At 33.4% G+C, this 248,472-nt stretch overlaps 32 protein-coding genes, 2 long non-coding RNA genes and 1 other non-coding gene across 62 annotated transcripts in view; 18 read left to right on the top strand and 17 right to left on the bottom strand.

The window, feature by feature from the left end:
- The first annotated feature begins 6,680 nt into the window (after positions 1 to 6,680).
- LOC123214517 lies at positions 6,681 to 13,696 on the top strand. Of its 2 annotated transcripts, none has more exons than XM_044634327.1 (14): positions 6,681 to 6,974; positions 7,814 to 7,887; positions 8,335 to 8,412; positions 8,913 to 8,988; positions 9,501 to 9,565; positions 10,759 to 10,860; positions 11,291 to 11,380; positions 11,470 to 11,544; positions 11,649 to 11,681; positions 11,779 to 11,859; positions 12,151 to 12,213; positions 12,766 to 12,828; positions 12,976 to 13,020; positions 13,101 to 13,696. In XM_044634327.1, exons 1-14 carry the CDS (start codon positions 6,932 to 6,934, stop codon positions 13,305 to 13,307), a joined length of 1,095 nt encoding a protein of 364 aa, XP_044490262.1. In that variant the 5' UTR covers positions 6,681 to 6,931; the 3' UTR covers positions 13,308 to 13,696. The 2 variants fall into 2 exon arrangements, with proteins under 2 accessions (XP_044490262.1, XP_044490263.1); XM_044634328.1 differs by lacking the exon at positions 6,681 to 6,974 and adding an exon at positions 8,005 to 8,040 and having other exon boundaries at positions 7,852 to 7,887.
- A 1,825-nt stretch (positions 13,697 to 15,521) lies between these two features.
- LOC123213397 (probable DNA primase large subunit) lies at positions 15,522 to 23,074 on the top strand. Of its 2 annotated transcripts, none has more exons than XM_044632828.1 (20): positions 15,522 to 15,716; positions 16,332 to 16,393; positions 16,487 to 16,590; positions 16,675 to 16,756; positions 16,845 to 16,904; positions 17,116 to 17,176; positions 17,642 to 17,661; positions 18,104 to 18,187; positions 18,270 to 18,334; positions 18,810 to 18,858; positions 18,938 to 18,985; positions 19,070 to 19,159; positions 19,296 to 19,355; positions 19,816 to 19,875; positions 20,056 to 20,130; positions 20,386 to 20,471; positions 20,708 to 20,801; positions 20,899 to 21,006; positions 21,726 to 21,799; positions 22,777 to 23,074. In XM_044632828.1, exons 1-19 carry the CDS (start codon positions 15,587 to 15,589, stop codon positions 21,741 to 21,743), a joined length of 1,356 nt encoding a protein of 451 aa, XP_044488763.1. In that variant the 5' UTR covers positions 15,522 to 15,586; the 3' UTR covers positions 21,744 to 21,799; positions 22,777 to 23,074. The 2 variants fall into 2 exon arrangements, with proteins under 2 accessions (XP_044488763.1, XP_044488764.1); XM_044632829.1 differs by lacking the exon at positions 22,777 to 23,074 and adding an exon at positions 22,186 to 22,265.
- Positions 23,075 to 24,589: 1,515 nt separating this feature from the next.
- LOC123213377 (teosinte glume architecture 1-like) lies at positions 24,590 to 27,921 on the top strand. 2 transcript variants are annotated; one of them, XM_044632804.1, is made up of 4 exons: positions 24,590 to 25,099; positions 25,982 to 26,363; positions 26,963 to 27,099; positions 27,182 to 27,921. In XM_044632804.1, the coding sequence occupies exons 2-4, from the start codon at positions 26,155 to 26,157 to the stop codon at positions 27,781 to 27,783; spliced, it is 948 nt and encodes a 315-aa protein (XP_044488739.1). In that variant the 5' UTR covers positions 24,590 to 25,099; positions 25,982 to 26,154; the 3' UTR covers positions 27,784 to 27,921. The 2 variants fall into 2 exon arrangements, with proteins under 2 accessions (XP_044488739.1, XP_044488740.1); XM_044632805.1 differs by having other exon boundaries at positions 24,590 to 25,198.
- Positions 27,922 to 37,119: 9,198 nt separating this feature from the next.
- On the top strand, positions 37,120 to 41,300 carry LOC123213106 (agamous-like MADS-box protein MADS4). Of its 2 annotated transcripts, none has more exons than XM_044632464.1 (8): positions 37,120 to 37,510; positions 38,965 to 39,043; positions 39,481 to 39,548; positions 39,684 to 39,783; positions 40,340 to 40,381; positions 40,463 to 40,504; positions 40,695 to 40,834; positions 40,984 to 41,300. In XM_044632464.1, exons 1-8 carry the CDS (start codon positions 37,326 to 37,328, stop codon positions 41,060 to 41,062), a joined length of 735 nt encoding a protein of 244 aa, XP_044488399.1. In that variant the 5' UTR covers positions 37,120 to 37,325; the 3' UTR covers positions 41,063 to 41,300. The 2 variants fall into 2 exon arrangements, with proteins under 2 accessions (XP_044488399.1, XP_044488400.1); XM_044632465.1 differs by lacking the exon at positions 37,120 to 37,510 and adding an exon at positions 38,094 to 38,221.
- An 8,608-nt stretch (positions 41,301 to 49,908) lies between these two features.
- LOC123213360 (MADS-box protein EJ2-like) lies at positions 49,909 to 69,951 on the top strand. 2 transcript variants are annotated; one of them, XM_044632780.1, is made up of 7 exons: positions 49,909 to 50,234; positions 66,615 to 66,690; positions 67,436 to 67,497; positions 67,580 to 67,679; positions 68,621 to 68,662; positions 69,509 to 69,550; positions 69,633 to 69,951. In XM_044632780.1, the coding sequence occupies exons 1-7, from the start codon at positions 50,050 to 50,052 to the stop codon at positions 69,636 to 69,638; spliced, it is 513 nt and encodes a 170-aa protein (XP_044488715.1). In that variant the 5' UTR covers positions 49,909 to 50,049; the 3' UTR covers positions 69,639 to 69,951. The 2 variants fall into 2 exon arrangements, with proteins under 2 accessions (XP_044488715.1, XP_044488714.1); XM_044632779.1 differs by having other exon boundaries at positions 49,910 to 50,234; positions 69,626 to 69,951.
- A 4,135-nt stretch (positions 69,952 to 74,086) lies between these two features.
- LOC123214596 lies at positions 74,087 to 77,108 on the top strand. 4 transcript variants are annotated; one of them, XR_006501860.1, is made up of 3 exons: positions 74,087 to 74,743; positions 75,297 to 76,024; positions 76,117 to 77,108. XR_006501860.1 is itself a non-coding variant. In XM_044634466.1 (3 exons), the coding sequence occupies exons 1-3, from the start codon at positions 74,353 to 74,355 to the stop codon at positions 76,686 to 76,688; spliced, it is 567 nt and encodes a 188-aa protein (XP_044490401.1). In that variant the 5' UTR covers positions 74,089 to 74,352; the 3' UTR covers positions 76,689 to 77,108. The 4 variants fall into 4 exon arrangements, 2 of the variants coding, with proteins under 2 accessions (XP_044490400.1, XP_044490401.1); XR_006501859.1 differs by having other exon boundaries at positions 75,297 to 76,541; positions 76,672 to 77,108; XM_044634466.1 differs by having other exon boundaries at positions 74,089 to 74,743; positions 75,297 to 75,455; positions 76,672 to 77,108.
- Positions 77,109 to 78,909: 1,801 nt separating this feature from the next.
- LOC123215121 lies at positions 78,910 to 79,453 on the bottom strand. The gene has a single exon (XM_044635189.1). It carries the CDS (start codon positions 79,309 to 79,311, stop codon positions 79,102 to 79,104), a length of 210 nt encoding a protein of 69 aa, XP_044491124.1. The 5' UTR covers positions 79,312 to 79,453; the 3' UTR covers positions 78,910 to 79,101.
- Positions 79,454 to 82,620: 3,167 nt separating this feature from the next.
- LOC123213820 (calmodulin-binding transcription activator 4) lies at positions 82,621 to 90,825 on the top strand. Its single transcript, XM_044633422.1, has 13 exons — positions 82,621 to 82,916; positions 83,089 to 83,214; positions 83,312 to 83,427; positions 84,226 to 84,314; positions 84,543 to 84,588; positions 85,237 to 85,702; positions 86,609 to 86,721; positions 86,994 to 87,084; positions 87,179 to 87,402; positions 87,738 to 88,420; positions 88,923 to 89,490; positions 89,682 to 89,975; positions 90,475 to 90,825. The coding sequence occupies exons 1-13, from the start codon at positions 82,907 to 82,909 to the stop codon at positions 90,565 to 90,567; spliced, it is 2,919 nt and encodes a 972-aa protein (XP_044489357.1). The 5' UTR covers positions 82,621 to 82,906; the 3' UTR covers positions 90,568 to 90,825.
- Positions 90,826 to 91,889: 1,064 nt separating this feature from the next.
- On the top strand, positions 91,890 to 93,880 carry LOC123213025. Its single transcript, XM_044632347.1, has 2 exons — positions 91,890 to 92,153; positions 93,084 to 93,880. Exons 1-2 carry the CDS (start codon positions 92,028 to 92,030, stop codon positions 93,666 to 93,668), a joined length of 711 nt encoding a protein of 236 aa, XP_044488282.1. The 5' UTR covers positions 91,890 to 92,027; the 3' UTR covers positions 93,669 to 93,880.
- Positions 93,881 to 95,194: 1,314 nt separating this feature from the next.
- On the bottom strand, positions 95,195 to 97,680 carry LOC123214684 (nuclear transport factor 2B). Its single transcript, XM_044634624.1, has 2 exons — positions 97,269 to 97,680; positions 95,195 to 95,572 (listed from the first exon to the last, which is right to left on the bottom strand). The coding sequence occupies exons 1-2, from the start codon at positions 97,563 to 97,565 to the stop codon at positions 95,498 to 95,500; spliced, it is 372 nt and encodes a 123-aa protein (XP_044490559.1). The 5' UTR covers positions 97,566 to 97,680; the 3' UTR covers positions 95,195 to 95,497.
- Positions 97,681 to 97,838: 158 nt separating this feature from the next.
- On the bottom strand, positions 97,839 to 97,920 carry TRNAS-UGA. The gene has a single exon. It is a non-coding gene; the product is annotated as a tRNA-Ser (tRNA).
- Positions 97,921 to 98,727: 807 nt separating this feature from the next.
- LOC123213689 (histidine kinase 3-like) lies at positions 98,728 to 105,442 on the bottom strand. 2 transcript variants are annotated; one of them, XR_006501727.1, is made up of 11 exons: positions 104,222 to 105,439; positions 103,514 to 103,795; positions 103,099 to 103,268; positions 102,542 to 102,754; positions 102,121 to 102,307; positions 101,977 to 102,028; positions 101,615 to 101,850; positions 101,406 to 101,504; positions 99,927 to 101,047; positions 99,360 to 99,707; positions 98,728 to 99,229 (listed from the first exon to the last, which is right to left on the bottom strand). XR_006501727.1 is itself a non-coding variant. In XM_044633159.1 (10 exons), the coding sequence occupies exons 1-10, from the start codon at positions 104,705 to 104,707 to the stop codon at positions 99,479 to 99,481; spliced, it is 3,075 nt and encodes a 1,024-aa protein (XP_044489094.1). In that variant the 5' UTR covers positions 104,708 to 105,442; the 3' UTR covers positions 99,359 to 99,478. The 2 variants fall into 2 exon arrangements, 1 of the variants encoding a protein (XP_044489094.1); XM_044633159.1 differs by lacking the exon at positions 98,728 to 99,229 and having other exon boundaries at positions 99,359 to 99,707; positions 104,222 to 105,442.
- Positions 105,443 to 110,734: 5,292 nt separating this feature from the next.
- LOC123213550 lies at positions 110,735 to 113,394 on the bottom strand. The gene is made up of 2 exons (XR_006501719.1): positions 112,053 to 113,394; positions 110,735 to 111,755 (listed from the first exon to the last, which is right to left on the bottom strand). It is a non-coding gene; the product is annotated as an uncharacterized LOC123213550 (long non-coding RNA).
- Positions 113,395 to 115,450: 2,056 nt separating this feature from the next.
- LOC123213969 lies at positions 115,451 to 119,249 on the top strand. 2 transcript variants are annotated; one of them, XM_044633626.1, is made up of 2 exons: positions 115,451 to 115,638; positions 116,234 to 119,249. In XM_044633626.1, the coding sequence occupies exon 2, from the start codon at positions 116,334 to 116,336 to the stop codon at positions 118,740 to 118,742; it is 2,409 nt and encodes an 802-aa protein (XP_044489561.1). In that variant the 5' UTR covers positions 115,451 to 115,638; positions 116,234 to 116,333; the 3' UTR covers positions 118,743 to 119,249. The 2 variants fall into 2 exon arrangements, with proteins under 2 accessions (XP_044489561.1, XP_044489560.1); XM_044633625.1 differs by having other exon boundaries at positions 116,213 to 119,249.
- Positions 119,250 to 122,017: 2,768 nt separating this feature from the next.
- LOC123212938 (stress-associated endoplasmic reticulum protein 2) lies at positions 122,018 to 124,559 on the top strand. Its single transcript, XM_044632189.1, has 3 exons — positions 122,018 to 122,253; positions 123,265 to 123,421; positions 124,371 to 124,559. Exons 1-3 carry the CDS (start codon positions 122,251 to 122,253, stop codon positions 124,415 to 124,417), a joined length of 207 nt encoding a protein of 68 aa, XP_044488124.1. The 5' UTR covers positions 122,018 to 122,250; the 3' UTR covers positions 124,418 to 124,559.
- Positions 124,560 to 125,196: 637 nt separating this feature from the next.
- LOC123214548 (F-box only protein 6) lies at positions 125,197 to 129,990 on the bottom strand. Of its 2 annotated transcripts, XM_044634381.1 has the most exons (3): positions 129,687 to 129,823; positions 128,327 to 128,399; positions 125,197 to 126,763 (listed from the first exon to the last, which is right to left on the bottom strand). In XM_044634381.1, the coding sequence occupies exons 2-3, from the start codon at positions 128,338 to 128,340 to the stop codon at positions 125,518 to 125,520; spliced, it is 1,260 nt and encodes a 419-aa protein (XP_044490316.1). In that variant the 5' UTR covers positions 128,341 to 128,399; positions 129,687 to 129,823; the 3' UTR covers positions 125,197 to 125,517. The 2 variants fall into 2 exon arrangements, with proteins under 2 accessions (XP_044490316.1, XP_044490315.1); XM_044634380.1 differs by lacking the exon at positions 128,327 to 128,399 and having other exon boundaries at positions 129,687 to 129,990.
- Positions 129,991 to 137,017: 7,027 nt separating this feature from the next.
- Positions 137,018 to 139,926, top strand: LOC123213555 (4-coumarate--CoA ligase-like 1). The gene is made up of 6 exons (XM_044633015.1): positions 137,018 to 137,478; positions 137,567 to 138,148; positions 138,230 to 138,428; positions 138,546 to 138,691; positions 139,256 to 139,323; positions 139,413 to 139,926. Exons 1-6 carry the CDS (start codon positions 137,056 to 137,058, stop codon positions 139,663 to 139,665), a joined length of 1,671 nt encoding a protein of 556 aa, XP_044488950.1. The 5' UTR covers positions 137,018 to 137,055; the 3' UTR covers positions 139,666 to 139,926.
- A 1,465-nt stretch (positions 139,927 to 141,391) lies between these two features.
- On the top strand, positions 141,392 to 147,077 carry LOC123214041 (squamosa promoter-binding-like protein 2). Of its 6 annotated transcripts, none has more exons than XM_044633731.1 (6): positions 141,392 to 141,526; positions 143,028 to 143,777; positions 143,966 to 144,102; positions 144,861 to 145,130; positions 145,977 to 146,371; positions 146,609 to 147,077. In XM_044633731.1, exons 2-5 carry the CDS (start codon positions 143,092 to 143,094, stop codon positions 146,321 to 146,323), a joined length of 1,440 nt encoding a protein of 479 aa, XP_044489666.1. In that variant the 5' UTR covers positions 141,392 to 141,526; positions 143,028 to 143,091; the 3' UTR covers positions 146,324 to 146,371; positions 146,609 to 147,077. The 6 variants fall into 6 exon arrangements, with proteins under 6 accessions (XP_044489666.1, XP_044489668.1, XP_044489667.1 ...); XM_044633733.1 differs by having other exon boundaries at positions 141,430 to 141,526; positions 143,038 to 143,777; XM_044633732.1 differs by lacking the exon at positions 141,392 to 141,526 and adding an exon at positions 141,568 to 142,510.
- A 2,158-nt stretch (positions 147,078 to 149,235) lies between these two features.
- Positions 149,236 to 153,008, bottom strand: LOC123214043 (ranBP2-type zinc finger protein At1g67325-like). The gene is made up of 10 exons (XM_044633736.1): positions 152,861 to 153,008; positions 152,519 to 152,564; positions 151,928 to 152,043; positions 151,147 to 151,420; positions 150,864 to 150,937; positions 150,527 to 150,572; positions 150,316 to 150,425; positions 150,100 to 150,124; positions 149,871 to 150,022; positions 149,236 to 149,591 (listed from the first exon to the last, which is right to left on the bottom strand). Exons 1-10 carry the CDS (start codon positions 152,867 to 152,869, stop codon positions 149,589 to 149,591), a joined length of 855 nt encoding a protein of 284 aa, XP_044489671.1. The 5' UTR covers positions 152,870 to 153,008; the 3' UTR covers positions 149,236 to 149,588.
- A 714-nt stretch (positions 153,009 to 153,722) lies between these two features.
- Positions 153,723 to 159,203, top strand: LOC123213949 (YTH domain-containing protein ECT1-like). 4 transcript variants are annotated; one of them, XM_044633596.1, is made up of 9 exons: positions 153,723 to 153,901; positions 154,047 to 154,089; positions 154,472 to 154,548; positions 154,655 to 154,781; positions 155,442 to 155,518; positions 155,608 to 156,042; positions 156,763 to 157,284; positions 157,979 to 158,191; positions 158,627 to 159,203. In XM_044633596.1, the coding sequence occupies exons 1-9, from the start codon at positions 153,809 to 153,811 to the stop codon at positions 158,945 to 158,947; spliced, it is 1,908 nt and encodes a 635-aa protein (XP_044489531.1). In that variant the 5' UTR covers positions 153,723 to 153,808; the 3' UTR covers positions 158,948 to 159,203. The 4 variants fall into 4 exon arrangements, with proteins under 4 accessions (XP_044489531.1, XP_044489530.1, XP_044489532.1 ...); XM_044633595.1 differs by having other exon boundaries at positions 155,608 to 156,066; XM_044633597.1 differs by lacking the exon at positions 154,047 to 154,089 and having other exon boundaries at positions 153,723 to 154,021; positions 155,608 to 156,066.
- An 837-nt stretch (positions 159,204 to 160,040) lies between these two features.
- LOC123213950 (non-specific lipid transfer protein GPI-anchored 1-like) lies at positions 160,041 to 161,358 on the bottom strand. Its single transcript, XM_044633599.1, has 2 exons — positions 160,890 to 161,358; positions 160,041 to 160,431 (listed from the first exon to the last, which is right to left on the bottom strand). The coding sequence occupies exons 1-2, from the start codon at positions 161,248 to 161,250 to the stop codon at positions 160,196 to 160,198; spliced, it is 597 nt and encodes a 198-aa protein (XP_044489534.1). The 5' UTR covers positions 161,251 to 161,358; the 3' UTR covers positions 160,041 to 160,195.
- A 4,607-nt stretch (positions 161,359 to 165,965) lies between these two features.
- Positions 165,966 to 167,009, top strand: LOC123213286 (probable methyltransferase At1g27930). The gene has a single exon (XM_044632682.1). It carries the CDS (start codon positions 166,037 to 166,039, stop codon positions 166,889 to 166,891), a length of 855 nt encoding a protein of 284 aa, XP_044488617.1. The 5' UTR covers positions 165,966 to 166,036; the 3' UTR covers positions 166,892 to 167,009.
- A 2,131-nt stretch (positions 167,010 to 169,140) lies between these two features.
- Positions 169,141 to 171,699, bottom strand: LOC123214891. Of its 3 annotated transcripts, none has more exons than XM_044634902.1 (4): positions 171,597 to 171,699; positions 170,455 to 170,677; positions 170,265 to 170,357; positions 169,141 to 170,191 (listed from the first exon to the last, which is right to left on the bottom strand). In XM_044634902.1, the coding sequence occupies exons 2-4, from the start codon at positions 170,500 to 170,502 to the stop codon at positions 169,256 to 169,258; spliced, it is 1,077 nt and encodes a 358-aa protein (XP_044490837.1). In that variant the 5' UTR covers positions 170,503 to 170,677; positions 171,597 to 171,699; the 3' UTR covers positions 169,141 to 169,255. The 3 variants fall into 3 exon arrangements, with proteins under 3 accessions (XP_044490837.1, XP_044490838.1, XP_044490836.1); XM_044634903.1 differs by having other exon boundaries at positions 170,265 to 170,382; positions 170,455 to 170,665; positions 171,597 to 171,675; XM_044634901.1 differs by having other exon boundaries at positions 170,455 to 170,665; positions 171,597 to 171,675.
- LOC123214892 lies at positions 171,270 to 175,668 on the bottom strand. Of its 5 annotated transcripts, XM_044634907.1 has the most exons (6): positions 175,301 to 175,667; positions 175,042 to 175,145; positions 174,693 to 174,806; positions 173,309 to 173,392; positions 171,795 to 171,877; positions 171,270 to 171,675 (listed from the first exon to the last, which is right to left on the bottom strand). In XM_044634907.1, the coding sequence occupies exons 1-5, from the start codon at positions 175,578 to 175,580 to the stop codon at positions 171,821 to 171,823; spliced, it is 639 nt and encodes a 212-aa protein (XP_044490842.1). In that variant the 5' UTR covers positions 175,581 to 175,667; the 3' UTR covers positions 171,270 to 171,675; positions 171,795 to 171,820. The 5 variants fall into 5 exon arrangements, with proteins under 5 accessions (XP_044490842.1, XP_044490841.1, XP_044490839.1 ...); XM_044634906.1 differs by having other exon boundaries at positions 171,270 to 171,877; XM_044634904.1 differs by lacking the exons at positions 171,270 to 171,675; positions 171,795 to 171,877 and adding an exon at positions 171,937 to 172,296 and having other exon boundaries at positions 175,301 to 175,668.
- A 2,401-nt stretch (positions 175,669 to 178,069) lies between these two features.
- Positions 178,070 to 180,990, top strand: LOC123213034 (alpha-ketoglutarate-dependent dioxygenase alkB). The gene is made up of 7 exons (XM_044632357.1): positions 178,070 to 178,346; positions 178,433 to 178,584; positions 178,836 to 179,191; positions 179,532 to 179,670; positions 179,967 to 180,033; positions 180,149 to 180,270; positions 180,432 to 180,990. Exons 1-7 carry the CDS (start codon positions 178,240 to 178,242, stop codon positions 180,569 to 180,571), a joined length of 1,083 nt encoding a protein of 360 aa, XP_044488292.1. The 5' UTR covers positions 178,070 to 178,239; the 3' UTR covers positions 180,572 to 180,990.
- Positions 180,991 to 182,792: 1,802 nt separating this feature from the next.
- LOC123213284 lies at positions 182,793 to 183,383 on the top strand. The gene has a single exon (XM_044632680.1). It carries the CDS (start codon positions 182,937 to 182,939, stop codon positions 183,228 to 183,230), a length of 294 nt encoding a protein of 97 aa, XP_044488615.1. The 5' UTR covers positions 182,793 to 182,936; the 3' UTR covers positions 183,231 to 183,383.
- A 2,711-nt stretch (positions 183,384 to 186,094) lies between these two features.
- LOC123213100 (chlorophyll a-b binding protein, chloroplastic) lies at positions 186,095 to 188,043 on the bottom strand. Its single transcript, XM_044632458.1, has 5 exons — positions 187,901 to 188,043; positions 187,101 to 187,286; positions 186,967 to 187,004; positions 186,371 to 186,885; positions 186,095 to 186,274 (listed from the first exon to the last, which is right to left on the bottom strand). Exons 1-5 carry the CDS (start codon positions 187,954 to 187,956, stop codon positions 186,257 to 186,259), a joined length of 813 nt encoding a protein of 270 aa, XP_044488393.1. The 5' UTR covers positions 187,957 to 188,043; the 3' UTR covers positions 186,095 to 186,256.
- A 22,657-nt stretch (positions 188,044 to 210,700) lies between these two features.
- LOC123214776 (F-box protein At1g67340) lies at positions 210,701 to 212,717 on the top strand. Its single transcript, XM_044634754.1, has 3 exons — positions 210,701 to 211,095; positions 211,285 to 211,447; positions 211,565 to 212,717. Exons 1-3 carry the CDS (start codon positions 210,842 to 210,844, stop codon positions 212,369 to 212,371), a joined length of 1,224 nt encoding a protein of 407 aa, XP_044490689.1. The 5' UTR covers positions 210,701 to 210,841; the 3' UTR covers positions 212,372 to 212,717.
- Positions 212,718 to 215,008: 2,291 nt separating this feature from the next.
- On the top strand, positions 215,009 to 217,630 carry LOC123214749. Its single transcript, XM_044634720.1, has 3 exons — positions 215,009 to 215,164; positions 215,408 to 215,702; positions 217,473 to 217,630. The coding sequence occupies exon 2, from the start codon at positions 215,414 to 215,416 to the stop codon at positions 215,693 to 215,695; it is 282 nt and encodes a 93-aa protein (XP_044490655.1). The 5' UTR covers positions 215,009 to 215,164; positions 215,408 to 215,413; the 3' UTR covers positions 215,696 to 215,702; positions 217,473 to 217,630.
- Positions 217,631 to 217,739: 109 nt separating this feature from the next.
- Positions 217,740 to 219,000, bottom strand: LOC123214748 (REF/SRPP-like protein At1g67360). The gene is made up of 2 exons (XM_044634719.1): positions 218,487 to 219,000; positions 217,740 to 218,363 (listed from the first exon to the last, which is right to left on the bottom strand). Exons 1-2 carry the CDS (start codon positions 218,715 to 218,717, stop codon positions 217,920 to 217,922), a joined length of 675 nt encoding a protein of 224 aa, XP_044490654.1. The 5' UTR covers positions 218,718 to 219,000; the 3' UTR covers positions 217,740 to 217,919.
- A 1,537-nt stretch (positions 219,001 to 220,537) lies between these two features.
- LOC123214745 (meiosis-specific protein ASY1) lies at positions 220,538 to 225,563 on the bottom strand. 2 transcript variants are annotated; one of them, XM_044634715.1, is made up of 22 exons: positions 225,467 to 225,563; positions 225,308 to 225,364; positions 224,834 to 224,930; positions 224,678 to 224,746; positions 224,450 to 224,542; positions 224,147 to 224,273; positions 223,971 to 224,040; positions 223,804 to 223,845; positions 223,277 to 223,405; positions 223,075 to 223,188; positions 222,938 to 222,980; positions 222,822 to 222,863; positions 222,579 to 222,703; positions 222,398 to 222,410; positions 222,207 to 222,283; positions 222,018 to 222,116; positions 221,719 to 221,869; positions 221,563 to 221,639; positions 221,415 to 221,472; positions 221,145 to 221,311; positions 220,909 to 221,046; positions 220,538 to 220,793 (listed from the first exon to the last, which is right to left on the bottom strand). In XM_044634715.1, exons 1-22 carry the CDS (start codon positions 225,467 to 225,469, stop codon positions 220,734 to 220,736), a joined length of 1,851 nt encoding a protein of 616 aa, XP_044490650.1. In that variant the 5' UTR covers positions 225,470 to 225,563; the 3' UTR covers positions 220,538 to 220,733. The 2 variants fall into 2 exon arrangements, with proteins under 2 accessions (XP_044490650.1, XP_044490651.1); XM_044634716.1 differs by having other exon boundaries at positions 222,018 to 222,113.
- Positions 225,564 to 226,656: 1,093 nt separating this feature from the next.
- Positions 226,657 to 231,506, bottom strand: LOC123214747 (CTD small phosphatase-like protein 2). Of its 2 annotated transcripts, none has more exons than XM_044634718.1 (9): positions 231,347 to 231,506; positions 231,199 to 231,251; positions 230,317 to 230,513; positions 229,595 to 229,731; positions 229,035 to 229,131; positions 228,777 to 228,950; positions 228,391 to 228,666; positions 227,529 to 227,866; positions 226,657 to 227,142 (listed from the first exon to the last, which is right to left on the bottom strand). In XM_044634718.1, exons 3-9 carry the CDS (start codon positions 230,471 to 230,473, stop codon positions 226,924 to 226,926), a joined length of 1,398 nt encoding a protein of 465 aa, XP_044490653.1. In that variant the 5' UTR covers positions 230,474 to 230,513; positions 231,199 to 231,251; positions 231,347 to 231,506; the 3' UTR covers positions 226,657 to 226,923. The 2 variants fall into 2 exon arrangements, with proteins under 2 accessions (XP_044490653.1, XP_044490652.1); XM_044634717.1 differs by having other exon boundaries at positions 230,317 to 230,510.
- A 3,830-nt stretch (positions 231,507 to 235,336) lies between these two features.
- On the bottom strand, positions 235,337 to 237,772 carry LOC123214613 (cytochrome P450 78A5-like). The gene is made up of 2 exons (XM_044634493.1): positions 236,751 to 237,772; positions 235,337 to 236,122 (listed from the first exon to the last, which is right to left on the bottom strand). The coding sequence occupies exons 1-2, from the start codon at positions 237,702 to 237,704 to the stop codon at positions 235,514 to 235,516; spliced, it is 1,563 nt and encodes a 520-aa protein (XP_044490428.1). The 5' UTR covers positions 237,705 to 237,772; the 3' UTR covers positions 235,337 to 235,513.
- Positions 237,773 to 244,842: 7,070 nt separating this feature from the next.
- LOC123214614 lies at positions 244,843 to 246,586 on the bottom strand. Its single transcript, XR_006501861.1, has 3 exons — positions 246,264 to 246,586; positions 245,552 to 245,599; positions 244,843 to 245,130 (listed from the first exon to the last, which is right to left on the bottom strand). It is a non-coding gene; the product is annotated as an uncharacterized LOC123214614 (long non-coding RNA).
- A 1,081-nt stretch (positions 246,587 to 247,667) lies between these two features.
- Positions 247,668 to 248,472, bottom strand: part of LOC123213290 (transcription and mRNA export factor ENY2-like) — a 2,294-nt gene continuing 1,489 nt past the window's right edge. The window contains exon 5 of the mRNA XM_044632686.1: positions 247,668 to 247,906. Coding sequence (XP_044488621.1) covers positions 247,833 to 247,906 — 74 coding nt within the window. The 3' untranslated portion in view covers positions 247,668 to 247,832. The remainder of the gene's footprint in view (positions 247,907 to 248,472) is intronic.

Raw genomic sequence — 248,472 nt, 5'->3', positions numbered from 1 at the left:
TTACATGAATTATTTAGTATTATAAATCTAAAAAAAGTTTAAACTCTGATGATAAATCTCTAAAATCTTAATTTACCATTTTAGATTTACTTTATATCTTTATATACTAAACTTTTTATTTTAGTATAATAAATTTTATCTGATCTTTTTACTTTTAAAAATATGTGCTTATAATCTAATATTAAACTTTGAATATGAGAATAATTAATTAATATATAAATTATTGATTTCGATTGTAATTTTTTTCTAGCCGAGCTTCATGTTGGCAATTCCTTTCTTGAGTTAGTGCCCACCCTAAACGCTATCAAAGGATTGATGGATCTAGGGAGTTTGATTTATTTTTGTAGCTGAAAGGCTGTTATAGGACTCTGAATTTTAAGTTTAAAAGTTTGTTTTCAGGCCTATGCTAGTCCTGGCCACGGGCCGGTTTGGCCCGTGAACCGGACCGAAACCGGCCCGTCTAAACCCGGAACCGGAACCGGCAGACCCGGAACCGGCAGTGAACCGGAACCGAAACCGTGGCTCTACGGTTCGGTTCCGGTTCACATAAATTGAAACCGTGGAACCGCCGGTTCACACCGGTTTATGAACCGACGGTTTACTGTGCTGAACCGAAAAAAATTTGAAAATTTTTTGAAATTTTTTTAATTTTTTTTTGAATTTTATTTAAAAAGGCAACGGTTCCCTGCGCAGGGAACCGTTGCCTTTTGAAGAAAATTTGCAGGGGACCAATTTTCAGTGAAATTGCAGGGGACTCCCCTGCAATTTTCAGTGAAGTTGCAGGGGACCAATTTTTTGAAATTTCAATTTACCCCCCTATTTCTAATTTTTTTCAAAAAATTTTTTTTCTATATATACCCCTTTAAATTTTATTCTCTCAAATCTCAATCTCTCTACTCTCTCACTCAATCCTTCAAACTCTCATTCTCATTCTTTAAACTCTTAATATTCTCTCAATCTTTCAATTCAATTAAATTTTCTTAAATTTAATTAAATTCTTTCTTATTTTTTTTATTAATTTCAATTTCAATTTTTTTTATACAATTCATAATTAATTATAGAATTTATTTCTATAATTAATTTTATTTATTATTATTTTATTATCTTTTATAATTAATCATATGATTTATTTATATAATTAATTTTATTTATTATCAAAAAATGGCAAGTAGTGGAAATTCTTCCGGTTCACGAAGATTTGGTCAATATTCACATATATCAAATGTGAATGAAAATCAATTTATAGATGATTTTCATTCACAAGAAAGTGAAAACCAATATGAAGAGGTGGAGCAACAACAACAACATCAACAACAAATGGAGATGGAACAACAATCTCAAAAAATTCCTACATCCGATATTTTCAAAATTCATTTCAAGAAAATGCAAAAGGAAGATGGTAATTTTGATGTTGCTTGCAATTATTGTAGGCGAATTTACAAATTCAAACAAGGAGGTGGATACGGAACATTCAAAAGGCACTTGGAGTCAAAACATCCGGAAAAAATGGGACAAAGCCGAGGTCAAACACAAATAACCGGGTATGGTTCTTCTACACACAAATCTTTATTTATGTATAGTGATAATAAAAGTAAAGAAGAATTTGCAAAAATGGTAGCAATAGATCATTTAGCATTTAGTTTTGGTGAAAATTTAGGTTTTAATAATTATTGTAAAACTGCATTAAATCCTGCATATAAAACTATTCCAAGAAATACATTAAAAAGAACATTATTTAGTTTATATAAAAAACAAAAAAAAGAGTTAATTCAATTTTTTACAAATTTTAATGGACGTGTATCTCTATGTAGTGATATTTGGAGTGACCATTGGCAAGTTCACTCTTATATGGGTATAACTTGTCATTGGATAGATGATGATTTTCTATTACAAAAAAGAATTTTATCATTTAGGATGTTTGATGAACGACATACGGCTGATAATATTTATAGAATAATTAAAGGAATATTAGAAGAATATAAATTACTTTATAAAATTTTTTCAATTTCATTTGATAATGCACGTTCAAATACTGCCTCAATAAATAAATTAATTGAAATTTGCAGACCTAATTTAGGTGGTAGATTTTTTCATATTAGATGTGCATGTCATGTGTTAAATTTATGTGTACAAGATGGTTTAGAATGTCTTAATAATTTTATTAGTCCAATAAAAATAGCAATTTCATATTTATGGACACATCCCCAAATTATGAAAGAATGGGGTAAATTTTGTAAACAACATAATAAAAGACCAAAAAGATTTCCTAAAGATGTGCCGACTCGTTGGAATTCAACATATGAATTACTCAACGAGTCATTTGATTATAAGGATTTATTATGCTCATTTATTTCACAAAATGTGCCACAAATTATATTATATCCCCAACATTGAGATATTTGTTCAAAAATTTTAAATGTATTAAAAAATTTTAATAATGCAACATATACTTTAAGTGGGGTTTATTATCCCACTTCTCATTTATTTTTAAATGAAGCTGTTAATATTATTGGAGCTTTACAAGAAGCCGAACAAGATATTCTTTTACAAGAAGCTGTTTCTTTAATGAAAACAAAATGGTTAAATTACTATAAAATAATTCCAGAACTTTTTTTTGTTGCATGTTTTTTTGATCCTAGATTTAAATTAGATGGTGTCACAGATTATTTGACATTATATTATGAATGTTTGCAATTAGATGAAGTTAATATTCCATTAACTATAACTAATATTATGAATTTAATTAAAGAAATTTATGCTGAATATGCATTAATTTATGGTGGTTCTTCTTCCTCTCTACCACCTATTGCCCCATCATCAACCCAAAATATGAGTTATGGTGATCGTATTATGATGCAAAGGGGCAAAAGACCAAGAGGAACATTAGGCTCCACCTCGGAGCTTGATATTTATTTAACTACTATTTTTGAGTTTGGTGACAGCAATATAGGTAAAGACTTTCCAGTTTTAGAATGGTGGAGTCGACACGCATCAACTTTTCCAATATTGACAGCTATTGCTAAACAAGTTCTAGCAGCACCGGTATCAACTGTCGCAGTAGAACAAGCTTTTAGTCAAGGGGGTAATATATTGGATGAGAGACGATCAAGTTTTGCTCCCGAATCTATTGAAGCTCAAGTATGCGTGGACGATTGGACAAGAGCCGAATTACGACAACAAGAAATAAAAGTAGACTTCAATGAAGAATCGCTTGATTTAACTACAGATAGTTCGATGACGACGGGAAATAATACTCAAGATAGTGGAGGTGAATGATAAGGTAAAGGGGTACTGCCAGCTATTAGATATGCAAAGGTAAGAGAACTACGTAGGCTTTGATTCTTCTAAACCCCAAGAAGATACGTAGGAAGCTTAATTGAAAAATTAAGTCCAAGCCTTTCTTTTAAATTTCAATTATTGTAATTAATAATTTAAAAATTAAATCAAGATCATGTATTAGAATTGATGGTTCAATATCGGTTTCGAATCGAAACCGTCGGTTCCGAATCAAAACCGTCGGTTCCGAACCGAAACCGTCGGTTCCAAACCGGGGCCATGAACCGGAACCGGCGGTTCCGAACCGTCCTGTTACGGTTTCGGTTCAGGGTCCTTATATTTTCGAACCGTGAACCGGCGGTTCCGAACCGAAACCGGCGGTTCATGAACCGTGGCCAGGTCTAGCCTATGCTATTAATGCTCTTATGTTTCCCTATTTATGAATTTGGTTATGGGAAATTGAATTTTTTTGTCCCAAAGTGAGTTTATCTATCATTTATATCATATTTTTTATAATTAAAATATTTTTTAATATTTTGTAGGTTAAATATCTAAATTATTCTTATTTTTAATTTTATATTTTATATAAAATTATAAATATAAATTTTTATAAATTTAAATACAAAAATAATTTAGATATTCTATTATATAAAATAATAAAAATATTTAAATTATAAAAAATATAATATAAATATATAACAGGGACATTTTGAGAAAAAAAAAATCAATACCCCTTTGATTAATGTTACATTGAAAAGTAATAATGAGAAGGACCAATTCTTTTGCGGCCGTGAATGGTTTGATGTGCTCTTTTTAGCGGGCGGAACGTGGCGCATTTGCTCCCACAAGGCACAGCCAATTAGCGTTGGATTAAATTAGGCCAAACGACTATTCCCACATGCTGTAATGACAAGTTTCTACACTTTAACTATGAAAACACCAAATATCCATCCATGGTCAGTTAAAAATAATGGTAATAAGGATAAAATCGTCAGTTTCTCTATAATATTAAAAAATAAACTAAAATATAATATATTTTTACCTTCCTAAACTTTGAAAACTAAATTTTTTCTCAGTTTAAGTTTTAAAAAATAACAATTTCATCATAGGGTTTGGTTTTGAAATCTCCGACGACCTCTCCGGCTCCATTGTGGATGGCCTCTCCCTCCCGAAATATTCTCTCCTTCCGACGATCTCTTTCCTCCCATTTGAAGGGTCGATTAGCGTCGGAGACACCTTAGGAGAGTCTTCGTCTGGGAAGATGAAGAACTTTGTCTTCCCCGATGAAGTTCTTCATCTCCCAAAGCGTCTCCGATATCGATCGACCCTCCAAATGAGAGAAAAGAGATCGTCGGAAGGAGAGGATGCTTCGGGAGGAAGAGGTCGTCGGCAATAGAGCCGGAGAGGTCGCTAAAGATTTCAAAACCAAACCCTAGGGTGAAATTGCGATTTTTAAAAATTTAGGCTAAGGAAAAATTTTAGTTTTTAAAGTTTAGGAGGGCAAAAAGAGATAAAATTTTCAGACGTTAGGGTTCTGTTAAATTTAACCTATCATAGATGGATATTTGATATTTCTATAATTAAAAGGTGAAAACTTACCAGTATAACATACCTTGGGTGGGATATAGTTGTTTGACCATTAAATTAAGCCAAACCGTCCTCAAGAAAGTTGGTCAGAGTATGAAATATTTAAACAAAATTATTAAAAAAATAAATAATAATAAAATATATGATAAATGGTCAACAAACCCTTAAATTTGAATCCATTGAATTAAAAACTCCGACCTAAATTTAATTTTTCAAACCTAAATTAAATTTATATAGGAATCAATTTAATTCGATTTAAATATAATTTAATTTAATTAATCATCATTTATTTATGAATACTTTAATTCAATCAATAATAAATACGATATTTTAAATAAATAATTTATATTTGCTGTCAATTATTATTTTTCAATAATATCCCTAATTTATTGTCAATTAAAATCAAAATTAACATAAAAAATACTGAGAACTCAGTGATTATTTTTTATTTTGGCAAATAGACTCAGAGGTGTTTTTAATAATTAAAGTCACTTACACAGTTACAATGATTAAATAAAATTATTGAACTCATTTATGACGTGTATCTTTTTGTCTTATTACTGTCGTATGTTTCACGCTAATTTTTTCTTTAATTAAAATTTTTATGTCACTATTTTCTCCTCACCTGGGCAAGGATTGACGGGAGCAAGCATGGGATATTTAAGGGATACTTTTGGGATATTTTTATTTCTCGCTGCGATATTTGATTCTTTTTAATTTTATTATTCAAGAATAATTAAATATATTAGAAAACTAAATATCCATTTCGCCTCCAATAGCTATCTTTCTCATACAAACTGATAGGATCCAAGCGACTGAAAAAAAAAATTTCAATATTTGATAAAATACATGACAATAAAGGGATAATTATTACTGGTCTAAATTAAGTCAATTTAATTTAAGTTTCATTTAAATTTTTTATAATATTAATTATTTTATTAATAATATTATATATCTTATTAATGATCGTATTTTAACAACACATAAAACTAATTCGAATGAGTAAATTCGAGTCAATTTATATTTAAATTTAATGCAATTCAAAATCAACCTTTGGAATGTCTATTACAAGCTAAAGTTATAGTAATATATACAGTAATATTGTATATTTAATAATATTTATTAAATTAAATTTCCATATGAATTTATCATTTTTTTTGATTTCATATCCAATTAATATATAATATGAAGCTTAAGAAAATTATATTTAATAAATATAAACTTTATATTATAAGTCTAAATTTTTTAATATAAGATCTAAGTAAGTCATACTTTATAATATGGGATTGAGATGAGCTAATATATTTTATGTGAATCTAACTATGATATCATGTAATTGAGATTGGAATAAAATAATATAATTTTATGAGACTCTTATTTTATAAGCTCCTTATTGAAATTAAAAAATCTAAAACTACGTAAATCTTATACCAAATGCCCATATTTTCAAATCTCGATTCTTGTATTTGAGGTCGTAACAATATATATTTGATACTATAAATGTTTTAATTAATTTATTTATTAAATATTTACTGATTTTATATATTTATATACTATTTTGTACTACTATAAATTGTATTTAATAATTTATATAAAAATATATCTCACTTATATATTAGTACACGTTTAAAAGTATAACACTATAATATTAAAATTAAAATTGTTATTAATCTTATTTTAAAAAAGAAAATTTTCTATTAATTATCAAATAAAATTCCGCATGACAATGTTTGTGTAATATTAAAATAAATAAGGAGGAATATTCGATGGGATGGCAAGAAAAACTACTTCCTGTAAATATCCAAAAAGCAAAGGTGCTTTTCGGAACGAGCTGAAATAGGGTTGTTTGGAAGAATCAGTCGCCCACTTACCCGCCCCGCCCTCAGTCCTCACTTCAGCGAGCCCAACACGCCGTGTTCAGTTCCTTGTTATGTTTCTTTTCGAACTCTCCGATCCCAATCAAAATTCTATGTGGTTTCGTAGCTCATAGCACACTCTTCTTCACATACCTATAAAAAATTTACAATATAATCAACTTAATATACAAAATAATAATAATCTCCCAGTTATGTCTCTTCCTCTCGGCAAGTTAACCATCCTCCTCGGCGCAGGTCCGTACAATTCTTTTTCTTCTCTTTAATATCTCTCAGTTTTAGCTATTTCTCTTATTATATTGGGGTTATCATGTCATTGCATCTTGTCAACTAGTCATAATATTAGTTTGGAATCAATTTTTGTATAAACCCTAGATCGTTAGTTAAATAATTTATTGTTTGTTGACTGATGCGATTGGAATAATTATGGTTAACTGGAGCTATATGTTGGGTATTCGTAAATGTATTTTTGCTGTAGGGTTTGAGAGAGTGATTGTTTTTTCAGTGTGGTAGGACTAGAATTAGGATTTTGTTGTTGGTTTTGATTAGCTGATTCTAGAAGTGTTCGGTTGAAAAAGGAGGGGTGTAGTGTGGTTTACAACTTATTGTGATTTTATGGATGTTTTTTCCCTAAAATTGTTAAAGGAATTTGTGACTTTGAGTTCTTTTAAAAAAATAATTTATAAGCAGGACAATAGTCTTTTAAAGGATGTGTTTAGGAAGTCTGAGCTATCCCTTCTTGCAGATGTTTGGATGGTAAATAGGTTGTCTTGTGTGAGCAGAGCATAATATGCATTTATAGGGCATATTTCTCTTTGTGCATTCACATTCTTGTCCTGGGTTCTTACTTTCATTTAAGGGCTTATTATGTTAGGGTGATACATCGTGAGTCCTATCAGAATATGTATGGTGACTCAGCAAGTCCTATGCTTTATGCACTTTTTCTGTTAGGATATGGTTGTATCAAATGATGTTTTAGTTTCTATTATTTCTGTAAAACTAGTTTACCTTTTTAATAAGTTATGTTCGAGTCAGGAGAACATTTTTACTGAATTAGTTGTTGTCATGCCTTCCAGGTATTGTTGGATCGGTTCTCGCAAAAGAAGGGCGCCTGTCAAATGTGTCTGATTTGGTTTCAGGTGCTTTAAAGGTACTTCCATTATTAAAACAAGCTTTGTTCTTTCTGGGTACCACAGATTATATTAAGGTGGAATTTAGTAGTGCATTGATTTGTATAATCACTTGTAGATTCCATTATATTTTGTAGATTTTCTTTGGGCTGCAAGACTAGACAATGCATGAAGTAAATTCTAAACTCATTTACAAGATAAGAGTCATGGTTGTGATGTGTTGTGTCTAATTCTGTTTTAGCTATAGTTTCAATTTTGTTGATTGAATGAAAAACCTTAGATTTTCTGAGCATGTAAAGCTCTGTTCAATATTCTTTTCTTGTAATATACCGCCTCTTTTATATTGTGGGACTCTGTTTTGTATGTGGAAAAAGACTTGTGTGATTCAAAAGTTGTATAGAATTCTTGATTAATATAAGTGTATCTCAAGTAGACTACTTATGCTCTGAAATTTTTGTCTGTTACAGATATTCTTCAATCCACTTAAAAAAGTTGAATCTCATTCAACAGCTAGCAAGCCACAAAATGACTTTTTGTTGGATCAGGTTTGCATTTGACACTTTTTTGTGTTTCTCATGTTCATATGTTCATTGCAGGAAGGATTGTGGGAGTGGAACTTTGTATTCTTTGTTTACTTATTGTTGGCCGTGCCTTATATACTTGGAAAATAATGATAATACATTTCCTACACACACACACACTCTCTCTGTCACTTTCTTTTGGTTGGGGGGGGGGGGGGGTGGTGAGGAAGTTATTACTTTTTCTTCCAATTTTATCAAGTTACAGGTATAGGGTATATAAATTCCAAATGTGGTATGTGATTTGGTTCATGAATCCTTTTCGGGTATAGATGGGTTGGAATTTGTTTGTCCTATTATTTGTTGTCTGATCCAAGGTTTAAACTATCTCTCTCTCTTTATTTTTTGGTTGTTCCTTGAGTCAAAATGAACTCATTATTTCTTTTGGAGTAACAATTCTTTGTCATCTGAGTGATCACATTAGAGTTTGTTAAGCAAGATTGTTGTTGTACTTTTTACTTTTTCAGGTTACTAATCTACGGAGAGAGCTGCAGAGCTTGAATATTAACCCTCCAATTACAATTGTAACTGGAAGTGGATCAGGTTATTGCGTCATACACTCTTACATCTGAAAGGAGAATATATTGTTTACCTTCTGCTTTTGCGCTGCATATGTATCAATTAGATTTTTTTGAATATTTGCAGATTTAGGTTTTTTTTTTTCTAAATGTAAATTCCTTCTCGGAAATGTGCAACACTATCACCAACCAAATACACTGATGTGTTTGTGGGTTTTCATGTTTTTCAAGATTTCTTAACTTTTGAAAATTTCAAAATTATGGTCTGCAGATGGTTGCTCAGTTGATCATGTGACAGATATTGATTTCTTCTTTTAGCCTTTAATTTCCATTCTTCTTTGAAGCTCATGGATTACCATTGTTTTGATTTTGGTACTATTTGACAACCTTAGAATTCTTGGATCACTTCATTATGTTATTTTACTAATAACAAATACTGGCACCCTTTCTTGAAAGCAGTTCTCGCTTCCAATCATTTAAAGTTGTTCTATTCATTAGCTTGTGCGAATGCTCTCTAACTTGTGTTATCATGTGCAGCTGGTAAAAAATATGGCATAATTATTGTTGTTGTAGTGGTTGGATATGGCTACATTTGGTGGAAGGTATGCTCTGTGGTTGATTCAATTTTATATGGAATTTTCCCAATAACATATAGAAATGTTGATCCAAGATGCCAATCAGCAGATTTGTGTAATTTTTTTTCTCTTTCATAGCGAATATTGGTTCAGCATACGAATGATGAGCTATTGTGTGCATTTTATGGCACATTGATTTGTTATGCATGCTTTGGAGTTTTTACTGTTTTTTGCTTGGTTTGGCTGAGTTTCTAGGAGCTTTATATTTCTTTTTCAATTTTTGTAGCTTAAATGCTGTTATACTACTCTGAATTTTACAATTTAGTTTTTTCTCTTTGAACCTGTGATCTCTTTAGTCTTATAAAAAGTAAGCTGATGTCTAATTTATTTTTCATGGGGTCTGGATTCTGTACAAACGTGTTTCAGAGTGAAATATGACTGACCTCTGTTCATTGAAGAACACAATATGCTCATTGATTCTAAAATTTATATAAGTACACATTTTCATCTTGCTTCATATCCTCTTCCTCTGACATGATTTTTTTATCCAAACAGTTGCATTCGTGTGCCTTCTATTTTTTTCCCTTTCTCCAAGAAAAATTTGTTCTATGTTGTTGTCATAATCATCTTATTTAATCCAATAGTGAAGTCAAATGACTGCTAATTTCATGCAACATAATGATGAAGAAGTAAATGATTCATTTTCTCTCCACGTTTTCACCATTTTTCTGTATGTGTGTAGCACCAACATTTATTATTTTCTTTCTTTTGGTAACAATTTGCGCTGATATCTTTCACAAAGCTGCTGTTCAGCCAGAAAAAGTTAACCTGCTTGCCAAATACTCCCCCAAGGAAATTAATGATGTGAATTCTGAATAACTTATTTTATTTAATATTTTTCTTCAAAATTCTTGTGCTTCTCATATAATTTTTTGACCTCTTCCTATAACTTGTTAAATTAAGTCCAAGCATGTCTCAAAAGGTTTGAATTCTTAGTTCTGTGCAGTTCTCATACATATGCAGTTCTTGAGAAACAGCTTCCTAATCTCTCTGAGCATTGTAGTTTTGCCTCTTGTTTTCTCAGTATTATAATTATGGCATATTTCTAGCTCTGCTGTTTCATGCAATGATTCTATGTCTTATTAATATTTTTTCTGCTTCACAACTTTTTGGTTTGTATTGAAATCAGTTTAATATGTATATCCTTTAAATGTTCTCAGGGTTGGAAGCTTCCTGATCTGAGGTTTGCTACTAAACGTAGTTTATCTGATGCCTGCGGTGCTGTAGCCAAACAACTTGAGGATGTTTACTCTTCAATCTCGGCAAGTTTTTTGTATACTGTTGTCATGGTTGTTTCTGCAATGTTGTGTGCTTATATTTGTTTGGTGATTTTTCTTATAATTGATAGTATGTAGTATATCGGATTGTCCCATGACTGAAGATATGGTGTGGTACTTAATTGTTATGAGTTGGATATTAATGTGGTTTTTTTATGTTGTTTCTCTTTATTATTTTATCTTTAGAAGCTTCTGTTGTTGCTATAATATGATAGTAATTAGGAATTCATTATAACTTGTTGATTTAATTGTAAAAAACTTGACAGCGTTCCGTAGGTTGGTAGAGGTAGAAGTATTGAGTTTTTCTGCTGGTAGCAAGTTATTACTTTTAATATATTGAAGCTAGTATGTGAAAAAACGTGAAAGTTATGGAATCTCAGTTGTTGATTTTACCCTTTTTCTTTCTTTCTTCCAGTCTTCCCAGAAGCACTTGTCTTCGAAGGTTACCAGGGTGGATCATGATGTGAATAAAGTAGCAGAAATATCTCAGGCTACACAGGAAGAGGTGGGTGGTTAATGTATGTTAGCTGTAGCATATACTTTAATAATTTTGCACATGTTTTGAGTTATTAATTGACTTATCAAGCCTTTTAGGTTTCTGTACTTCGAGGACGATCAAAGATGATAAGTGAAGAATTTCAATCTGTTCGTGATGTGGTTCAGAATCTGGTGAGCAATCTGTAGAACTGTAACTTTGTTCTTTTGTGTAACTATTTTTAAGATGTGGGTCCTGAATGTGAACTTAAGCCTCTTTTTTCTTTTGGTTCTTTCAGGAAATTAAACTTAGCGAAATAGAAGGCAAGCAGGTAACTTCTGTGTTTACAATCTAAGTTGCTCTGCAGTGTTTAACATTTTATTTACACTGCTTTTGTTAATGGCTATGACTTCTGATTATCTGCTTAGGAGTACACAACCCAAGGAGTGCTGAAGTTGTGTGATTATGCCCAGAGACAGGGAAGTAGTGGAATCACAGAGCAGATTCAGGCATGAACTGGTCTTTCTCTTCATTATGTTTTATACTGCTTGTCAGATCCAAGGATGGTTTAAGGCATAGTGTTTGTTGAATCAGTTTTGATGGTGGTGGTGTTGCTTGGTTACTTGAAAAGATGTTTTACTCAGCAATGAATTGAAATTTCCAAGCTTAAAATGTTGTTTATTTCATTTTTAATCATAATCTTGATAAGCTTGTTTCTACATTGTTATGTTTCCATATCTGCTTTTCAGCTTATTTTATATATTTAATTTTCATGTAACAATGCCCTCTAAATCCTGCAGGGTTTGTCTTACAGTTCCTCCAAGAAACATCTCGAATCACCAACGATTACACCATCATCAAGGGTAATTTTTGTCATTGATTTTTGAGGGAAAGATGGACATTCTTAATTGCTAGTTTAATATAAGTTGTTCTTTTTAGATCAGTGCACAGGAAAAAAAAAAGAGATTTTATTGTCTATTATTCCAATCTATTTTCACAGATAAAATTCGTTGTTATATTGAAAAGTCTGTTTGTATATATTTTTCTTGCCTGTTCACTTGCAGCTAGTTAAATAATTTTATTCCTTGTTCAATCATATTCTTTTTCCTTTTTATTTTATCTCATGTTCTTCCTCTACTGTTAATCCAGGATTAATCAATAATGACCCAAACTGTGTTTGAGAGATTGCTTATTTTGGCAGTCTGTTGGTGCTTTTGCGAAAAAGAAGATATGTTGATGAAATTGAATAGTTAATAATATAGATTAAATGCAGTGTTCAGTTGCCTCACCATAAATGAAAATTCTCTGTGAAATTGTTTGTTTTGTTCTTTATGTATTTATTTGCTTAAGTATCTTCTTACTGGTATTTTCTGTGCTTAATTTTTTCTTACTAGTCTACGATTGTGCTTTAGCAGACTGGGTCTTTGCCTCTACCACTTGAACTGCCATCTCCATCCAATGCCAATGGATCTCAGAAGGTTTGCAGACTCTTTACTGACATGAACATGGTTGGGATAAATATATTAAGGGCTGACATGGGAAAAGTAGTTTCTTTTTTTATCTTTCCATTTTTGTATGAAACAAACTTGCCCTTTTACACCTTCGTCTGGCTTGACCGTTTGCAGGCTGAGTGGGGTTTGCATAATTCTGTCTCGTCCTCTGGCCTGAAGGTAAAACTCCAATATTTTAAACTCTATTTTCCTTTATTCAATATTTGCAGAGGGTCAATAACTGCCAACTCTTCTTTTAGGATTTTAATGAAATATCAGAAATGGGTGAATCAAGAAGTTTTAGGGTTCCTAATGGAAACCAAGCTTCAGAGGACCAGAGCAATAGGTCTTCAAGTAATGGAGTGTTTGGTCTTGGGCGACTTCTTGGTGCTTCAGTTTTGACTAGACAGCGCAGTGTAACAAATGCAGTTGCCCAACAAACACTTTCAAGTGGACAGCAATGCTGAGATATTTATCTTTGATGGGCATCAAAACCTCAAAATGATAAAATACTTGTACTCTGAATTAGGAGAAGACTACCGCGCATCTGCATTAGCTTTTGTTGCCGATAACAGTCTTTTCTCTGGGACAGAGTGCCCAGGCCAAATTGATGGAAATCTGACTGGGTGCTGAGTTTTTTAGGATGCTGTTAATGATATAAAGTTTAAAAAATTATATCATTCTTGTTGAGTATAACAATTTATTGGACGCTTCATTTTTCATCTTCTATAAATTTCTGTCTATAAATACATGATATTGGAAGGGGTGTAGGATGGGAGAACTAAGAGGCTTTAAATTGATGTCTATCAAAATTTTCTGTTCGTCTAGTGAAAAGAAAAGAAAACTATTTTGTTGATTTAGGTTTGAATTTGACGTGGATGCTGCAACTTAGATGGTACCATGTATTAACTGTTACAATGATTTAGATAAGAGCAATGCTATGCCTATGTATTATTTGGTGTAAATGCTGTAACATACAGTTTCGAGTATAATTATTTGGCACCATGTAAAGAGGTAAAATTAATACCTAATTATATGATGAATCTAAACTCCCAAAATTTTTCACATAGAAATTACTTGTTTCTCTGCTGCTCTGGCAGTTTCTTGAAGGAATTGGGGAACCAAAACCATGTAAAATATATCTTTTTTACCAGTCAGGCCACCAATTGAACTGGATTTGGGTTGGATTGATGTCTGTTACATGAACATATTTTAATCGGGCATTCGGGTATATATTTGGTTATATTGGTGATGTCATGTCATGTATATAGTCTTATTTTATTATAAATAAATAGAGCAATACTATGTGTACCCATTTTGGATATATAAATGTATACACACTCATATGTGTCATCATATGATTTGTTATTGTTTTATTTTTAATTCAAAATCATCCAATCACATGATGATACATATAAATGTGTACACATTTGTGTATGCAAAGTGGATACATATAGTTTTATCGAAATAAATATAAGTTAAATAATATATTTGACGGAAAAATTATTATTTTTATTATTAAGATTTAGGAAATGTATTGATAATCCTAAAATAAATATTTAAAATCTCTGATATCTCTTATTATTATTAATTAACTTAATTATACCACCACTTCCTAAGTTTCTCAATCACTAGAATCGACCTCTCGCCACGTAAGAAAATATTTCTTCACTTCTGGTGGGCATTTTTTTTGCAGTTTTCTGCTTTTCCTCTTCGTCATCGTCACTTGACCAGACATCTTTAGGATCTACTTTACTACTTTCGGCTGTGGGTCTGGTTTTAGCTGTAGTTTTTGATGAACTTTCAGTCACGGGTCTGATGATTTCTCGACTCACAACCTGCACACGTTTTGAAGCGTTTTTGAAAGATGTACTCTTCTAGACTTCCCACATCAAACGCACCCTCAACAAGCGCCAGTGATAAATACTTATTCAAGGCTACACTTGAAATCCCTGCACAAGCAAAGGATTGCATCAATCATTCATTAATGTCATTCATGGATGATTCAACACAGACAGAAGAAGAAGAATATACTTACCCTTTGAGTACTTCTTGATGCACCTCTCCAACTCCGTATTGCAGTGCTCAAAATGCGCATTGTACTTGAACACCACTCTGAGTTTGTTCTGAAATAAAAAACCACACGTACCCAACCAAACAATCAATCAAGGCCAAGACCAAAATTAACAATAATGATAATAGTAAAATAATACAGAAAAGCTTATAGTCAATCAATCTTTCTTTCAAATGAAGGCGTAGGGTCCAAAGCTTTCTCCCATTCGCGCAACTTCTTCCTGAGCTTGTCCGACATTCTAACCTTGTGAACCACAGAAGTTGAACGATCTTCTTTGCAAAAGCTTTCCAAACTATAGCTGCTGGTTCTTCTCCTTCCTTGTTATCAGAGTTTGATTTTATAGTCTAAATCTAAGTACGGAATATTTAGAATTTCCAGAAATAATATGCTGAATTTTACTCTTCCAAACTCGTATAATTTATTATTATTTCATGTTGTTTTTCCTCCTTCACAAAAGGAAATAATTTGTTTCCCCTTGTAGGGTAGTTAGATATCAGGACGACATGTCGTAGATTTATGGACAGCGTACAATTATGATGACAAGTCGTACTAGAGCATCATTTCCCGCCCATTTTTCTCGTTCGCGCGCTTTTATATATATATAAAAACCTAAAATGAAAAAAGTCCTCAGCAATCGTCACAGAATTAACTCCCTGCTTGCGCAAAGAAGAAATGGAAATAGTTCGACAACAGAGGAGTCATCAGAATGATGCCGTTTCAACTCTGCCTCTTTACCGCTCTGCACCTTCGCTTGAAGTCAGACTCGAAGATTTCGAGCTCTTCGCTATGGATCGCCTCCGAGGTACTTAACGTCGCATTATAATTTAAAACTTCAAAGTTCATATTAATTTACTTGAGAGACTCGTTTATTTGTTAGTTTGTCTACGATATTCACATTTCTTAAGTGAAGTGAAGAATATGATTTTTCCTTTTTGTCTCTTCTGATCTTGATCTTGTACTGTAATGTATTATATTCGCATCTTCTGGAGATTTTGGAGACTAAACACAATTAATTATTATAGGAAGCTTAAATTTCTGTTGTACATTGTGCCAGTTCAAATTGTGTGCGAATCATTGAAATATAGGGTTTTAACAGTTTATGAGTTATAAATGCAACCAATGATAAAACTCGGTGCTCAGTATAATTATCGAAATTAAAGGAAGAGAAACCTAATATATTTAATTTGAGCTTTTCTTCCTTTAAGAACACGAGCGTTTGAATGTTTGACACATGGTAACTTTAAAATTTCTGCTCTACTGTGTTATATCAATAAAATTGGGTGAGATTATTGTTATTTTGGTTGCAAATAAGTTGAAATATGTGATTTCAACTCTATACAATTGCCTTTCCCCCTTCAAGCTCGTTATTCCAATGAAGGTGGCTCATGATGGCTGTTATTGCTTGTTCTTGATGCAGTTCTGAAAGGAATCTCTGATGGTTTGTCCCGAGGAAAGAAACCTGAAGAAATGGAAAAATTGGTAAAGACACACACACTCACACAAAGATTAGGTTTTACTGTTTTCCCATATCAGATCTCCAAGTTCTTAATTTTACCTATATGCTTTGGGCAGGTAGATGATTTGTGGAAAGCTAATATGAGGCATCAAGATGCTTCTCCAGATGTTAACAAGGATATAATATCCCATTTTGTCTTGCGTCTTGTGTATTGTCGAACGTAAGGTTATGAAATTATTGTATTGTTTTGTACTTGTTTCTTTTGAGTTTCTGGCTCATTGTGAAGCTCCCTTTTTTTTTTAAGGGAGGATTTGAGAAAATGGTTTCTTTCCATGGAGACTGTTCTATTTCGTCATCGGTTTCGGCTTGAACATGCTGATGCTCGGGTAGTTTTTTTTTTTAGTTTTCTGAGTTCTTGGTTTTCAATTTTAGCTAGATGCTGATTGATTGTACATTATGCTTCTGGTTTTGAAGAGGGTGTTAATGGCAGAGTTTGATCTTCCACGCCAACCTGTTAGCAGTGTGGAGTTTGAGGTAATCATATTCTGTCTGTTTTTAAATATATGTGAACACACTTTACTGGATCATTCTCCACAAACAGACACAATTGCATGAAAAATGATAGAAACAAAACTTCATAGGCAGTCTCAACCTCTTCTGCATCTGGAACTTACTGTGAATAAGTTTTTTAAATGATCTGGCTAACAAAATTATAATGGTCTTTGTGATCTATTTTTCTGTTCAGAATGTGAAGGACAAATTGATCCAGGTTGCACGTTCAACTAATGTTCAAACTCGACCCACTGGTGAGTAGAGTTTTCTCTTGCATCGATGTCCAGTTTTCTATGAATAAGGCTTACGTTTCTTTGTACCATTTGTAATTATGAAGCTGCACATTTCACAGTTGAGTAATTTCTTGTGTGAAATTTAGTTTTTGTTTTGTTGTCTACTGGCGAGTTGACTCTGCTCTTGCTCTTTTGTCCAGTTTTCTATGAATAAGGCTCATGTTTCTTTGTCCTGTTTCTAATTTTGAAGCTGCACATGTTAACTGTTGAGTTATCTGTTGTGTGAAATTTAAGTTTTTTAGAGACTTATTACCTACCATATAGTCTAAGCTAAATAGAAACAAGGAGGTTGGGGTCATGTGGCTGGGGTTACAACTATAGGACAACATTGAAAATTTTCTTGTTTCTTTCTTTCTCCTTTCTTTCCTTTATTTTTTTTGGGGGTTTTATGTCCTAATGTGCTTGCATTTGCTCTTCCATTTGCAGCTGATTCTATTTACTACCAGGTAACTTTATCTTTGCTCTGCTATTTTTCTGTATAGGAAATGCAAACTGCAGTGTATGAAAAGAATTGTATCATACGACAGAATCATGTGAAACCATCTCATTTAGTGATGTGTTTTTTATGAGCTAAAGTGTTTGAGCAAAAATCCCTTATTCTATTGATTTCTATTAAAAAGAAAAAATTGCCTTTTGCTGTGTGTAATTTTCAAATAGTAAAACAGTCAAATTGTTTCAATCCTTGACTGTGTTGCTTAATGGGTGGATGGAGAAAAATATTACTTGTTCAATTTTCCCATGAGAAGCAGATGGCAGATAGTTTTGGGGGCTGTTCATGGATGGGAAGGAGAACCTTCTCTATCTTTAAGTCATAGAAGAAGAAATTCATTATTAGTATTCTGGTTTTATTTTGGCTTATTTGTTTTTACTTGTCCCACTCAAATGAAGGTACCTTTTGAAGAAGTTCCAGAACTTGTAGCTGGTCGCAGAGTATTTATCCATAAAGGGTATGCATATGTTGCTATGGATCAGGTGATTATTATCATTCCATCCTGTTAAACTCTGGACATATGAATTGTGCATATGTTTACTAAACATGTTTCCCTTTTCACAGGTGGTTTCACTTGTGGTTACACAATTTCGCAGTAATCTATCGAAGGCACTCATTTTAACAAACAGGTTTAGTTTCAAAGCTTTACATCTCTTATGTTCAGAATATCTGCTTTGGTCTTTTTCATCTTCCTTGTTGGAACTGAAAGTAGAGAAATCGCCAAAAATGCTGCATAGTATATTGCTTACACTGGCTTGAACAATAGACACTATAGTTAACCTTTTGTGACAGAATGGTTTACTGATATACTTTGTCAGAAAGAAGACATTATTTTGTTCTAGTGCTTTGTCTATTAATTGGTAAGATCCTAGCACTTACAGTGATAAAAAGAGCTGTTCAAGTTGATGAGGGAATGTAATTCATTCATACTACTACTACCATCATTATAATTTCATCCTTGACTGCAGCATTATTGCTGGTGCCAATGTCAATGCTTCTATGTCTACACTTGCATTGGCTTGTATTTTTAGCTCACTGTGGGTGAATGAGGTTGCATCTTTTAGATATCCAAACTCTCTCTTAAGTTCTAGCTTTTGCTTACAGGAAGTGGACTTCTACAATCAGAGAACAAGAGAAAGACCGGTTAGCTCCAGTGAGTATTGGATTGTGACTATTATTTATTGAAAGTGGCTTTTGCTTTTATTGATATTTTTTTCATTGGTATTGTTTAGATTGTGGAAGCCCTGTGCACGAGCTATTTGGGTCCTGACTATTCTCGGGTATTTATCATATGTTGTCAACTGATCATTGGCCATTGTCACAATTGTTGAAGTTGATCTGTATAAATTTGACTGCCATTGCAGCCCAAGGAATTTGGTGAGATATCAATTAATGATTTAGATCAATTAGCTGATCATTCATTTCCTCTATGCATGCGGCACCTATTTGTCAAGGTAAGATTTGGTTGTAAATTCAGCCCCACTTTCAGTTTTTGAGTTATTTCCTGTCTTTATTGTCCTTTTCTTTCCCCCACTTTTCTTCTTTTTTCCTGATACTGTCTATACATTTTTTTATGCAATTTATGTGCAGCTGAGAGAAGATCATCATTTAAAGCATGGGGGGAGAATGCAATTAGGTCTCTTTCTTAAGGTTGTGTTTTTACTTTGAATATTAATTTTGTTTCTCTTGTGGTAAGGTTAGGAAATTAAGAGGTGGAAAGCGAAAGTACTATTATAACATGTTAAACATATCGGTTGCACATGCACTTGAATACTGGAGTATCAATTCTTCTGTTGCAGTTTATTTTGTTTGCATTTGCAGCATCAGTCTTTGACAAATTCTTGTGTGCATACAACTTGCTTAGAGAATGCGTACAATTGTACACTCTGGATAAAACTTTTTGACAGTCATTTGATAAAGTGAATCCTCAATATTACAGGCTTAATGGTTTGCATTCATTACAGATGTGCAACAAAAATGAATGATCTGTTAATCCATGGGTGTGAAAATTCAAATTTAGTTTCTTGATAATTAATGAAATATAATCCCAAGAAAAGGTAGTATGTCATCTTCAAAATTTTCTTGGTGTTTCTTCTTTTCTTATATTTAGGGTGTTGGGTTGAAGCTGGAAGATGCCCTATCATTCTGGAAAGCTGAGTTCTCGCAAAAGGTAAGTACAGTGCTATACAAGCCTTGTGTCAATATTCTGTCTACAACTCCATACTCCACTTGTATTCATATATGAATGGTATGAACATGTGGTGTTCTCTTGTTACGTTCTTTAATTCCTTGGTGCCTGCAAGCTCCATAATATATTATTATAATGCTGGTTTAATCTTCTATGTTATAGGTTGGTGCTGAGAGGTTTGATAAAGAATATGCATACAGCATTCGCCATAATTATGGAAGAGAAGGGAAGAGAACAGTAAGTTTCAAACTTAAGATGTAAATGTCTCGGGTATTAATACTGAATTGGTAAATTATTTTTTGAGTTATGGTCTAATAAGGAGAGTGGAGAGAATAAAATTTCTGTTAAGTGCATCACAAAGTTAAAGGTTTTAAAAATATAACAGTTGATATAATTTTTAAAGGTCATGACCTTTCACCTTCTATTTACTCTTTGAAACTTGTGTGTGAATTATAACAGCATTTAATAATTGTTCATCTATGCTACTTGCAGGATTATACACCTTATTCCTGTCAAAAAATCATTTCGTCAACTCCTAGCGTGGGGGATCATCATGGCTGCCCCTATCGTCATTTCAGGTTAATTCTGTAAAGTATAATGATTTTTCCTATCATTTGATGTACTCTCCACCACGCACAACAGAAAATTGACTCTCCTAATTAGCTCACTTGAAAAATTCTATTAGTGGACATAGATCAGATTCTTTAAATACTAAAATCTAATGCATTCACGTCATCTATTTCATTCACCATAAATTATGGACTTTGTATTTTACATGTATGATTCTTCCTGTGACTTTCATTATTTGCTATAGTGAGGAAAACTTGCGGGCTGCAATTAGTAGAATGGGAGTAAGTAGTCGTGCAATAGAAGATGTAATGGATAAAGTACAAAATAGGCACTATCAGGTCATACATTATCAGCCATCTCAAAAACTTGCTTTTAGATGAATCTAGTTTGTTTCACATGACTTTTGTTTGTGAACAATGTGGTGAATTTGTGCAGTTGGCATGCACATTAACTTTTGAAGCTGTTCATGGCTCATCATGTGATGCTGGCATCAACCATCCGAACCAATACTTCAGTGACAGTCAGAAGATTTTGCAAGCTAAGGTAAATGCTATTATGATAGTCACTTCCTTATGTGAACTTGTTTTTAAGATCACAGTTTACTTTAGCGCACAGAGTTGCATCTTTTGACAAGTTTGTCCATTGCTAAATGAGTTAGATCTAACAGTTTGTCCATTAATTTAACACTGTTTTCATCTGTTAATTTTCAAATGTTACCAATCAAATGTATCTTAGTACCTACTACCTTTTAATTGTGTAGCGGACTTCAGGTTGTAGACAACAGGAAGTGTGAAAAATATAGTTTTGCTTACATGATTTTAAGAGATTTCATTGAATTACAACCGTGATTCCAGTGTGTAAAAGGTAGCTGAGGTCAGATAAGAGTTTGTGGGCCGAGCTTGTTAGACACCAAAGTGTAATTGCGCCAGCTTCATGCTTGCTTAGTGTTCAATTTCTTCAGTGTTACATCTTTCAGGGAATCTAGAGTGCAATATAGTAATCATGACCTTGGTTATCCCATTTTTTTTTTTTTAATGGAATTCACAAAAATCTACACTTGGGCCTGCCAACTCCCTTCCTTAGTTCTGTTTTAACCATGCAGACGACCTAGATTATGAGCCTATTCTCCCATGTGTTAGTCAAGTTAACCAGTCTCAGGGTGGAGGGGCTAAGTTGCTGGAAACTTAATACAGAACCCTGAAAGCCTTAGTTGAAAGTTATCTTTAAACTATATTTTAACACTTTTTTTAATCCTTTTTCAGAACAATGCTGGGGCATAAAGAGACGGAATTTCCGGTGTTTATATGAATATTACTACTGCAGTGGACCATACGAGGTTTGTATTTAAATTATGTGGGCCAGGCTTCTCTTGATAGTCTTTCACTTTTTTCAAATTTGTTTATACACATTAGTAAATGTATTAATGCAAGTTGGAGTACTGATGTATTTTAATATGTTAAGTTGAACTGAATTAATCTAATTATTCGTGTAGATCTTTTGGTGAAACCTCTCAATTAGTTTATTTGGCCAAAAAGATGCAAAATGGCACACTCACCTGTTGGAATTAAATAAAGGTGGTATACCCTACCATTAAAAGAGAGTGCCCTGCCCCACTGGCACTTAAATTTTGTTAGGGGAACCGTTGGGGTTGTGTTTAGCTTTGAAAAGCATATTTTATATATATATATATATATATATATATTTATTTATTTATTTTATTAGGGACTCTGCCCAATAGGATAAAAACAGCAAATTGGTGGTTGAAACTCTTTGATCCCAAAGGCGTTTGGTTGGTTGATGGTAAATGCTTCTTCACCTAACAACCCTTTCCCTCCTATTGGTTGTAGTTAGTAAGCAATATCTGATAGGAACTTTGTTTTCAGTAATGGGACAACTGAATGTTGCCAATTGCGACCAGCTCTTAAATTCACCAATTTTTCCGAGTGTCCACCTCCCATTTAAGATTAATGCTTTAGATTAGTTGTGCTTACAGATTGGTTTGTCGTATGTAGATCTAACCCATCCGAACCGATCAGAGAACTTTCCAATCAACTCCTCCTTTTTTCCCTTGGAGTTATTGATCTAGTTTTATTACTTTTAAATTGATCAATATGGATTTGGTTTGAGCGTAGTGTTTGCATAATTGCTTTAGAATTTGTTCTCAGTTTGTCTAAGTGAAAGACTAAATGTTTGACGTTGAAGATGGTAGTTTGTATTTATTGATGAGTAGTTGAGGTAGAGCATCATCTGCCCCAGTGAACCCTTGCATTTGATTCAAGCTTTTAATCATTTTATTGTAATGCTGCTTTTCAGGTGAGAGACTTGGGAGTATGCAATCATTCGTATTCACATGCTCTTCACTAAAGTATGGTCTTTGTAATTGATTGTTTTTTAATATAATTATATTTATTCTGGGTTGTTGGTCTTTTTATAGTGATGTAGCATAAATGGGTTCTATCCAGTTAAGGGAAAAAAGATGTTGAAAAAAGCTTAAGGGTGTTGCCCATTATTTATTTTTAAAGTATGGTTCCAGGCAGATGTTAAGCTTTGAAGAAAGAAGAATTATAATTCAGAATATAAAACACCTAGAAGGAAAGTACGTTGAATTTTATAATTGACCCATTGATGCCCTCTCCATTTTTGTAATAAGAAAGGAGGCGGATTGATGTTATGATACCTAACAAGGTACAGCTATATAATTTTGTCTGGCATAGGCTATTCATCTCTCTTATTTTGAGTTCATTTGGAAAATTACACGAGGAATATTCGTTTTGAAGAATAGTGAACCAATAATAAATTCCACACGGTAGCCTGGGAGCTATTGTGCGTGGGTTTGAGTTGGGGCTATTTTGTTTATCAATTAAATTATGTATGTAAATTATACATATAATTTTATATATAAATAATAATATATTATTGATATTTTATTTTTAATTTAAAATTATTTAATCTTATAATAATATATTATTATTGATTTATTAAATTAAATATATTATTTATGCATATGCATTACTTTTTATTTACTCAAAGCAGTGGGGCTGTCACCTTTGGGGTTGGAGGACCGACATGGTACTTAATTTCTTACTACTGGGTTCTCTCTAGCCACATATTTAATTTAATAATACAAACCCAACAGGTAAAGAAAATTTTGCATTGTGACCTTGTGTAGAGGAAAAAGGCTTTTTGTTAAGCTGGACTACCACCAAAGTTTCCAATTTTGTGGCTTCCTGTTATTAGAATGAATCTTCTTACTGTCGTGTTCTTTCTTTAAGAATGCCATTAATAAATTAAAAGCATTGTGGTCATTTCAACAAAATACGCTCTGTAGCTTTCTGTCTGAAAATTAAGTTCCTGAAGGTAGGCTGGTTGTTGGTATCAACTTTTGGTAAGTGCATGTTTCTGAAATTAGGGGAAAGCAATATGAAAAAGTTATACACTGTTTTCTAAAATTAGTAATAAAAAATTATTGAAATATTTTATAATTAAGTAAAATAATATAAAAATAAAAAATAAATTATTTTTTATGCATGAAAGCAAACGCCCCTTCAATAATGCACCCATCTTTAAGCTTGATTTCGTTTATGCATAAACGGAGATCATAATTGTTGACACTTGATTGGAAAATAGTAAAATAAAACAATTTGGGATGTTGGATGTAAGAAAGCTAAAGATGAAGCCGAAATTCTTTAAAAAACAAAAGAAAAGAAAAACTCGTGCAATTGTGCAGGTTCTTTCTATCTTGAAAAAGGCATGTTCACACGCAGGAGTCGTATGGCAGGTATCATTATCTCTCTAAAAAGTCCGTCGAAGAGATGATCAAATTTGTCCTCATTTCCTGATGTCATCTTCTTCATAATCTTTGCTCATGCATTTTATTCCTTCTTATAGCACCCATTTGTGGTAGCAAATTGTCATCATGCAAATATTTTTATTCTAGAAACTTGCACAGTCAAAATCAAGTGGTTAAGAAGTGAGTTGAGTAACAGTTTATGGTGGGGGGATTCCCAGAATAACAAAGCTAATGCCAGAGAAAGAACGTCATGGAATACGAAACTCAAGAAACTCATACATACGTGATACCCCTACCCCTTAGCCTTATTAGTTTCCTACTTCTCTAAGCTCCTTTATCTCACTTGAAAAGCTGAAAGCACCTACACCCTGTCCCTTTCTTTGCCACTCGTTTTTCTTTTCTACATTATTTTAAATACTTTCCTTCCCTACTTTCAACCCTGCAATGCCTAAAAAGGAAGTAGAAGACTTGCAACTTACCGAAAAGAAAGTAGAAGACTCGCAGCAAAAACTTAATCCCTCTTGCTTTTCATGCTTTATTCTCTCTCTTTAATTTCTTCCTCTGCTTCTATACATTATCCATTCTTCTTCTCGTCACTAACAATTATTCTTACTTCACCACTACCTACCCACTTCCCAGCTTCCTTTTTTTTTTTTCTCTAGATTTTTAGTAAAACTTTTTTAGCTAGGACTGGAAAATAATCAAGTCTTGTTTCAATTTATTTTCTGCACCTTGTTTTAGTTTTCCTATTATTCTTCCTGCCTTTTTTAGGTGTCTATGCAACTGGGCAGGGTTGAAGTTACCTACACAACAATCTTTGCTTCTGTGGATTTCTGGGACTATCAGGTTAACTCTTTTTTATGGGTTCTTTCTTGTCTTGTGTTTCTTGAATTATAAATTTTATCTGGCGACTTCTAGGAAGCACAGACATTATATGAATTAGAGGTAAAGTTTTTGGGTTTCTTAGGACTTTGCTTTCTCGTTACTGTTGAAATCATTTCATTTGTCAAAAATGCATTTTTCAAGAGCGGGAAAAGTGTAAATTATTGCGTGCGATCTCATGTGTGTGTGTTTGTATTATTATTAATTTTGTATTATTATTATTTACGAGGAAATATAAGCTTTCTAATGGTGATGGGCGAAAGCTTTTAGCAGAACTTTGAAACAGAAGAAAGAAAATAATTCCTCAAGTTTTGGCTCATAACAATCATACAGGAAAATAGCTTCTCTAAGTGTTTATTTTTTTCTAATTAACATTAATTTTTTGTCTGTCTGAGCTCATAAAAGAAAAGAAAGAAGAAGTTTTGTCTATTAATGAATTTAATTTCTTTTTCAAAGGAAATTTGTGAGAACGGTAAGAGCTTTTTGGGAAAAGAAATTTTTAGAGCTAGTGGCTACGTGTGGTGCCGACTCCTGTGATGTGACAAGTATTATGATATAGACGAACTGGAATTACTATCGACACGCCTTTTTCTTTATCTTTTCACTTTCTATTACAAGTAATTTTCTTGCATTCAGGAACTGGGAAGCCATTCTTTTGAAAGGAAGTTTTCTCATGTGTCCTAGAAAAAATTGTATAAATCATCTTTTACAGTTTCTGTTATATTAAGCTATCTGCTGTACATGAATTGCACCAGAAGAAGATTCAAAAGCCAATACATAAAGTTTTGTACTAGATTTTTGTTCTTGCTATGCAGTGTTATGAAAAGTGCTTTGATCTTTTGCTAGGAATTGGGTGTGAGCAGAATAAGGAAAATGATGTATGGGACAATTTTCTAGAAAGAAGGCATTCTCCCGAATAGCAGAAGTCTGCAAAGAGTTCCTGTGGACTTGGAGCTCTGAAGTTAGGTGTTTTGGAGGACAGGTTCGAGCTGGAATTTAAGTAGTCTGTGGTCTCTTTGATGGAATTATCAAGATCTAGTTCTTCTAAAAGGGCCAAAACGCCTGGAAATGGGACTCAAGTCCCTTCTTGCTTGGTTGATGAATGCACAGCAGACCTTAGTAAATGCAGGGACTATCATCGCCGCCATAAAGTATGCGAACTCCATTCTAAGACCCCAAAAGTTACTATTCAAGGTCAAGAGCAACGGTTTTGCCAGCAATGCAGCAGGTACGAAATTAAACACTGAATGGATGTTTATGCAAGTTCATTGTTTAAACTTTTCGGAATTTATATCAGTACTTAACTAGCTTCTGTTACCCAACTTTGATTAGGTATGGATAATAATATGCTTCAAACTCTAATCAGAAGTAGATTTCTATATTCTATAATGCCTTTTAGTATTAATGGTGTGGGAAATTCGAAGAGTGAATCTTTGCAGTCAAACCCCATATGATAGGAAGATACTGCTCTATAAGTGGATCTATGGACATTAAGGACAGCTTTTGTTCTTTTTGGAGGCTGAATTTGTGTGTGGGCAGATGAATATATCTGCAGAAATTAACGCCTAGATTAGATGGGGCAGGATAATATATATCACAATTTTTTCTTCTAAGTAGAAATAGCGCTGCAGCAGTCATTGCATCTACATAATTTCTATCAAACTTCCTATCCCATGGACTATTCTTCATAGACCACCAAACTTAATGAATGTTTTATTTGGATTTTCTCTGTACATGATAATCTTTTCATTCATTTTTATGCATTGGTTGAACTATTTTTCCTGTAATGAAGTTTGAATATTTTTTTCTCGAGAACACAACTTTCAGATTCCATTCATTGGGGGAGTTTGATGAGGGAAAGCGAAGCTGCAGGAAACGGCTTGATGGACACAACCGTCGTCGCAGGAAGCCTCAACCAGAACCTCTTTCCATAAATTCTGGAAGGTTTCTTTCCAATCACCAAGGTTCAATTCTTCTTCTAAATGGCAAGTTCACTCTATAAATACTACATTCTATTTCGATTATAAGGAAAAACTTTATCTTCAGGTACTAGATTTATACCATTCAGTAGTCCTCATGTATTCTCAACTAGCTCAGTAATGCCTGCTTGGACTGGAGTCTTTAAAGCCAGGGCTGAAGCAATGCTTCACAGCCACCACGGTCAGTTAGACTTGAGTAATAGGAACTTGTACGTGGAATCATCATCTCATGACTACAAGGAAGGGAAGCAATTCCCTTTCTTAGAAGGAATCAATTCTACATTCCCAGGAGCTTCCGTCTGCCAACCACTATTGAGCGCCAATTCCTCCTCTTCGAGTAACATTGTCAGCAGCCAGAAAATGTTCTCCAATGGGTTAAACAGAGCAATCAATTCTGGTTGTGCTCTCTCTCTTCTGTCATCACCACCAGCTGAGACTCAGGATATTGGTTTGAGCGATATGCTGCAGACTTACTCAATCCCTCCTCAGTCCTTGATCCCAACCTTGAATTACAGTAGTCAAGGAATGAATGGTGAGCCTCTAAGGTCTGTAATGGTTGCAGACAGCAGTAGTAATGCCAACCATCATAACCAGGATATCTTTCAGATTGGTCCTGATGGATCATCTCCAAGTCGAACTCACCAGACTCTGTCCTTCTCCTGGGAGTAGTATGTGCGCCCTATGGCAATCTTTGTGACCCAGCCTATTTATTTGTTGCCTAAAATAGTGGGTTTCAATGTTTTTATCAAATGTATAAATCTTCCAACAAATTATTCTCAATGAAATTTGGGAAGTCTTAAAATTATATATTTATACTCTTGAAATTATATTTTCTGACTGTAAATACAAGGGATAATTGATCAATTCGGCGGCAAAATTCACATCTTGAAGAATATATCAGTTCAGAACTTCAAAAATATGTGGAGAGTATAACATTGTCCAACCTCTGTACAATCTGGAAATAAATATTTATATTTGATGATGATGGAGAGTGGCGCCAACATGTTTGTGTTGTTGGGCTTTTCCTGGTCCTAAGAGCTAGCGGATGAGGCTTTCTCTCTCCCTCACTTTTTGCAGGGCTACTACACCCAAACTGATTAGTTAAAAAAGGTTGGGGTCTTTTCATTTTTAGGCCTTATCCGAAGCAGGCCACCCGCCAAAAACTTGGTATGGCCTTAGAAGCTCACAAAAGAATATGTCGAGATACTTAGTTTGACCTATTATTTGGTCACCTTACCAACCTATTTTTTATTTTTAACATTGTCATATTTAATTATTAAGTAAATTTTTATTATTAAAATAATGTGACAAATAATTTAGAAAATAATTTAACTATCATAATTTTGATTTTATTATAAATTTATTTTTATTAAATTATTAAAATAAAATTATTTTATTTTTAACTAAAATAACAAGTAATATTGACAATTTTTAGAAAAAAAATACTTTTAATATATTTTGTTACAATATAAAAAATTATAATATATTATTAATATGACGTGTATTTTAAAAAATAACTAAGTAAATACTTTAACATAATTTTAAAAATATTTAAATAAAATAATATCTTACTTTTTTTTATTACTATTAATCAAACACAATAATAATTACACTTTTTTTTTTTTGTCTTTACATTTTTTAAAATTAATTTTACAAGTAGGAGTACTCTTGAACATCCGTTGGCCCTTCTCTTTTACTTTAAAATTGTCAAAAATATAATGAGTAGAATTGATATGATTTGGCTTGAACGAGTCAAATCGTTCAAATTGGAATTGGTATCATAACTTCTATCCATCCAAGCCAGTCTTAAGCTTGGCTTGATTAGAACCAAATCCACCTGTACATATAGCCAATGTTTGTGAAGGCTCTCCATTGTTTTATTAATGCATTCTATCGTCACCACGTGAAGTACTTATTTCAGAAAGATTTGGAAATTCGAATATGACCAATTTGCTTGCTCCCACTTACCCTAAAACGACAATCACTTAGTGCTTTCAGGTGATGGGTTCCTGACCTGGCATCAATTATTTTCAGAGTCAGCTACAGACAAATTTCTCCATTAAAGTTCAAATGGGTGCTTTTATTTTCGAAGAATTATAATAAGAACTAAACTGGAAACGTTGAATTTGTGTTAATAGAGATTGAAAACAGACCATGTTGCTCTTGCAGCCAAGCAAAAGCTAGCTTGCAGATGTGAACTTAACAACTGCACACTTCAAAAGCTGCTTTCAACCCAGGTCACCGCACTTGTAAATGTGGCCCTGTGAGTTGATTAAGACAATTCAATAACATTCTTTGTCGTGTAAATTGGCCTGTTAAATCATGTTTTCAAAATTTTCAACCAAACTGATTAAAAGAATAAGGTTGAAAAATGATTGATAAAAAGAGTAGCTCTACTTCAGTAGGCATTTAACAGCTCTCTAATTTGGATTACAAAACCAATAAAAACACGTGCACTTAATTTTGTATATATAATTAAGTATTTAGATGATATATCATAATCTAATTAAGTAATATTAAATTAATAACAAAGTAATACTCAATTTTTTATGACATATTATTTGGATACTGAAAAACATATATACGTAATATTATTCTTTTAAAAACATACTTCTCGTTTTACATTAAAAATATTAATTGTTTGACATATTATCAAAATATTGCTCATTTTAAATATATATATTTTTCCTATACTTTGTCCTGTGAAATTTGTCCAGGGTTTTTTTCATCCCGTAAGATTCAGGGTCCTCACAAAGATATTCTCTGTGATCGTTCAAGAGAAGTTAGTTTTGATTTATTTGTAAATTGTCCAACCCAGCCCAAGATTTTAACCGAAATGTTTTTGAAAAACCAAAGAATATTTTTTTCTGCTACAGTATTAATTGAGTGTAAGTCGCTGTTAACTTTTTCTGCTTTGCCCATGTGCAGTGGCTGAGGAGAAGAAAAAAAGTGCACATTATTGATGACATAAAGTGTCTCTGCCAAACCACCATCTCCTGTATTCACCACCACCTCTGCAACTCAATCAAGAAGTTGGAATTGAAAGGAGAAGCACTCCAGAAAGTGCAGTCTTAACTTAATTAATTAACAGTAGATAATTATATTTACTTTACCTGTATGTATTTTCCTGGTAAAGCTCCCTCTTGACTGGTGGGAAGCTTCCCAGAAATCTAAAGGAGAGTCATAAGATGTTGGCAAATTCGATGAAATGACAGGTCGAAGATGATCATGATGAAAGTGGGTTTACCAGTGGCTGCCAAAGACTAGTGCAAAAATGGTGCATTAATGAGATGAAAAGTACCATAACATCACAACAAAAACAAGAAACGTGAAAGGCTAGGCTTGGGGAAGACAACTGTTTCTACCCCACCAGAAGTGACTTCCTTAGAGAAAATCGCCCTGAATCGGAATGTGGTAAGCGCGTATTAATGGTGAAGTTGACTCATGTTTGCCTTGAAAAGGAATGAAATCTGACATTTATAAAGCATTTTCTCCAGCCCCCATCATTCAATTCCAGCCATCTGATTGTTTTGATCGTTCAGAGCTTGAAATTTGAATCTCCATGGCTACCCAGGAAATGCCAAACAAGTTTGTATTCGAACTAGTGGTCCTGGAAAAATGGTAGCCATCTGGATTGGACTCATTTGGGTGATAATTTTTATCCTGAAAAGAGAAAGGAAAAAAAATGTGATTTTAGGAGATCAAAAAAGTCAGATAACAAAAATTCATGTAAACATGAAATCATCTAATTCTATGCAATAGGCTTTGTTATATTCTTTGTTTTCACATATAAAGAAATGGCCGAATAGTAAGAGGGCACTTTTTCTCTGAAACCTTTTATAAATAAATCAACATAAATCAGAAAAAGGGTTCTAATTAATATGTATAAGAGGGAAATTGACATCACCAAGGCAACAACCTCCATTGATGGGCACGGGTGCTTGGGTTGGGATGTAGACAAAGTGAGATGATGATGAATAAGAGAAGAAGTGGCCCCATTGTTGATTCATGATTGAAGGGAATAGGGATGGTTCATAAACATAAATGGCATTGGTCGGTGGTCGCAATCAAATACTCAACTATTTGGTAAGCCGTTTTACTCCTACCACCACCTCCTGTACCCTTCTGATCTACTGGTGTTTAGGGATGGCAATGAGATAGTGCAGATGACAAATACCCTAATCTTTGTTTTCCTTTATGGAGGAAAAATCTTTTTCCATCTTCGATACTAGAATAATTGGATATTCTTGTCCCCTTTTCGAGAGAAAAATTGTTCTTCTCTTCCCCCTTTTTAGTCTCCATAGAGAAAAATTATTTTTCTTTCGTTCTCATCTCTACTATAAAAATAATGAAATATATATTAAGTTTTAGAGTGTGTGCATATATATATATATATAATAATAATAATAATAATTCAAAACTTTTAAGGGTAATTTAAAATTTAAAGGGTTGGCAGATATATAGGGAATGAGATGAATCAGGAAAGGGACAGGTTAAAGATATATCCCATCTTGTTCCTAATTGTAAGGATTTTAGTTGTGCCCATTTTTGCCCTTATTTTTATTAGAGAATCTCTTCCTTATTCGAAGAGGGACGAGTCCAGAGCTCTAGTTTAGAGCCAAAATTCATATATTCTAACATAAAAAATAGCATCACAAGATTGTCGTATAATCTTGGATTTTGAACATAAATTCGAGAATCCTGAGTGCAAAAGACCCCAGGACATCTATTGAATTTATTAGTTAATTAATATAAAATGAATAATATTGAATAAATATTATTAATACATTTTTTCGTCACCAATTGAAAGTAAGCATCAAAACATGAACCCAGCAACCTTCTACAGCCCTCTTCAGATGAGCTAAAGAATGTTAATTTTGATTTTTTTTTAATTCAGGACCCTCCTAAACATTTTGAATTTCCTCGTTGATAAACAATAATAATGTGCATACTTAAGTTGGTATGCCTTACTCCCCCGTCTATCTCATTGGACCACAAGACCGTGCTCTTGAGAGCAGCCCACTTGGTTTTGTTGACTCTCAATTAACTTTGATTTGGTTAAAGTCGCTCTATGTAATTAATAACTTGGTTTCCCTTCACAGTCTCCTTGTTCATCCATAAAGAATTTTAATTAGTAACATAAAGATCCTTCGAAACCCTATTTACTATTGTCATGCCTTCCGCAATTAGGCTTCCGGCTTTACTTTAAATTTTAACCTTTCTTTATTATTGGAATTGACGATCATTTTGTTTATAAGGCATAATACACAAGAGATTTTTTGTCCGATCAGTGGTGGATGGGTGCACCACTCTCCATTTAGTGGCAGGGGCAGGGAACATCCCTTGGCTTGTAAATTTTTTAACTTACAAAGAGCCATTTTATAATTTTATTAAGAATAATAATTTTTTGCCTTAAGGTTAAGAATACTGAGATATAAACATATATTTTTTTAAATGAGTGATATAATAATTTATAGCTTCTAATAGACAGTTTGATTGACAATAGTAATTGAATCTCCACACAAATCTAAGAGAGAGTATAAGGTTGAAATTTGTTAATATCAGAGTAAGACGAAATTTTTAAATTATCCAATTCAATAGTTGTAAGATCAGTTATTAGATTTAAAGTGTCAGTTTGATTGGTCAGACTCGAATATGGGCATATATATATATAACAATTTATATCAAACACATTTATAGTTTGTTTTATTGATTCTGTATACTCACTTGTCTGCTTATCACATGGCAACTGCAATTGTTCATCATACATGAAATTGATAGATTAATTTTATATGAATAATTAAAATTATTCAATTTTTGTTTTAATTTTTTAATTTTTGGGATTTGTCAAGGTCTTTGAACCTTTCTAAATAACTGTTTTTAATTAGTAAAATTATTTTATTAAGGTTTGAAAGGAAGACCTAATCATTATTTAAATTATATGGTAAGTTATAAACCTTTTATTTATTTGTCTTGATCATATTATGTAAAATGTAATGAAGTTATTATATTAATAACGCATATTCATAAAATTCAATTATTAAAACAAAATTATAATTATTTTTTTTTTTTAAATCAGAAATTGCTTCATTCTAGATGGAAAAACGGTGGTAACTTGTTCCACATGCCACGATGTTGACTTTTCTGCTACTGCCTCTAATCTTTACTTAAAAAAGCATACTTATCTAAAGCCTAATCATGCTCATATTAAAAGCATCACATGACCTTTTCTAATTTCTAAAAAGATAAAAAAAAAAAATCTAAATCAATTAATATCAATCTAATAGTAAAAAATAAATTAATTCCAATTGTCTTGTAAATATATAAATAAATAAATAATATACATAAACAACACAACTACTGAGTCTTGAATCAATGCAACTAGAAAACTGCAGATTAATGAGATTGCCTAGTCTCAATCACAGTTAATTTGATTGCAGAACAAGGACATGGGCGTTAATAAGATTTATAAAGAGATTTAAACAAGGTATTAATTTTGATATTTACTATAATAAAATATAAAGAAAACAAAACATAAAATTTTTTTAACATAATTGGATCCAATGGTCATAAATCTTCTTCTACAATATATTATTGATTGTCATTGAAAATGATTCAATTTTGAATAAGTGTTTTAAAGAGAATAGATAAACTGCTATTAGGAGTATTATCTTAAGAATATGACTCTTAGTTTGTATGATGCTTCTTGTAACTGATGTTTTCAAGATTTGTTTCTCGAAACTTGTCTTTTTTCTTTGGTCATTCATATTTATAGAAGGAACATATGAAGAATAATAATGTTAACGACATGATCATGATTTAGTAAGAGACAAAATAATTAAAAAAAAAGGAAAGTATTGCCTTGTAGGGTTCCTTTTACCCTAGACTCAAATAAGGAGAGGCATATCGGCTAGTAAACTATGCTAGCCATGCATGAAGATAGTTGAATTGAATAATATTTTTTTTTTTTCATCCTGAGATTACAAAGGGTTTATCCCATGAATTTCATAGTTTCTTGATCACGTTTTCCTTATCTTTAGATTATAAAAGGCTTGTCCCAAAATTTTCAAGGTCAAAATTCTAAACATTTCAAGAACTACGTGATCTGAAAGGTTGCTGAATTTTTTCCTTGTCTTTTAGAACAAATTCATTCCAAGTAGTGTGAATGAGAATTTAACTATTTTCATTTGTCTACTTCATGACTTTAATTTGAATGGTCTATGCTTAACTTATTTTGAAGTCACATTGAGACTTGGTGGTTAGTTCAGTTTCAGTTAAGGACAAAATTCAATTGTTGGTCAATTTCATTGTATTATCACTTTAATATCAACATATAGTTAAAACCAATTCAAACCTAAGTGTTTTTGTATGTGATTGGGTACAAATTATTGAATTGGAAACATTTATATTTAAAGTTATCTAATATATATTACTGATTCGACTAACCAGTTAGATCAGTCAAAACTTAAACTAACTCCTTTTCAAGGTCAACCAAAGATTTTATAGCCTAAAGTGTTTTAAAACTTCGATTATTGAAACTAGCTAATTTGATCATTCTGATGACATCGGTTTGAATAAGGATTTATTGAATGTCAATAGTAACTATTGTGTCATTAGGCTATCGATACTGTTCCTTATTATAATCCATTTAAATTCAATTGATTATTTGAAAATCCTATTTTTTTTACATTAATACTTGTTAAAAAAATCGAATTTAGATTTCGAGACTATAACTAAGTATAGGTACCATTGGAAATCTTTATTATTGAAGATTATCCAATAAATAAACTCTCTCTCTCTCTCTCTCTATCTCTCTCTATATATATATATATATTATGAGTTAGATGTCATTTCTCAAATAGAACATGAGGATGAAATTAGGTAAGAAACAAGTGTCACAAAATGAGCATCCAAACAAACAATTTTGTAGCAGCTATTTGGAGTGCTTCCTGATAAAAAAAATAAGTCTAATTAGATTATAGTTGGAGTTAATTTTACTAAATGTTGTCACATTTTATGGAACTAAAACCATTTCTCTTTTCTTGCCTTATTTCTGGTCAATGTGCATATTTAACTTAGATAAACAAAATTGCATTTCAGATGAAAGAAAGTATAAAACACTTTCTAGGTCAGATTTTTTTTTTTTTTTCTAGAAATCAAACTAACTTCCATGAAACAATACTCTTTAGTACATGTTTTAAAATATGAAAAGAAAATCTAGCATTACATTCATATTAACCTAAGCCCATCTTTGGAAAACAATTACTTAGCACATAAATGGCATATTATGTATAAATTAAATCATGCATAAATGGATATATAGATATAACTCATGCTCGGACATCAAATAAAAACATATGTATAAATATTTACATGTAATTATATAATTGAATTTTTTAAATTAAAGATAAAATATGATCCAACTATGTGATGACTTATCATTTTTATACTACTATTGGATAGTTCATGTATTATTATTAAGGGTGGATTCGATATAAACTGACTTGAATTAAATCTATGATTCAATGCAAATGAGTCAATTTTGAATTAGAATTTCAACTCATCAACTTAACCTGAAATCAATTTGTTTGTTTATCTTATGACTCTGTTTATCAATAAAGGACCTCCTTAACTTTAAAAAACTCTTTGTTTAAGATATTATAAAGGCCAAAGGACTATTTCTCATCCAAAGTATCTTTTTATCACAAGTTTCTAGAGTTTAACTTTGAAAACTCGTTTACCCACTTATGAGTGGTTAAAATTAATAGAATTCTAACCTCTTAAAATTTTTATTTTTCCCCTTAAACTCTAAAAACTAACTATTTTCCCCATAAATCAAGTTTTAAAAAATAACATTTCCCTTCTAGGGTTTAGTTTTCAAACTCCGACATCATTGCTAGCGGCCTCTCCCTTCCAAAGTTTTCTTTCTCTCCGATGATCTTTTTTCTCTCAGTTGAATGCTCAATCTATGTCGAATAAAACTGGAAAGTCAAAGCTTTTCATCTTTTTAGACGAGATCTTCGTTTATCAATATTTCAGAGGAGCGGAGAGAGACTGTCAAAGCATGGTGATGTGTCGGGAAGTCTTTGTTGTCAACAATGGCACCATATTTGGCTCTGAGAATTGAAAACTAAGCTCTGGGGGGAAATGTCATTTTTTAAACTTGACCTAAGAGTTAAATTTTTAATTTTTAGAGTTTTGAGACAGAGAAAAGAGATTAAATTTTAATTTATTTTTAATATTACAGATGAAATGATGATTTTGTCTTTGAAACTAACAAACTTAACCTTTCATAGATGAGTATTTGAGATTTTTATAATTAAGAAATAAAAACTTGAGATAAAAAGATATTTTGGGTGACAAATAATCCTTTGGCCTATTATAAAATAGGAATGTAATCTCTAAATTTTTAAATTATGCTTTAAATTTCATAATTTTTTCATTGACTTTTATATTTTACTTTTATTCAAATTAACTTCTTTTAAGTTTTATCTTTAGGGTTGTTATTGTCTTTATTTTGTCGTTTATATTGTTCATTATTCTAATACTCTTCACTCTATCTGTGCAATAAAATCATTTGAATTTTAGTTAAATATTATCGCTTTGATTTGATTTTTTTTTTTTTAAGCAAAAACGCTTTGATTTGAATTCAAATTGATATAAAATAAATCCACCCTATAATTTATTAACATAGAGATGCGAAGTAGTTGTTGGTCAAATCAGTTACTTATGATCTAACTATTCAGCCATTTCCAGGGGTAATCCCGGAAAATGAAAATGCCTTGTGAACTACAAAAGGGTTCAGCTTGTTAAGGTTAGGTCACATGATTACCCGAACCCACAGAAACAAGAAATGGTCAGGTAGATTTTCAGACGTCTTCACTTCTTAACTTGACACGTAGCCCTCTCTTTGTCTTTTTCATCAATGTTCTCCACCGTCTGATCAACATGATCAGCCGATGAAAAACACAACATTTAACCCACGTAAAAATCAATACTATTTGTCAAGTATTGCGTGTAAGATGAGAAATGGAGAAGTAGACTAGATTCTAATGAAGACACCGTACGTACATACCTCAAATTAATTTATGTACAGTATAAGATTTATGAGAGCATGTAAAGAAAGTACAGGGGTTTGTAAGTATAAGTAGAGAAGCTTTTATATTTGCAAGTTTTGATCGTCTTGTGAGCTGTGAGATTGAGAAAAAAAAATGGGAAGAGGTAGGGTTGAGCTGAAGAGAATAGAGAACAAGATCAACAGGCAAGTGACCTTTGCGAAGAGAAGAAATGGGCTGTTGAAAAAAGCTTATGAGCTTTCTGTTCTTTGTGATGCTGAGGTTGCTCTCATCATCTTCTCTAATAGAGGAAAATTGTACGAATTTTGCAGCAGTTCAAGGTATATCACCAAAACAACTAAACTTTTAAACCCTAAATGAAAAAAAATTTGAAGTTTCTTTGAATTTTTTCCTTGTTTGTCTCTGTATGTTGTATTTCTCTTTCTTAGCTGCCAAAATGATGAGACTCACTCTTTCTTCAATTCTTGTTTTGAACATTTTCTTGTCATGGTTGAAATTTTTTTTGCTGTTTACAGTGATAAGGTGAGTTTGATCATGAAAATTGAAAAAGGAGAAAGTTATTTCTTTGGTTTTTGAGTTTTTTTGCCGTTTTGGTGAATGTCGGCGTTTTTACTAGGTTGAGTGTCTGTGTGTTCGTAGTGTTGTTAGATCTGCAACTGGAAATCCATAAAAAGAAGATAATTAATATATATTTATTTATCACTGTTATATTGACACTAGTTTGGTGTCTTGTTTTTTGTTTCCCAAAGTCTCTTCCAAGCTTTCTCGTTTTCTTTTTGTTTTCCTATTTTTGTTCAAGTTCTGAAATTTCCATTTTTGTTTATCTTTCTTGTGTTATCTGATCTGATGAGTCTCTAGTTTTTCTGAGGAATTCAAACTTTTGTTTTTGGGCTTCCTTAATTAATTCGACAGGCTCAACATAGAAATTCTTCATTTCCTGGAGTCTCATCCTGCTCTATTGTTGATTTTTTTTCACTTTCTTTCTTCTCCGAGTTTCTCTTTCTCTCTGTCAACCTAAAGAGGTTTCATTGGTGTGTGTGTGTTTTTTAAGATTTTGTTTCAACTTAGTCTGTATATGAGGTTTCTTCAATTACTCTTTAAGATTTCATGGAGTGTGCTCCTTGAAGCCAATAAGAGATGAAGTTGAAAGCTTATTTCTTTACACTCTTATGATGAGAGTTTTCCCCTGCTTCCATTGGTTCAAAACCTTCTTCTTCTTCCCAGGTGCTTTTTAGATCAGAAGACTTAAATCCACGGTGACAAAACTTTAGGGTTTTGTCTTCCCAAAGCCAGCAGTTACTTTTCTTCTCAGTTTAGGCTTTCCATTCTCAAGAATAGTCTTTTCTATCTCACACACTCAAGTTGAATCAGATCTGAGTTTATGACAAGAATATTATGTTATTATAAATTATTTTTTAAGTATTATTTCAATTTTACTCCAAGTTTTGCCCCAATAATGAACTTAGGGCATCATATAAATTTCAATTTCCAAACCCTAATTTAGTATATGATTCCGCACAGCATAGGCACCAAAATCCTAGATTCTTAGATCTTAATTACAACTTAATTAAATTAGATATGGGGCATTTATAATTTCTTGATGATCATTTGCTTTTGAATCTCTTACCTGATGTCTTTATTTCTTTTTTGCTTTGAATAATTTTTATTTGAAAAAACTAATATGCTTTGTGATATCTTTTTGATATTTTTTTGGAGCATATCATTCTTCATTATGGCTAATCAATCTTTGGATATATTTTTCCTGAAAATTTAGCATGCTCAAAACACTTGAGAGGTACCAGAAGTGTAACTATGGAGCACCAGAACCGAATGCGTCCGCAAGAGAGGCCCTGGTAAGGTTTACACAGATTGCAATCGAGCACTCAGTCAGCTTCGCGGGCTTTCACTGTTTACCATTTGAATTGACTTGAACTTGAATTTGAATTATATATTTTCGACTTGAGCTAAATTATTAAACTAGGGTTTAGCTCGAGTTTATCTTATTTAAGTTAAATATAGATTTAAACCCAAACTTATTTGACTTAAATCCACTTTTGTTACATGTAACATTGTTATTTTAATTAAAAAAATATAAAACCTCGGTTGTGTTTGATTTGAGCCATTCTTTATAGAAGGACCCGCTTATGTTATCTATTGTTGTTTGTGTGCTTCTACATTTCCATATCTGTGCTAAGGCCTTTTAGTTCTAGTGTTCTACATTGTTCAATATATGGTGTACGTTTCAGTGTGAGTTTCATGCTGTAAATGAATTTTACTCGTGTATTTGTAGGAGATAAGCAGCCAGCAGGAATATCTGAAGCTCAAAGCACGTTATGAAGCTTTGCAAAGATCCCAAAGGTGAGCCAGTTTGAACATACTTGATACTTATGCAGACAAAATCCATTTAATCAATTAAAACACACAAATGTTAAGTAGAATTGAGAAACTTCTAAGTGTATGATCGAATTAACACGGATTGTTATGCTTATGTAGGAACCTCCTTGGAGAAGAACTTGGCCCTTTAAGCAGCAAAGAGCTTGAGTCACTTGAAAGGCAGCTTGACATGTCTTTGAAACAGATCCGATCAACGCGGGTACTTCATCTAAACACTTCAACTATCTCCATGTTAGGGCTGAATTCAATGTGAACTGCTCAACTCAAAAATTCAAGTTCAAGTTAGCTCATATTTAATTCAAAGTTTAATTATTTTTTAATTAAATTTGAATTTCAGCTCATTGATCTAAAATTGACCTTTTTGAACTCTAATCAATCTTGAACTACCCTTATTTGGGCTCAGTTAGATTGAATCCAACCTTATTGCATATGAATGGTTTGTTTAATTAGATGCATGCTCAAATTTTGAGAGTTGAAACATGACATGAGTTCTTCTGTGCATATTGTATAGAATTTTTACTGTTTAAGTACTCACCCTTATCATATCTATTAATAAAATTGTTTAATATTACTTTTGCTTAATTATTGGCTTGAATGGTTCAATCTGTTAACATAAATCTGTCTTTAGACTTGGATGATGCAAAAAGAAAGCAATTATTGGATATGTTAATTGTTTTGTATCAGCATTTGAATGCCATCTAAAAAAAAGGAAGACATCCGTAGCTAAATCACTTTCATCTTATACATATTGACAGACTCAATACATGCTGGATCAGCTTATGGATCTTCAACAGAGGGTACGATGAGACAATCTGGATCTTCCTTGATTACTATTGACTTTCTTTAAACTCATTGATTTCCAATTTTCATAAATGCAGGAACAGATGCTCACTGAAACAAATAAGACCCTGAAACAAAGGGTATGTTATATTTTCACTTTGAAAAAGGTTCCATATATGTTTCCAGCAGGGAAATCTTTCATTTTATGCATGTCAGCGGAGGAATTAAATGAATATTGAACTATTTATCTATATAATTAACGAACAAGACGCCTGAGTCAAAAACAGATAAAGAAAGATGATCCATGACATGTTGGATGCTACATTGCAGTTGATGGAAGGATACCAAATAAGCTCAGGGCTCCAGTTGAATCCAAGTGCAGAAGAAATGGGGTATGGCCGCCAACCTGCTCAACCTCATGGGGATACCTTCTTCCATCCTCTGGACTGTGAACCGACATTGCAAATCGGGTAAATATTAATAAACTTGCTATTACCTCTTTTAAGTTAACATCCTAGGCAAATCCCACGTTGTCAAATCAAGAGAGATGTTAGGTATATATGGGTTGATTATATAGCTTGTGATGCACCTTCTTATAAGAATTCCTTGGTGATTGCAGATCATTTCAACATGAAGCAATAACAGCAGTAAGTGCAGGCCCGAGTGTGAATAACTACATGCCAGGATGGTTGCCGTGAAAATGAAGAGAGCAAAAATGTCATCCATGGAATGCATGCAATCCATTCATAACTCATAATTGAGACTGGAAGATTATCTCTTTGTAAGTAGTTTATTTGGAGAAGGAAAACACGTATGCATTTATATTAAGAGTAGTCTGTGTACTACGTACGTACCCTAAAGAAACTGAAAGTAGTATCTGTTCTCTGTGTGTTTTGACAGATTCAAGATTTAATAATCGCTTTGATTGATTTTACATATAGCATTAGGCCATTGACTGTGTGCAAGAGCTTCTGCAATGCTTTATTTAGATTGAAAGCCATTCAACATAGAAAATCAGAAACCGACTTTCATCGAGCAACAGTCTTAGGTTTAGAAACCTGAAAAAATTCTGTATTTCAAAATTTGTTTTATATAGTTATGGGGCCTCTTCTGTTTCAAAATCTAGCTCAAGGGTTGATGTTTCAAAACCTGAATAAGGTCTGAGGTTTTCCTTACATATACACACTAACACCTAACTTCTTTCATAACCGAAACAATCCAATAGTTCTAAACTAGTCATATGAAACTGCAACGGACTTGTCATTGGACTTTTGTGTTAACTGGTCATTCCAACGGACTCTTACGTGGAGTTTCTGGAACCCAGCTTTGATATAACTTTTAGGTGCTATTGAGTCTTAGTCACCCAAAAGCTAGATCAATGGGTCATAGTTTCTTTATTGTTTTAAAACCTAGCTCCAGCATTGAGATTTTTCTTACACCCATACACTAACTCCTAACTCCTATCCTAATTGATCATGTAGAACAACCCAACACTTCAAAACTAGTCATCGAAAAGAGAACATGCCAGTGGTTGGAATTTTGAGGTAAATAGGTTACTTTGATGGAATTAATGAAACCAAACTTTAATACCATTATTAGGTACATCTGAGTCTCCCACACCCAAAAGGTAGCTCAAGAGATTGTTTCAAAACCTAGCTCAAGTCAGATTCTCCTTGCACTAATACACTAAAACCTAACTTCTTTCTCAACCGATATGGAACAATCTAATACTTTGAAATTAGTCATATGAAAAAGCAAGGGACTAGTGGTTGGACTTTTATGTCAACAAATCATTCCGATGGACTATTAGGAGGAGTTATTAAAATCAAGCTAGCTTTAATATCAATAATAGGTGTTACTGGGTCTTACTCACTCAAATACTTTCTCTCACAGTTGCACACTAACAATTAATTCCTTTTCCAATCGACCACCCACAATAATAATATCATGAATTATATATAATTACATAATTACTTTTCTTTTTTTCTTTTTCCAAAATCCCACCGGAACTGGAGCCCCCAGCCTGGAGGAGCTACCTTTGGCTCTTCCCTTGTTTTATTTACTATTTCTAGCTATACATTCATTCTACATAATAACAGGTCTACTACAACACTGCAAATTTATGTTGTGTCTACAAAATTAGTAAAAGAAACAAAATTTCACGGTGAAAAGAAAAAGCTTTATCTCTCTTTCCATTTTTATTATGTCTTTTTTGATTATTTTTTTAATCAATAATATAATTCTATTATCAAATATTTTATAAAGGAGATTTAAAAGTCTCCTCATATTCAGAGTAAAATTATAAGTAATTAAAAAAAATAAAAACAAAAGGAAAGAGTAAGCTGAATTGGTCTTATTGGCCCAATAAGACAGCCATGGGCTCATATACAACTAACATGCTAGAAGTTTGGATTTCTCCTAAGAGTAACACATTCTTTGTAAAATTTATCATTTATAATTAATTTGGTATTACCCAATCTCTATATAAAAAATAACCATGATTTGAGAATTTAAAAAAAAAAAATCGTATTTTGTGGAAGTAATAAAATGTTTTTGTAGTAAAAAATTTTGGCAGGTTATGTAGGCTATATTAGGGTCTTGGGGTTCCATTCATAAAAAAATAAAGGTCAATAAACATGTTCCCACCTAAGGTTTATTACAAACCCAAACTAATATCTATTAAGTATTGAAAATCTAAACTCTCACTTATAAGATGTTAAAATTAACAAAAATAGTTAGTTTCAAGAGTAAAATCCTCATTTAATTGGTAATATATTATAAGTTTAGAAAACTAACAATTTTTTTTCAAAATTAAACTTTGAAAAATCACTTTTTCCTCTGTTAAGTTTTGCATTTTTCGGCCCTCTCTCTAGTGATAGTCTTCCTTTCTCTCTTTTTTCAACATCTTCTTCTCTAACGAAGATGAATCTCTTTATTGTGAACAACGTTTTTGTCTCTAACAAAAATTTTGGAGAAGAGGGAGGGAGGGATTCCTTCCCCAGAAGTACTACATCTGAAGGAGAAATGTTACGAATTAATATCTGGAACATCTATTTTTTTTTAAATACTTTAAAATGAACTCATCACTAAAAGTTTTTAGAAATTATTATGAGAAAATTAAAAATTTGGAAACGAATAAAAGATGTATATATCCCATATGAAAACTCATTTGAAAACATTTGAGATCATGGAGTAATCATATACATGCCCCTAGATACAATTATACAACTATCTAAATAGGGTCAAAAATCAACAATATCATATGTATGTAACAAAAACCATAGGTAACCATCCCCAGTCTGGATCCATCTTCGCTGACTTAACCCTGTCTCGCAGCTATCTCGATCACCTATACCTGCAATCATGAAAGTAATGGAAGTGAGAGATAAGAATACTCAATAAAGAGAAAGAATTAAGTAAACTAGCTCTTTTCCTGTTCTAAATCACCCTTAGGACTCAGTCTTACATCATAGCCTCCTCAAGGAATTGAAGGGATAATCTAGTTCATCATTTACTATTTCGGTCATATTTTGTCATATATGATGTCTATTTGATACTTTTTGAAAGTTGACTATAAGGATTTGACACTTTTCTAAGGTCGAGCTCTCTTCCTTTCTCTCACTACTCTATTTCTGAATTTGAATTGTGTTATACTACGAGCATGCTCTACTGCAAGTGACTTTACTATGGGTCTATATCCTATTACGGATGTGTCTTACTACAAACGTGTCTTACTGCGAGCGGTGTAGTGTAAAGTGTCCCCTTATATTTCATAGCATGCATGTGTGCTTATCTCTTACTAATCTTGCTTCCATATAAATCTATTCATAACCCACCAGACTATACTCTTGGGACGACCCCTGAATCCTGAGCCTTAAATTCCTTTTCTTGCTTTTATTTCTTTTCTTTTTCTCTCATTTCTTTCCTTTCTTCCATTTCTTTCCAAAAACTGTAAATTACTATTTATTAGACTGTTCGCTTGGTAGAGCAATTTTTTTGTTCATGTCATTTAACAGTCCAAACGGTCTCTAATTCATACAAGCTATATATCATTAAAAAGAGGATTCAAAGAGCTTTCCAACAAGTTATAACAACACTCATGATTCATCAGATAAAACAGTCAAAACGTGAGATGAAATCATTGACAAAAAACTATTTTTACTGTTTATGTGGTAAGACAGTTTTTTTGTTCATGCAATTTAATAGTATAAACGGTCTCTAATTCATACAAGATATATATCATTAAAAAGAGGATTCAAAGAGCTTTCCAACAAGCTATTATAGCACTCATAATTCATCAGATAAGATAGTCAAAACGTGGGATGAAATTAGTGATAAAACTATAAATATTATCCAACTCTCTGTTGTGAACAAAATCACAAACATAGATACCCCAAATGACAAAACAACATTTCTCAACTTCAAAATCATCATTTATAACATAAAAACAATGAACTAAAAACATAAAACATAAAATATATCAAGGATAATACCCTTTACCTTGTTTCAAGTCAAGTTTTGCAAGTTGACTCTCTCCTCTTTGTCTTGCTTTTTTTATCACCAAAACCACCTTAAATCAACACCAAAACACACTAACATATTCATATAACATGCATCCAATATATATAAACATAGGTAAAGGGAAAGGAAAAAGATCTTTTGATTATCAAGGCTTCCAAAGTATTTCCTTTTCCTTTCCTTCCTTATCTTCCACAACCCTTTCAAATCACCAACTTTTCTGCAAAAACATGAAGGAAGCTGTTTTCTCCTGGAGGAGACGGGAGAAGATGGAAAAAGGCTTAAAGTGTTCTTTTTTTTGTCTTTTCTCTCGTTAGATATATATATATATACACACACACACATATACATTTGAACATATATATTCAAAACTGGAAATGTCTCAAAGTAGGACCAAAAAATATAAATATCTCTAGAACGTACCTGAGGGTATTACGAGGGAGGACCATTATCGAAGAGAGATAAGGTCATCGAAAGAAGAGATAAAATGTACAATATAATGACAAATCTACTAGAAGTCTACATAAGTATGTCTCATAGGCCTTGAAGCCAACACAACATGACTAGTTGTGTCAAATTTGGTTTGACATAATTGTTTGTGCCAAATTTGGCCTGATATGGCTATATATAGCCCACAACAAGTCTATTTGCATTGAATATGTTAATATTACAATTAGGGGAAAAACTCATTTGCCTAGGTAGTAGTGTGTAGAGATGGTAATTTTGGCCTAACTTTAGGGTCCTCAACCCTCCTTGACCCTAACAAAGAAGGAATTTTCTGATAGAAACAAGAAAGGAAAAGGGAACTGGAATGAGGATGGGGATGAAAAAAATCTTCGTAATAGAGGACAGAAATACATGTGTCCCCTCCTCACCCAGCCTCTGTCATTATCACTTTATGTTAATATATTTATTTAAATACAAATATATCTTTACAGTTTTAGATTATTTATATTTTTCAAGTTTATTTAGGTTTTTGTTATACATATTAAAGTGGTTAATATATTATATTTGTGACATTTGAAATAATGGGTTGGTTTTAATTTTATTTAATTTTGTTATTTAATATATTTATATTATATTTTGAGGGTATAAGAAAGAAATTTTTTCTTATGGGTACGGAGAGGAGCTTTTTTCTTATGTGGACATGAAGGGGATTTTTTTTTGTAGGAAGGGGACGAGAAATTATTTTCATCCCTGTAATGGGGATAGACTAAGAACGGAAATTGATATCCCTATACGGACGAAGATGGGGATTAAGATCCTCTCTCTGCCCCTCCCGTTGTCATCCCTAGTAGTGTGCTTAGTTGGGATTTTATTTAAGGCCAAAGGATTATTTCCCACCCAAAGTATGTTGTTTTCCTAAGTTTTCTTTTATTAACTTTGAAAATCCTATTTACCCATCCATGAGCGGTTAAAATTAACTGAGTCAATTAGTTATATCACTTTCCCCCTTTAAATATTAAAAACTAATAATTTTTCTCCAATCCAAGTTTTTAAAAATAGCATTTTTCCCCCTAGGGGTTTCCAATTTTCAGATTCAATTTTTCGATGATATTTCTTTCTCTCTGACGACCTCCAAACGATGTCTCTTTCTCTCTGGTGCGGCCTTCTTCCGACGATTCTTCTCAATAACATTGTCGATGAAGACGAATCATCTTCGTCTCTAATGAAGACTCTTCATCGACGAGGAGTCTTCGTCATTGATAAAGACCTTGTCTTCGTCGATGATGATACTAAGTAGAATCGCTAGAAGGAGGTCGTATTGGAGAGAAAGAGAAGTTGTCTGGAGGTTGTCGGAGAGGAAGAAACGTTGCTAAAAAATTGAATCTAAAAATTTGAAAACCCTAGGGGGGAAATGCTATTTTTGAAAACTTAGGTTAGAAAAATTATTAGTTTTTAAGGTTTATGGAGGAAAATGAAATCAAATTTAAGTTTATTTTTAATATTATAAACAAAATAATAATTTTACTTTTAAAATTGTTAATTTTAACTATCTATAGATGGATAAAAATGATTTTTAAAGTTAATAAAAAAAAAAATTTGAGATAATAGCATAGTTAGGGTGGGATATAGTCCTTTGGCCATTATTTAATAACAAAATATTTTTGTGTTGTTGCGTGGTTCCCTGTGCGATTGAATATAAACTTCAGAAGACAACCTACATAAAGAAGACACATTTATTAGATTCTTTATTATTTCACTGTAGATGATGTTACCTATATTTCCTTTTTAGATATTTATAAAGCGCCAAAATAATTTATAAGACTTTGTATGAATTAAATATCTATCTCAAATTTAGTCAATCATAATATAAGTGTTTGCACTGAACATTGTTATTATTAATGCAAGGATGAGAGATTGTAATTTACTTAAACAAAGAAGACACAAAGTTGTGCTTATTATATATTAATATAATTTTATTATTTTTATATATAAAATAAATTATTATTTCTCACTCGAGATATGGGAAAGCCGCATATTCCACCTTTTAAATTTTTAATGGCAAGTTTAACACAAAACCAAACTTTTTTTTTTTTAATTTAGAAGAGAAATCCCACTCAAACTGAATCATTATATTAAGTCATAATCAATAATTTTAAAATCAATAATTAATTCTATAATTATTGTATCAGATAACTCAAAATTTTAATTTTGATATATCATTAAAAAAAACTTTAAATTATACTTTTTTATATATAAAACTTTTTCTTTTATCATTCAAATTAGACCAAAGGACTATTTCCTATCCAAAATATCCTCTAATCTCAAGTTCACACCTTTTAATTTTGAAAATATCATTTATCCACCTATAGACGGTTGAATTTAACAGAACCTTAATCTCTAAAAAATTTATCTTTTTTTTCTCCTCTAAACTTTAAAAACTACTCATTTATCTCATAGGTCAAGTTTTAAAAATGACAGCCCCCCTCCTAGGGTTTAGTTTTCAAACTTATTTGTAGTTTCTCTCTCCTAAAGCTTTATTTTTCTCTGATGATCTCTCTCTGCTCAATTGAATGATCAATCGACCTCAAATAAAGCTTGAGAGATAAAGATGAAGATCTAGTCTTCGTCTTCTAAACTTTATTTAATTTCGATCAGATATTCAATTGAATAAAAAAAGATCATCAGATGAAAAAGAAGCTTCGAAAAGGAGAGATCATCAATAATGGTATTAGAGATGATATCGATGTTGGAAAACTAAATTATAAGGAGGAAAATGTTATTTAAAACTTGGTCTAGGAAACAAATTTTTAATATTTAGGGTTTTAAAGAAAATAAGATTAAAATTTAATTTATTTTTAATATTATAAATAAAATGATAATTTTATTTTTAAAATTAATAAATTTAATATCTTATAATTAAATTTTTGAGATTTTTATAATTAAAAATTGAAAGATATTTTCAATAAGAATAAGCCCTTCGGGCTTTAAACCCTCCGAAATCTCAAAAGCCAAAACCAAAAAGGCAAATTCTGTGTCACTAATAATTTATCATATTACGCTTGATAGCAATAATTGATAATCTGATGGGATTCTCTGTCACTATTTTATTCCCTTAAAATGGACGTGTAATTGAATAAAAATCATAAATGATGCAACAGAATCAGAAACAGAATAATGGCTCTGGTGACCGACAGCTGAGCCAGCACAAATTTGTCTGTCAAATATTGAGGCGCACTAAAATGTCACGTATCATGTCAAGTGTGGCCCTCAACATTACATTACATCCCACGCGTGGTTGCAGTCACGCGCGCGACGGTAAAATAATTCCAAATATTTGCCTTATTTAGTAATCTTCAATGTGTTTGGCGTTTCTTAACTGTAATGATAACAAGGTTATACCGTACGGCCTTCAACGACGTGGCGCAAATCTAGGGACCATTGGGAAGCAGGAAAACGCTCTGGACCTTATGTGCAGACCTGGTGCTCGGCTTACCCAAAGTACTTATTTCTATTGTTTCTATTTGTAGTAAGCAAAAGCGAGAAGCAACGACAGGCTTCTTTAGCTGTCGTCCAACACCATTTTTTTCATTTTCACCTTCAATTTGCAGCAATAAAAAGGAGGAATGACTTTTTTTTACTAATCAAGTAAAATTTAATTAACTTTCAACTCATAGTTAAATTTCAAATGTTAAAATAAACAATAAAATCATTTTTTATAAGTTTATAAATTATATATATTAAAATTAATAATAAGTATTTTTAAAATATAAATTAATAATTTTTTTTTCACCACCATAAGAATTAATCACTTAAACTTTTATTCTATAAAAAAAAAAAAAGAATTGCATCACTTGGATCCCCTTCATGTGTGATTTTAATCAAATTGTGTGATGGAAAGTGACATTTGGTTGAATTTTACTATTCTAGATATATTCCTAACTGAATTGCATCATCCTAAGTATAATCTAATCATCTTGACACTTAACTAGTTGCAACTTGCAATTGACAAACACCGGTGGTGAGTGTCAAATAAAGTTCACTTAATAAAATTTTGATTGAAAATTGTTATTTAATGCAACATATATGCAAATTTGGTTTATGATTTATGATTGTAGCTCCTCGTGGTGGGAACATCAGCTGGCTTACAGGTTTCATATTTTTACTATAAATTTAATTAATATATTTAAATTTAAATTATTTTTAATTAAATTTAAAATAAAATTATTTTCAGGTGAAAACTTTAGACATGAGAGGAATCAAATTCAACTATAGCATAGTATAAATTTTAATAAATTGTTTAAATAAAATTAGAAAGAAATATATAATGCCAAATTTGAATTAGTGAAGGTTATTTGATGTGATTAATGCAAGCGGAAAACAACCAATTGCCGACATGATGGTCCGACAGAATAGAGGTTACATACATGCTTCTTTTTCTAATAAACCGGCTTCCCTTTTTATCGTATTTCCAACTTTTTTTACCAAATAAAGCTTGTAAGATATTAATTAAATTCAAGACTGAGAAGACGAAAAGGAAAATATCGAGGGAGGTAGCTGCAACAAAACAAACAAGCTACTGCCAAGAGCCACGTGTCAAACATACACTTTTAGACTCACATAACTCATTACTGCTTTGCGCTTTTAAAGCAAATCCAAACAGAAAACCTAATTTCTCCCTCTTGGTCCTTTTGATTCAGAAATAGGGGTGAATTGAGTCCAAATGGGCCGAAAGAAGGTGCAACTGAAGCGAATTGAAAACAAGAGCAGTCGTCAAGTAACCTTTTCAAAAAGGCGAAGCGGATTGATCAAGAAGGCTCGAGAACTCTCCGTCCTCTGCGACGTTGATGTTGCTCTCATCATCTTTTCCAGCCGCGGCAAGCTCTACGAGTTCTGTAGCACCGACAGGTACGCTCCTCTCCGCCTTCTACACCTACCTATCTCACTGTTTGTTTCTTGCGAAACTTTCAAGTCTTTTAACTGTTAAGGAAAGATATTTTCGTCTTTCATTAATATAATATTCTTAAAATCCATGCCTGCTATTTTTTTATTCATGAATTAATTATGCGAAGGGGAACTTTGAGACTTTAGAATAAAAAAAGGCTACTTAGTCGATTTCTTGATGGCGTCATGTTGAGCATAAACGACTTTTCAAATTACACTGTTTGCTGCATGTGATCTTAACCTTAAAATACATTTGCACGTGCTCCTGGCTTCTCTGACTCGGTTGATTTTGGCTTTTGGGATTTGTCGAGCTATCTACTTCCGTTTAATTAGCTTCAACTGATTTCATAGTCAATTTCTTTATCATTCAGATTTTTCTTGTACGATGCTCGTCTTCAAGTTTTGTTTCCATAAGCTCACACAAATCTTTGGTCTAGATTCTTTCGTACAATTCCTTTAGAGATGGAGAAGGCTGCCTTCAGAGATGGAGAAGGTTAAGAGTTATTGGCTAGTTGATTAGATAGGATGCGGATAACGATATTTATGGTATGAACCTTAGAGGCAATTTTTTGAATAAGATTTCGTTCATCTCTTTTGGTTATAAGGGTGTTCCTTTCGCTTTTTCCGAAAGCTTGTGAGTAATACAAACTCTTCGGCGTTAGCTTTCGCGGAGATAGAGGCAGCAAATTAATGATAGGGGATAATAATAAAAAAGATTACTTATTTTTCAGGTTTTATGTCTAACACATATGGGAGGATGTAAGTGAAATATATGTGGAGTAAACAATTATGTGTTCTTATATATATTAACTGAAAATGTTAATTATATGTATTTATAGTGAGATATAGTAAAAAGAAAACAAGTATAATGGGAGATAATGAATTTAAATTATACATAATATATATCTCTTTACAATCTCGAAGAGCCAATGGAGCGCGAGGTAAGAGATGGAGTTTGCTACAAAGAAAATCAAAACATGACCTTAACATTCCATGTAGCAACTTGTTCACGAACAAAATAATAATCTAATTTAATGTGTTTAGTGCAAATATAAAATACAAGAATTGATGTGAGATAAATAACACCCAAATTGTCACACCATAAAGCGGGTGGAGAAGAACATTTTACACCAAGTTTAATGAGTAAGGACTATAGGCAAAATAACTTAGTAGTAGTATTTGTATTCGCTTTATACTCGATCTCAGTAGAAGATCTAGTGATCATATGTTGTTTCTTAGCCATCCAAGATTAAAAAATTACCTTAAAAAATCGCATAGTGGTAGATTGACGATCACCACCCCAATCATTATGAAAAAACATTATAGAGCAATGGAATTATGATTTGCAAAGAACAAACCATGGTGTATAGTTTTACATAAATAATGAAGAAGTTGCCTCTCAGCAATCGAATGTGCTTCAATGGGTTGATGCATGAATTTATGTAATTTATTGACAGAAAAGGCAATATCTGATCTCGTCATTGTGGTAAATTGTAAGGCACCAACAACTTGGCAATAAAGCTCACAATATTCAAAGGATTTTCCAACAACTTTGGTAAGAGGAGTAGTAACAATAGGAGTGTTACAGTGTTTGACATTGGCCATTTCTTTTTTTTTTTTCCAACATATCAGTGATGTATTCTTGTCGTGTAAGTAGAAGTCCGTTAGGTAAACGAACAATTTCAATACAAAGAAAGTAGCGAATTAGACTGATATCATGTATTGGAAATACAATTTGAAGGTGGTGGAGAAAATCATCAATACATTAAGAAGAGGAACCTATGATAATTATAATATCAACATAAACAAGAATAAACACTCTATGAGAACCATTGTGCAAAATAAATAAAAAAGTGTCAACCTTGGATGCATGAAACCCAATGAAGCAAGAAAGTTGCTTAGCCGAGTGAACTAAGCACATGGTGCTTGCTTGAGGCCGTAGAATGACCTTTGAAGACAACGTAGTTAGGATGGTCAAAGTCAACAAAGCCTTGTGGTTGCTCCATGTAAACTTCTTTAGTGAAAGTTTCATATAAAAAGGCATTGGAAATGTCAAGTTGATATAAGGGCTAGTGATGCTTGGAGGCTAGAGCAACAATAGCCCAAATCTTGGTGTTTTTAACAACTGAGCTTAAAGTCCTAGTAAAGTTGAGAGCTAATTGTTGATTATAGCCTTTGGTGACCAACTGAGTCTTGTATCAAGCAATTGTGCTATTAGAATTGCCAATTTGCCAAGGGGACTAAGAACCAATGTCCAGGTTTTGTTGGCAAGGAGAGCGGGCTCCTTATTGTCTTTAGCATGATGCCATTTGACATGGTGTTTAACTTGAGTATAGGTGGATGGTTTGATTTGAAGATATTCGGGGGATAAGAAGAGGTTATGGTCATAGATACAATGTTAGCTTCCTGACACTACATGGTAGATGGCTGGAATTGCATAGGGTGGGAACTAGAAGGTAGAGAAGGACTTAAGGCTTGGCAATGGAAAAGATTTTTGTTGAATGATGAGTTGGGAGGAAGTTTTGTAAGAAGATTAAGAAAATCTTGGTTTGAATGAAAAAAATGAGGGGATGGAGAAATAAAAGGCATGGATGAGGAAGATAAGATAAAAGTTTTATTGGTTAAAGATAATGTATTGATGTTGTCAGTGGGAGAATGAGCATTATCTCAAAGAGACTTGAATAAAGGGGATGGTGGATTAATATATGGAGTTGGATGACATGAAATAGTTTGAGTGGGAAGAGATAAGTGTGATGGTGAGAAAGAGTCAAAATTTAGTGATAAATTTGATTGTGATGAATTAGATAAATTTTTGTGAGTAGAATTTGACAAATGAGTTGGATTTGGTTTAGATAAATAATGCATAGAAATCCATGAGAGGGGAGGGGGAGAATAAATATTTGAAGGTAGTGGAAGGGATGAGGTTGTGTGTGAATTTGAATTTGGTGATAAGTAATGAAGCTAAAGGAATACAAGCTAGTTTGCCTAAAGAGCAATACGAACATGGAGAATTTGAAGAAAGAAAAGATGACGACAAGTGGTTGTCCTTTATTATTTTGGTTATTATATAAATTGAGGGTGGCTGAGACAAGCATGCCATTCATCAAAGGTAGTTATGCCCGTGAGACTAATTTCCTTGGACATTATTGGCAAAACATAGAGACCATGTTCATTCATGTCCCGAAGTAGTTTCTATTTGGTTGCTTGATCCTTTAAAAAAAAAAAAAGAAAGGTCCAAATTCAAAGAAACATGAATTATCATGACAAAATGTTTGCATAGATAATAGTTTTTTAGAGAGGTGAGGAACATGGAGAATATTGTTAAAAACAAAATTTTTAGAATTGACAACATTTTCAATGTAAAAGACGTGCAAACCTTGACCATTACCAACCTTTAATTGATTCGCATCAGTATAGTTTTTGGCAATATCAATAGTTGTCCAATCTTATGTCATATGATGAGTAACACCAATATTAACCCCATAGATAAAATTGTCCACCATGTGAAACAAAAGATAAGGTAAAGTTATTGGCAAACATGATACTTGAGACAACCATATGTGCTTAAGGGTTGAAATAGGGTTCATATCTGCGTTGACATTTATCAGTTGTAAAATTGGGATAATCACAAATTTGACAAAATCCATGATTACAACAAGAAGAGAAGGGTTAAGAAGGAGCAACTGAGGGAGGATTATGAGGTGGATTAGGTAACAAGGGAGTTGACTTTGGAGGGGAAGCGTAGGTGGTTCGATTGTAAGATTAGCAAGAGGGTCAAGGGCACTAGTGAGAAGAATTTCATGAGCAACAAGATGATTATGGAGTTTATTAAAGGATAATGGCTCAAGACATAGATTTGAAACATTAATGATGGTATTGAATTAAGCAAGAGACATGCACCTTCCATTGATAACAAGTTCATCGGCAAGCGATTTAGCATGTTGTAAATGTTGTGAGACAATAAGATAATTTTTCTTGAATTCTTGCATTTCAATGTGAAGCTGCAAGTGACAATTTTGAAAAACATATCCAAAAGTGTTGGTAAGAGCGCTACAAACAACTTGTGAAAATGTTAAATTGATAACATAAGAAAAGAATTCATCAAAAAGATATGAGAGAATACATGAAAGAGACATTCGATCCTTCTAAAACCATTGTTGATAAGTAGGATTAGGAATAATTTTAAGTGGTGTTGATGTTGTAGTAAGAGTTAGTGAGGGAGAAGCAAAGATACTATCTATGAATCCTATCAAGTTTTGATGATTAAGTAGACGAAGAAATTGTGTTTTCAATACCAAATAATTTTTGTTTGTAAGCTTTACGAAAAATGTGTGATATGCCAAGGAAGGAGAGGAAGAGATAGGTGCAACCATAACTAGTTGAGAATTGGTATAGAGTTTGGGTCCAATTTTGCTCTAATACCATGAAAACTATTTAGAGTAAATAATTATATACTTTTATATATATTAATTAAAAATTGTAATGACATGTATTTATAGTGAGATATAACAAAGGGATAACAATTATAGTGAAAGATAACAAATTTAAATTATACATAATATATATCTTTTACAATTAAAACACCAAACTTAAAAAAGATGAATAGGAAGATTTTAGTACCCAATTAGATGTCCACATGATTGCTTTGGTTTGGTGAAGAAAAGAATAAAAGGTGAAGATATGGGAATTATGGGAGGGGGAATTATTACAATCTCGTCATTTGGTGTAAGAATTGGCATCTCGAATTGACAAAAAGTTGAATTTATTTTGGTCATATGTTTTTGGCTATTTCCTTCTTTTGTGTTTTCTGAAAATTTCATATAAGATTATTAGAGAAACTTAAATTGCAATTGTTGTTATTTTTGGTTAATGAAAAGCAATCTTAGTACAATTGATTAGAAAACTCTCTTTACGGCCTACAACCATAGCAGGTTGAGAATTGGTTGAAAGTTTGGATTTAATTTTGCTCTAATACCATGAAAACTATTTGAAGTAAATGATTATATGTTTTTATGTATATTAATTTAAAATGATAATTTCATGCATTTATAGTGAGATACAGTAAAAAGATAACAATTACAGTGAGAGATAACAAATTTAAATTATACAGAATATATATATATATTTTTACAATTAAAACACCAACTTTAAAAAAGATGAATAAAAAGATTTTAGTACCCAATTAGATGACCAAGTGATTGTTTTGGTTTAGTGAAGAAAATAATAAAAGGTAAAGGTGTGGGAATTATGGGAAGGGAATAATTACAATCTCGTCATTTGGTGTAGGAGGTTATTGGCATGTCAAATTGATAGAAAGTTGAATTTGTTTTAATCATATTTTTCTAGCTATTTCCTTCTTTTGTGTTTCTGAAATTTCATATGAGATTCTTAAAGAAGTTTAAATTGCAATTGTTGTTATTTTTGGTTAATGCAAAATAGTCTTAGCGCAATTGATCAGAAAACTCTCAATTACAATCTACATTCATTTTATTGAATTGTTGTTTGCTTCTTGAAATTTGTTTGAAATTGTTGAGGATTGTATCAAATTGGTATTAGAGCCAACAAATCTAGGGTTTGGTTTCAACGAAAATGGAAGGCTAAGTGGATGAAAGAGCAAGTATTTCATGTTATGTTCGACAAAATGGTCGCCATGGATTCTTGCCAAAAGCATTGGCAATGAAAATAGCTAAAAGTGATTCTCAACTCAATGCCTTGAAGGGTAGATGTCTGAGATTTAACAATTTATGATGAGAAAGGCGAAAGAAAAAGTTAATTTTTTGGATGTCACTTCTCCATTGTCAATTGAGTCCGATTGTTATTGCACGAGGCTCCAAACTGTTTGTCAACAGATCTTTACACAATAATCACCATCCAAGGTTGACAATCATGGAGACAAATCCACGACGCAACCAAGACTCATGATAACAAGAACTTTTTATGTATTCTAGCAATAAATCCAACTTGATGGAAGTAAAAAATGTCAAGTTAATAGTATTTGATGGAAAATTGATTGTTTCTAATAAGATTTAGCTATCGAAATTCGTTCCTAAGCCCGTGCCTAATATCAAGGTAACCCAAAAATCCTTCTAGCCAAACTCAATTTCAATATTTCTAAATCCAAACCAACATTTTACAGCTGAGGCACAACTTAATGTTAACCTAAACCCAACTTTCACCTATTTCAACTCAACCCAATCTCCAATTGTTAGGTAACAAGTGTTTGTTTCCCATATGAAAGAATGAAAAGGATAGCAGATAAGAGAAGAGAAGTGGAGTTTCAGGTTGGTAAGCATGTGTTTCTCAAAATTCAATCATATTGTTTTTGCTCCTTCGCCTCAAGGCCAAATGAGAAGCTCAATGTACGCTTTTATGGTCTTTATCAAATCCTATATAAAGTAGGACAAGTTGCATACAAGTTGAGAATTCCATCAACTGCTACAATTTATCCCGTCTTTCATATTTCACAATTAAAGAGAAGTGTTGGCCCAAATATTGCAAGTCAGCCACTACTGACTTGTTTGAATGATAAAACTGAGCTATTGGTGTATTTAGAGCAGATTAAACAGTATAGATATTCACTATAAGAGGCATTAGAACTCTTCATTAATTGGCAACAACTTCTGAAGTATGATAACACATAGAAGATGTATAAGGTAATCAAAAAACTCTTTCCTTAGTTTCACCTTGAGGACAAGGTGCCAATGGACGTAAAGGGTAATGTTAGGAAAAATCTAGATGACAAGAAGTTGAGCAAGACAATTGGCTATTATACAACCTTCCAAGAACTGAACCACAAACTAAAAGAGTGAAAACATGGCAGAATAAGAGAGAAAATACAGTTATAAGAGGAAGATAGTATGTCGGATAGAAAAGAGAAAAAAATTAACACTAAAGAAAAGAAGAAAAAGGGAGAAGAGATGTTGGCCTCTCAAATGCCAAGCAATTATGGGGTGAGTGTATTTATTGTTTCATTGTAATTAAATTCAAAGTAGTGTTTATATTGTAAGAACTCTATGGTGTTGTTTCGCAACTTATATTATATCATTACAACAAAGTTTCATTATCCAATTCTTGTGCACATTTACTTTTTGTGTTGCATTGCTAGAATAATTACCAAAGTAGATTCTTGTGCACGCTGAAGAAAGGCACCAGGAACATATCACCAATATCTAATCAAGCCCAATTAATCAAAACCTAACCCACAACCAATTTAGTCCACTCTACCCTAAATACCATGCTTAATCCCATTATAGCTATAGATTTATATAGTCATTGATGTTCATCAGTAAACCTATCAAAAATATCAATTCTCATTCCTAAGAGTGTTGAATTTTTTGTTGATTCATTATAGTCTTCTATATATTTCAATATGATCAATCACCATCTTTTGAGCAATTCTTTATAAGGATTACGTTGGACTAGTGTCAAATTATACCACTCCTTATATAAGACGGTTTGGTAATCCAAAACCGAAGAATCATATGTACCTTCATTTGCTAAAAGAATAAATTTTATAGACATTAAAACAACCATCTATATGAAATTCTCTTAGTGAGTTTGTATGATAGACACATATACAACATTTACCCATGTGTTACACTAAATTATTTATGAACAACTTTGACACATGAGATCAATTATTACTTTTTGATAGAGTTGTTTAATATTATGATAATTCTTACTATATTATATATGTCTTTGGTCAAGGTAATATCAGTACTACAGACGTTTTAAGAATTACTACTTAATTTGGACATATGTTATGATGTGAACCTTGACAATTTGACGCAAGACCCAATGCTCAAGAAAATATTTTTTCCAAGATTGAATCGGTTTCGTCACTGAATGACCCTTGACCCGAATCGATATGGAATCGATCGAACCTTGGAATCGTAATGGTGAACGCCATAAGACCAAAGCTTGATAAGTTCAAAGGTTTGATAGTTCAAGAGTAAGCAAAATTATGCAAGTCGGCAAAAGATTTATTTATCATGAAAATGTGAGTTTATATAGTACAATGTCAACTTAACCCTAAACTACTTATGACCCTATAGACTTCCAAATTTCCTAATTCTATTACCTAAATAACTACCCAAAACACTAATTAAATTAAAATAAAATATGTCAATTGGGCTCAATAAAGCCCAGTTTGGTCACAAACAAAATTAAAATCATAAAAACCAAAAACCTTAAATTTGAATAAACTAAAACTGCGTAATACAGACTGAAACAGATCTAATTGGGCCTTTAAATTGGGTGCAACCAATGAAGCTAATTGTTGTTATAGAGCTCAAAATGAGCTTCGCGTTGATATATTACAGGCCCCGTAACTTCTCCCGAATAAAAAATTATGGCTATTTAAAGTCTGTTTGTGCATAAGCTTAGGCCTGAATCAAGTTGACCTCTCGGTTGGCTTCTTCAAGCATCCAGTTGTCCTTGAGTGAGCTGGTTTTAGTCTCTAAGCCTTCCAAGAGCCTAACTAAGGCTTGTTGCATCTTCTTAGCTTTGCTCCTCGTAATTGGCTCAATCGGAATGTGTAGTAGATCTCTTTGATGGCTCGATGCTTCTACAATGCCTCCATCACGCTACTTACAATCAATTGACATACACTGATCTCTCATTGCAGTGCAACAATTCTAAGGACATTTATCTATAGGAAAACTCTTGTTAGCATGGATTCGTAAATATTTTGGTGCCTCACTCATATTTAGAGATTTTTTATACGATGTAGATGAAGAAGACTGTTACTTTTGGTGAGAAGGTTGATGAGGAACTAGTGGCCAAGGAAGGCAATGATCAATCACAGAAAATTGGTGAAAAAGATTACAAAGAAACATGGGAAGAAGAAATGAAACACAACAAATTTTGCAAGCCTTTTCTGACTTATTCTCAACGAAGGAAACCACATCATGAGATAAAAAAACAAGCTAATATTGAATTTCTACCTTGCCAAGAGTTTAATATGAATTTTTAACTTGAGAGTTATCAAAATTCAAGTACGTATACATTCTATTCAAATAAGCTTGAATCCATTAACTTTCCAAATTGAAAAAGTGCTATGGATGAAAAATCAAAAGCTTTAACAAAGAATAAGACCCGACGCTTACTTCATCCCCTCATGGTAAAAAAGCTTTTGGGTTTATGTGGGTCTATACTATTAAATACAAGTTTGATGGAAACGTTTTAAGATTCATTGCCGAGGGTTTTACTCAAACCCTGGACTTGATTATGATTCACTTAAACATTTATATAGGCGGCAAAGATGAACTTTATCATAATAATGCTTTTTTTTGTAATTTAATCTTGATTGGGAATTATGTCAATTGGATGTAAAGGATGTTTTCTTGCATGGAAACTTATAAGAGAAGGTTTACAAGGATATTTCTTCAAGATTTTCATGTTCTAAAACTGTTGGGAAAGCATACAATTTATGAAAGGCCTTGTATTGCTTAAAGCAATCACTAAAAACATGTATTGAAAATTCAATAATGTCTGATAAGGTTTGGATATAAGCAAAGCAACATAATAGACCACAATATGTTCATTAAGCGTCACAATGAGAAAGTTTCAATTCCAATTGTGGATGTTAATGAAATTATGTTGACCGAGAAGGATTAAGTTGAAATAACAAAACCAAAGGGATATCTTGCCAAGGAATATGAAATTAAAGACCTTGGAAAGTTAAAATTTTTTCTTGGTATTAAGGTAGCTAGATCTAAGAAGGGAATTTTCACTTCTCAAAGGAAGTATATCCTAAATCTTCTCAATGAGACCAGTGTGATAAAATGTCAACCAATTGATTCATTTATTGAAGCTACCCATCATCTTAAGGAATCTAGAGATGCAACTATGGATGTTAAGAGGTATCAAAGAGTGGTAGGTAAGTCTATTTATCTTTCACACAAAAGACCTAATATAGCATATGTTGTCTTATTAGTTAAATTTTTTTTGAATTGTATTTGACATATCATACTGGATGATACGCCATTAAACAAAAAATCTAATAATTTATTGCATCTCCAAGATTAATTAAAGAATCTTGTGACATTATTGGTTTTAAATTATGGTATCACAATCAAAATTAATCACAAAATATAAACCTCAATAAAGAAGAAATATTATAAAGAACATACCATCTTCTTGGATTGTTGTTAGCCTTCACCCACATAAAAAAATGAAATTAACCAATAAATGCTTCAATAGATTAGGAAAATATCAGCAAAATTATGTCACTTTCCTTTGAATTATTAATATCATCCCTAAGATCAATGTCAATATCTATATCTCCTTTAGTGTCATCACGATAATGCAAAATAAGTAGCATATTTGTTTTTTCATTGTATTTTTATCACACATAACTTTTATTTTGTTATCTTCAACCACTTCTTCTTTATCTTTCATGTTTTTTGTATTCAAGTTCTTTGGTCCTATAAAGAAATTATCAAACCATGAATCTACATGATACATTCATTTTTTTTTTATTGAAAGTATTTCTAGATTAATATCAAGGTAAGGTATACAACCTTCTTTAATCTTCTTTTCATTTATTAAAAGAATTACACATTCATCCATGTTGAAGTATTCTTGAACACTCATCTATGTATAATCATCCAGTAAGTTAGGATCTTCTTTTTCCATAATCCACTCAGTCATATTTATATCTGATAAACATATTGGATCATATGCCCTTCCTTTTTCCTCTGTAAGTTTTGACCTTATTTCTAATTGAAGATTATATTTTGACTAGCACAAGAACATTCAGTCTTTATTGCTCCAATTTCTTCTCTCTTAGAATACACACATTCAAAGGTACTTTATTTTTTTTTTTGACAACTCATGCTGTTACATCTTGATGGCTAGTGTTTGTAACTCTTTACACTCTTCATTATTGTTGTCCCACTATAAAGCTATTTAAAAATAAAAAAGTAATAAACTTATAGATAAAATATGCTAATATGTTATATTTAAAAAAAGTAACAAACACAGAAGCAAACATACTTTTCTTGTAAGAAAAGAGGTTGCAAATCTTGTTATCATCAATCTTGCTAACTCTTCATCTTTTACATATTTTCTATATAAAATTATCTCCCATATATGCATATAAGTGAAATTTGTGATAGCTTTTGCAATAGTATTATAAAATACAATAATCTTTCCATTATTCTAAAAAATAAAGTCAATACAATGAGTCACACAAGGAGACCAAAATAGCTTTGTCTATTTCTTTTCTAACATTCTACAAACAACTACATAAATGGATGCCCCATCGGTTATCACTTGTACAAAATTCTCTTCACTTATATCCCACACAATATTATCATGCAACTCAAACATTTTTAGAGCATTTTAGACAAATTTGTAGGTATGAAAACATTTCAAAAAAAAATTATCTCACTTGGACAATTAGCAAGAAAATTAGTTATGAATTTAAAATATTGTTTTCTCTTTTTTGATAGAGAGCAAAATGTTACAATATATACAGTTACAAGGAAGGTATAGAAAGAAATAAATCAAATCAAATCTCTAAAATACATATTCTATCCTACAATGGTTTGATAGTCTTCTTAATATAATAAAATACAACTCAATACTCTCTTTCAAGTGGAGCATATAAATCATATACACCAAACTTATTACAAATAAAATTAATTCGAGAACCTCGAAGAGATTTAGTAAGTATATCAGCTAGTTGATCATTTGAACAAACATGATTTGTAGAGATACAGTTTGACAGAATCTTTTCTCGAACAAAATAACAATCGATTTTTATATGTGATATTTCTGCAAAATAATATCTATGATATTTTTGCAAACTTTAATTCTTAAAACACAGGGTTCAAGGAAATGTGAAGAGCAGTCTGATTATCACAAAATAATAACATCTGTGATATTTCTGTAAATTTTAATTCTTGATACAACTGCTTTAACCAGATAAGCTCACAAATGACTAAAGTCATAGCACGATATTCTGTTTCTGCGTTAGATCTGACAACATCTTGCTTTTTATTTTTCCATGATACTAGATTTTCTCCAAATAATACACAATACCCAGAAATAGAACGTCTGTCTAATGAAAAACTTGCCCAGTCAGCATTTAAATACTCAATGATCTGAGTATGTCCTTTATCTAGTATAACAATACTTTTCTAGGTGCCCTTTTAATGTACCTCAAAATCCGAACAACTGCATCTCAATGACTATCACATAGGGACTGAAGAAATTGACTTGCAACACTAACAACAAAAGAAATATCTGGTCGTGTGATAGTGAGATAATTGAGTTTCCCAACTAGTCTCTGATATCTCTCAAGATCTGCAAGTGACTCCCCCTACCCAAGTAACAGCTTAGTATTAGGGTCAATGGGAAAGTCTATAGGTTTATAATCTAACATTTATATTTCCTTCGAAATATCCAATGTATACTTTCTTTGAGAGATGACAATTCCATATTTAGATTGTGCGACTTCTATACCAAGCAAGTATCTGAGTGGACCCAAATCTTTGGTTTGAAAGTCACTAAACAGATACTTCATTAATTGCTCAATACTCTCCTGATCACTTCCTGTAATAACAATATTATCAACATAGACCACTAGATAGATACATTGTCCCTGTGGAGTATGTCTATAGAACACTGAATGATTAGATTTTCTTTGTAGCATGCCGAATTCTTGAATAACAGTACCAAACCGACCAAACCAGGCGCGAGGAGATTGTTTTAAGCCATATAGAGAACGACAGAGCTTACAAACCAATCCGGAGTCTCCCTGAGCAACAAAACCAGAAGGTTGCTCCATATAAATCTCTTCTTGCAGTTCATCATGAAGAAAAGCATTTTTGATGTCTACCTGATGTAAAGGCCAATGGCGAATGTCACCCATAGATAATCAAGAACATATGTCTGAGTGTATCCTTTAGCAACCAACTGCACTTTCAGTTTGTCAACCTAACCATCAAGACCAACTTTAATAGTATAGATCCACCTGCATCCAACCTTGAGTGACCAGGGGGCAATGAAACTAGTTCCCAAGTATTATTAGTATGTAGAGCAGACATTTCATCCACCATTACTTGTTGCCATCTGGGATCAGATAATGTCTCATGAATAGTAACAGAGATAGATACAGAAGATAAAGTGGATACAAAAGCATAGTATGGTGAAGATAAATGATGATAACTAAGAAAATTATAAATGGGATGAGAATTATGAGTTGAGAGCATACCTTTACGAATGGCAATAGGAAATTGATCATCAGGAGGTAAGACCTCAGTGACAGAGGATTTTGGAACAGGAAAGGGGTACACCGGGTCCGGAGAGACTTACTCACTTGAAGGAGAAGCAAGGTCATCACCTACATAAGGACTAGTGGGTATAAGATCTGCATTAGTAGGACATCAGTTAAGCTCAGAGTATGAATCTAGTAGAGGAATAATGTAGGGAACAAGAAGAATTTTCGTGATAGGAGACTTGTCCAGTTAAGAAGAAGACGAAAAATAAAGAGAAGACTCAAAAAATGTAACGTCTGCATAAAGGTAATAGCGACATGTGTCAGAAGAATAACATCGATAACCCTTCTAAAGATGCAAGTATCCAAGAAAGACACATTTAACGAAACGAGCAGACAATTTGTCTCGATGGGCTAAGTTTTCAACTGCAGTTTTACCATAAGGTAATAATAAATTAAATTCAGTCTTCAGGGATGTCATCTGACCCAGAAAGTCGGACATACTCATGTCTTGTTGTTTTAAAGTAACCAAAGTCAATACAACAGAGTATAACTATTGAATATCATTAGTGTATAGGAGTTTGGTTTGAATCCATATGTCATTACATGTCTTATATGCTTTAAAGATAGAATGAAATTGAGGATCAGTGGTATTCCATAACATGCTACATAACAAACCATCTTTGAAGATGGTCGTCTCCAACCGCGTTAGCTCTTCTTCCTAGCTTATCTCTTTCTGCCAATCAAATCCTGTTAGGAATCTAGCTCTTATTCAACCAAAACACAAAAAACATAATAAACTAAAACTATTTCATTAACCAAAATGTTACAATGATAAACTGAACATTTCGAGGAGTTCGGGGCCTCCTATTTTTCGGCCATTCGAGGCGTCAGAGACCTCCCACAATCAGCCAAGGATGGCTGCCCTTAAACAAACCCTAATATTTTTCTTCTTTTGAAACCTAAAACATATATTTATAATAGAAATTAACCGTTGAATTGAGGACAAGTGTCCCAATCCTAACATTTCTCTCCCCTTCAAAATGATCTTGTCCTCGAGATGGTAATTTATAAAATGATTTTTTTATTTTTCTTTTTTTATTTTTTTTCAAACGGCACCATATCTTTCTTTTTCTCTTCCCAAGAGAGCTTCTGCCTTCTCTTTTTGCTGCGTTTTCTCTTCCCAAGAAAGCTTCTGCCTTCTCTTTTTGCTTTCCCAGCAAGTCATAGCCACATCTCTCTTTCTCCTTTTCCAACAAACCAAAGGCCTTACCTTCCACCTTTTTTTTTATTTTTTTTATTTTTTCTCTCTCCTTTCTCTTTCCTTCTCCTTGTCTTTTTCTCTTCTTCTTCTTCTTTCTCTACGTTTTCTTTCTCCATTTCTGCCTTTTGTAATTTTTTTTTCAGACTTTTGCTGACATTCCGTTTTCATCTCCTTCTTCCTCTGTTTTTGTTTTATTCTTCTTCCACTTTTTTAGCATGTAGCCATTGACTCATTTCTCCGTGTGATGATTCTTTTTCAAGTCAACCTCCTCTATTAACATTTTTCGACTACTTTTCACTTTTTCGACCATTATCTATCTTCCCTGTTGGATCGAATGTTCTGATACCATTTGTTAGGAACCCAACTCTTATTTAACCAAAACACAAAATTAAAACACAAAAAACATAATAAACTAAAACTATTTCATTAAGCAAAACATTACAATAATAAACCGAACATTTCGAGGAGTTCACGACCTCCCATTTTCAGGCTGTTCGAGGCGCCGCAGACCTCCCACAATCAGCCAAGGATGGCTGCCCTTAAACAAATCCTAATATTTTTCTTCTTTTCTTCTTTTGAAACCTAAAACATATATTTATAATAGAAATTAACCGTTGGATTGAGGACAAGTATCTCAATCCTAACAAATCCCAACAACCAACAAAATCGATTTTCTCTAATGAAGACGAATCGATTTCGTCGATGGTTGAGATTTGATTGACAGGGAGAGATAAGTCTAGAGGGAGAGCAAAATGGTTTGTAAACCCTAAAGGGAAATGTTGATTTTTCAAACTTTTGGTGGGAAGAATTATGAGATTTTCAAAATAAAGAAGGAAAATGTAATAGAACTTTAGTTTTTTAAATTTTTTTATTAAATGATGGTTTTACCTCTAACTCTAACTGAAATTTTAAATGGATGGATGAGACTTTTTGGGTTTTTTAAATCCCGCGGGTGTAACTTTGAGAACACATCAAAACTTAAGTAGGAAATAGTCCTTTGGCCACTTAAAAATAATAAATGTAAATGTCTTCAAGCTTCTAAATGGTATTGTGAAGGTAGTAGAATTTAAAAAATAAATGTTATAAGCATGCATATATCAATGCCCTAAAACATAATAATTTTCCTTGAATCTAAAAAATATTTACACTCCAACTTGCCACAGATAAATAACTAGAGAGAAACTTTTAATTAATTAATATATTTAAGGTCCTTTTCTCCTGTTTAAGATAATCAAATTGAAGGATGCAAATTTTTATCAAACCTATAGTCTTCATTTTAATACAGTGAAGTATCATTCTTCCTTTTATAGAATTTTCTATCCTTATGTTTGGTTAATTTGTCTCATTTATTATATTCCATTGTTTTCTTTTTCTGTACTTCCAATTGAAGAAATACATTTCAATTTGACCAAACTTTTTCTTGCTCAGCGAAGTCTCACATTTTTATATTAAAAGTATTTATGGAAACCATTATATACTTTGTCTCTTATTTGTAAATTGATTAATTGTTTGTTATTTATTGAAGTCATGTTTCCATTTGTTATGCTACAGTAACCTTTCCTTAAAAGATATATAATCACAAGCGAGTCTAAATACTGAGAAATCAACACAAAATCAAAACGAAATTAGTATTGTTAAAAAAGCCTTTCCTAAGAGAAAAACTCTCGCCTTGTTCTTAATTCTTTTTCTTTTCTTTTATGTTTGTATCTTTCATTACATATAGGAATATTAGCAAGTTCTTCATTTTAATCAGATAAGCTATTTCCAGAACTCAGTTTGGTGAGAAATTATAATCAGTACTTATGATTCAAGTTTGGTGATTGAGAAGTTGGATTAATTTGTACTTATGATTCAGCAAGGCCAACATTTTTGAGCGCTATCAAAGTCACTCTGGAGAAGAAGCTCTTGCTTCCAAGGGTGAAAATGCAGAGGTAAAATGTTCTTTTGCTCTATTGAGAAACAATTTGTAGTAGCTGCTATATCTTGTAAAATGTCTGTGCATCAAATTGCAAATAATAGGCTTTGGTAAGAAGTAGATTTTTTTTTCTTGAACTGTTTCACTAGTTTCAATAGTAACAATTTTAAAGATATTGCCAAAAGTTGAAGAACTGTATGCGTGCATGTAAAAATATTTGGATGTATCATCCCTACTTTTAGAAAGACAGAGCACACTGATCACGCTTATATTACCATAAATTCCTTGCAAAGTATCTAACCAACTAATCTAATCATGTATAATTTAACCTAGAGTAGCAATATCTTTAACTGAACTGATTAATCAATTACTCAGGATGTCAACTACTTTAATTGATAGTCTTTTATCATTGTCAATCAGTTTGGAGATCTAATATGATTACAAGAGAGGTGTGGGAGAATTGATTTTGAGGGAAGTTCAGGTAAGACAAATACAAGGGAAAAAAAAAATCAAAAATTTTAAATCCCTCAGCATGACTTTTGAACTCTTCCAAATATGTCAGAAACATCTGATTGGTCTCCAACCTAATATAGATATCTATAGCTTCATTTTCATAGTTTAGAGTGATCAATGGTGAGGCTCAACAAGTATTATTACGATCTAACAATGGCTACTTGATCAGAGTCTTCTGAATTGTACTCAACAATGCATATGTTGTTTGTATCTTGGGAATCTAAGCTGATATTTTGGATTCCTAACAGGTCTCTAATCCTGAATATGCAAGTATTTATTCACATGCTGAACTGCTGCAAATAGTTCAAAGGCAATTTCTCCAACTGTCTCATTACATCATGCCCAAGAGGCACAATAAATATTGCTAATTAAAATGTATTTTGTATTTGCAGGCAACTTGAGGGACCAAAGTTGGAGCAGTTGACTGTGACTGATATTGTGCATCTGGAAAAGCAATTTAATGCTAAAATATCACAAATTAGAGCTAGGAAGGTGGGTTTATATCTTTCTTCTTAGTGAAAGTTCATAGTCTAAAAGATAATTGAGATTTGGACCTGAAATTAAGCTTTCAAAAGAGGCAGGGTGCTTTCACAGCCAAGACACATATGTACTGGTGAAATTATAGCCTTTAGACATTTTGCATCTAAGTCTTGGTTCACCTGGTAACTCATGTTTTCCAAGAGATTTCAACATAGCAAAGAAATAGTGGAACTGTTAAGCCGTAGACAACCAAACGTCTGCATCTTCAAAATTATGTAGGTGATTGCTTGTGTATCTGTGAAGCAACCGCTGAAAACGTTATAGTACATATTATACCATTCAGCTCTTCTCTTTTGAATATTTCCCTGCTAATTCAACCTTTTTGTGGTTTACCTTCCTCTTTCTAACTTCATTCACCTAATGCGATTATTTGTTTCTGGTGTTACTGCTGAAATATAATAGAAAAATCTATGGATAAGACAGTTTAACTGGTGTACTTTATGCATGTTTTTTTTGCCCTATACAAATCTCCTCCGGCAATAAAACACCATAGTTTATACTAAAGAGCAGAACTCTTTTCTTACATTTCTTCTGATGAAAGAACTAGCACATACCATAAAATTCCTAAATTGGTTAAACAGAGCATTTACAGGTAAAACAATTTATCATTCAGTCCATCATCACGGGTCATTGAATTTTTACTACTGATAGTACCATACTGATGCTAGATTCCTGCTAGCTTTAAATAGTTAAGCACTGATAATCTTTATATGCTTATTTGAACATCATCATTCACTTGATAATCGGAACTTGGATTAGCATTATCTGTTAGAATCCTGATATGAGATTTGCTCTGCATTTCAGTCCAACTGTTTTGAAAACTGCTGTTTCATTATATAACCTTTTGTTCATCAAGCTGTATTTCTAACTCATTCATTATTTCATTTTTGCAGACAGAATTGATAATGGATACCATAATGACCCTCCAAGATAAGGTATACCACTACCCGTAAACCTTTCTCTATGATATATTTCGTTCTAGTAGTACCTCCTAGTTTCTTGTATGTGGGCAATGCCGTCATTATTTCAATTGTAGTAAAGAATTCCTATTAAGTATTCTAGCCAAATCTAGGTACCTCCTAGTTCCCTGACTCTTGTGTTGGTAACACTACATTTATATTTCAATTGCATTACAATATAATCCCATTTTTATTCAGGTCAGTTTACTTAGTAGCTGTTTTTTATCTTCTCTGTAAAATAGAATGGGATTGTATGCTGTACGTAGTATCTTCTCGCTAGCTGTTTTTAAACACTCGAGCTTCATGGAACATTTGTTTGCCACATGGCTGAAATTTCATCCAACTAATCTTTGTTTTCCATCTTAGTACTTACCTAAATTCCTACTTGTTGCGGACTCTCAGTTTCTTCCTCTTTCTTATATTGGCATTTCATTCACACAGTCTCCTTGAAAACACTGTTAGTTTCATGCTCCTCAAAACAAAGATTTGATGCAATCTAAACCTTCATATCTTCCTATTTTGTAGAAGGTAAAACTATTAGAAAATATACTAAGAGAACCTAGAGCACCTTGCTACCTATATATGAAGCCTATCTCAATCTCATGCATTCCATTAAATGGATCTGCCACCTCAAAAATTCAATAAATCTAGGAAGAATTCAGTACACTTTCAGAGTAAAAAAGAAAAGATTCATTTTGAATCAGTTTTTGGCAGATGCCTAGGAAATTAAAATCAAGTCCTGAACCAAAGCAAGATACATATCTACAACTATTCTGTATGTGTGTGAGGGAAATATATTTTAATTTCTTCTTGCTGTAACAGGAAAAGAAGCAGAGAGAAGAAAATACACTTCTGAGAAGAGAGGTAAAAATTGTTAACTAGAGAAAAACCTATTTCATTCCTGAAAAGAGTGTGTTACTTACGAATTGTGACTTTTAGATTGCAGAACTAGAGAAGGAGAATGATAGAACAGCCAGAGCGATGGCAACCCTGCATTTACTTCGATAATAGCTTGAAGAACATCCTTGCACGTGTGCTCACAAGGTGGTGGTGCTTCAAGTTGGCTGAGGGACAGTGTGGAAGATGCTGAAACTCAGGAGCAAAAATCTAGCTATTGGCTTATTGTATAAGTTCAGCTGATGGACAATGTTGTATATATACATATATATATATATATATATATATATATATGTATGTATGTAGGTATGTGTTTGTGAGCAATAATGGGGTAAGGCTTCGTATATGACGCATTCGGTTTGGAACAATCTACAGTAGAATGTGTTTCTCTTGTCTGTTATATATTAATCATGCATTTAGTATACTATAAAGCTGGATTCAAACCAAGTCAATTCGGTTCGGCTCAATATTTAATTCGATTCGAGCCAAATTCAAACCATAGTTTCAATTAAACAACTTGGTTTAATTCGATGGTGATCGCATCAGTGATACAATTTATCTTGCTGATAGTCACCAACATCCTCCATCAAACTGCCTGTTGATTTGAACCAAGGTTGAGCCAGCCCATAGTCAGTTTGACTTAGTTTGAATCTAGCCTTTCACGCACTACATACAATATAAAACAATTGTATGTCTTTTTTTCCAGCCAAAAACACAGGATTATTATTCATAATCCTGAAGTTTGGTTGGGCCCAATTTTCTTGAGTACGTTTACTCTTAATTGCCAATAAAAAATCTATTCCTTTTGACGTTTTAATTTCACTGTTTCTTCACGTAAAAGAATGACATTGAGTATTATAAAATCAGATACGTATTTGAAGAAAGACACTTTAAGGTGGTGCAGAGATAAGCACGAAAACAAGAATTAAATAAAGTTTTGAATTGAATAAGAAAGTAAAGTTGAAGCCATATGTAGATAGATGCATATAAAATTATAAATATAAACAAAGCTTACAGTCGATGAGGGAGGCGAGAAATGGCAATAGAGATGAGATGATGAAGCTAATACCGGGCAGGCGGTAGGAGGATTGACTATTGAGTATAGGGAAAGGTCGCTTTGCTTGCTTGCTTCATATTTAAAATCAAAGGTCATGATCATGAATCAAGAGTCTGCACCGCTTAAAAACTTTTTGACTCAGCGACACTTGGTTTACACTTGTCATCGCCAAATGCAAACTTGACAAACCCACCGTTTATTATTGCCCCCATTTCTCCAGCTCCCAAGAGGACTGTCCCGCCATTTACCCAATAGCCTACACCTAGAATCTATCTATCTTTATTTTTTAGGCCAAAGGGCTATTCCCCACCAGGCATGTTGTTTTCTCGATATTCACTTGTTAACTTTAAAAAATTTATTTTTATATATTTATAAAAAATCAATTAAAATAAACTATTTTTAAAATAAAATTATTATTTTATCTATATTATTAAAAATAAACTTTAATTTAATTTAATTTTTCTTTTTAAATCTTAAAAACTAACAATTTCTCTCAATTTAAGTTTTAAAAAATAACATTTTCCTTTCTATAGTTTTCAATTTTTTAGATTCAATTTTCTGATATCGTTTCTTTCTCTTCGATGACCTCCAAGCGATATTTCTTTCTCTCCAGCGTGGTCTCCTTTTGACAGCTCTCCTAGGAGTGGTCGTCAATGAAAGAGTCATCTTCGTCGAGACTAAAACGAATTGTCTTTGTCCAAAGACGAAGACGTTTCGTATCGATGAAGATGACTCGTTTTCATCAACGACCACTTTCAGGAGAGCCGCCAAAAGAAGACCACATCGAAGAGGAAGAGACATCACCTGGAGGTCCTCGAAGAGGAAGAAACGGTATCAAAGAATTGAATCTGAAAATTAGAAACCCTAAAGGGGAAAATATTATTTTTTAAAACTTGGGTTTGGGTGAAATTATTAGTTTTTAGGATTTAGGAGAGAAAAATAATATAACTAACAGACTCAATTAATTTTAACAGTCTATGAGTGAGTAAATGAGATTTTTAAAGTTAACGGGAGAAAATTTAAAAAATACACATACTTTGGGTGGAAAATAGTCCATTGGCCTATTTTTTTATAATCTTTCAACAAGTTTGGAATCGGTGAATCACCCAATTTCATACTAGAATTATAATATTCACATAACACGCATAAAATTAATAATTAATTAAATTATATCAGTACCAAAGTAAGATGAAAAACAAAGATAACTGAAAAACTGAGAGAGATTATGTAAGCTTGAGAATTTGGTGATTAAGTGAATTATTGAATAAAATTACTATAGTATTATAAAAGAAAAAGTTTAGAAAAATAATTAAAAAATAAAATAGCAATTTCATAGACGTATAAAAAGTACTAGTTACAAAACAGCTACTTCCTTTAACGATCTATTTTGATCAACGAGATTATTAGGTAAGCTCACAGATATTTCAGACAAAACCTAACATGACTCAGTACATATACAAGTTTTGACATGACTTATAAAAATTTATTTCCATTATGTTTGGCCCTGACCTCCATTAATCCTGGTGCCCTTTGACATTCTCAAGGGTTATTGATTTGCTACTATGCAGAGTTATAAGAGGTCACTTCAGACGTTTAGAAATAGTTAGAATTAGGAAGAAGCCATTATATATCTTGGAAATATGTGGATTTTTGTGGTGTAATTTGGCAGTCAGTGGATTCTTTTAGATAATTGGCTACCTATCGATCTGCAAAAATGCCTTTTTAATGTAAATTCCTTTTTCTTTTTGGCTTATCAAAATTGTTATAATCTGCAGGTTGCCTAAGTTCTTTAAGATATGCCAAGTTGTTTGTTTGTTGATTTCACTTCACATTCTAAATTGTGAAGACAAATAGTGGAATAAGCCAATTATGTGATTGACTTATTCAAATGATTTGGTTCATCAAACTTGAGTTTGAATGGATTATATGAGTTTGATTTTTTTGTTTAAGTTCTAAGTAGACTTACAGATTTTTTTGAACGAAACTTAATATGATTTATTATAAATACAAGTTTTTGCATGACTTACAAAATTACGGAATGCATCCCTACCACCATTCACATCCAAATATAGTAAATTGAAAAAATATTTAGGACTAAAAATTATTCTCATTAATTGAGAAAAGAATTTAAAGGGAAATATATAATATTTACTGGGTTATGATTAACATTAAAGTTTAAGTTTGTAATTGCCTTTCAACTTAATCTTCACTTTCTTTTGGGCTTTAACCTAAAAATATGCTAGAAATCCCATGATTTGACATCACGTGTAAGATTGTTTGCAATTTTCAATGCCTTAACTTGTAGGATTGGCTTTGTCTTCATTGTCAAAGCCAATAATGGATTAATTGAATGACCAACAGGATTCGATTTCTACAGATGATTGATCTTATTTTTATAAAATAAAAATGATATAAATATTTAAATTTAAATTAATTAAGATTAAATATAAATTTTAATTATTTTAAATTTCAACTAATTTTAAATAAACTTTATTCGGGTTCATACTCCAATCATATTTAATCTTATTAATGTAATAATAACCTTATATAATAAAGCAAAAAACCTGTACGTAATAATATATTATTTAAATATCAAATAAAATATTAAAAAAAAGTAATATAATATGTATCTATTTTGAGTATATAAATATATACATACTCATATGTGTTATCATATGATTGGTTATTATTTTATTCTTAATTCAAAATCATTCAATCACATGATGATACATATAAATGTATACATATTTGTATACCCAAAATAGATACACATAATTTTATTGATTAAAAAATATTTCAATCACAGCAGGATAGAGTATCTTATACCTAATTTGATTTTTAAAATTAAATATATATTATTTTATTTATATAATATTAGCTTAAATCGTGGAGCAGCCAGCACCACAAGTGTCAACTTTCTTAAATGTATTTTTTATTCAAGTTTGGCTTAAAAACCCGTGAAACACGAGCCACAATATTATAAGTAACATTGAGACGGGGCAGTACGACCCACCAGGGCTCGTCTCTTGGCAAGCTTTTGTCATGGCGAGGCCACTTCAAATTAGTAACGGTCCAGCCCAACACCTCTGGTATATTGTATAAAATATTATCTTAAAATTAGCCAAATAAAAAAATTATTATTATTTATAGATTTTTTACAGCTATCTGCCGAGATAATATTTTTCTTATCCATTCCTCAAAATTAGGAAATAATATCCATACAATTATCGACAGATTTAATAATGATCAACTGGTCCCAGCTACACCACGCGCTTTCGAGTTTGGGACATAACTAGAAGAAGATAAGGCACCACGTCACCTGGGCCCACTTTTGTCTTTACCGGCACTCTAGTCCGATGCGCGTGTCATACACGTTAAGCAACCACGCGTCCCTATCTCAATGCAGAAAAAGGTTCCCGGACTCTTTCACTTTTTAATTTATTCATTTTATCTTGAAGAATATGTAAAGGAACTGAACCGCCGCGTCACTTTCTCAGTTTGTCGAAGAATTTCCTGGGAAACAAACAAACCTCTGCCTGTCAAAACCTTCAAGATTTAACACAATTTGAATTCCTTTCCAATAGCTGACCCTTTTAGATAACAGTTGCCAAGTTTATCCATTTGCCTCGTTTTTAGCATTTTTTTTCTTGCTAATTTTCTCGGATTAGGTTAAAATTTTTCTATCCAATTCGTATTTTCTCCAGAAAAAAAAATGATGAGAAGACAACAACAGCTGCAACAAGATCAACAGTCTAGAGTCTTTTACGAGCTATCTGCTCTGGTGTTGAACATCCTGCGATCACCGCCGTCGCCGATACCGTACTCCGATCAGTCATCGACGGTGATTGTGTCGTCGACGAGGTCTTCGTCATTGACGCAGATTACACCAGCGGGATTTGCGTCGTTGATGCTAGGGATTTCGTTGGCTTTGATGCTGTGTGGATCGGTGACGTTCTTTATAGGTTTTATGTTGATGCCTTGGGTTTTTGGATTGGTTATGGTGCTTTACATTGCTGGGATTGTTTCTACTATATTAGTTTTGGGTAAATCCATAATTAGTTACGCTATGCCACCACCTTCTTCTCCCAGAAAGGATATACCTGGTATGGGTTTTTTTAATTTTAATTTCTTTTCTTTTTCAATTGTTGATGTTTTGTATTGTCTTGGGAACTTTCTGTTTCAAATTGAGTTTTGTTGATATCTACGGGAGAACAAAGTTTTTTTTTTTTTTCAAATTATGACTTAAACTTGCTATTTGGCAAAGTTTTCGACATTTGAAATTTATTTCGCTCTGATTCAGTTAGATATATTAATGAACTCAATGGATGTTAATGGTTTGAGCCACATATTATTGATACAATAAGTCAATACATGCCTTGGGCATGTGCTGATTGAATCTAAGATTATCAGGATGTTAGACATTTAAGAGTCATATGAAATAATTTTTTATTAAGAAAAAAACTTTAATTTTAGCAATTATACCAAGGAAATAAAAAGACTTTAAATTTCCCTTCTTCGGTTATGCGCTGCCAATTGTGTTTAAGCAGAGTTATAACTCTGCCTTAGAAGTTATAAACTTGATACAGAACTTATATTCCATATATCTTCAGTGTCAAAAATTGTTCCATTTACAACGTAATAGTCTTATGATTTTAGAGATTACAAGGTCAAAAGGATCATCTTGGTTATTGATGAAACTGCATGGAACAATTGAAAAAAAAAAGGGGCTGAGCTCATTTGTGGACGATGTAAAAAGGAAAATAGGAAGTTTGAATTGCTACCTGATGAAATCAAGATTCAAACGAACTGTTCCTTGTAAGTATGTTTTATCTTTCTCTGTGACAGAATCTATTATCCTCTCTGTTTACACAACATGTTTTTTCAGGATTTGGGGATTTGTAAGAAATCTGTCATAATGATAATTTCTATTGCTTATTCCTACTTTATAAACTTTCCATTTTGTTTGGCCCTAGCCTCCATTAATCCTGATGCCCTTTGACATTTTTAAGGGTTATTGATTTGCTACTATGCAGAGTTATAAGAAGTCCCTTCAGAAGTTTAGATATAGTTAGGAAGCAGCCTTTATGTATCTTGGAAATATGTAGATTTTTGTGGTGTAATTTGGCATTATGTGGATTCTTTTAGGTAATTGGCCACCTGTCGATCTGCAAAAATGCCTTTTTAATGTAATTCCTTTTTCCTTTTGGCTTCTCAACGTTGTTATAGTCTGCAGGTTACCTAAGTTCTTTAAGATATGCCAATTTGTTTGTTTGTTGAGTTCACTTCACATTCTAAATTGTGGAGACAAATAGTGGAATAAGCCAATTATGTGATTGACTTATTCAAATGATATGGTTCATCAAGCCTGAGCTTGAATGGATTAGGTGAGTTTGATTTCTTTGCTCAAGCTCTAATTTCAGTTCGAAGTCCAATTTGTTTATAACCTCAGCCATAATGGTGCTTACACATAAATTAGGAGCGGTCAAGTTCTACGCATAGAAGTCATAGCCTATTTCAACCAGCCAGCCAGAGAATGATATAATGCTGTTGGTGCCTAGGACATTACCTATACTGTTACAATCCATGCTATCCTTGCTATTGTTGAGGGCCTTGCCAAGGCTGAACTTGGCCTGCTGAAATATGGATGCTCGCACTTGTGCACGTTGGTTTAACTCTGTGGTTAGCCAAATGCATGCCAGCGTTGGAAGAATTACATTTAACCAAAGTGTGACACAATGGGGATTTGGTATTGATGTTTTGATTGCAACCAATCCAGGACTTCTAGGCTTGCTGAATAGTATTTCCCACATGCAAGTGTGTGTAAATTTTGAATTGTAGGATTGTGTTGTGAATCTCCCACCACTCTTTTGGATTCTGGAGTTGTCTGTACAGTTGCTACAAGTATGAATTTTATCCCCCTTGTGTGCATGAAAAATGTGACTTTATTCCCTTTGAACGTCCGACCTCTGTCATGCAAATAACTAAAATTTCTAGTCTTACTGTTTGTCTCAACAATTTTTCCGTGGTGCAGCATGGAAGCTTTTTTGAAGTTAGAAAGTGATTCAGAAGGATGGTTGAAATATGTGCCGCAAATTAAGCTGCACTCATGCCTCCCTGAGTGGTGCCTGCTTTAACGTACAGAGAAAGAATTCCAAGTAAGTTTCTGGAAGTATTGATGACACAGGAATTATGGAATAGTGTTTTTCCATCCGTTACTGAAACATGTGGATATGTCTTCTTTGTTATAGACTTTTAGTACTTAACAGTAAATTTTTGGAGGATTTTATTATTAATGTAAAATGATATCCCACTCGCCTGAAGTAATGGGAGGCTTGTTCCCATTTCTTCCTTGTATTCAACTTCCATTTAGTAAGTTCCATATATTTTTATTTTTCACTTATTTAAAAGGAAAACATTTGTATGTGCTCCTTATCTGTAAAATTTTGGCTGTTTGGTACTGTTCTTTTACGTGTGGATGTTATTCTTTATTTTTTTTTATGCATATAATATAATCATTTGAGATGGATTCGATTCGAATTATTTGAATTCAGAGTTGAGCTTGGATCGAATGGGTAAGTTCAAATTGAGGGATATTGATTAAAATAGCCGCTTTTTTTGCATTTTATACATGTATAACCATTTTTTTCTATTATACAAATATATTTATTTTTTAAGTTGATTTTGCCTTTAAAAGAAGAAGGTGAGGTTGGTTGGATGGGTTAGCCAAATGGGTTGATCACCCAGTCAAGCATCTGGCCAACTAATTTTTAAAAATAAATTTGTTGGTCAATCAATTTTTTAAAAATAAATTGATTAGTTGGGTACTTGGCCAACCGGCCAACCATCTGGGCAACATTTCTATTGTTAAAGTTATCCGAAAATTTTACATTTTCATCTTATTTCACCTTATATTTCAATGTTGATTGGAGGAGTGGGTGAGTTTTTTGTTTTAACTGGGTAAGTTTATACTTAATTGAGTGAGTCTTAGTTGGATGAATACAAAGCCTAAGGGTATTTTAAATATTTTATGTTTTAGGTTATTATGTATAATAGAAAAAAAAAAAGTGATTATATATGTATACAAGAGAAAAAAAATAGGTTATTTTAATCAATATTCCTCAAATTGATCCAAACATTTTATTTTAAACTGATTTAGATTAAATCCAGAGTTGAATTATTGTCTATCCGAGATCAAACTTCAACTTGATGATCAACTCATAATTGAATATTATTGTTGTTGAATTGGGACACAACACAGTGAAATCACCACAGGCCCTTAACCTGCCATCTCTCTCTGAATACAAAAGTTCAACTCACTACAACTCTTGGACTCTTTCTCCTAAAGATTGATGGAAGAGAATAATTATATGTAAATTGGCATTTGAGAGAAGGAAGCAAAGAATAAATGAAGGGGATCAAGAAGCAGTATTCAACAAGAAATCTGCCTGTTGGAGGATCTAGTTAGCATGTTATGTTCAATTGGTGCTTTTTGGGCAGATAACAGTAAGGATAGATGACTGAACAATCATAAAAGAACTTTGATATGATAAACCTACCATTAAATTGTATCAAAATTCAACTACTTTAACAAGAAAATTAATCTCAATTATAAATTATTAATTAACAATTAAAAGCTTTGTTTTTTTTTTTTTTGGGATAAGCAATCATTTATATAGTCTTAGAAAACTCTAGAATAAAAAAAATCATAAGAGAATAATAATTAAATTAAAACACTAGAACTGGAAAATGTAAAATGACAAATTATTCAGTCTCCATTGAAAAGGTTGTTCCTTCAATAGAGTGCTGGTTCAGCTCTTGAGTCCTGATTGATTAGTCCATTCACTTTCCCGTTCGACTTCGTATGATTTAAATGTTATAAACATGTTTGAAACAACCGGTGGGATAGCTTGTTTTGGAGGAGAACGGCAAAGAGACTTGTATGATCTAGCCATTTTTATAGTATAGTCTTGTTCTGATTTGTTATAACGCTTTAAATATCCATTCCTAATTTGGAACCGGGCATTGCCAACGTGTAATATTGAGTTTACAACCATTAGATTGTACAAAGAGTTGTTGCGAAAGAAAAAAGAGATTGGATTTGATAAGAATCTGATCAAGCCATCCTTGATCACAGTTCCTTTCTTGAAATACCGTGTGTGGCTGTGGCGCATTGGCCCCTCAAGAAAAAAGATACAAAATTTCCTGGAACCGGAGAAATACGCTCCGTAGTCTCTGTCCCAGAATCAAAAGAACTCCATGGAGCAGAATGGAAGAAAAATTAAGGTATTATTATTACTCAGCAACTCAGTTACATCTTACATCAATGTAAAAGAGCAAGACTCAAAGCAAATGGTCATGAGCTAAAATTAACTGACTCAAACAAGAAACTCTGCTGCAACATCCTGAACTTGATAATTTTTCATCTCATTGGCAAGCACACGCCATGTTAAGCAGTACTTTATTAACCAAGGTACAAATGAACCTTGACAGCAAGCAAGAAGACACAAATGAGAGCAAAATAGAGGAATGAATGAGCCATGATTGCCGCACCACTCGTCTTGAAATTTCCAAACTCCACCCACCTCTGATGTCCCGGCATCTGAAACAGCAATCCTGGCGTCAGCAGCACAAACAAGATCACTGCCACGAACACTGGACCCCAATCTGACATGGTTCACCCACTGGATGGTTATATCGAGACTGTTGAATTGAAAAATGGCTATGGGGAATTATCGGTGAGGAAGTTGGCGGCCTGAATTCTGGCTTATATACAAACAAAAAGTAAAAGCAAAGGGAAGATAAAGAGAATCTGTTTCTGTGTTGTGTGTTGGATGTGTGTGGGGCGGAGCCTAGCAGATTAAGTTACTAGGATTCCGATTCACTTTCACCGTCCTATTTTGAGCTTCTTGGGCTGTTGACACGTGTCAACTGACAGTCAGAATAACTTGTGTGGTATGGTTACTGGTCAATCCTTTCACGTATATTTTGTTCAAAATGGCATTGGCATAGAAAAGGCGGATGTATTTCAGGGTAAGTTTGCTTTGGTTCTACGTTGTCGTGCAAGGCACTAGTTACAGAGGCAAGGAGTTGACATAAATAGAACAAAGGAAATATACGGAAGGACAATCTACAATCAATATAATTTAGTAAGTTAATAATTAGGAAAAGTTTAAGGATATCCAAATGAGATTTATTCTCATGGTTAAATATTTTGCTATAATTGTGAGTCATGGTTAGATATATTATTATATTAGATACGAAAGTAAATCGTATCAGGTCAAATTCAATATAATTTGTTGTATCTATGGATTGTGTTGTATTGGTTCATTAACATAATAAGGCTTGGGACATAGTTCAAGGTTGGGTTTTTATAAGCCTTTAGCAGTGTAATAGATGTGTTTTTACGTATTAACCCATCATATATATATATATATATATATATATATATATATATATATATATATATATATATATATTTTTTTTTTTTTTAAAAATTGTTTTTATTTTTTAAATTACTTTTTAAATTTATATTGTTTTTTCGCTGGCAAGACCTTTGGGCTCCAAACACAACTCACAACTTTATAAGTCATGCCAAAATTGAGGGGGTTGATTCCGGCATAACCTGATCTCCATGACATGTTTAGCTATCACTACCTATATGCATCCCTTCTATCTATAATAAAAAACAATAACATTTTGCTTTTAACAACTTTTTATCTTTGTTTTTTTCTTTAATTAATAATTTAAATTTATATTGTTATTGATAATGTTATAACTTCTATTTTTAATCCTATAAATATGAAACGTTATTCAAGGAAAATGAGTAAAAACAAGTTTCATACTTAAAATAAGTTTCATAAAATATTTGATACTTAGAATTAAATAAATTTTATCTTTAAGTAAAACAAAGATACTCGTAAAATCGAGCAACTCTCTAAATAATTCTTGTCTAAATATGTATTCATTATCTCCAAGTGTTATTTTATAATTATTAATATTATTTTAATAAATACAAATTCTTGAAAAATGAGTTGAATCACATTAAAAAAAACTGTATTATGTTATATTTTCTCTTTACACTTATTCAACTAATGCTAATGAATATCATGATTAATTTCACTGATTCTTAACAATGTTAAGGTTTTGAATGCTGTGGCCGGAGGACCATTCCCATTTCTATGGCAACAATAGTTAGAAAATAACCCAGAAAAAAGGCCCAAACTTATCATGAAATGTAATTCAATTAGGATTGGACTAACCCTCAGGGTCGATGTGGGCCTGGACTTGCATACAATAATTATGCACAATGCGTGCCGAAGATGGATGAGATCATTGACTTACAATTAAGTTTGTTTATAGTCATTTTTAAAAATTAATTGCTGGGAAACTGCGTTGTGAAGTTTTGTTGGATGTCATGTCATAAAGAAATTTCCTCAAGTGTACTTTCCCCCCCGTATATACGTCAACTTGTTGATTTTGTGCGTCAAAGTCACCAATAAAATCAAGGCCAAAAGACCTATTCCCTTGGCACTTAGTGTAAATTCAAACTGATGTAATTAATTTTTAAAAATTTAAATATCTATTTATCTCTTAAATTTTATTGTTATTATCAAGAATAAAATTATTATTTAACAAAAATATTTAAAAAAATAAAAAATTTAGCACATTTTTTTCTATATTTAAAAATCTAATAAATTCTCCTAATTTAAAGTTTGAAAACTAAACATTTTTCCTTAAGGTTTTTTCAGTTACGTTGTCGATGGTCGAAGATGATAATAACCGCGTTTTCTCTCCCTCCCGGCTTCTTTATCAATCTCATTCTATTCTCGGTCATCCTCGACCGATAAAGACAACGATTTGTTGTCTTCGTCAAGATGGAGAAAGAAATTGGTAGGGAGAAAGAACTCAATTGTTGCCATCTTGAGCACCAACAGTGGTAGCTGGAAAAACTTTAGGAAGAAATGTTTATTTTTTAAACTTTGGATAAGAGAAATTTGTTAAAGTTTTAAACTTATGAGAAAAATATGATAAATTTTTAGTTTTTTTAAATATTTTTGTTAAATAATAATTTTAACTCTAATAATAATAACAAAGTTTAATAACAAAGTTTAACAGATTGATAAATATTTAAATTTTTAAAAACAAACTAATATAAGTTTTTGTTTACTGTAAACGTTGGGTAGGAATAAGTCTTTTGGCCTAAAATTAATGGCGTGGCAGTGACTAAAAACCAACTTGTAATGTATTGCTAAATGTCGCAGTCTATGTCAAATTATGGTCGAGTTTTTCCAAAACCACTTGTCATTTTGGTCTTCTTTTTCACACCATCACCCACCCAACGACTCCATTTAAAACTCTTATTTGCCCCACTCCCCATTATCCTCTCTTGACCTTTTTATCTTGACTGAAATCAATGGCCTCATCTGGCACCTTATTCATTTTTTTTTTTTTTTTAATTTGGATAAAACTATGTACTTTAATAATAAATATTAATCTATATATGTGATGAGTGTTCAAAGCACCTTTATCACGTTTCTGATTACTACATTAATAAATATAGGCACGCATAGCAGACTTTTGAGGACCAAATCGAGTGAAATGACAAGAATCACCCTTGAATTCTTGGTCTTTACATTTTCCATGGAGTCCAATGAGGCAACTTGTTACTACCCTCTCAGAACTTGCCTCTACGTCAGCTGTCTTGTTTTCCGCCCTTAGATCATGCTTTCTGTTTTCTGATGTGTGGTCATCGAGGTCAAATCTAACGGCTCCGGTGGACAAGCCAATTATACAAACAAGGATACTTTTGTAATTTAAACAGTACGAGGACAAGGATTCCTGTTGATAGATTATTCGCTGTTGCTGACTCGTCATTAACCGCTCAATCAGATGCTGACACGTCCTGAAGGCTTCACCTTCGTGGCTTCGCCGCTCGGTCGGGCGCTGTTAAGTTCAGCTTTATTTAAACACACAAAATATCCAAACATTCGTGTACAGTCTCAGTCCAAGTCAAATTTTTGTTCGTTCTGTCTCGCCTTTTGGTTTGAACTGGTGTGCGGATGATCTTGTATTCTCGAATTTCATCGATTTCGCTGCCAGGTCGGTTCTGAGTTGCTTCGTCTCGTCTTTAATCGAGTGTTAACGAAGAAGCTTTTATTCATATCGAGTACCGAAATCACTCCTCCGGTTCTAATGAAGTGAAAGACTTTCTCTGAAATTTGTCCAGTTTTGGCTTTTAATTTTTAATTTCTCCACATTTGAATAGGATGCAAACAGGTAATCACGAGTTTCATTTTGAAAATTTGTTCGATTCAGTAATCAAATTAGTGAATCTGTATGCTTTAGGGCTAAATTTCTCGTGAATCATGTGAAGAGTTTTAGACTTTTGCTTTAAAAAATACAGAGCGAGGATGTCGTTTGATTAAATTATGAAGTTACTTCATTGCAGGATATGATATCAACGCTTTGTTTCAAGAAGCGCAAACGCGTTGGCTGAAGCCGGCTGAGGTACTGTATATATTACAAAATCACGAAAAGTACCAGCTGAACCAGGAGCCACCTCAAAAACCAACAAGTAAGCTCCATGTTTAGTTGAGTAAATTTTTTCATAAATTTCCACTTGCCAAATCTTGTTCACCGAATGGTTATTTTAATAACGGATTCTTCAACAGGTGGATCTGTGTTTCTTTTTAATAAGAGGGTGCTTCGGTTTTTTCGTAAGGATGGTCATAATTGGCGCAAAAAGAAGGATGGGAGAGCTGTCGGGGAAGCACATGAACGACTTAAGGTTTGTGAGGATGACTGTGCAATTTCATGTTTTGGCCATTGTTTTCCTTCTCACTCTGACTGATTTGTGTTTACCTTTTTTTTAATTTTATATTGGTTTGTAGTTGGCTTAGTTTAGGCATATCACATTTCAGTATACTCTGGTCTCAGTGATGTTTATCATGTGCTGTGATAAAAGTTTTGTTTAATGTTATAATCTGTGTTAAGTTCCATTATGTGGAAACAGAAAAGCCACTCAAACGGCGGCAAGCTTTTAAGGCCCAAAATTTGACTTTTCACTGGATTGGGGAGCCCTTCTTTTTGCTTGGATATTTATCAAATTTCCGTAGGAGACTGTTCTATTCTTAAATATTGTGGTTTGATAGATAATATTCGTTTGTCTACTTTGGGATCTGTTATATTCAATATTCAAATTGGTCCTAATATTTCTGATAGGGGAACTGCGTGTTCTGATTTCATGGTATCCCTGTTTGCCCACTTTATAGAACAATTGGGGTTTCTGACTAAATTCTTGCATAGATGGAAAATTAGCAGAACAGAAATTTAGGAGGATAAATATCTTAAAATATAACCATAAGTACCTCAAGTTGTGCTTAGAGATAAATATTTTATATAAATCTTTGAAATATTGAGCCTTTTTTATGTAGGAAGAATTACATATGCAAATTTGGAGTTTCCCTCTAAAATATGAGCAGATTTATCCTTTCTGTTCAATTTAGTAGTTATTTATTCTGTGATAGATGGAGTACTATATATTGTTTGTTTCAATCTAATAGATTACATTTCTCTGCCTGTCTAGGTTGGAAATACTGAAGCTTTAAATTGCTATTATGCACATGGGGAGCAGAACCCTAATTTTCAGAGGCGTAGCTATTGGATGTTGGATCCGTATGTGTACTTGCAGTCTATATGGAGTGCTTATCTTTTTTATACCTTTGAAGTTTACTGGCATGTCAGAGAATTTTTAGAAATGGAAATTTATTGGATCATAATCCCTGCTTAGATTAAGAAAAAAGTTGTCTGTAAACTAATTAGTGTTCTAGCTCAATTTTGATTTCAGTTATTTCTTTTGCCTTAAATGGATGATTTACAGTTTTTTTTATATATTTTTGGCAGGGCATATGAGCACATAGTTCTCGTTCATTATAGAGAGATAACTGAGGTATGCACTTTTGAGCGCGAATATAGTGATGTTAGATCTCCCCAATTATGAACTTCTAGATTTCTATACATTTTTTAAAAATCAAGATTCAATCTCATAATTCTGATTATTGTTATTATAATTATTCTTCAAGCCATGAACTTATCAATTTTCGTCATCCCATTTTGTCTTTATATTCCTCCATTATTTGTTTTCTTCTTCTTTTTATTTACTTTATTTTTAAATCTTAGATTTTTATTCCTACTTTCCTGGATTCTTTTTATCTTAATGTTGCTCAGCCTCTCCTGATAAGTCATATTGAAGACCCAATCATTTTAAACAAGCAGAGTCTAGAGTTGTGATGATGATTTTTTTTAATTATAACATAGAACCACTTTAATGGTAGGGATCTTTGGTTCTACCATATCATTGTCACGTTGATCATGGTTTTGAGCTTGTCCCACTGACTATTTTAACTTTGCACCTGTGCTGTGCATACGCTTTATCATTGTTGTATATAACCTATTAAATTGTTGAATCTCCTTATTGTGACTATAGTCTGCTTCTTCTTTGCGTAACAGTTGTCTGGTACCTCCATCGATAATAGCAGCTTGTGAGGAATAGCTTGAGCTTCAGACTAACATCATTGTTTAATTTTTTTGTGTTCAGGGAAAGTCTAGTCCTGGATCTGTTGTAGTATCTCCAGGAGTGTCTTCGTCGTTCAATTTTAGTCCAACCTCTTACACTTGTCAAAATCCACCCTCTACCTCTGTAATTAGTGATTCGTATGAACCATCTCAAAGCTTATCAAGTTCAGGTTCTGTTGAGGTCAGTTCTGAGATAGCTGTTAAGGATAATGGCATAGACAGTAAACGGGAAATTACTAATTATGTTGGAGATGAAGTTAATCGAGCTCTACGAAAGCTGGAGGAACAGTTAAGTTTGAATGATGACATAATCGAAGAAATTGATTCATTATCCAGTCAGGATTTGGAATACAAAAATGAAATGTCCAAGCAGGATCAGTTTAGAGCTTCACTGCAAAGCTCAGAGTATGTTGTAGAAGGACAATATAATGGTGGGCATGCCGGATTCCTAGATGATTCAAACGATCTTGTGCTGTCTCAGAATGCAGGTCGGTTCAGTTGTGTTACATGTTTACTCAAGGGTTGTGATATCTTATAAGTTCCGAGATTTTAACCACATTTTCTGTATGATTGCATTCCACATTTTCAACTCAAGATATTTTTTCTTTTCTGTTTATGATATTTATGAATTTTGTTGCTGAATCACATATGTACAAGTTTAAATGAGACTTTAGTGCATGGTGGACTTATGCAACTCATATTACAAGTATTGTGTCTAGCCACTATTGTAATTGTGTATAAAAAGCATCTGCCTGGTGCAATCAACAATGTTTTTTAAGTGAAAGACTTTAATTTTTTCCTTGAATAGCATATGAAGCACTCCTTATAAAGATAGAGAACTGTAAGGAATAAGTTTGACATGCCTAATCAAAGAGTTGGCTGGAGGCTGAGCTATACCTTGTTCAGAAGTTTGGACGGCAGAATTATGATTTTAGACTTTATTAGGTTAATTAAAGTTAGGTGTGAACGGAAGATTTGCTTGATGGTTCATGGAAAGGAAATACATTTTTCAGAAAAGGTCCATGGATTTTATTGTTTTGAAAGAAACCATAAAAAAATTATTTGTTCTATTTGAAAGTTGACGGTAGTTTGTATGGGTTTCTGAAAATTTCCTTGTACATCATTAGCTATAAAATATTCAAGTTGTTACCTTTTTCCATTCCTACTGTCCAAGAGAAATATAGTAGATAGATTTTGGGTGTTTGATTGACCAGTGCAGAATATTGTGCTTTTCCTACAAATTTCAGGTAAAAGGGTAAGCATCTTATAGATCCACTTTTTCTTGTTTCATTTTTGCTTGGTGTGTCTATTGCATGTTTGCTTAATTGTTTTCTATATACAATGAAACTGGAAACGAATTCTAAAACTAGCTGCTGGTGGGTTTACTTTTGTAGTTGATGATGGAAAACACTTATTCGGGAATGGCTATACAGTTGGAAGTGAAGAAACTTCACTTTGGAAAGACATGTTGGAGTCATGTGAGAACTCATCAGGTTCTGAGCTCCAGGTAAATCATTTGTTATGTTTAATGGAAATGCTAATTTTACAAAGAATATCTTTGTGTTTCCTTTGGTATCTTTGATATCTTTATTATAGTTGTACTAATTTGTTTCTGGTAGCACAAATGTACAATTGGTCATTTTCTATTTTAAGCTTCTTGTTTTGGTTTGACAATTTGTCTAATTGATGTTTGTGTGGATGAGACCAACTTATAGAAAAGCCTTTGTTTAAAGCTGCTTTTGCATTTGTTTCATTAGAATAATGCTTACATGTTTTTAGGGTAAGCTGCAAACTTCTTCAAGAATGGGACCAGCTGAAGTGCAGGAGTACTCTCATTGGCTGAATTCCAATGGATCTATCGTTGAGCATTGTATGGTTCCTTCTGTCTTAGAATAATTCTGTGTTGTAACTTTCAGTATCTAGTTATTTTTTTACAACCTCTCATAAATGTCTTGTATCACCAGCTGCTATGATGCTGCCTCAGGAAGTCGAAAATTTCAAAATTCCTGCATATTCTTCATTAGTAGGAACACATGAAATCAATTCCGACTACCATACAATGTTTTCTTATCAAGAACATATTGGAGTGTCTCCTGAACCGGATTTGCATTTGACAGTTGCTGAAAAGCTAAAATTTAAAATTCATGAAATTTCTCCTGAATGGGGCTATGCCACTGAACCTACAAAGGTATGGATTGTAAGAATCCATGTATAGTTATTTTTTGTGAAAGATTTTTATACTTAATATATGTGGTTGATGTTATATTTCCCATAATGAATATCTTGTTTGGTTTGATGAATGAACATAGTCACTGCTTCGTGTCATCATTTTCATGGATTTGTTTCAATTCTGGTTGAGGCAGCAATGTCCTGGGGTGGTTTTATTCTCTATGATACATAAATTCTCATTCCCATGTATTTGTGTGAAGCACCTTTTACTTCAGAGTTTTAAATCTTGTTCTACCTTCTTCCTTTTTTCTGATTAGAAGTTAAAAATACTGAAGCTCTAGTTACTCAATGCAGGTTATCATTGTTGGGACTTTTCTGTGTGATCCATCAGAATCTGCATGGGCATGCATGTTTGGTGACACTGAAGTTCCTCTTGAAATCATTCAGGAAGGTGTCATGCGATGTGAAGCCCCTCCTCACATTTCTGGAAAGGTCACCCTGTGCATCACTTCTGGCAATCGGCAGGCTTGCAGTGAAATCAAAGAATTCAATTATCGAGTTAAGGCTAGTAGTTCTGCTCATGATAATGTAACCCAAACAGAAGCTACTAAGAACCGGGATGAGCTCTTGCTACTTGTCAGATTTGTCCAGATGCTTCTGTCTGATTCGTCTCTGCAGAAAGGAAATAGTATGGAGTCAGGATGCCATCTATTGGGAAGAATGAAAGCCGATGATGATTTGTGGGGTCAATTCATAGAGGCTCTTTTAGTTGGTAGTGGGACTTCTTCTGGTACCATTGATTGGCTTCTGCAAGAGCTTTTAAAAGACAAGCTGCTGCAGTGGCTATCTTCAAAATCCACTGGAGAATGTGAGCAATCTGGTTGTTCCTTGTCCAAAAAAGAACAAGGGATGATTCACATGGTTGCTGGGTTGGGTTTTGAATGGGCATTAAGCCCAATTCTCAGTCATGGAGTCAGTGTAAACTTTCGAGATATTAATGGGTGGACAGCTCTTCATTGGGCTGCACGTTTTGGAAGGTAAACTACCAATCTATTATGATTGGTTGTATATGTTTTCTTTAAATTGTATATTTGTGTCTGTGTGTGAATTGTCTACAAAGTGAGGAACAGATTCAATTAAGCAGTGCTGGATTTGTTATGCCTTTGTCACTTCTGCACCTTTTTTTTAAATATTTAAAGGGAAAATGATACGCTGGATGATCAGATACAAAGTGGGATTATAGTTATTTTATGTTTGCTCATAGTTGAGCCTGGTCCAAATGTCCAATGGTTCGGTAAAATCTTTCAACTTACACAATAATGTACATGTGGGTGTCACATTTTATTAGTTCTAAATGCAAAAGTGTCCTGCTCGATGTTGTTTTATCAAAAAAATAATTTGTTAAACTTATCTATTGTAACCCTTCTTCGTCTTTAAAATGTATAATGATATTAAAATCTTTTACTCATTTTGTCATATAAGGATTGGTTTATTTGATGTATAGCATTTTTGACAGGTATGTATTTCCTTCTGTAACAGGGAAAAAATGGTTGCAGCTCTTTTGGCTTCTGGTGCATCAGCTGGGGCTGTAACAGATCCCAATTCACAAGATCCAGCTGGAAAAAACCCTGCATCCATTGCTGCTGCCAGTGGACATAAGGGACTGGCAGGTTATCTTTCGGAGGTGGCACTGACTAGCCATCTTTCGTCCCTCACTCTGGAAGAAAGTGAGCTTTCAAAGAGCTCTGCTGAGGTTGAGGCAGAAATAACGGTAAATAGTGTCTCAATGGGAAGCCTCTCTGCCACTGAGGATCAACTTTCAATGAAAGATACCTTGGCTGCTGTTCGAAATGCAGCTCAGGCTGCTGCACGTATACAGTCTGCTTTCCGTGCACACTCCTTCAGAAAGCGACGAGAAAAAGAAGCTGCAGCTATGGATGCTAATATGGGTGAATATGGTATCAGTGGGCTTTCAGCTTTGTCAAAGCTAGCCTTTCGCAATGCTCGAGATTTCAATTCAGCTGCTTTGTCTATTCAGAAGAAATTTCGAGGATGGAAAGGTCGCAAGGATTATCTTGCACTTCGCCAGAAAGTCGTGAAGATACAGGTACTGCAGTTTTTGTGAGGATCATTTATCCAATGATGTCCACAAATCACATTTTGTAATTGGAATTGTCTCTTTGCATAAGTATCCATGCATGAAGTCATACTACCACACATTGATGTATCTATCAAAACTATGATACTTATCACTTATGGTACAATTGGGAAACATTGTGCAAATGTATTTCTTGGCAGGCTCATGTTAGGGGCTATCAGGTTAGAAAGAAGTACAAGGTAATCTGTTGGGCTGTTGGAGTTCTCGATAAGGTTATATTGCGTTGGAGACGGAAAGGAGTTGGTTTAAGAGGTTTTCGGTCGGAATCAGAGCCGCACGATGACAGCGAAGATGAAGACATTCTCAAAGTGTTCCGAAGACAAAAAGTAGATGCAACCGTTGATGAGGCTGTCTCACGAGTTCTATCTATGGTTGATTCTCCAGATGCACGTCAGCAATATCGTCGAATGCTTGAAAGGTTCCGACAAGCTAAGGTATGCAGAATAATTTTTTAAGGGAAGTGTTTTCTTGGTCTTTGATTTAACTAGCCAATACATTAGTATAGTCAAAGCCATCTCTTTACATATATCTGTTGAGAAGTTATCTATCTGTTAGTTACACAAGCATTGAAATTTTCACCACAGTGGGGTAAGCGGTTATGATCATAACTAAATTTACTACTATCTTTTGATTATTTGGCCTATGTCTTTCATCCTGATCAGTTATAGAACTGAGGTTTATGTGATCAGATTGAGTAAAGATTGTATATTTTGCCTTTTCATGGTCAACAATATTAGACCATATTCAAATACTACATAAATCTTATTTAGTTACTAATTTGGAGATGTTATTCTAGTCCAAATTCATGAAAGATTGATTGCCATGATAGGCTGTCTTTTATTTACTTGGTTATGACCGTGAAGTATTTGTTCTTGTGTTTGGCATCGTCCCTTGCGTTGGGACTCAATAGAATTGATTCAACTATTCTTGCAGGCTGAACGTGGTGAAACAAGCGAAGAAGCAGCATCAATATCAGTAGATGATACTGTCTATATGGAAAATGATGATTGGTACCAGTTTACTTAGAAGCAGCAAGTTCCAGTCTTCCTAACTTGTGTCATCTTTTCTTGATCACTTATCCTGGGGTGTTCTCTCTGACTTAAGTATAGATTGCATATAGATTTATGGATTTCAGGGTAATTGTTAGTGGTTCTGATTGATAGTCCATATTCCTTGTAAATGCCTCTTGTAGTTGCTGAAGGCGGTGACCTTCTCTTTTCAATTTCAGTGTGAAAGGAAGTGATCACATATCCCAACTTCACGTTCCGTTTCACATTCGTACAATTTGTGTTCACGTTAACAATCCTAGGGGACACAGAGAAATGGGATCAGAACTAATGATTTACATCCAGATCAAGCCTTGATCTGGTCAAAGAATTAGTTTGTGGATTGATTGGTTGTATTGATCCTATCAGTGGAATGGATCATTGATAGGGATGACAATGAGACTGGTTAGAGAGGGGATGTATATCCCTGTTCTTGCAAGGTGGGATATATACCCATTCCATCCCATCACCATTCCTAGGTTTATGGGGAATCATTCCCTGTCCACAATTAATAATCCTCTCTTCTTTCCCTCTCTTTTGCTGCCTCTTTTTTCATCATTTGGGTAAATTGTACTTTATATATTGGTAGATTGTAGTACAAGGTAGAGATACACCTGTTATCGATTTGGTCTCGTCTCTATTTAAGGGGTTTATCTATTTTCGATACAAGGCCAAGGCCAGGAGAGGGGCTTGATATTTAAGATTAAGTTGTAAGTTCTGATCGATGATGTTAGCATGAATAATTAAAACTTTAAAAAATATTGAATAATAGATGCTCTTAATGAATTATATTTTATTAGTTTTAATAATGAGGATTGAATTTCTTATAGATTTTTTAAATAAATAAATTATACTAATTAGAAGATTTAGAACCAATGAAAAAAATTATGAGTAATATTACATGTATTCATTTTAAAGATATATATATATTATTATTATATAATTAGATATTGTTTTATCTTTGATTTAAAATTATTTAATTATTTAATTACATATATAAATGTATATATATTTATAAATCTAAAATTGATACATATAATTTTATTAAAAATTATTTTGGACGATTTTTCTCCTGTAAAGTTTCTTGAAAAATCATACAACTTCCAATAATTTTTACTAATTCCTTATGCGAAGACAATATATTATATATATAATATAATAATATTTAACAATAGAACTACTTAAGCGCTGTTTTGAATATCGATTTAGTTATCTGGATCCTAAATCATGTCAAGTTTTGAATCAAAGGTAACACTAAATCATTTAACTAATGCTCATGACATTTTTCCCGTATCGTCAGTCTTATTCCATGTGATGACCCACTCAAAATAATTTGTTTATGAGCAACTGCTAAAGGGAAAATGCCCCCACGGACTTTAAACCGTGGAAGCGAAAAGGTTGGACTCGGGGAGAACTCGAACTTTCTAACAGAGGGCGAAAATGGAATCAGATGACACAGTAGAACTTATCAGTCTTGCAGTCCAAAAGCTCATAGAAGAGAATAAGAAGAAGAAGGATGCCTCTTCTCATGATGACCAGCTTCTGCTCTCCAATTTGCTTTCTCAGGTAGCTATTACTAACTTCAAGCCACTGTATCGCTTGTTTTTCATTCATTTTCCACACCAATCATATGAAAGAAAAAAAAAATGAAAGCCTGATTTTGCTGGGTACAAAATGGATTCCTTTTGTTTAAAGATTTCTTGGTAGATTCAGAATCATAGGATTCATACAATCCAATAAAGTTGTCGGTGAATAATCGTGTGTCAATTGTTGATTCTTTATTTTACTTTCTTTGCTGAAGATTCATATGATTGGTTGTGGAATATTCTTTTACCAATGTAATACGATCCGCAATTATATTTGGACTTTGTGGACAGAGACTGAAAGTAGAGGTCGATCTCATTTTTTAATTTTTTTACCTTTCAGGATTAATAGTAACTAAAATTGTTTGCACCGACCATATTAATTTAACAATCTAATTTTTGTACTATCAATAATGTGTCAACATGTAATTGATTCAAAATCCCCAAACACATTGTTATTATTACACAAATTAGTACTCATAGTTTTATTGTTAAATTATTGAAGATCAGCGGCTTGTGCCATTGGGTTCCTTTTTCTGGATCTAGAAGCTGAGAATACACTAATGAAATTAATTTCTAATACTTCCTGTCCTTACCCTGTTGTTTTTGTGTGTGTTTGTCATCTCAAGCACCATCACTCCATCAGTCTTTTCTGATGCCTATCCTTTTTCGCTGTTTTATGAATGCCTTTTGATCCATTGACACTAAATTGATTATAATGGATGCAAGTAGCTTATCTTGGCTCACATGAATCAACTACAATACATCTTTTATCTAAACTTCGAAAACATTTTTGGACAATATACCAAATGACCAAATTGTTTGGAACAGATGGGAGGTAAATAATGAACAATGGTTATTTTCAGAGATATAGAGCCTGACAAATTTATTTGTCAATGCTTTCTGTTTGTAGTTGGAATCACTAAGAGACAAGCAGCTTAAGCAATCTGGAGGAATAACTGACCCTGAGGCGGTAACTTTGCCTGCCGCTGTTGGTGAATCAAAGACTGAGGATGGGGATGGTGGTCAGCTAGTTGATGGAGGTGCTAAAAATGATAGAGACAAGATTGCCAATGAGCTGAGAAATTTGAAGAGACAGAACTTTATAACACATTGTCTTCTTTCAGTTATGATTGCTCTCACTGTTTTCTGGCAATTGTCGGAGGTCAAACTCATTTTGTGTCTTAAGGATGGTTTGAGTCACCCATTTAGATCTGCAGGAAGAATGCTCATGGGGTTCCTATGGCGCTCGCGAAACAATGGTCAGGATGGAGAAAAAAGAAACCTAATTGAACCTCCTCTCAAAATTCCGGAGCTACCCCATATGAATTTATCAGAATTTCGACTGAATGGTGAAAAGGCACTGAATCATCAGCTTAGCCTTTTGCATGATGCTAAGAACTCCCTAATCGGAGTTCCTCCTCTCACTTATCTCAAATTGCCAGAGCTTCCCCAAGTTGATTTATTTGAAGAACTTGTGAATGATGTTGAAGCTTGAAGAAGCATCATTGCAGTGTTTGGTGTTACTTTGTTCATTATATTGTAAGGGTTGCATTGAAGTGATGAAATTTATGTATGTCTCTCTTCCTAATCCATCAAATTCTTCGGGAAAGGAAATGTATTCCAGTGTTAAAATACTGTAATTCAGCTGTTTATACTGATTATTCTGGTTAAATGTGTTGTCATATAAATGGTTTGGGTTTTTGGTAATTGCAAACAAGACCAAGTCTTGATCCTTCTGTCTGGTTAAGTGTGTAATGGCTGAATTAAAAGAGAGCAGAACATGTACCTGTACTTTCTCTTCAAAATCATTTATAAGAACTAAACGTGGTCTTTATGTTGTGAATTATGGTTCGCCTACTAGGGGAAAATTTCTTAGAATTCACTATTCTCAGAATCTGTCACTGATTGGTGAGATGATGAATTGATTGGAACTTGAAAGTTGGTCGATTTGGTCGATTGTTGACAATTGGCAGATCAACATCAAACAGTATAAGTCCGCAAATTCATACCTTTCTCCTCTTTATTCATCAAATGATACGTCCAGTTAAGAGACATGTTTTAAAAAAAAAGATCTGACCAGCCAACTCAACCGGTTCAATTGAGTCAATGTAACCAGCTGGATCCAGATCATTGGACCGGATCGACATAGGGTCAATCCGAATGGGGCTGTGGGGCCTTGAGCACACAAATGACGGTGAAAACGCACTGACAGAGATCTGGTAGAGGTTCGCAGGCGGGTGGTGAAGGTGAGTGCGACAGTAACGCAACAGATTTGACAACAGGTTGGTGGCACAGTCGCAACCTCTCTGGCCTAGTGGAGATCTAGCAGGATGGTGGAAAGTTGATGGCAAGTTAGTAACGAAACAAGGTGATGACGACAAATCCCAAGAAAGGGTTGTAGTGGTGGGTGGCGCAGTCCCATGAAGCCCAAAGCGATACTCCAATGTCGTGGGTGGGAGTGCTGCTTTTGACCTGGCAGCGGGAAGGCAACGACCATGTCACCTATGACAAGTTGAATAATCCGCTAGGAAGTTGAACAGTCGTTGAGAAATTGAACAGCAACAGATGGCACAGTCGCTGACACCATGATCACCCGACTGATCGAACCAATGAAGACTCAAACCATACCTTTGACCAAGTCAACAATTGACCAAGTCGACAACCAGTCTAGTGCAGGTCTAAAACCATTAAAGATACGCAATTACTACATCTGTATAATCAACTACGTTTATTCCGGCATTTGAAAAAAAGAATTATCTAAGAAGCGTCACGGATGACCTTTAAGGGGATCTTCTGATAGTTGATCCATAATGTCAATTATGATTCTAAACCTAATTACGCAAGGAATCACAGGATCAGTTCAACTGGCTCCAGCCAATGTTTGTAAATGCTGGTAAGATTTTAACAGGGAAGAAACATATAGAACTAGGCGTTAATTTCTTTTCGAAATGATAAACCACCACTATAATCCCATGAAAAAAATATAAATAAGCAAATGCAGACATACAAAGAAGAGAACAATTAGACAATTGCAGATTTTGTGATTCATTCTAGGTAACCTTGCTCGCGGACAGCAACTAAAATCAACTAGAAAGCCTTCAACCTCCAATACCCAGTTTAAAGGAAAGCACCTTTCCACCAGCTCAACCATCACAACAAAGATGTCTCTCAATAGAAGTTTGGAAAGAAAAAGGCACAAGGAAACATTTAACATAACCAACCAAAAAAAAACCCAGTTTCCATTTAGATGTTTAAATTAAATAAAATTAAAGCAAACTTGTTTCAATCCTTCAGGCCATATATTCCCTTCAAATCATCTACTCTTCATGCATAGTTCAACCTGAATATGTCATTGAACACATAAAAGCTTCCCTGAGGTGTTGGCATCAAATGGAACATCTGGAAGCAGGAAGCATATGGCAATATCATTGTCAGGAGCAAGCATAGAACAAATTTAAAAGAAAGGAAACAGACCAAAACTAAAGCAGGACTTGAAATAAAAGCATTAATCCTCAAATGGACATAAAAGATACTCTTGGAACTAAATAAAATGCTAATAGGAAAAAAAGGGTAAACATACAGAAGAGCAAGTTGTATTGTAGGACTAAGTTTTTTTCTATATCAATGCCCGCATAGTCTGGTAGGTGTCAAATAAATATATATTAAACCACAAATCAATTAAGGAGAATTATCTTATTCATTTTATCAATAATGAGTATGGCCAGTTAGCTAGAAGCATAAAGAAGGAAGCAAGGACTTGCAAAATATATCTACAGGATACTGAAAAGTGCACTAAACAACTGAACTAACATCAGATTACTTAAGGCCCAACCAAAGAGGTCCAAGTGCAAAGGTGAAATCTAATAGTCTAGCCTGATGTGAATGAAATTGGATCATATTCAATTACTACTAGAAAATGGAACACACTGACCATCAATGGCACTCCCAATCCCTCATGTGGATCATAAGAACTCTTAAGCCTTCATTAAAGTGCACTCTACCAATCGATAAATGATCTCACATTATGTTAATGCACAGTCAACACACCAGCTTAAATGAGAACCTGCAATGACTTTAAATGTCACCTAAATTGTGACTCTTTCTTAGGCAAACAACATCACCAACACATGGCTTAAAGTAACAGGCAAGGAAGAAAAGAGAAAGACGTGCCAAATTACAATATGGATGAATGAACATGTAAATTATAAGAAATAAAGCTACTGGAGGCCTAGCATTTCATTATTAAAAATTCATCTTCACACAACATAAGTTCAGGAATATAAATATATCAGCAAAGAAAGCTATAGTTAATACCCTAAACAGTATCTTGAAATAATAGGAATGGAAAAACTTAACAATACTTATCAGAACTTAACAGACTATTATCATAATAAGAGATTTGAATAGGCTAAAACTTCCAATGTCTCCAGATAAATTTAATACTATTAACAAATTGCATTCACAATAATATTAAGACTCAATCGCGTCCATTTGAGACTTCAGTGACTTCAATTAACACAATATTTTCAATGCAAATACCATAATCTTTTAAGCCCTTTACCTAAAATGCAATGCTATGAGAAAGAACAGCTGAGAACCACTGATCTGGAACTAGCAACTTGAATAAGCTTATGCTACACAGCGGTTAAACTAACAATGATGCTTAGTAGTCAGTGTTAGCAGTTACCATAGACATTAATTTTTAATTGAAAATAACTTAATAAACACAACAAAATTTATGTCAATACAGTGGCGGTGAGAGTTTACTACATATCATGCAATGTAAATAATGAAAAAAAGGTAAATTTTATTTTTTTAAATATTTACATTTGAAGACCATATGCGATCAAAAAATCATATCGAAATATTAAATAAAACCGTTTTATTTATTATAGAAAACATCAAATATAAGAAACCCTAGATCTAGCAAAGCAACAGCAGAAAGCCAAATAAAACAATTAGCGGTATCGATTAAACCACAGAACCAATGATCTCGAATCAATCGCTATCTGATCAATTAAGCGAGAAAACCAAACAAGTTACATAGGTCAGAACAAACTAAAATCAAAATGAATAAAAATACACAAGTACAGACCTGACTGAACTTAAGAGCGTGCTGTTCACCGGCGAGCTGGAGATTACCAGAAACGAAAACGAGCATGCCTCCGGCGGGACCGGATGGCTGGCAATCGACGGTGGTGATGGAGTGCTGGCACTGCTGAAATGGAAGGCTAGTAAGTTTGGCGACGATGTTAGGTGAGCCTTGGATCTTTTGACCTTCAAAAGTCAGCATCGAACCTTCCTGGTAAAGGTTAGCAAGGCCCGCACGATTCGCATCGAAAGTGGTGTAGTAGTGTTCAACGAAGGCCTTCGCCACTGCGTCTGGATCCATCTGATCAAATCCCTACGTCTCTCGTTTCGTTTGTATAGCTTCAGCTTCAGGCCGACGCAAGAGAGAGCGCTCTAGAGATTTTTTTTCGGATTTATCCGTTCTTAAAAAGGGTTTTGGTTTTATATAGAGATCAAGGGCTGAGATTTGAAATTAAAAAGATAAAGAGTACATACGTATTTGATCAGTTGGTGTGTATTGTACTGTCTGCCGATGTTTATATACGCTCTGTATTGTTCTCCGAATCAATTAAAAAACAATAAATACAACTATGAGCGTCGACAGCAGGGATCGAACCTGCGCGGGCGTAGCCCAACAGATTTCAAGTCTGTCTCCTTAACCACTCGGACATATCGACATAATTGCGCAGTTACTCAAAATTATCATAAATATATATTTTCATAAATAATATTGCAAGACTAAGATTAAACTAATAAATAATATCCAAATTGTTATTTATAAAAATGAGTAATAGCATGTATACAAACCTATGCATATAATTATATAAATAAATTAATATGTTATTATATAATTGACTGATTTAATTTTTTACGTTATATTAAATTCATACTTACTTACTCACGTGATAATACATCAGTTTATTTATATATGTCAGTATTTCACCATTTATGAACATGTTATAAAAAAATTCTTATGTTTAATAAGTTCTTTTTAATAATCTTCAAGAGTTGTACAATATTTTTGAAGAGCTTATTTTAATTTAGTAGTTGATGAGCTTTTGATTTGTGCACATCTTTAAGGTGAATAAAATAGATAAAACAATTTTTAACTTATAAATGTCAAAATTATCTAATCATATAAAAATATATTATCATTCACAATTTATTATTTATTATTATTAATACATAATTTTATTAAACATATTTAGATTCATCAGATTACTTGCCCAATCAAAAGCAATGAAGATATCAAGTGTATAATTTAAGTTGTAAGTGTTGATAGGCTTTTGACTTACGCAAATCTCCAAGGCAATTATTCAATTATGAATGTCATAATTCTACACCTTGTTGAGTGGAGTAAGTCTCCAATAAAACATAATCATGTGGCTATGAGTAATATAATTATCTATATACTCAAAATAGTATACATATAACATTACTCTTACTACTGTCTATGAGAAGCGATGAACATAAAAAGTGTACAATTCCAACAAACAAAATCATTAAAGATTACTCAAATTTGATTACTCTGTCACTGCAGTTGTTACAATGATGCCTCCTACACCAAGCTCTTGGCAAAATTAGAACTTGGTATATTTATATGATTACACGATAACCATCATTTTTATTAATGTGATAATATTTACATGAAGCATTCTTCCCTCGGTTGATTTCTTTCAACCGAATCAATCTAAATCGAAGCAGTTTTTTTATTGTTAAAAGGGGGAAGACGACAGAAGAACTGCATAGCTAGCTCCTACTTCTAAGTACACTCCTGGGGATCTCTTCCTATATATATTTTCAAGTAGTTGTAATCCTTAAGTAAATCTAGTGTCCTGTCAAAGAAGAGTTTCAATTTTGCACAGCAATCTCATATTACTGAACTGCCTTTGTTATCTTTCTCGAGTACCAATGAATAAAGCCTCAATCCCACTTCAAATAAACATGGCTTCTATATACACTCTCTGCTGCGAAACATATAATTTCCTGGACAAATGTCAAGCATAGCAAGAAATCAATGGAGGTTGTGAGGCTGCACATTGAATTCTTAAGGTATTGTGTTTCAAGAGAAGAAATATAAATAAGATGAAATAATTGAGGTCAATGGAGAACTCACTCTTGGGAAGAACTCCAAACTCATTTAAGCAACTAAAGCCTCCTGGAGAACAGGTGCCTTTGTGCTAATGTTTATCCATATGCCTTCTTCAATAGAATTCCCCTCTGCAGATTCCAATCTCAAAGCAACGGAACAACACGTGAAACTTCCCTATATAATTGTTCAGCTTCGAACGGTTTTGAAACATATCCGTCCATCCCACACTTTAGGCATTCCTCGTGTGTAGCTTGGATCACATCAGCAGTCATGGCCAAAATGGGTACATGCCAGTTTGAAACATTGTCATCACGATGAATAGAATTGTTGTATCGGTGTTCCTCCTCTCTAATAATCCTTGTAGCTTGAAACCTGGGAAGCAAGGAAATAAACAGGTTTAGAAGTAGATTAGAATTCACTTGCTGAATATGAAGATCTATTACTAGTGAACTATAATAAATTGTCATGAGAAAAAGCCAAAAATATTCTACGAAAGACATTCTAATTGTCATTTGCAGTGAGGTTTCAAAAACTTATTTTCAAGCAAGAATTATATAAATAAATGGGTCAAAGCAAGGAAGCATCTTATACCCATCCATTCGTGGCATCTGGATGTCCATGAAGCAGGCATGAAAGGAATGAGGTGGCTTAAGCATATTGGTAGCTTCCATTCCACTCTCCGCACATTCAACATCAGCTCCATATTTTTTCAAAGCACCAGCAGCTACTCTGAGATTCACCTTGTTGTCATCTACAATTAAAATTTTTCTCCCAAGAAGAAGATTACGGAGAGACAGACTTGGAATGGGATTGCCCTTATTCCCAATACCCAAGGCTCGTTGAAGATCTGCAGCAACTTTGCTGGCCCTCAGCGGCTTCATGATTACAGTTGGGCTATAAACACCAGAAATTGTAGTGTTAATTCTTGAAAAGCTGGTATGTTTAGCAAGAAGGAACATTTTTGGAGCCCCATGTTCAAATTTTCTCAAGTTATCAGTAAATAGGGTTGAAGTACTTGCATCCCTCTCCCAGACTTCTTGTTCAACAAGGACCATGTTGATAACCATATTCCCACAGCCTATGCAAGATATACCTTCATTCAAATCAAAAACTACTTCAACATGTATTCCAATACGTTCAATATGGTATCTCGACACCTTCGCCCGCGTAGGTCTGTGGTCCACAAGCAATGCTGTCATGCCTTTAAGTTCTGAGGATACAGAGTTAGACTGGCCATTCATTTGCTGGCTCTGCTGCTCATTTGAATTGGAGGAACCATTTCCTAGGACAGCAGTAAATGTAAAAGTTGAACCGATTTCTGGAACACTGACAAATCCAATCTCCCCATTCATGCGGCTAACCAAATACTTGCTTATGCTAAGCCCAATGCCTGTACCTCCATGTAATCGGGAAATTGATGGACCAACCTGCATAAAAGGGGTGAAAATACGAGATTGGCCTTCCAGAGGAATTCCTTCTCCTGTGTCTTCAACTGACACAATTATATTGACAAAATCAGAAGAGGATGATTTGAAAGAACAAGTGGATCCATCTTGATTGAAAGCCCTAAATCCTTTCCAGCTGCAGCGTCTATCAGCAACAAGATTGCCACTCAAGGTGTTCTTTGATGATAATACAGTCTCAGCTTCTGTAAAGTCCATCACCTCCTCAACAAGATGGACAGTAATAAAGATGTGTCCTGCCTTCGTGAACTGCATAATTAAAAATTTATCATTTTATCACTGTTCATGGTAAAAACATACAACAGATCCTAAAATAAATGTAATTATATAGAGATTTTACACATAGATGCAACATAAAAGCACCATAATTGCATATAGCAATTCATGCCACAACTCCCCAGAGAATTTCAATTTTTTTCAATCCATGCTATTTCCTGAGGACTTTATTTCTCCTTCAAAAAGTAATAAATTTCCAACACTATAAAATATTTAAAAAAAGTATGAAACCATAAGTTCCCAAATAGAGTGCATATGCCCCCCAAATCTCCACGTCTGAAATTTGAAATCAACATAAACCAAATTCAACTGAGAATTGACGAATACTTACTTTGATTGAATTCCCCATGAGATTGCTGATTATCTGTCGAAATCTCTTTGGATCACCAACTAGAATTTTAGGAACACGATCAGAGATATAAACTGCCAACTGCTTTTGCCCAAGAAATAATTTATGTAGATTTCTTAGTTAATACATTATACCCAAAAACAAAGAAAAAATATAGATTTAAATATTCATGCAATGATAGAGACACATACCTCTAACTCTACTCCTTTCTCTTGAGACTTTCCAGAAAATAGAGATAAAACATCATCCAAAATTGCCCGCAGATCAAAACTCACTTCCTCAAGCTCCAGCTTACCAGATTCAACCTTTGCTTGATCTAAAACCTCATTTATAAGAGAAACGAGTGTTCTTCCACTGCCTTGTGCAGTTGTGACATAATCTTGTTGAGTTCCATCTAAATTTGTGTCCATAAGCATATCCAGCATTCCTGAAATAGTAAAAAAGTTATGCTTCATAGTTCGCTGACCTTCAAAAAATTAAATAATTTTGTAAAAATATTATGCTAATTCAAACTTGCATAGTTATATAAGAGAAAGGACAGGTACAAACTCACCTAGAACACCATTCATTGGGGTTCTGATCTCATGAGAAACAGTAGCAAGGAACTACAGATGATTGAAGTATGTTTAGAACCACATCAACATAAGAGATGTAAATTAAACAAAGCATAACAGTTTGAATTACAAGCATCAAGCACCTGTGACTTTGCAACATCAGCTGCCTCTGCCTTTGCCTTGAGTTCCATCATCTCTTTATAATCGTCTTCAACTTTAACAATTCGACTCACAGTTGCATAGAATATTTGTCCAACAAGAGATGCAATCACAATGATGGCAAAAGAAGTTGTTATTGCTAGCCATGGCCATGGTGCTTTCTGCTTGAATCTGCATTAAGACCATAACTCAGGTCATTCATCTATTTTAACTACTTTAAATCTTGTCCACTAACAGAATTAAGTGGCATTTGGGGATCAAGCCTTTCAGATAGAAGATGCTCTATTTCTTTGTAAGATCTTTAAGGTAACTTTATGTGCAAGTGCTAGGAATTTTAACTGAACATAAAAGCCAAATCAAACAGAAGCAAAACTCAAAATATTCAAAAAGGTGTCAATTGACTACCTGCAACGCATCTCATGCTTTCTATAGGGATCTCCAAAATTAAGGGAGCTCACATGCTCCAATTCATCATTTGATACATTTGAACCATACATGCTAATTGGGTCAGACGGATTGGTAGTATCATATACATTGACAAAGATGGTTTGTTTGCTTGCAAGCTGTTGAAGTAATTTCTCCACAAGTGATTCAATGTCAAAGACTCCACCAAGATACCTGCTTGGAAGCCTAGAAAACATTAGAGAAACTCCTTGGCATTCTCTATCCGACCACTTCATTTAATAAGTTCAAATGCAGATTAGAAAGACATTCATTATTACTGCACTCGAAGCACCTTTTGACATTATTGCATTTCTTCCAAATCATTGTTTTCTACACAATAAGTTCAGCGAGTATCAATCCTAGTATATTAAGTCTTTTTTCTTTTTTGTTAACAACTCTTTTGTTTCCCTTTTTGTATGCATCTGTATTTATACTAATCCATTATCAAGGATCATCAAGTAAGGAAAATCTATTAAAATTGTCTCAAATCAATTTTAAATTTGTGATAGAAACCATACCCATCAGTAGCTTCAATCCTGTCATCTGGGGTTGCATTTGAGGGGAGATCCCTCTTGTAGACAGCAAATGTCAAAATAACTCCAAGCCGTTTTGATTTGAGTAACCTGAAAGGTGCAGTTAAGACTCCTTTTCCTGATTCTCTTGCTCGTAACACATTTTCACGATCCTCCTGTAAGCACAAAATTCATTGAAACTTTACAATTCAGGATCAGAATAAGCAATTTCAAACTTCTCCAACAAATCACTGGTATGGTTATTATAATCCTAGAAAATAAACTTCCCAATAAAAAATTAAGGTTGGCAAAAGGTCAATTTAGAAGCTATTGCAATAATGTTGCACTTTAAGGTCAATTCTACCACTCTAACTGAGAAAATAACCAGAATAAACATTGAGAATATAGAAAAGAAACTTACTTTTCCTGAAAGCATATCAAGAGAAACCACATGAGAAATGGTATCCTGTGCAAAGATAACAGGAGCGTATTCTTCTTGAATTGGGGATGGCTCCAAAGCTTCTGGGTTATAGTCATCCTTGTGAACTGGATTATGCTCAAATGCATCCATCCTCTTAATAGTCCAGCCTTGTTGCTTTTCAAATTGTTCCCTTTCAGAGTGGAGAACCCTTACCGCATATGCCACGCCACTTGTGAGAGGCCTCTCAAAAGCAGTTCTTTCAGTATACCTTGCAAAAGTCCTCTACAAGTTCTTAAAATTAGTTTGTTTGTCGAATGATGCTAGTGATCAAACTTTAAAGCAAAAGAACTCAGATCTGGTTTTAGATTAAGCTACTTACCATATTAACATTCTCAAAAGAAAACCCATAAAATTCACTTAATTTAACATTCTGAAGTAAAATCATACATGATAAAAAGAAATGTCAAAGAATTAGAAGCAATTATGTCATAGTAACTCAATAGATCCAAACCAAGGAGCTCAAGAAGTAAATAGTTCTTGTCTCTCAGTGAATTAAAATATATAAAAGAAAAATTGGCATTCTTGACTGAATTCTCTCGCCAGAAACCTATAGGAGCAAGGGTAACTGACAGCAAGTTCAGAATTAAAGATTAGAAAGATTTTTAGTATAAATTAAGTTGGCAAAGTCAGAGAAGGAGATCCAATTACCTGATCAATAGCAGATGGGTTCTTGCCATGGTGGAAAGTGGAGATCAATATGGACATAGCCTGAACATGATTCATGCTTACATTAAACTGATCCTGTAACATCCTAGCCCTCTCATCGCACATACTAGCGAGAGCTTCTTTCCTCCTTTCAGTAGTTTGTCCGCTCATGTACCAAAAGACCCACATAGATGCCAAGGCCCAAAAAACCAGCCATGCCACCAAGACCCTTCTCCACCATATTATTCTAACTTTCTTGGACCCAATAGACTGGTAATAAAGATTGTGGATCTTCCAGCTCTTCCCCAAGATCCTCTCCGAGAATTCCGCCCACATCTTAGTACCATCACCAAGAAAACCAGTTTTAGTATCTTCAATTCCACCATGTATTAAACAGTTCATGGAAACCACAGAAACAATCCAGCAACATAGCATCCAAAGTGAGTGCCCCACCTTTAGACCAAACCCAAATACAGGAAGCAGATTCATCCAAGGAAGAAAGAAAAGTAACCAGTTAACTCCAGCTAACTTTAAATAGTAACGAAGTAGAAGTGGGTCTTCTTGTTAATTCCAGCTAGAAATGAATTAGGTGAGGAGAGAGAGACCAACTATCAAATCTACAGAGACTGTCATAGTAAAACCCAGCATAAAAAAAACCCCAACTTTGAACAAGAGAAAAAGAGAGGAGGTGTAAGATTAACTAAAGCTCACCTAACTCCAAACTCAAGAATGCAACAGAGAAGACCCAAAACAGAAGAAGATAAAGGGAAGTAAAGAATCCCCAGGAAGTTTCTAATTCTGAATAGAATTTGATCTTATCCTGTTCGGCTACCACCCAAAGGTAGCTAAGAACAACAAAAAGATTCGAAATTTAGCAATCAAATCAGAAACCCAACTCAACTCTCACAGCAACCGAGAACCTGACAAGAAAATCTAGTTCATAGGACTGGTAAAATTCCTCAAATCAATCAAACATTAAGAAAATGAAGCATGTGGAAGGTCTATGAACCCAAGACATAAGACTAAAAGAAGCTAAAAAGAACGGTTTCATGGGCAAACTAATGAAAGAAACCAGAATCTATTGAAGAAAGATGAACAGAAGACGATTGTGCAAGCAAGCGAACGTCTACAAGCTAGCTGCTCAAGCCATTATCTCTCTATCCATTCCAATTACCATCCATCCAATCCAACCAAAATAAAAATAAATATAAAATTCGATAAAATAAAGGGCAGAAAAGGCACAGTCCCACTCAGCAGAAGTCGCTGCTTTTTTATTATTATTATTATTATTAACTTTCCTTTGTGTTTCACATCCCTATCCATCCAATCCAGTCCCAGTAAGAGGACAAGTTCCGCACGCTAAGTCGTTAACTCTTCGTGATTGTATGGCTGTACTTTATGTTGACAAAAGTACCCCTGCATGATTCAATATTACATTTGTACACATTCCACTTTCAGGCTAATTGCATTATCAGATGCGCCTTTCTTTTTCCCAAATTGCCACCTTCGAGTCAAATAAGTTGGTGAAAGGATAAGCCCCCATTGATAGGAACTTCTCGAGGCGTTATTCTGTGCCTTAAACTGTTTTGGAATCTAAAACTCACCTTGTAACCATGGGTGCAAATGAGCCGAATCGTTCAAAAGTTGTTAGTAACCATAGGTGCATGAGCCAAATCATTTGGAAGTTGTTTGTAACTCGATTTAATTATTGTCAAAACAAACATAAAATTGAGTTTATTGTTGATTTACTCAATAACGTTATAAATTTGTAGTTTAACTTAAATCGAATAAAATATTAATAATTTAAAAAAAATTTCACTTAAGTTTTTAAAATTTTATTCAATTATTATAAGTTATGAGATTTAAATTTGATTTTTTTTTTAAATAGGGGATTTGAATTGAATTTTTCCAATTTATCTTGAGCTATGCAATTATGTCTTCAATTTAAACTCAAACCAAAATCTTATATGTTCGGGGAGCTCAAACTTTGTATTAGTATATTTAAATTGAATTCAAGTCAAATAGTATTTGACTTGGCTTGTCTATACCCTTAATTGGGTATTAAAGATCAATTAAATAATTAAATCATCAATGGCATTTTTTAGGTATTTGGTTTCTCTTTTAACTCTAAGTATTTTTTTAGGTTAACTTGTGATGAAATTCAAATTTGAATAAGTTTGTCAGAATTAAAAAAAATCTTGTCTCTTATGCTATTTATCCGTTGTTGTTTCTTGGAAACAAATATTGTTTAAGTCTTTGTCTAACCAAGTGAAGGATGCGAATCTGTTTTAAGAAAACTATGTGTTACATAAGTCTTGGCATTCAACTTAAGTGTTCTAAAATTTTATTACCAATTTTCTATTCATCATATTGAATATTCTCATATTGTCAATTATAAAGTAAGTAGATTTAATTTTAAAAAATGTTTGCATTTTAATTATATTGTTTTTATATATGATATCTATACATAGTTACTAACATAAATATTTTTATGGTTAACAATTTTGTCATAATTATAAATATCATCAAGGGTAAAAAAAAAAAATAAATTAAAAAATAGATTACAATGTTATATATATTTATAATAAATACTAATTTAAAAATTATATACTATTATATAATTGATTATTTATTTATTTATTTTAATTTAAAATTATACATTTATAAAATAAAATATTATTGTGGATACCCACTTTATAGTAATTTTAAATGCTTTGATTAAAAAGTAAAATCCACCAATGATTAGAATAAACTTTTTTGGAGCAAATACAAGTCGTAACCGACATGTCAAATGTTAGATGGGAGATCGGGTGGGCAATGAGCATCTTTTTAGCCTTTACCATTTGTTCACGCTATGGGAAACAACAAAGAGGAAAAATGCTTTTGGACAAGAAACTAGGTTTAGCTTGTAAATAGAGTCTGACTCAAAGGGCATTCTCGTTACTTCATGAGTAAATGCTGAAAAAAGCAGGTAGACGATATCAGTGGCAAAAATGGTAATTAGTTAAACAAAGTAATGGCAAAAGCACAAGGACACTTTAATCAAGGCAGTCACGAAGTGATTAGGCCATCACTACTACTACCACCCACTTCCTGGAGCTCTTGTGATAGCGACGTCCCACGTCAGCGCACCAGTTCTCAGCCTCCATCCAATAAAACCCTGCAACGTGTCGATGCAGCAATGGCTGGATGTGATACGTGTCACTTGTGGGGTTTCAATGAGAAAAGTAGCATCTCTCTCCCACGTGTTGAAAGCGGGGCTCCCTTTTCGCTTCATTTCTGGACTACTGTGTCTGTCGGGTCCACGTAATACAAGGATTGGATATAAGCTGACAAAAATTTTAACATAATAAATATTATTGCAGTAAAAAAAATTTAAAAAGTTGCTGCCTTATTTTTTACCGCTTCGACGTTTAATGAACTAATTAAAGGTGTTGAAAATAAGTCTATATAAACTCTAAATATATTTGTTTATCAAGTATCATTTTTAATTCAAAATTAAGAGATAAAATTTTAAATATGTATATGTATATTTAAATTTAAATTTTTTAAAAATTTATTAATAGTATATTTAAGTCTAATAGTAAATTATAAATTGAACCTACTAATATTAAATTTAAGTTTAGTTCAAAATTTTGATTTAAATTCAAATTTTAAATTGCTCATAAATGACTTAACTCATCTATATCACAAATGTCAATGGTGTTTCCATTTATTACTTTTTTGTGTTAATTTTTATTTTTTAATAATATTATTCACTAACTCGCATTCAAATTTAAACTAGACATTTAATTAAGCTTCGAGTCAAATTCCAATAAACCCCCTATTTATAATTGACTCGATTCTTGTTATTAGCCTTTAGCTAGAAAATGTCCATATACAAGTTGTTGATGGAGGAGAACAATCCTGAAAGAGTAAAAAAGCTTCATGTCACGGACTGGCATCTGGGATTTTACTTCACATTTAGTCGGTGAGAGCTGTATAAATTGCTCCATTGGTTGACTTGACACAGAAATGACATGACTTGATAATTGTTAGCCAGTCTTATGAATATGGAAAATACTACAGTATTTGCCTGTCTCTTTTTTAATCCTAGAGCCCACCGTATAAATAAATAAAAAAATTATTATGCTATTAATGCATTTTAAAATGAGACTTTTTTGGGAATTTATTTTGTTTAAAAATGAAAAAATAAATTCCGGTTGTTAGAAGGTAGTTTGTTAGGTGCACGTACAATCATCTGTTGTTTTACTAATAGAAAATTATAAACACATCCTGAGAAGTTGAATAAACACTCGAAATAATCATTCAAATTAAAAGCCGTCTTCAACTTAAAATTATTGACAATAACTTTGAGGCTAAATTGTACCAAGTTATGAACTGGTTTGGTTCTCCAGCTAGACATTAATTAGCGTGCCACGGCCGGCACAACCCTAAAAAAATGTTCAAAATTCGGCCGACGGTTTTGTCTTCCCTGATTTAATAAACAAGTCTGCTACAGTCTGAATTTAATCATTAAATAAACGTCTACAGAATGTCAAATAAACATGACACAAACTCTCCACCGAAAAGCTGCAGGTACTTTAGTATTCAACTCAGGAAAACTCAATCAAACCTCATAAATATATGAATATATTTGCTTGAAACTGTCAAACTAAGTATTAATTTCGATGTTCGTCAAAGTTTACCGCAGAGAGAGAAGGAAATTAGTATAAATAATTATAAAAGCATTGAAACAAGAAAAAAAATGTCAATGTCACAGCAAGGTCTAAGAAGAATAAGATAACTGGAAGGGGCATATTATATTTTTTTTAATTATATTATAAAACAAACGAATCGTCAGAGATTACGGCATTGTATGGCGCCCACCACCACCACCAGGTCACGACACGACGCGGACGCGCTGATGAGATGCTTTCGTCAACACCAGAATAATGATTAGGTTAAAGTTCCCCAAACGCAAAAGGAGAAGCATCTATCTCCCTCATTTATTTGAGGTTTTTCTTTTTAGGTCACTGAGCTCAGCACGGCCGCCGCCGCCAAGGCGTTGGGCGTTGGATGGTGTGAACGTGGAAGTACCTCACCGGAGGCGTGGGAGATTAATTAATGTAAGGATAATTTATATAAAGTGTTTAATAATACGGTAGGCTGAACGGCTGAAGTGACGGGGATATTTATTTATTTGAGTATTTTATTTTATTTTTATATTTAATTGAAAATCATAAGGGGCATTTACATGGTGGACCAACACATCCATTATTATTATTATTATTATTATTACGTACGATAGCGATGCGCCCACGTGATGAATGGTGAGAATTTTGCCAACCTTATTGTTCTTTAACTTATACAAAAACAAGTACTAAAATATCTTCAAACCTAAGAATCCATTTTAATCAAGAATTTAGTATTTAATTATACATATACAGTGATATACATATACAGATACACATGATTATGGCATAAATTTAAAAGGAAAATGTTAAAGAAGAACTTGATTTGGAAGAAGAGTTGTTGCTAAATTTTTATAAGTCTTTTTATCTTCTTTTATCTAGTTTTTCTCTTATTTTCTAATGTTTGTTCCTTCCCTTTTCTTGAATAATCCAAGATTCAAAAAGTGTTTATCATCTTATTAATCACATTTAAAATTCAAATAAAAACACTCTCGAATGATTACATTTTGAAGATACGATAATGATTAAGAATTATAAAATAAAAATGTTATTATTTATATAAGAAGTGTTATGTGAAAAATTTTATACTTAAATAATAATATGTCATTATGTGATTAAATAGTTTAACATTAAAGATAAAATTATATCCAATTATAAGATAATATATCATTGTTTATATATAAAATTATCCGTATTATTTGTATATATAATTTTATTATACTTATATATATTGAACTGATGATGTGGAAGAAATATCAACTGATAAATTGTTTTCTATAAATGAAGAATGTCTATTTATAAATCGAGTTGACACGCCAATAGCTAATGGCTTCTCTGAAGAAATTCTGCGGTAGGATTATTACCTTATAAATTTAACTTCTGAAAATAATTCATGTGAGATAGATGAACAGGGTAGCTACTCAAAAGAACTGGCTAGGTGTTCCTTTCAGGATGAGTCACAAGGCAATACTCTTGCACAATCATAGGACACTAAACATGCCCAATAATGCAGAGAAACTTCAACTCAGATGAAACGGAATCTTGTATATATCATAATTGCTTCTTCTTGTTCTTATTATCCAATAATGGCTGCCAAGTGCCAAGACAAAAATACTGTATTGTTGTGGCCTCTGTACTCATAAATTAGTACCAATGAATAACTTTATCAAAAGAAACATTCCACTTATCTAAAAGCGAAGTATAAATTTTACTATCTGAGTCTTAAGAGTTCCAAGCATGAATACATGCACAGCATGGATATGAGGAATTATAGGAGAACCAGATTCTATTTTAGGGTTTCGATTCCTTATACCCAGAAGCAGTTGTATTTGAAAGAGAATGCTGAGACGAATGAGAACAACTGAGAATTATAAAACTGGATAATACAGCACACTTTCCACTAAAACCCTGTGAGAAAGAGATGGATTTTAAAATATTTAGTCCATGGACAGCCGCATAACACATTGCACTTTTACACAGGTCGACTGGGCACCATGGCTGGTGCACAATACATTATATAATTTGGCTAAAAAGCCTTTTGGCATGTTTCAACTTAGAAGTAAAATGGGTCCTCCAGTCTGCTCACAATCCGCAGGCCAGGCAAATGCTTGTTTCAATCATAATCAAAGCTTGCAATGTAGTGGAAGATGAAATCATCAGCTCAAGATCACAGCATGGAACATGCAAGCAGGGCTTCCATGGAGTTCAATGAGCAGTGATTCTGTAAGTGGAGGTATGCCTGCCAAATGGGTCCTTGTTATAATCGGCTTCCAACCAAACAGTTCCAGTAAAAATCATCAACAATTAATGCAAAGGCCAACTCATTTGAAAGAAATGTAATTAATTGATGCACTCTATGTAGGACAAAGTAAATTCGACAAATCATAATCATTGAGGGGCCACTGGCCACACCCCATTTCGCAATTCAATTATTGACCTCAAACTCGTAGCTTAACATTCAATATGCAAGCTATTTGGGACAGGGGACTTTCATGAGAAATCAAGCAAGGCAGATCATCAAAATGAGGGCTCTAAAATCACAAATTTTGGTAGGCTTCAGAAATTTCTGCTTCAAATGGTATCATGTAACAGCAAGAAGTGAAATAATAGTAAATTAACAAAAAGAGAACAAAACCTAACCCTAGGCAACATCAGATAAATAAAGTCAGAAAATGAAAAGCATATACATGTGTGTGTGTGTGAGAGAGACACACAGATTCATCATTCATGGACTTTCAACTTCACCAGCTGGACTCAGAAATGAAAAGATAACCACATTTTAACTACTAGACAGCAATATTTTGTACCAATCTGTGAAAAGGAAGGTTTCCCTATACTTTTAGTTGAGCAGGAGGTTTTTGTCCCTGGGAAAAAAGATAAACCTGATTAGTCCCACTCATACAATAGTTAGGGTGAATTGAGTCGTCGAAAAGTGAAAAGTATCACCGGTTGGATAAATAATATCATTAGATGGATAAACAAGTTAATCTAAAATCAAATTAGAACTTCAGTTTGAAATCGACTTATTAAAGCCTAGCCATAAATTTGATCCCGGCCAGGTCAAATTGGATCCACCCTTGACAATAATTGAGTGCAAAGCAACAAACCCCATGTCTTCAATGAGAAATTATGAATAAATTACCATTATCCTTTGCAAGTACCTTCAAAACAAGCACAGAAACATCACTAATGTCCAGCCAGCCTTTAAAGGCTCTCGATAACTCATATTTGTGAATGGGCAAAAGTTACATCTGTTCAGGCCAAGAAATTTCTTTTTGAAGCATATTAAAGGCAACTGAGGAAGGAACAGTTTCTCTTAAGTGTTAGGAACCTTTTCTCTTACAAGTCTTAAAGGGCCAAAGGGTTACAGCCAAAACCCTTTAAAGCTCTAAATAATTGAAATGCTAGTTAGTCAAGACCCGACCAACATCTCAGAAAGATATTCGTATATTTATCCCAAGCAACATTGAATATCAGCCAAGAAAACTTTCTGTTGGTTGACCTTCACATTCAACATATATAAAAACAAGCACATGCACATGCACAGATCTGAGTACAGAAAACCTGATCAATATTATTGTCTTTGCCCATTATAAAAATGTGATACTGATCAGCAAAATAGAAGAGAGCCCTCATCAGATACTGTTACATGTCAAAAAAGGATCTCCCGTACCCACTAGAATTGAATATTCCAAGCTACCTCAAAAACTCCAACACAGGATATATGATTTTCGCACTTGAAATTCTTTCTGCTATATTAAATTGTTCAAAAAAAGAACAGTTGAAATCAGCATAAAATAACGTCACAAACGATTGGGAGTGTTTCTTGTAAGGACAATATATGAACACAACCCATGACCTTTTCAGCAAATGCCATGCCAATATTCAGTCAAGGCAAGCTAACTCACAAACCTGCCAGTCTAGAATTCAATTATATAAGCTCTCAAAAGCCCACGTGAGAAATCAAGCATGGGTGCTAATTATTGGGCTGAGCCTTGTTGGAAGCTAGGCCCGGTGTTATTCACCATATTTCTTAACCGTCCAGTCTGAGATAGCCAATTTTACAACTTTGCAGATAACTCAGGATTCGAATCAAACCGGGTTTGCATAGCAGCTTGTTGGAGCTCAATTCGAATTCATAAAGTTCACAAGTTGGTGATGAAATCATCGTAGAAGTACTTGGAAAGCATAAGAGATCGAAGAAGAAGACAAAAAATCTCCAAAAAAGAAGAAAATTGCCACAAAAGATGGAAAATTTTGTTAGAGAAGATGAGTTTGCCGGTGGCCTTCCAAACTCACAGGATTTGAGCCGCCTCGATTTGAACTCAAATTCCAGCTATCCCAATTTTATTATACTCATTTCAAGACTACACTGAGTCATTAAAGAAAGATCCATTTTAAAAGAGAAGTTTAAAAGAAAAGATGCAAGAAGTCTAATTAAAGTATAAAGTCTTAATAGAATTACTTTTTTAATTTGTCAAAGAATCTTATGTCTAATCAAATTAGACTTAAAATACTTTCTTAAATAAAATCAACCATTATCCCACACATAAAAAAACAAGTTACTCGAATTAACCCTCACCAATTTTAGTAAAACTCGATTTTTTTTCATTTTACGTTTTCTGTATCTTCTCTATGTAATCCTCTCTTTTTACCTTGAATATTTCTTTGACCTCTTCAATTAAATTTAATCTATTAAATAGCATATTGGTTCAACTGGTTGTCAACTAATTCAATAGTTAATCGATCTGAACCAACTAAATTAATGTCTTATCTGAATATGAAAATATACATTATATCGACCACTTGTTGTCATGCGACCATATCATATTACTTCATCAAGTTAAAAGTCCTTTCTCATACCAACTTTAACAAGCCAAACCCAATAAAACTTTACACTTTAGTAAAGTTGTGTCACATGTTAATATATGTATGAATTCACTTCATACCAATATTATTTTTGGATCAAGTCATGAATATGCTATAATACTAATTATAATTAATATTTCTCATATAGATTGTGATGAAGTGGATAAATAATATTATTTTTATAAAAAATTATGTATATTTATAATTAATACTAACTTATATGTTAATGATAATATCTCATCAGATTATTTGATATTTTTTAATTAATAAAAATTAATATTTAATCATATAATAACACATAATTATTAATAATAAAATTAATATTTATTATAAATATATATAACATCATCGCTCTTATCTTTATTTTAAGTTTGGATAAAATGCATAAAAATATCTAAATTTCAACATAACTACTAATCTAGAAACCAAACATGAACTTCCTACCAAAATTTTCTAAGAGACTAGTCAAATCAATGACAAAAAAGACAATAAAATTGTACAATTAAAATTGAATTTAAGTCGAACTAATTCAAATTTATGAGTTGCTAAAAAATTATTAACAAATCTATCTTTTCCACAATTTATGGTCTTTTTTGACTTTTCTTTTATTATCTCTAATAATTTTTCTTTTTATTTTCTAATATTTTTTTAGTGGTTTTTTTGACAAATTTACTATCAATTTAAACTCAAATTAAAATTTAAAGGTTTAATTTGAGTTTGAGTTAATCTCTATTTAGATTCGATTGAAATCTATATTAATATTAATAATATATTATTATATAATTAAAAAATTTTAAATTAAAAAAAAACTATATAATAAAATATTATTATTAATATATAAATTAATAATCGTTATTAATACATGTAGCCTTAGGCATGACGGGTGAAATAAGTAACCCTCTTTATATTTGCAGGTGCAGGTCACCTAGATTCCTAAAAACGGATAAAAGTTAGCTGACAGGGAATTTTTATTTGGGAGCAAGCAATGCAACAATGAAAATTGTCATTATTGTTAACCATGGTTAGTATTTAACTATAGTTAAGTTGTGTGTGATTTAGGGGCCAAAAACTGAAAATCCCTCAATTGCTGGTAACCTTTATTCATGTGGACCCTACTCTAACTTTTAAGTATATAATTTTATTTTTTAAATTAAGATGAAAATAAGGGGAAATAAACAAATACAAATAAAATACTTAGTGAAAGAGTAAGACGCATAACTTCACTTTATTTTGAATTAAAAATAAAATAAAATTTAATTATATAATAATATTATATAAATTTAATTTTAAATAATATATTATTATATAATTAGATGTTAATTAATTTTAATTTAAAAGTATTTAATCATATAATAATATATTATCTAATATATAATTAAATATTAAAAAATAAATATATATAATTTTATTAATATATTATTAGTTTATATTTGTGTAGCAGATCGTTCTAATTTATTTATATACATTATTTTAATGAAAAAGTTGGTATATATTTGGATATTTTTAAAAAAAACTCAGTTTGATATTAACTATGGTTAAGGGTAAAAGAGTAAAATCTAACCCAAAATTTAACCATAGTTAAGAGTAAAAGTGTGGTTGAGTTAGGGTTAACAAAAACAGGGAAAGCCAAAAGACACAAAGCCCATGCTACCTATTTGTAATTGTATATATATATTGATTTTAAATAGTTTGTGACATTTGTTAATTGAGAAAGGCTGCCTAGGTTTTGGGGTTTTGAAAAAAATTTCCAGGTTTGGGGTATTCTTTTTGTCTGGGGCAAGAAAAGGGGGGCAAAAAAATAAAAACAATTGGGTTGGAGGTCCGCCCATGGTGGCTCTGTGATTCAAATTACCATCTATCAGCCTAGCTTTTGTATAGGTAATTTTACTCTTCACTGAATATGGTTTGTGCTTAAATTAATATTCTTTGTGAACTGATCATTGATTAGAGGATTCTTTTTAAACATACTCATAAGAATCTTTGGTGGGATAGTTTTGTACTGGTGATTGTATCAGCTTAGTTAGGAAGTCGATATGCCCAGATCCATAGTTTTAATTTCTATTAACTTTTCTGTATATCGTATCTCTGGTATATTGCTATGTATCTTTTTTTCTGTGTAAATGGATAAATGCCAGATAAGTGCTCTTTAATGAGGTTCACTGGACGAAATGGTACTTGTAACTGGGGTTCTATTTTTAATTTCTTTAAAGATTCAATAATTTGTTTCTTAATTAATTATCTGAATTTTTAGTTATTTATGTAAGTGGTCAAAAGAAGTTTGCAATCGTACATCTGTTTTGACTTGTTTGTTGTTGGAGTTTTTGTCTGTTAATATGTTAAAGCTTGTTCTTCAAATTTGAGAGACATGTGTATACTATGGCTGTCTGCTCCTTAGTATTTGTTTCTATCAGTTTTCTCATTATTTTTGTTTATGTATTTGCCTGCTGTGAAGTACGGTTTTTGATATGAGAAGGCACAGGATTGGCAGAATTGAGTACTGGAGTTGATGAGTTTTTTGGGTGGCTTTGTTGTTACAACAAACAAAGATAATAGGTGAAAATATCGAAAGGGTAATGGAGTGCAATAAAGACGAGGCCACTAGGGCAAAGGAGATTGCTGAGAAGAAGTTCACTGCTAAGGATATTGCGGGAGCAAAGAAATTTGCTATGAAGGCCCATAATTTGTATCCTGGCCTTGAGGGTGTTCCTCAAATGTTAGCAACACTGGATGTATATATCTCTGCAGAGAACAAAATTAATGGGGAGGCAGATTGGTATGGGATACTTGGTGTAAATCCACAGGCTGATGATGAAACAGTGAGAAGACAATATAGGAAGTTGGCTCTCATGCTGCATCCCGATAAGAATAAGTCTGTAGGAGCGGATGGGGCATTTAAACTCATTTCTGAGGCATGGAGTTTGTTGTCTGATAAGGCCAAGAGGATAGCATATGATAGTAAGAGGAATGGTAAGGTGTTTCAAAAAGTTTCAACTACCAGTGGGGGTACACCAACACCACCCAGGGCAAATGGTTTTTACAATTTTACAAAACCTACTACAAAGGCACAAAAGAGTACCTCTCGGACAGGTCATTCTTCAACTCCTGCTCCATCTCATAAGTCCAAACCTAATACCTTCTGGACTGTGTGCCATCGATGCAAAATGCAGTATGAGTATCTCAGAGTTTATCTGAATCATAATCTCTTATGTCCTAATTGCCATGAGCCATTTTTGGCGGTTGAAACAGATCCACCTTCTTCAAACAGTTCTAAAACCCCATGGAAGTTTACACAACAGCGGCAGAGCGCAAATCATCAAGCAGGTGGGAAAAATACATTTAATACAGCAAAGACTAATGCTGCATCCCCAAATGTGGGAGTAGGGGGATTTAATAGTCCCGATTCTAATAATCACACAAAATTTCAGTGGGGTCCGTTCTCTGGGACAGGTGGTCCTTCATCTGCTGCTCAGGCTGCTAGTGTGGTTCAACAAGCTTATGAAAAAGTGAGGAGAGAACGTGGAGAGGCACAGGCATCCACAAAGAAGGAGGAGGCCCTGCAGAGAAAGCAAAATGCCTCTAAAAGGACAAGCAGTGCTCATCCTGGGCAATCCACTTCTGCAAAGAGAAAAAGAGGCATGGAGGACCTTGGTGCTAGCAACAATGGGGGTAATGTCGCTAATCAAATGGGAATGGGAATGGGAAATGGAGGAGCTGGTGCAGCTAATTTATCTGGAACAAGACAGGGTAATTTTCAAACAGTTAGGGTTAATGGAATCACTAGGCCCAACAACACAAAGGAAGTATCCCAGCTTGATATTCAAAATCTGCTGGTGGAGATGGCTAAGGCAGAAATTTGCAAGAAGTTAAATGAATGGAAGTCTGGTACAGCTGCTAAAATTGAAGTGAAAGATGAGGGCAATGGAACTGATAAAGGAGAGAAACCTTTGGTAAACAATGAAGCAAATGAACAAAACAAGAGTCATGAATCATTTGATGAAAAAAAGGGAATCCCTAAAAGATCTTATGACAATGTCAATACGGAGACCATGGAAATATTGTCCATAAATGTCCCAGATCCTGATTTCCATGATTTTGACAAGGATCGAACGGAAAGGTCATTTGGAGATAACCAGGTATGGGCTGCATATGATGATGATGATGGGATGCCGAGGTACTATGCTATGATTCATAGTGTGATTTCTTTGAATCCGTTTAGGATGCGGATTAGTTGGCTTAATTCAAGAACTAACACTGAGCTGGGTCCACTAAACTGGGTGGCCTCTGGTTTCTCCAAAACATGTGGAGATTTCAGAGTAGGCAGACATGAGATCAGTAACTCACTCAATTCCTTTTCTCACAAGGTCAAGTGGTCAAAAGGTCCGCGTGGGGCCATTAGAATATTTCCCAGGAAGGGGGATGTTTGGGCTGTCTACAGGAATTGGTCTCCAGACTGGAATGAGCTGACAGCTGATGAAGTTATACACAAGTATGACATGGTAGAAGTACTTGAAGACTACGATGAAGAGCTTGGTGTGACCGTTACTCCACTTGTGAAGGTTGCTGGTTTTAAGACAGTGTTTCATCAGCATCTGGACCCTAGAGAAGTTAGGAGGATTCCAAAAGAAGAGATGTTTCGGTTCTCTCATCATGTCCCTTCATACCTGCTTACAGGTCAAGAGGCTCCAAATGCTCCAAAGGGTTGCAGGGAGCTGGACCCTGCAGCTACACCAGTAGACCTTCTTCAGGTGATAATTGATGTTAAGGAAGAAGAGGTTTTGGAGGATGAGGAAAAGGACAAGGAAGTATATGTCGTGGATTGTGCTGATAAAGCTACAAAAGAAGAGACAGTAAAGGATTTGGAAACAGCTACAGAAGTAGAGAATGCTAATTCCAAAGATAACTTGGAAGTAGAAATTATAGAAGATAGTGAAAAAACTGACAGAAGTGGGAGATTGCAGGCTGATGAACAGATGGTTAGTTGAGTTCTGGATTCTTTGTTGTGATGTGATTGTGAATAGAATTCATTGACTGGTTACATTGGAAACTGAATTATCATTTCTGAGCATCAACAAATACTTAATAGTGAACTGAAGTTTACATGAAATTATGCTGATGAACCTGAAGATATTTAAGCGGTGAACTTCGGGGAAGAATTTAAGCAGCTATATGACCGAAGCTATCAGCAATGTATTCATGCCAAATGGATCTCCTTTCAATTGTTTGGGAGGTGAGGATTGTTTATACCAGAGCAAGAGTTCCCATATGCTTTGAAGCACATCTCTTTGTCGGGTTGAACTTTTTTTACTACCTCCCTTGCCCACCAGTGAGCTGCAACTCTCTCTCTCTGTCACCCTATGTCGCTTTTATCAGTTAAATCTTCTTTTTCTTATATTCAGACTCTTACCAATTTGCATGCATCCTCATCCTTGTTTGCAGAGCTGTAATGTTGCTAGTTCTGATTATAGATCATATGCTCTTATAACATTTTAGACCGTGAGTTCATCTTAGTTTATTATTGAGTCTTATGTCTATGAATTCGTATACGCTACTTTAAAAATCCCGCAAGATGCAAGATAGCAGGGCTACCATTATTATCCAAGTTATGAACTTTATTCACCACTAATGCTTGCCCTGCAACAAAATTTGATTACTGATACACGGTTAACCTATCAAAAGATCGTTCTATTCCAGCACTGGGGTGCCCCCTCAATTTCTTTTTCCTTCTTGTAATCAATTGTGGTTACAGAATCAGCCGAGTTTGCTTTCTGCTAAAAGAGATGCATTGGGCATTAAACAAAGAGCGATGCTATGTGCTTTCAGTTTTGAGCATTCACTTAGGTATCTAAATAATGTGTTATCATGTGATAAGTGTTATATTATTTGGTTACCCTGTTGGTTTTTTAAAAGTGGATACACATAGTTTTTTGTTGAGCAAATGATGAATGTTCAATATTGTTATGAACTATTATATTTTGTGAACTTTTGCCTACCTCACAAAGCCTTCATGAGCAGGAGTTTCATGCTCCCTTTTCACCTCACTGGTCGCATTTGTTCAAACTTTTTGGGACTCATTTCTTATTTCTCCACAAATTTTGTCTTTGATTGCCTTTGTTTACTGCGAGATATTGTGATCAGTTTTTTAGAACAGATCTGACTGGCCTTTCAAACCTGTTCGGTCGGGTTTTGTTAAAACTTTATGGGACTTGTTTCTTATTTCTCCACAAATTTGTCATGCAGTCAGCTAAGTCGGAGAGTGAAAGATTTTGCAGTTGTTAGGACTTATCAAGAAATATGGAACATACAGCACTAGACCAAAATTTTATTTAGACAAATATTGTTTCATTGTTTGTTTAATAGTATATTGGTGATTGGTCTAATTGACAGTTGGACTGTTAATGATCTAGACTGATCTCCTAATGGGGTCAATATTATTAACATTGATTATGATTAGGAGTGTAATTAAGTTAAGTTAAATGGATTAATATTTAGATCAAGTTTAACTCAATTACCTTAAGATAAAACTTCAGTTCGTTGAATTAATGGGATCTCATCTCAAGTTTGAATCGGATTGATTGACTTAAGTTTTTTGAAAATTTTTATTTAATTTTTTCTAAGATTTAAATTATTAATTTAATCCTTATAAGTATACATCTGACATGCATTTAAAATTAAAAAAATAAAATTTTAATAGTGTAAATATAAATTTTAAAATTTTATTGATATTATATTCAAATAAAGTTTTCAGTCTATAAACTTATTGAACCGGTTATCCTCCAGCTTGGGAAAATAATTTTTCAATTCTAGTATAATTGTAAGGTCATGTGAGTTTCAATGGTATAGAACATGGGAAGGTGTCAATTGACTGAATTCAATTGTGGCGGCCACCCACCATCCAAGACGCGTGAATGGATTAGTATAAACGTGGGTGCCAACCACTCCATCTCCACCCAGTGCTCCAAGTTATAATATAAATAATGAAAGGGCCAAATAACCAAATGCCCACCAAGGTTTGTTCTAAATTTTTTTTTATTTATTAATTATAAAAAATTTGAATATTTATTTATTTGTTAAATTTTATTATTATTATTATTATTAAAGATAAAATTATTATTTTTAAAAATATTTAAAAAAGTAAAAATTTATTATATTCTCTTAAATTTAAAAATCTAACAAATTTTTTTTATTTTAGTTTGAAAATTCAATATTTTTTTTTTAAATTTTTCCACCCACCATTGTCAATAGTAAGAGATGGCGACAATAGTATTTTCCCTCCCTTTTAATTTCTCTCTCAATGGCTCTCCATTTCCCACTATCATCAGCCATCGTTTCCAACCCCCGACAACATACCAGAAAAACTTTAAAGAGAAATATAAATTTTCAAATTTTAGATAAAAAAAATTTATCAAAACTTGAAGGTTTTAACTTTTTTAAATATATTTGTTAAATGATAATTTTATCTAATAAAATTTAACAGATAAATAAATATTTAAATTTTTAATAATTAATAAATAAAAAATTAGGTTCGCATCAAATCTTGGTGGGAAACATTCATTTGGCCTAATGAAAAATATAAACAATTCTTGTTGAATGTTAATTGAAAAGAAATCGTGGGAGTATATATTTTCAATATTTACCTGTGTTTTAATATTCAGAGGAGACTGGTTGGTTGAATTGACTCAATCCAATCAAATCATCATAGCATATTTTATCTTCGTACTCTTAACCATAACCATCTATCTTAAATATTAAAATTTTTAAAAATTATTAATTTTATTATGATTTACTGTAAATACAAATTACGAGAATTACTCTAAATACAAATAAATCAAATCCTTGTCTTTGGTTTGTTACTGTTTTTCTTTATTTCCATAACTTTGGTTAATTTAAAAAAATAATAGAATTATATTTTATTTTTTATCATTTATTATATGTAATAATTATCTATGTATAATAATTTTTAATAATTTGTTACTAAAATAATGTATATAAATAATTAATTAACACAATTTTATATATAAATAATAATATATTATTATATAATTAAATAATTTTAAATTAAAAAATATATAATATATCATTATTTTTGACGTAAAATTGTGCCCTTTATTTGTATTTACAGTAATTCTCGTAATTTATTTCACATCATCTTTCAGATAATATTGATTATATGTAATTTTTTAATATTGATAACAAACTAATTGGTAATTTTGTTTCTGCACGAATTCACCAATATATTTATGACGAGTGTACCGATTACGTGGTAAGGCCAATCACAACGAAGGCTGTGACGCGACGCTCGGGCACGCTATCAATCTTTAACTTGAGCTATTTTAGATATAAAGCAATTTCACGAGGCAGAAGAAGAGGGAGCGAGTCGTAGGATCCATCGCAGTCGAGTAGCCGGAAGGGTTAAGAGAAGGCTTCGCCTGCAAATCTCTCACGCTTTCTTTCTTGCTACAGCCTTTTCCGGCATCAAATCTCCCTTCAATCATGGTAATTATTCGCCGCCGTTTATCTGTTTTTGTTCTGTTCTTTTTTATTGCTGATCTGATCTGTATATATCTGTTTTTTTTTTTTTTGCATTTTTTTCATCTGGTTCATAGGTCCGAAACAAATTGATTTAGTTCTTTTTATTCTGAAATTAAAATAATTTTTCTCATAATTTTCAAATTTCGATGATGTGTTATTGTGATGAAACGCAGAAACATAACTTTTTCAGCAATTTCGGTAGATCTATCGTGCCTGTACAGATTATGGGATTATTGTCTTAACTTCAAAATTATAATCGCATTTTTAGATTATTTAAATCATAATCCGAAAGAGGAGCTTTCTTTATTGTTGTCATGTAAGGGTGAAAATGCTATTTCTGTAATGTGCCTGTGCCTTGATGCGAATTTGTAATATTTCTATGCTTTGCTGTCTTTTGTAAATGGCAAAGGGGCAAAGTGTAATTGTGCCCCTTGACTATAAAAACCCGTGCAAATATTTGGATTGTACTCATGCTATTCATTCTCTAGTAAAACATTTTTCTTGTTCTTCCAGATTCTTCTTTTCTTTCATTTGCTCTTTCTCGTCTCTGACTTACTCTCATGGTCTAGGGTTTGGCTTCGATAACTTCTTAACTAAATCGTAGTAATAGGAAAGTTTCAGCATTTATTAATTAATGGAAATGAATTTTTACATTTATAATCCAACATCTAAAATATAGAACATTTTAACTAAAATAATCAAGTGTGTTTGTTATTGGATTATGCAAGAATTGATTATCATATAATTAATTATTTTTATAACAATAATTTATCATCATAATCCGATAATCATACATACTTGTCTTTTAGATTTGATGACAATATTATTAGTTGCATGCGACCTTTGCTTTATATTAAAAAAATTATGAATGAAATTTTATTTGCATTGGAGGTAATAGATTTGGAATTGGTTTATGTTGTCTAATTGTAATTTGTTCTTGTAATGGAACTGAATCCTGTTCTGGTGTTTTTGTAGACAACATCAAAGCGTCTAGCTGTTAGGAAGGTAGACAAATTTGAGAAGAACATTACAAAGAGAGGCGCCGTGCCCGAAACCACCACTAAAAAGGGCAAGGATTATCCTGTTGGCCCTGTTCTGCTTGGTTTCTTCGTATTTGTCGTCATTGGATCATGTAAGTCACTTCCCCATATTTGTGTTTGTTTTAGACTAATATCTCTATGGTATATATATGTGGAGCAATGTTATATATATCTATTTTTTGTATACAATTTGTGTACACAGATAATGAGTCATTATATGATTGAACGTTGTTTTGTCTTTAATTTAAAATCATTAAATCGCATAATAACACATAATTTGTGTATATGAATTTTATACTAAAAGTGGGTACACATAATTTTATTTATATATGTCATACACATTAAGGATAAGTTTCTTTGCTTGAGTCTTGGTATTTTTATGGGTGTGATTGAGTTGTGTCGAACCAAGAATTGTTTGGTTACAGTTTAGCTTGATAAGATAAAGGCAAAACTTAAGCGTGTCGAGTTTCTTTACACATAAACCCTTTAATTTTTAAACAATTGATTTAAATCTCATAATTTATATATTTATCAATTGTTTTTTATATTCAAAATTAGAGAATAAAATTTTAGATCAAGATTTGAAACTTTTTAAGGGTTTATTGATATTTTACTCAAGTGAAGTTGAAAGCTTGCATGATCATCGAGTCAACCAACAACACCCTCAAGCTAGATTCAACTTTAATTACGAACCAAGCTGCAAGCGCAATGTGGGAAAACATGTTTAGTGTAATATGACAATTTTATTTCAAAACAATGAATTTTTAGATAAAAGTTAGGGTGTCTGCTATCTGTTATTAGTTTTATTTGTAGAATTGAGTGTGAATATTATCATATTGCACATTTTCATCTAATGAAGTGAAAATCATGTTGCATTGAAACTGGTTTAGGATATGAAGTTCAAGTGGAAATGGACTGAGAATTTGGAAAATCACATCTGCCCTTTGCTTTATTTCGAATGAATTTAGGCCTCAAGGCCTAGAATAGATAGGGATTTTTTTCCGTCAGTTACCATTTTAACCTGTTCATTTTCTGCAACAGCTCTTTTCCAGATCATCAGGACGGCAACAAGTGGAGGGATGGCATAGACTAATGACTGATATTGAGAAATGGGCAGTGAGTGGTCCTCAGTGTAGGAAAAAATAGATGATACTTTTACAAGACCTGCGTTTACTCTGTATTGTGAAGTACTGAATTTTGAGAAATAAAGTTAACTTTGTTCTTTAATCATCCAAAATTTCGTTGTTTCATTTTTGTAATTGCCCATCGTTTTACTTTTTCATTATTTATTTAATTGGAAACATAATTGCAACATGTTGAACAACAAATTGATTTCAGCACATTGGCCAAAAATATTTCTTCCTGCACAAGAATAAAGAAGAGGTACCAATGGTGCATTCATTTTTTTGTTTCTTTTCAACGTTCAACGAACAAAGGTATTTCTGTTGTATAATGAGTATGAGTTTGAATTGATTTTATATATATATATATATATATATATATATATATATATATATATATATATATATATATATATATATATATATATATATATATATATATATATATTATTGTTTATCAATCAAACAAGTTAAATTCTCCATTCTGGATTTTTAAATTCAAATTAATTTATATTCAGAGTTTTGATCAAAATAACTTTTATATTGAGGTATAAAAAAACATTTTCTTTTTCCTTAAGGAATTATTTAATTTAGTATTATAAGAATTTGGGCTGATTAATGTGATAACACAATTCATGATATAAATTTTTGCGTTTCAATTTGTCATCCAGACCCAAAAATCATACAAATCATCTAAAAAGTTTTTTCATTACAAAAAAAATTATGTACACCAGTTTAATACCCAATTAAATATTAAAATAATATATTATTATGTAATGGTTGAATTTGATGCGCATGACATAGCTGATAATCATTCACTACATCAAATATAAGTTTCGTCTTTCTTAAATTAAAGTAATGCCTCCACAAGTTTGTACAGGGGAAGAAAAAGGTCCTATCACCATACAGCATCCCATTGTTTCCGATCACTTGGTAATGAAAACCTAGAAATTCGGGCAGCGTACAACCATATAAAGCCCAACCAAGCATAAAACAAATTCCAGATGGGATAAAAAAACCTCGTCTCTGACATGCCATTGCTGCCCGAACCAGAAAGAAAAGCTCACCTAAGCAGTTGCAGTGAGGCAAGGATGAAAGGCAGTGCCGCAAGCAATCCACTGCCTCTTTTTCCCACGAGGCACCACACATCCAGGAACCTTTAGCCATTCCCTGCTCATCACATTGTAAGTAACTAGTCTATTCATTTGTCTGGATCTCAATGACAGCATGAGCAAACCTTTGTTGCCCAGGCAAGTCATCCTAACGTGCTTCCCATAAAAGTCCAAGCACCATATGTTTGGCATTCTGTCAACCTCCTTCCACAAGAGAGTCATCTTCTGCAGCTCCCATATGCACACGCATGTGGCAGCATTCTTCGTAAGCAGACCCACAAGCATGATCCGGCCCCCAAACTCTGCAAGCGTGTGGTCGGTTAAATGCGGTGGGGCTGGGATTATGAACTGCTTCCATACACCGGTAATCATATCATAGAACACTATCCCTTCGGGGTCTGATCGCATGAAATAAAGCGTGTCATCAAGTGAAACTGCTTGTGATCGGAAGTTTAGTGATAGTGGGAGCTTCATATAAGAAGGCATGCTTCCCGGTCGTGTCCATGAGTTCTTTATTGAGTCATAAATTTCATACTCACCATCACACCCCACCCATAAGATCTTGTAGCCACAACTTGTGGAATTTCCATTGAGAGTCATCCCTACAGCAACACGGGACCAGACCTTAACTGACCTAGAAGGCAACTCTTTGAAAGACTGATTTAGAGGGTTGCATACATAGAAGTTCCTATGACCAATGTCAAGAAAACACACTAGGCCCCCTGCCGATGCAACTGGCAAGATGATCATCTTAGTGGGTAGAGAGGAAATAGTGGGATGGTGCCATTTCTTCAGGGAAGGATTATACATGGCTCCAGAATTCACATTTTCATGAGTGATCGTGTAAAACCAGGGATGGGCTGGTGGAACCTCAGCACAATGCTGAGAGAAACTTTGAGAATTCAGCAAGGAATTCCATTTCTTGCAAACTGAGCGGAAGCGGAAAAATGTATCAATAGGAAGTCTTGCAATGACAGCTTCAAAAAGGTCTTCCGGGAACTCTTTCCAAATTTCTTGTTCCATAACCTCAGATGCATTGGTTGTTCCAGGTAATTTTCCTCGGTTCCGCTCCTTCCGAGATTTCTTGGTGGGTAGTGGTTTGAAAGTTTCCAACATCTTACAACTTCCAGATTTTCCAGCCGCCATCACAAGAGGATAATAATCATCTGCAGAACTGTCATCAATATTTGGGAAACACCATCTGTACAAACACCAACGAAATTTACTCAACTATAACCAATTAGGGTAATATGCAGTGGTTATTACTAGTTATTTCTCATGTAGATACCAGATACAGTACAGTAAAACAACTACACAAGCATGTAGGCATGCCAATTAAACAAGTTAAAGTTTTAGCTGGTTTGTGAAAGTGACAATTCTGAATCAACAGATTTAGAAAATTAAAGTTCAGGTATAAATGCTTTAGCTACATCCATCAACGCATCAGTTGAATAATTAAAGCAAGTCTGCTAAGTATACAAATCACCATCATGATCATTAACACTAGCAAGTCTACTTCGTTTCACAATTCCTCCATTAGATAGGCAAACCACAATTTTTGTGACATAATGAATTTGCTCAAGCAATATATGCAATGTTAAGTGAGAATTATGCTAAACCCATAGACCAGGCGTTGATCAATATCAGCAAATTTAGACATCACTTAAAAATAAGTCTAGGAATCAAAATTATGAATCAAACATGAAATGGTATGCCTTCTATAGGGCAGTCCATTGTACACGTTAATTACGAAAAATATATTGAGAACTCACTAGTAAATTCATCATATATATTTGTAATAAAATCTGTGTTTCTCCTGCAACATTAAGAATTGTCAGGCTCACATCAGTTTTAAGATTCATGAGGAAACTGGTTCATGTAAGGTAAAAGGTTTACTAAGAACCCACAACTGGGTTATACAACAAATTGCTTGAAATCAGTATCAATGTTCAAAATGGGCAGTGACAGTGGCGTTCACTCCAGCAATACCAAGTCATCTGCAAATAAGATCCTATTAACCTAACCTGCATCTCAGTATTACCCTCCTCTTTTATTTCCTAACCTATTTCGTCAACTCTCAACCATTCCCTTAAGATACCATCATTAAAAAGGGCAAATTACTATTGGCAGGTAATTTATATTAACCAAAACACTGAGGTCAAGCAAAATCGTCATACAAAAAGACTTAAAAAGACCTAGTCTAGAACTAAAACCACGGTCTTAAAAAGAAATAGATTCTTGAACTTAATTTGATCAGGAAGGAAACTTGTTACTGTACTTAAGCCACGATTAATCTTGGTTTCTGAAACTTCCTCCTGGGAACATGTTGAGCATTGTGCTGGTTAAGTCACATAAATTATGCCAAAAATAAGCTATTTTAAGTAACTCTGTAGGTGGACAATAACCACCACTACCAGACACTGCTTTCACACAAGTAAAAATGTGCAAGTTTTACATTAGTCATGATGTTAACAAAATGTCAAAATTTGGAATTAGTTGAATATCTGGATGCACAAATACGAGGAGTTGTAACTATGTGACATGGTCTATTAAAGAAATCCTAGTCAACATGAAATTATGCCAATTCATTTATTACAATGTTATGGAAAAAGAATGCCAACAAGTACAGATGAAGAGTTTCTAAACTTTCAACTCAGTTGTAACTATGGAGCAAGTACATTATCCAGAATAGAAATCAAAGTTTTCCGTCATACAAGTAACTTGGTCCACACATTATATTTCACGCTGAAAAACAAATTATTACCTGAAATAGTCCATAAAATTATCTATTTTCTCCTGAGATTGTTCAAGTGTCGCATAATAAAATCAAATTGCACCTAAATAGGTAAACCAGAAATAAATATTACATCAAAAACAATCATTTTTCTATAATCCAAAAATTTCTCAATGTTTACGCTAAGGTTAAAACTAATGACTATTGTTGCAACTTGCAACTGTTGTAATAAAACAAACCGTGGATATTCAATCAAGTATGTAATCCTGGGGTGATATGTCCCTCTGAAATCTTTGACAGAACAGAAACAAAGGTCAAAGTATTCAACCCACCCCTTAACATATCTTTATCACCATCATTAAGGCACATTTAATTATTTCCATGCACCAATAACTTACATGACTTCCTACATTCTTATACCTCTAGGGACATCTCCAATCTTGAAGACATGTGCATATTACAATAGAAAGTGGTCCTAGTAATAGTCTTTTGTATGGTGACAATGCTACAGCATATGCAAAAGTTTTCAATGGGGAAACCGAACATACTCTATATCTGGACTAACATGAATGCAAATGTATAGGTATACTGGCAAACTAAGGAGAAGATGGCAGAGAAAGACTCTTGTACCCAAAATTGTCCTAATTTTGGCCTAAACCTACCACAAAGGCACAAACTACAACGGACCTATCACAAAAACATAAGTGTTGATCAGTAAAAAGTATTCATAAAACCTATGATGAAGCTTTGGCGCAGACCAAAATTGTGGCATTCTTGACATTTATTCACAAAATCCTCTCCTAAACTAGAGCTCAATGGGGTCCAGTGGATTTGTTCTCAATACACATATTACTGTAGCTCAAATGAGATAAGGCAGCTAAATTTTTACTGAGATGTAATTTCCCCTCCAATCTTTTATACTTTTTTTTTCCCTCTAATTCTCTTTTTCAGTTTTGTTTTAAGGATGATTAGGCTCGTGTATATGTTAAATTAGGTGCTAACAGTTACATTACAACTTAAATTTTATACCCAGAAACGTTAAAAACATTAAACAAAATGGGCACATGAGATTTCATTTGCAATCCGCCACAAAAACAACGTGCAAAGAATATTATACATCTTTTAACCAATTCAGATAGACAACCACTAGCAAGTAAAAGAAGGGATACGTCTCGTCCCTGAAAAACAAAAGAACGTGAAAGTTTCCAACAGACTCGCCTAATTTACAAACCTAAAACTGCCGAGCATGATTAGCCAAGAAATAAGCAGATTTAAAAAAAAAAAGAAAAAGAAAAAGAAAATTAAATGAAAAAACAGACAAGGCGTGAAAGTGAAGAAATTGAAGAAGAATTGAGAGAGATCTAGAAAGCGAAAGAAGTAGAGAATAAACCTGTTAAGGTGGTTGTGGTGGTCTTGTTCTTGTTGATAATAGTGAAAATAGAGGTAATGAGGAAGATGATTGTTGTTATTTTGAGGAGGAAATGAACCATAAAGCTGTAGAAGTTGTTGAAGCTGACCGATGAGCTGCCTGAGCATGGCCAGCTCTTCCATGCCCCAGTAACAGAACCAGACCCGACTGAGGTCTGAAGTGACCCGACTCACCTCTCCTCTTCTTCAAACCCACAACTCTTTTCTCTTTCTTTCTCTCTGTGTGTTCTCTTCTCTCTCTCTTATGGGTGGCCTCTTTGCCCACTCGTCTTTTTCCACGTCAGCTGGCCCATTACCATCATTTCCTGTTATTTTCTCACCCGCACGCTGCTTCGTCTTTGTAATAATTCTCGCTGATATTTAGGGGCACCTAATTTCGATTTTACCCTAATACCCTCCTGCCTTTGCCTTATTCTCTTAATGGTCCTTCGCTTATTATAAGTAAAATATCATTTCACTTCGATGAAAACTTTTAACATATTTCAAGCTCAACCTTCAAACTAAAGAATTTATATACAATGCAGATGTTCTTTTTTGCGTACACAATTCTGTGTCTTATACCACGTGTGATAAACTACTACCATAGGATAATTAAATTTAATTATATAATTTTGTTATCCATTACAATAATAATAATAATAATAATAGAGAAAATATATAAATTAACTGTCATTATTCTTGTATTTAATTACTCTTTTATATATCAATTTATGAGTTTGTATAAAAAGTTTTACCATATATGTAATCTATGTCACAATACCAAATTTAACCTACTTTAAGCTAAGTGCTTATATGTAATTTAAAATACACTCCAACGGTTATTATTGTAATTTACTTTAAATCCCGGGATAAAAATAAGGGAAATTTAGAGTGAAGGGATAATAGAGCAAAAAGGAAAATGGTCAAGCTGGGGTATACGATTCCCTTAACAAAGTGGAATATTTACCAGACCAGAATTCCACGTGTGTGAACGCGGGCTTATTGTGGTCAATAAGACCAATGAACTTTTGAATCTGACTCAACTTTACAATAATCAACGGCTGTGATTACTTATCTCAAGGCTCTTCACTTCACTTCAGGGACGCCCGCCCACGGCATGATTGTCCCACCACTTTTTTCATTCTGTCGTGATTTTGTTACAATTACGGAAATACCAACTTCTCCACAGTTACCATTCCATTCTCATTTCTGCCCCTCTATTTCAAAATTTGTATTACTCTTAATTTTTATGTTAAAAAATCTCACAAACCAAAAGTTTATTAAATTATTGAAGCGACTTGGAGCAAAAGATTGAAAATAATAGTCAAATTATAATAATAATAATATATTTTTAAAGTGGTTCGACTCGATATTAAATAATTTATATTCATAATCATATTATTTATATCTCTACAATATTTCCACAAACTATTTGTATAAGTTATCAAAAAATTATTTTTTTCACCTTTATATAATCTTGTATTTATAATAAAAAAATAAGAGAAATTAAACAACTATATGATACGATAACTTAGATCATAGACCTATAATGATAAAAAATAGTGATAAAATAGAATGTAATTTAAAAAAAATTATAAATTGAGAAGGTTCTTAAAACTTTTTAGATTCATTATTTCTATTATTTTTAGAAAAATGAGATTATACTCGTATTCTAAGTTGATATGTAAGAAATATATACATTTAACGTATATCTTATATATAAACAATATATTTAATTATTATATGTTATCACATCGTTAATCGTTATATGATATATGTTCAATTAATATAACCTATACATTTTCTTTAAAGATAAGAATGAGTGTAGAACAACATATTTGTGTGTATAGTTTTCGTATTATCGACACTTGGACCAAATTAGGCCACCTGTAAAATAACACAGTTTCAAGGCAAATATGGAAGAGTAACAACTATTGAATACATACACATTGTTTGCAAGCAAAAATTGATGGATGATAAAGGAAGCATTTAAATGGGTATTTTGCAAGTTATTTGTAGCCTACAAATTTTGTTTGTACAAGTAGACGAAGTACTTCCCAAGCAAAGTGCTTTTAGAGATATTGAAATTGTTATAGTAATAATAATAATAATAATATATCCTTTTTCTTCATAGTATGCAAATACAACATATGATATTGACCACACTTGAAGGCCACCAAAGGCTTAATAATCATATTGGCAACATATGATACAACATTAAACCCACTTATTTAGTTTTATGGTACGGTGCTATATAAAAATATATTAAATTTATATATTGCATAAAAAAGAAAAATCAATTCTTATTCAACGCATCCCATGATAAGCATGGGAACAGAGCCAAATGGCACTCAAAACTTAACTGAAATCCAGTAAAATTGCCTGCCACGTATCAATTTTGCATATTATTATAATGAATATTCTAAAATACTTTAATGCAATTGGACATTCTTGAACATTTGGTGACGATGAAGTTACTTGAAAGTTTATTCTCCGACCTAATAAACAGTTACAGGTAAACTGTCGAAGTTGTGCGCCCAATGATTCCTCAACAAACAGCCCACACAGCCTACAGCCCTCAACGCACAACCTTGAACTTGGTTTAACTTTACATTTAATTTTGCTCTCATCATGATTATGAAAGTGAAGTTTCAGTCAAATATACAACCCTAATTATACCACTTACAACTCTTCTTAGATCATCAATTGACGTTGTGTAAATGAGTAAATTGATACGCGGTAAAAAAGGAGGAATGGAAAGGAATGTCTTAATAATGATATCGGGGACTTGACCCCGTCAAGAGCCAGACCAAGTTTTTTTTTTTTTTTTGGGTTTAAATCCGGCTGATTGGATCAACAATTAGATTGAGAAAATTATACTGTAATACCAATTGTTACAAGGCCAACATTTTATCCTGTTTGTGTGGCACTCTTTGTACTTATTTTTTAGGACCAGTCATGCATGCGCTTAATTATAATTTAGGATTATTAGTTTCACATTATTTTAAATTAATAAAAAAATAACTTTAATTTATGATCAGTTTGTATATAAATAACTTAATCCCTCTCAATATTATCCTTTAATCCCTGATATAAAGTCTCGTTATTAGAGTACCCTCAACTATCAATAATACACAAAAAAAAATAATAATAATCACACACGTTCACTTATTTTTATATTTATATCATGTATCGTTTTTATTTAAATCTTTGTCATACTCTTTTATTTAGATACATGACAAACCCTAATACATCACAATTTCATTTATAGTTTAATTGTGTTGCAACATTCTCGACTTTGAGTCTAATATTTGTTTAAAAAAACTTATAAATAAATGGTTTAACTATAAATAAATTTGATTAATTCAATTGAATTATAGTTTAAAACGGTTTAAAATAGTTAAAATCATTAGATTGCTCAATTGAATGTAACTAGACATGATATCTCGATCGATCAAATCAAATTGGTCTATCCAATTTTCACGTGGATGATGGAATGAAAGGGGTGGTGTAAAATGTAAACTGGGCAAAACTAGAAAAGGGTAATGTCATGATGGTATCGAGAGGCTAAAGTTGAGTCTAATGATGATTAGGTTTGTCGAAACCAAGAGGTATGGAAAGGATAGGAAAGGAATGGTCTGCGGTTGGTAATGATTTCAATTGTCTAGGGAAAATGAGTTTTGAATTTGGTGGTGGGTAATATTATTATTAGTAATTATTATTATTTATGTATCCATGTCATCATGCCTCATCATGATCATCATAATCGTGGATTCCCTTATTTTACGTGTACATTATTTCACTCGTGTGATCGCTTTTTTCAATCTTTTTTGCCTTTTCCTTTCGGTCAAAGTCTTTAATCATCGATCTTAATTCCATCTCACTGGTCGTTCACAGTGAGGAGCCATTAGTGCTGTTACTTTAGTAATTCTTTGATGCCATAATCTTTTTCCCCCTTTTTGGGGAAGCAAATTTAGTATGTCCATATTTGGGATGTTAAGAACTATGTTTAGGCCAAAAGACTTAATTCCCACCACCCAGAATTAATGAAAACCTAAATTGCTGTCATCTAATTTTAAAAATTTTAAATATTTATATATGAGACAATTTTTATTAATAATTTTAGATAAAATTAAAGATAAAGTTATTATTTATTACAAAATTAAAATTTTATCATATTTTCTTCTTTAAATTTAAAAATCTTGTAGTTTATTTTTACTCAAAATTTTAAAAATGACAATATTTTCCCTAAGGGTTTTTTTCTCTTTTTTGACTATTGATTGTCCTCTCTCTCTTTTCCCACTTTAACCCCAAACGATTCATTCAAACAAAAATTGTCTAGATTTTTAAATAATTTTCATCAATTTGTGGCTAAAAAGGAAAGAAAGAGAGACTAAGAGGAAGGACGATCGACAATCGACTACGATGGATGGTCATCGAAAAAAAAAGAAAAAAACTTAGAGAAAAATTATCATTTTTCAAACATTTGATTAGGGAAAATGAAGAGATTTTTAAACTTAAGAAAGAAAATATGGTAAAACTTTAATTTTGTAAATTTTGTTAGTAAATGAGAATTTTACGTCTAATTCTAACTAAAATTTTTAACATAAATTGTCTCATAAGTGGATATTTACGTTTTTGAAAGTTTAAAGGTAATACTTTAGAATTTTATTACATCTTGGGTGAGAATAAGTCTTTTGACCTTAAATTTAACACATTAATTTATTGAACTTTTAAGAATGACATCCAACACTTAAAAGGAGCAAAGGAGAGGAAAATTCTATTCATCTTAGACCTTTAGGATGGGATCAATTTGGGCTTTGATACCATGAGAACCAGAATATAAGAGAAATGAAAATTTTCTCTCATTTGGGTTATCGGGATGAAATTGTTTTGGATTTTGATACTACTTATTCGTATTCACGAAATCATTCTTAGACCTTTTTCATCTTAAAGGTTAATTGAAAGGGTAAAATTTTTCATCACATTTGTATGCTCAAACTTTTAACTTTATTCCCAAACATTATTTGACACTCAACACTTAAACACTAAGGGGAAGGGGAAATCTTATGTATAAAACAATTAACAGTTGAGTGGACCAACTGATTTGGTTGAGACTAAGTGGATATGCTTTGAAGGTCAAACCCAAACATCATTGGAGTAGATCATAAAATTGATTGGTAAGCCCGTTAGGCTGGATCACATAAATAGGCCCATCAAATTGTACTAAATGAATTAGGCCAAAATATTGTGGCTTAATCCAAAAAACGAATAAAATTTTGTTTTAGGTCGATAAATTAAAACTCAAACATTATTTGAAAATAAATTTATTCTAAATTTAATTCAAACTAGTTCAAACTCAAATATTTGATAAATTTGAATTCGACTCATCTTATAAAAAATGAACTTAATTATTAACTTAAACTTAATTTGTTTGATATAAATTTGAATTTAAATTTCAGTAACTTATATGGAATCTAACTATAATAATAATCATTCTTATTAGAAAGGAAAAAAAAATTAGTTTGAGTTTGTTGAACAGGACTCTTGTTTATACTTGAAACCACAATGATATACATATTTTTTAAATAAATTTATTAAAATTAATTTTAATTTTCTATTCTTTACAAATATTTGTCATATCCAATTATGAGCTCATAAATAAATTTTTTTTGAGCATGAATAATAAATATATCATCACATATATGAAATTATTCATTATAATCTTGAATCTACCCTAATAAGATATAATGACTCAAAATAAATCATCGTGATATGGGTGACAACATGAGAAAAGCATACGGAGTGTTGGTTTCGTAAAGATATCAAAGGAGGGGAGTTGCTCTAGGATCGGAGAACAAGGGAGTGGAGTCATGTACTTCATTTAAGAAGAATACCAATCTCCTTACACAAATTGATGGAGAGTTAGAATTGCGCTTGTCATGAATCCAAAGAACCTAAATAAGTGTAAACAAAACTAATTTTGGAGAGTTGGTGTGCTCAAAGTACCGCATGAACTGCTCCGTTGTGTCAAATCAGTAAGGCCACGACAAAGAGGGGTCGGCAGTCAGTAAAAATATGTCATGCGGAGATAACCAATTGGACTAGATCCAAATAACCAATAAAAAAAATCCGCTGACACCATACCGCACAAGATCTTTTGTTTTTTGAAACAAACGTCTGTACAAAAACAACCACTATTTTTTGAAGCTCTGCATCTGCATGTTCATGATGCTTCCACAGACAGTAAACTACAGCACCCCCACACGCCTGCACCATCGCGATGCCCATGTGCTTTCTCTTCATTACAGCACATCACAGCCTCAGTTATTTATACCCAAACCAACCCAAATCCCAGCCATTTGTGCACAACAGTACAATCACACCTTGGCCTCACTCTAGCAACTTTTTGCATATAAGCCCCAGAACAATCACAATATTCCAGCCCACTTTCAGTCACTATTAAAAACCCTATTTACTTCATCAAAATAATATGCATTATGCACTAGATTGACGGACGGATTCTATGCTTTGTATTCATTTTCATCGTGTTGGTGTTGAACTTTGTATTTACGATAAATAAATTGAATTGTTGCAAAATGTAAAAAAAAATATAAAAAGCTTGTAAAATAGAAAACCGGGTTTTTAATGTGATTTGGTCATAAATAGTAAGGGTCTATGTCAACAATATTGTAATTATATGAGTAATTAACGTAAAAAACTATGTTACAAAGCTAAAAGGGTAATTGACTATTAAAAAATATCTTATTTTTTACATTTTTATTTTTGAGAATTTATAATGGTCAATATTATTATAATTTTTTATAAAGCGAAAAAGTTAGTGACTTAATGTGAAAATTAAGAAAGTAAACAATAATAAATGATTATTTAATACTAAAAAAATTGCAAGACCCATTGCTAATTTGGATCTCAATTTTCTACTATGACCGTCAAAAGATATTTTATTATATTTGAAACATTTTCTCGAGAGTTTGATATAGTGTTTATTCATAAGTTGTTAATTATTTTTATAAAAGTCATATCTATGAGTTTGATCAATAAGAAGCTTGATTGCATAACTTAGATAATATTATTTGGTTCACGTAAAGGGAACTTGATGGAAATCCAATTGTAAGAAGGGTGTTGTTGTGTCTCTAACTTCCACATGATTTAACAAACTGCTACCAACCAAACGGGCATGGAAATCTCGCTTTTAATAGTTAATCTCGCTAGTAAACTCTAATGAAGTTCAAACAAAGAGTATGATTATAAATATAAATCAATTTCATCTTCTTTGAAGCACAGGCCAATTCTAAAATTTTCAGTGTCCAAAGGCATAGTCAGTCACCGCCATGGAGAAGGCCGAGTCACATTCAAAGCAGCACGAGGAAATAATTTTTCGTAGTAAATACCCTGCTGTGGCCGTGCCTGATAATTTAACATTGCCGGAATTTGTTCTCCAAGATGCAGAATTGTACGCTGACAAGGTGGCAGTTGTGGAAGCGGTGAGTGGGAAGGCATACACTTATGCTGAGGTGGTGAGGGACGTGAAGAGATTTGCAAAGGCACTGAAATCTCTCGGCTTGAGAAAGGGACAAGTGGTGATTGTGGTGCTGCCAAATGTGGCTGAATATGGCATTGTTGCCCTTGGAATCATGGCTGCTGGTTGTGTCTTTTCGGGCGCCAACCCCACAGCTCATGTATCAGAGCTTGAGAAGCAAGTGCAGGCAGCTGATGCCAAATTGATTGTCACAAATGGCACAATATACGAAAAGGTAAAAAAGGGGCATCTTTTAATTAGCATTATCAGTAAAAAGCCTGATGGGTTTGGTTTGGTTGGTGTTGTGCTGTGTTGAAAAGCAGGTAAAAGGTCTAGGCCTACCAATTATTGTAGTAGGTGAAGAAAGGATTGAATGTGCCATAAATTGGAGTGAACTGCTTGAAGCAGCTGACCGTGCAGGCAATTATTTTACTGAAGAAGATACCCAACAGACTAATCTTTGTGCTCTTCCTTTTTCTTCAGGCACCACAGGGATGTCAAAGGGTGTAATGCTTACTCATAGAAATCTTGTTGCTAACCTTTGCTCATCACTTTTCAGTGTAGGACCTGAAATGATAGGCCAAGTTACCACCTTGGGCTTAATTCCATTTTTTCACATATATGGGATCACTGGAATTTGCTGTGCCACGCTTAGAAACAAGGGTAAAATTGTTATGATAAACAGGTTTGACTTAAGAACATTTTTGAATGCTCTTATCACACATGAAATCACATTTGCACCAATTGTTCCACCCATTATTTTAGCCCTGGTTAAAAATCCCATTGTTGAGGAATTCGATCTTAGCAAGCTCAAACTAAGGGCAGTCATGACTGCCGCAGCACCGCTTGCCCCTGAACTTGTTAATGCCTTTGAAAACAAGTTCCCTGGCGTCCAAATCCAGGAGGTAAGCATAATATAAATGTTCTTTCAATTAAATTGGGAGGCCTGTAATGTGGTTTATTGATTTAACATTTTTTTGGCACAGGCTTATGGACTGACTGAACATAGTTGCATCACACTTTCTCATGGAGATCCCACTAAAGGCCATGGCATTGCAAAGAAAAACTCAGTAGGATTCATTCTTCCGAATTTAGAAGTGAAGTTCATTGATCCTGACACTGGTAGATCTCTCCCCAAGAACACCCCAGGTGAAATTTGCGTTCGAAGCCAATGTGTAATGAAAGGTATAGTATACTTACACAGGCAAGATTCTTAATTATTTGCCATTGTGATGTGAAAATTGAAGCTGTAAAATGATTGATCCACAGTTTAATGTCGGCAAACTCATAATAACTTTACAGGTTATTATAGAAATGAAGAGGAAACCAGTCGGACTATCGACAAGAGTGGTTGGCTGCATACTGGTGACATTGGCTACATAGATGACGATGGAGATATTTTCATTGTGGATCGTATCAAAGAGTTAATCAAGTACAAAGGCTTTCAAGTAAGATAAAAAGATGACCCTATTTGCTTTTATTTCTTTTTACTGAGTTTTCTTTTGGCATCATCAGTCAATCACATGATTTTACTGTTGATTTCACTCAACTACCACCCACTTAAAAGACGCCAAAAGTCACAAGGGTGTGGATTAGATCTTATCTAAGTTGAGTTTGAAGTTGATTCAAATTTAGATTAAAGCCATAATACCCAATTTGAATTTAAGTTTGAATTCATTTAAATTAATGCATATTACCATGAAAAAACTCTTTAAAGATGAAAAATTTTACTGATAAAATGGATAATATCAGTAGATGAACAATCAAATCGGTGTCATTACCCGTTTTGACTGAAGTATATCACAATTACATATCCTTTTGATCAGGTGGAATCTTAATCATATACATTGAGACTTTTTTCAGCTTCTGATTCTCATTATAACCATTTGCCCTGGTGAGGTAGTGGGATACAATTATGTTATCAACGACTTAGTCGAATGAGGAGACGAAAATGGAGCCTTGAATTAGCATCAATGCCACTAAAAAAAAAAAATCATAGTTTTGTTTAACAGGTAGCACCTGCAGAGCTAGAGGCCATCCTTCTTTCACATCCTTCTGTTGAAGATGCTGCAGTGGTTCCGTAAGATTCATCTTTATTAAAATTTTATTTTCAGCTGCACGATTCAGAGCAATTTACATCATTATGCTGCATGCGTCTGTTGGCTTCAGGTTGCCTGATGAAGAGGCTGGAGAAATCCCAGCTGCCTGTGTTGTGATGAACGCAAATTCCAAAGAGAGCGAAGAAGATATCATGAATTATGTTGCCTCCACTGTTGCCCATTACAAGAAAGTGAGAGTTTTGCAGTTTGTGGACGCCATTCCCAAGTCTCCTTCCGGGAAATTAATGCGAAGACTTGTTAAAGAAAAAATGGCGGAGAAGATGAAGAAGATCAGAAGAGCCAAGCCCACCATAGCCAGTTGAAAAATAAGATTCAAAGAGCCATCCCATGGTCACGTGGGGGTCATGCGTTAATCATAAGCATGAGATTTCAAAGCCGATTAAATTTTTATTAGTGCCAACATCAATGCCATGCCACATAAAATTAAAATAATCTTAATTAAAATAAAATTTTTATAATATATGCTTAAAGTGACATGACCCACCTTCCGTTGTCCACCCATTTTCTGATCTGAACAAATCGTGAAGTACGCCTGATAATAATATTATTTTTTGTGCGCGAAATCATAGCATCTCCCCTGCCTTCTATTATTTCCCATGTTGCTGCAAAAATGGACCTCTTTTAATATTCCAATCTCCTCTCCAGATTTGACAGCTTTAATGATAAAGAATGATTAATATTTTCCCACTTATGATTTAATTTAAATTAAATATTTTTTAATTGGGCGCGTAAATTATTTGTAGTAAAAAATTAAAAATTTATCATTTTACTTTAGTTTCCTTCCTCTGTTTTTGGAGTTGCCTTCAATTACTTCCTTCCCTAGCCTCCAATTACTGCCAAACCTAATGTCCTTCCTCCTCTTCAAAACTCTTCCTTTCTTTTTTGGTCACCCAAGACACCCATTTGGGTTTTGATATGTCCAAATTGTGATTTAGGGCGGTGTTGTTTGGGCTAATTTCTTGTCCAATCTTGACTCAAATCGTATTATCTCTTCCCTCTCTTGCAACTTAGAGATTATATTATATGACTCATAAAATTAAAAAATATAAAAATTAATAAAATTTATATTTTATGAATTAAACTCTATAAACCGCAAAAGTACAACCTATGATTTTGTGAGTCTTAAGATTTGATGGATTGACATGACGTACCACGATTATATTTTTATAATATATTAAATCTTGTCATTTTCTTTTATTAAAATATGATTTAACCTATAATCTCATCCATCGCATTTATTATGTTGTTTCTCTCTCCACTTCTCTTTGGTTGTAATCCGATTTATATCTCTAACCATTTTTTATTTTTAAATAATCAAAATAATGATTTTAGTTTTTATTATATAATTTTTTATTATAATAATATATTATTATATAATTAAATATTATTTAATTATATAATAACATATTAATTATTTATAAGTATAATACTACACTATTCTATTAACAATATTAGATTTTATATTAAAAAAAAAGGGATTTATATATAATTCTTTTTGGTCCCTTTTGACTCATAAGCACAAAGTATCATATGTTTTCACACATTCATAAACTTTGTTTATTACACATAACTCTCCCTTTGGAAAACTAAATTCATAATCCAAATAAATGGACTTATTAAATAATAAATGGCACGATTATTGTTAAGTTTGAATTAGTCGCAATTTTCAAGTGCATTAAAAATTAGGTTAGAATAATCTTAGTCTTCGAGGTTTGTAAAATCTTTTAAAATTTTTGGCAAATAGGAGTCAGATTAACTAATATAAGAGAGCAAAGAAAAGTTTGAGTTAAACTTGAACGAGTTGAGAATTAATAAGATATCATTTTAGATTAATTTTAATTTAGAGGAAGTAACTTGAAATCTATTTAAGATAAAAAAATTAATAGTCAACTTATCGGAAGAACGGGTCGACTCAGCCCGACTCAGTGCAGTGCTGAGTACTGAGTCTGACAGGTTAATTAAGCTTTGGAAACCGTCCAAAAAAGCGAAACAGTAAAAAGCGTGAGAAAGCAAGCAGCGGCAAGTGGTGGTGTGTCCATTCTCCACAGTCCACATGTCCCTTATTTGTTTTAAACGATACATACGACTTGATTCTGAAAAAGCCTCTCTTCCTTATTCATGCTTTAATTGCCTTCTCTCACTCTTAGTCTCCATTACTTTCAGGTACCCTTTCCTTTCCTTTCCTTTCCGTTCTGTTCTATTTTTGTTCTTCTAGCTGTGCCTTGGGATTTACGAGCTCTATTTTTATTTCGAATGATGATGTTATGCTTATAATGATGAGAAACCTTTAACTGTAGCTAAATATGGAGAAACAGGATCACATCATTTTTCTTTCTGCCGCGCAGATTGAAGTTTTTATTTCCTATTACTGTTGATGGAGTCTTTGTCTGGTCTAGACTGTTAAGGAAAACAATATAAAAGATGCTTTTCCTTTTCCTTTCTTTTTTTCAGTTTTTTTACCTCGGAAAGTGAAACCAAAAATGACTCATCGGTTTTTTCTTTTTCAGGAAAATGGTTTACTTAGTTATGAAGTTGAGACACTGTGATCTTCTCACTACCTTTTATTAATTCAACCTAGGACAGAAACCCTAGGAATGACCTGATCTGTTTTCTCTGGTAGTTGTAGAATGTTTTATTTGATGTTAATGATGCATTTGTTGTGATTATTGGTGTTTGAAGATTGATATTTAATGTTTTCAATTATATAATAAAGATAAATGGCTGCCGATATCGATTATTTCGGTGAATAGAAATATAGATTTTCTGGGCTTTATTGCAGTAGCTTTGTGTGGATTTCCTGGCGGATAGGATTTTTTTTTTTCTATTTTTGAATTTTAAGTTCTAACAATCCTTCACTGTTTGATGAGTCTTGTCATGGGGTCGGATACAAAGTCGTAAACCTGTAGTTTTGCTTGTGAGAATTATTGAAGGTAAAACGTGGAACATTTTTGTCCAATAGAGTTGCAAATTACAATTATTGGAGAGAGAGAAAGAGAGAGGAGTAAGCTTTGTCAATGTTGTTCAAACTGCAGTCAAAATAAATAAGATAGTTAATTTTGGAGAAGGGTAGGCCTTACCAGATTTAGATACAAGACTTTAAAGTCTACACCAGCTATTCGGGGAAGAAATATCAACGTTATTAAACTGGTTAGTGGTGGTCTTTTTACCTGTTTCTTTATAAGAGTCTGTTTGGATTCTAGTAGTTAACTTCCTTTTTAGTATGAAAATGGGAAAAGAGATTTCTTGATGGGCATATTGAGCTTCAGAATTTGCTTGAACTCTTGGGTTTGTCATGTTGGAGACTGACATCTTTATAGAGTGGGATACTAATTTTACTCTAGTTAGATCTCTTTAAGCTGGGTGACAAGCGACCCAAAATTTTCTATCAAAGCGGAAAATAATTGCCTTTTTGTGATATAAGTAGCCCTTTGAATCATAGAAATAAATAAAGGAAAATAATTGCCAGATTCTATATGGCCAGGGACTTGTAGATATGAGATTTGAAGGTGGGTATCCTCTGGTTGTACCTGAGGGTTTTTTTTTTTTTTTTGGATAAATCTGCTGCATTGTATGCTGTTGGATTCATGTAGAGTCTGTTACTACTTTTTATTGTTAGTGTCTTTGGCTTCTGCATAATTACATACTAAATTTCTTCCACATGTAGCGTCTGGCAGCTCAGTTGCTAGTGCATTTTATGGAGAAGAGCCTGTGAAGTATCAATCAATTCTATGAGTTCACTGATGGAGTGGAATACAAAGATCCCCTTGCAATGGGATTGGGAAAACCTTATGATGTTCAATGCAACAGCTGCTGAAAATCCTAGGAAGCTGCAACAAACAGAGTGGGAGATTGATGGAGATGGGGGCATCGACTCTGCATCTTTCTTTTCATCAGGGGGTGGTGGTTCTGGCTCTGATTTGGGACTTGCATCTTTGTCAAAGAGCTCAAAGTCAGCTTCCAATAATTCATCATCAATGGGAGAAATGAAAACATCCAAATTTCATTTGGAGGCTTTTGGGGAAAATCCTGAAGGTTTTGGCAATCCCAAAGAATTTGCCAGGACTGAGCCAACTACTGGTTCTCCCACACCTGAGGCTTCAGTTGGAACTGTTGAGCCATTGCTTGGGCTAAAGCTTGGAAAAAGAATGTACTTTGAAGATGTTTCTGCAGGGAGCAATACTAAAAATTCATCTATTGCTGTGACTCCTGCATCATCAGTTGCCCCAGCTAAGAGATCCAAGTCCAATTCCCAGGCTACACATGTTGCTGCGCATTGCCAAGTTGAAGGCTGTGGACTGGATCTCTCATCAGCTAAAGATTACCATCGCAAACATAGAGTTTGTGAAGGTCATTCAAAGTGCCCAAAGGTCATTGTAAGTGGTGTTGAACGACGGTTTTGCCAGCAGTGTAGCAGGTAAAGCTCTGATTTTGGTGCATGAGATGATTTGTCTTGGTTACTATTGCAGAGGGACATTCAGATTATGAACAATCTCTCTTGATTTTCAATTTTTTTTTTTTTAAAATCTTGAAATTCTTCAAGCTCATCATGAGGAATTTCGATAGTTGATATGATTTTTATTTTTTATTTTTTTGATGCTGAAGGTTCCATGGTCTGTCGGAATTTGATGAAAAGAAGAGGAGTTGTCGTAGGCGTCTGTCTGATCACAATGCTAGACGCCGCAAGGCACAGCCAGAAGCTATCAGGTTAAATCCAGCAAGGCTGTCTTCCTCACTCTATGGTACTGGTTGGAAACTCAGACTTCACATACCTTTTCCAGCTATTTAAAAGATTGGCTGCTTTGCCTCATCAATTTAAACAATGGTTATTTATATTATTTTCTGACAAACTGTGAAATGAAGGTCTTTTATATTAGATATATATGAACCAGTCATTTCTATTCTAGTAGCTTCCATTTCTAACTCAAAATTTCTTTTACTGAATATGCCTTTAGTCTAGTAAATAGTGCATTAAGGTGAAATATTAATTTTTACTCTTGCTTACATGTCAGAAAGAAAAACTCTTGTAGTTAATCTGTTGCTATATAAAATTAATTAGCAATAGAAATATATGGTGTAATCTATGACCATGAAATTGAATAGAGGAGCTATATTTGTTATACAGTTGCACAGTTTCAGGATCCATGGAACACCTATCAATTCTCATAATATGTTTTATAATACATTATATACCAATTTCAAATATTATCTTTGTCCAAGATGTGATAAATTAGAGTCAAACTGTTAGCATTCTTTCAATTATTTTTAAATATGATTTGAAAATCAAAGATTTCTGAAACTTGCGTGCTTACATCAAATTGTTGAGGAATATTTTATTGTCATTTGTGAGCTACGTCCTGCAGATTTGTTATTTTTTATTTGAGTTGTTTTTGTAGCAAGTTCCATGGTCCAACTCACAACCATCTTTTGATCTGGCATAATTTCAAATACACCATATCCATGCATTAAGTTTGATATGATCTTTTCTTTCTCCATGCAGATGGGAAGCAACAGATGAATTTTGTTTGGAGTGGACTCCCATTTGGTCAACCAAAGCCAAGTGAAAATTTTACATGGGAAGGCATATGTAGCTCCAAGTCCATTCAAACAAAAGGACAAGTGTTAAAGCCTTCAAAAGTTGGTGGCACTGGTGGGCTGCTGCATTTACAAGGCAATCAGGTTCCAAATTCAGTGCATGCATATCGTGATGATTCTAATGGGTTCTTTCTGTCCAAGGCCAAGGGTACCACAGTTGAGATTCTCAACCAAGGTTTGTTTTTTCTTTCTTTCTGTGGAAATTTTTTTATGGCATTCAATTTTTTATTCTTGGTCAGGCTATCTAGCTTAATACCTTTGTAACAATTCTGATGGTATTCCCTCATAAATTTGCATTTTAATCAAATGTGCTCCATTGGTCAGCCTTTCTAGGCAAGGTGCTGGTATAGCACTAATTCATGAGTCAGATGATTTAGCTCCTTTAGTTATCTACAAAATTTTCACAGGCAAACTGTCTACTGGAAGCTTTGCTATGGACATTTCTAGGTATTTAGGCCGCTAAAACAAGGGCATTTGTTCAGCTTAAAGCTAGAGATTTCTGGTAGATGGTAATTTCTCTTTTTCAGTTCTGCTATATAAATATCTTACTCTTGACCCGTTTACCCATTTAATGAGACGCTATTGTTGTACAACAACTTTTTTATGCAAAGATACTGGCATTAGCTTTTGCCCCAGACATATGGTAAAGTGGTCACGTGTAAACAAAATTTGATGTTAAAGCTTTTTATTTCTGGTTCTTGAATGATTACAAACAAATATGTTCAAGTATACCTCCTCTATAGTATTTCAGTGAAGAAAAGGATGAGCATGCAAATGGTTGATGTGGATTAACTGGACAGTTTTTTTTATTATTTCTTCTTTAAGACATTGGAAAGGTTTAGATTTTAGAAGCAAACTTTGATCTGTTCTATAGTTCAGAGAAAGCATCTGATAAGACACATGCAAGCAAGGTGTATTTTTTAAGAGAAGTTTCGGTATGCTTATACCAAGGCATTATTGTGGTAGATCTTTTCTGTTTGTCTTCTACGTTGCTTCTCTATAAGGTGACTAATTTTTGCAGGTGTAGAAGAATCAATGATTTCTTTCAACCACGGTGCAGCACAAGATTGCCATCGTGCTCTCTCTCTTCTGTCAACAAGTTCATGGGCTTTATGCGAGCCAAAACAGGTTTCACATAACCACCCTGTAAATACAAGTCATACTACCAGCATGCCACAGACTGCAGCACATGCAGTGGCCCATGGTTCTACACTTGCTTCATCAGAATACAGGCGGACTCAAAAAGGGTCAACTGAATCCCAAGTGCATACCTTGTCTTCACACAATGATGAAGATAACTACATCCAGGAGATCCAGCTGTTCAGAGCGCCATACGAGAATGCGTTTTATTCGAGTCATCTGAATTGACTGCTGAGGCCTTATCAATGATTTCAGCCTAACAGTTCACATTCAAAGGTCAGTTAATTTCAGATTTGACTGTTTGCCTAAGTTCATGTTTGGTTTTCCTTTTCCATTAATTTAGAGTCCAGTATTGTCACATAGCAAGGAGGTATTTGGATATAAAAGACAAGAGGCCCTCATGAACAGATAATAGCTTTTAGTAAGGCTTCAAAGTCAAAAGTTTACTGCTTATGCTAGATTGAACTTCGCCTTCGAGTTAAACTCATCACTACTTGTTTTATCATTTACCAGATTGCAGAGACTGAGAAGTTTCATGGAGCTGCTTTCCCTCTGACAGACTTTGTCCTGCTTCATTAATGATGAATTGCCACCAATTATGAAATCAATCAAATTTAATAATTTTGGTGTCGGAAAAGCAAAGGTATCAGATCAGACATCTTTTCAAGTCTTTATTGCATTGATTTTCTTTTAATCGATGAAGAAGGGGTGGATCTGATCATCCGTGATGGTTCGACTTGAATTTACTGTTTAACTCAAATGAGTTGATCTGAAATTAGAGTTTCCTTTTGTTTGTGCCTTGGTCGGCACTGTTAATTCTGCCACTGTTTATCTTTTCTAATGATACTGTTTATCAGGTTGTTAGACTTCTGATAACACTGTATACTGATTTGAATGAGTTTTGAGTTGATTATTATGGATTCAATCCGTGCTTGAGCCAGCCCTAGGCTTAGCTTGGATGGAATCCAGCACATGACAAATATTCCATTGTGGCAGTTGACTGTGGGCATATGGGGGCTTAGACCTTATTCAGATTTTTGGGGACTTGTAGCCTTTGTGGGCAGCTACTTCCAATAATAGGAAAAATGCAGTACCTCAAAAGGATGTCAAGCGTTCTTTTGGTTCCCCCCACCCCCGCGGACTTGTCACTTATTTCTTCCATTATATTCCTCCGCAATTATGCTAAAAATCTTTCACCCAACCAAATCTTTCTACAACATATTCTCTTCTAATTATTTCCCTTTATAGATGCAATTGCTGTTTGCACCTATATATAATGTGACATGTGAGGTCGTAGAAGCAGGACTTCTGCTTCGTGAAACAAAAATATCTTGAGGGCTCATTCCGCGCGGTGGGACACATTATTCAAGTTTTTCTACGGTTGGGATTTTACACTGTTTTTATAATTGGATTGAGCCTTGATCCGATTACAGTCAGACTAGCAATTAGGTCAAAACATAAGAGCTGTTGATATATAGAAAAATGTATGCACACACTCAAACAGAATTATGGTTTAACAGTATATTGCATGCTTTGACAACCTTACTAATTGTTAAGGTTCAGATTTAAATGTTAGCGATTGCCCAAAAAAAAAGGGGAAAATTTCAGAAGTCGTCGAGTCAATCAAACTAACCAGTTCAGTCTGGATTTTAAAACATTATTTTACACAAGCAATAACAGGGTGCTATTAAACTTCAACTCATGCGAATGGTAATCTCAGATACTTCGTTGTGTAATCGAATTTTGAAATAATGTCATGACAGCTGATTAAAATTTTAGGCACCCTCAATGTGTTATTTACGTCTACTATCGACTTTCGTTTACTTTCAGTTATATGTGAATTTAGTGTTAACAAATAGTTTTTGGAAGATACTCTGGTTTAAGAGAATGTAATGGCATTGAAATTCAGTTTATATCCACAACTAGATATTTCTTACTACTCCTTTTGGGCTGAAAAATCTTCAAGCCTTCCTTGCCCCTTCCAATAACAGTGCTTTTCCATTGCGACTATGATAGAATACGCTTTGTTAAAATATTTCTTCACCACCCAAGAATACAGTTGACCGATAGGGCCAACCCGATCTCAGATCATATGCATAATGCTTAGTTTGAGTTCAAACTCACTCAAACTAGTGAACAATATCATTGGATGGATAAACCGTGTCATTAACGAAAAAACTAGTAACACCAGATAGACAAAAAAACCAGGCTACTAAGCTATAACTCCAACCGAAAATCAACTTGTTTAAGCATAGCCATGGATTCGATCTAAGCCAGTGGAGATCAGATCCACCCCTCCTACCAAACCAGCAACAACCCACCACTATCTAACCAGCTCATACGGTTCTGTTAATTGGAAACCTTAAACATGTTATATGACTGGGGTATAAATTACACTTAGAAACGGCTAAAGATTGCACATTTTAAACTAACTATGGGCCTCACATTCATATCCTTATTTATCCTACAGAGTAATAGACACAAGTTGCATACAGGTCTCTCTAAGAACGTAGTCCCCTTACAGTCTAAGATGATTCTCATTCCCACCTTATTATGACTCTTCATTAAAGAGATGCAAACATAGAAGAGAAAACCACAATATTAGATGCTAAATCAACTTTAAAATTGACATGAAATGGTACACTCTGATCTCCGAAAAAGTTTAAATGTGATTAAACAATCTAAACGCCAGCCTCACCAGTCACTTCCATAAGGCTAGTTTTAAGTTACAAAAGAATCTCAGAGTGCACCAACTACACAGTGTTAAGATCATAAATGTACAAAATGTTCATTAATTCAATGTATCCAAGAATAGGTTAGCTAGCCTTCATGTACTGAAGTGCATTGTTGCAATTAAACTGCTTTTTAGTGACACAATCTGTGCCCTTAAGGGCAAACTAATCCAGTTTTCAAGGTCATAAAACTGGATCCAATATGAGCCATACCCAGAGTGGTATCCATCATGTCACAGACAACCAACGGGGAAGAAAATGGTCCGGGCATAGATCTCCTAAAGCAGCCATACAAATAACCAGACACATTTTCTAATCCCACATTTTCTACAAGACATGATGAGGCCTAGTAAATTGGGCGAGTCGGGAACTCAACAATCCAACAAATGAAGACAATTCAAAACCACATGCAAACCAGAATCTTTTAGCAGCTGGTAACATATCTAAATTTTAGGGGTAGCACTAGAACAGATGAGTTGATTTCCAAAAAGTATAAAAGCCTAACTAATAGGAACCAGAACCAACCTGTAAAATCTTTGCCAGACCAAGCTAGCTGACACATATGTATCAAAGGATCCATAAAGATTAAAGACCACAAAATGCCACCACATTTAATACAACTTGACACAAATGATGAGAAGGTAGAGTAACTCGACAACCGCTGCAACATGAGGATGACACAACTGACTTTCAGACACCAATATTGAGCAATTGTGGATGACAACCCTGGACCTTCTCAACCCTCAAACATGTCCTAGTACTCACTGGAACAGTAGACAATTGCAAATCAATGGATGCAGAGGTGAAAAAAGAAAAATGACAATTAACAAGGAATGATTCAAGATCTAATCAACAGAAAAGGATAAGGGAAGGGATGGGGAAGGGGAAGGGGAAGAAAGGTAACCTTTGCTGAAATTCATATCCACACAAGGTTTATAAAGTCGAATTCTTATTAAGTTTGTAAAGTTCACATATGTGATTGATGAAAACAAAAATTTCAAGCAGCAAGCAGAAATACAAAAGAAATGTGTCATACAACAGACCTGATCATTCTCTTCCGGTGTTGGTGAAAGGGAATTCTTTGATTCAGCTGGTTTGTCGGCTCCACAATTCTGTCTATTGCATTTAGTCCTAAATGGATAATTTATGTTGTTACATTTCTCGCACTTCCAGCTGCCCTCGGGCATCTTTTGCTCTGAAGGGCATGAAACATGTTAATATTAAAATTTTAAAAATTATGCCAACCATATTTACAGAGATATACGGACTTACTTAAATTTTTATCAGATTTTGCAGCCTGCATTTGCAAGAACAAGTGGCAAGGAATCAAAATTAAAAGATGATTCAAAATCATGCATTATCATGGGCAGTGCCAAACACTAACAAAATGATGCAAATAGCTAATTATGTAACAGGAAAACCGTACCATGCAATAACACTATTAGGAGAAATTAACATTAGATTCAAAAGGTTTAGAGAAGCACAAACCTGGGATCCAGGCTTTGGCGTATTGCACTTCCTCATGTTACAAACTGTCCTAAATGAAAAGTTTATGTTTCCACATTTGGGGCAAGTCCAATCATTATCACGTGTAGCATCTGTAGAAGCATTTGAAGAGGAAGGGGCCAGAGTTAAAGCATAAACAAGCTGCCACAACGCATCATAATTTAAATGTAGTTTATAGGTGACAACCCTGCACCTTTTTTCTGGGATTTATCATCTGGAAAAAACCCTGGTCTTGGCCCCTGAGCAAAGAAGTACAATCATAAATTCTAACACACATACAACAAAAGGAACTCTACTAAATGCTGGAAATGGTAAGGAGAGGACAAGACAATGAAATTGACCAAAAACACATTCTCCACATATTAATGTGTTAACCCAAAGGCATCAAATCATCAGCTGATGGTGCTTACAACATCACCTTAAAGAACTTTAGACATCAAATATAGTCAAGTACAGAGAACCTAACATCCGAGCAACATTTTCATTAATACAATAAGAATAAACTCATACTAGAGCGTCTTAGACAATACCATTGCAGCAGGGCCCATAGGCAGACCCAAGCCATATCGGTCCATCAATGGGGGTGGCATACCATACATCCCACCTGCAGGAAAAGAAGAAAATGATCACCTTCATTACTACTAAACCACAAAATCTTGTCGTGATAAGCACTGTCTTCTCAGAAGATATGCACTTACAGAGAAGGTATTTATACAGTAGGCAGTTAGAACAAAATAACAAGTACAAAAAACATATGCAATCATCATGACAGAATAATTAAAGATGATACTGAAAGAAAATAGAGCAAAATACCATTTCCCATCATTGATCCACCAGAATAAGGAGCTGGTCCAGACATATGCAGCGGTCTATAAGGACCCCCAGCAGACAGGCGACTGCCATAGTTGTAATGATAAGCTGAGCCCCCAGAAAATGGAACATCATAAGGAGGAATAGATGTACCATTGAAAAGGGAAGAACCATAAGGGGGCATGCCCAGATACATTGAAGAGGGTGCACCAGAACCAACATAAAGAGCTGAAGATGAGTAATTCTGTGGCGCTTGCATAGGCTTCGCAGCAGATTTCTGCAGGAAATGGCATAGAATGTTAAGAAAAATTTTTAAATAAAATATTCCTGAAGCAGTCAAAAAGAAACAAAATCAAAAGTGAACCATAAGTTATCAATTCAATAGTAAGTTAACAAATTCAAAAGCAATAAATATCAAAAAATCTTGTTAGTAAAGTTTGATCAAGGAACCAAATAGCAGACGAAATGATGAACAGCATGAAACAAGTGAATCCCATAAAATGACTAATACCATGTTTAAAAGCAGAACAATTATAAAAAAATACAGCAGTGAATTGCTTTCACCTACTTTTGATATAACAGAAACTAAATATAAGAAATTTAATGAATTATGCACATAAGTGTATATGTAGATGACTAGCAAATCTATGCAAGACGGTGAGTGACGATTGATATGATACTAATTGATAATCTGTCCAAAAATATGAATCTCAAACAATTTCAACTTTAAGGAGCATGTTGCAATATAACATTCTAGACACAGTAAATACAGCAAATGACTTACCGAGTTATGATCAGCGGGTCGTGGCTGGGTGCAATTACGCATATTGCAAGTCATCCTAAATGAAAAGTTGACGTTGCCACAGCTAGGGCAGGTCCAATCGTCTTCCCTACGACTACCTAAGAAACCAGGAATTTAAACATGTCTCAATATAATAACTGAAAAAATTCAAATCTTGTATAACCAAGCTCAAGAGAGGAGATAAATCAAATAAGCATAAACAACAAAAGTGTGCACACAACCAAAGTATCAAAGAAATTCTTACCAAATCACTATGCATTTATTACCTTGATGGAAATTTTTTTGCATAACCACATGCATCACTAAAGAAGTATCATACATGTCTCTTAAACACTACAAATGCAATTTCAATCATCCACCTCATCATATAAACCTGTGTATAGTTTGGTGATCATAAACAATAGCAATCAAATTGTTCCTTATATTTTCCTTCAAACAATAGTAATTTTTTAAAACAATAAAGTGATAAAACACTATCCACTAAAGATTCGACATTTTACATATAAAAGTAAAACAAACATCTGGGAATTGAGCAAAAACCCACAGACAAACAGAAGCAAAAGCACCACCTACCATCAGTTCTAGCGCGCTTGGCAGCCGAGGAATTTCTGTTATCAACCTGAACAATATATAAAAGAATTAAACTAACAGAAAAAATAAATATTAACTATAAAATACATAAACGCATTTGAAAGATCAGCGTAACCATAAGTCAACAATTACTTTGCAAAAAGAAAAAACGCATTTGAAGGATCACATAACAGTAGTAAAAAAAAAAAATTCGAAGAAACCCTAACTTTCCCACAGAATTAAACCGTAATACAATGGCAACGATATTTAGATCTACTAGGGCTTGAAACGGCAGAAAAAAAAAACAATTAAAAACAAATTGAAAGAATCGTTATAGGCCGATACCTGAGACATAGAGGCGGAGAGGTAGTGACCGACGACGAGAGCTTCACCGTTTGGGTTGAGAGAAAAAAAAAAAAAAAAAAAAAGAAAAGATAACGCAGTGAACTGAGGAGCGAGGCGCGATAAAAGGTAACGCCGTAACGGGGTTAGTTTTATTTTTTAAAATTTTGTGTAATTATTGCCCAAGTTAGCAGACAACGCACACCAGATGGTGAATTGCTGGATGAATGTGGACGGTCCAGCTGGTAGTGGGACCTACCTAATATGAAACGGACGGCTTAACGGTTCTGCCCAATTTGACAAAATCCACTCAACAAGTTCTTATTGGTTCATTTTCCACCTATGATTTGTCGCATTTTCATTTTGTATTGTTAAGTCGGAGTTCTGAGACAGTCGGCTTGTTAAATTCAAGAGCTAATAAAGTTGGATTCGAGTGTATTAAAATAATATTATTTTGGTTTATATATATATAATATTATTTAATTTAATTTAATTTTGATTATTGTGTTAAAAAAATCGGTTTAAATTCAATTTGATATTATAATTAAGTTTAAACTGATTTGAAAAGAATTTGATCTAACCTAAATCCACTTAAAATATATTAAATTTTAATTAAATTGAGTTAAATTTACATTGGTTTAAACTTGTATTAAAGTTAAAATATTAAATATGAACTCATTTAAATTAATAAATAATATTATTAAAAAATAATAATTAAATCAATATTATCATTTAAAAAATAAAAAATATCGTCATTACTATCATATTAAAAAAAAGAGTTAACCTTAAATTAAATTAGAATTTTAATTAAAAATCAATTTATTTAAATCAAATCAGAAATTCCATCCGACTCAATTAACATAGAATCCACGCTTTATTGGGCGGTAGTTGCATGGGAGCAGGTGGACGAGTGATGTTTCGCCAACTCAACAAAGAAACTGGCGAAGCTGCATGCTAATGTACCGATCCCGTCCATCAGGGCTCTACCCATCTCACTCTCACCAGTCCCAATTCAACGCAACACAACACCAAGCCTTCTGCCAAGTTCCGTCTATCCACTCTATACCCTAAACCTCTCTTCTTTCATTGCTTTCTAATCAATTTCTCACACCAAAATCTAACCTTTAATTCACCAACTATTTCCCAAACACTGCATACTTATTGGTAAGTTACATTTTTTTCTCTGTAGGCAATGGCGCAGCCAAGTTCTGATCGGTTGTTGTCTTCTACTGGTATGTTATCAGAATACGCTTCTTAGGCCTTGTTTATATCTTTTCATAGTCCATCCTTTTGATTTGTGTTTTGTTCTATTTTAAGGCTTGTGGGTTCGTTGGTTTTGTAAATTTTAAAGGATTTTAGACAATCCAAGGAGCAGTGATTTTTTTCTTTTGTTGAGATCATTCGTTTTCTGCTGAGAAATGTGTCAATATTTTCATTGAATTTGTTTTCATATGCTCTTAGATATCGATGATACCATTGCTCACTTAGATGATGATCGGGAAATCGTTCCTTAATACAACCCATTTTAACTTAATTAGCTGTGCAAGATGATATATTTGATTGTAAATTATAGTTTATTAATACTACTAATTGGTCACATTTCTTGAATTGTAGACCGTGCTGAAGCTTCAGACTTTTTTACCCTGGATACCGAAGAAAAAATCATCAATCCAAACATGTCGAATAGTCACGTACTTTCTCTGCCTTCGTATAAGTTTTATTATGGATGGTTCATGCAATATTGAATTTGTATTATAACACTGATGATGGCATTGATGAAATGTCTATTCTTTGCAGGATGTAGTTCCAATTGGTCGGAGAGATACTGTTGATCAGTCATCGGCTTTGGCTTCTGTTGGATATCAGAAGATGGGATGTGTATCCAATGACTATTCCTTTCATCCACCATTATTGTACAATGGAAGTTAGTTTTTTAATATTTCTTTTGAAGTTTATTATTTTTAAGAGTTGGCAACATATATGTTATATAAATTTCAACAAAAAATGCCTTACAAGAAATTATGTTTGCCTCGTTGTCTGTAGAAATACTGAATTTTGTTGTGAAAATTTCATAATATATTGGTTGAAAGCATAGCAAATGTTTCATGCTGGGTTGTATGTTCTTAGCTAGTATGTCAATAGAGAACTTAAGTTTTATATTTGGCATGGGTTTTAGGTGAATCTGCTTTGTTAAAAGATTAATCTTGCATGATCTACTTTTGAAAATTCCATGTTTTATGAGGTGAGTTTCTCTTTGTCATTTCTTTCTCCTTGAATTAGTGAAACTTAACTTTAAGAACATGTGACTGTGACTGGGAGAGTCGTTGTTTCGCTAAATATGCTTTCTATTAGCTTGAATGATGATGTTCTTTTCATTAGTAAAAGTTTGGGCTTTGAATGGGATTTTGACGGGGAAAGGAGTCTATGAATATGAACTGTGGCCTGCTGATGAGAATTCTTTGCTTATGGTTGCTCAGGTGTTTAGGCATATTCATGGAGCTTGGATTTTTGAACTGTTTGCTGCTTTGTCATAGAGCAGTTATTTTTCTTATATTCTTGGTTTTCCATCTTGATTGGCTCTCAGGTTATGACAATGCAGCTGGTAAACAGGGTGCATATCTTCCGTATATTAATAATGCAGTCCTGGAAAGTGGTTCTTATGTGTGTATTTTCCCTTAACTTTAAAAGTTATGTTGTTTTGCCATCCCAAATACTTCTTCTGAGATATCTGTTATCTTCTCCAAATACAGGGCATCCACAATGAATCCCCATCTGTTGGGCTTCCCGTCACGGCACAGCTTACTGCCAGTAATCATGGTCATTTGTACAATGCTAGACAATTTTCTACCTATGATCCATTTTCTTTCCGGCAAAATATTTCTCCAAGTTCCTATATTCTTTCACCAACTCCAGTTCCTCAGGCAAAGTTGCCTGTACCTATTGATCTCCAAGTGGATAGCAAAAGATCTCATCTGAGACCTAATTACGTGGCTCCACTGGGATCTTCTAGTAGGGGAACAAACTCTTTTGGAAACTCTGATGGGCTTGCTTTGTTGCACCAAGGGTTTGAGGGATCTGAAGTTGGAGGATTGTGGTCAGATTGGTTGAGCCCCTCAGATGGGAAGAGTTGCATGCTTCAATTGTCTTTGCCACCAACTTCTCTGGAACCAATTGGGTCACTGGAGGTGTCTCAGGATGATTTTGGACTAGTTTTCTTCCTTATGCACATCTTCACAAATCTTTAAAATACTATCTGCCATTTTTTGGAGATTTTGTTGCTTCAAAAACTAGATTGAGAATGCTTTTGAACCTGTCCCAATCTGTGTGTAATTTACTATGCTATGATGGAAAGAGAGAGAGCTTCAAACGAGTTGAACTGTGGCTTTGAGGAACCTCTGATCAGTGACATAGCATATTATCTATAAGTTGATAAATATATAAAATAGTTCTCTAGTCACGACCAACCTGACATAATTATATCAGGACCATGGTTAATAACCGTTGAATACTTATCTGTAAAGTATCATTTCAATCCAATGAGTGAATCTAACAATATTAAAAAATAGTCCCGATATGATTATATTTGGACTGTCCTGACTAGGATATGTGTGTATAAAAAAAAATAAAATATATATATATAATGTGCTTTTAATGCAATGGTATAACTGATTTTATATTTCAAGAATGTGCTAGCAGTTGCTAGTCCCACATATAAAGTTTGTGGTAGAGACATTGTTTCAATAACTGTCAGAGCCATCTGATTCTTGCTCTAAAACCTGATTATCATTTACTTATTGGTATCAGTTGGTCCAGATTTAAACTTTTCCTTGCATACCATATTTCACAATTATGTCATGTTTATATGAATGTTCTAACAATGAAATCATGTGCTGGCTTCTCTACAGAAAGGATCATTTTACGGCTTTGGATCTTGTTCAGGCTCCAGCTACACAGGTTACTCTCACCGTCAAAGTGATCAAGCCTCTGATTATGGAAGTCTCTCCACTTCTAGCATCAGAATGGATGGTCAAATCTGGCCCACTCTCACTGAAGCTAGACAATGGGGAAGATGCAATGACTTCTCTTGTAGCTGTAGTGTCACACTTGATATGCTAAGTGAGCAAAATAGAGGACCAAGGGCATTTAAGCCAAAAATTTGGACCACAGTAAATGGGTCTGCTGTTGGTAATAGCAAGAATTGCATTATTGGTGACCTTCTTGGGGACTCTTACAACAGATCGGATTTTATCACCAGCTACAAAGATGCAAAGTTCTTCATCATTAAATCTTATAGTGAAGATAATGTTCACAAAAGCATAAAATATGGTGTCTGGGCTAGCACCCCAAATGGAAACAAAAAGTTGGATTATGCTTATCATGAAGCAAAGGAGAAAGATGGGATGTGCCCAATTTTTCTGTTATTTTCGGTATTTTAACCAGCTCCTACACAAAATGTTTAATACATGTTTCCGTGGTTGGTTTCATGGTTGTTGATATATGGTTCATTCAATTTGGAATAACTTCTCTAATCTGCTATAATCACTGATGGTTAAAAAATACTTCAACACTGACGGGCATGAGGATTGTTGAAGGGATGTAGTGATGCAATGTTTTTTAATAATACTATCATTGCCTAATTTTCCCGGCTTCATACCTCTGCAAACGTTTTTCTGCAGCCCATTCATCATATTTGTGGTGTGTTGGTGGCCTTTCACAGAGATACATGCACATACCCAATAGTCATACACATTGCATACATGCTTGTAGATTAATATTATATCTCTTTTTACCTATTATTGTCATATGAAAGCGAAAAATTTCCCTGGTGCATGTCTTGTTTCCTTCAATCCTGCTCTTTTTCCACCAGTTTTTTTTTTCCTTTTTGGTTGATTGTTTCCTGTATTGAATAGATCAAATTCAAATCTTCTTCTTTATTTTTAACAATTCTAGCAAATTATATGAGGAAGGTCTCACTGCTAATCTCTGTGGATTCATTTCTTCTGTAATCACTCATTGATTTAACATTCTCATTCACCATAAGAACTGTTTATTTTAGAAAGCACATACAACAACTTGGGGTTGTTTTATGATCTCTCATTTTGCACTTACAATCATATGCAGGTGAATGCTAGTGCCCAGTTTTGTGGTGTGACAGAGATGGTGGGACCTGTAGACTTTGACAAGAATGTAGATTATTGGCTGCAGGATAAGTGGTCTGGACAGTTCCCTGTTAAGTGGCACATAATTAAGGATGTTCCCAATAGTCAGTTTCGCCACATTCTACTTAAAAATAATGAGAACAAACCAGCAACTAATAGTAGAGACACTCAAGAGGTAAGAGCTTATTATGACTCATGCTTGATTCTAATTTTTTGGTACTGTGACAAAGGATAACCTTTAGCTGCATACACTTTGTTTGAAGTTTCCAAGTTAGGCTAACGGCTCTAATTGGTATTAATGCACATTATTAGTATGTACTTTCATTTAAAAAGCATGCCAACCCTTCTGGCTGTTAATACTGCATCTATGCGGTATGTTGAAAGTTGAGATATTACTGTACAAAGTACATAATTTGACAGTGAATTCGCTGCTCTATCCGGATTATTTCTGCATGGATCATACGTCTGCATTTATGTTCCTGAAAGTGTGAAAAGATGAATCTGAGTAACATAATACTGCTCTGAAAACTGATTTTAGAATCTCAGTAACATAGTTCTCTATAACATCCTTTATCTCTGTAACATTTTTTTCACTGGCTCAATGTTTCAGGTAGAAATGGAACCGGGAATGGAGATGTTAAACATTTTTAAGAACTATGAACCGTATTCTTCCATCCTAGATGATTTTAGCTTTTATGAGAAGCGGCAGAAAGCTATACAAGAAAGGAAGGCAGGACCTCAAGTAATTCTTATGGCTTCTCCAGTTGCAGTTAGTGAACAACAAATTCTGGTTTCACCTTCTGCAGACTCCGTAAAGAGAATGTCTAAGAGCTTTGTTGAAGCTGTGTCATTGACTGAGCACGAGAAAGAACATTCAGCTGCTGGGAAGGTTGTTTTGTCCGCAACTACCTCTGTGGCCCATGGAAGTTAAGCTATGACAGTTTCCATCAAACGTATCCGATAGGTGGGAACTTATCTTCTCTGTGATTTCAATAGAGACACCATGCTGCATATATAGAATAATACAATATATACAAACAAAATTTACTAATTTATTCTTTTAAACTGATGTGATAGTATATAATTGGATGATTTTAAAATAAGAAAAAAATAGTAAAACAATCACATCACAAACTGAAATGTTGCCACATTAATTTGTATAGATAAATTCATATATATTCTGTTGATGTTCACATTCTTATTTTTTCTGCCACAAAAGTTTCAAGAAGGGTTCATAGTTCTCAATGGTTTTACATGAAGATCCTTTTGATTGTTTCCTAAGACAAGGTTAAATGAAATTTATATACGCCCCGATAGGTTTTATATAAAGCCATGGGTTCATTTATACCTTCAGTAAAGATCTCCAGCTTGTGGAGTCCATCAAGTGAAGGAGTTTGTACAGTTTGATTTCGTTTCTCATTATCTTGAGGCCTCCTACAAGAATTAGAATCGAATTTGAGCCAAACTGACTTGGTCTGAGGTTGGTGTTAAGCTCGAATAAGTTAGATTCAAGTTCAAGTTAAACTAACTCGAATCCAATGAATCATCAACATATTTATCTTTTTCAATAATTTCTTACCTCTAATGCTTTTCAACAATTTCTCTAATGATTTCATTGAAGCTCACATTCTAGATCGAATTTAACTCTGAACTTTATAGATTCGAGTCAAGTTCAAACCAACTCATACCCTAGGCTTAGTTTAAGTCCACCCCTCAATTGAATATTAGCACAATAGCTTGACAATATCAAAGGAAATTGTGATTCCGACGGCCAAAATATTTGGCCTTTTTCCTCGATTAGTTTTGGGCAATTTCACCCATTGACTCGAGGAAAATTGAGGAGCTCAAGTCTCCCTCTCTTTTTTTTTTTTTTTTTGTTTTTCATATTTTCGAAACAACTTTCTGAAAAATCATTGATGTCCTCTCAATTAGATCCTAAATACGCTTATTCAGGGACAAGCATTTCTTGAACATCGCAATTCATATTACATAAAATATGAAAGCCTTGACCAAGGTGCGAAAGCTACAAAAAGATCCCATAAACTGCATAGATAGATAATGTCTCTAAAGTCAACAAAGACGAATACAAAGCATTAAATCTTGAGCTACCTGAATCAAGAAAACATCACGATGAAAGCAACAACACACTAGAGTCTTGACTGTCCCATGAGGGTAATTTTCAATCCCATTTAGAAAACAGAGAGTCGGACCCAGTGATGACTAATGCAAAGAAAACGACGACCACAGCTACCACCAAGGTTGGCCAAACAAGATATGGTCCATTTTTGTACCCATTTGAGGTAGAATCAGCTTTGTCTGGCGATGATGTCCCTCCTGTGGTTGCAGGAGCTGCTGTTGTGGATGCATTTGTGAAGATAGCCGCATCTGGAGAGCTTGGAGATAGACCTAAAAGCTCTGTTCACACCAAACGTATAATACAATATTAGAAACAAAAATGATGTTCAGTCTCTGTAATCACACAGATTACATGTCTTTGTGTACAAAATTATCAGATAGCACTGCAACTGAAAGAAATAGGATGGTGAAATGAAATATGACAAAATTTCCTAATCAAGTAAACTTTACTAAAAATACAAGAGACAGATATATAATTTTTTCGGCGCGTTATCTACATATTTTTCCTCAGTTACTACAGGATTAATTCAGAGATGGGTCATGATTTTCAACTAGATAGCAGCCTTCAAGCACTCACCATTTTCAACGTGCTTAACAAAGCATGTAAAGTTTCAGCATACAAATATGCATGCAAACCCATCAAAGTTGAATCTCAGTTCTAACAAATGCAGTAAAAGAATCAGACATTATTATAAAAAAACAAGTAATAAATAAATCTTTGGGTAGACAAAACCTACTGGGGCAGTTACTGATGCTAGCGTTTTGAATTTGACAGGCAGTGGGAAGCTGAAGCAACTTATCCTCCTGCACGCCTAAGCTCTTTAGCGCGTCAGCTCCGCTATGACTTTGCTGGATGATATAACACAAACACTTGGGCTTGCTGTCTTTTATATCTTTTATCGAAGTGCAACAATCCTTCGATGGCGTTGGGCTCTTCCCTTTAGCATAATCCAAACATATCATCATCTTCTGAAACACATCGTTGCACTCCTCCGCTGTCGTATCAGCAGCATCACTCACAACTGAACCACAAACAAACAAACAGACTAAGAAGCCGAAAACAAACACACTTCTCTGAAGCCTCATTTTCTTCATCATCGTCAAGCTTTGAATTTGAACTTGGTGTGAGAAAGGAAGGCTAGCCTCCTGGTGTTTAGAAATAGCAAGGAAAGGCGTGAAACTATGTGCAACACCTGTCTTCGCTCAGAAGTTATATTAATGGTGGTGCTGGTGCAGTTGAATGTTGGAGTTTACAATCTAGGAGTGGTAGTCGCATCATGACCGTCTGCGTTAGTTTTACCGGACCCCATTTTTTGATTGACGGTCATGATTAAGTACATTGAAGTGTTTTGTTAATGTGCTCTATGCCCCTATTAATATTGCCCATCAGGGTGGTTGGGTTGCAGTAATGTGCCACTAAATAGTTGTTGTTAGTTTTAAAGACGAGAGCTACCTTAGCCATAAATGACGCTGAGTTGTAGTACGTACCACGTGGCATTTTTCCTGCACATCATGACCAAAGTTACTTGAGAGAGTCTAGATTGTTAAACTGACGTATGCGATTACTTCAATTTCTTGTGGATTTTGATCGAAAAGCAGCATATTAGAATGTGAACGTCTCTGCTTTGGTCTTTGAAAGAAAGTCGGCTCTTCTTTTCATACGGCCAACTAGTTAAAGAGTACAAAAATAGTGCAATTTTGAAAGTGTGTGGACCAATTAATCAGAAGTTTTATGGGAAAAAGGATAATTCTCCGCCCAAATTTTAATTGAAATTTAAAATTACATTTACTATACATAAAAAAATTTAAATATTTATCCATAAATTAAATAACATCCAAATTTTTAGTTAAAAATAAATATAAAATTATTATTTTATCCATGAACCCTAAAATATAAAAAATTTATATCATTTTTTCTCTTATTACTTTAAAAAATTCACTTTTTTTTTTTCTAGTTTCATCTTCAGTGACTTAAGAGATCGGTTGACAATTGAGAAGAAGTGAAGGGCTTCTTCGACGAAGGACAACCCTTCGTTATCCAGATTTGAACAATAAAACGTCATCTAGATCAACAAAAAGAGACGAAAGATAATGTTTCGTTGTCCTTTATCATCACGTATAGATAATGCCACAAAGAGTTGTTCTTCGTTAAATATTTCAAACGACAAAAGACAACTCTTAGTTGTCGTCATCATTTGTCATCGTATCTGGATGGTTGTCTTTTGTTATCCTTTGTGGTCTGATTTAGAAGATGAATAAAAAACATCAGTCATCGATTGGAATGATGGCTGTCAGATAAGGAAACAAATTCTATGGATGAAATATAAACTTTTCAAACTTTAAAAATAGGTTGAAGTTTTTTTTGTATAAAACCTGAGAGAAAAATGATATAAATTTCAAAATTTTATGGTCTGTAGATAAAATGACAATTTTACTTATGTCTCTAACTGAAAATTTAGACAACAGTTAGTTAATAGATGAATATTTAAATTTTTCATCGATCGTAGATATAATTTTGAGATTAAACTAAAATTTGGATAAAAAATAATCTTTCTCCCAAGTTTTATCTTTACTCATAAGACAAAAAATAAAATTGAATGAATAATTATATAATTAAATATAATTTATCCCTATGAAAGTGCTCATAGGAGATGGATTTGATAATTTATTATGTCAATTCCCATTTTTTCCATTAGATTGTGGATAAAAGAGTTTTTATCCATACTCTAAGTTAAGTTGCATGTCGATAATATTGATAGCCACTACATACATAATTCGTATAACTAGTCTTATATAATCACTAGTCTTCTTTGATGTCGGCTTTGTGAGTTCCGAGTAAGGATAAATTTTAGGGCAAAACAAAACATATATCACACTAATGAATTCTTGGACAACAGATTTTTAGGTATGCAAACGGGCCCAGAGCTATTTTAGGCACATAGAGCACCCATTCAAATTGAACTTCGGCTGATAGTTCTATTTTAACACTAGCCCACATCTTCAGAGGATGCAAAGTGCGGGAGAGCAGTGCCCATGTTTTTTTCGTTGCCAAGAATGGATAAAAGGTGGGTCAGTTTGTCGGGTGGGCTTGGTTAAGCCTATAGTATCGATCCTCATTGTCGCTTGTTAATTATGTCGACAAATATTCAAAATTCAACAGCAGTATTGTGCCAAATTCTTGCAGAGGCGGGCCTTATAAATGACACCAAAAATTCATAACAATGAGTCCCAAAAAAGCCATTTTCTTTACCAATAAAATTAGGTACATAAATACTAAATACTAAATACTAATTTATATATAAATGATTGAATGATTTTAAATTATAGATAAAATAACATTCAATTACATTGTGACATATCACTATTTGTATTTATTATTTGTATACATAAATCTATTTTTTGTTTACTTATCCACAATACTTAAAAATAAGCGAAACTTTGTCACTCTATTGTTGCTAGTCTAACTCATAAGATTGGTCAATCTACAGATCAACCTATGACTTAATTAATATTCAATTCGAATATAAAAACATAACTTTAGCTTATGATATGATATCATTATATATCTACTACCATCATAAAGATTAAAGAAACTTAACAAGCACAACTGAATAAACAAAACATAGTAGTTCTCTTTGGTATTAAACCCATCAACCTATAGATTGACTATTTGATCTAATCAACACCCATTTTGAGTCAAAGAACCAAGGTTAGATTTGCGTTAAGCCGAACTAGAATTTGGATAGTTCAAATTTGATTTGGTTTGAAAAAGTCAAGTTAAACTTAACAAACTCCTTTTAAGTCAATTAGAGTTCAATTTGGCTTAAGGAAAGTTAAACTCGAGTTTAACTATAGTATCGAAATGAGCGTAATGTAAAATTTGTAATTGAGTCAAATCAATTAAAATAATATCATTTTAATACATATTAATTAAAATAACGTTGTTTTAATCAATTCAAATAGAGTTTTTTTAAGCTTACGGACTTGATGAGTCAAACACCTTTAAGTTTAAATTCCATAACATAAAACTCTTAGAAGTTTAAACTCGTTTAAATTAAATTTATTTTAATCTTATATAAATCAAACTAAAAAAATGACTTTGAACCAACTTGATTTGAATCAAATCATAATAAAAACATAGTTTTCTCTAACATAGTGTCTTTCTATCTCCTCCACTACTTTAAAAGCTAAAGAAACTTATCAAACACACTTGAATAAGCAAAATAAAGTAATTCTCTTTGGGGCCGCATTTTTTCCAAATCTTCTTTTCTTCACGACGTACAACGTAAAATTTCCTTATAAAGGGAATAAAGTGACGAAAATCAGATAGCCAAAATTTTCGTCATGAATCCTTGTAATGGGAAAAATAAATTCATTTAAAATCCAGGTCTTTAATGAAATGATTTAATTCAACTGCCTCTGGACACAAATGCATTTGTCCACATGGAAAATAAAATTCATGAGCAGACATGAAATTAGGTAATAGCTATATATTGACTTTTAACTAGTGCAAAATATGTTACAAAATTTTATTGCCAAACATATTAATTTCAACATTAGTGGAAATAAATATATAAAATATATTACACATAACAAATACCTGCTTCCTACTAGCCCCTGGCCGCCTTATCATCGAGAAAGAATGATTGTCTTACGTCAATAAGTACGCACGTAATTAAGAAATCTAATAAAACGGTGTCGTATACATGGACATCCAGCCTTTTTAACTAATTGTTAAAAAGTTGAGTGAATTATAATTTTCCATAGAGGTTTGGTCAAAAACGCTTTTCACCCTTTGGATGCATAAACCACATTTATCAACGTCAAACCAAGCTCCATTCACGGGAAATTGGACTTGAAACATTATATAGATTGTAATTATCATACTATTTTTTCTTATATCCTTATCTTCCTTTGTCACCTATTTCTTATAATGAGTGAACTAAATATCAGATTGTAAATAAGTTACGACTCATATGACGCCAATCTGATTGTGATTGGTTGGGTCATACGTAGGAGATGGATGTCATCTAAGTTTAGATGTTGATAACTCTTGTCCCCCCATCTTGTATAGCACTTCACTTCAATATCGAGTCTATTAATATCTACAATTGTGTCATCTTCTCTCATTCTCTTTAATTTGTTATTTCAAATCGAAAGTCTAGTTTTTAGGTTTTAATGTGTGGGTTTTTATTTGCATATATTTAATTCGTTTTGAAAGTTAATTATTGATGTTTCGGATTAATTTGTCTAGTTTTGTAATGAAATTACAAATTTTCTATTTATTAATTTAATTTATTCTGTTTCCCATGATTTTTGTGTTTTTTTTTTGGAAAGTCATTTTTGTGCATTGATTTAATTCCGTTTAGTAAAATAATATTTACCTTTATAATTTATCATATTATAGACGAGAAATGTTAAAAAGTGTTCTAGGCCATACCTCAGGTGGTAACATGTTAATCAGTATTAAAGAATACAAATTTTTAGAAAATCTAGAGTCATTTTCTCTCGTTGGTTTGGTTTGGTTTGGTTTGGTTTGTTTATGAATAATTTGTTAACTACTACATAATTAATACATGATCACCTGCCAAAACGCTGCGCTTTGGGACTGTAATTTACGATAATATTAAAATAAGACAGATGAATTTAATTTAATTAATTACTTACCAAAAAACATTAATTAATCACCACGAACACCCAACTTTCTTTCCTAAGTCGCACTTACAGTTGGCCGTTCAAGTTTTATAATCGATAACACACCATTTATTTATGTATATATTAATATTTATATATGTATTTATTTATTTATATTTCATCCATTCATTCTCCTTTATAAAGCAGGAGCTTCCTAAAATCTGAATCTTAATAGAAAATAATTCATAACATGAAGAGCTCTCAGTTTCAACCTGAGAAACGGAAGCTCATGATTGTGGCAATAGTAGGATTGATCGCCGCCACTGTACTTATCTCCAGCTTTCTTCGCTCCGCCGAGAACTCCTTCTTCTGTTCATTGGCCGGTTCACGAGCCCGAGATATATCCGATTACTCGGCCACTCCGATTCAACTCCATGCCATCTTCCACTACGCCACCTCAAAAACCGTTCCACAGCAAACCCGCGCCGAAATAACCGTCTCCTTCAACGTCCTCAAGGACAAAGCGCCTCTCAACTTCCTTGTTTTCGGTCTGGGATACGACTCAATGATGTGGAACTCACTTAATCCACATGGCAACACCTTATTCCTTGAAGAAGACCCTAAATGGGTCCAGCACGTTCTCAAAGATGCCCCGACGCTCAAAGCCCACGCGGTTCAGTACCGCACGCAGCTCTTCGAAGCCGATCATCTCCTCTCAACGTACAAATCCGAGCCCAACTGTAGGGCCTCAAAAGCGTACATTCGTGGCAACATAGAATGTAAATTAGCGTTGACTGGTCTTCCCGACGAAGTGTACGACATTGAGTGGGACATGATCATGATCGACGCGCCGCGGGGTTACTTCCGGGAGGCACCGGGGAGAATGGGCGCAATATTCTCGGCGGCAGTTATGGCGAGACAACGGAAAGGATCAGGTGTGACGCACGTGTTCCTGCACGACGTTGATCGGAGAGTGGAGAAGGTTTTCGCGAAGGAGTTCTTGTGTAGAAAGTACTTGAAACATTCCGTAGGGAGACTCTGGCATTTCGAGATACCTTCAGTAGCCAACTCCAGCGACGTGGCGAACAATGATAGTTTTTGCTGAAACGCCGCGTTATGACATCATCGTCGGCGTTACAGTTGTACGTTAAATTATATGATCAATGACCATTTTAGACATGAGTATTATGCTTTAATTAATTTTTAATTAGTGATTATCTTAAGTATTTTGTGGGGCTTTAGTGGTAAAAAAGTTTTGATCCGAGTGGTTGGAATTTGATTTTAAAAAATTAAATATTTAAATTTGAGTTAAATTAACTATTTTAAATTTAATATTTTATCCGGATCTGTAATAAAAAATGTAGAAAACATGTCTGAGTTCGAAAATTGGGCACGAAAATGAGTGCGGAACTTGAGGATGTCGAGACAGTTGTTTGTTCGCTACTGAATCAAGGCAAATGTGGACAGGGAAGTTCCTGTTCCTGTCTCTTATTTTGAAGAGGTGGAAAGGCCATTTCCCTCCCTCCGACGAAGTCCGACCTGAACTTGGATAAAATTGACATTTTTCATCCTAATCTGAAATTTCTATTTACCTGTTCCATTATTCACTTTATTAGTAAAATGGAAGAAAAGGTTTTTTTTTTTTTTTTATACTTACCTAAAAAGCCAAAACAGGATTTTAAAAATTAAATAGAATTGATTAATCCAATCAATTAAACAGCCATCTATTAATAAAAATGATTTTAATTCATTTAAAAACTATTTTTAAAGATAAAATTGATTGAATATAGTGATTTAAACAATTTTAAATGATTAAGTGATATTTTATTTTTAATTAATATTATTTAATTATATAATAATAACTAATTTAAATATTTTATTAGATGCTCAAATTTTGATGCTTATAATTTTAATTTAATTTATTATCATCTAAATGTGTGTTATTAATGGAATTTACGAAAATTATTGCCGACAAGAACATTTGTTGTATTATTTATGCTTCAAAATTGACTCGTGAACCACGGTTGAGCAGCAGGTTGTCATCTTATTTAAAAATATGATAGTGATTGAGATTATTGAATGTTTGGCCATAATTTTTTTAATTTAGATATTTCCCTAAAAAATAGCTTTTGCTTAATCTTTGTTTTTTGGGGTGATTGAGAATTCTCATCATTTTCCCGTGAAAATATTTTGACTCTCTTATCTGCCTCGCCCCTATCCATCTATACGATAACACAAACTCCTCTTCTTGAACTCACTGGGAGATAATGATCCCTTACCCGAGTTGGCGAGAGATCCCAGCCAAAAAGAAAGACAATGAGCTGACAAGAGGGTAAAGAATCAGATTATTAGGTTTCAGGGCAAAACTGAAGTAAAGTAAAGAATGAGAGAAGATATTTATGTGAGTTCCTACCTTGTCTAAGCTTACAAAATTTTTTTGTCTCCATCCTTATCCTTTTACCATTTATTTATTTCAGGAAATTCTCGACTCGTAGTACGGGGTGGGATGGGACATGGATTTTAGGGAACAATTACCTTCCCAAAATAAATATTGCAATTCTTGCAGTAAACATGATGATGGGTTGCTCTTGGTGTGTTTGCTTGTCTTTGAAAATAACAGTAAATCTCTTTATTGTTACGTGTGGATATTAAAAGATTAATGGTTAGAGCGAAGTTTTCATAGAAAAACGAAGTAAGATTTCTTAATCGATTCATAGTTGGAGGGGAGGGGACGCATTAACCTTGTACCAACATTTTGGTTTTCGATCTCTGTCTTAATAAGGAATGTGACTTGACTTGATGACAAAAGGACCGGACCATAGGTGGGTGACTCCAGGCTGGTCTAGGCCCGGGCCTGGTGCTGAAGGCCCGGACTAGTCCTAGAGCTCGAACAGAACCCAAAATCTTGGACCCTATCAGGTCCCAGGCCCTTCAATGGACCGAGTACAGGGGCCTTGGCCTGGTTCAGTCTGGGTCACATTGGCGTAGGTCTAAGGCCGGGCAACTTGAATGCGGCTTAATTAGCGAATTTATAATATAAAAATGATTTGAGCTTGGGAGGTGGTTCGGCGGCAATCTTATATATTAGGCCCAGTCTTGGGCTTTAAAAGCTAATATAAGACTAATTACATTTTAAGAATAGATTTGAATGGAATCACTGTAAGTTTTACATAGCTCAAGTTTGCTCGGTTTGCATTAGTCAGACTTCTCTCAAACTTGAAGAAAGTTGAGCTCCACTTTGGTTTAATACAGTAACTAAGTTAAAATCGATCAAAATAATGGTATATTCATACTTATTAATTAAAATGATGTTATTTTAATGAATTTAAAACAAACTTTTCCAATTTTCCAAGCTGGGACCATAATTACCAATTATTACTGCAAAACGAAATTACAAGGTTATATATATTTATACCTTATTACAGGCCACGAGCCTTCTCAAATCTGTAAGAAAAAAGATTGAAGCTAGCTAGGCTGAAGCAGATGAAGCATTTTCAAACGATTTCCTCCTAACCAAGAGGCAGGTAATCTTTAATGGCTGACTCTGAAAATGTGTATTATCAAGTGTACACAGCACAAAATCAGGTCGATGAAGAGCAAGCGCCAGTCGATCCTCTGCAAAATCCAACCCTGTTGCATCAAGAAGAACATGCCACGAGTTCCTGTGAGCCTCTGAGATCCAGTGCATAGAATATCTAGTCCCATTCACAACCGTTGGATATGAGAAAAGCCCCTTTGGACTGTACTTACATTTCCTTCTAAAATTCTGACTAAGTTGTGACCCTTTGATTCGCAAATCCAACCATGTCTCCGGCGCTGAAATGACTCTTGATTCTTTCTGGCTCGCGAATCCCCTTATAAAATCAGACCCTTCTGACAGAATCGTCAAATAATAGTTCCCCCTGAAGAAAGGATAGCTTTCACCTATCATCAACATGGCTTCTTTGTAGCTTTGCTTAAAAAGAACCGAGTACTCATTTTCATTAAGCCCACAATGTTTCAGAGCCCGGTTTCGAGCTTGAATTTCTGGGATTGAAACGAAGTTCCCTTGAAATGAGTTCTTCTTGGAGAGGATATCTACAAGCCTTGAGGGCTCAAGCTGGTTTCTGTCAAGATCATGGAGGTTACCAGGAAGAGATGGAGATGAAGAGCTGCTTATGGGGGATTTGCGCTTTTCATCAGGGCCAGTTTCTGACGATTCTTCATTGATAAAGAGATTTTCAAGATCGACCTTTTCTTGTTGCTCTACAATACCATTGCAATACTGTGGATACTTTGCCAGAACATACTGCTCTACATATTGCATTTCAGTGGGCGTTATCGGGCCCGACCACCGCAGGTCAAGGCCTGGCAGAGTTGAAATGGCTTCAGCTATTAAGTGTGCAGGAATCACAGTATGCGCCTTCTGTTTTCATTGTAAGTTACAGTTTAATCAAATTATAAAAGGCAACAAAGATCAAACAAAAGATACAATTTACCTTAATGATCATACTGCTAGGTCTGCTAGTTTTATTAGGCGATCTGGGTAGAGAAGTTGAAGTCGATTCTTCAAGTTTGCCTTCAATAAGATCCTTAATTTCCATATGGGCAATTAACCTTTTTTATCAGAAGATGCAGATTCAAGAAAAATCTTTTGAAAGGAAACAGGCAAAACGCAAATTTTTTTACCTTAGAATCTCCATGAAGAATAAACTTTTCTGCCATGCTTCCCAACATGTTACAGAACAAGAAGAGACTGAAGTAGGCTTCTATGGTGAAGAAGAAGAAACAAAGAAAGACCAGCAAATGTGGAGATGAATCGGGCTCAAATTAAGGTAATAAAGAAATTAAAAGCGTCAGGACAATGAGAGAATTGCCCAGAAGTGACGACATCAGTGCCCTGCATAGTCAGCTATGAAAAATGATTCATATAATTATTCTAAGCTTTTACTACAATTAAAATAAAATTATTGGGCCCAGTAACTGGTTCAATATCAGTTTCAAGGATTATGGAGCCATTTACAAATAGAAATATGGTCAAACACGAATTATCTGTATGGAGAACCCCTGTTAGTCTTTTGGAAATGGTCATTTCCGGTCAAATATCATTCTCTTATAACTTTAAATTTTTCATCACTCCTAAATATTAGTATTGATCGGTACAAGGTTATTCGATCCAAGCCGTAGTTAAGATCAATTTGAATTCAAATTAAATTTATAATGTTTAATACAAGTTTGAATTGATATATAATATTATTAAATAATTACTAAAAAAAGAAATAATATCGTCAAAAGAATAAATAATGGTTTTTATAAGATAAATAATATCATTAGATAAAAAAATAAATCAATCTTGATTTAAATTATCAAATTAGAGTTTTAATTCGAAATCGAACTAAACAATGATTTAAACCGAACCAGCTGAAATGGGATCCACCCCTCAAGCACTTTGAGCTAGGAAGGATGATTGGTAGAGTTTGTTTCTTCGCTAGGCAAATGTATATAAAAATACATGTATTTCGTCAGTAATTGGAAAATTGCAGAAATAAACAATAATCGCAACTGTGACTGGAGATGCTGTGCACCAAATCGTCAACTAATATATAAAATTACGAGCAGATGGTGACTGGCTGAGCAATAGTACGTACATACATACTAAGAGCAGCATCAAATTGACATGAAAAATTGGGAATCTTTCTCGTAGGAGAAGGACTGGTCATTTAGTCAGCCCATGACGTATTGGCATTGCTTATAAAAAACAGCATGCTCGATGGCTCCCGCTACTTCCATACAGAATTATACAATAATTAAGAGCATAATTTTTCACTCACAGTCATGGATGACCCAACCCGAAGCTACGGTCATGGTCTGAGACTCTGAGGTCCCACGCCGCTCTTGCAGTCGCATCACCTAACCCGTGTGCGTGTATGCATGCGTCACAAATGTGGAAAATCATTAAAAAAAAATGGGTGGGAAGAAATAATGAAGGCTTCAAGTGGAGAATTACTCACAAGAAGGAAAATTTTTACCATAAAAAATTTAACGGGCAAGTCAATCAATCAGATGTGTATAACAGTTTCGCATCCATGTTTAGGGGCAGATTCGGTCCATCCTGAGTTTTGAATTAATTCATTTGAATTGAATTCATAATATTTAATTATAAATATAATATAAAAAAATAATAATATAATTGACTGGATAATCAATATTAAACAAACAATTTGATCTCAAATAAAACTATCAAAATAGTACTCCATCTCTAGCAGATAATTTGAACTACACCTCAAACCAATTCCGATCAAATCCTCCCCTAACTATGTTGGTAATTAAGATTTGGGATAGACGGCATGGCAGCACAAGCCGAGTGAGTGGGTATAACTGCTCCGTAAGACCAGTCACTACTACTAGTTGTGTTTAAGGTGGCGACAGCCAAGGCCAATGGCTTTGCCTAATTATGCTTTTGGAATTTTGTTTAATCGGCATCTCAAGGAAATTTTTCCAACCACTATCATTCTCAATTCCAATCCTCACCTAAAAATTATTTCAAATTTAAATATTAATGATAAATATTGATAATGAAAAAATATTTGAAACTCATGAAAATAATATCTCAATTCAAAGCAATTGACTAATAAATAGAAAAGAGACAATCCATTATCCTCAAGGTTGGCTTCAATCTAGGGTAAGTCCAGATAAGATCAAACTCAAGATCAATGAATCTAAAAAAATCAACTCAAAACCAATTTAAGTTTGACAAATTGAAGCTCAAACTCAATTTAAAAACAATTTAATTTTACATTTAATCCGAACCAAGTCGAGCTAAATTCTATAAAAATGAACTTAATCCTTGACTCCTTCACTCATTAACTTCATAAACTAATTTTCAAACTGAGAAACTAGTTTCACGAAGACAAATGACTGTTTGACTATAAATTTAATCTAAAATCTTAAGTTATAGTACTAAAGCCAAGACGGCTATCTTCTTGCGGATGCATCATAGAAAAATGTCCATGATATACAAACAAAGACCCTTTCGCAAGCTCAATACTGTGGCAGTCAACAAAAATGACTGGCTTATCTTTCATAATTAAGAATAATAATCATGAATAAAAAAAGGTTCTGAGCGACCTAAATTCTGATCAAATAACTAACACCATTCACTTCTTCAGGATATTGACAATAATTAATTTTGACCATCCCTCTGCCTAAAATAGTGACATAGGTTAATCAAAGAACATAAGAAGAGAAGTAGTGCGAGTAGAGGAAGATGAAATGGGAAACCATGCAGCCTCATATATTAGCATTCTGTACAAACCAAAAAAAAAAAAAGGGAAAACTAAACTACAAAAAGTATTTCATTCTGTCATCCCTCCTCATGGCATTGTATACAGCTTGGACCTGGAAAGCAATGCTTCCTTCACTATCAGTCTACCCCAAACAAATCTTAAGCAAAAAAAAAAGAATTGATAGATTACATGTAAGTAAGATCTATGTGCATAAGTGTGTGTGTGGAAGAGCATGCTTGAGAGAAAGAGAATCATACCTGCTCACTGGAACTGACTTGAATAGGACCAATGTTGACAGATACGTATTTGCCCCTTGATGATAATTTTTGCCTCACCCGGCCCTACAATAAAGCATGGTAAATCCAAATGGATTTTTATTTTCATTCCATGTATGGTCGGAGTATTATGAGTATATTATACTTTATTCTGCTGTCAAAAGTACATTAGCAACCGTAAGCTACAACTTTCCATTTCTTCAGTATGCTACCTTTGACAGCAAACAACATCATGCAATAACCATAAAAGGTAAGACCAGTTACCACACTGTTAAGGGCTAAATTTCCGAAAAGCAAAGAAACAGAAAATTTATAGCTTTGTAACATTCTTAATAATAATTCCAATCACAAATCAAGCTTCTTGAGCTAAGATGCTAGGTCAATGACCAAAAAAAGTTCTTCTCATGCATATCATGGTATGATTGCAACAATTGGTGAAACCTCTGAAATTGTATTGAATTTTCAGCCTAAAATAATTTATCAAAGGTTAGTTTTGTCTTGTGTTTTCTCATGAGCTACTTTATAGGAAGTCACTCTGGTCAAGGAAATTCCAATATTTTATCTGCATTGCCTGTCAAATCTATCCTCCTTGAACCATCAAACAAAACATACCAAATTCTTGCTCCTGCCTTTTTTTCTGATGCATACATATAATTTGGTGTTGCTCTTCCTGTGATGTGAAACATTTAGCTCATATGAACTGCTGTTATGTAACTTCATATTGCTGTATAAGAATTTCTTCTGGCATCTGAGATAATGATTGTGTTTCCTTGGGAAGCAGCAATTTCCTTTCCCATATAATAAGACATGGATGACTAAGGTTTTACCTTAGCAGGAATAGACGCTAATTACGTGCAACAGATCCAACAGAGAATTGAGCCCACAGGATCAAATCTTGAAGAACTCTACATAAGCTAAATTGAATGTGGTCATATACTTTCTGCTTCTCTCAAAAAACCAACTAAAAATTGAAGAGATTATTACATTTAATAGTTCTCAAAATTACAAAGAAGCACCATTCTTTCTACTACCATTAATTGTCTAATTTTCAATTCTCTCAGGTAATAGACGGTGGCACACAACCCTGGATCCTCATTATATACATCTAACACAATCTATGACTGCTTTGTTACTGCCTCATTTGTTGTTTCATCGGGTATAAACATATCTTAATTCAGATAGCAAAGAAAATATAGCTGTAAATCAAAACAGAATACAGTCTCACCTAATCTAGTTAAAAGATATAAATGTCATTTTGACACATCATACATTTGTACAGTCACAAATATGAAGTGGGAATATTTTTTTACCGTTTCCTATTTCAGTTTCTAAATACAATCTAAGTTGCAACGACAAAGGACAGTACCTCAGGTATAGGCTTCTGAATGACAGATTCAATAGCAACAACCATAGATTGCACAAAGTCGTCGCCGCCAGTTCCAATTGCCGTAAATCCTCTAACCGTGGGGTATGAGTTGACCTGGCATAACAACATCACCACTATGTCAAGACAGAACACAGTAAACAGAGCTGATCACATATCCCAGAATCCAAACCCAACTACATCTATTTAAAGAAAATTGCTAATTTATTGGGATGCACTTTTTTTTTCAAACATAATGTTCAAAGAAAGATGTTCAATGCTCTTATATTAAAAATGCAACAACATCCAGTGTTCAAAAATACACAAACTCTTAAAGCAACTATAATTATACCTTCTGATCCAAGGCCACCCACTCATCAGTAGAATCATCGGTTACGGTACCTCCAATAACAACATTTGTGGTCTGTCCAACCCGACCTTCTGTCTTCGAAACCTCTAAGAGCCAATATCAATCAAGCTCCCAATCAGTTCATAGCAATATACTTAGATTCCACATTACTCAAATCAAATATATTCCTATTCAATGAAACAATAACCAGCCAATCAATCGTTCAGATTGCAATCAAATTTAGGGAAGGCAAAAGAGAAACCTGAAATGGCTTTAAGGACGGCTTCTTGAGGCGGACCTTGTTCCTGTCCGTCCTGAGCTGATGATTGGTTGTCGTTACGCGAGCAACAAAGTTGAGTTCGTCGTGCAAAGTGAAAATTTGTAGCCGTAATTGTTCCATAATTTGTGTAACTACAACTAACTTGGGAAGAAAATCCAACGGTCGTTAATGGAAGAGAAATGAGGGCGCGGTTTTGATACAAAGGCGTATATGGCTCTGTTGCGAAGACGCAGAGCAACACAGTCCTGCTCCTGCACGCCATTTTTGTGATTTTTGAACGATAATTTCTGGGTTGTTATACCTGATGGTTCCTTGTGCTCAATGAATTAACTAGATTTTTTCTATATCACAGATTATGATAAGGGCGCCCTCCTTATCAACGTGGCGAATTTCACATCAAATGACCATTTCAGACTTTTATCTAGGGAGGTAGGCCTTAGTTATCGAGGTCTTATTCGTCTTTTTGTACTAATAAAGGTGGGAAATTAAGGGGATTTCTTACATTTCACACATGAGGCGAAGCGAAACCATTCTTGACACTCTAACGTGAGAAAAATCAACTTAATCCTTTGCACTTAATTAAACAATTAATGATATACATAAACATATTTTATTAATTTATATAAATATTTAGATGAATTTAAAATAAGAAAAAAAATAACATTCTAACAACAATAATATATATATATATATATTTATATATATATTATTAATTAAATATAAATTAATTAATATTTTCCCATTTAAAAGTTTGTTTTATGAATATTTCCTATTATAGAGTTTTAAATGGTTTTTAAAAATATCTAATAACTTACAATGGATAAGATTAGAAATTTGAGAAAATAAAATTTTATCTATTAAAATATGTCAATGAAATGAACCTTTGGTTGGAAAAATTTAAGTTTCTTAACCAAATGTACAACATTTATCAATTGCTATATGTGCAATTAGTGCCTAAACGAGTTACTTATATATAGGTTACCCCAACCATGAATAAAATCTCTTTATTTAGAAACAAAGGAAGAGATAGCTTTTGATAGTCAATCGTACTCACGATCTTGTAAAATGCACCACATCTCGTTCTTATTATTATAATATCATTCATATAATAATATAATATTTATATATTTAATTATATATAATATATAATTTTTATTGATATATTTAATATATTAAGGTTTAATTATATATAATTATGTAATTATTCAATTGTTCATACCTCTTGTTCTATAGATATAGGATTGCATAAGAGCAAACAAAAGGCAAATTTTACATTCTCTATAGGAACTCTGTCGAGCTTGATTGTGAGATTGGTTTGAATTAATCTAAAACAAGGTTGAGCCTAAATCTAAGACTTTATATTATCAAACTTGAGTTTGAAGGTATTCAACTTATTAAACTCGCAAACTTAGAAAAAGTTTATTCAAATTTATTAGAATAATATTTTTTTGACAACTATGTATTAATATGACACCATTTTAATTGTTTTTGACTTAGCTATAATTAAACTCGAATTTGATTTTTTTTTTATAATCGAAGACTCTGTCATATTAGTTCAATAAGTAAACTCAAAAGGCCAAACGACTATTTCCCATCCAAGGTTTGATGTTTTCTCAAGTTTTCACCTTTTAACTATGGAAACACCAAACACCTACCCATGGTCGGTTAGATTTAACAAAACCCTAACGGTGGTAAGGGTAAAATCATCATTTTCACTATAATATTAAAAATAAACTAAAATAGAATCTAATTTTGCCCCCCTAAACTTTAAAAACTAAAATTTTTCCCCAACCTAAGTTTTAAAAAATGGCAGTTTCACCCTAGGGTTTGGTTTTGAAATCTCCGACGACCGTTCCGGCTCCATTGTCGACGACCTCTCCCTCCCGAAGCAGCCTCTCCTTCTGGCGAATGCTTTCCTCCCATTTGGAGGCTCGATCGGCTTCGTCTTCGCCTTGGGAGACGAAGAACTTCGTTGGGCGTCTTCGTCTTCCCCGACGAAGTTCTTCGTCTCCCAAGGCGAAGACAAAGCCGATCGAGCCTCCAAATGAGAGGAAAGCATTCGTCAGAAGGAGAGGCTGCTTCGGGAGGGAGAGATCGTCGGCAATGAAGCTGGAACGATGGCCGGAGATTTCAAAACCAAACCCTAAGGTGAAACTGCAATTTTTTAAAACTTAGGTTGAGGGAAAATTTTAGTTTTTAAAGTTTAGGGGGGTAAAAAAAGATAAAATTTTCAGGTGTTAGGGTTTTGTTAAATCTAACCAGCTACGGGTGGGTGTTTAGTGTTTTCATAGTTAAAGGGGGGACATTTGAGAAAACATCAAATCTTGGGTGGGAAATAGTCGTTTGGCCAACTCAAAATACAAATGATCAGATCCACAATCATTGTACCAAACATCAAATAAATGAAAGTTTCATAGATATGACAACAAAATTGATAAATTTGATTTCTTGATTATTAAGTAATTAATCATAAAATTTCATAAACGTGGTAAAAGCTCAAACCCGTAACTTCTTTTCAGAAATTATAATACTCTATCAATTTTGTTAACCTATTTTTTTTCTCAAACTCAAATTCTCTCAAACTAAATAGAACTCAAATTGGTTTAAGGAAATATTATCAGCTTAAACTCGGCTTTTGAAACCGATCTAAACTTGAATTAAGCAAGATAAGTTCAAATTTGACTTGAATCTACCACTAGTCTTGGGCTTTAATCTTATTACATTTATTAAAAAGGCAACGGTGTCGTTTTGATAAACCCGAAACATCCCCCGTTGCCGCTTCTCACTCGTTTTCTTTTTACGAGAGAACGGATCGTAATTCGAAACCCTAAACTCGTTAATCGGCCGAGTGTTTCCAATTTCATTGTCTGCCTTCTTTGGAGTAATTGTTATTTGAATTGATCATCAGTCCATTCCACGAAATGTACGGAACCGAAAAAGTCTCTGAAGATGCTGAGCGCACCGCTTTCAGAAGAGCAGAGAAGAAGTACAAGCTGTATTATGAAGACACTTTTAAATCCTCGAAGAAGTATTTCTTCCTTGAAACATCTCTCTTTTTTACTATTCCTTTTGAAATTTTATTAAATTCGCTCACAATTTGTTTCCATTTTACAGAAAAAAACAACCGAAGCCAGTTGATTTATCGGAGGTTTTGGATTTCACGGCTGTTCTGGGCTTATACAAACAGAACATCCAACTTCCTCTGGGAATTTCCGCTCTTCAATGTGGTTTCAACGGTCCAGTTTTTTGCTTGGAAAATCGCCCCGGTAACAATGCCAATTTCTGTGAATAAGAAATTTATTGATTGAATATGTAGTATGAATTTGAATTCTGAATGCATTACATTAATAAAAGGAGCAGATTACTGTATTGATTTATATGGATATTCTGTACGATGTTGCGCTTTGCAGTGTTTGTGTTGTTATTTTCTAGAGATATTCTTAGATGTATGATTTGGATGGTTTTATTTTGTTGGTGTTGGTGTTGATGGTGTTGGAGTGTTGTGTTTAAAATGCAGGGTTTTATTTCATTCCTGGAGCGTTGAGTGTAGAAGAGCAATGCCAATGGATTAGGGAAAGTTTATCAAGCTTCCCTCAGCCTCCAAATAGAACAAATCACAATGCTATTTATGGACCAATAGATGACTTGTTTGTTGCTGCAAAAGAGAAGAAAGTATTGGTGGAGGAAAGTTCAGTTCCAAGTTTGGATTCTGGAGCTAATGTTTGTGTTGGGAATGGGGGTTCTCATCGATGGAAATTTTGTGAAGGGCATCTTGCAACGTCGAGCAGGAAGACAAGTAAGCCAGTTTCAGCTCAAGTTCTGTTGCGTAAGTTGAGGTGGAGTACCCTTGGCTTACAATTTGACTGGTCCAAGGTAATTCATGGTTTACCCTCAATTTCTGTTTGGAAAGTTGCAGTGGAATCTCCATCAATGTTTGAAAATTTGTGTGCCTGCATGGAACTAACCATGCAAGACTAACTTCAATTTAGTATGTCCATGTTCTAGGATTTGTGCCCTAGGCATCTCACACATGTTTGTGTGGTATTTAAGATGGTTTATGCTTAGAGCTGCATCCTTTTTTTCTTCCTTCTTTTTAGTTTCCATTGGTGGGGTGGGAGTTATATAAGATAATGTAAGAACTTTGTAGTAAAAATTTGATATTAGGTGAATAGTTTTACATAATTTCTGAAGCTATTGTATGTTTGTGTTGTAGCGGAACTATGATGTATCTCTCCCACATAACAAGATCCCTGAAACACTTTGTCAACTGGCAAAAAGACTAGCGGCACCAGCAATGCCTGTGGGAGAAGAATTTCAGCCTGAAGCTGCAATAGTAAACTATTTTGGATTGGGTACTTAATGAGATACAGTTTTGCATCTTGATTATTTGTTCTTACTCTTATGTGTTATTGAATTGCCATCATTAGTTGAAGGTTACCACTGCAAGAGCTAGTTTATTCATGATGAAAAGGAAAACAACATCATACATAGTTTTAAACTGCAATTTTTAAACTCTTTCATATCAGATATGTAAGAGAACTGACAATCTGTTAAATTTTGTGAGCTCCTCATGCATGATTTAGCCAGTCTTTGCTCTCATGAGTTGAATAACCATGTTATATATTTTCCTATTCCTTCCTTTTTTCAGGTGATACACTGGGGGGCCACCTTGATGACATGGAAGCTGATTGGAGCAAGCCTATAGTAAGCATGAGGTATTCAATTCTTCATCCTGCCTTACAGGGGTTCCCTTCTCATATGACAATAACATGAAGAAATAGAGTATTTAAAATCTTTTTGATTAATTGATTACTTCTTGTTCCCTTTCAGTTTGGGTTGCAAAGCTATTTTCCTTTTGGGAGGTAAGTCTAGAGAGGACTCACCATTAGCTATGTTTCTCCGAAGTGGTGATGCTGTACTTATGGCTGGAGAAGCGAGGGAGTGTTTTCATGGTAAGTCTACTCGGTCCTGATATTCTGACAATGAGAAATTGGTGCATGCAATTCGACTTTAATCTATCATTTTGCACAATTTCAAGTAGACAGAAATTGATAAGCTATTCCATCAGGTGGTGTGATACATCTGTATATACTGTTGACTTCAAATCTTGCAGGTGTACCTCGGATTTTTACAGACAATGAAAATGCTGAAATTGCTCCTCTTGAGTTGCAGTTCTCGCATGAAGATGATTGCTCTTTCTTAGAATATATCAGAACTTCAAGAATTAACATCAATATTAGACAAGTTTTCTGAGTTTTATTGTATTTTTAACACCATATTCTAGATTTAATTGAAGAATGAAATCAATATTCTTGCGAGAGCGATGTTGGAGGCTATGCCATTCAGAGAGCAGAGGACCTAGATTACAGAAAGCAACCTAGACAATTTGGCATATGAAATAAATTGCAAACAAATGCACTTTTTATTTATTCCACACAGGAAGCTCATTATAATGTCGGTAGGGTGAGTAAAACTAGCTGAGTAAAACTAGCTGTAGAAAATGAAACTATCAGAGGATATACATCAAATTTTGCGGTCAGATTTATGAACCCCTTGTAAGAGAGGAGAGATTAAGAATTTTGTTGGGTCTAGTTTCAAGATTTTGCTGTAATTTTAGCAACAGACTGCTATAGCTTATGTCAATTTGAACTGATGCAAGTTTTACTCTTTTACCTTTGTCTATATCCTGTTTTCGTAGTGATGATCTGTTTGACTATTAATACTCATTCGATAGTGCATGGAATAGTAGTGTATAGAGTTGCAAACGAGTTGAGTCTTTTGTAAGTTGCTCGCAACTAAATTTGATTATTGTTAAATCTAGTAGTCAAGTTTAAGTTTTTATTGTTAGTTAATTTGGTTTACGATTTGACTTAAATAATATAATAATAGACCTCTAAATATTTAAATTCTGTCAAGTAATGGATTTATATATAATTTTTCAAATCGAATTGGAATCTAAACTTTTTAGCACGAGGGACGGCTGCTAAAACAGAGTCAAGACTACCTGATTTTGACCGTTTATTCTACACGCGAGGTTTGACATGGACACCGTGTTGGTTGGACCAAGTATCCAAAGTTTGCGAAGGACCGTCCACATGGGCGGCCGCATGGGAGAAGAATTTGAAAATGAAAATGAAAGAAGCATGCGGCTTGTTATTTCTATTCAAAACGAGCAATCTTATTTGGCTTATTTAATCAATCTAAGGTATATAAATTATTAAGCGAGTTGAAAATAAAATGCCGTTTGTACTATGGTTGAAAAAGGGTTGATTTTGTAACTCTTACAAGTTTGATGGGTCAATGTTTACATTGATTTATTGGTCGCCATAAATATCTTTTACTCTAAACAAATACAGTATTAGTAAAATATTAAAATTAAAAAATTGATTTAAAATTTTTATCACGTTTATAATATTTTAATTAATTATTTATTAAAAAACACACACACACATATATATATATATATATATATATATATATATATATATATATATATATATATATATAAAAGGATGAAATTCGTTCAACAAATTATATAAATAATATTAAGATCAAGATTTGAGTTATTGAAATTGAAGCTATCAAATTGAACATATGAAAATTATGTTTTATATTGGGAAAACTGAGATTTTAAAGGAAAAGAAAAATGCAAATTTATTGGATAAAAATAAAGGGATAGATGTAGGTGTGTGGTCCAAATTCATTCGAAGAAGACATGGTACAATTTCAACCGTAGATGAAACGCACAGAACAGTCTCGAAACTAAACTAAAATCTGGAGAACTCACATCCCTTGCAAGCAAGAATAAGCCATATGAAGCCAAGACTAAATATTAAAGATAATCGAAAATAAAAGAAGAGTTAAAGAATAGAAGAGGAACAAGCAACTAGGGGTGAATCAAATATGAAGATTATGCTTACTCTGTTGGTAACTTTATAGATAACTTTATATACGCTCTTAAATAAACTCTAAGTAAGTATTTTAAATTTGATTTAATCTTAAGTTAGTTTTAAATTCGAATCGATTTAAATTAAATCATATTATAAATAATTAAGATTGAACTCGAACTGAATAGGTTTAATCTCAAAAGTTAACTTAGTTTAATTTAAATCAAATCTATTTAAATTGAATATAAGTTTAGTTTTATTTTTAAAACTAAGTTTACTTCAAATTTAATTTAAGTTTTGCTCACAACCCCAATTTCAATTATGTCAAATATTTATTAAAATAATTTTTTTTATTAATAAACAAAAACATAAATGCAAGTAATAAATTTAAGTCAAAATTTAATTTAAACTTCAAAAATTCTACCATTGGTTTTGCTTCTGAACTGGAATTGCTTTGGCCCAATAAGGATCCCATCCACCCCAACAAGGAAGATGCCTCGTCACGGAACGCCACCAAAATCCAAAAACGTATTCACCATACTACAAAAATCCACCCAACGGAGCCACAAACAACTGGCACATCTACGTGTTCAACCCAATCACCACTTTTATATTCCCACGAAAATAAAATAGGCCACTTATGTCACTTTGAAAGATCTTCATTTCTCTCTCTCTTTCTGTTCACGCTGCTTCTCTCAGTTTTCGACCCCATCCGTTTCCAGGGAATTATCATGGGTCCGCTCGTGTTGACTCAGTTGGCCACGGGGCTAAGCGTTTTGGCCGGGGCCGTTCTCGTCAAGTCGGTCATGGACCAGAAACCCATGGCCGGACAATTTCCAAGGTGTCCTCGTTGCAACGGTACGGGCCGAGTCACGTGTATGTGTACCCGGTGGTCCGACGGTGATGTTGGCTGCCGAACTTGTTCCGGATCGGGTCGCATGGCGTGTAACAACTGTGGAGGGTCCGGTACCGGTCGACCCATCCCGGTTCAGATTCAGATGCGGCCACCAAAGCGGCCGTCATAAGTTCTTTGCTGGTCATGTAATGTAAGTAATATATAGGTGGGTACTCATATTCATATTTCATACTTTGAAAGAGAGATGGGATATTATTACGTTGTAATTTGTAATTACATTACTTTGCTCATCGTATAAAATGAGACAAGTCTTATAAATTTATTCGTGTATAGGTGCTTTACATTTTGTTCATTTTTTTCTAATTGCCTTAGAATTATGATTGAGATTTGCTTTTGAAGTTCATGCTTATGAATTATGACTTGAAATTCATTGGTATTCTCAAAATGAAACTAGTTGTTTGTATGAAAGAATTTTGCACTGATTTTGAAGCTATCTGAAACGTTATAGTGAAATCCTTCATTAACTAGCTGGAATGGAAACTTCTAGGGATGGCAATTTGGGCCCGACTTTAGGGGCCCCGACCCTAACGGGGAGGGGATTACCCGATAAAAACGGGGAAAGGGGAGGGGATGGGGACAAAAAAAATCCCCGTAATCGGGGACGGGTCGGGGACGGGGATACATGTGTCCCCGCCCCGCCCCGCCCCGCCCAGCCCCGCCCCTCCCCTCCCCATCCCCTCCCCACCCCCTAAATCTAATATATTAATATAATAATTTCTAAACTATTAAGTTTTAGAAATTTTTACATTATGATTTATTAAAACTATAACTTTAATTTTAATAATTTTTGAATTATCAATTATTAGCTTTTACTAATTTCTAAACTATTAATCTAATATATTAAAAAAAACCTAGAATTTCATTATCATAAAATGTAAATGCACCAAATTAATTTTATTTCAACTTCAAAATTTAGTTAGTCAATCCACTAGGTTTTACACACAAAAAATAATAAATTATAAACTTAATAAAATCAATTGAAGTGAATGAAAAGTGTTAAATTTAATGTTATTATAAAATTACCCTAAATCACATACATGAAGAGTTACTAATGAAGAGATTGATTATTGCATATTGTTAGATTTTATGAAAACTTTATATTTAAACTAAAATAACAAAGAATATTTTATAGCTCTTGTAGCAAGTGATATTTTGAAAAAATATGATTTATTTTATTTATTGAAATATATAAAAGAATTAAAATTTATATTTATGGGTATGGGGAGGGGATTTTTCCCCGCGGGGACAGGGCGGGGATGAGGAGGGGATTTTTCCCCACGGGGACGGGGAGGGGATTTTTCCCCGCGGAGACGAGGAGGGGATGGGGAGGGGATTTTCCTTCGCGGGGAGGGGACGGGGATTATTTTTTATCCCCGCAACGGGGACGGGGCGGGGACGGGGATTGATATCCCCTCCCCGCCCCTCCCCATTGCCATCCCTAGAAACTTCAACTTATTAGAGTTCGTATTCTGAATAATGGAATGGTTGTTTTTGTTTTTGCTTCGGTGGTGAAGGAAACAGAAGTCTTAAAGATTAAACCGCTTCTGAATGTGGATTCAAGTTGGTTCGGGTAGGAATCATGTTCGGCTCAAATGAGTCGAACTCATACTAAACTTCAATTTGGTTTGTGTTTCGAGTTGAGGACTCATTGGCCCAGTTACACTAGAGCCTTTCTTGTCCAACGACTCTTTTATTTATTCTATTAAAGCACCTTTTTATCTTTTTCCAACGACATTACTCTTTTACTTATTCTACTAAATCTATGTTTGAACTGAAACTTTAGTTTGATAATTTAGTTTGAGTTTTAGGACTTGTTGGTATCATTGACTCACTGCATTGAATCGAGTGAAGTCAAATTCAAAGTCAATTTAGTTATTTCAAATTTAAATTGGATTTAAATTAAACTCAAAAACGAGTATTTTTTAAGTTTAGGTGAATTTACTCCTCCTTCAAATGATTTAAATATAATTAATGCACATTAAAATGTAATTTTAAGTATTAAAATATATTAATATGAGCAGTTTTATGGTTGAGTTTGGGGGAATTTTTGTAGTTGGTGCAATCCATCCATGTAGTTAATGCATGTTAGCTGGTGTGCAATTAGCCCATAAAATATACTTATCATCCATCCTCTTTTACTCCTGTTTTTATAGCTGTAGTCCATGTTTGGAGATACCAGAAACTTGTCATCCCTTTTAATTGATTATAAGAAAGTAGCCTTAAATCGAATTGTAATGCTCAGGTCAGCTGTTTCTTTTTTGTACGGCTTCAATAAACAAAACCCAAGTTGTTTTAGTGGTGAAACAACCATTATGCCAAAAACTAGCTTTCTTACGAAATTTCTGAATAATTAAAACCCCAAAAGCCACCTCAAAAGTCTTGCCTTTTTCAAACTTACAGCAGCCGCAATTCAACGAGCATGCCGACCTGTCTTACTTGTTTGGTAGGTTGGCTCTTAAAGTTCAACTTCAAATTTTATTCATGTTCATTTCAATGAAATTCAACTTTGTTAGTTGGCTTGATTCAATCCCAGTTTGAATCGGTTTAATCCAAGAGTTAGTTTGACTTTGAGATATTGATGACCTTGAGTTCAAACTATACTAGAAAATAATTTTATTTTTAATTTAATTTGAATTAATTTAAGCTTAAATGTTTAGATTAACTCAAACTCATTTCATTTTATAAAAATAAATTCAATCATTGACTTGAACTCAGTTTATTTAATCCGAACTTGAGGAGTTTTGATCAACCCAGTCTTGGTAAATTTAAATAAATACTAATGAAACAGTAATCAAAACACCCAAAAAAAGTAGACAATTATATGAAGCCCTTAAATTTTCCCTTTGCAATTGTTGGTTAAGTGATTTCACTTTAGACTAGTCTTTTCATAAGCTAAACGAATTAGTCACTGTGTTTTGGTTTTCACAGAATGTGGGTGACTCTATAAAGTTGAAATGGTGCTTCTACAGACAGTTTAGGTTTTCACCTGAATTTATATTCATGGTATCTAAGTTCACAGAGGTATTTGTACATCACAGGACCATTCATTAGAACACATAAACACAAAGGCAATTAACACAAGTTCTAACGTTACCATGGAAATTAAAAGGCAGCCGTCTTCCTAGCTTGATTATCTCACTTGGGAGTAAAGGCCTGAAACCAATCCAAGCACAACAATCATCAGTATGAATAAGAAACGGATTTTAAAAAGATCAATTTTTCCGATGTACATGGCGAATCTGCACTTACGGCAAAAATGGTGGCGTGCCCAGGATCAGCAAGGTGGGCAAAGAGGTTGTCAATTGGACCTGTGCCAGTGTAAATGTGTTGAAACCAGGCACCCATTACAGCCAACATAGCCAACCTTCCATTTTTTATCTCTTTAGTCCTCAGCTCCTTGATTTTCTCAGGAGAGCCACTGCCCCATCCAAGAGGGTCAAACCAGAGCCCACCTGGGTAACCAACATCAGTTCCAGTGAGCTTGTTGTTGGGGAAAATTGGGTCAGTGTTTACACAGCCTGGCTTCAGAATGTCAGCCCACCGTCTGCCCTCCGCCCACCCAATGAAAATCAGCTCAACAATGAAGAGGGTGGTGGTGTCAGTGAAGTATTCCAATTCTCCAGCGGTGCACCATGAAGGAGTGTTTAAAATTCCAATTTTTGTCAAGAATTCTGGAATGAAAATACCGGCTGCTCCTAACATGGCCCATCTGCAATGTACAAGCTCTGATTGCACATTCCATCTCAGGGTCTCAGGATCGGATCCTGTCAATTAAAAACCAGAGAAAACATTATATTTTCTAGTTTCTTACATACAATTGAGCTTATATCAGGTTTATATTGTACCAAGACCAAGAGGATCGAAACCGAAGTCTCCAGGGAGGCTGCAAGCAAAACAGGATTCAAATAAACTTCTTTGAAGCTTTGGATATGAATATGTAAGAAGGTATAGAGAGAAAAGAATGGAGTCAGTAGTGAACCTGCCATCAAGCCATGGTGGAGGGGTGCTGCCGGGGAACCAGAGAGGTCTGTCAGGGTCAGCTGCGGCTGCACTCACTGAAACCGATCGTGTTCCAGCTGGTGCTACATACTTTCTCAATTTCAGTTTCTTCCCACCAAGGAAAGAAGCCTTTGTTGATCCCACAATGCATCCATTCTTGTGGGAACTGCATGCAATAAATATATTATTACGAAACCCAAATAAAAAACAAACAGCAAATAACACAAGTACTCAATACCAAAACACAAATTTTTACATGAAAAACCCATGTAAAAAAACCACGAGAGCAGACAATGGAGAAAATTTTCATTAAGGATACTACTTTTATGTACAAATTATGAATGTACTTGTTCTTCACTTGACCACAATAAATCTTACCCGCACTTCAACAAGTTGTTCCAGTCTACAAGTCGTACCATTTCTATTCTACTCGTCTAACCCACAGACAAGGCCCAAACCCTCCTTTACCACCACAATTTTATTTTTTTGAATATTCACCATTTAAATCCATACTTCCTGAATTTAGATAACCTATTATAGAATTCAAGTCACTGCTATGCAAAAATATATATATAAACACACACACACACGCACAGAGACACACTCATGCAAATAGTTTACATTGTCTCCTACATTCACATTTCTCTAAGAAATCCAATCTGGTACCACGATCAAAGTTTCTGACTGATGTAATATTCTAAATTAAATGTGATTGTCTAGAAGCTGATGGTTGTAAACAAAGTTGGTTAACATGGGCGTTAGTTAAGAGAATTAACTTGCCTGGGAGAGGAGATGGCAACAGCTGCAATGGCAGAAGAAGCACAAACAGAAGCCATAACCCAAAATTTATGCACTGCAAATAATTTACTTGAGCTGAGTTTGGAGGTGAGAGACACAAATTCATGTGTTAATGTATTCAGGGGCTTATCTTGAAGGATGGAAGAGTGGATGTCTGATTGGCTATTGTAATGCCACGTGGAATGCAGAATCTGATATCATGCATCTCCACCTCCTACTCTTCTGCTTACTTGGATATATGTCCAGTTGGTGGTTCTCATTCTGAGTTCGTGTCCCTATGTAGCAAAAAAATCTTTAGCTCCTGTGATCACATTTTTACAGAAAAGGGACCCAGCACTTCCCTTCTCCTCACGGTAAATTACCTTTTCCTCGTCATTACTGCATTGTCTGAGCAATCAAGAACCTCCGGTGAGGGGTCCGGAATCCCCCCGCAATTAGAATAAAAACTGATTAAGATATAGAATCTTAAACGTTAAGTTAAAAAACTCATAGTTCATTTTTCTACTCTCGTAAATAGAACAAAATGTAAATATTATAATTTCTTGATAATTTTGTATTGAAGTGAGAGGCTTTAATAATAGATTGTTAAACTATTCTCTCTAAATTTATTAGTTGGAGTTAGAGAGTGCCAAACAAAATATTCCAAAAACTAAATCTCAAAATTTCCAAACAATTTACATATATAACATTTCTCTTCTATTTTATTTCTTATCTTATAAATTACAATGCTAGCAATGAGTGCAATGAGTTCTTTTTGTATGTTTTTTTAGGAGACGTGGCCTTGGGGAATTGTCCAAGCTGAACTGGCAAGTAGAACATTGGGCTGAAACTGGGCCAACATAGACTCGAGTAAAGTGAATGAAGTCTAGGCCCATAAACTGAGTCTGGGCTCCAAACACATGCAGTAAAAAATTTCAAATCTTGTCCACATGGCATAGATTTAGATTGGAAGTCTAAACTATATCTAGTAAAAGTATGTATACTTAAAATGAGAATTAATTTATGTATTATTATATGATTAGATAATTTAATTTAAATATTATTCGATCATATAGTGGTATGTAATCGCTATTGCACAAATAAGTATTGCGTATAGTTTTATTCAAACTATATCTTTCAAAGTTTAAAAATGGTTTCTTAGACCCTTATATGGTTTGGTAAGAGGATGTGAATAGGGATAGATTAGAGCCAACCCAAGGTCAGCTTAAGCTTGACTACCTAGTTTGATCCCATGCTCATTTGAGCTAGTATACAATATTGTTAGAAAATTATTGACGAGATATACAATTTATTAATATCAATATCGTCAGAGAGGTAAACAAGATTCTTATTAAAGTGAATAATGATATTAGAAAGAATAATAAATCGAACTTGAACTAAGTTGTCAAACTAAAATTTTAATTCAAATTTATCTTATTTGAGTTGATAATGAATTCAAATAAAACTTATCTCGAATCTACCTCTAATTGTGAAAATCTCACAATCTTCTAAAATCTACTACTTGGTTTCTTATCTTCCTTCTTTAACCAAAATCATAAACTCCGATTGCATTACTTTGAAAATCAGATAAAGTTTGAGCCCCACTTCCACAAACTCTTATGTCTTAATCTATCAATACATTCTCATCTCAATTCCTCAAACTGAAAAATCCCAATTTCCCCTTCTCCAACATTCTCCAAACTTAATTCAAATATTTAATTTTCTCAAAATAAACATATGATAGTATTGTGATATTCATGTTTCCAAGTAACACAATATTAGAAAATGAATCTAACCAAAGAAAGTGGAAATCAAATCATGCATACAAAACAAGATATATTTACGTGATGGGTTTTCCTAATAACTTTAGGGTAATGCACTAGGTATAATTATATATTTCTATAGGAATATAAGATAGTCAATTATAAATAACTATAAAGGGTTGGCCGGTTACAGGACCTAGTCTCGTAATAACCCTTTACAACCTTGCAAAGATGTCTTTTAAGCATAATCAGTTCATAACATTTAATTTCTTATTCTAAAAACAATGAATCACCGACCAAGAAATAAAGTTTGATAGCTAGGGTTACCAGAAACACTGTCATGAAAATGGGTAATTGTGTTGACGTGAATATGGTTAACCACTGCATCAAGTGAAAGTTCAGATATTTCAAGGAAGCAAATGGTGGTTAATTAGCAATTATGTGTATTAATTAATGTAATTAGTGAATGTTTCAGGTCTAACAACAAAGTGAGAGCAGGTTTGATAGGATTGGGCAATCTATAGCAAAGTTGGAGTAAATATTTATCTGGGTTTACTTAATTCATTAATTATAATTAAGCTTTGGATTCTTATATATTATTATTCTACTTTTTCATGCAGGCATGCATGTGCTAGCTATTACGACTGTAATTATGTGTTAAGAAAAATTAATTATATCATCATCAGCAAAACAGTCTCCCTAATAACCTGATACAAAAAGCATGCAGTGGGGTCGATTAAATCGCCATTGATAGATCTATCTCTTTCCTTTGTTGCGGAGTCAATAAGCGAAGACGCAGTCCTTGCCATCATTGACATTTGAGGGGATGCAAAAGCTAGCAAACAACTGCCATTGCAGCACTCTGATAGTTGAGTTTTTTTTCCTTTTTCTTTTGCTTTCCGAATGTAGTAAATATTGCAACATTTAGTTGCTATAATGACTGTAACAACTTTGCCAAACCTCAAAAAGTAGGATTATGAGTCGGATTCTCCATCTCTTTTGGACCCAAATTCCACTATGCTGTTTGATATAAATTTATGTTTGAACCACTCATTATTACGGCTAAATCTGAATTAGATTGGTTTGAATTTATTTGAGTCAAATTTGAGATAGAGCTTTAGTTTGATAACTCAACTCAAATTATCTTAATGATATTATTCATCATACCAATAATACTATTTATTCTACTAATAATTATCTGATAATAATTTTAAATAATTCGAATGAACTCAAATAACTTATTATTTGTTCGAGCGAAACTCAAACCAATCTATATTAAAACTTGGCTTATCTTAAATCTAACCCTACTAATGATATTCCCACATGCTGTTAGGTTTCTCACAAACATAGGAAATGATCGATATTAATTATGGCTTTCTATCCAAAATATATAATACTATTACTTGCAAATCTTCAAATGATGAGTACATATCAGGGTCACCTCAAATTGGGATTGTTGGAATTGTAATTTACACTTTGGAAGGACAGACAACCCAAATGTTCCTTAAAAACCCAAATTGCCCTACACAAAACACATCATTCTCACCTAACGTTTCAGACTTTAAGCCTAACTTTGTAGGGTCGTTTGCCCTAAACATCACACAAGTTGAGAATGCTTCATGTTCAACAGATATAACAATTATTTACAGCATTTGGTTCTTCCTTTAATTTCTTGATAAAACATCACCATCTTCATATATAATTACACTCAATAACATTACTGGGTCAGTCGTAGCCTTTCGTAGTCTAATATAAGTCGATATGGGCGATAATTACTTCACATCTTTCTTCTAATTTTACTTTCCTGCTACAACATGTTACCATAATGCCTTCCTCCTGTTCCTTTAATGGCTGTACTTCTAAGAATTACTGCAAATTCAAATCAATACAACATAAAAAGAGACAATTGCAATGACTTGGAAATTCAATTAACTGGATCTTTACGTTGAAAAGGACAATTAGAGAAACTATCAGCACCCTTTCTTGTAGTATAAGCAGACGACTGCCCCATCTAATTATAAGTTAAAAAATATGTAAACCCTATCCACTAAATTGTGATATATATATATATATATATATATATATATATATATATATATATATATATATATATATATATATATATATATAGATGAGAAGATTAAGTATTAAATTGATATATAAAAGAAATACGACATCGAATACTACATAGAAGAGCATTCAAACTGTATGCCGGTTTGTATTTGATTGAACAAGACAAAAATAATTTAATGTCACTATTTTTGTAGGAGAACCCTATTTGGACAAGTCCGATCACCACTTCGGGGCAAAGTTTAAACATCAAACAGATAAATCGCAAAGAAACTAATATGTTAACTTATCATTAAGGTCTCTCATTTTAATATAAATATATTAACAAAATATTTATATGTACACTTAAATTTATTTTCTGATAAACTATTTGATCAGAAATTCTATATGGTTTGGACGGAAGATATAATTTTTAGTATTCAGAAATTAATATATGATTAGTGTTGACATTTTCATAACCTAATTGATATTATTAATTAAAAATATAAGAAATAATTTATATTAATGCTGAGGTGACAGAAGTTTAAGATGAAGTCAAAAATGTAAACTACGGGGAAAGGGAAGGGCAATTTGGAATGTACGTCATGATTAAGATGTTAATCTGTATTACTATGGCGTGATATCTTTTGCTTTCAATTATAATCATGACGATTGCCAGATTAGATACAGGATAATAAGCCCATCAGACTAGAATTATGTGCTTGTCACGGGGTCTTAAGCAATATCTACCATTAACTCTTTTTTTTTTTTTTCTAAACTATACCGAAACTCAACCTTGCATTACTTGTTTAATCACAGTAACAAATTCTCCCGTTTATCTTCTTCTGCGTATAATTTCTTTTAATATTATCAGTAGGAGTGAATTCATCTTAACCGAATTCAGGTCATTCAGTTTAAATTTAAGTTTGTTTGAATTAATAAATAATTATATCAAAAAAATAAGTAATAATATCAAAGAAATAAATTATCGATAAACCCTCAAACTTGAAATTAACTCAAATTCAACCGAAACCTATCATTATATTTATTAGATATATTTGTACTAATTCATCGTAAAAAGTGATAGTATCATATAATTTACCTACATCCTTACTAGGTCATTTTTTAAGCTTCCAAGAGCTGAAATAAGCACATCAACAAAGCTCTTTTTTCTTTTTTTCCTCTTTTAATATTAAGTGGGGCTTAGTTTATTGTAAACTTCAAATTTATAAACCTTTATTTAAAAAAATGTGGTTCATAATTTTCTTTCTTTTTTCTACTTTTTCTTGGCATCCAAACAAAGGTAGATGTAGCTAGATTGATTTAGATATTACTGAACCAATTTGTACTCCATCAGGTTTCTTTCTTTCTTGAACAACTTTAATGGGTGGCAAGCATGTGGTCACCCACATACCCATCTTTCCTTCGAGGAAAAATTTTGGACCAAAACGAAAGGCTGTTCAAAGTACTTCTAATGGTTCAAGCATGGGAATCTCTTTATACACCCATTACTCCATATTTTGACCTCTCAATCCCATGACAGAAAAATGTAGCAAAAGCTTACAAGAATGAAGTAAATAGTCTCCGAAAAAATTTGAAGTTATATATATAGTCCATTAGTTAATTTTCATTAAGATTAGATGCCGACCAAGCATCAGAATTTTGTTTTTATTATAATGTATGATGCAAGTATTGCTTGCAAATTTGAACCACCTAATCCCAACGCTTTCACATTTTCTTTAGAGGAATATTGGGATGTCAGTCTTTTGGACGGCCAGATACCTCCATCATGCTGCATGCATATTCGATAGTCAACCCTATTGATATTATTATTATCGGCATCGCCTTTTTATGCTAATGAATAAGCAACTTTTGATTAGTAGTTTTCAAATTCCATATCAACTGGAAAACCACTAGGGCAAGTTAGATAAAATAGAGCTCTCAACGATGACGTTTAAGTAGTTTTTACATCAAGATTCATGCATAATTGTGTCAACGTGACAAATGTTTGAGGTTAAGTTTTGTGCTTTATTAATTTTTGTCATTCTTCCAAGTTTTAGGTTAGAAAAAGGCTGTCCTCTTTGTAAATGACGTTGGTTTAGGCGACAAAGGCCATTTTCAAGGGAAACCTTCTTCAATTTTTAATAATGATGAAATTTCTAACAATTTTCTTATTTTGCTCTAATTTTAAAGCTGTGATTTTCGACAGGATTAATTAATGGATTCAATTGTGATTTAAAATGGTTTATGTCAATGTCAATTTTATAGTGTTAGAATTTGACTACATTAAATCAATTATAGTGCTTAATAGTTTAAGGGAACAACCCCATAGAAAATCCAATGGGAAAAATCATAGACAAATAATAGAGAAAAATTTTATTAATTATGAATAAAGAAGATTACAAGATGAAGAAGAAACGCAGTGTTTATTTGTTTGTGGCACTCTTTCTATATATCTTTATATACACTTTAATACAACTTTTATATGAAAACCCTAACTCTTAAAGAAGGTCACATATTTGTAGAAAGTCGCACCTCTTCTACATGCATATTATACCCGCTTATCCATTGGTTACTCCTATTCTATATGTTGATTGTTGTATGCATTTACTTAAATGTAATAAGAAATTTAACTCTCGAGTCATATACGTAATCCATAACATAAAGACGAACCTCTTGCACATTTATTAGTGTAATCTCTCTGTTATCATCCAAATTCTCTTTGGAAATCCATATCTAATTCAAATATGTATTTTTTGAATTTGGATAATCCTTTACAATATTCAAATCACTATTATGCAACAAATAAGAGATATTTCATTTATACAAAAATGCACTTCTAAAAAGACAAAACATGGGTTCGATATAACAATTACAATTTTGTGGTGAAAAATGAATAAGAATTGATAACTTTCATAAACTAGAAGGGAGTAGTAATTGAGGAGAGTTTGTCTCGTTACTTGGCATTCATTCAAGATTCAGAATATAGAGATGAATGGATTATTATATGTAGGTTGCTCAAAAGTTACACCAAAACATTAGAGTTTTAATTTTGAGGAAGACGAACCATAACAGCTTGCATTGTGGTTAACTTCACTTAACATGCACGTTATGGGTGTCCCAAAATTGGCAGGCAATATTAAGTAACTTCATCAACTTCCTCCCTCATTTTTTAACAAAACAAAAACCCTCAAAACAAAAACCAACACTGCATTAATATATGTTGATGTCAAAGATTCTATATCGGGGTTTTGGGTCAATTATACAGCAATTCTTTTCCTCTCCTTTGCAAGGTGTTTTTTAGGGCAAAAATGTGAAACTGGCAAAGGTCTAAGTGAGCAATATCTTGCTGTTTTAAATAGTCTATCATGGGTGAATCGAGATAATATAAACTTTGATGTTGTCTATGGGAATGATGTCATGTGATCTCCTCAATCCCCTCGATCGAAGGCTATGTTGAGGACAAAAATTTCATGTTAAACAAGAGATGTGGACTTTTGGTTAATTTAAACTCATTATCTCCCTCCCTTGCGAGACAGTTTTAAAGGTAAAACTGTAAAGTCATTGAAGTTCAAAGTGAAAAACAACTAATAGTTTCAGGTGATCTATTACATGGTTTTAAAAATCAGATCGGATCGGTCGGTTCCTCTGATTAAACCATCAACCTCTAACCAAACTGGTTAAATAATGTATAAAACTAGGTTTGACTTAGTCAACATAAAAATTTTGATTTTTTTTTTTAATTCATTATGAAAACTTGAATCAAAATCTTATTTATCATATTTGAATATATACTATTAAACTAAGTTTAATTTAATATTAAATAAATCAAATTATCTATTTAATAATAAATTATATAATTTTTAATATTATTTTTAAACAATTAATCGCTCTGACCATCAATCAACTGATTTGACTATTAGTTGGATTAAATAACCTCTTCTTCCAAGTCAATATTTGGTTCGGTTATAAAAACATTTATTTATTATGTACGGATCAAAGCAACATCAACAATATACAATTTTTTTTTTTTATTTCTGTTGTATTAAGATTTACTAGAATGCAATGTATGGTTGATTTCACAATTCGTTTATTTTCTTTTTTAATTTCATCCACTAGATTTGAATATGGAGATAGTAAAAAGGAAGTTATACATGATTCAAAACGACATAAAATTTGTATTTAATTGAAGTGAAAATATTTAAATGATATTGGGGTGAAAAGATAAACACAAATAAGTGCAGATGAGCATCTAAAGGCCCCAAAATAGAGTTGTCTGTTTGACTTTGCCAAAACACGACTCCTTTATAAAGGTAATCAAAATAAATATATCATTAAACACTTTTTCTTTACTTCTTTTTAATTGTGGAAGAAGGAAGAAAAATGCCATTTCACTTTACCAGTTCTTTGTAAATAATTGAATATAAAAATGGAAGAAATAGAGAATGTTAGGTTGGCTTCAAAATCACTCAAGCATTGGGCCAGCACGTGTGCACGCTCACTGGGATTCCACACGCCAAACGAGAAAAACAAAGGGTCCCAAAAACAAAACAAATCAGATGCCAAATACGTTAAGCAACTATCCTTAGTTCCCTCTCCTTAATCTCATTTATGGTTCGTTACGCTAAATTCTCACTAATCCCGATTAATTTTTAATTACCGTTAAGCAAATTTAGGATTCGTAATGACACAAATCTACGCTACCTTGAGCTGCCTGCCGTCGTCAACTTTTACTTGAATGAATCATCATGCACATATCTTTTCGTCTACTCGATCTCCCTACCCATAAACATAAAATAAATTTTGTTAGTACGAATATAGGAAATTTCTAGGGATGATTTGTATATTTTATTGATTAATATGGTAGATTCAAACGTAATTAAACTCAAATATGTATCAAATTTAAGTTAAACTCAAATGTTAAATAGTTAACTCAAGATCGAATTTGATTTATTTTAATGGGTGAACTTTATCGGAAAAAAAGAAGAGAAATTATCGGCAAGATAAACTTCAATTTAGCAACATAAGTAGGGTAGCAATTTGATGAAAGCCTAGGGTGGGTTCGAGCTTAAAACAAAGTCATAATGCCTCCTAGATCAAATCCAAGTTCATTCGAATTTGTACACAATATTATTCAGATACTCATTAGTGAAGTAAACAATATCATTTGAGAAGTAAATGATGTAATTAGTAAGATAAACTAGATACAAGTCAACATTGACCTAAACTTCTAACTCAAAATTAGTTCATTCAAATTGAATTATTTATTCGATTTTAATTAACTTGATTTAAATTCATTTTTTGTCATTGATAAAATTATAAGATATGAGATGAGTCGAATTTAAACTAAAACTTTTCATCTTAAATTTTGTTTTTTGGAATCCAATAGTGATTTGATCTTGAGTTCCGAAAATATAATCATTTTTTTAAATGTTTGAGATGATGAACAAAATTCGAGTGGATTTGATAGGATTCTAAAAAATATACATACTTAGAAACATGAACAACAAACCAAAGTTGTGAGTAGATTGACATGTCCTTTTCGGTATTATTGATTCATAAATTATTGTGTTAATAATTAAGATAAAATCATCCGACCCTGGGCTTTAGTTAGGAGTTAGTTGCCCACCATGCGTATTCTGACAAATCCCTCGTATGATTTGCGAGGACATAATCAAAATATCAATCAGTCAAAATTTCTCTAATTCTCTCTGTTATAGAAGTGTCGATTGAATTTGTCTTGAAAAGAAGGATTCATCTATAAGCATTTTTTCTTTTCATCATTAACATATAAATAAGGGTGGATATTTCATTGTTATAAATTGGTTCACTCATAAACGATTTTAAATTTAAAAAGTTTTATAGTGTCAAATTCCAACTTAAATATAAATTTGAGAGATGTTTAATTTATCAAACTTATAAACTTGAAAGAAACCAAATTGAATAGATCCAAACGATATTATTTTAACTAATATGTCATTTTATTGAATTTAAACTTAGTCTAGCATAGCTATAAGTGTCAGCATTTTACCATTAAGAAGTAACTGCCCTTTATATGGATTATATGATAATCTACTGTTAAGATAGGGTTCTCGATTTTTCAAGGCTTATGAGGGCATGACAATTTGACATCATCCTCACCTTCCTCCTACTTATTGCGGGGCTTAACCCAACACATCACGACACGAGTGCTTGAAGACAACCATACACGAATAGAGAGTTCTAATTTGAATCCACCCCAACGTGTAAAGAGATATAAAGACCTACTTTACCTGCCACAAAAAAAAAAAGACTTTATAAAAATCCAAGTATTATTTTTAGTCCACTTGATTAATTTTATTCAGAGAGATGGATTAGTTTATGTCCACGCCTGAAGCTGAGGAGAGACTTGTATTCCACCCACTCCACATCTTAAACCTTATCACTTCCCTACAAATTTTGTCCGATCATCTTCTTTTGGAAGATTTATTTTTTATTTTTTATTTTATTAATTATTCTTTGATATCTTTGACAACACAAAACAATAACTGCCACTTCTCTTGCAAATAAATTTCTTAAAAACGAAGGATAATAAATAATACTTGAAATTGCCACACTGAAGCCCAGGCAAGGCAGAGAGTGATTGCTACTTAACAATATATACCCCATAACGTAATCACTGCGTTATTTTTGTTGAAGTATCAAGTTCACGTACCATGCACGTAAAGGCAGACTAGTTTTTGTCCCTGGACTGGGAAGCAAAAAGCAAACTACTGCTTGCTTGCACGGCCAAGCATGGCCTGAAGTGAAAACACTGTAGAAGCCCTCTGTTGATTTGCTGAAACTGCAGTTTTCATGAGGGTGTTTCTGTTCGAAATTTTATTAGTATTACATCAATATTAAAATTAAACTCTTGATTTTAAACAGTTTTCTACAGTTTGACATGATGGGTTCCAACTTGACTATATTAAAAGTAAAGCTTGTGATTAAAGGATTGTTCTTAAATTTTTTACAGCCACGAACCACAAGACAGGAGTGTGAGGTGGCGTGGCCAATCCACACTTGACTGGAAAAGGCAAAAAGAGTGGTCAAACCACTGCCAATTGAACCTTTTTAGCAGCCAGTCACGTGAAAGTCATCAAGTAGATCATGTACAGTTGCATCAACGGTTCACATTAGCGACGATCTGCATGGAAATTTATGCTGCAGTCGAACGGATCAGGGTTAAATTGGACTGTTTGTACTAACAGTGAAATCTTCTGTCCAAATCCGATTAAATTGGATTGTTACGTTCAAGTAAAATAAAATAAAAAATTTCCATGTGCTCCGACCAAGCTGCAGTGGGGGACTATGACCAGAATAAGACTGTTGTACAAATGGTCAGCTTTTTTTTATTATCTGTGATTCTTTTCGCCATTGTTGAACTTCAATCACGGCGAAAAGCTTTGAAATTTTTAACGTAAATTATATTTAATTAGGTGACAAATTGGCTTGGTCCATACTCAACCGTGGCAAAGCATCACGTGCGTAAGCACACTGCCCATTTCCCAGATGAGTGAGAAGAGAGAGAGGACCTGATCAATGGCAAATACGTTAAGCAACATCCTCTGCATTGTCTCCTTCATATTCTCTGTAAAGTCAGTATTTAAACAACCTTTTGTTAAACTGAAGGATCTGTCAAATCCTTTCGAATCCCAACGTAGAGAATCAGGAATGAGATTGATATTATTCTACGTTAACCAGTCCCATAACTTTTTAATCCAGCGTTAAGATTTTTCTGTACAGCGGGTCACAAAGGGAAGATGTTATAACTGAGGAGAGGCTCTGAAAAAATCATAAAATCTATCTTCAAAGTATAATTTTTTAAGTATGATACAAGTAACGTGCAAGGGAACAGTGCAGAGGAGTATATAAGCAAACTGCATGAGTAAGATTGGAGAGAAATTACGGCAGCTATGCATGGATTTAAATTAAGCTTTTATGAAGGCAATAGGTTACCATTGCAACACCTCATGTCCAGTGGCTTTGCGTGGCAGTTGAAGAGATGTGCCAACACACAACCAAGGAGAGTCGACGATTTTGCCACGTGTTTCAACCGGAAAGAAGCCGTGCACCATTTAGGGGGAACAATTCACTTGTCTCTAAACGTTCCAACTAACGTGGGTCCCTTGAAAGCTAGAGCTCGGTTAACTGATTCCGTTAAAATTTTAGCACAAGGGTTTCTCTGTTAATGGACGAAATAATCGGACCCAAACTAACCTACATTGATTTACATTAGAAAAAGCATAAGTAATTAACACTCAAGAGTGAAGGTTAAATGGGGTTAATAATATAGATAGCGTGCGCATAAGAAAATGTTATTTACTTTTCTTCCTAGCTAGCTAACTATTTCCCTTGTCCGTGTTGTTCTAACGCCGTTTTATTTAGGGTTGATCAAAATTATCAGATAATCAATTTGAATCAATATTTAAAATCAATATAAATAATTTTAAAAAAATTGGTTTGAATAATAGTTTTAAAATATAACAAAATTGATTTTTCAATTTACTTATTAGATTGTTTATTTTAAAAATTGATTAATCAAACTAAATTACTGTTCAAAAAATTGAACAAAAAATAATTAAATACCAAAACCTGTTTAAAAAAGTATTGAACAAAAAAATTAATAAAATATGATGGCCCATGAAATTCTAATTAAAATCAATTAAGAAAATTTTCAACTTAATTCTATATTATTTTAGTTTCGATTTATAATTTTTTTAATTTAAAATTTTAATTCGATTCAAAATAACGTGAAATGGTTTAATTGGCCGGCTAGGCACATCTCATATATAGACCTTACCTAATAACAATATATTACTATTTTTAGGTTACGTGTATTCACGTAAACTATATTGACTGGTAACTATATTGACATAAAATATATTAAATGTCTCCCACATAAAATCGTATTTAAGATTTTTTATTATGTAGTAGGGCACTCCTCACTAATTGATGATCTAGGTAGGAATTTTATTTTCATATAAAGAAAAATATTTACAGAAATATGCTATTGAAACTTTATAATATTTTTAAATTTATATATAAATGACAAAATTTATAAGATAAATACAAAAAATAAAAAAGTGGGCTGGCCTTTTCTGGAGAAAGAGAAAGGATAAAGGAAAAGAGAGATTCATTTTCTCTTTATCCCAAGAGGAGAGAAGGAATCGTATTGAGAGACCACTTGACATACCTCTTTGCCTTTTCTTCCAAATCCGATTACCATGGTCACCTGACAGGAGGAAGCAGAAGCAGAAGCAGACAATCTCCCACCACGTGTCACTTCCTCCAAAACCCTAGTAATATCCCATTAAGAGAGAAATTAAATCATACATGGAAGAGTCCACATCTAGTAAGATCATGATCATATTCTTGATCTTGTAATGCACAAGTATTCAAAGTATCCAACAAGACAGGTCACATGTAACGGGACTGTCAATTGAGTCTACTTAATAGGGTATGATTTGTTAAAGTCCAAACCTATAAAAAAATTTTGAATTCAGGTTTTGGACCTGTCATTCCAATCTTACCTTTCTTTTTTTAAATTTATTGTATAACTTTAAAAATTTATAAAATCACCCTAATCATTTTTTATAGATTTAAAAATTTGACCAAAAAACTCCTACATAAAATGAGTATGTAGGCTCTATTAAGCTCCAAGCTTGAATAAAATCGATTATTTAATTGACAAATTTTTTTTTGTATAAATTTGTCCAAATGCTTGAACTCTATTTAATATAAATGAATTTTTTAAGCAAATAATCCAGTCTCGAGCTTGTCCTACTCAATTAACGAATCTAATCACATGTCCGACAGGATAAGAATATTTAAAGGTATTAAACTAAACCAAACATTTTTTTTATTGAAAAGATTGAATTATGGAATTTTTTTATTAAATGAATTAAATTTTTAAATTTTCTTATATAAAAAACCAAACTTTTAATATAAAGCTTTTAAAAATTAATTTTAATTTTTAAATAATGATTTTTTTTTTAAATAAATTGGCAATTATAATTGAGAAATAATACAGCCATATAAGACCAAAACAGCCATCCCATCGAAGAGACAAAAAACTAGAACAAAATCAAAAGAAAGATCTTGAGAGATTTGTAATGAAAAGGTGATTGAAAAAAATAGAAACGTATGGTTCGTAAATTACAATCTCAAACTCCCCTCCGTTCAAGTAAAAGTTAAATATCAATATTTTGAATAAAGATTAAAAAGACCAATAAACATAGTCAACCTCATAAAATAATTATTACTTATTAAGCCAATTAATCAATAACAAAAGTATATATTATTTAACGTCAAATCATTTTTGCTTGTATTTGCAGGCTATTAATGAATTATTTACCTTTCATCCAGCCGTCCATTAACGTTTTATTTTTATCTCGTTAAGTTTTTATCGTTTCTTTTTTATTTTTCAAGGAAAACGAGATCTTCTTACTATTAGCATTCAATTTTATTTGATTTTTCTTGTTTTCTAAGCAAGGGTTTGACCCATACCCTTGTCTCAAAATCAAGTTCAATTTAATTTAATTTAGTTTAAATTTAAAATAAATTTAAATTAAAAAATTAATTCATTTTTAAAATCAAATTGAATTTAAATTGAAAAAAGTTTAATTCGATTTGATTCATGAGTTAAGAAAATTTTTTAATTCAATTTAACAATGATGTAAAACTTAATTCAAATTATATTAAACAATTATAAAAAAATATTACTTTATCGATTATTAGATAAAGTAATATTATTATATCAATAAGCTATGAACTCAAATCATTAATTCGATCTATAGATTCGAACCATGAGCTTGGGTCGAATTCTAATTATCCTTAATTTTTGCTTGTAAAACTCAAGTTAAACTTGAGTCATGTAATTTTACATTCAAGTTCAACTCAAGGCAAGGTAGTTGAATTTAGTTCGGTTTGTATACACTCTTCTTTATAATTAAAACTTTGATTTTAATTATTGATTAACTTAAAAGGGTAAAATTGGAATAAAATTATTAGTTCAATGATTTCAAACTTGACTCAAGATCAATGTTTTGTCATAATCGTTATACTAAAATTCATTTTGTTAATGATTTTTATATTTCTTTTCATCTATTAAAATGAAATTATTTCACAACTGCCATTGACAATCCAACAATATATGCTTGCAAACCATTTTTAACGTACGATGTTTCCCACAAATTGTCAAGTAAACCTACCATGTATATTCATCTACAAGTGAAGTTATCATTTGGTAATCTCATGTAATGCCAAGTAACACATTGCTTCTATTAGATAAAGATGTAAGAGGGATCTCGATTTCAAGTTATCCGTTTTAATTCGAATCAAACTTGTGTTAATCCTTATTTGGATTTGATTGGAATCTGCAAGCTCTTAAGGGCAAAAATGGCAAGTCCCAAACCACTCTCATATTTTACTCTTTAATTAGAGTCCGCCTCCCTACAATTTTCATCATATGCATTATTATGCAAGAAACTAGCATGATTAACTTTATAATATACACGCTAATTGCAAACTTTTAAAATTAAATAATGATCTCTTATTGACGCATCTCTTTTGTTTACAAATTAATTCTTAAATCCCGTAACAATTATAGTTCTAACTAAGACCTTTAAAATAATCAAATATCAATTTTGGGCGAAGCTTACCTATAAAGTAATATCAAATATATTGATGTTTATATTTGTTTTTATGTCTACTTATAAATCAAAATTAAATATATTAGAAATTTTTTTTGAAAAGTTACCAGTGCGATAAATAATACGCTAAAAGACTTTTTCCTATATAAGGTATAGTAAAATCTTAAACTCATACATTTTAACCTTTAAAAACATAAATACTCATTCATTACCTAAAATCTGTTAAATATTTCCATTAAAGTCAAAAGTAAAATAGTTATTTTATCAGTAATATTAAAAAATTATAATTTTATCTCATCTAAGTTTAAAAACTAATAACTTCACTCATACTAAACATTTCAAAATTTAAAAAGTGACTATTCAACCCCCCGCCCCCCACACCTAGTTTTTCTTTTCGCTCCTCTTCTGCCACCACTCTATTAGAGACGACTTCCTCTTTCCACTCTCACCATTGAAATCGTTCAAACGGCTGTAGTGAGAGACTATCCAACAAAGAGACAACGAAGAGCCTGTTCTCTTTGTTGCATGGGCTTTCAAGGAGGCCCATTGAAAGATTTTGACGGTGAGGGTGGGAAGAGAAAGTCATCTGTGATGGAGTGATGGTCGAAAAGAGAAGAAGAAAAAAAACTTAGGTGTGAGAGAAATAGTCACTTTTTAAAACTTGAAATATTTATACAATAGTAAAATTGCTAGTTTTCAAAATTTGGAGAGATGAATGAGATATAATTATATATTTTTAATATTATTAATAAAATAACAGTTTTACTTTTGACTCAAACAAACAATTTTAATAGATTTTAAATGATAAATAGATATTTAAATTTTTAAAAATTAAAAAATATAATTTTAAAATTCTACTATATTTTAAATAAAAATAAGTCTTTTAACCTAAATAATATCACACAAAAAATTGAATCAGACTCCATTCAAGTTATTGAATTAAAATTTCCGCTTAAATCAAATTAATTGCCGATTCAAACCGAACTTGATTATTCAAGAAGTATTATTGATGAGCAAGCAAATCGGCTACGTTGATTGCGGGGCCACATTGGGCTTTGGCAAGATTGGCATAAAAAACATGGTTGGTCCCTACTTTAATCTATTTTCACAAGAAAGCTGGGTCCCATGATCCCATATTTCTTTTTTAAAATGTATTAGCAGTCCTGCAACGTTTTCTTCTGCGCCTTTGTGAAGACACGTGGGCCCTTTTCGCATGACAAGAGTACTGAGTAGTCGACATCACTCCTTGAGATCCACATCATCCCCATCTTATCATCTCTCACTTGAACTCTCTCTCCATCCACCCCATGAATGATAATCTCACCATGCTCTGGTAAAATAATTTTTGACTAAATATAATCTTCGATCTTGCTCATAATATCAAATTGTGTATAGGCCAAACGACTATTTCCCACCCAAGGTATGCTGTAATGACAAGTTTCCCCCCTTTAACTATGGAAATACCAAACACCCACCCATGGCCAGTTAAATTTAACGGGGTTAAGGGTAAAATTGTCATTTTCTCTATAATATTAAAAAATAAACTAAAATATAATTTCCTTTTGCCCCCCTAAAGTTTGAAAACAAAAATTTTCCCCTAGCCTAAGTTTAAGAAAATGGCAGTTTCACCCTAGGGTTTGGTTTTGAAATCTCCGGCGACCTCTCCGGCTCCGTTGCCGACGGCTTCTCCCTCCCGAAGAATCCTCTCCTTCCGGTGATCGGTTTCCTCCCATTTGGAGGTCCGATCGTCGCCGGAAAAGCGGTGGGAGACGAAGAACTTCGTCGGGGAAGACGAAGTTCTTCGTCTTCCCAGACGAAGACGAAGCCGTCGTCTTCGTCTGGGAAGACGATCGGCTTCCCAGGGAAGACAACCGTCTTAGGGAAGACAACCGTCTTCTTCTGGGAAGACGATCGTCTTCCCAGACGAAGACGACGGCTTCGTCTTCGTCTGGGAAGACGAAGAACTTCGTCTTCCCCGACGAAGTTCTTCGTCTCCCACCGCTTTTCCGGCGACGATCGGACCTCCAAATGGGAGGAAACCGATCACCGGAAGGAGAGGATTCTTCGGGAGGGAGAAGCCGTCGGCAACGGAGCCGGAGAGGTCGCCGGAGATTTCAAAACCAAACCCTAGGGTGAAACTGCCATTTTCTTAAACTTAGGCTGGGGGGAAATTTTTTTTTTCAAACTTTAGGGGGGCAAAAGGAGATAAAATTTTCAGGCGTTAGGGTTCTGTTAAATTTAACTGGCCATGGGTGGGTGTTTGGTATTTCCATAGTTAAAGGGGGGAAACTTGTCATTACAGCATACCTTGGGTGGGAAATAGTCGTTTGGCCTTGTGTATATTATTTTTATAGTAAATTTTATAATTATTTTTTTAATTACAATCATAATTCAATTTGCCGTTAGTGACAGGCTTAACCATCACAGGCAGGCGAAGTGAACAGAGTTTCTATAACAATGACGATTTCTTTTCGGCTATTATTTGTAGTAAAAAATTGAAGGTTGATGTGACGGTAAATATTAAAATTTACGGGGACGTGACAGGTGGCCGATATTTTTACGTTGCTTAAGCGACCACAAATCTTCAGACAACCCATAATTTTTTATTATTAAAAAAGAGTGATAATTGAGTTTAGTGAGTTAATCATGATTTGGTCAAAATTAAATTAGTTCTTGATTGAGAGCGAAATTTTTGACTTGCTTGAGCTAGACGGCCACTAACTTAAAGTATGAGATGGATCTAGTGAAAGTTGCTTGACAAGACAATGATTTATTTTTTTCGCAATATTAAAGAAAGTCCATTCTAATCCACATAACAGCCTATTAAAATTTAGGATTATAATTCAAATTTAGAATGTTATTAAGTTTGATTTGTTTGAATTATCAAAAGGTATGAAAAGAAATTTGATGAAAAATGAAAAAGAATTATCAATGAAAGAGTCCAAACTAAAGTCGAGCCGAACAATAATTCAAACTCCTATTTAGTCATTCCCTTCATTGATGTTGAGCTATTTTAATTGAGTAAATTCTATCTATAATTCTGCGGTGCCAAAATCTTTGGCTCTAGATTAGGCTTCTAATAAATAACACTTAATGCACAGTTTCATTCATCTCTTTACTAAATTTGTACTAGTGCCGAACAACAGTATGTGCCTTAACCCCAATTAATTCCAACTGCCACGTTTCGAACTTCCTCTGATTTTCTTTTCTTCTTTCGTACTAATCAATCACATATTTTGACTATCACCGTAGATCAAACCGGTTTGATGTGGAGGCCCTACAACCCATGAGACAATTTTTCCTAACTTGAGAAGGCAATATAAATTTTACTGTAGAAATGCCCGTTACAGTGGGGTCACTTAGATTCAATGTTGACTATGGGTGATTCTATTGGAACAGACTCAGTTCAAATCTATGATCCGGGAAGATCTCGAGATCTATTTATTTGTACGTTTGATAAGAATTTTTATTTTATTATTATTAATTTTTTTTATAATAAAGAATTATATTTAAATTAAATTGTTATTTTATATAATCAAACTAATCCTATCAAATAAGATAAATTATGAATCTAGAGATTAACCCATAATTATTTAAGTAGATAAATTAAGAGTTTAATATTAAAAATTTAAATTTATAATTTCTTACATACGAAACTTTCTCTTTTCTCGTTTATCTCTCTCTTATGATTCATATTGATTTTATTTCCATTGTGGTTATCAACTCAAGATTGTGATTTTTTTTATTAACAAGAAGTTTGTATTTAAGTTAAACAATAAAATTATGTATATAAATAATGATATATTATCATATAATTAAGTATTATTTGATCTTTAATTTTTAAATATCTAATAACATGATGATATGTCTTTATTTCTATATAAAATTGTACATATAATATTACACTAAGAGGACATTTGGTTTGAGTAATGTTTGATTATCAAAATTAAAAAATTACTTTAAAGATAAATTACTGTGTATAAATGATTACTATATTTGATAAAATTTGATAAATGAAAATAATTATTGTGTTTGGTTAACGGTAATAAAAGAATATTAGTAAATTATTTTTCTTAAATACTCTTGGGTATAATTATTCTAAAATCTTTATTATATTACTTATTATATTAACTAAAAATAATATTATTTTTGTCTCTAAAAATTAATAAATGAAAATATAATTATAATAAAATCAAAATTATTTTAATAATCTTTTAATACCTAAGATAAATGTGTTAATCAAACTATCATCTATATTATCTATCATATCACTATTACTAATAAAAAATTACTGTAATATTTTATTATTAACTAATCAAATAAAATAATATAAATAATAAAATATAAATTATTAAAATAATTTTTATTACCTAAAAATCCTAAATTAAAATAAATCATCATTTTTCTATCTAAGTTAAAAGTTATTTCTTTTAAACAAATCAATCATGAAGAAGCCAAATTAGTAAAACCTTAGGTTTGATAAAATCCTCAAAATCATTATATAAAATTAAAAATTCGATCATAAAATATAACTTGCACTCGTTTTGTCACTCAAGTTTTCCTAAAGCAATTGGCATTTCTTAGTTTTGCCGTAAGATTGCGTCTTACGTTACAGTTCGTCACAATGCATCTGCATGTATTGTATCAATTCCTTGAAGTATAATTACAGCGTTGACCAATGAAATACAATGAAATTTGTACGACGAAAAAGGGAGAATGAAGGAATTTTGAACTTTGGATTTTTTATAACTCGATAAATGTCCCTATCTGTAATAGATGGCAAATTGATTTGTGATGCTGCAGTCTCTCTATTCATCGTGATTGTAAGGCATCATGCTCAACAAATGCCACGTGGATATGTTCAAGCCTCATTGTGGTTGGGCGTATTTAATCGCATTGAGTATAACAAAATGACTATTTTGCACCCGAAATTTGATGAGACAACTTTACTCTAAAAGTTTGTGTTTATTTACATTTTTAATGGTATTATTATCTTATTAATTCTTTATATAATATATAATAAGATTAATTCACTTATATTTTTATATCTTAATTATTTTAATTATTTCTTTTTTTTTCTCATTTCTAATTTCTTAATTTTCAAAATAAACAAAAAAGAGCTTGTGCATTTGATGGGTTAAGACTTGTGTGGGGGACGAGATGCGATTTTTTGGAGTCGGTAGAAATAACAAGATTCAATTAAAATGGAGTTTGTAAGTGGCATGTTTGAGTGAGATATGATTAATCTAAATTGACTCGGGGATGTGCAAGGTTGGCATGGAAGACAATGGGGTGGGGAGGTATCGAATACCCTAATTATTGTTTTCTTCCTCATCTCATCTCCGGTATAAGGATAATGAGAAATTACTGACCTCTTTTTATAGAAAAAATTTCTCTCTTTTTCCAATTTTCAACTCGTTAGAAAAATAATAAAATATATATTATGTGTTTAAATGTAATTGTAATAAATCAAAACTTTTAATAATACATATTTCAATTGAAGAATTTGGAAGGTATATAACCGAGAAAATGATAAATCAGGAAAATGTTAGGTCAAGAATTTGATTTGTTGGCTTAATCACCATCTCTGAAGGGTGGTGACCCAAAAAGTCATACACAAAATTAAAAAATGTGATAAGGGAACACCCTAATGACACAATCACAAGAAAGTTGACAGGTTTGCAACAACACAATTGTGACACAACAATAGAAAATTATATTTTCTATTTTTTAATTTAAATTCAATCACACAAATTATATTTTTTATTAATTTATAAGTTAATTTATTTTATTTTTAATTTAAAATTTAATATACTGTATTTATAAATTAAGTAACTACAAACCAGAAAATTTATTTAAGGGAAGAAAATAATTATTATGATAAATTGGTAATTAAATCTGGTAAATAAAGGATTATGAGAATTTAAGTTTTATTTGTTGGGAAAGGAAAGGACATAAAAGGAAAACAGAATCATAAATATTGGCAACAAGTAAAAAATAACACGAGTGCAACTGAACCTCTTTTTTACCTTGTTATGGTAAGGCCAAAAGACTTGTTCCCACCCAAGGTTAATTGGACTCAAACTCATGTTCAAACTTTCAACTTTCACCCATCACTAAAATTTAGTTAAAAATTTAATTAATGTTAAAGGTAAAATTATTATTTAATAAAAAATTAAAATTTTATTTTATTTTTCTCCTTAGCTTAAAAATTTAACAAATTTTCTTTATCCAAAATTTAAAAAATATCAATTTCATCCCTAGAGTTTTAGAATCATTGTTGGAGACAACAAAGTTTGCTGTCTCCAACCGCGTTGACTCTCCTTATCGACTTATCTCCTTCAATCAACTTGTTTCCATCTATTAATGACAGTGATTTCCTCTAACAAAGATAATTTCATTTTCGTTGGAGGTAATCACTTTAATTGGTGGGTGAAAACAAGTCAACAGGAAAAAGTAACTTGGGTAGAAGGGCAATGGTTTCAAAACCCTAAAGATGAAATTGTTACTTTTCAAATTTTAAATGAAAAAATTATTAAATTTTCAAATCGAAGAAAGAAAAGTATAATAAAACTTTAATTTTTAAATTTTTTTATTAAATGACTTTTTCTCATAGCTTTAATTAAGAATTTTAATAAAATTTTAGTTATGGGTAGAATTTTAGGTTTTTTAAAATTAAAAGGTTGGAATGAAGATTACACCTAACCTTGGGTGGGACCAAGCGTTTTGGCCTTATGGTAATAATCTTCTACGAGAGCCCAGAATTCGCTACTTCAGTTTGTTAGGAAGACCACAAGTTTCCCACTCTCACCCGAACGTGTCCGCACGCACACTCACTACTTTTTTTTTTTTTTTTCCATATTTATTATAAAAAATTGGAGAAGCGTGTTATCACGCGCGGAGGTAAAAGGTAAAGTTTTAAGATTTATCTTGGTAAAAATAGCACAGTGAAAATAAACACAGTTACTCGCAACAAATTTTTAACTGTTTTCAAAACAAACCCGAACATTTCAGGCACAGTCCACCTGTATCCAACAAACAAAGATAAAGAGATGAGATGAGATGAGGATAGCCTTTCTCTCTGCCTCACATCTTTTTAAAAATAAATTAAATAAAAAAAAGTAAAAATTGAAACAAGTGCTTAAATGCTTGCAGACAAGAGAGGGGCTAAAAAAAGTTTAAAAGGGAAGCAAAAACAGACGATGGACGGATCTGGGTCAACGCCGTTTGACCGCAAAACTAACAAGAGAGGGATAGGAATGTAATTTCACTTACACTCCCTGTCTAGCCCGGCCAGGGGGTTATTTATTTTATGATTTTCGGTCCTGTTGTTGTTGTTGCTCTGTCTCAAGGACTTTGTGCTTGTGCTTCCCTCTTTTATATAAGCTCTTCGTCTGCTTACCCTCTTTCTATCTTTAAAAGGAGAGACAAACAAAACTACAGAGCGAGAGAGAGAGAGGATGAGAACGAAACGTGGGCTTTGTTGCCCAAAATTAGTAGATGTTTGTTTAGACCAGAGAGTAATTTTTAAGAAGAGAAGAATTATCGCCGGTGAACGGAAGGTGGTTTGCCGTAAAAGGCCAAAACTTTCGCCGGGCACGGCTGGTCAGTGTGACTTGTTTGAAGCTTTTCCTGATGATCTTGTCGTTTCTATTTTATGCAAACTCAGTTCCACCGCTCGTTGCCCATCCGATTTCGTTAACGTTTTGATGACGTATGTGTTCTATCTTTACTTGTTTGTTTCCTCTGATCGCCTTCTGGAAAAATTTCACTTCACTTTGGCAGGAATTGAGTTTTTTTCAAACGTTGCGATATATGATTGATTTTCTTTCCTCTTCATCGCTCGAATTTTTTTAATTTTGGGCATGTATTGGATTTGAATCTGATTTTGATGAAAACGCAGATGCAAGAGATTGAACGGCTTGGCTATGAATCCTCTAGTACTGTCTAAAGCTTCTGAGAAAACGTTTGCTGTTAAAGCCAAAAACTGGTCGGACGCAGCTCACCGTTTCTTGAAACTATGTGCCGACGCCGGAAACGTTGAAGCTTGTTACACTCTAGGCATGGTAATAAAAAATATTTCCTTTTGGACTTTTTTTAATAATGAAAATTCTTTTTTTACTGATCTAAGTTATGAACATTCATTCTTTTAATGATGCTTGAATGGTTTTTATTTTTCTCAGATTCGGTTCTACTGTTTAAATAACCGAGGAAGCGGCGCGTCGCTCATGGCCAAGGCTGCGATTAGCTCACACGCGCAGGCGTTATACTCTCTGGCTGTTATTCAGTTCAACGGCAGCGGTGGTTCAAAGAACGACAAGGACCTGAGAGCCGGCGTAGCGCTTTGTGCACGAGCGGCTTTTCTTGGTCACATCGACGCGCTACGCGAGCTTGGTCACTGTCTCCAGGATGGTTACGGTGTCCGCCAAAACATAGCTGAGGGACGACGGTTCCTCGTCCAAGCTAACGCTCGCGAGCTTGCTGCCGTGCTCTCGTCAACTCCTTCGCAAGTTATCGGCACGCGCTCATGGCTCACTTGGAATTCACTCTCGCATGCACACCCTCACCCAGTTCCCCAACCACAGAATCCCGACGGTCAGATGACTGGGATGGGATGTCCGTTACTAAGCGATTTCGGCTGCAATGTACCGGCTCCAGAAGCACATCCGGCAAGCCGATTTTTAGCCGAGTGGTTTGCTTTACGTGATGGCACGCCTGAACCCGGATTAAGACTATGTTCGCACGTCGGCTGTGGGAGACCCGAGACAAGGAGACATGAGTTTCGTCGGTGTTCGGTCTGTGGGGCTGTAAACTACTGCTCACGCGCTTGTCAAGCGCTTGATTGGAAACTGCGACATAAAGCCGAGTGCACGCCGGTTGACCGATGGCTTGACGAAGACGGTGAATTAGAGGGTGCGGGTAATATTAATCAGGATGTTGGAGGAGCAGGAGGCGGTGAAGGGGATGATGACGTCATGGCTGATAGTTAAACGGTGAAGGGATGTTAGACTGACGGAGATAGTGATTGTGAAGTTAACCGTAACGGTAACGGCATCGGCACATAATATGTGTTTATATAGGCGTTAAAAATGAGAAAAGAGAAACGAAGAAAATTGAGGCCAGTTTTGGTGGAAAATTCAACTTTAATTATGGTCGTTGGAACTTGTAAGGCAGTTCGTGAGCTCAAGTTTTGTTTGCCCTAGTTTGTATATAGGGGTAAAATCGGAAAAACTCCTTTCTTTTTAACTTTTTTCCAAATTTCATTTTGTACTATAGACCAACCTTCAACTTTAAATTTGGTAAATTAAATTCAAACCCTTTCATTTCTTATGCCCATTTCTTTTTGTGAAGATATATTATTATATAATTAAATAATTTTAAATTAAAAATAAAATAATATTTAATTATATAATAATATATTATATAATTAATTAATTAAATATTTAAAATTAAGTGAATATAATATTATTTATTTTAGTTTTTATTATTTGATGATATATCAATTTAAATTTGTTAGTATTTACTGTTTGTACATGTAGTACCACGTGTGTAGCAAAATGGCGGGTCAGGGATCGCAGTTGTGGGAGAAGATGTGTTGTTTTTAAGGTGGTATTTCGCCTGTGAAATTAGGTATGGGGATGAGATAATTAAGCAAACCTCAATGAAATTCGTTTCTAGCTCAAGAAATTGGGTTCGCTTTGGGGTAAAGGTAAGGATTCTCTATCTTAGATCTTAGGAAAAGAAGAAGGTGACATATTCAAAATCAAAACAAGACAAAGAGCTTGCTCTGTGTAAAAAAATTTTCTCTTGTTTTGTGGGAAAAAGAGAAATTGAATGGCAACACTAGACTAGAAAATTGTGAGCAATCAATCAAATAGCTCTTTTATTGTCAAAAAGGCTTAGACCCATCGAGAGATTTGGAAGAGACGCGCATTTTGAAAGTGGAGAATGTTGTAATTTTCAAAGCTTTATGCCCAATACCCAAAAGAAACTAATAAAGTTGTGGATTCTCACTTTAAATATATAAATATATACATATTTATATATATTATCATATAATTAAATAATTTTAAATTAATAATAAAATAATATTAAATTATATGATAATATATATAAGTATATATATATTTATGTATCTAAAATTAATACATATAATATTACTTAAAAGGAAAATAAAAATAAAAAGCTATATATATATATATGTGTGTATATGCGCGCTTTAAAAAGGCATCTTCTGGTGGGTGTACACTTATTCTTTGACTATGATATTATTCATGTTTTTTCGATTTCATTTCATTTATTATTTTGGTATCCAAATTTAAATGCCTTCAAAGGGTTCAAGTCCAGCCCACTTAAAACCTCTGGTTGGAATCTCAATTTCGGTTAGATACGAATTGAATTTGTACAATTTCTGTTTGATGTTTAATTTGAATAGATAGAATTTGAATGAAAGTAAATTCAACTCAAATTTAAATCGAGTTAAATTAAATCCAATAAATTATTGAAAAAGTCACTCAAACATTCATTGCGATCCCACTTTTTTGACACTGACAATTAGATTCAATTTTGAATTTGAATCTAATTTGAACTGACCCATGTTTCGGATAGGCTCAGATTCACTCATGATCCAAGCTGCCTTTGAAATGCAACTATCAGTTGCTGAAGCAAACGCAGCACAACTTGTGGCAATATATATATTTATTTATATGTATAAAGTTGACTTTGTTTGGGGGATCTCTGTACCAGCAACTAACTGTACTAGAAAGGCGAGATCATCATAAATTTCACTTTGTACTAGCAGAATTCAATTTGAGCTAGCTAGCTGTAAATGTCACGTCTGACCAACCATTTCTAAACCAACTTTCTTCACATTAATTGTTTTCTTTGTGGGGTCTTTCCGAAGAATTCAAGTGCTTAAATGTAGCAGGAAAGGAAATCACTTGATGAAAATGTGTTCTTATATTCAACCAAAATGTTTCTTTCTTGTTTATCTTAGTCAAATTCAATCACTAAAAAGTTGATCATGTAAGTGTTTTTGGCTATGGTTTTAAACATCGAATCAAACTGATTGGATCGATAAGTTCAACGAATGATTGAACGTTAATGTGCTCAAGATATTTTTAACTCGATAAAAACTTTAAACCTATTTATTTTGTTGAGGCTTGAACCCAATAGACTTTCGGTTGACATAGTATGTGTGTGTATTATACCAAATTCATTTTTAAATAAATGTAATCCAAATTTTTAGATTTAATGATTAAATTGTCAAAATTGTTTTGAAAATTATTTTTTATATTTATTTAAACAATTTACTGTTAGATTATTGGTTGACTTGGATCAACCCTTTCATGAGGTCAATGTTCGATTTATGTGTGAAAATTATGTTTTTAATTATTTAGAAACATTTTTGACAACACAAAAAAGGTAATATTATATATATAAATAAATAAATATTAAATATTGATGTGTCATCATGTGATTGGTTTATTTAATTGTTTACATTATTTTTAATTTATAATTATTTAATCATATAATTGACATACCAATTCATTTGTAACTGGATATATTCCAAATCCATGGTAAGAGTCTAGAAGGCCCAATAGACCAGAAAACAATCAGTTGTCGGCCCAAATGAAGTTAATATTGGGCCTTGGCTCAAGTTACAGTTTTCCAGATTTTCATCATTTTTCTGTGTTTACGTGAGTCTCTCTGAATAGTCATTGCAAGGCCGAAGCTTAAGCCACTGATTTGCTCGGCGAGTCTTGAGCTCTGATTCTGAACAGGTACGGTCTATGCTTCAACTATCAAAAATATGAAATTTCATTAGCTTCGTAACTTATAAGATCTCGAAATTCGTATAGATGTTGTTCGCGTTGCTCAATTTTGTAGTCTAGGGTTCTCCTCTTAAATCGCTATGATCCGTTTTGATCTTCATAAATACAAGTTAATTAATTAAATATAATGATTAATTAATTCATAAAATTAGTTTTTATTTGGTTGTTTTGTGAATCTTTTTGAATGAACAGGAAGAAATGGGATTTATAATGGAGTTTGCGGAGAATTTGGTTCTGAGGTTGATGGAGGACCCGAAGGAGAGGGACAGGAAATTTAGGGAACGTTTGTATGAGAGGAAAGATAGGTGCAAGAAGACAAAGGAGATGTGGAGCTATCCACTGCGTCCGTACGGGTTCTGGACATTTGAGAGACATAATGCTCAGCTCCGTTGGGATGCTCAGATTAGCCAGGTGCCTGGTCGCAGGGACCCTTATGATGACCTTCTTGAGGAAACCTATGGTACCACTGCCTCCAAATAAATTGCAGGTTTGATTTGGAGGTTTAGTTTATTTTGATATTTTCTGTTTTTGATGTTGCAGTCCGAAGTATGTTGTGATGCAAGGAAAAAGTTGTGTGATGGTGACAAAGTCATGGCTTTAATACATGAAGTTTGGCATCATGTTTTCTTACATTTTTGTGGAACACGACCAGTGATAGGAGTATTGGTCAATTGAACTTTTATATTTCTATTCATGATCTTTAAATTCTGAATGACTTTGATGTCTTACTGAGTGATGTTTTTAGTTTTCACTGATTGTTGTTTGCTGTTTTGAGTAAACAAGGGATGAAGTAAAATGATTTAGAGCACCTCCAGTGATGCAATTGTGTAAGCTAGTAAAATGTTCGATTGCAATTGATGGTGAAAACTTTAATTCTTAGGGGATATGTTAGGAACCATGCTAATAACAAACAAACAAATTACTGGAAGAAAAGTCAAAAGATTAACTGCAAAATAGGTTAGAGTAGACAATGAATCTGTATTAATTCAACCAGCTTTACATGGATGAGAGTTGTTATTCCTTAACACACAAAATAGTGACAAAAAGGAGAATCAGCAATTTCCCCTCCCTGGTCTGGCTTTCAAGAGTTGGAATCTCTCCTAAATTTGTCTAGTTACTTGAGAGGCTGGACTCTGTCCATTTTCAAATGGCTTTCAAGATGCCAGCTTTCTCCCCCAACCAGTCAAAGGCTGCCCAAAACAAAATTCAATTTTCCTCGTCTCTCACTTTCCAAAATCCCTCTCTTATAATTGCCCATAACTGCTTCCATAAGCTCTCTTCCTAACTGCCCATGTTTCCTGCTCTTATTCTTGCCCATAACTTTTCATTTCCCCATTTCATAACTGCTCACTTCTCCATTTTATAACTACCCACTTTCCTTCTGCAAGTCACCTAAATATGAGTTCTAAGAGGATCCTTCTCTGTCACCCAAGTAATTATTTGTAGTGGAAATTGTGCCTTTGAAGCTAACACATTCCCTGTATTTCTGTCAGATATGTTATATATTTGCTGATGCATTTTTTTTTTTTTAAATTGATGGTAAACTTTTTTTTGGCTACCTTTCTGAATTTGTTATGTGTGTGTCCTGTTATGTATCTTTTAAATGAATTTTAAGGTTGAGTTGTATGAGATGCATTGTCTTCATATATGAAATTACCATGTATTTGGTCCCAGTGAAACAGTTAAGCCAATTTGTGCTCTGGGCTAACTTGTTAACTTGTTTGGGTGTTATAAGACCTTAATACATTTTGTTATTCTACCATTTAGTTTGAAGAAATAGTATGTAACCCGTCCAGCTTTCTCCACTTCTTCTATTTCAACCAGTGCTATCTGCACTTGTATGATGACTCTGATCTGATAGGAAGGAAATTACTTTTAATTTGCTGAAGAGTACCTGTAAAAAGATTGTGCCACCGATTCTGAATGTACCCTGCACGGTCAACTTCTCGTTGTGAAAAGCACAGTATTAGTGATTTACCAGTTATATGTTTAATTCTGTGGTTTTCTGATACCAATCCATTAGTGTTTATTCAGTTGCTTTTCATTCAGTTTTATATATGTAACTTTTGACCATGAAAGTAGACGCAGTTGGCTTGCAAGATAACATCTATCCTGAACTCCATTTTCCTTCATTAGATTTTTACATTATAAACTACAACCCATAAGGCTGGAAGTCATTAAGGAGTGCAAAATAGAAAGAAATATATTTATTCTTGCAATACAATAATATTGACATCCATTATTTCCAATGTTGCAGAAGCTCTGATCCGGGCGAATGGAATGATCTATAAGTATATAAGGAGGATGGTGAAAGAACAATCAATTTCATTTCTTATTTTTACCCTCAATCTGTTGAACTGTTTATGTATGTTTCATAAAGTTTAATCTCAGTATTCCAGACTTGCGTTTGAATAATTGTCAGACTCGTGTTAGTGAAATGTATCCTCTGGTTTCATGATCACCAAAACTCTTTTTTGAATTAAAAGATAAAATAACTATCCATCATAAATAATTAGAATACTCCTAAAAACAGAATTTATGCAGCATTAATTCACATGGGAAAATCAAGTCTATAAGTCATTTACAGCGTCATTACTATCCACATGGCATGGTTACAAAAAAGAGTCATAAATCACATTGCCAAACGCGTTTACGCAAACCAGATAACACGGTAAAGCAAACTAAATCGAGTAAAATAAACTTCTTAATCAGAATCCGAGCTTGAACCTGGTTCAGTCCTATTTACTTTCTTCTCAGCTTCAGTCTGCTTAAAAGCCTTGGCAATTTCATCAATGGGAACCGCGGGAAGATAGCCCACGACCGGATAACCCTTATTGTTCAAGTCCAAAACGACATGGTTATACTTGTCTGACCAATGGGCAGCCGTTGGCACTGTAATCTCCGCCACGGTGTGGAAGATTGCATAGCGGTTTAGCTTATGCCACGCCTTGGCAGAACTTGTGAGAACGAAATGTTTACACTCTCCAGCAGTATAATGCAAAGCTGCGCGTGGGCCTCCAGTCTGAGCCTCACTCACAAACTTTTGGGCTTTCTGCGAGGCCATCTCTATTAAAATATGGACATGGCTCACCACATGCTTTGCCACTGGTGGAGCATGTTTATCGAACTTGTGTGAAGCTTCATCCGCCTGCACTTTCAAGAATGAAGCAATGAATTCAACTTAGATCCAAATCGCTTTCCATGTTACATGAAAAAATAAAAGAAATCACAAAACCAACTGATCCAAACAAAGACTAAACAAGAAACTTGCCTTTTTATCGAGAAAAACAAGGAGATGATCAGGAACGCCCTTAAATTTATCATAGACAGGTCCGACGACGGTTGTCACTGCACTCTCCACGGTCCCAACGGCCGATCGTAACGGCCCCGAGTTACTCTTGGCGTAGTCGTACAAGCTCGACACGCACATCAGTGCTTGAATCGCAGCCGTCCTGACAAATCCAAGGTGCTTCAGTTCTAGTTTCTTCCTCTCGGTCTCCATCTCCACAACGAACAAAGAGTCGCCTCAGATCACCGATGATTTCAGATAACGTAGGTAATTTGCCTTCCGCTATATTTTGTGAATTGTGACTGATATATCGAAAGCGAATGTTTATGGGCTAAGCGTCGTCTTTATCATATGAAGACCGACGAGACTGGAATGACGATATGCTTCTTAATCTGAATCGTTCGTTTGATCTTACGGTTGAGATTAGATCTGCTTTGCGTCTGGAAGAATATGGAAATGGGACCCAGTTGCGTTTCCCGAGAAAGAGATTTGTGATTGTAAAGAGATGGGACCAAACCGAAAGGCTTTATGGGCTAAAATAGAGGCTTCAAGAAGCAGACGTGGAAGGCGCTGAGGTATGTTTTTATTGAAAATCTCTAGACGAGGAAACTTCGTCATTACTCATTCATGAATGAGAGGGTGCTGAATTGTTTAGAAGTTCGTAGATTGCAACCACCAGTCTTCGATAATAGCGACAAATAAATCTCAGAACAATTTCTAATTTCCGTTTTCTAATTAAGTCTTTATTTATCATTATTATATTCCAATTAATATTTATTATAATATTATTATTTTTATATATAAATATATTTATTTTACGCGCCCTAATTATTTATTAATAAAAAATGTTAAAGTATAAAAAATTATTAATCTCAATTGTTGTATGATTAGATTTTCTTTTCAAAATACACGAGAATTGTATTGGAGATAACAGCTAACCATGCAAACTACATAAAACAATTAGATACATTAAAAAATAACAGAATGCGTGAGTATAAAAAGTTTTAACCGTATTGTTTTCATCTTTTATTTTTTTAAGATAACATTTTAATTCTATCTTCTATTGTTACAAGATAATAATTATTAAGAGTATTTCAATAATTTTATTTTATTAGACATATAAATTCAATTTACTAAGATTTAAATGTTCTATATGAAATTATATAATTATCTATTTCTCTTATCTCATAAATATAAATTATAAATAGATTAAAAAAAAAACCTATTTGCATCTTGTATTGATACTCTACACAATTTTCTCGAACACATTAATCGGAATTACTTGGAAAAATTCAGTGCTTTTATTTTTTTTGCATAGAGTTACAACTCTAATTTTATATATTGTTGATGGAATTTCGTCATCAACATTAATAATAATTATTACATATTTAATTTTATGAAAATGAGAAAAAAATCATCTTTAAATCCTTGTTTAGTTTTATTTTAAGTTTAACTACGAGCCAAACACGTGACATACAACAAAAATTATGGGATCTCTATTTTTGCAGTCATGATCCACGAGTCCTTGTTATCTAATCCTAATCCTGGTTAAGATATTATATTATAATCTAATCTCAGTGTTTCGTTAAATTATTGTAAATTGTAATCATCACACCGAGTGGCGGAGGCTAATCTATGGGCTGACTGCTGTCCCATTGTTTTCGCAAGCAGTTTGTTTAAATACAAGGTTTTATGAACCTTCCGAAGCTTTCAGATATAATTCTATCAGACACCAATCACTACATTGTTTTAGTCTTAATCGGTCTAACGTCGGTCGGTATGGACGGTATAGGCTTTAGCTAAACCAAAGCTGGCTAGCATTTTTTTTTTTTTAAATATATATATATATGAGGACTAACTTAGAGAATTAGAAGGATATACAAAATAATCTTACTTGGGCCATTTTGATTCAAGGCATCATGAAGAGAGATTTTGTGAGACGCAAGACCAGCCTGCTCTTGGTAGCTTCGGCATCTCCACCGATCAAATCATTGATTCATTTCATAGCAAAAATTAAAAAAAAGAAAGAAAAATTAGTAATAGTAGAGAATTTGATATTTCAATACTCCGTAAGCTAATATACATATATATTTTTATCTGGGCAATGACCGCCCCTAAATTGCATGTCCCCACCACGACATCAGAGACAGAAAAGAAACTATGTAAGTTGTCCAACGTAAAATATTTGATAATAGGAAAGTCCGAGTAGAATAACACGATCTAGGCCCTTTAGACCCAAACAGATTGAGATTTCTGACGCTTTACATATTGAAGGATAGGCTCCTTAACCTGAAAAAGGTACACAAAGCCAACATATTAGGAAAAGAAAAAAGTTGTCTTCACGTTGAATCACGCCATTTATGCAGCCGCAACCTTTCATGCAAGTAGCAGAAATTGAGCATACCGTGCTAGTTTTTCTGCACCTCTTATCTTGGGAGGATCTACTGCCAATAATATTGTCTGCCTCATCACAGCAAATTGTGTTACCGTTTGCTTTGATGTTCTCGTTTCCTGGTGCAAAGCTCTCCCTTGACGCTACCGGCTATACAATTCCAAGAGTAGATTATCGATCAATAGGCTGAAAATTTTTAGATCAAAAGAATTACCGCTAGAAATCATAGGAAACTTCACCACCCCAACCTCAGCCCTGCTTGTGGGAGTGTTTCCTAGGTCCCTTGCCTTTGAGGTAGTTTGCTCACTCCTGATTGAACCATTTTGCTGAATTTCAGATCTTCCCCTTGTGCGTGTTAGATCTGATCCAATAGAGTGAAGGACACCACATGTGGACATTTCAATGTGTTTGCCCCCTAATAAACAAATAAACGTTTTGTACTTGTGATTTCTAACATTTAGAAATGGAAAAGAACCATATTTTTTAAACTCTAGTCTATAAGGAATTGGTTAAGATACCCATTTTCTGGAATTCTTGATTGTTGGACTTGCTATGTGGCTCATTAGTATCCATGTCCTGCTCAAAACAAATGAAGAAGAAGAATTGTACTAACACATCAGAAGATGCTGTTATATATGCACACAGATTTGGGAAGGTAATTTTCACCATAAAATCATTATCCAGTGCTTTCTTGACTTCCATGAGCTTTCTCTCAGTCAGATTGGAATGGATTACACGCTTGCCTGTTTCAGATCAAGATATACTGAGATAATTCAATCCTTCAAATTTTGTCAAGTAAAAAGTCGATTTCACTGCTCAGACCTAGCCTACGGCTCCCTTTGGCTTCAACATAACCATCTCGGATCATTTTATCAACTAGTTTGCGCACAATGGATTGATTGGCTTCTCCATCTAGCTTGTTTTGAAGCTTTGAGACTGTTATGTAGTTCATTGGAAGAGCATGATACAAAGCCTGGTAGTTAACAATGGCAGGTCTCAGTGTATGCAATGTCCAACAAAATATTTGTTAACCAAGACAGTAACTGCTTGTTTCCTTGAAGTAACTACAGCATGAGTCAACTCTAAATCACCATAAGAGCATGCATATAAATGTCTCTTACCTTCATGTACAAGCGATCTTCTACACTGGGAGATTTGTCATAAATTGAGACGCCATCCATTTCTTCTTTCACAACATTAAATTCACGATCAAATTTCTGGTGGTGTGTTGGCACAAAGAAAAGAAGTGTGAGCCAAAATAAGGTAGCTAATGATGATTATTATACCTAAAAAATAAAAGAAAAGGAAACCTCTTGTTTGTTTATCGTGTATGTATCCGTCGCGGTTTTTGATAAACAACCTTCTTTCACAAGCTTGTCCATTATTTCTGTTATATGGTCAGAAGAAATAAAATGGCAACAAACTTGTTTAGTAACTAAATTTCAACACAGAGAAGTCTTTGCTGGTTCAAATTTTAATATGAATCAGAGCCCGCGTTTACCTTCAGTCAAAGCCTGCATTAAACCATTAAATCTCAAGTCATTAAGAGTTCAAAATTTTCAAGAGAAAAACTAAAAAATCTGCTGGGTTAATAATGGATAATCTGACTAGTCCAACTGATATAGCTTTTGTCAGAATACTCAGAAAAAGGAACTAGAAGATGAAAACTTAGAAGCTCTTACAACTGAAATGTCGGGGAAATTAGAGAGAACATCAGTAAGTTCTACAGTATCAAGGTGGCGGTCCTTCATCCAGTCCTTCACCCTGCCCAATTGTTGTTCATCTTCCTCCGGGTCCTGAGTATTATCTGCCGAGAGTATAATTGGACCCAGCACATTAGTGAATCAGATTTCATTAGAAAATTCATCCACTTTCACTTTATCACGCGAAGGTTGTCCTGTTTAACATCAAAAATCAAAATTTACCTTCACCAACCATGCCATATTCTTCTTCTGGCTGTTGCTTATCTGTTATGATAACCATTGTTAGTTCCACGTGCAAATCCCTCAAAAGAAGTAGTTCAAGCAATTGATGAAATTACCAATTGGCGCCACTATGTATTGATCTCTTTCTGATAGGTTATCCTGAAACATATAATGTGTTTTCTAGGCAACTCAAAATTTGTGTTGTACGTTATACTAAAATTCTTAAGTATAAAATATAACGTTGTTACTTCACCTCACTGTCAGAATCGGAAGATTCCTCCCTTCGAAAAGAATCGCCTCCTAAGCTTACTTCATCATCTTGCATATCATCATTTTCATCCTCACAAGGATCAAGCACGCTTTTTACCTGTCAAGTAATCAAAAATGAGAAACATGCCTGGATTATGATGGACTAGAACTAATCATAGTCATTTCCAGAGTTCTTCATCCCTTACCTTGAGAGCTAACACAAAATGTTTGCTGTTGACATTCCCAACCTCCATTTTCAAGGGACTTTTGGTCCATGGATGACGAGCTTCTTCTTCTGTGCAGCTTCTGAAGAATGGAGGTTCGTAATCCACTGGCTGCAAGATCATATAATTGTATCACTAATCATTTTTCTAAAATGGATGTAATACAAAGGAAAAAGTAAAAAGGAAAGGTTGTACGCTCTATCTCAAACAATAGTCTGCGCAAAAGACCTGATGCAGAAATTGAGATTTACATGCAACTTAAATGCACTTGCAAGAAATGTTACCCAGCAATAGTACACGCTACCAAGCATATGTAGTCCCAGGAAATGTTTGTCACGGTAAAGCATTCCAACTCCAAATAGTATGGCCATCCAACCCAAAAATTCAAATTCTATTTTATATGCTTCAAGTATAGGAATTAAAGAAATTCGTATGAATCATAACTGGAATAGCAATCACAAGTACAATTACCTGGAACAAAGATTCTTAAAGCAGTTAAATGGACATACCGTTACATCATCATAGTAGAGCAACTTCATCAATATAGTACGCTGAAAATGCAACAAAGAAAATGACTATCAAAATTCAACCATAAAAAAAATGCAAAATCAAATATTCAAAGAAAAGTAAATTTTCAACATATTATCAGAGATAAACAAGCCTCCAAGCAAGTAACCTCTTCAGGCATCTTGTCCAAAGTTCTCATAAGCTGAACCAGTGTACGGACCATCTTACAAGCGGAACTTCTGATCAATAACATTGTGGCACAAATAACAGAAGACACAAAGGAATTTAATACAAGCCAACGACAGAATTAAAATGAAATTTGACAAGAGATTCTGTTCAAACCACCTCATCTGATTGGGGGTAATTTCAGATGTAGAGTTACATTTAAATGTTCCTCCTTTTTTCTTGTTTCCAGTGCGACTGATATTCATGGAAACCTCTTGGCTATCAGATTCAGAGTAACTAAACGAAACTGCAAAAGAAGACAGCTTGAAACATTCAAACCTCTTAAAAAGGCTCAAGAGGCAAAAGACAGAAGCGGAAAAGCAATCCAATCAAACTCACAAAAACAATGTGAATCACTGGAATTTCGCTAACCATCTAGAATTGAAGTTTTTACAATTTTGCAGTGATCATTCAGAACCTTACATGCATATTCTTCAATCATTGGCCCATCAACTGATTCACATACACAGAACAGAAGTGTTCTCAGATACTTTTTTTGCAGTGCATCATAAACACCTGAAAAGAAAATAATAAGAAATATAGTTGAACAGAAGTATGGAAAAACGAGAACAAAAAGTGAACAATTAAAAATAAAATAACAATGTACTAAGATTTAGGTATTTATTTTGGATGATGATAGCAGCAACATACCTTTCTCCATCCAATCAATCAGTCTACGTGACTCAGTATCCATCGGCATCAGCTTCCTGATCTTCATCTCTATAAATTTTGGCGTAATTTAAGAGACATTTTAGCAGATAATATTCAAATTAGAAAAGAAACGAAAATCTGATGAGATGAGATTACCTAAAGCAGGAACAGACTTATCATTGAAGTACTTCTCCGGAAAAAGGCCTCTTATGTAACTAATATTAAATATGGCAATGCGAAGCAGGTTCCTTGTCTGTTGAGAGTGAATTCATCAAAACGGCATGAGATCTAGTTACAGTAAATAAACGCAGGGGCATATATTATGATGTCCTAACTTTATATAATTATTAATGAATTCACAAACTAGATCTAAAAGTGAGAAGCTCCAAGAGTTATCAAATTTGTTAAATATTAACCAACTAATGTTTAACTTGTGGTGCTTAATAGAAGAAAATCCAAAATAAGTAACAAGAATAACAGAATCAATCAAATACGTTGAATGATCTAAAAGCATCTAAAATTTTAGCCAAAAAGATAAAGCAAAACCAGTTCAATTTCGACACAGATTGTTTGAACTAGGAGAGCCGTATAAAAATTTGATGATACGATGTTCAATTAATACTTAATTACCAGAAGAAGAGAGTCCTGTTCGGTGATCTCTGCTTCTTTCACTTTCTGTGCAACAACCTGAAAACAAAAACAACACATAGAATATGAGAATAGAAAGCAATAATATATAAGAACATATGAAATTGAATTTTAGTTTTTTTTTTTTTTAACTAGGCATACCATGGTTGCAGATTTGAGAGAATTTTGAAATTAGAGAAGGAGAAATTGAAACGGGAGAGAGAGCAAGAACGGGTGATTTGAAATTTTGAATTGGAGTAAAGAACTAGAATGAGTGGCGCGAGTCTGGTTATTTATATAGACCGTTAGTTAACCATAGTTAGATGAAACTCTACTATGGTTAACTGAGAAAATGCGGATTGCGTGACTCTGAGTTGAAAAATATGGTAATTTCAATCAGAATGGTTGGGGTATTCTGATCCCTGCAGAGTGACGTGGCATCTTATAACTGTTTGACTTAAAAAAAGAAATTGCTAGAAAAAAACGTTATTGTATTTAACGTAAAATTATATATATCTATTTTTTATATATAATTTATGTATATAATAATGTGTTATTATGTAATTATGTGATTTTAAAATATATATTATTATATGATAAAAAAATCTACTCATATAATAATATTTCATCTGTATAGATAAATTATGTACTAAAAATAAATATATATAATTTTATTGAATACATTTATGAAAAAAAATTATCCAATTCCCGTAAAGTTCCGTGCCAATTTTTTTCAAGTTTGGTTGTGAATTGTGATTGCTTAAAATATATAATAATGTGTCCACTTCCAAGTTCCATAGACAAATTTGATTGTCGTGCAAACCAGCTACGTTGTTTTAAAATTCGGTAGGTTTGGCCTAGGTGACTAGGTCATTATTTATATCCATTTACATTACCGGATCTACTTAATTTCAAATCAGGATCAATTCAGCCAATGTTAGTATACGACATGAATTTTTAAAGTCAAACGGTTTGTCTATCCGAAATATGCATCACATACTATTAGACAATAATTTTGTCAAATATTATTTAAATATTTATTTAAACAGTCTATCTGTTTGACTGTTATACCAACCACTCCAGACCCAAACTGGTTTTTCACTAAGTTGATACTCCGTCGAGTTTGAAAACATTGATCAACTACACCAACCAATCTTAATCTACAATATGTATACACAATGATTGTATTCTAATAATTGATGACATGCTCTCATTACTGAATCCAACCCTATCCATCGGTCAAACTATCTTGTAGTGAGAAATCCGGGCGAAGCAAAATCATATTTGAAAATTTTAACTGCCATAATTTTCAATCTCTCAACCTACATCAGAATTTCATAAGTTTTAGCCCATGAGAAAATATATATATTATTCAATTATTTAAATAAAAAATAATTCCAAACTAGCCTCTCATCTAAGAATTCCTTCATCCCATAAAACGTTTCAACTTTCTGATACATGATTACACCTCCTTCCAGTTGTAACCACACCATTAACTTCAAATCTTTTCAAGTCTTGCAAAGACTTCTCAGCAAAGAGAATCATCTAAAGGTAATTGTCTAAAAGTACAGGATGAAATCTGTCCAAATAACTTGAAGGTTAGCAATTCACATCCAGCCTCATCTTTCAAACTGGTCTCCTCTAATTGAATTCAAAGGAGGATAAACAGCAGCAGCTATTTTCTCCCGAAGATTGAATTTCCTCGCTATCAATGGCCTCACATCTTCAACACCGACCAAACTCTCCAAAAAGGGTACCAGTAAAAGCAATTCTTGATCTGAACGATCATCAAACCAGCTCTCAATAGGAATTCCATTGTCCACTTGGAACCCAAATGCCTAAGGAAAACACCATTAGCCATGTTAAGAAAATGGAAGCTCAATGATCATTTTAATTCCGTCTGCAGGATATATTAAAACCCTTTTGACTAACACTTTAAAAGAACAACTACATCGTTGCTTTTTATTAACTTCAAGGGCAGCATGGCTACAGAAATATTCATTCAGAACATGTAATTACTTGATACCATGTCAATGAAAGATAACTATAACGTAACATAATAGAACCATAAAATTGCACAAAGCTTATTCATAAAACACATGTAATTTATTTTATTTTTATTGTTTATCTTTAGAAAAAAATGATTATCTCTATAGTGTTAAATGGTCCACAACAGGATTTTTTTCACATAAAATTTATTCAAGAGAGGTATTCGGAAGAGTACCTGAGGTGAGTTGTCAATTATGATGACACGTGCAAGATCACGACCAAGAACTGACAGATCTTTTAGGTAATTGCCCTCTACAAAAACACAGGAATCACGAAACACACGATGGCGGAACAATTTTCTCTTTGGATCAAGCACATTTAGAAGCTGCTCTGCATAAATACTTTGGCTAGCAGTAAATATAATGATCTCAAAAAGACCGGCAACTCTCTCCAAAAAATCTCTGAGGTAAGGACGGCATCGAACGTAGACAGTATGCTCCTGGAGGTTAAAATTTACAGGGAATGTAAAATCTGCATCATCACAAGGTTCAAGAGTGGAATGCACCAAAGTTTCTGCCAAATCAAAATACTTTAATCAGTATCTTGAACATAAACCATAAAAGGCAAGTTATTCAACAGTGGACCAAAGGGTTATGCTTCCCAAAACAACTAAGCTATGTTGACCATCAATTCTAAAACATGTAAAGCAAGACATTGGTTTAGGTACAAATATGCCAATAGCCTTTGCAATCTAATTTAAAAGGAGTAAGCAAATCATCAATATGCCCTTTTTCAAAAAGATAGCAAATAGCATGCTGATAAACGAGAACCAAATACTAAATTCACAATCTTGCTCTCAAAAATTAACATTGAAACACAATTTAAAAGCAAACAACACCAGAAATACTAAATTTCATCATTCAGTAGCCAGCCTACAGGTCCAGCTGAAATCCAAGTGACAGACAGCCCCAGCAAATAAACAGGAGAGACAGTAAATGCTTTGATATGACATTCTAACACATATCTTCACTGGTTACATGAATAAACAACACGGGTGTTACCATTTCCTCAGTCATATATATCCAACACTATCTTACCGTCCAAGTCCAAAACAAGAGTAGTGGGAGGGCAACTCCGGGTTTGTTTAGGTAGCAGCATGGGCCGAAAAGTGGGGACCACAGATGACAAGTCTGGCAAGTTCTTTATAAATAAATAAGGATCGAAGACATCAAAGTCATCATACTCATCATCTTCCACACAAACATCAGGTAACATAGAGTCTTGGCCATGCTCATCAACACATTCCAGCTTTGAATTTTTCATAGCAAGATATATGGCTGAGACTTCAGAGGAAAGGTTGGCTCCTTCAGGATCTGCATTAGAACATAAAATTCACAAAATTTCTGTCAAGAAGGAACATCTTCTCACCAGAGTATCAAATTTCAGGTCAGATATTGAGCATCAACTTCTATATAACCATTACATGTCATATTTGTTGAAGTCAACATGTTGTCATTGTAATTCTTATCTCCTCCAAAAGTGGATTCAGTTGCTTCTTGTGAGATTTGACCATCAAACATACCAATCCGAGAGCAATCCATCTCACTTTGTTGATGGAATTTCTGGTCTCCACTCCGAAAGAAGTTGACAAAATCAACTAGATAGGATTCACACATAAGTATTGCAAAAGAACAAACAAAGGGACATTATAACCAGTACTAAAAACTACTTTATCACCTACCTCCACTGGCAATTTCCCCACCTGCGACTTTAGAAACATGAAAGGAAGGAGAAAATATGGTTTCCACCACACCATTTTCAGTTTCCTCATTACAACCCTGTAATACAATTTCAGGAATCACACAAAAGCATCTTGGTACTGAAAAAAAAAAAAAAGTATTCAATTCTCTGGAATTTGACATTTCTCAAACCCTTTGCATAAAACATTTTTCATTTAAATTGATCGACAAAATGAAGAAGTCCTTCAATGTCAATGCTACATGCAAACAGTAACTTAAATTGAAATATCTTCAGAAAGAAACTGTATTGAGAAAACAATCTCTTATAAAGTTTTACTGCTTCAACTTTGTATAGAAAATGCCAGAAGCAGCGAATAAAATATTGCAGTTTTTGACTTTGGAAACTCTGAGTTATATGTTTATGCTAGACAACAAAAATGCCAACTGCTCATCAGGCTGACAGATTTCTAACCAGAGCAATGATAAACTGACTAACCCTCTTTCAAGAAACCCAACCCCAGAGGAGGAAAAACATAGAGATCTAAAAACGCTAGAAAGTTACCTTCTGAACCACAGAAACTCCATTGAGTGAATCATATTCCAAACAGGCCCCAGCAGTCTCAGTATTCAGAGATTCATATCTAGTTTTCAGATCAGTTGCTGCAACAGCCTCTCCATTTTTCTTTGAAAGAATATTAACTGAAATTCATGGGTAAATAAATAAATTAAACAGACTCTAAATTCATTGTAACATAGTATAGACACGATACCCAACAAGAATATGAACTAATATCTGCATTAATTGTACAGCAATTTATCATTACTGAAAACATGCAAACAATTAATAATAAAGCTTCACATCCAATTAAAAACCTGCTAGTAGTTCCTTTTTTAATCTCCCTATATTTGTCCATATTCATAAGCTTTGCACCATCAAATTATTTAACAATGCCCTAAACTAAACAAAATTTTGCAGGAGCTCATTTAAAGACACAAACATTTTAGCACTAAAAATCCAGCAGCTGTAAAAATACAAGCAAACTTTAGAATATGATTGATAAAAATTGACAGAAATTTGATAAACAACTGAAACATAGAATGCAGCATCGTCAAATTGAACCTTTCAGCAAAATTACAGGACTTGATTAGTGAAAACTGGAAAGTAAATAATCCCACAAAAGTACTATCACACCAAAGTGTTTCTTGCTAAAAAAATGACCTGGCATGCAAAAGAAACTTTCCTGAACAATAAAATAACATATTACAAAAAAGTTAACAGGATACCGGATTTCTGCTTTCTGATCGAAGATGTAATTAGCTCTGTAACTTTCTTCTCTGCAACTTGTACATTTTCAGATACCTTCTTTGGAGCTCTCAAAACCCTGGGACTAGCATGCTCTTGGGAGGCTTTTCTTCCATACACTTTTTTCTTGGTTTGCATTTCCAAGGAAGAATTTCCCAATATAGGCTATCACTACCTGCTTTAATTCAGGGAAAATTGTCTCAAATTATACTCAAATGGACAACAAAAGTCAAGCAGTCCTTATTATAAACCGCTCTCAGCCTAGTTGGTTCAAATTGAGGAAAACAGAGTGTTTTTTCACTGGGATCAAGATAACAATCAAAGATGCAGTATCCCAAAAAGCTCAGAAGCAACGATGTCATATACACAATACCTTAAACAATAACCCATAACTAACATAAAAACAAAATCTTTTCTTTCAGCAAGTAAATATAAAAATCCCCCATAGTCAAATAAAAAGCTATTGATTTACAACTCTTTCCATTCAGCTCGGGTTTTCAACCAAGCACAATCAAGAACTACAACAAGCTCTAATCCAAAAAATTTCTGAAAACTGCATGATGCTCAACTTTAAGTCTGTTATACGCTCAGCTCAAACCTTAGACCCTCCATTGTATACTTCAGCAATATTACAAGTGAAACCACATAAATCCCCAAAACCCCAACAAATCAACTAAGCCTATCAATCCTCACTCAAGAACCACCACACCAGCTCCAAAATTTTAGCATTTATTACAAGTTAGATCACGCATGCATATACAGTCAATCAAACCCTACAAAGAAAACTAATCCAAACACGATTTTCACAACAGAACTATAAATTGCAACTAAAGTTACAAGCAAATAAGCCACAATATTCTTACCTCACGAATTCGAAGAATGACGAAATTAGAAGCTAGAGTTACTATTACTGTTCCTGTAACCAAGCAAAACAAGACCGCATAAGTTGAAAGATCGAAGAGATTGTGAGAAGTTAAGTGTGAGCAACTAAAACCCTAGATCATTTTTTACCAGTAGCTTGCTAGAAGAACTAGTTTTGAATTTTCTCTTCTTTTTTTCTTTTTCTTGCGAGATTTTTTTCCCTCCAAAGATGGAAAAGAGAGGGAAGCGAAGAGGGATCGAAAATTATTTTGGTCCGAGCAAGGGACTGAATTGATAAATAAAAATGAAAATAATCATCAAAAACCATGATCATATTTCAAGTAATTTCTTAGTGACTGTTTAGCTGTAATTCCTTACGCGCGATTGAGGGGAAGAATATTGTACTCGCTTGATTGACTCAAATGTTGTTAAATTCTTTTAATGATCCAAGCGAGTATGATGCTTATTGTACTACAGGAGGATAGTCAATTATTAAATATTTTTCTTCTTCAGCGGATTTGATATGGAACGGCGTCGGTCGATAATTTGTTTTGTTAAGTACGAAATTGGAAGAAATTAATTTTTTAAATTGAAATTATTCGTTTCGGATCTCATCTCGCTGGCAAATTTTACACGCCTCTACTCCTAAAATTTTAACTTAACCCTACATTTTATTTTATATTTTTTTCGGACCACATAATATTTTTTGAAAAGAAATGTTGTCATAAATGATAGACAAGATAAATATCAATGTTTTCATATTTAAACTAAACGTTGATGAGTTAAATGATTAATTTTGTAATTTATCTAATAATATTAATAAAATATTATTAAAATTTTAAAATATATTTATATCGATAATATATTAATGTTAATGTTACAATTAAATCACTCTAATATAATTTGTAAATTGTGATTTAATATTATTTACTTCATCAGACATTACTGTATATCTTCGTCCGAAGAAAATTGTAGAGTTTGAATATTTTTCGGGTTGAAAATTTTGGTGTGACAAAAGAATATATGAAATTGTAATTATATATAATTTAAGGAGTGTTTAGAAAATAGTGTGGTTGCATGTACAAAATATTAAAGAAGAAGGGGCTGTTGCAAAAGTTTGTGAAACGGTGTTATTGTTTCAATTATTACTGAGCCTCGTGGGGAGAATCTTTTTGAAATTTTGAAAATTGAACTCACTCCTGTGAACCATACAGAAGCTTCTGTCGTCACCAGAGGTCAGGGTTCAACCAAGTGGATAGTTGGGCTTTTATAATCTGCTCCATATTGGGCCTAGCCAGGCCTCCAAAACAGCATCCTCCAGACATGTCCAAAGGGGTGGATGATGTCCTCGGTTTCAGCACTTAAAAAACAATAAAAATTAAAAATTTGACTATTAATAATAATGGGACGGCTAGGTAAAACATACCGGTCAATTCGTTAACAAGCTCACAGGGGCATAGTCTAAGGGTTCTTGAATCATGCCTAAGTTTTATCATATTGTAGGTCAACATGATCCGTAAGACGTGCCATTTGGTAGGTTATAACTGAGCATGACCCGTGGATATAGCGACCCGCACCAAATACACTTAACATGACCCACTGTTGTTGTTAATTATGATCAGATCTCATTTTTTATTTTCATGTGGGACATAGCTAGAGTTCAACATTTTAATTCATTTGCAAAGTGCTTACTTACAAATGGGATAGAATTCGACTTAAGTCACATCCAAACAAGACCCCAAACTTAAAGATCAGTTTGAGATTGACAAATTTACACTTAAACTTAGATCGAAATAATTTAATTTTTAATTCAATTTCAATTAACTCAAATTAAAATATTTGAACTAATTTAAACTTCATTTATTTAATATGAGCTCAAGCGTCTCAAATTAAATCCCATTCTACCTTCAAAATAAAGGTTAAGTGTAGGATTAATCCGTTAACCTACCAACTTTTGCTTGTTTAATATTGTCAAGAAGTCCCTTTCAATCATAGACTAATTGACATGGAGAACAATTGTGAAATGCACTTACAAAAACGACATGCTAATCAAACAACTTAAAAAATTAATAAATTGGAGCTTAATTTAAATTAATTATATATTAATCAAAATAATTTATCCACTTATTGTCCTTATGATTAGTTGCTTGCCTTAAATCATTGGCAAAACAATAGTTAAAAATGCAATAAGCTAACACCATTGACAACGACATACAAAGAATAATCCACATTTAAAAACAATATTCTTCTCATCAACTGATGGGAAATGGATCAAAATCAAATCCATCATGAATATGAAATTCAATATGTAAAGTGGATTGCAGTAACCTTCAAGTTAAGGAGCAAAGCCACATATATACTATATGTATCTAATTTTGAATATTTAATTAAATATTCAAATAATTATGTGATTTTGATTTAAGATACCCGAAAGAAAAAAAGATGGGATTTTGAAAAGGAAGATGCTACGTGGGGGTCCCAATTCAATCAGAAATTAGATATGTGGAGGAGCATTTACATGTTAATAATAGTGGCAAGTGTTTGCGTGGAAAGGGCTTCACCTTTCAAGCTGTAAGGAGAAAACACAAAGAGATTTGTATCTTAAAAAAAGCCGAAACTTTTGGGGCATGCATGTCTTCAATATCTTAAATATCAGCAATAAGACCCATTCATAGTTTCAAATACTATCGCAATTTTCTCTTCAAATTAAAGAATTTTGTTATAAGTTGTCGTGGACGTCCACATCCATCTCACCCTACCTGAAAGAAGAAGGATGCTGTATCCATTGATGCTAGGGTTTGTGATTTATATTACTAATTTATAGCACACTTCAATTCAAAGTAACTCACACTAAAGGCAGCAGTCGGGCTGATCAGCCAACTATTATTTAGTTTAAGCTTAACTTGATAAAGTGGTTGCAAGACTCAAACTCAAAATTTAACTTGACGAGTTTGGGAGTTGTTGGTTTGAAGTCGACGAATTGGAGAGATATTGACTCAAGTTTGACTTTTGAGAATTTCCAATAAAATCTCGTAATTTATATATTTATCATTATCCTCTACATTCAAAGTTCAGCAATGGGTTGTATGCATAAATTTCAAAAATAAAAAATTTAATAATAAAATTATACGTGCAACTTTGGTTATATAATTTGGATACATAGATGATATGATATCATATGATTAGATAATTTTGAATTAAAGATAAAAAATATTTAATCACATAATGACACAAATTCTATATATTCATATTGTATACTAAAAGTGTTATAACGGGCAATCTAATGCCAGTTTTCCAAATTATATAACTAAAAGCATGAAAGATTGTGTTGTGCTCGTCTTCGCATATATATATATACAAAACAAGAAAATAAAACTAGTGATCTATCAAAGTATAAGGTCCTTTTATATATGTCTTTTCGTTCTTTTGCTTATTGTGGACCATTTACTAATGAGTTCTCTCTGGTTTATCTGTCTAGGTTTCTTCATATTATAAAAGCTTATTTGCGATCAATAGACTTGCATTTACGTGGATAACTTTATAGAAAGAGAAACACTGATCATAAAGAAGAAAATAATTTAATGATAACAGGATAATAGGAACCATTAATAAGGCCACCAACTTCTTCTCTTCGGCAGCCCACCAAGCATCTGCATTTTTAACAATTAAAAATGATTAAGTCAAGATTTTTACTTATTATTATAATAATAATGCACTTTTAGGTTATAGTTGAGATATATGAAGATATATGAAGCATGCTGCAATCTCTTGACATAATTTTAAAAAAAAAAAATTCCATTATATTCTTAATCTATGTATTGTGCCACTGCATTCTCAACTCTGCATTTTCCTTTTAAATCTTTTCACACGTTTGATTTGTGGCTATAAAGTAGTAAAGTGGGAAAATTTCACTGTGATCAAAGCCAAACATAGCTAGGTTAAATAGCTAGTGGTGGGACACTAATGGAGACAATTTTACCAAACCCTAGTGCTACTTTTGTAAGTTCATTAGCTTCTGTTTCTCCGAAAGATCTCCTTGTTGCCCCACCTCGCCTATTATTTTGAAAAGGACTTCGATATCATCCCCTTCATCGATATGTTACTGAAAATGAAATGACAGAACCGTAAAAGATGCTCAACTTTGCAATATGACTAAGTTTATTGCTTATAATTGTCACGTACATACCTTTTAAAATACACTTCTTCAAACTCAAGCAACTCAGTTTCAACATTTAAAGCCAATATTTTACAGTGTTTAGAGCAACTCTTGCATGGATGCACAATTTTTTTACACTTTGCTACAGCTTCACAAAATCATTAAGCTAGCCGGGGAACCGCACGGCATGCAAGCGGTTTCTTCATTTCAAGAGAGAGCCTCAAGGTCTCCGAGAGATCAACGGGCTGCATCGGAAGCCACCTGAACTGATGGAGAAGCCGGGCAAGCCACAGTTGCACGGTGGCTAAGCCTAATGCCTTTCCAGGACAAACCCTGCGACCCGAGCCAAATGGTGCAAGCCTTAAATCCGAACCCATGATAGACATGTTGTTGTTGTCGTTTTCCATGAATCGTTCAGGCTTGAAAGCATATGGGTCCTTCCAGATGGAGGGGTCATGGGTTATGGCCCACATGTTGACCATTGCCGTTGTGCCAGCTGGCACAAAAACTTTGTCCACGTGAACATCATGAATGGCGAGGCGTGCCCAGGAGAGTAAAGGGCCTGGAGGGTGCAGACGTAGAACTTCTTTGACAATGGCTTGAAGGTAAGGGAGGTTGGGGATGTCAAAATCCTGCACCTGCCTTTCAAGGCCGACGCACGTGTCAATCTCATGTTGAACTTTTGTTTGGACGTCTTGATGTAAAACTATCCTCGCCATGATCCATTCAAGCAGTATAGCCACAGTGTCTGTCCCTCGAAAAATCATCTCCTACATAATAAAAGCAGGCATGCTGAGTGCGAAGGTCAATCTTTGAAAGCTTTTAGTGCGTCAGTATTAACATTGTGGGCTGGAAATTATTGTCAATGTAAAGAGCTTTAAAGCCAAATTGACTCTGAGTCTCTGACTGATGTCAAGGAATTAGGGTTTGAGTGGAGAGAATATTAGGGTTAGTGACATGACAATGAGAGCATTTTTCTAACCAAACAAACCGACAAGAAAAGAAATGTTTGCCAAGCAGGAAAATAACATTGAAAACAAAAACATATCAACTCAGAAAGAGACTTTGAAAATGATCCTTTTCTGCTCTTGATGCCTACAAGCCATTGACACTTACTATCCTGATCTGTATTTTTCTCAAAGGTTAACTTTATTAGGTAGGTGAGGAGCTGAATTCAATATTATTAATAAACATAGGAAGCCATCCTCTTTTTTTGAAAAAGTTTATATGATCTAACTTTTTGTGTAATATTTGTGGTTTAGAGATGATAAGAGAAAATGAGTTAAATAGATTATAAGCTTCTAAACAGTTAATAAAAAACAAAACATGCCAGATTATGTGTCTAAAGCGGATCATATGGATGTTACTGTGTGTGAGAAAGAGGGAGATAGAGCATACCCACAAAATGGCCACCATATTTGTATCAGTCAACTGATCTTCTTTAGGCAAAGAGAGCAATGCAGAAAGGAAGTCATTTCCACCATTGAACTCATCAGTCTGATTTTGTTTTCTTGCTTGAATAATTTGTCCCACAATTGTATTAACCTTACTTGCCAATTCATGGCACCTTCTTTTTACTCCATACAAGTCCAAAAGTCTCACCGGAAAGTAATCTTCCCAGTTGAACTTTGCTATTAACTCGTACCCTTCTTTTACCATAAACCCTAACTCTTCTCTCTCTACAGATTCACATCTCCCAAACACACTCTCCAGTATATTGCTTAAAGACCCTTTTTGCAATATCTCTCTGAGTATCACAACTCCTCTCTTCTCCATGTCTTCACGAACTTTAACCAGCATTTCATTGGCTAAACGCTGTCGTAACTCCTCTAATCCCGAGATTCTCTTTGGGGAGAACATGTGATTGGCGGCAATTCTACGTAGGTGACGCCAGTATTTTCCGGAGGGAGCAAAGCCAATGGCACGCTCAAACATCAGTGAACGAGCTGATTCCTTGATCGGACGGTCAGAAAATGAAGACCCTGATAGGATTTCCCTCGCAGTGTCTGGGTGGCTACTGATGATCACGCGTGTTGCCCCTAGACTGAATGCCATGAGTCTAGTTGCACCCAGGGAAGCCGCCATGGCGGCTAATTTACGATGAGCAAGTGAACCCATTTCAGGTAAAGTCCCCAGCACAGGCCAACCAATTGGACCCCGAAGTTGGGGAGACTTTTCATGGTGGTTCCTCCATGCAAAGCCTCCAGGAACAAGCCAAGACTTAAGAAAGAACGGGAAAAGCGAGAGGAGTGAAAACACAGTCAGACCGAAAGGCCATGGAGCTCTTTGAGAGTCTACAAAACAAAGGAACAAGAAGCAAAAGCCGACTGCTAACATGCAATAAAGCTTCATTTATGATAATAATAGAGAGACTTCTGTAGAGAGATGGAGAAGATTGAATGCAGACTGATAAGTATATATAGCATTAGAAGTAATCATAGTTAAGTAGGTGTGGTTGCTTTGTTAACCATGATTAAGGATTTAAGTGCAGTAATAAGGACCACGCATGCCTGGCTTTCAAGCAGTCTAGATTAATCAGTAATAAAATTAATTAGCATGACCGATTGGCAGCCTGGAAAATCATTATAACTCCGCTGGATTCATACGTATGCAATTCAAGAAAGGAAAATAATGAAAAAGAATCATAGTGGGAAAAGTTTGTTAAGAAACTAGAAAAGACACAATCAAATAGAAGCAAGGCAACCCAACAAGTCTCCTAATGATTTCAAACTTAAGAGGAAAAAAAGTGGTCTTTTTTCCTTCTAAATTTCCAAAATTATCAATGAATAATATACAAGGAAAATATTTGTATGCAAATGGAAAATCAGGCGGAAGTTGCGTGCTCTTTACCTACAAATTGAGTATGGTTTCTACAATCTATTGCAATATTTTTTGCATCAGCACCACAGATATAATATGATCCAATATGTTATGTGTCCTAAACTGCATATCAAGGGCAGTTCAACAATTGAGCAACTAAGGGTAGTTAAATCATTCTCTATACGTGGACTGTTTTGTACCTTAAGGCGATTCTAATCGGCATTGGCTACTCTGCCGTTTCCCAGATGAGAGATCTTGTATTCCTTTTGACTTTTCTCTTATTCTGTTTATTTGCTTTGATTGTTGGTAAAGATTAAATTTTTCCACATATTTTAGAGGATTTGATTAAGGGATTCATGTCTGGAATGCAAGAATTTTTTTTTTTTTTTTTTTATAAAATACAAACCAAGTATATTGAAGGACAGGATCAACCATACTGAAATTGAATTAGATAAATTAAAATTTTAATTTTAAAATATTGTCATAAAAACTTAAACTTATATCATTTTATATATGAAATTTATTCTTGTATCACTCCAGTCACCGCTCAGAGGCTATTATCTTATTTACGTGTATTTTTTTTTATAATATAAAATTCTTCCTAAAAACTATAACAAGGTGTTATATATATATCTAATTCTTCGAGTCATGTTTACCCTTTAGGCTGTCCCTCTTGAAAATTAAGCTTGTTCTGCTCACAAGCAACTGGAAGCAGCTAGCCTATGCAGCAACCAATGAAAATTACCAGAGTTAAAAGAGTAAGACTAATGGGCCATCTGGGCAGAATGTCCATATAATGGACTAGCTCTATCATTGGAAACCTGCTATTGGAGCGGGATTCAATCCATGAAAAAACACTATAGAGCAAGATAGATTTAAATCCAAAAAAATTAATTCAAGATCAACAACTTAAAATCAAATTTAATTTAAAAATAATTTGAACTAACTCAATTCGGGTCATTTTATAAGAGTTAGAACAACTCAAATCAAATCCAAACTTACATATGCCATACTACTTTGGCTGAACAGTCCACACGGCTAATTTTACTGTCTCAAAGGCAATATCTTTAAGATTGATATTTAATACAAAGTGGGAAAGACACCAAAACTGACTCAAATATCCACTGAATAATATTAGATATAAACTCTAGAAACTTAATATCATAACTACAATCCCAGGACAATATCAAAATCAGTCATAAACAAAGTGAGTTAAAACCTTCATAATTTGTGAACTCTGCATCTCATTGTCTTGGCCATGTCTATCAATATAAACAATATCAATATTGCAGATAATTTAACACAAGGAAAAAAATTGTATTAGGAATTTTATACATTAACCATTCCTAGATATATCATCATGCCCAATCTCAACAGCTGGTCTGAGAATTGCAAACCAATCATCTCTCCTAAAATTCCATATCTCTATTCTAAGAATACGTCTTTCATGCAAAAGTTATACATAAAAGCAACCAATTATTAGACACATTGATATGAGCAAAGGTTATACATACAAGCAACCAATTATTAGGTGCATTGAAATTACTTATTTCTATTGAATGACTATAGTTATTGAGATTAGAAAATCTAAATCTATATAAACTTCATATTAAAAACTCATACTTTTCAACGTCCAAATCTTATATCTTACAATTGAAAGATATGATAGTGACTTCGATACTAAATGATACAAATCTTAAGAGAATCATATCTTAAAAGTTAACTATTAAGATTGAAGAATCTAAATTCATATAAATCTCACATTAGAAATTCATATTTTCTTATATGAGATTTTAGTCTCATACTTTACAGTAAGAATCATTAACATATACACAAGGAGCCTTTTCCCAAATCAATTCAATAGCAAATGAGACATGTAGAATTTAAAGATTCTATGTAGATATTAAACATTGCGGTTGACTATAGGACTTCAACTTCAAACGTTGTAGACCCCTCCACATACTTACCAGCTCATACATCAAGACAATCTAAATTATCAAAGAAGCCACCACAACTGAACATAATTCACTTCAAAAATGTGCCGTCGGGAGCACTATATTAACACATTCAATAACTTAATTTTGATTGTCATGTTTGAGATCCATAAATTATGAAATATGCAATCTAAGAACAAGTGGACAGCCATCCCCCACTAAAATTCTATTATTGTAGGATTACAAAGACTCTACTATGCTAAGGCATGGCTATATAAAATATTTAAGCACACTACTAAGTCCTGTATTGCCGGAGCAGCAATAGCCATTGGAGGAGCACAAAATGGTTCCCTTCCCATACTTAAATAAAACAATTAACAATAAAACTATATGCACCTAGTTTTGAGTATCAACTGGGTATTCAAATTATGTATCATTATGTAATTGAATGATTTTAAATTAAGGATAAAATAACACTCAATCACCTAATAACATATTATCTAGATACTCAATAGAATACTTATAACTAGGTGCATATAGTATTACTCAACAATTATAAGACGAGCCATTATAGAGATTCTGATCAAAGGTACCCAATTGAAGAGCAGTAATTGGAAATGAATATAAAAACAGCCTATCTGTGCGGCCAAAAAAATTCCTCTGGTAGATCCTTCTGGGCACATCCCTTGGAAGAAGACCACAAAAGCTAAACAAAGTGATGCAGTGTTGGCTTTTATTACTTTAACATTATCACAGTGCTTCCCAATATCCACACATCAACATCTCAAAATATAATATTCATTTCTCATAATTTTGTCTCTTCCTAGTGAGATTTCTTTCCACTAATAGAAAGGCCACCAGCAGGAATTTGACAGCTTAGCCACCACGTCATTCCAATATAAGAAAGTGGTGGGCCAGTTGATGCCAAGTTATCCTGATTCTGGCAGCCTGATTAAACAATTATTAGATGTAATATATTTTTATATATATCCTCTCAAAAAAACATGCAGAGTACCCCCAAATATGACACTGACTGCCCTTCCTAAGCATGCTTCTAAATTGTAAACTAGTCAAGCATAAAGAACTGGAAAATTTTTGAAACAGGTACTTATTGGTAGCCCAAGAAAATATTAGAACTGGTACACGATGGACCTCCAAAGAATAACTAATTAGCTATTTGAATGGCTGAATCATCAAAACTAAACCCAATCTGAATGGGATAACATGTCCGGAAATTGAAAATACTGAGGCTTTGGGAGATAATCTGAGAGATTAAAATCAAGTACAACCTACACAGTTGCCAAATAGAAAGGAAAGAGCCGAGGAAAATGTGAAAGCATAAGAAAAAACCAATACATTAATAAGATATGGGTCCCCAGTGAAATCCATTAAAAAATTAGTCCAAAACAATCACTTTGGTTTTTGAAAACTTTAAATCAATGCACGATAGAATAGGAGTCATTCTGAAAGAGGAAAGAAGTAATTTTAGCAAAAGGATTGGACACACCATCACAGGGACGGCAAAGTACTGGATAAAAGCTTACTTTAGTCGATGGCCACTGCTTTATTGCCAAAAGCGTTTTCCACTTCTACTTCTGTAAAAAAATCTTCTGACGTTAGACATGATCTAATGAATCCTACGGCACTAAGGAGAATAATTGCATTAGTAGCTAAAAAATCTTTTTGAGATAACCAACAGGATTCCATTACCACATAAGGGGAAAGGTCAAACAGTAGTACCAGGTTCAGCCGCATATGATTTTATCAACAAACTCAGTTTATGTTACAACTTAAATCATAGCTCTTTCAATTAAACATGCCCAGAATGTTTTACCTATAAGACATGATCTAATCAAGTACATATTGAAGGAGTATGCAAGAGGAATCGTCATTAAGATTGTGCAACACAACATCAAAAAAACTTTCCTAACAAGTTTCCCCTGCGCGTTTGATCCTTCTGTCAAGGAGCATCATGAAATTTCAAGAGCACATATACCATATATAATTTAAGCATATATCATAACAAAGTTAAGAAATTCAGTACAGCATAACAATGGTCAGATTCACAGGGCCTACCACCACACTTCAAGATATATAATATAAATAACGAGCAACTGCCACCACTATGATGGCACATAAACCTTTCATATCTATAAAAACGCCATTCAATGGAGAAATAAAATAAAAAAAAGTGATATAGAATCAGCAAATCAAACAACAGGAATCAACACTGTCCGTACCAAAATGCAATCCCATGTATTTACAAACACATTATATGTTGAATATATCATAACATGCATGACAATTCACACCATATGTAATTTTAGACAGTTGGACCTATCTCTCTTTGGTTCCTAGCCTCCTAGGAATGCCTATTTTGTAAAACAGGTGATAACGGCTGGGTAATTCTAGACCTCTTTCCAGGATCAATACAGTGCTGACGGTCATCAACAATTATTCCTATCAGTTATGTTTCCACAGAATTATTAACAGCATGGGGCCAATTAAAAATTCTGGAAGAAGAGGCCAATGCAGATAATTGTGCTAGGGGCATGGAAGATAAGTACAATTGTATACCAAGGAGAGCTCATTAGCACTAGAAATGGGCTAAATATGGATGAGATAATTTCAGGTGGGTGCAGTCATTTTGAGGCTTTAAGTTTTGTAAGTTAATGGTCAAATCAATGCATGCCGAATTTGATCCCAAATAAATGAGAGTCAGCATGTGAGCAAGAACCTTAAATGTACAATTTTCGTCTTCCTAATCATTAGATTCGTGCATTGCAAATTGATGGAAAAAGTTTACACACATTGACATTTTCCAAGAGACAAGAAGAAAGCTCTTGTAGACATTTATATCTCAATATCTGCCATCATAGGAAAATCTAAATGCATCCCAATCAAGAGAGTAAAACCAGGCTGGCTGCATAATAGTAATAGAAATCAAAGAGCAAAGTACCAATTCCTGATTATCCCAGGGTGAAACACGACACCGAAAAAAAAAGAGATGAAGGCAGTTATTAATGGAAGTTCCTATATAGACCTACAATGTAAAACATTCATAATAAAAACTTTAATCCAATTTTATAAGAAACTGAGAACAAGATTCATAAGAAAATTTGAGACGCAGCTTGTACCATAAATAGAATGTATGAACTTTCATCCAATGTTACACATAATATTATTGTTGAGATTCCTGGCAACAGGAAGAACTTAAGCTGCCATGAAAATTATTTGCCTATTTGACATTTGAGTGATATTAAATTTGAATGTAAGTGTATTTTTCAAATAGACGGTTCACCATTATTGTCATCTTTTTTCAAATTTTATATCTACAATCTTTTCTTTTTATCATTTGTTTAAATTAGTTACATTAGTTTATCATCTGTATATGAAGACTACAAATGACCCAGGTTTCCTACCTAAAACATATTTTTATACAATAATAATAATCTTGTTTTAGAAGGGTGGGGGGTGGCTTCATTTCAATAACTGAATAATCACATTTGTCCTATCTAAAACACATTGGCCCTGACTTGTTCAAAATTAAGGTGAATATAATCATTTTGACTATGTCAACTTTTCCAGGTCATCTAATGCTCTCTTGGAAAAAAATTATTGTCTACTTGAAATACTGGGGAAAAATAAAAAAGTAACATAAGGTATAGGATAAATGAATAGCAACCAGTCCAGCTTAACAAAAACCAAAATATTTTCATCGTTTCAAGCCAGCAAAATTGGAGTAACCATACAAGCCCCCCATATATGATTAAATAAAAGCTTGGTAGACTAGCTAACAAAAAGATCAATAACAAAGCTTACTAAGACAAAATTTGCAAGCGGACACAATTTTAAATAAAACAACCAAAAAGGATACTGAAACAATGTATAACAAATATAATCATCCTCCTAAAATGGCAAAAGTAAAATTAGTAGCATATTGCATGCACACAATATCTCGTCCAAGACAAATCTTTTGCCAACAATATGAACCTCCCAGCAATGCAGCAATATGGTTACCTCAGAGATGGTGCAAATAAATCTTATCTTAAAAGAGGTGGATGAATTTGGGAGTTCACCATTCCCACCCATCTGACAATTCTGACTGTAAGGATTATACATCTAATTATGCCATATTTTGAGCACAGTTCTACTTGGAATTCAGGAATAAAAGAGAAAATTTAGAAGGAAACTCCTAGGAACACAAAGTTAATTTAAAAGCAGGAGCATTTATGAGCTCTCCCACACATTATCCCCATTGGCACTTCTATGATAGAGCAATAAGAATGAATCAGTAACTATTGTAAGCCCTTCTGGCCAGCAATGACATTGAAGCATTCTGAAACACCACAGAAACAATTTGACAATTATTTTAGCCATGCGTAACAGGCATCGTCATCTATCACTGCAATACTTGGAACTAGAACTGATGAAAACGCAGGGTATGTTAAAATGTTTGCTATAGATTTGAGCTTTGAATCCTAGAAAATTTTGTAATGTTTGCTATAGTGAAATTTTCTTGTTTAACAAGCTTACATATAGAAAAGGACTGGGTCCTTTCAGACTTTTATCGATACCTTACTTATTGATGCGCAAAATGACTATCACTTTCAGGTGATCAGTCTATGACTGGCTATTGATGCTTAACCTCGTCTTGGTTAAAATACTGAGAACTAATTCCATCAATGAGAAAAGATTCTAGGCATTTTCCAGTCAAAAGTAAAGGGCACAGAGAAGAAAAAGGAAATTTCAAACAAGTTTACTCAGTAGGAAATGGTTCCTTTTTAAGGCAACCACAATAACTGTTCCATTCAGGCTACCATTTATCATAAAATTATACTACAGATGCAAAACATTAAATTCAGGTTGGACTCAGAAATTGATGACTCTATAAATAATACCCGCACATAAGAAGCAGAAGATCCTCCAGCCATAGCCTGCTGATAATTCCATGCCTATGTATTTCAACGTACATAGCCTATCGACTAATTATATGCCCATGCATTTCCTATGCAATTCCAGTCCTAAAAAGAAATAATGATTAATTATTTCAAAATAATAAAACTGTTAGAATTAAATGCTAATGAAATGATCAACAAACCAAAACCAAATTGAAGGTTGTGGAGACTCAGGTTATGGCAATGGCAAATCATACTCCCTTACCCATTCCAAATGCTGAAAAAACCTCAGCACATCCCCAAACCTCTCCATACACCCCCAAAAATTATATAAATAAACAAATAAAACTAACAAATCAATTAAAGAGGCTTCAAAAAGCAGAACATGAAAAACATAGGTTCTCCAAGCTTCCCTTTTAACTTGCCATTCAATTATAAGGTGAAATCCACTACTTTAACAGCGGACGTATGATTACTGTACAACCAATTATCTCAAAATCAATGCCCTAAATTCAAAGAACAATAAGAATTTGAAAGCATATCATACCTTCGAACTGATTTTCAAAGATTTACAGTAGAGCTCTTTATTTGTTTCCTGTAACAAGAATTTCACAATAGAAGTAAGCTACTGACAGATTCTATGGGGAATTGTAATTGCACTAATAACAATAAAAAAAAACCGTATCTTCAGAGCTTAAAATTTTATATACCACCTCATGCACTGCACTTTTATAAAAAAACTCATTGGCTTTATCAAAATCACCTTTTTCCTCAAAAACATCAGGAGTAAAAATAAGGCACGATAGGTCTTGGCATTTGCCAGGCACCATAAATTGTCATGGTTCACTGGATTAATTTTGTCCAAGCCTCCTCCAATTTCAAAATGGCACCTATTTATCATCGTATTCATTCCATTAACAAAAATAGAGGAGATAACATTACCAGCTACCACAGGGTTTCATTTGAAAATAATATAGTTAGAAAAACTCTTTATCATCTTCTTTGTATCCGTAACTAAAACATTAATGCTTCTCCCCATTAAAGTAAGCAAAAATTCATGATAACTAAAACATTAATGCAAGAAAAAAAACGATATCTTAATATGGCAGAGCAAAAGAACCCAAAAATCACAACAAAGTTACGAATAACGGAGGAAATATAAACGAAAATCATATTACTAAGAAAGTTGTTATCGCATCGAAGTAGGTAGACGACGAAGCAATATTGACTGACATTATTCAGTAAAGTTAAACATGTACCAAGTGAATTTTAGGAAAAATAAGAGGGTCCTTGGCGTAGTCAGCTGTCATTCGAGTACGCTCGAACAGCAGAATCCGATCGAAGTCAATCCAGGGTAACTCCATGATTTGGCCAGGTTTGGAGCGACTACGGCAGGGTTAAATTGGCGGGTTTGCAGAAAACAAACGCAAATTTGTGGAGGCAACTTTCAAGCTTCCATTCTTATAGTTACCGTATGTAATATGACGTCGTATCTTAATACTTTCAAGGCTCGCTGGATTATCGACGAGAACAAGCTCACTAGGTTCTGTTTGGTTTAACGAGCCTGATTGGAAGATAACATCTAATCTCTTAAAATATTAAAATATTTTCTTTATACTTTTATAATTTTTTTCTTAATTTTGAATATATATATATATATATATATATATATATATATATATATATATATATATAATTGCTAGGTTTATAATATATAAATTATAATTATAATTTTTTTCATTATAAATGAACTCAAATTTTTATTTTTACTCTAAAGTTTAAACTACAGTTGACAATATTTAATCTTATCAAATTTATACTTAAACTCGAACTCTATTATTAAATCAGTAAATCAAATTCAAGTTAAATAATATTCTATTCAATTTGTTTGTATTCTTAAACCCACACGGTGCATTAAAGATCAACTCTTTTAATACTTGAAAGAAGTATTTCTCTTTATTATAAGTAAAGTTAATTATTAAATTAATAACTATATAAATATATATATAAATAATTTTCATGCATTAAAAATAAATTCATAATATAAGTATGAATATCACATATTAACATATAATTAAATAATTTTAAAATAATAATAAAATAAATTTTAATCATATGATAATACATAAATATTATTATTGTTTCGATAAACACATCAACATCATTTGATGAACAACATAGTACCATTATTAACTTATTATTGATAAAGTAAGATAGGATTGCTTCCAACAATCCTAAAATAACAGTTAAACTCAATTCCAACTGTTTAAATTTAAATTAAACTAACTAAATTCGGATTAAAAATTAAATTTATTTTTATAAAATAAATTGAGTTCAAATCAATTTAAACGTTTAAGTTTAAGTTAAATTGAATCAAATATAAGATAAAATTGTCTTTCAACTGAGCTTAAATTTTAATCGGTAGATCTCAAACCAAGATTTACTTGGATTTAATTCGGATTGACTCCAACACTAGGGGAAGTGACCATTTTTAAGATTTAATAGCTTGTAATGCTTATATACTTAAAGCAGTGGACTTTAGGCCCGAACACAATTCATTCTGAATCTGCAAAAGGATACAGAGTATTGATATATTTGTGCATTTCAGTGGCTGTAATTAGCAACCCTTTCTGATCATGTAAGTAGGACACATTTCCAGAAAATGAATACTGAATCCAACACATTGGCATAATGGATCAAGCGGTCTAAGCCGAAGAAGCAGTTTCTGGTACATTACTTAAGGCAAACTTTAAGACAACAAACAGGCGACCACCCTTCACCAAGGGAACCAGATGTATCAATTTTGCCGCTTCTGACTTTCAAGACCATTAAGAAGCAGTTGACGCGAGGAATGATCTGATTCGCTGCAACAGCTCAGCCTTCACAGAATCCGGAACAGAAGCTGCATATACACACAGCAATCCAAGAAATCAGTTTGCAGAAATTGCTGAATGCAGAGAACTTATTTCTATGGCAAGAAAGACTAAACAGAAAAGATTACAAACTTATTCGACAGACATTTGTACATTTGAAGCCATCAGTCAGAAAAATATTACATAAACAAGGTGTCATTTTTGGATATACTCATTTAAATTGTCAGACTGTCAGGTTGATAGCGAAAGCAACCTGTATAATTGAAGTTACAAAAGACCTAAGTACACTGCCTAATCAATACATGCAGAGGTGTGTAATCCATATCACAACCTTTTAAGATTGCATAAATTGAATAAGAAGATCAACAGATTAATAAACCAAATTGGTGTACAAATATATCCATTTTAAGACCAAAACACATTATAGATAAAGCAACAACAAAAAATCCTCAAATCCTTAAGTGGACTGTGAAATAACCATGTATGTAACAATAGATAATTGCAAATGTTCTCATCTAGTCAGAAAACTTAGACATAAAGGACCATTGTGAGGAATGAAGAAAGCCAGAAACCGTCAACATTTTGGGGTAAAAGG

Source organism: Mangifera indica, chromosome 4 (genome assembly GCF_011075055.1).
Source record: "Mangifera indica cultivar Alphonso chromosome 4, CATAS_Mindica_2.1, whole genome shotgun sequence".
NCBI classification, from domain to species: Eukaryota; Viridiplantae; Streptophyta; class Magnoliopsida; order Sapindales; family Anacardiaceae; genus Mangifera; species Mangifera indica.
Note: the sequence above shows the minus strand (reverse complement) of the source record. Positions and strands in the feature narration are given on the sequence as shown.

Excerpts from the sequence above, each read along its gene's own strand:
- LOC123214517 (XM_044634327.1), top strand. The coding sequence starts at position 6,932 with ATGTCTCTTCCTCTCGGCAAGTTAACCATCCTCCTCGGCGCAG. Across the intron at positions 8,989-9,500 it reads TGTAACTGGAAGTGGATCAG|CTGGTAAAAAATATGGCATA; the intron begins GTTATTGCGTCA and ends TATCATGTGCAG. Across the intron at positions 9,566-10,758 it reads ATGGCTACATTTGGTGGAAG|GGTTGGAAGCTTCCTGATCT; the intron begins GTATGCTCTGTG and ends AAATGTTCTCAG.
- LOC123213397 (XM_044632828.1), top strand. The coding sequence starts at position 15,587 with ATGGAAATAGTTCGACAACAGAGGAGTCATCAGAATGATGCCGTTTCA. Across the intron at positions 16,757-16,844 it reads TTGAACATGCTGATGCTCGG|AGGGTGTTAATGGCAGAGTT; the intron begins GTAGTTTTTTTT and ends CTGGTTTTGAAG. Across the intron at positions 18,335-18,809 it reads GCACTCATTTTAACAAACAG|GAAGTGGACTTCTACAATCA; the intron begins GTTTAGTTTCAA and ends TTTTGCTTACAG.
- LOC123213377 (XM_044632804.1), top strand. The coding sequence starts at position 26,155 with ATGGAATTATCAAGATCTAGTTCTTCTAAAAGGGCCAAAACGCCTGGA. Across the intron at positions 26,364-26,962 it reads TTTTGCCAGCAATGCAGCAG|ATTCCATTCATTGGGGGAGT; the intron begins GTACGAAATTAA and ends CACAACTTTCAG. Across the intron at positions 27,100-27,181 it reads GTTTCTTTCCAATCACCAAG|GTACTAGATTTATACCATTC; the intron begins GTTCAATTCTTC and ends CTTTATCTTCAG.
- LOC123213106 (XM_044632464.1), top strand. The coding sequence starts at position 37,326 with ATGGGAAGAGGTAGGGTTGAGCTGAAGAGAATAGAGAACAAGATCAAC. Across the intron at positions 37,511-38,964 it reads GAATTTTGCAGCAGTTCAAG|CATGCTCAAAACACTTGAGA; the intron begins GTATATCACCAA and ends CTGAAAATTTAG. Across the intron at positions 40,382-40,462 it reads TTATGGATCTTCAACAGAGG|GAACAGATGCTCACTGAAAC; the intron begins GTACGATGAGAC and ends TCATAAATGCAG.
- LOC123213360 (XM_044632779.1), top strand. The coding sequence starts at position 50,050 with ATGGGCCGAAAGAAGGTGCAACTGAAGCGAATTGAAAACAAGAGCAGT. Across the intron at positions 50,235-66,614 it reads GAGTTCTGTAGCACCGACAG|CAAGGCCAACATTTTTGAGC; the intron begins GTACGCTCCTCT and ends CTTATGATTCAG. Across the intron at positions 66,691-67,435 it reads CCAAGGGTGAAAATGCAGAG|GTCTCTAATCCTGAATATGC; the intron begins GTAAAATGTTCT and ends GATTCCTAACAG.
- LOC123214596 (XM_044634465.1), top strand. The coding sequence starts at position 74,353 with ATGATGAGAAGACAACAACAGCTGCAACAAGATCAACAGTCTAGAGTC. Across the intron at positions 74,744-75,296 it reads TCCCAGAAAGGATATACCTG|AGATTACAAGGTCAAAAGGA; the intron begins GTATGGGTTTTT and ends TTATGATTTTAG.
- LOC123215121 (XM_044635189.1), bottom strand. The coding sequence starts at position 79,311 with ATGTCAGATTGGGGTCCAGTGTTCGTGGCAGTGATCTTGTTTGTGCTG.
- LOC123213820 (XM_044633422.1), top strand. Across the intron at positions 84,315-84,542 it reads AGCTATTGGATGTTGGATCC|GGCATATGAGCACATAGTTC; the intron begins GTATGTGTACTT and ends TATTTTTGGCAG. Across the intron at positions 87,403-87,737 it reads ATGCCACTGAACCTACAAAG|GTTATCATTGTTGGGACTTT; the intron begins GTATGGATTGTA and ends TACTCAATGCAG.
- LOC123213025 (XM_044632347.1), top strand. The coding sequence starts at position 92,028 with ATGGAATCAGATGACACAGTAGAACTTATCAGTCTTGCAGTCCAAAAG. Across the intron at positions 92,154-93,083 it reads TCTCCAATTTGCTTTCTCAG|TTGGAATCACTAAGAGACAA; the intron begins GTAGCTATTACT and ends TTCTGTTTGTAG.
- LOC123214684 (XM_044634624.1), bottom strand. The coding sequence starts at position 97,565 with ATGGATCCAGACGCAGTGGCGAAGGCCTTCGTTGAACACTACTACACC. Across the intron at positions 95,573-97,268 it reads ACGCTCTTAAGTTCAGTCAG|ATGTTCCATTTGATGCCAAC; the intron begins GTCTGTACTTGT and ends TCCTGCTTCCAG.
- LOC123213689 (XM_044633159.1), bottom strand. The coding sequence starts at position 104,707 with ATGAATCTGCTTCCTGTATTTGGGTTTGGTCTAAAGGTGGGGCACTCA. Across the intron at positions 102,755-103,098 it reads AGGATTGAAGCTACTGATGG|GTATCTTGGTGGAGTCTTTG; the intron begins GTATGGTTTCTA and ends GCTTCCAAGCAG. Across the intron at positions 101,048-101,405 it reads TCATGGGGAATTCAATCAAA|TTCACGAAGGCAGGACACAT; the intron begins GTAAGTATTCGT and ends TTAATTATGCAG.
- LOC123213969 (XM_044633626.1), top strand. The coding sequence starts at position 116,334 with ATGGAGTGCAATAAAGACGAGGCCACTAGGGCAAAGGAGATTGCTGAG.
- LOC123212938 (XM_044632189.1), top strand. Across the intron at positions 123,422-124,370 it reads ATTTGTCGTCATTGGATCAT|CTCTTTTCCAGATCATCAGG; the intron begins GTAAGTCACTTC and ends TTTCTGCAACAG.
- LOC123214548 (XM_044634380.1), bottom strand. The coding sequence starts at position 129,847 with ATGGAAGAGCTGGCCATGCTCAGGCAGCTCATCGGTCAGCTTCAACAA. Across the intron at positions 126,764-129,686 it reads CACCACAACCACCTTAACAG|ATGGTGTTTCCCAAATATTG; the intron begins GTTTATTCTCTA and ends GTGTTTGTACAG.
- LOC123213555 (XM_044633015.1), top strand. The coding sequence starts at position 137,056 with ATGGAGAAGGCCGAGTCACATTCAAAGCAGCACGAGGAAATAATTTTT. Across the intron at positions 138,692-139,255 it reads TCAAGTACAAAGGCTTTCAA|GTAGCACCTGCAGAGCTAGA; the intron begins GTAAGATAAAAA and ends TTTGTTTAACAG. Across the intron at positions 139,324-139,412 it reads GAAGATGCTGCAGTGGTTCC|GTTGCCTGATGAAGAGGCTG; the intron begins GTAAGATTCATC and ends TGTTGGCTTCAG.
- LOC123214041 (XM_044633731.1), top strand. The coding sequence starts at position 143,092 with ATGAGTTCACTGATGGAGTGGAATACAAAGATCCCCTTGCAATGGGAT. Across the intron at positions 144,103-144,860 it reads GCTGTCTTCCTCACTCTATG|ATGGGAAGCAACAGATGAAT; the intron begins GTACTGGTTGGA and ends TTCTCCATGCAG. Across the intron at positions 145,131-145,976 it reads AGTTGAGATTCTCAACCAAG|GTGTAGAAGAATCAATGATT; the intron begins GTTTGTTTTTTC and ends TAATTTTTGCAG.
- LOC123214043 (XM_044633736.1), bottom strand. Across the intron at positions 151,421-151,927 it reads GACCCGCTGATCATAACTCG|AAATCTGCTGCGAAGCCTAT; the intron begins GTAAGTCATTTG and ends CATTTCCTGCAG. Across the intron at positions 150,938-151,146 it reads TGGATCAATGATGGGAAATG|GTGGGATGTATGGTATGCCA; the intron begins GTATTTTGCTCT and ends CTTTTCCTGCAG.
- LOC123213949 (XM_044633595.1), top strand. The coding sequence starts at position 153,809 with ATGCTAATGTACCGATCCCGTCCATCAGGGCTCTACCCATCTCACTCT. Across the intron at positions 154,549-154,654 it reads CAAACATGTCGAATAGTCAC|GATGTAGTTCCAATTGGTCG; the intron begins GTACTTTCTCTG and ends TATTCTTTGCAG. Across the intron at positions 156,067-156,762 it reads CTCAGGATGATTTTGGACTA|AAAGGATCATTTTACGGCTT; the intron begins GTTTTCTTCCTT and ends GCTTCTCTACAG.
- LOC123213950 (XM_044633599.1), bottom strand. The coding sequence starts at position 161,250 with ATGATGAAGAAAATGAGGCTTCAGAGAAGTGTGTTTGTTTTCGGCTTC. Across the intron at positions 160,432-160,889 it reads TAGCATCAGTAACTGCCCCA|AGCTTTTAGGTCTATCTCCA; the intron begins GTAGGTTTTGTC and ends TGGTGTGAACAG.
- LOC123213286 (XM_044632682.1), top strand. The coding sequence starts at position 166,037 with ATGAAGAGCTCTCAGTTTCAACCTGAGAAACGGAAGCTCATGATTGTG.
- LOC123214891 (XM_044634902.1), bottom strand. The coding sequence starts at position 170,502 with ATGTTGGGAAGCATGGCAGAAAAGTTTATTCTTCATGGAGATTCTAAG. Across the intron at positions 170,358-170,454 it reads TTCTTCATGGAGATTCTAAG|GATCTTATTGAAGGCAAACT; the intron begins GTAAAAAAATTT and ends ATGGAAATTAAG. Across the intron at positions 170,192-170,264 it reads CTAGCAGTATGATCATTAAG|AAGGCGCATACTGTGATTCC; the intron begins GTAAATTGTATC and ends CAATGAAAACAG.
- LOC123214892 (XM_044634904.1), bottom strand. The coding sequence starts at position 175,580 with ATGGCGTGCAGGAGCAGGACTGTGTTGCTCTGCGTCTTCGCAACAGAG. Across the intron at positions 175,146-175,300 it reads CGTCCTTAAAGCCATTTCAG|AGGTTTCGAAGACAGAAGGT; the intron begins GTTTCTCTTTTG and ends ATTGGCTCTTAG. Across the intron at positions 172,297-173,308 it reads AAGTCAGTTCCAGTGAGCAG|GTGAGGATTGGAATTGAGAA; the intron begins GTATGATTCTCT and ends AATAATTTTTAG.
- LOC123213034 (XM_044632357.1), top strand. The coding sequence starts at position 178,240 with ATGTACGGAACCGAAAAAGTCTCTGAAGATGCTGAGCGCACCGCTTTC. Across the intron at positions 178,585-178,835 it reads TTGCTTGGAAAATCGCCCCG|GGTTTTATTTCATTCCTGGA; the intron begins GTAACAATGCCA and ends TTTAAAATGCAG. Across the intron at positions 179,192-179,531 it reads TACAATTTGACTGGTCCAAG|CGGAACTATGATGTATCTCT; the intron begins GTAATTCATGGT and ends TTTGTGTTGTAG.
- LOC123213284 (XM_044632680.1), top strand. The coding sequence starts at position 182,937 with ATGGGTCCGCTCGTGTTGACTCAGTTGGCCACGGGGCTAAGCGTTTTG.
- LOC123213100 (XM_044632458.1), bottom strand. The coding sequence starts at position 187,956 with ATGGCTTCTGTTTGTGCTTCTTCTGCCATTGCAGCTGTTGCCATCTCC. Across the intron at positions 187,005-187,100 it reads CCACCATGGCTTGATGGCAG|CCTCCCTGGAGACTTCGGTT; the intron begins GTTCACTACTGA and ends TTTTGCTTGCAG. Across the intron at positions 186,886-186,966 it reads TTTCGATCCTCTTGGTCTTG|GATCCGATCCTGAGACCCTG; the intron begins GTACAATATAAA and ends TTTAATTGACAG.
- LOC123214776 (XM_044634754.1), top strand. The coding sequence starts at position 210,842 with ATGAGAACGAAACGTGGGCTTTGTTGCCCAAAATTAGTAGATGTTTGT. Across the intron at positions 211,096-211,284 it reads TTCGTTAACGTTTTGATGAC|ATGCAAGAGATTGAACGGCT; the intron begins GTATGTGTTCTA and ends ATGAAAACGCAG. Across the intron at positions 211,448-211,564 it reads CTTGTTACACTCTAGGCATG|ATTCGGTTCTACTGTTTAAA; the intron begins GTAATAAAAAAT and ends TATTTTTCTCAG.
- LOC123214749 (XM_044634720.1), top strand. The coding sequence starts at position 215,414 with ATGGGATTTATAATGGAGTTTGCGGAGAATTTGGTTCTGAGGTTGATG.
- LOC123214748 (XM_044634719.1), bottom strand. The coding sequence starts at position 218,717 with ATGGAGACCGAGAGGAAGAAACTAGAACTGAAGCACCTTGGATTTGTC. Across the intron at positions 218,364-218,486 it reads TTGTTTTTCTCGATAAAAAG|GCGGATGAAGCTTCACACAA; the intron begins GCAAGTTTCTTG and ends TTGAAAGTGCAG.
- LOC123214745 (XM_044634715.1), bottom strand. Across the intron at positions 224,931-225,307 it reads AACAGGACTCTCTTCTTCTG|ACAAGGAACCTGCTTCGCAT; the intron begins GTAATTAAGTAT and ends CACTCTCAACAG. Across the intron at positions 222,864-222,937 it reads ATACATAGTGGCGCCAATTG|ATAAGCAACAGCCAGAAGAA; the intron begins GTAATTTCATCA and ends TTATCATAACAG.
- LOC123214747 (XM_044634718.1), bottom strand. The coding sequence starts at position 230,473 with ATGCAAACCAAGAAAAAAGTGTATGGAAGAAAAGCCTCCCAAGAGCAT. Across the intron at positions 228,951-229,034 it reads TGGGGAAATTGCCAGTGGAG|TTGATTTTGTCAACTTCTTT; the intron begins GTAGGTGATAAA and ends AATCCTATCTAG. Across the intron at positions 227,867-228,390 it reads TCTTGTTTTGGACTTGGACG|AAACTTTGGTGCATTCCACT; the intron begins GTAAGATAGTGT and ends TTGATTTGGCAG.
- LOC123214613 (XM_044634493.1), bottom strand. The coding sequence starts at position 237,704 with ATGAAGCTTTATTGCATGTTAGCAGTCGGCTTTTGCTTCTTGTTCCTT. Across the intron at positions 236,123-236,750 it reads ATATGGTGGCCATTTTGTGG|GAGATGATTTTTCGAGGGAC; the intron begins GTATGCTCTATC and ends TTTATTATGTAG.